Here is a 211,354-nt window from a genome sequence, read left to right on the forward strand (position 1 = left end):
ACGGCGGTCTGTACATAATCGAGTGATTGACATCATGAACAACATAAACATCGTTATTGAGCCTCTAAGAAGAGGCAATAGATTCCTAGGTACCAATTATAACCCGGAATCCCCCCCCCCCCCCCCCCCCCCCCCCCCAATTCTCTCCCTCTCCCTCCTCCTCCTCCTCCTCCTCCTCCTCCTTCCCCCTACCCCGCCCCCTCCCAGTTACGTCCCCAAAATGAATACGAAAGATTTCTAAGCAGTTGAAGCCGACCTTTGCACATCTTCACAGCGACCAGCTCCCACTTTCCGGTTCCGGCAATATCCAGCGCTTCCGCTTTCATCACCTTCCCAAAATTCCCTGCACCAAGTGTGTCCAGGAAACGGAGTCGATCTATGGGAAATTCGTCAGTGTGGGTGGGAAACTTGACGTAGTGGGACGACTGGTTGGGGAAACAATTTGAGAATAACAAACGAGCTTCGAGACAAGTTAGATTAGTGTATAACGCAGACTATATGGCAATTAAAGCTATTATATATGAAATATACATGTCAATTTGACCGGTTTGGCTTTATCGTCAGTTATAGGTGAGGTGAGGTGAAATTGGGTTTAACGTCGCGTCCAAGATTATTGCACTTATATAGCGATGTGCATGCACGTTTGTGTGTTTGTGTGGCTGCTTGTACTAGACCGGACTTGTGCCGATTTATAGTGCTAGCTCACTGAGATACCATGCCACAGTTTAACATGAATACCCCACTCAGACACAGTATACTGACTCCGAGCCGACCAGTCCTTGTTTTAGCCCCTTTATGCCGAGCGCCAAACAGGGTAACTACAAGTACCATCTTTTAACGTCTTTTGGTATGACGCGGCCGGGGATCGAACCCCGGATCTTCCGCTCTCCGGGCGGACGCTCAACCACTAGACCACGGAGGTAGTTCCAAGTACTGACTCTGGACATAACAGCGGACCACAGTGGCAATTAGGAAGTACAAGCTGTCCGGCCGCTGACGTGTCATTTCTCCTGTGAACGTCGCCAGAAACCTATGATTGTGGGTTCGAATCCCGAATCGCCCCGATCATGTTTCTGGGTTTGTCAGCACCATACCAGTGCTCGTGGGTTTCACCAAAGTGGTAAACGTCTGAGGCCTGCATCGCTTCGGGGTTTCCTCTTAGATTAAGCTGGCGCGCCGTGATATAACTGGAATACTGTCAGGACTTGCGTTAAAAACAAAAAACGTGGTTGACGTGAGCTCAACGTAGTGTACACGTGGCGCAATGGTTAATTTCATATTAGGGCACTGGGGTAACCCCATGGTTAAAGCGTTCGCCCTTAACGCCCGGGTTCGATTCCCCACAATGGGTACAATATGTGAAGCCCATTTCTGTTCGTAAATATTATCATTATTGACGCTTTAGCAGCCACGCCCCCTTAGTCTGACCGGGTAGCCTAATGGTTAAAGTGTAGGCTCGTTACACCGAAGGCCTCGGTTCGATTCTCTAATTTTCTGGTATCTTCCGACATAATACTGCCGAAATATTGCTGATACGGCTTAAAACAATACTCAGTCACTCGTATTGAGGGCACACCTACCCGGTTGTACTTTGCCAGCTCAAGACGAAATTTCAACGACTGGTCCATTTTCCGTTTGTACCATTTCTTAACGATAAAGAATTGCATATCAATATTAGAAAACATTCTGCAAAAACTTGACTGAAGTATTCGATTTTAAAAGCATCTATCTCTATAGTATTCACACGACACACACGTAAGTTGTATCGTGTTCCGAAAATTCCACCCTGCTCCAATATTTGTACGTTCACATTCTCTCTATGTTTGTATGTTCACATTATCTCAAAGAGTGTATGTTCACATTATCTAAATGTTTGAATGTACACATTATCTCAATGATTGTATGTTCACATTATCTAAATGTTTGAATGTACACATTATCTCAATGATTGTATGTTCACATTATCACAATGTTTGTAAGTACACATGATCTCCATGTTTGTATGTTCACATTATCTCAAAGATTCCATGTACAGATTGTCTCAATAATTGTACGTTCACATTATCTAAATGTTTGAATGTACAGATTGTCTCAACGATTGTATGTTCACATTATCTAAATGTTTGAATGTACACATTATCTCAATGAGTGTATGTTCACATTATCTAAATGTTTGAATGTACACATTATCTCAACGATTGTATGTTCACATTATCTCAAAGATTCTATGTACAGATTGTCTCAATGATTGTATGTTCACATTATCTAAATGTTTGAATGTACAGATTGTCTCAACGATTGTATGTTCACATTATCTAAATGTTTCAATGTACACATTATCTCAACGATTGTATGTTCACATTATCTCAAAGATTCTATGTACAGATTGTCTCAATGATTGTATGTTCACATTATCTAAATGTTTGAATGTACAGATTGTCTCAATGATTGTATGTTCACATTATCTAAATGTTTGAATGTACAGATTGTCTCAACGATTGTATGTTCACATTATCTAAATGTTTGAATGTACAGATTGTCTCAACGATTGTATGTTCACATTATCTAAATGTTTGAATGTACAGATTGTCTCAATGATTGTATGTTCACATTATCTAAATGTTTGAATGTACAGATTGTCTCAATGATTGTATGTTCACGTTATCTAAATGTTTGAATGTACACATTATCTCAACGATTGTATGTTCACATTATCTCAAAGATTCTATGTACAGATTGTCTCAATGATTGTATGTTCACATTTTCTAAATGTTTGAATGTACAGATTGTCTCAATGATTGTATGTTCACATTATCTAAATGTTTGAATGTACAGATTGTCTCAATGATTGTATGTTCACATTATCTAAATGTTTGAATGTACACATTATCTCAATGATTGTATGTTCACATTATCTAAATGTTTGAATGTACAGATTGTCTCAATGATTGTATGTTCACATTATCTAAATGTTTGAATGTACAGATTGTCTCAATGATTGTATGTTCACATTATCTAAATGTTTGAATGTACAGATTGTCTCAACGATTGTATGTTCACATTATCTAAATGTTTGAATGTACAGATTGTCTCAATGATTGTATGTTCACATTATCTAAATGTTTGAATGTACAGATTGTCTCAATGATTGTATGTTCACATTATCACAATGTTTGTATGTTCACAATATCCCAATGTTTGTAAGTACAAATTATCTCAATGTTTGTAAGTACACATTATCTCAATGTTTGTAAGTACACATTATCTCCATGTTTGTAAGTACACATTATCTCAATGTTTGTAAGTACACATTATCTCCATGTTTGTAAGTACACATTATCTCAATGTTTGTAAGTACACATTATCTCAATGTTTGTATGTTCACAATATCCCAATGTTTGTATGTTCACAATATCCCAATGTTTGTAAGTACAAATTATCTCAATGTTTGTAAGTACACATTATCTCAATGTTTGTAAGTACACAATATCTCAATGTTTATATGTTCACATTATCTCAATGTTTGTAAGTACACATTATCTCAATGTTTGTAGGTACACATTATCTCCATGTTTGTAAGTACACATTATCTCAATGTTTGTAGGTACACATTATCTCCATGTTTGTAAGTACACATTATCTAAATGTTTGAATGTACACATTATCACAATGATTGTATGTTCACATTATCACAATGTTTGTAAGTACACATGATCTCCATGTTTTTATGTTCACATTATGTCAAAGATTCTATGTACAGATTGTCTCAATGATTGTACGTTCACATTATCTAAATGTTTGAATGTACAGATTGTCTCAACGATTGTATGTTCACATTATCTAAATGTTTGAATGTACAGATTGTCTCAATGATTGTATGTTCACATTATCTAAATGTTTGAATGTACAGATTGTCTCAATGATTGTATGTTCACATTATCACAATGTTTGTATGTTCACAATATCCCAATGTTTGTAAGTACAAATTATCTCAATGTTTGTAAGTACACATTATCTCAATGTTTGTAAGTACACATTATCTCCATGTTTGTAAGTACACATTATCTCAATGTTTGTAAGTACACATTATCTCCATGTTTGTAAGTACACATTATCTCAATGTTTGTATGTTCACAATATCCCAATGTTTGTATGTTCACAATATCCCAATGTTTGTAAGTACAAATTTTCTAAATGTTTGTAAGTACACATTATCTCAATGTTTGTAAGTACACAATATCTCAATGTTTATATGTTCACATTATCTCAATGTTTGTATGTTCACATTATCTCAATGTTTGTAGGTACACATTATCTCCATGTTTGTAAGTACACATTATCTAAATGTTTGTAGGTACACATTATCTCCATGTTTGTAAGTACACATTATCTAAATGTTTGAATGTACACATTATCACAATGATTGTATGTTCACATTATCACAATGTTTGTAAGTACACATGATCTCCATGTTTTTATGTTCACATTATGTCAAAGATTCTATGTACAGATTGTCTCAATGATTGTATGTTCACATTATCTAAATGTTTGAATGTACAGATTGTCTCAATGATTGTATGTTCACATTATCACAATGTTTGTATGTTCACAATATCACAATGTTTGTAAGTACAAATTATCTCAATGATTGTATGTTCACATTATCTAAATGTTTGAATGTACAGATTGTCTCAACGATTGTATGTTCACATTATCTAAATGTTTGAATGTACAGATTGTCTCAATGATTGTATGTTCACATTATCTAAATGTTTGAATGTACACATTATCTCAACGATTGTATGTTCACATTATCTAAATGTTTGAATGTACAGATTGTCTCAATGATTGTATGTTCACATTATCTAAATGTTTGAATGTACAGATTGTCTCAACGATTGTATGTTCACATTATCTAAATGTTTGAATGTACAGATTGTCTCAATGATTGTATGTTCACATTATCTAAATGTTTGAATGTACACATTATCTCAATGATTGTATGTTCACATTATCTAAATGTTTGAATGTACAGATTGTCTCAATGATTGTATGTTCACATTATCTCAAAGATTCTATGTACAGATTGTCTCAATGATTGTATGTTCACATTATCACAATGTTTGAATGTACAGATTGTCTCAATGATTGTATGTTCACATTATCACAATGTTTGTATGTTCACAATATCCCAATGTTTGTAAGTACAAATTATCTCAATGTTTGTAAGTACACATTATCTCAATGTTTGTAAGTACACATTATCTCCATGTTTGTAAGTACACATTATCTCAATGTTTGTAGGTACACATTATCTCCATGTTTGTAAGTACACATTATCTCAATGTTTGTAAGTACACATTATCTCAATGTTTGTATGTTCACAATATCCCAATGTTTGTATGTTCACAATATCCCAATGTTTGTTAGTACAAATTATCTCAATGTTTGTAAGTACACATTATCTCAATGTTTGTAAGTACACAATATCTCAATGTTTATATGTTCACATTATCTCAATGTTTGTAAGTACACATTATCTCAATGTTTGTAAGTGCACATTATCTCAATGTTTGTATGTTCACAATATCCCAATGTTTGTATGTTCACAATATCCCAATGTTTGTAAGTACAAATTTTCTAAATGTTTGTAAGTACACATTATCTCAATGTTTGTAAGTACACAATATCTCAATGTTTATATGTTCACATTATCTCAATGTTTGTAGGTACACATTACCTCCATGTTTGTAAGTACACATTATCTCAATGTTTGTAGGTACACATTATCTCCATGTTTGTAAGTACACATTATCTCAATGTTTGTAGGTACACATTATTACCATGTTTGTAAGTACACATTATCTCAATGTTTGTAAGTACACATTATCTCAATGTTTGTAGGTACAAATTATCTCAATGTTTGTCAGTACACTATCTCAATGTTTGTAAGTACACATTATCTCCATGTTTGTAAGTACACATTATCTCAATGTTTGTAGGTACACATTATCTCCATGTTTGTAAGTACACATTATATCAATGTATGTAAGTACACATTATCTCTAAGTTTGTAAATACATATTATCTCAATGTTCTTAAGTACACATTATCTCTAAGTTTGTAAATACATATTATCTTAATGTTTGTAGGTTTCATTGGTTGAATTTCTGAGTTATTTACCCAACCCAACCATATGCCTACCAGGCGGCGTTAATACATATTTGTACAATGAATGTGATTGTCAGTTACAATCTGATTGGCTAACAAAATGTTGGAAATCTGGATATATTGTGGACTTTTCAATGCAATTATTGACCATTCTAAACTTAAAACAAAATGTCAGTCTCACAACTGTGAGTCTCCACTTCGACACAGAAAACTTAAGTATGTTTTCAAATTTACAATATGTAGGTCCCAATTCACTGACGTACCATTTTTATCCATTTCCTCCGTTTGAAGATTACCAAGACGCAGATAAAAATGAAAGCCGCCGCTCCACCTAATCCACCAATGGTCGCCATGCTTGTCCCACTATCAATGTGGGCCCCAGAATCTACGAAAATGTTTAATAAAAAATCACAAACATTTATATGCTTGTATATAAGACATAGCACAGTCGCATGAACTCTTTACTTTTGGACAAATCATTTGCCATTAGATAAACCCGAGAAAAAAACGTGGACCGTGAGTTTTGAATCCTACATTCGGATCCGTTGTCTTTCGGAGCGTCAGGTCGGTGTCTCTGGTCGGTGACTCGGTTCTCTGGCCGAGTCATGCTAAAATATTATAATACGTTAAAAGATGGTACTCTTGTTATCCTGATTGACGTTCGGGTTAAGATAAAAAAAAAGGACTAGCCAGTTCGGTAAGGGGCATCCATGTTAAACTCCGGCATGGTTCCTCATCGTGCTGGCATTACAAAACCGACAGCTATGACTAAAAATAATATAAAAAACATATTTGGACAGTTAGACCACACGCAAGCTACCTTGGGAACGTGTGTGTTCTATCCGGTTTACAAAGAGAATGTTTTTGGATGTAGTATATAGGTCCGAGTACCGTACGTAGGAACAGCCACATGACCAGATACACTTTGACCCGGAAGTCGTATTATTGCTATGCGCATCGGGATCAAAAAGAAAGCCTCACCTCTTTTGCACGTGCAGGGATGAAAACAACAACAAAAAGTTTGTACAAACTGCCAAAAAGGAAGAATGTGACCTTGAAAATATATTATTTTTCTTAAAACAAAAATGTAAAAGGCCCTTCTTGAATCTGCTGAGATCTGGAAAATTTCAGAAACGAAAACTACTTTGAGAAATCATTGTGAAAGTTCTCAGCTGTGCTCACATGAATGACAATGAATCTTTATTTTATCGAAGCCTCTTACAAAAAACATGCAAGTCCTTGACAGGAGCTGGTTTTCGTCAGGAGCGCAATTAAAGACAGTAAGAAAAAACAAAATGGGAAATATAAATCATCTTGGGCCACGAACTTGTTTAAATCTCAATCTTATCCTGGCATTTTCATGCAACTCATTGTTGTCAATAGCAGACAAAGTAAAATTGCCTTTGATGTCGCACTTGGAGCACTTCAGAAAAAGACAATTGTGTTCGTTTAGGGCCATTCCATGCGAAAATCTTTGGAGGGCTTTCACATTTTACTAAAGGGCGGTGCAATATCGGAGAAAAAGATCATATTTTAATAAGATTGGACAAAAACAACCAACGGTGGGGCAGGAAACATCTAGTATCACCACCATTTGATAGCGATTTATAAAATACAACGTCAATGAGAATATCCAGTCTCGATTATCCCTGAAACAGATTCCATTGCGGGTAGCCGGCAAAATAGCGGTGAAAAATCATATGAATGGATCACTAAAAACCAGTGATGACAGCAGGTGTTCGCGTCAGAATAGTGCAATGGACAATGGCTTTGGGAGATATTTCTTATGATTGTGAAAATGATTTAGTAGTTTTAATCTACCTGTTTCGTCTACATGCAAGTAGCTGTTGTAGTACAGACTTTGTCCTGCACAGGTGATGTGGCACTGGATGTTCTTATTGGCTTCTGGACCATTGACATATTGGAATAGGACGCTATTGTTGATGACGGCACAAAGTGGGCAGCCCAATGATTCTACAACAAACAAACACATTGGAAACAACATGCAGATCCTTTCAGTCCGACGTAGTGAGTGAGTTTGGTTTAACGCCGCTTTTAAGAGTAATCTAGTTATATCCCCTGTCAGCTTAATGTGGGAGGAAAGCCCGAAGTGATGCAGGTCTCAGACGTTTACCATTTCGGTGAAACCTATGAGCGTTGGTAGCGTGCTGACAAACCCAGAAACATGGGCGAACCGGGATTCGAACCCACAATAATACGTTTCTGGTGTGTCCAAGGGACGCAGCTCTACAATTTTGTGGCACCTTAGGCGACTAGGCCACCCGTGTATCCCAATCCGATGAAATACTGTAAGCCTTAGGTGAGACGCATTCCAGGTTTTCAAAAAAGTATTTAACACAATTAGATTCCGAGGTATTTTTTCTCTTCTTCATGTGAAAACATCTGGAAATATATCGATTTTCTTTTAATGTTTGTTTGTTTTATTGTTAACGGTACTGAAGAGAGATTTGTCCAAATCTAACAAACATTTATATTGTAACCTCCGCCTGGGTCACTTGATATTATATCACGGTGTGTCAGCTTGATGTGGGAAGAACGCGCGAGGTGATGCAGATCTCAGGTACCAGTTCGGGGATACCCACGAGTACATGTAAGGTGATGACAAACCTTGAAAAATGTTTCAGGGCGAATCTGCGATTCTAACCCACAATCGTAGGTTTCTGGCACAACTAAGGGACGCCACTCTGCACAGCGTTTGCGGCGCGTTAGGCGACTGGGCAACCCGTGCAGAACTCTAAGGAAACTTACTTTCTGATATAGGTCCATCGTTGATGTACCATGTTGTGTTGGCTTCACAGATCCGGTTGTCTGACCACTTCGCGGCACAGATAAACGTCGCCTTGCCCCCTATTTCCACATCCTGGGGCACAGGTTGAGTCACCCACATATATTTAGCTGGAATATAAAAAGAAAAATCTTTAGAACATCGATTTGTTTTTTTTACGACATATTCATAAGAGATCGATATAATTCTGACTTAAAATAGGCATTCAATGAAATAGTGTTTGCTCGCGGGGTGCAACAGCGACAGTTTGGGCAGTCAGTGAAACCTTCAATATTTAATTCACTGTCACTTTGTCTTAACTACGAATGTATCATGTTTAATCTTCTGATGATGGGTTGAACTATGATGGCACTGTACACGTATCTAATTTAATCTGATTAATAATCTGATCTTAAATTTTATATATATATATATATATATATATATATATATATATATATACAAAAATGAGGTAAATGTTCACTCGGTGTACATGTAATATATAATAAAATAATAAAGTCCACGTTAGTCCATCATCTTCTTTATATCAGTTTCATACATAGTACTTTCGCTGTCTCATGACAGCTCTTCAGTGTAACTGACATATACATATAATGACGTCATACTTATGTATATGTCAGTTACACTGAAGAGCTGTCATGAGACAGCGAAAGTACTATGTATGAAACTGATATAAAGAAGATGATGGACTAACGTGGACTTTATTATTTTATTATATATATATATATATATATATATATAAAATGAGGTGCAACAACTACATTGTGTATACGGGCTTAATCTCAAATAGATTTGAAACAAATAGTTAATGAAACAAATAGTTAATGAAACAAATAGTGAATGAAACAAATACCTAATGAAACAAATACCTAATGAAACAAATAGCCACGCTCTATCCACTAGACCACAGAGACAGTCCCAAACCCTGGGGTAAATGAGGTCGCCCGGTTACAGGTGAGCACGGTTGGACCATGAGACCTGATTACGACAATCCACAGAGACCAAATAATAATCGACTCCGCACTCATTATTCGGAAAGACTTCCGCCCTTATCCCCCCCCCCCCCCCCCCCTCCCCCCACCCCACCCTCCCCTCTCTCCCCCTACCCTTCCAAAAGTTAAATATGTATGCAATGCCGCTCAATCCTTATTATCAAATATATTTTTAAGGAGGGATACGGGCGGAAGTCTTAACCCTTATTCATAGTACCTCACCTTGAATTGTTACTTCTTTTGTGCTATTGGCTGTGTGTCCACTCGAATTGCTACAAATGCACGTGTAATTTCCTGTGTCGCTGTGATCAACTTGACCAATGACCAGTCGCCTGTGGTACATGTCCGCAGTTGTGTTCAGTTTTGACTTCGTCGCCATGGGAACACTCCATGTTATATTAGGGTACGCTTTGTCTGGCCTTGAAAAAACAGGGCATATATTCTGTAGTGATTGACCTGACGAACATATTATATGCATTATAACATTCTGTACTGATTGACCTGACGAGGAAAGTATATGTATAACATTCTGTAGTGATTGACCTGACGAGCAAAGTATATGTATAACATTATGTAGCCATTGACCGGACGAGCAAAGTATTTGTATAACATTCTGTAGTGATTGAACTGACGAGCAAAGTATTTGTATAACATTCTGTAGTGATTGAACTGACGAGCAAAGTATTTGTATAACATTCTGTAGTGATTGAACTGACGAGCAAAGTATTTGTATAACATTCTGAAGTGTTTGACCTGACAAGCAAAGTATAGGTAAAACATTCTGTACTGATTGACCTGACGAGCAAAGTATATGTATAACATTTTTGTAGTGATTGACCTGACGAGCAAAGTATATGTACAACATTCTGTAGTGATTGAACTGACGAGCAAAGTACATGTATAACATTCTGTACTGATTGACCTGACGAGCAAAGTACATGTACAACATTCTGTACTGATTGACCTGACGATTAAGTTATGTTATATTTCCAGCCTGCTGCCACATAGATAGGAGATTGCTGTATGTGACGTTAATCTCAAACCAAAGAGTACTCACGGTCCTTGACAAAGACATTCAAGGGTCAGAGGGTCTCCGTACAGGGGTTGTTTCTGATAGGTCCACAAGGCTGCCTTTAAGTCTGAAGAAGATTGTTGTTGATAGGGCCACGGGGATGTCCAAAAGTCCGGAGGAAACAGGGTTGCCCGGGGGTCTGAAAAGACATTTACAACAATCTACAAATTGGAAGCACTGAATGGGATCAGGATAAAAACGGAATAGTTCAGTGCTGAAATCCAGGTTTTGTGGCATCTATGTATTGTTGCCATTCTCATAGTATGCATCTGAGTGTTGTACTTGATATGCTTCAGAGAGTGTAGTGCTGCTAGTGCTGCTAGTGCTGAGATATCTTAGTGATGTAGTCTTTGTAATTTAGAAATTCTGGAGCTGTAAATCTTGTTATGGTGACAGTTGTAATTGTAATGGTTTATTATAGTTTCTAATGTATGGCCAAGTCCCTGTTCCGTTGAAGTAACTATACATATAGACATCATTTCCATGTTTTATTCTTAACTACATGCTTTCCCAACCCGCAGACCAAACATTTCACAAATGTGGAAGAAAATCAATTATTTTTACGAAAATACTCCTTAACTGGACATGCTGGCTGTTCTGAAAATAATGTGTTCTGGCTAGTAATCTGTTGTGCTCCCCCATTTAAAGAAATGAAATTGTACGTTTTGAAGCTCTCAATATATTTCCGTCGTCTACATGGAGACGTGGCAATCAATTCACAGTATTAAAGAAGTTGTTATCCATAAAATTGTGTCTATCTTGTCATCCGTCAAAGTCTAAATAATACCTATCAAAGAATTTAATTCTGTCTGGAATAAGAAAAGGTCAGTCCCTAGAGTAAATGAGGTCGTTCCGTTTAATGTGAACACGACATTAACAGAAGGTTAAACTACGGAAAGCCACAGGGACCAAATACAAAATAATCTAAATCTTTCCCGAAGAAGGCTGAGTTTCAATCGACTCGACACTCAAAATTAACAGTACCTCATTTTGAATTGTTATTTCCATTGTGCTATTTATTAACTGTGTGTCTTTTGGTATGACGCAGCCGGGGATCGAACCACAAACCTTCCGCTCCCAAGGCTATCTACTAGACCATAGAGACAGTCCTAAACCCAGGAATATGAAATGATCAGTCCCTGGGTTAAATGAGGTCGCCCCATTATAGATGTGAGCGGTTCGACCATGGGGCCAGATTACGACAGTCCACAGAGACCAAATAATAATCGACTCCACACTCATTATTCGGAAAGACTTCCGCCCTTATCTTATCCCCCACCCCACCCCCCATCCCACCCGCCATTCTCCCCCCCTACCCTTCCAAAAGTTAAATATGTATGCATTGCCACACAATCCTTATGATCATATATATTTTTAAGTGGGGATACGGACAGAAGTCTTAACCATGATTCATAGTACCTCACCTTGAATTGTTACTTCTGTTGTGCTATTGACTGTGTGTCCACTCGAATTGCTACAAATGCACGTGTAATTTCCTGTGTCGCTGTGATCAACTTGACCAATGACCAGTCGCCTGTGGTACATGTCCGCAGTTGTGTTCAGTTTTGACTTCGTCGCCATGGGAACACTCCATGTTATATTAGGGTACACTGTGCCTGGCCTTGAAAAAACAGGGCATTTATTCTGTGGTGATTGACCTGACGAACATATTATATGCATTATAACATTCTGTACTGATTGATCTGACGAGGAAAGTATATGTATAACATTCTGTAGTGACTGAACTGACGAGCAAAGTATATCTATTACATTCTGTAGTGATTGAACAGACGAGCAAAGTATATGTATAACATTCTGTACTGATTGACCTGACGAGCAAAGTATATGTATAACATTCTGTACTGATTGAAGTGACAAGCAAAGTATATCTATTACATTCTGTACTGATTGAACAGACGAGCAAAGTATATGTATAACATTCTGTACTGATTGAAGTAACGAGCAAAGTATATGTATAACATTCTGTAGTGATTGACCTGACGAGCAAAGTATATGTATAACATTCTGTACTGATTGACCTGACGAGCAAAGTATAAGTATAACATTCTGTAGTGATTGGCCTGACGAGCAAAGTATATCTTTAACATTCTGTAGTGATTGACCTGACGAGCAAAGTATATGTATAACATTCTGTACTGATTGAAGTGACAAGCAAAGTATATCTATTAATTCTGTACTGATTGAACAGACGAGCAAAGTATATGTATAACATTCTGTACTGATTGACCTGACGAGCAAAGTCTATGTATAACATTCTGTACTGATTGAAGTGACAAGCAAAGTATATCTATTACATTCTGTACTGATTGAACAGACGAGCAAAGTATATGTATAACATTCTGTACTGATTGAAGTAACGAGCAAAGTATATGTATAACATTCTGTAGTGATTGACCTGACGAGCAAAGTATATGTATAACATTCTGTACTGATTGACCTGACGAGCAAAGTATAAGTATAACATTCTGTAGTGATTGGCCTGACGAGCAAAGTATATCTTTAACATTCTGTAGTGATTGACCTGACGAGCAAAGTATATGTATAACATTCTGTACTGATTGAAGTGACAAGCAAAGTATATCTATTACATTCTGTACTGATTGACCTGACGAGCAAAGTATATGTATAACATTCTGTACTGATTGAAGTGAGAAGCAAAGTATACCTATTACATTCTGTACTGATTGAACAGACGAGCAAAGTATATGTATAACATTCTGTACTGATTGAACTGACAAGCAAAGTAAATCTATGACATTCTGTAGTGATTGAACTGACGAGCAAAGTATATGTATAACATTCTGTACTGATTGACCTGACGAGCAAAGTATATGTATAACATTCTGTACTGATTGAAGTGACAAGCAAAGTATATCTATTACATTCTGTACTGATTGAACAGACGAGCAAAGTATATGTATAACATTCTGTACTGATTGAAGTAACGAGCAAAGTATATGTATAACATTCTGTACTGATTGAAGTGACAGGCAAAGTATATCTATTACATTCTGTACTGATTGAACTGACAAGCAAAGTATATGTATAACATTCTGTACTGATTGAAGTGACAAGCAAAGTATATCTATTACATTCTGTAGTGATTGAACAGACGAGCAAAGTATATGTATAACATTCTGTACTGATTGACCTGACGAGCAAAGTATATGTATAACATTCTGTACTGATTGAAGTGACAAGCAAAGTATATCTATTACATTCTGTACTGATTGAACAGACGAGCAAAGTATATGTATAACATTCTGTACTGATTGAAGTAACGAGCAAAGTATATGTATAAAATTCTGTACTGATTGAAGTGACAGGCAAAGTATATCTATTACATTCTGTACTGATTGAACTGACAAGCAAAGTATATGTATAACATTCTGTACTGATTGAAGTGACGAGCAAAGTATATGTATAACATTCTGTACTGATTGACCTGACGAGCAAAGTATACGTATAACATTCTGTACTGATTGAAGTGACGAGCAAGGTATATGTATCACATTCTGTACTGATTGAAGTGACGAGCAAAGTATATGTATAACATTCTGTACTGATTGAAGTGACAAGCAAAGTATATCTATTACATTCTGTACTGATTGAACTGACAAGCAAAGTATATGTATAACATTCTGTAGTGATTGAACTGACGAGCAAAGTATATGTATAACATTCTGTACTGATTGAAGTGACAAGCAAAGTATATCTATTACATTCTGTACTGATTGACCTGACGAGCAAAGTATATGTATAACATTCTGTACTGATTGAAGTGACAAGCAAAGTATATGTATAACATTCTGTACTGATTGAAGTGACAAGTAAAGTATATGTATTACATTCTGTACTGATTGAACAGACGAGGAAAGTATATGTATAACATTCTGTACTGATTGAACTGACAAGCAAAGTAAATCTATTACATTCTGTAGTGATTGAACTGACGAGCAAAGTATGTATGACATTCTGTACTGATTGCCCTGACGAGCAAAGTATATGTATAACATTCTGTACTGATTGAAGTGACGAGCAAGGTATATGTATAACATTCTGTACTGATTGCACTGACAAGCAAAGTAAATCTATGACATTCTGTAGTGATTGAACTAACGAGCAAAGTATATGTATAACATTCTGTACTGATAGACCTGACAGGCAAAGTATATGTATAAGATTCTGTACTGATTGAAGTGACAAGCAAAGTATATCTATTACATTCTGTACTGATTGAACAGACGAGCAAAGTATATGTATAACATTCTGTACTGATTGAAGTGACAAGCAAAGTATATCTATTACATTCTGTACTGATTGAACTGACGAGCAAAGTATATGTATAACATTCTGTAGTGATTGAAGTGACGAGCAAAGTATATGTATAACATTCTGTAGTGATTGAGCTGACGAGCAAAGTATATGTATAACATTCTGTACTGATTGAACTGACAAGCAAGGTATATGTTTAACATTCTGTACTGATTGAAGTAACGAGCAAAGTATATGTATAACATTCTGTACTGATTGAACTGACAAGCAAAGTAAATCTATGACATTCTGTAGTGATTGAACCAACGAGCAAAGTATAAGTATAACATTCTGTACTGATAGACCTGACGAGCAAAGTATATGTATAACATTCTGGACTGATTGAAGTGACAAGCAAAGTATATCTATTACATTCTGTACTGATTGAACAGACGAGCAAAGTATATGTATAACATTCTGTAATGATTGACCTAACGAGCAAAGTATATGTATAACATTCTCTACTGATTGAAGTGACGAGCAAAGTATATCTATAACATTCTGTACTGATTGACCTGACGAGCAAAGTATATGTATTACATTCTGTACTGATTGAACTGACGAGCAAGGTATATGTATAACATTCTGTACTGATTGAAGTAACGAGCAAAGTATATGTATAACATTCTGTACTGATTGAACTGACAAGCAAAGTAAATCTATGACATTCTGTAGTGATTGAACTAACGAGCAAAGTATATGTATAACATTCTGTACTGATAGACCTGACGAGCAAAGTATATGTATAAGATTCTGTACTGATTGAAGTGACAAGCAAAGTATATCTATTACATTCTGTACTGATTGAACAGACGAGCAAAGTATATGTATAACATTCTGTACTGATTGAAGTGACGAGCAAAGTATATGTATAACATTCTGTACTGATTGAAGTGACAAGCAAAGTATATCTATTACATTCTGTACTGATTGACCTGACGAGCAAAGTATATGTATAACATTCTGTAGTGATTGAAGTGACGAGCAAAGTATATGTATAACATTCTGTACTGATTGAAGTAACGAGCAAAGTATATGTATAACATTCTGTACTGATTGAACTGACAAGCAAAGTAAATCTATGACATTCTGTAGTGATTGAACTAACGAGCAAAGTATATGTATAACATTCTGTACTGATTGACCTGACGAGCAAAGTATATGTATAACATTCTGTACTGATTGAAGTGACAAGCAAAGTATATGTATAACATTCTGTACTGATTGAAGTGACAAGCAAAGTATATCTATTACATTCTGTACTGATTGAAGTGACAAGCAAAGTATATGTATAACATTCTGTACTGATTGAAGTGACAAGCAAAGTATATCTATTACATTCTGTACTGATTGAACTGACGAGCAAAGTATATGTATACCATTCTGTACTGATTGAACTGACAAGCAAAGTATATCTTTAACATTCTGTACTGATTGAAGTAACGAGCAAAGTATATGTATAACATTCTGTACTGATTGAACTGACAAGGAAAGTAAATCTATGACATTCTGTAGTGATGAACTGACGAGCAAAGTATATGTATAACATTCTGTAGTGATTGAACTGACGAGCAAAGTATATGTATAACATTCTGTAGTGATTGAACTGACGAGCAAAGTATATGTATAACATTCTGTAGTGATTGAACTGAAGAGCAAGGTATATGTATAACATTCTGAAGTGTTTGAACTGAAGAGCAAAGTATATGTATAACATTCTGTAGTGTTTGAAGTAACGAGCAAAGTATATGTATAACAATTTGTACTGATTGACCTAAAGAGCAAAGTACATGTACAACATTCTGTAGTGCTTGACGTGACGATTAAGGTATGTTCTATTTCTAGCCTGCTGCCATATAGATAGGAGATTGCTGTATGTGACGTTAATATTAAACCTAACAATACTCACGGTCCTTGACAAAGACATTCAAGGGTCAGAGGGTCTCCGTACAGGGGTTGTTTCTGATAGGTCCACAAGGCTGCCTTTAAGTCTGAAGAAGATTGTTGTTGATAGGGCCACGGGGATGTCCAAAAGTCCGGAGGAAACAGGGTTGCCCGGGGGTCTGAAAAGACATTTACAACAATCTACAAATTGGATGCATTGAATGGGATCAGGATAAAAACGGAATAGTTCAGTGCTGAAATCCAGGTTTTGTGTCATGTTCGTGTTGTTACCATTCTCATAGTGTGCATTTGAGTGTTGTAATTGATATGCTTCAGACAGCGTGGTGGTGCTAATCCTGTTCTCGACATATCCTAGTGCTGTAGTCATTGTTATTTAAAAATCCTAGTGCGGTAAATCTGGTGACATTTTAGTTGTACCTGTAATGGTATAAGATGTTTTCTAATGTCTGTCTTTTCCAAGTCTCTGTTCCGTGCCACGCCCACCATAAACATAGAAATTAATTCCATGTTTTATTCTTAACTACATGCTTTCCCAACCCGCGGACCAAACATTTCACAAATGTGAAAGAAAATCAAAATTGATAACGAAAACACTCCTTAACGTGAAGAAGATTTAACGTTGAGGTTAGAGTACGGAAGTCCACAGGGACCAAATTCTAAATACTGCAAATCCTTCCCGAAAAAGGATGAGTTATAATCGACTCGCCACTCAACTTACGAAACTCAAATACAGAATAAACGTTTTCCATCCCAAATTTGACCCGTGAAGATCCGGGGTAGAATAGGTCTTCAGCAACCCATGTTTGCCCTAAAAGGCGACTATGCTTGTCGTAAGAGGCGATTAACGGCATCGGGTAGTCAGATTCGCTGATTTAGTTGATGCATGTCATCGTATCCAAATTGCGTTGATCGATGCTCATGATGCCAATCACTGGATTGTGCGGTCCAGACTCGATTAGTTACAGACCACCGTCATATAGCTGGAATATTGCAGAGTGCGGCGGAAAACAAGAACAAACAAAACAAACCTATTGATGTAGTCAGATGGTTGTAGGTTTTTGTAGATGGACGCCTCGTCGTTGTGGTGTGGTCAGGATTTGGCCATTGATCAGTCCCAGGAACCAGAGGTGATGTCTGCGGACGGGAACCAGGGCACTTTTCAGTCTCAGCAAGAAGATATCCAAGAGTTGTTTGCAAATAACCGATGTTGCAATATTGGCGAATCGACAGTGTTGTATTGCTTGTAAAAGGTGTGACCTGACCTCCAGTATACTTTGTTTCGCAAGTGTAAAAGCCAGTGTCATTGTCGTTGACATTCACTATATGGAGTTTTCCTGAAAAAACAGAAATGAAAAATATCACACTCGAAGAACCGGACACAGTTCACGTTGTGTTAATCCCCCTGATCAAGGACCTTTATGAGAGTGAGTGAGTGAGTGAGTGAGTCAAAGTGAGTGAGTGAGTCAAAGTGAGTGAGTGAGTGAGTGAGTGAGTGAGTGAGTGAGTGAGTGAGTGAGTGAGTGAGTGAGTGAGTGAGTGAATGAGTGAGTGAGTGATTGAGTGAGTGAGATCACGGCGCTTTGTTTCGGTAATATCAGTCAGTAAGTTTAAGGTGGGAAGAACGAAAAGTGACACAAGAAGGACGACCAACAAAGACTCGTAATAAAATCAAATGTTTGATTGAAACCTACGATCAGAAACCTAAGAGAGTATGCCAGTCTTAGAAAGAGAAGCAACAAATGACCTGAGGACACTGAGGACACCTGCTAGGACACTGAGATACCATGCCGCAGTTTAAAATAAATATCCCATTCAGACACAGTAAACTGACTCCGAGCCGACCAGTCCTTGTGTTAACCTCTTAACGCCGAGGGCAAGACAGGGTAACAACAAGAACCATCTTTCGACGTATTTTGGCATGATGCGGCCGTGGATCGAACCCGGACCTTCCGTACTCCGAGCGGATACTCGGTAAATAATATAAATCTGATATAATGTCCCCTCGAAAAAATATATAATTCTGTTTTTAAATATTCACACTGCTTAACTGTTGTCATTAAAGCACTGACCGCCATCATATAGAGTGCGGCGTTACACAATTAACAAACAAACAAACATTAAAGCAATGGACAAACATTTGGGACCGAGCGTTTGATATTTTGGGGGCGAGGGTGTGCGTGTGCGTGTTTGTGTGTGTGTATGTGTATGTGTATGTGTATGTGTGTGTGTATGTGTATGCGTATGCGTATGCGTATGTGTATGTGTATGTGTATGTGTATGCGTATGCGTATGCGTATGCGTATGTGTATGTGTATGCGTATGCGTATGCGTATGCGTATGTGTATGTGTATGTGTATGTGTGCGTGTGCGTGTGTGCGTGTGCGTGTGCGTGTATGTGTATGTGTATGTGTATGTGTATGTGTATGTGTTTGTGTATGTGTATGTGTATGCGTATGCGTATGCGTATGCGTATGCGTATGTGTTTGTGTATGTGTATGTGTATGTGTATGTGTTTGTGTATGTGTATGTGTATGCGTATGCGTATGCGTATGCGTATGCGTATGCGTATGCGTATGTGTATGTGTTTGTGTATGTGTATGTGTATGTGTATGTGTATGTGTTTGTGTATGTGTATGTGTATGTGTATGTGTTTGTGTATGTGTTTGTGTATGTGTATGTGTATGTGTATGTGTATGTGTTTGTGTATGTGTATGTGTATGTGTATGTGTATGTGTATGTGTATGTGTTTGTGTATGTGTATGTGTATGTGTATGTGTATGTGTATGTGTATGTGTATGTGTATGTGTTTGTGTATGTGTATGTGTATGTGTATGTGTATGTGTATGTGTATGTGTGTGTTAGGGGGTTTGGCACCAGAATGGGCTTCACACAGTGTACCCTTATGGAAATCTGGTCTTCGGTGTCTCGAGCAAATGCTGTAACCATTAGGCTACCAGGCAACCGCCTAGGCTTGACCATGTGAGTACAGCAAACTACGGTTATCACGAACTCTAATTTTAGTTCGTCATAACCGTAGTTCGTAATAAGCATATATGCAGCATATATACAACAAATGGCCGCGACTAAAGATGAGTTCGTTTTATTGATCAGTTCGTTATAAGCGTGTTCGTTATAAACGTAGTTCACTGTATTTTGCATGTTTCAGTCATGAAGGAGGAAGGGAAGTATTAGTTGCTGGCACAAACCTTTCACGTCAATGTAATGCCGCTCGTCGACAGGGACTTCTTTTGACCGGAACGTCCACGAGTAGTGGGGCATCGCCCCTTCCCTGACCGGCCAGCACTGCAGGGTCGTGTGGTGTCCAGTGCACACGTGACATCTTGCTTCCAAGGACTGGCGCCCAGGGATGCCTGATAATCATCACGCAACATTTGTTTTGTATTCTTACGCATGGCTAGGAGTGAGTGTGGTTTTACGCCGCTTTTAGCAATATTCCAGCAATATCACGGCGGGGGACACCAGAAATGGGCTTCACACAATGTACCCGGGTCTTCGGCGTGACGAGCGAACGCTTTAACTACAAGGCTATCCGACCGCCCCGCATGGCTAGGAAGTGGAAGTCAAACAGTAAGTGCGTTTGATAATATAACAATCAAGATAATTGAGGTTACCGCTTTTCTGGCAACCAGTGCTGAAATTAAAAGTTTTATAGTTATTTGATTATTGTACGTCAAATTATTGTTTTAGCGATTGAAATAACCAGACCGCGGGATGCCATAATATCGTGATCGTTAATTGGTTGATTTCATACGTACAAACTAATCAGAAATGAACCGAAAAGAATTAGGCCACGCCCATTAACGGAATACTGTTTCCAGATTTGCTGATAATAGAATGGGTGGGGCTTGTGTTGTATTATTGCACTGAATGAAGTCACAGATTTCGTATTGTTGTCGGAATGATCTTGTGTTAATGATTAGTAAGTGAATGGAGGCAGGTCTCAGGCGCTTACCACTTTGGTGAAACCCACGAGCACGGGTATGGTGCTGACAAACCTAGAAACATAATCAGGGCGAACTGGGATTCGAACCCCTAATCATAGGTTTCTGGCGTGCCCAAGGACGCAACTCTGCACAGCGAATTGCGGCTCCATAGAGGACTGGGCCACCCGTGCCCCCTTAATGATTAGATACGAAGCTTGTGAAGTTGTCATTGTTGAAGTATATATTTTTTAAGAATTTACTTCAATATGTTTTTCGACACTGCAAATGATGGCGCCCTAGATGACTGGGTCACTCGTACCGACCTACAATATAACACTGTTTCAAACAAAATGTATGAGAAAATAAGAATCGGCACGAAACAACTGGAATATGAACAATAACATTACGTTTTTGTATCAACAAACGCCGTGTGATCATCACGACTGCCTGTTCTTTCGTGCTGAACTTGACCTATATTTGAAGGTCACTGACTGAATGCGAGGGGTGGCTGAAAGGTTCTCAGTCTAACTACTGAATTGATAGGTGAGGTGAGGTGAAATTGGGTTTAACGTCGCGTCAAAGATTATTGCACTTATATAGCGACGTGCATGCACGTGTATGTGTGTGTGTGGCTGCTTGTACTAGTCCGGACTGATGCCGATTTATAGTGCTAGCTCACTGAGATACCATGCCGCAGTTTAACATGAATACCCCACTCAGACACAGTATACTGACTCCGAGCCGACCAGTCCTTGTTTTAGCCCCTTAATGCCGAGCGCCAGACAGGGTAACAACAAATACAATCTTTTAACGTCTTTTTGTATGACGCGGCCCGGGATCGAACCCTGGACCTTCCGCTCTCCGGGCGGACGCTCTACCACAAGACCACGGAGCTGAATTGATAGAGTTGATTGAGTTGATAGAGTTGGTTGCTAACTACTTTTTCAACATAATCCTCCCCGAGGCCTACGCACTTCCGCAGCCAACGATGCTTGAGTGCCCAGATCCCACTGTAAAAGGCTTCCTCCTAGTGATGTAGAAAGTCCTCCCGATCAGCTGTAGCCAGGGTTTTCAATGGAGCGCCCAGCACAAGCACAAGGCTATGGGTTCGGTTTCAACAGCATGTGTCAACACGTGATCGGCCAAGGTCTGGACGACCAAGAGTAACGACTCCCGCCAATGATCGCTACATCCGACTTCGCCACCTACGTGAAAGGACGACCACAGCTACCTCAACCGCATCCCAAATACCCGGACTCAGACCAGACAGTACGAAACCGTTTAAGAGCAGCAGGTCTTCGAGCAAGACGTCCTTTTCGACGCGTCATACTGAGTCGACAACATCGTCAATAACGACTGCATTGATGTCGTCAACAAATGAGTACGCCTTAACTGCGATGGAGAAATGTCTGGTTCAGAATCGAGGGGATGGAAGGGCACGGGTCTACAGACGTCGGGGAGAACGTTACGCCGGAAACTGCATACAGGAAGTGGACAGGTTTGGTGAGGGTAGCGTTATAATGTGGGCGGCTATCTCTCATCATGGCAGGACAAGATTGGTCCATATCCAGGACATTCTTACGGCTCAGCGAGACATCAACGAAATTCTCCTACCACACGTCCTCCCAATTGCAGCCAACGGCAACGGTGTACGCCAGCAGGACAACGCTCGACCCCATACAACACGGATCACAAGAGCCTGTCTACACAACAACGTTTATGTTCTCCCCTGGCCCCTCAGATCCAAGAATTGAACACGATAGAGCATACGTGGGTTGATTTGCGTTGCAGGCCGAGTGGGAAACCATTCCCCAGGTTTTGATTCGCATACTCCTCTCTTCCATGGGCAGGAGATGTCAGGCCGCTATCGATTCCAACGGGGGACCTACGCGTTATTGATGGCAGTTGACCTTCACCTTGGATGAGTATAGTCACCAAGTGTTCACTCCACAACATTTTGGCTCAATACCTTGTACGGTCCCTCGTATAAACGCATTTTCCTACCTCACACAAATCTGGCTTTGTGTTTCTTTTTTGAAGAGTATAACTGCACCATTCACTCACTTCGTGATACTCACAAACATGCCTGACATGGATGTTGTCACTTCTAGCTGTGCCATACTGGTTCTCAGCCACGCACTGATAAGTGCCCTCAGTCACGTTCTGGAAAACTCCCTGGCTGGACGTGGTCATGGTGAGTGTAGTTCTCCTCTGGCTCAACTTTACCCTAGAAAGCAATGTTAAGTGTAGTTCTCATCTGGCTCAAATTTACCCTAGAAAGCAATGTTAAGCGTAGTTCTCATCTGGCTCAACTTTACCCTAGAAAGCAATGTCAAGTGTAGTTCTCATCTGGCTCAACTTTACCCTAGAAAGCAATGTTAAGTGTAGTTCTCAGCTGGCTCAAATTTACCCTAGAAAGCAATGTTAAGTGTAGTTCTCATCTGGCTTAACTTTACCCTAGAAAGCAATGTTAAAAGAAGTTCTCATCTGGCTTAACTTTACCCTAGAAAGCAATGTTAAGTGTAGTTCTCATCTGGCTCAACTTTACCCTAGAAAGCAATGTTAAGTGAAGTGTTCATCTGGCTCAACTGTACCCTAGAAAGCAATGTTAAGTGTAGTTCTCATCTGGCTCAACTTTACCCTAGAAAGCAATGTTAAGTGTAGTTCTCATGTGGCTCAACTTAACCCTAGAAAGCAATGTTAAGTGTAGTTCTCATGTGGCTCAACTTTACCCTAGAAAGCAATGTTAAGTGAAGTGTTCATCTGGCTCAACTGTACCCTAGAAAGCAATGTTAAGTGTAGTTCTCATCTGGCTCAACTTTACCCTAGAAAGCAGTGTTAAGTGAAGTGTTCATCTGGCTCAACTGTACCCTAGAAAGCAATGTTAAGTGTAGTTCTCATCTGGCTCAACTTTACCCTAGAAAGCAATGTTAAGTGTAGTTCTCATCTGGCTCAACTTTACCATAGAAAGCAATGTTAAGTGTAGTTCTCATCTGGCTTAACTTTACCCTAGAAAGCAATGTTAAGTGTAGTTCTCATTTGGCTCAACTTTACCCTAGAAAGCAATGTTAAGTGTAGTTCTCATCTGGCTTAACTTTACCCTAGAAAGCAATGTTAAGTGTAGTTCTCATCTGGCTTAACTTTACCCTAGAAAGCAATGTTAAATGTAGTTCTCATCTGGCTTAACTTTACCCTAGAAAGCAATGTTAAGTGTAGTTCTCATCTGGCTTAACTTTACCCTAGAAAGCAATGTTAAGTGTAGTTCTCATCTGGCTTAACTTTACCCTAGAAAGCAATGTTAAGTGTAGTTCTCAGCTGGCTCAACTTTACCCTAGAAAGCAATGTTAAGTGTAGTTCTCAGCTGGCTCAACTTTACCCTAGAAAGCAATGTTAAGCGTAGTTCTCATCTGGCCCAACTTTACCCTAGAAAGCAATGTTAAGTGTAGTTCTCATGTGGCTCAACTTTACCCTAGAAAGCAATGTTAAGTGAAGTGTTCATCTGGCTCAATTGTACCCTAGAAAGCAATGTTAAGTGTAGTTCTCATCTGACTCAACTTTACCCTAGAAAGCAATGTTAAGTGTAGTTCTCATCTGGCTCAACTTTACCATAGAAAGCAATGTTAAGTGTAGTTCTCATCTGGCTTAACTTTACCCTAGAAAGCAATGTTAAGTGTAGTTCTCATTTGGCTCAACTTTACCCTAGAAAGCAATGTTAAGTGTAGTTCTCATCTGACTCAACTTTACCCTAGAAAGCAATGTTAAGTGTAGTTCTCATCTGGCTTAACTTTACCCTAGAAAGCAATGTTAAATGTAGTTCTCATCTGGCTTAACTTTACCCTAGAAAGCAATGTTAAGTGTAGTTCTCATCTGGCTTAACTTTACCCTAGAAAGCAATGTTAAATGTAGTTCTCATCTGGTTTAACTTTACCCTAGAAAGCAATGTTAAGTGTAGTTCTCATCTGGCTTAACTTTACCCTAGAAAGCAATGTTAAGTGTAGTTCTCATCTGGCTCAACTTTACCCTAGAAAGCAATGTTAAGTGTAGTTCTCAGCTGGCTCAACTTTACCCTAGAATGCAATGTTAAGTGTAGTTCTCATCTGGCTTAACTTTACCCTAGAAAGCAATGTTAAGCGTAGTTCTCATCTGGCCCAACTTTACCCTAGAAAGCAATGTTAAGTGTAGTTCTCATCTGCCTCAACTTTACCCTAGAAAGCAATGTTAAGTGTAGTTCTCATCTGCCTCAACTTTACCCTAGAAAGCAGTGTTAAGTGTAGTTCTCATCTTGCTCAAATTTACCCTAGAAAGCAATGTCAAGTGTAGTTCTCATCTGCCTCAACTTTACCCTAGAAAGCAATGTTAAGTGTAGTTCTCATTTGGCTTAACCTTACCCTAGAAAGCAATGAAACGTGAGTGAGTTGGGATACTTTGAACAGTATTCCAGTTATATCACTGCGTGTAAGCTTATTGTGGGAGGAAAGCCCGACGTGATGAAGGTCATAGGCAGATGCATAGGCATGCTTGAAACAAGGTCAACACAAGGTCACGTTGCAAACGTCTTTGGCCAAAGTGTGATCAGCAGGGCATGGAATCGATACCAGACGTTTGGATCATCTCCCCCGCGACATGCAGATGGTCGACAGCGTTCCCCCACTCAGCGGGAAAACATGTTTCTCCTGCTCGCAGCAAGACGTCATCAGTTCGTGACTGCCACCACAGTCAGAAATGAGTGGCATTCACGTTTCCACTCAGACAGTGCGTAATCGACGTCGTGAAGCTTGCCTCCGGTCACTGCATTCGCATCCCACTGACCCGGGATCCACGTTTGGATTGGGCTGAAGATCACGCGGGGTTGTAACGAATTTCCTACCTAACCATTAAATATTGTGAAGTAAAATGTATTAATTTATCTTATTCTGATGAATGACTTTCTATATACGATTTTATATCAAGTGTTATATTTTATTGTTTGTGTACGTGTTTTAGTATGAAGTGTATTAAACATGGGACACTATAATAAACATAACTCTCTCCGGTGGGCTACTCACGTGGGTCTTGGGTTTCCGTTCGCTTCGCAGTTGACTTGGGCACCCTCACCAGAGTAAAACACCTGCGTTGGGCCAATAGTAGGGTCGGGATTAACGAAAGATGGCGGGGCCATACCTTGGGATAGAGAAGAGAGAGGTAATGTGAGAAACCAGAATATCAGTTTCAGAAGCTCACCTTTATTAGATGTTATAGAGTGAGTGAGTGAGTTGGTTTAACTCCACTTTGATCAGCATTCCAGTAATATCACGGCGTGTCAGCTTTATGTGGATGGAATCCCCGAAGTGATGCAGAGCATTTACCACTTTGGTGAAACGGGTATGATTTTGTTGGTTGGTTGGTTTGTTGTTTAACGCCGCACTCAGCTATATTCCAGCTATATGACGGCGGTCTGTAAATAATGGAGTCTGGACCAGACAGGCCAGTGATTGATATCATGAGCATCGATCCACGCAGTTTGGATTAATGACATGCATCATTCAAATCAGCGAGCCTGACCACCCGATCCCGTTAGTCGCCTCTTACGACAAGCATAATCGCCTTTTACGGCAAGAATGGGTTGCTGAAGACCTATTCTATCCCGGATCTTCACGGGTCAGCACTAGACACTTGAGCCGAATCGGAATTCGAACACGTGGTGATAGGTTTGTGGCGTGCTCAACACAGCACGGCAAATTGCGGCGCCTGGGCCAGTCGTGCCCCCACTGCACGTGACAGGGGAGGATGTGCTTGACTAAAACCATTCTTCCCAACACTGCAATTTTTTATTGATGTTATTCGTGTTTTCATAATATCACCATGTATTTTGTATGGGCTGTATACTCAATAAAATCCGAAAACACATCATGTTTATCCCCCGAGTGATGATTTTCTTCAATGGCCTCACCATTTCAGTGCTGTTTATCTTTACTACTGATGTAAAACAATGACTGCGAAGTGTAATTCAACAGTGATTCCTGATACATATTATTAATAAAATCAACATTTTTCAAGACGAAAAAAATGGTTGTAACGGGCGAGCTAATAGATCGGGTGGCCAGGCTCGTAGACTTGGTTGATTGCGTGTCAACGTTGCTTACAATATCGATCACTGGGTTGTCTGGTCCAGACCCGATTATTAAAGCCGTCTTGAGTTTGGACTATTACTGAGTGCGGCGTTAAGCACCAAATGAACAAACAACAAACGTATAAAAAAACAAATTGTTCCAGAAAATGCTTGCAAAAATATTATGCTTCAGACTGTTGAACAAAATGAATGTCATGAACAATATATTGTTGTAAGATGTTTGAAAAATAAATAAATTTAGGCTCTTAGTTTTCTCTAAAAAATAACTCGTTTTGCTCCTGTAGTTCGGTAACCATGGTGTTTAGGGCAAACATTCACCTGTGTCATTGTCTAATAGTATTGGGGGGCACAGGTGGCCCAGTCGTCTAAGGCGCCGCGATTCGCTTTGCAGAGTTGCATCCCTTGGGCACGCCAGAAACCTATGATTGTGGGTTCGAATCCCGGTTCGCCCCGATTATGTTTCTAGGTTTGTCAGCACAATACCCGTGCTCGTGGGTTTCACCGAAGTGGTAAACGTCTGAGACCTGCATCACTTCGGGCTTTCCTCCCACATTAAGCTGACACGCCGTGATATAACTGGAATACTGTTAGAAGCGGCGTTAAACCCAACTCACTCACTCTAATAGTATTGAGGGGCGGTCGGGTAGCCCAGAGTTTAAAGCGTTCGCTCGTCACGCGGAAGACCCAGGTTCGATTCCCGACATGGGTTCTATGTGTGAAGCCAATTTCTGGTGTCCCCTGACGTGATATTGCTGGAATATTGCTAAAAGCGGCGTAAAACATACTCACTCACTCACTCCAACAGTATTGAGATTGAAACATTGATTTTGGACTCACCTTGTCCCTCACTTCGTCCGCTCGACACAGCAACGACGCACAGCAACAGCAGCGGCTGCATCGTTGTCTGCTTGGCACAAATACAACAGAGTGACAGTAACATCACAAAAACCCGGTCACTGCATCGGATTCGAGGGGATTTTTGTAAAACTGTTGGAGTGCTGCAATAGTATATCAATCCACGGAATCTATAAGCTGGCTACAATGTTCGGAATCTATAAACCGGCTTCAATGCTTGTAATCTATAAACCGGCTTCAATGCTCGGAATCTATAAACCGGCTTCAATGCTCTTGATCTATAAACCGGCTTCAATGCTCTGAATCTATAAACCGGCTTCAATGCTCTGAATCTATAAACCGGTTTCAATACTCGGAATCTATACACCAGCTTCAATACTCGGAATGTATAAACCGGGTTCCATTATCAGAACCTTTGCTCAATGCTCAGAATCTATCATTTGTTTACTTGTTTTTAACGCCGCACTCAGCAATATTCCAGCTATATGACGGCGGTCTGTAAATTATCGAGTCTGGACCAGACAATCCAGTGATTGACATCATGATCATCGATCCACGCAATTGGGATACGATGACATGCATCAACCAAGTCAGCGAGCCTGACCACCCGATCCCGTTAGTCACCTCTAACGACAAGCATAGTCGCCTTTAACGGCAAGCATGGGTTGCTGAAGACCCATTCCACCCAAGATGTTCACGGATCTCGACAGAAGGTGCAAGACTTGGCTTATTATGTGTCACCTTACCCCTTGGGCATGAGTAGTAGTAGTGGTTTATTTCAGTAAATCAGGCCACAGGCCAATTTTACAATATATATATTCAAGCATTCAAACATGTTGCACCACAAGTGCATGTAGTAAAATCAATACTAATCAGTACAAGGGTATCTGAGACCATATACTTATGGTGGTAGAATTAATAGTTTATATAATGGACAACTGCTTGCTCCTCATTTTAAGAGCAAAGAATGTAAACTTGGCAAGATTATTAATTGTAAAAGCATTACTGGTGGTAAATAAAACTTTACATTTATGCTCTGATGGAGATGTATAATAATATCTTGGCAGAAAGTTTCTTCTTAGATCGTCATAAAACGGACAAACTAAACAAACACGGTATTCTGTTTCTACATTTGGAATGATACAAAATGGACAAAGTCTTTCACATTTTTGAATACCTAACTTTCTACCCTGTGATACCATAATATCACTGCTCGACGTGCGAAACTGTGAGAGAGTAATCCTAAATGCAGCAAAATTCACAGCACTTAAATAATTTTCATATTCATTTGATAGCTTTATGTTTTATACAAATACAATGAAGATAATTTGTCAAAAGATTCAAAGAGACACTGGTTATCATGAGTTATAGCTATGGCGAAGACAAGGAGAAAGAATTCAGATAATTTACAAGCCAAATGTAGAGACTCGAACCAAGACCAGTTTGATCCGAGGTCAAACACCTTGTCCACATGACCAAAGATGCTAACCCCGTCAAAGAAGACGCCATTTGTGGGATGACTCCAGCAAGTCGACAAGACAAGGATGCCATCCACTTCCTACTACAAAGGTTACTTACCACGACTGGACTTTATCACCTCTGTTTTCTCTACACTTCTGTCGTGTACGACGGGACGACCATCACACATAGCATGCAACGAAAATGTTCACAATAAGCAATAACATTCAATCGTCATCGATGTTGGAAAGGATTAAGATGGCTCACCACGCCAGAATGGCATTTGTCATTAACGGAACCCGAGGCCAAAAAAGAAGTACCATGTTTCTGGTCCTTGGTTTTGTGCGGTTTTCCCGTTTGCATAATACACCAACACGAACGCTGGTGGAAAAAACTGCCAAGTTTTTATCGGTATTAAAATACATTTTTTCGCAGCAATACATACATGATCAGTGGATTGATGCCCAAATGGTGTTTTAATACCTGCATCAACTTCACCCCATACAACCTGCATACACACTACATACATCGTTCGTCATGTGGAATTGGTACTTTCATTTCTGGTAAAACAGGTTAAAATTACATGTCCTTGGTTAAAACTCCAGAAAATAAAAAAACCTCAAAGCGAGGGTGGAAAATGTTTGTTTGTTGTTTAACAAATCACTCAGCATTGTTCCAGCTATGTGCATCAACCAAGTCAGTGAGCCTGACCACCCGATCCCGTTAGTCGCCTCTTACGAAAAACACAGTCGCCTTTCAGCGCAAGCATGGGTTGCTGAAGACCTATTCTACCCCGGATGTTCACGGGTAGGGGGAAGGGGTGGAAAATTAAGACCAGAAACATGATAAATATTGTTGTGGCCTTTCGTTCCGAGGATCATGCCATTGTCGACTGATGTCAGCGTAGTATTGAAGAGCACCGCAAACAACATTAGTCAACGTCACGATGCTTTTCCACAGAACCCGCACACCTAAAACAACTCACGTAATCACAGGCTTAGCTATTTATTTGTCAAACAGTGCTCGTGGTGACTATCCCGGGATGACTACAGTGATCTGGTAAAACCAATCATCAACTTGGAGCTGCAAAATGTCAAACTTCCATGTGCTAGCGTGGCTATAGAATTTGACCGCCTCCGTGGTCTGGTGGATAGAGTTGCCTTCGATCCCCGGCCGCGTCATACCAAAAGACGTTAAAAGATGGCCCCTGTTGTTACCCTGTCTGGCGCTCGGCATTTAGGCGCTAAAGACAAGGACTGGTTAGCTCGGAGTTAGTATACTGTGTGTGAGTTGGGTATGCATGTTACGTTGCGGCATGGGATGGCACTGTAAAACTGACATACGTCTTGACAAATACAAGCAGCCACACAGACACAGACACAGACACAGACACACACACAGACACAGACACACACACACAGACACACACACACACAGACAAACACACACACACACACCCCCACACACACAGACACACACACACACAGAGACACACACACACAGACACACACAGACACACACACACAGACAAACACACACACACAGACAAACACACACACACAGACACACACACACACAGACACAGACACACACACACAGACACACACACCCACACACAGACAAACACACAGACAAACACACAGACACACACACACAGACAAAAACACACAGACACACACACACACACAGACAAACACACAGACAAACACACACACAGACAAACACACACACAGACACAAACACACAGACACACACAAACAGACAGAAACACACAGACACACACACAGACACACACACACAGACACACCCACACAGACACACCCACACACAGACAAACACACAGACACACACACAGAGACACACACACAGACACAAACACAGACAGACACACAGACAGAGACACACAAACACACACACAGACAGACACACACACACAGACAGATACACAGACAGACAGACACACACACAGACAGACACAGACTCACACACACAGACACACACACAGACCCGCACGCACACACACACACACACACACACACACACACACACACACACACACACACACACACACACACACACAGGGCTATTTAAGCGCAATTATCATGAAAGCAACGTCTCCCATTTCACTTTATCCAGATAAGTGTTGACCTTATCTAGAGGTGGACATTGGTTTGAACACGTGACATTTGGAACCATAGCAACAGAGAGTTTGCCAAGGTTATGACGTAGATGATGAACTTTTACAAATCTGTATCTCCAATCATCAGTGATTAAAGGGTGGCCATAGACTTAGAGGGCGTGTTTCATAGTGACAACGGTTGCCATTGTAAACAAGGAAAGACAAAACCGGAAACAAATATAAACCTTTACTTGGATGCTCCTAGTCCTTCATACATTTCCTGAAACAAATATATCCAATACAGACCATGTAAGTCTATAATATTTGGCAAGTCTAGATTACTGCAGTACCTGAAAATAAAGAAAGTCTCTTCGCTCCTTTTTATAATATTTTATAACTATAATTCAACAACTGTCTTTTTCCGTATAATATGTTAATTTCAGAGACAAGATGTGAGTACCCGGCTACCCGCTATTGTATTGTCATGATCAGAATAAGTTCAAGTAGAGCATGGCATGAAATAGACATATAATTTGCATTTGTCATGAATGACTGGTATTCGTTAAACCATAATGATTATCACACACCATTGTTGTTACAGCTGATTCCGAACCAGGAATTAATTCTCTGAAAGTGCATTTTGTGGAAATGAACATTGTAGGGAGGTCATTCTGCAAAATTACAGAGAAATTATATATCAACCATTACATGGTTCAAGCAGGAAACTATCAATCGAATCTGTTCTGATGCTTTCTCCATGACGGTGTGAGGTGAATTGGGGTTTAACGTCGCGTCAAAGAGTATTGTACGTGTGTGTGTGTGGCTGCTTGTACTAGTCCGGACTGATGCCGATTTATAGTGCTAGCTCACTGAGATACCATGCCCCAGTTTAACATGAATACCCCACTCAGACACAGTATACTGACTCCGGGCCAAACAGTCTTTGTTTTAGCCCCTTAATGCCGAGCGCCAGACAAGGTAACAACAAGTACCATCTTTTAACGTCTTTTGGTGTGACGCGGCCGGGGATCGAACCCCGGACCTTCTGCTCTCCGGGCGGACGCTCTACCACTAGACCACGGAGGCGGTCTCTCCATGACGGAATCGTAATAAATATCAATCCCATTTATAGTATGTTTTATCTTTTATCAGCGACAAAAAAGATATATAGAGAGAGATTATTGTGAATACTATTTATTTCTATATATACATAAAGTGGTGTACACTGGTGTACATATCGCATATCGAAAGTTCCGTGTCTCCCTGATGATAAGGCTGAAACATGTAGAACAATGTGTCGTGTAATTATTTTGTGAATTTCTTTATATATATTCCATTTCATTATTTACATTTCATTTCTGCAATATTTAACATTACCTCTTCGGTTCCCGACATGGGTACAATGTGAAGCCCATTTCTGGTGTCCCCGACGTGATATTGCTGGATTATTCAAAGCGGCGTAAAACCATATTCACTCACTCACTAACATCACCTCGGTAATCAACATGTTAAGTTGAGGTTCATGTTTCCATCTTGTTCCATTACAGGGTACAGCAAACAAACTGAACACAGATAAGAGATAATCACTGCATTTAATATAGGTCTTCCGATCGAGGTAATAGAAAACACGTTTGTTAAACATCGTGTTGATCAATATTCAGTTTTATCATGGCGTGTCAGCTTAATATGGACGGAAAGCTCAACGTGACGGATGTTGTTTAGCGATTTAATGAAACGTTCGATCACTGGTATAGAGCTGTCAGACAAGAAGCATAGTCGGATCCTGGTACAACTAAGGGACGCAACTCTCAACAGCTAATTCTATTGCCTTTGACGACTAAGCCCTTTCCTTCATCACAGATAAACATTGTTTTCATTCGGTTTTAATCACATTCGGTTTAATCTCATTAAAGCAATGAAATGGTTACTGGGTTTTTTTCTGTCAAACATTCCCATCTTTTTTTGTGGTATTTCATTGAAATAAATAATTCAAACGGCAATTTTACGGCCAGGCGGTCTCTGTATCAGTTTGATGTTGCGACCGCTTCACTTAACCCAATCCCTCACCCAATATGTGTGTATTGCACCATCTGTTGTTGTCTCTTGTCCAAGAATCCATGACGTGATGGCGTCACAAACTTATCATCGCCATCAGTGTTGACAGTTAAAAAAAAGTCGGATTTCGGTGTTTCCAAACAGGAAACAGGAAGAGCTTCGACAAGTCCACTCGCCTATAGTATTCACTATGTCGCTCAGTCGTTACACTGTCTACCTGTCGTTACACCGTCTAGCTGTCGTTACACCGTCTAGCTGTCGTTACACCGTCTACCTGTCGTTACACTGTCTACCTGTCGTTACACTGTCTACCTGTCGTTACACCGTCTACCTGTCGTTACACTGTCTACCTGTCGTTACACTGTCTACCTGTCGTTACACTGTCTACCTGTCGTTACACCGTCTACCTGTCGTTACAGTGTCTAGCTGTTGTTACAGTGTCTAGCTGTCGTTACAGTGTCTAGCTGTTGTTACACTGTCTAGCTGTTGTTACACTGTCTACCTGTTGTTACAGCGTCTACCTGTCGTTACAGCGTCTACCTGTTGTTACAGCGTCTACCTGTCGTTACACCGTCTTGCTGTTGTTACACTGTCTAGCTGTCGTTACACTGTCTAGCTGTTGTTACACTGTCTACCTGTTGTTACACTGTATATCTGTTGTAACACTATCTATCTGTTGTTACACCGTCTAGCTGTCGTTACAGTGTCTAGCTGTTGTTACACTGTCTACCTGTTGTTACAACGTCTAGCTGTCTTTACGCTGTCTACCTGTCGTTATACTGTCTACCTGTCGTTACACTGTCTAGCTGTTGTTACACCGTCTAGCTGTCCTTACAGTGTCTAGCTGTTGTTACACTGTCTAGCTGTCGTTACAGTGTCTAGCTGTCGTTACACCGTCTACCTGTCGTTACACTGTCTACCTGTCGTTACACTGTCTACCTGTCGTTACACTGTCTACCTGTCGTTACACTGTCTAGCTGTCGTTACAGCGTCTACCTGTCGTTACACCGTCTAGCTGTCGTTACACTGTCTACCTGTCGTTACACTGTCTAGCTGTCGTTACACTGTCTACCTGTCGTTACACTGTCTAGCTGCCGTTACAGCGTCTACCTGTCGTTACACCGTCTACCTGTCGTTACAGTGTCTGAGCTCCCCTCTGTAGAAGGCTGTCCCGGAGTTCGTCAATCAGCGGCTGAGGGTCGTAGTCCTCCCCGATACCTCCGTACCTCTCCGGCAGGTGCTCGGGGCTGATCCATTCATACAACTTCTTCAAATTGTTACCGTGGACGAAAATCTGAAGTGAAAAGAGTTATCATTGAACAAGTTATTACTCTTGACCAGATTAATATGCGAAAACAAGGACCCGATGTGCTGGCGTGGCTAAAGAATTGGACCGCCTCCGAGGTCGATCCCCGGCCGCGTCAAACCAATAGACGTTAAAAGATGGTACTTGTTGTTACCCTGCCTGGCGCTCGGCATCCAGGGGCTAAAACAAGGACTGGTCAGCTCAGGTGGTCCGGTCAGACCGCCTAAGGGGTCGGGTTCTCGGGTCCTTGTTTTCGCATATTTACCTCGTCAAGAGAAATCAATCGTTTGGTTATTCCGAAATTAACTTTAAAGTTTAAGTCTATAATCCGCTCTCATTACATTACAGTAACAGCTGAGAACCGTGAAATGTTCGTACCAGACGGCATCTTGTTTTCTAGCAGACGAGTATTCATCACGTGACGAGTCACGTGATCGCAACTCCCACACTTTAACATAGACTTACGACTGTTGTAGCTCTGATGTGATCGTAACTCCCATACTTTAACATAGACTTACGACTGTTGTAGCGCTTAGGTGATCGTAACTCCAATACGTTAACATAGACTTACGACTGTTGTAGCCCTGGAGTGATCGTAACTCCCATACTTTAACATAGACTTACGACTGTTGTAGCGCTGATGTGATCGTAACTCACATACTTTAACATAGACTTACGACTGTTGTAGAGCTCAGTTGATCGTAACTCACATACTTTAACATAGACTTACGACTGTTGTAGCGCTTCAGTCACTTTGTGGAAGGGTGTCCTGGTCATTATTTTTCCATCAAAATTGCAAAATTGCAAAATTATATATTACATCCCATGTTGCGGTAAAAAGCGACTATGCTTGTCGTAAGAGGGGACTAACGGGATCGAGTGGTCTGGCTCGCTGACTTGGCTGATGCATGTCATCGCATCCCCATTGCGTGGATCGATGCTCATGATGTCAATCACTTGCTTGTTTGGTCCAGACTCGATTGTTTACAGACCGCCGTCATATAGATGGAATATTGTTGAGTGCGGCGTTTAACAAACCAAAATCAACAACCAAATACAAACAAACAAAAGGGGGTAGCTGGGGGTGCGTACCCCGGCACTCATCTTCCCGAGGCAAGTGAGTTAACTGACTATAAAAGTGGAAACTGGACTTTTAAAGTCAGTTAACTCTCTTGCCTCGGGAAGATGCCCGGTACTTACCCTGGACGCTAACTTGTTCCTCATGAAGGGTCTTGCCAGTGCCATCACCATGCTAAAGTACCATGGCTGCCGTATAACGTGGAAACCCTTGAACCGACCCGGAAATGCTCCCTGAAAACATTAGTTTTATTCGTTGTATAAATTGTTGTAACTAAGAGGGTTAAAGATTTAATTGGTTTTACTCAGTAATATGAATTAGTTAGGTAATATTTTGCTGTTCAACAACAACAACAACAACAACAACAACAACAATATTCCTGAATGCGGCGTTCAAGAACAAACGAACAAACAAAACAAGTTCTAACAGCAGCATGTCTAATTACATGGCCTGCATTAGTGACACAGCGATCTACATCACCAGTGGACATCTTCTCGAGGCAAGAGAGTCAACTGACTATTAATAGTCCAGTTTCCACACTTCCTAAACTAGACTGTTCTTCCGGAGTTACATTTTGGCTGGATTAACGAGTCTCTGCATAGTCCAATCAAAATCGCGTAACGAACAAGACACCCGGTTCGTAAATAATATGGTCAACATGCAGATTTTGATAGACTACAGAATTTGCAAAGCATGTGTACAGGTCAACTGGGCGTCGACAGATATTTTGCAAATGTTTTCAAGGTTTTATCAAGTTGCTCGCGTGATTTTGATGCACCTCTTGGGGTAAGACCCGTTTTATTACAAAAGAGATCTTGATTAGCAATGAGATCGTCTTGACCGGGCGCCGCAATTTTTGTTTGAAGCAAATGCAGGTGATATGAGAGGTGGAATCTGATTGGTCAATAAGACGGACATGGTAGGGACATAATTCGTAATAGCCACTGGTGGCGCTACGATCGAGTCTAGAAATTCGGCAAGGTTGGAAGCTGGACTGTTATAGGGAAGATGCCAGTAATTATCACCACCACCACAACCAACAACAACAATAACAACAAACAACAACAAATAAACACAACAGCAATAATATTGCCGAATACGGCATTCAACAAACAAACAAACAATCAAGTTCTACCTGCAGCATATCCACAAGCTTCTTGATGTCCGACGCTTTCATCCGCATCGCTTGGGTGATGTGGTAATCTTCATACGTTTCCAAGACAACAAAGCCCCGGATCTGGTTCTCCTCATTCTCAACCAGGTTCTCGAGGAGGAACAAGAAGCTCGCCAACATCTCGTCAAAGGAGAGTTTGTCGTGGTCCCACGACCCAGTGTCGTAAATGATCACCACATGGCCCTGGAACGGAGGGAAGGTTCTCTGAGTGAGTGAGTGAGTGAGTATGGTTTTACGCCGCTTTTAGCAATATTCCAGCAATATCACGGCGGGGGACACCAGAAATGGGCTTCACACATTGTACCCATATCGGGAATCGAACCCGGGTCTTCGGCGTGACGAGCCAACGCTTTAACCACTAGGCTACCCGACCGCCCCGAAGGTTCTCTGAAGCGGCAGTTAGGAACAGTTCTTTACACATGATTTAATATTACTGTTCATATATTTTTTTCGCGAGTGAGAAACCTTCCCTCTATACCGAAATCTGTCATTTTAAACCTAAGACCGACTCTCCAAACTATGATTGCACGGTATGAATTGATATGTATACGGATCGTACCCTGATCGAACCATAATCGTACCCTGGCCGTACCTTGATCGTACCCTGGCCGTACCTTGATCGTACCCTGGCCGTACACTGACCGTACCCTGGCCGTACCCTGGCCGTACCTTGATCGTACCCTGGCCGTACCTTGATCGTACCCTGGCCGTACACTGACCGTACCCTGACCGTACCCTGATCGTACCCTGGCCGTACCCTGGCCGTACCTTGATCGTACCATGGCCGTACCCTGATCGTATCTTGATCGTACCCTGGCCGTACCCTGATCGTACCTTGATCGTACCCTGATCGTACCCTGGCCGTACACTGACCGTACCCTGGCCGTACCCTGATCGTACCCTGGCCGTACCCTGGCCGTACCTTGATCGTACCCTGGCCGTACCCTGGCCGTACCTTGATCGTACCATGGCCGTACCCTGATCGTATCTTGATCGTACCCTGGCCGTACCCTGATCGTACCTTGACCGTACCCTGATCGTACCCTGGCCGTACCCTGGCCGTACCTTGATCGTACCATGGCCGTACCCTGATCGTATCTTGATCGTACCCTGGCCGTACCTTGATCGTACCCTGATCGTACCCTGGCCGTACCCTGGCCGTACCTTGATCGTACCCTGATCGTACCATGGCCGTACCCTGATCGTACCCTGGCCGTAACCTGATCGTACCCTGGCCGTAACTTGATCGTACCATGGCCGTACCCTGGCCGTAACCTGACCGTACCCTGGCCGTACCCTGGCCGTATCCTGATCGTACCCTGGCCGTAACCTGATCGTACCCTGGCCGTAACCTGATCGTACCCTGGCCGTAACTTGATCGTACCCTGATCGTACCATGGCCGTATCCTGGCAGTAACCTGATCGTACCCTGGCCGTACCCTGGCCGTAACCTGATCGTACCCTGGCCGTACCCTGATCGTACCCTGGCCGTACCCTGGCCGTAACTTGATCGTACCCTGATCGTACCATGGCCGTACCCTGGCCGTAACTTGATCGTACCATGGCCGTAACCTGATCGTACCATGGCCGTAACCTGGCAGTAACCTGATCGTACCCTGGCCGTAACCTGATCGTACCCTGGCCGTAACCTGATCGTACCCTGGCCGTAACCTGATCGTACCCTGGCCGTACCCTGGCCGTAACCTGATCGTACCCTGGCCGTACCCTGATCGTACCCTGGTCGTAGCCATGCCGTACCCTGGCCGTACCTTGATCGTACCCTGGCCGTACCCTGGACGTACCTTGATCGTACCCTGGCCGTACCCTGGCCGTACCTTGCAGCAAATGTACCTCCAAATCCCAGTCTCAAAGATTATCTATAATTCTCAATAGAATCTGGGAAAGACGACTTTCTTTCTTCTCAAAATCTCCAAGGATTTGCTTGAATTTTGCAATTCAGAAAAGAACCAAGTTCAATTATGTCAAAACATTTGATCTTTCAACTTCCTACATTGCTATCCCCCATGACAAACTTGAAAATTCTTCAATCCTTGATCCATGGGAAATTTGTTACCATGTTCAGGACAATTGTCTAAAATAGAAGCAAATGTCATCTGAAGTTTACAAAGAAAACAAAATGTGAAATGTTAGACTTCCTCATTAATACCACCAGCATGTGGTGGTAACATGTAGGCAAATTGTGTTCCTCTCCTTGCTGATCGGTTTCTTAACGCATGTGAATCGGACTTTCTACTCGGATTCACAAAATCAAAACACGGGAATTTGGCCAAGAAGTTTAACTTAAGCTTCAGCTATATCAACCCGTGGAGGACATTTCCAAATTTGACGCAGTGACCAAAATGATGTCAAATGAGGACACCAGAAACGGGTTTCACACATTGTAACCATGTACCCGGACCCGGGCCTTCGGCGTGACCAGCGAACGCTTTACCCACTAGGCCACCCCACGTGGGTGAGTGAGTGAGTGCGTATGGTTTTACGCCGCTTTTAGCAATATTCCAGCAATATCACGGCGGGGGACACCAGCAATGGGCTTCACACATTGTACCCATTTCGGGAATCGAACCCGGGTTTTCGGCGTGACGAGCGAACGCTTTACCCATGAGGCCACCCCACGTAGGTGAGTGTTACCTGTTTGTCTTTGACCGGAAGCACCCCGGGGAACGATTCCTCAAGGGCGTGGCGCACCCCGTTGAAGGTCAGCTGGTCAGTGATGGACTGGTATTTCGACCTGAACTTTACATACGCTGCAGAATCAAAACATCAATATTACACACGTGAGTGAGTGAGTGAGTGAGTGAAAGGGTGGGTGGGTGAGTGAGTGAGTGGGTGAGTGAGTTTGAGTGAGTGAGTGAGTGAGTGAGTGAGTGAGTGAGTGAGTGAGTGAGTGAGTGAGTGAGTGAGTGAGTGAGTGAAAGGGTGGGTGGGTGAGTGAGTGAGTGGGTGAGTGAGTTTGAGTGAGTGAGTGAGTGAGTGAGTGAGTGAGTGAGTGAGTGAGTGAGTGAGTTTTGGATGGTGGGTAGCTCTTTGATGTTAGTGTGGCGGGGTAAGTGAGTGGGGTTTTAAGTCGGTACAGCAATACCACGACACCAGAATGGTCTTCACACATTTAACCATTATTGGGAATTGAACTCGTGCCTTCGGCAAGGCGATCGAACGCTTTAACCACAGGGCTTCAGCACTGTCCTCAGGGATCCCAGTAATTGACACACGTGCCCATTTTTCGAATGGAACTACATGTATAATTCCACTACCAATAGGCCCATCCCTAAAATGTGTTAATGACGTCATTAATCCTGCCGGAGAAAAAATAAGGTTTTTTTTTTCTTCTTTATTTATATTTTATGTCGGCAGTTACATATATACTGGAAACGAATAAATGAACAGTGAAAATTATAGGTAAATAAGCTTTACTGTCAGTACATCTGAAATTGCTTGCATCCAAATTCAACGCGTCAGAATCAAATGATGAGATGTGTTTGTGTGCATTGTGTCCAACGCGTATTTGGTAGACAAGGCTGGGAAGCCCATGGGAGCATATCATTTGACTGTGTCTAAAACTGAGTGTTAGCCTTATCCATGGCATTCGTGCGTGCACAATGATCAGTGTTCAAGTGGTCAAATGGGTTCTATATTACGCGGGCAAGGTGTGTTTGCATTAGTGTTTACAACGTTAGTGCTCCACAGAAAGCAGCGCACTTATCATCATAGTAGTTTCATATGCATGCCCCGATCTCCGTGGACTTGCTGATGACAATCATGTGATTGTGTGTAGGGGTGGTTTGTTGTTTAATGCCCCAGCAATATCCCAGCTATATGACGACGGCCTGTAAAGAATAAATTCTAGACCAGACATTCCAGTGATTGATAATTTGACCACCGAGTCTGACCATGACCTATGCCTTGCCTCTTACGACCAGCATAGGTTGCTGGGGCCCATTGCTAACCCGGAACTGGTTGGGTGGTGGATAGGGATGGGTCGAAGATAGGGGTAGGAATCGACTCTCTTCTTGTCCCTAGTTCGGGTAGATATATTGGGAGATGTTTATTTGATTGTTTGATGACGGCGGTCTGTATTTAATCGAGTCTGGACCAGACACAAAATTGGTGTGAGTGTACGTGCGTGCGCGTTTCAAGTTTTCTCGTATCGTTTTGATAGAGAAATATCGTTCAGCGCATTACGGATATATTGTAATTATCAATGACCTGATGGTAATCTACAGAGTCTACATATCAAAGGTTAACATCGATATGACTATCTATAGTAGAGGTAGAGACTATCCATAGTAGAGGTAGATGAGCTGAAATAGTGTCGCAGTACTATTCCATGGCATCCCAAAACACGTGATCACACTATCGACCATTGTTTACGTGTTCCCGGACAGATACAAATTGTGCATGATGTTTTACGACCCAGTACCCCTCATAATCATTCCATATTATTATATTTCTCTTTATATCAATCTATTACACTCAATGGGGCGGTGGGGTAGTTTGGAGTTAAAGCGTTCACTCGTCACGCCGACGACCCGGGTTCGATTCCCGACATGGGTACAATGTGTGAAGCCCGTTTCCGTTGTCCCCCGCCGTGATATTGCTGGAATATTGCTAAAAGCGGCGTAAAACCATATTCATTCACTCACTCACTATGTCACTCTGTCAAACATTGGTCTGCATGTGACTGACCCAATGCACGGATATAGATGTTAAAGTGTTTTCTTCTGTGTTGTTCGTGGATTTTACACATCGACCTTCGTCAGTCCTCCCACATCAACCTTACACGCCTCGATAAATCTTAAATAGTGTTCAACACGACCATAACCCCAAGGAACACACTCACTTAAAAATCAAGGGGACGGCGTGAATTGTTGCTCACAATATCGATCACTGGATAGGCGCGAATATTTACTGGCCGCCGTTGTATAGCTGATATATTGTTGAAACATAACAGAAACTTATAAAAATAAATAGCGTGTAGCTTTATTACCTTCCATCATGTCATACGTCTTCTTCACGTCAAACTTCTTCGTCCGGAGGAACCTCATTAAATATTTGTCCTCCTTTCCCCCAAAGTACTCCGACACAGCGTCCCCCTTCTCCGTGTCATCCTCATCCATCAGCATCTTCCTCAGTTCCAGCATCTTCTCACTCCGAACAGCATCTGTCTCATTTAGTTCCGACTCGGCCTTCTCCTTCAAGGCTTGAGACAGTTCCCCACACGGTGACAGGATCTCGCGGTAGAACTCTCGCTTCTCTTCCGAAGACTTTGTAGGCACGGAGATGTGACGCTGGAGGGCCGTCGGTGAGGGTTCATTCTCTACGGGCAGGGGTTGACCCTTCTCTATAGGATTACACTCCTCTCCATTTGGAACAGAATTGGAGGAATCTGTAGGACGAGGGTCTGTTGTTTCTGTGACGGTTGTTTCGGTAGCTGGTTGGTTGTTTGAGTCTTCTGTTTGTTGTTCATCTGGTGGAGGGTTAGAGGTTACTTCCGGTGATGGATGAGTGGTTACTTCCGGTGTGGGATTTGAGGTTACTTCCGGTGTGGGATTAGAGGTTACTTCCGGTGTGGGATTAGAGGTTACTTCCGGTTTGGGATTGGAAGTTTCCTCTGTTGGTATGGTATTGTCCTCTTGCTTTGCTGGGTTTGGAGTATCCTCTGGGACGGGAATACTGTTTTCTTTTGGGTTTGGTCCCGTAGTGTTTGTTCTGGTGTCTGGTTCACTCATTTTCATCAACGAATGGTACTCTGCCCACAAAGAGTCCCTTCACTGTTCAAAATAAAGCAATTATTTGATTATTGATGTAGTTAATTTGTGGTAATCGAATACATCATAGACATGCCTGAAAGGTAGGTGAGTGAGTGAGTGAGTGAGTGAGTGAGTGAGTGAATGAGTGAGTGAGTGAGTGAGTGAGTGAGTGAGTGAGTGAGTGAGTGAGTGAGTGAGTGAGTGAGTGAGTGAGTGAGTGAGTGAGAGAGTGAGTGAGTGAGTGAGGTCTTTGACGCGTAACACTTTAGTGAAACCCATGGGACAGGTATTGTTCTTACAAACAAAAAGCATAATAAGATCAAATATGGGGTTCCAACTCACGACGATAAAATGAATGAGCGAGTATTGTTTGTCTGTTAGTTTGTTGTTCTACGCTGCAATAAACAATATTCCAGCTATATGACGGCGGTCTGAAAATAATCGAGGCTAGACATCATGAGCATCAATCTACGCAATTGAGATGCGATGACATGCATCAACCAAGTCAGTGAGCCTGGCCATCCGATCCATTTAGTCATTTAGTGCGGCGTTAAACAACAAACAAACAAACAAATCTTACCCGGAACTTCGGTCGGATAAAAAACGCGAGGACCATTTGAAGCGTCATAAAATACCTTAAGCGGAGCAGTAAATGAACCCGTGTTCAACGTCGTGTGTGAGGGCTGAAGGGTTGATTTCCATGTCACATTGTAAAAACGCGATGTGCTGTCGAGTTGTGGGTTAAATATGAGTTCGTTGATCAGTATTCAGAGCTTATTGCTGACTTATTACAGCAAAGAATAACAAGAATTGGCTTTACTCGTTGAACTCTTTAATAGATAGGAATTTAGATTCTTTTTATAAGTTGAAAAAAAGGACAAAAGTACGCTATAACAGTCAAATGTTACGAATAAAGAATGAAAATAACACCAGAAACACCAAGTTCAACGTTGGCAATAAAGAACACCAGAGGGCGCTGCAATTTGTAACATATTCCGAGTTTAATCGGCTTTTTCCGCCGAGTATATGATAAATGTATGCTGAAGTGCTCAATGTATTACGTCACTCTGGGCGTCACGTCAAGCTTTATTTTGTTTTGACCATCCGGAGGTCACTGTTATTTTTTTCTGTAACATGTTGATAAATGGAAAAAAACAAAAAAAAAACAATAAAATTGTTATAAAAAATAATTAATTTTGAAAAGTGATATCTCAGTCAGAAACTACTGAAACTCTTAGATATGGGGCGGTTGGGTAGCCTAGTGGCCACGTCGAAGACCCGTGTTCGATTCCCCACATAGGTACAATGTGTGAAGCCCATTTCTGGTGTCCCTGGCCGTGGTATTGCTGGAATATTGCTAAAAGCGGCGTAAATCTATACTCACTCACTCTTATAAGCTATATTTTACAGGAAAAAAATGTATTTGATAAATATAGGACAGTACATTTTATTCAGACGGGTTTGAATAATCTGCAAAACAATCGCGACGTGAGGTAGGAGCGACACCTTGTGATGGCAAAGTCCTCACTGAGCCCCTTTGTGGTCTTGAATAGTGGGGAGGCAAGCTCACCCACTCCGCCACCAGGTGTCGCTAATACCTCACTAAGGGACCAATCTGAGGGCGTAAGAAACCGTTCCTCTCAGTTGGTTTTAATCAAATTTTATTTTCAATTAAAAATATCTAAAGTTATCTAAAGCGATATTATATCCAAACTATAAATTGTACCGGTGCTTTGTCATCACTAAAAAGATTTTTAGACGTGGTTTTATTTCAAAAACAAAATTGATTTATAAGTTATAAAAAAATATAATTCGCATAAAACACAACTGCTGATGGGAATCTTAGACAACTTATCTTTGAAAATAAATACATTTGCTTTCTTCAGCACAAATTTACAACATTTCAAGCACAGTAGGGTTCATGTGGTTTCAAATTAATTTTTTAACCCCAGTTTTTATTTAACCAATATATTTTTTAACAATATTCCCAGTCGCGGATTACTTTTTACAAACCGTTGCATGTATGAGTGATGGGTAATAGACCTAATTAAATTTAACATCAGTTCGTCAAATTTAAATACATACATGTAAAAATCAAACTCGGTATACTTTCTTTTGCACTTCAGTATACTTTCTAACACGCAGACAAATCTATATTTTATTTTTAAAAGACCAAATATTTATCTATCAGAATAGTGAGTGAGTGAGTATTGTTATACGCCGCTTTTAGCAATATTCCAGCAATATCACGGCGGGGGACACCAGAAATGGGCTTCACACATTGTACCCATGTCGGGAATCGAGCCCGGGTCTTCGGCGTGACGAGCGAACGCTTTAACCACTAGGCTACCCGACCGTCCCTATCAGAATAGACAGTTGTGTTATATGTTATGGATATATACGCAATCTGACCTTGCTTGTGTATGGGAAGCTACTGATGTGGTTACTACATCTCGTTACTATGACGACCAGTAGTCAGGAAGAATGAGTAGACTCCGGGTGATAAGACCTGATGTAGGCTGCCGGGAGATGTATATAGCCTCGCCGCTATCTACTATACTTCAACATTGACGTTATCGTGTTTCAGATATGCATTCAAGCAACAGCTGGTGGACATTGATCTTCCGATAACGCTGTAATGCCATTGAGATAACTTGCAGGCTGCAGAATGAATAAACAAATATACGAACGAACGAGCGAACGAGTGAGTGACTATGGTTTTACGCCGCTTTTAGCAATATTCAAGCAATATCACGGCGGGGGACACCAGAAATGGGCTTCACACATTGTACCCATGTCGGGAATCGAACCCGGGTCTTCGACGTGACAAGCGAACGCTTTAACCACTAGGCTACCCGAACGATCGAATGAATGAATAATAATTAAGAAATAAATAAATAAATAAATGAATGAATGAATGAATGCATGAATGCATGAATGCATGAATGAATGAATGAATGAATGAATGAATGAATAAATATATTTAAAAAAATGAATAAATGAATTATTCAGTGGGGCTTAGTTAATATAAGCTGCTATCTATCAGGTACAGACTAACATACAACTGAGTTAACAAAGAAATGCTACAGAGGAGAAATAATAGGATTAAATGAACGAATGAAATAAACATCGTGAAATAATCATTAAGTGCTTGCCATCTTTACTGGGTGACAAAATATCAAACACATTAAATCGAACAGACAAGAGTGGGTACGGTACTTCTTGTACAGCATGGCGACCTACCCTTGAAACGTTGTTTAGTGTGCACCTCGTGTCTTACAATGGATTTAACATATTTTCCTGAAACACGTTTTCCTTGTTTATTTCAGTGGGCGCAGCTGTATACATTATACAGCATGGGCGTAAACAAGTCGTGGTGCGAATGCGTGACGCGTACGGCGTGGATCCTCTCCATTAATCAATCACCCAAGGTTGTTTTGTGCAGTGTTGTGTTATTGCAAACCGTATGCCTCCTTGATATTGTCAACCATATTTAATCATTTACGACAATGCGTTGATATGATGTCACGTATCTGTGGACCCCTTTGCAAACAATGAAAACATTGAACAATTGGCCTGAACTAGCCAAGAAATATAATACTCAGTGTCATAGTAGATCGATGCTCATGATGTCAGTCATTGGTTTGCCTGGTCCAGACTCGAGTTCAAATTTTACATCGCGGCGGAAATATTACGGCCATAACGCAAAGATAATACTTGACTTTTCTTGTCACATGTTTTTTCTCAAAGAGTAACCTGCAAAGTTGATCTTTTCATGAGTGGCGCAAGGTTCCTGTTATTTGTTCCATTTACTATGTATTTTCTTGAATAAATTTTATCACATTTATCTGAAAACCTTAATTTCATTGAGGCAGATTGAATACATGTAGGTCTTCAGCAACCCATTCTTGCCATAAAAGGCGACTATGCTTGTCGTAAGAGGCGACTAACGGAATCGGTTTATGAATTATTTTTATAAACTTCCGGGCAAAAGACAGTGTACACATAAAATTGGCTTTGACAAAAAAAATCACAAACTTTATCAAAATAATGTCACTGGGCTAAACACAGTCTCCGAAACAAACTTACGTCCAAAAGACAACTATAATTACCATCACTTTTTTGTTTCATGTTCAGCCATCATGAAACATGAGTGGACGTGTTCTTTCTTTTCATGGCAATTTAGAGCGAACACAATATGGAGAATGTTAACCTGATTATATATTTGAAGATGTATATAGCATTGATCACTAGGTACTTAATAAGATACGAGTTCTTATAATAACAATGCGTTATAATCTATAACAGATACTTATGCACAAGCATACCTTGATGATATTTTTTCACCTTTGCTGTAGGATTTACGGTAATTCGTCAAAATGTGCTGGGGCGAACACAGGCTATTAATAATAGTATTATGTGAGGTATACAAGAGCGTGTCCTTGAATGAACAACATGGCTCTATGGCTGAACTTGTTCACGTTATGAATGAGGTAACGGTGCTTTATAATCGCAATGCTCACAGCTTAACCTCTCATTGACAGCCATTCAGCGGCCATGACAGACGCTTCACAAATCGTGTGATTGGTTCAAGGTCGTCTTAAATTGTTAACACGTAATTTCCGATCTTGAAAATGTCAAACTGACCTAGCTCTGTAAACTCTCTCCTACATATTGGTCTCTATGACATTCACCTTAGGTCTGACCGGATGTATAAACAGGCCTAAGGCACTTCTACGGAGGCCTCTTAGGGCCATATGCTTTTTAATTTTTTCTTGATATTTGCGGATGACATGTTAAAATAATACATAAGTTGAAATTCAAGACAATGATCATGAAATTTCAAGATAATAAGGTAACATTTTGTCACCGCTACCACTAGTTCATAACTTGCCCTCACCATTGTACATGTTCACTATATAAATGCATTTCAATTCCGTTCCGGCTTAAATTATTATCTTGAAATTTGAAGTAAGTATCTTGAAATGTAAAGATATTAACCTGAAATATCAAGAAAGTATCATGAAATTGCAAGATAATAAGTGGAAATTTCATGTTAATATCCTGAAATAATAAGACAAAAATATAAAAAAGTAAATGACCCTATACTATTCTCATATTTCAGAATAACGTTCAGAGTAACTTCTGAGTATGTTTTAATTCTGAGAATGTTTATCACTTCGGTCCCAGTTTCACAAAGTTATTTAGCACTATGAGTGTTGCAAGTTAATTTAACATAGACTGAAGTTGGGAGTATAATACTAAGAGCGTTACCAGGGTCCCAGGACGAAAATAGGCTAGTGTAGGTAAGAGCATTAATTAGCGGTGATGTGAGGTGAGGTGAAATGGGGTATGGCGCTGCGTTCAAGGTAACTGCACTTAAAAAACAATAGCTGTACTGTAAATGGTCTGATAGGTGAGGTGAAGTAGGGTTTAACATCGCGATTATTGAATGTATGCAACGTGTGTGTGCGCGCGCGCGTGTGTGTGAGAACTGAGCTCAGCACACACACGCACGCACGCACGCACACACACACACACACGTTGCATGCTGTAATCGTGACGTTAAACCCCATTTCACCTCACCTATTTGAACATTTACGGTACAGCAACTCCCAATCCTGTTCCACGCTAATGAAGCCAGGAAGTCAAACACGGGCGACACCAAAAGGATTGATATGAATCGCTGAGGATTACACTGGCTATATATACATGTATCGGACACCATCCCAATCAAATCGTGGAAGCAACATACTCACATATATATATATAGAACCCTTGATGCACCTCGCCCGTACTCACATACTCGAAGTCTCAGGCCCTGATCGTGTCACAACACGGAACTATCAGCTTTCAACAATACTAAGCCTATACTTTGATCGTACCACGTGACAACTCACAGTATCATTTGCTAGGCGAGCGAGATAAAAAGTATTAATATACCTGCGTCATGATCACTATATAGTGAGAAGCCTGTTTGATTGATTCCCGTTTTATGCGTATGCAGGAATGATTGACGTGATCTATCAGATGTGTTATGATTTTGCGTGAAATCTGTTTATATGCTTTCAGCCAGTGTGTTTTGTTTTTTGCGTTTGTCATGCAGACGTGTCAGTGTAGATGAAAAGTGCTATACCGCGTCATTCATTATAGGGGTGGGTGGGGTCAGAGGGATGCACGGATGAGGGTGTGGGGGCGTGGCGGGGGGACAGGGGGATTCAGTGTCACCCCCACAATATGCAGTCTCTATAGTCTTTAGGGGAGGGTCATAAAAATATTGCACATATTTGGGAAGGGTAGTGTCAAAATGAACATTTTATATTAAGATATAAAGTGTTTTGCATTTTGTGGGGTTTTTTTTTTGGGGGGGGGGTTATGAAAAAATGACCAAATGCGACAAGCATTGGGGAAGGGTAATTGTTTTCAGTACACAAGAGCGCATAAAAATAACAATAAAAGTGAACTCTTTAATTAATTTGATTATTGAATTACAGGAATGTCCTTATGGCGTTCACAAAGTCTGGGAGTAAACTATGTGTATTTGTTTAAACTATTAAGGGCTAAGACATTAAGCGAGTACAACTACCTCAGTGAGGCAGAATTAACCGTGGGAATTATGGGGTCCCCAGCAACCTCTGCTTGTCGTAAGAGGCGACTAAATGGATTGGGTAGTCAGGTTCGGTGATTTGGTTCATTATAAGTCACCATGTCCTAATTGTGTGACGATCCGGTTAGAATAGGTCTTCAGCAACCCATACTTGCCGCAAAAGGCGACCATGCTTGTCGTAAGAGGCAACTAACGGATCGGTTAGTCAGGCTCGCTGACTAGGTTGTTGCATGTCATCGTATCCCAATTGCGTAGATCGATGCTAATGATGTCAATCACTGGGTTGGCTGGTCCAAATTGGATTATTTACAGACCAACATCTGATTTTAATGAAATTGTGCCTGGTTTTTTTTTCAGTGATCCATTCATCTCATTTTCACCACTATTTTGCCTTTCACGCCCAATGGAATCTGTTTCGGTGGATAATCGAGACTGGTTATTCTCAGGCGTTGGCCGTTTATATTCATAATTTCTAGTGTCTCTCAGTCAGGAATGTGTTCTCCTGAGATCAGGTCAGTATGTTTGTGTGCAGTGACGTGCTACGAGGAAGTGAGTGAATGAATGTTATTTTACCCCGCAGTGAGCAATGCTTCAGTTGTATCATAGCGGTCTCTACATAAAACAGATGGTTGACATCATGAGCAATAATGCACGCCCACCGGATGGTCATCGCATCAGTGGGGTACGGGTGGCCCAAACGTCTGAGGGATGCAAGTCGCTGTGATGGGCCCGCATCACTTTGGCCTTTCCGTCACGTTGAAATGTAACTGACATACTTTTGAACGTTGCGCCAAATCACTCACTCACTCACTCACTCACTCACTCACGCACGCACACACACGCACACACACGCACGCACGCACGCACGCACGCACGCACGCACCCAACATCACCACTCACTCACTCAGACCGCCTCCGTGGTCTAGTGGAAGAGCGTCCGCCCGGAGAGCGGAAGGTCCGGGGTTCGATCCCCAGCCGCGTCATACCAAAAGACGTCAAAAGATGGTACTTGTTGTTACCCTGTCTGGCGCTCGGCATTAAGGGGCTAAAACAAGGACTGGTCGGCTCGAAGTCAGTATATTGTGTCTGAGTGGGGTATTCATGTTAAACCGCGGCATGGTATCTCAGTTGGCTAGCACATTAAATCGGCATCAGTCCGGACTAGTAAAAAAGCAGCCACACACACACACACGTGCATGCACGTCGCTATATAAGTGCAATATTCTTGGACGCGACGTTAAGATCAATTTCACCTCACCTCACCTCACTCACTCACTCACGTTTCATGGTGGCTAAACATAAAATAACAAAGTGCTGATGACTAATATAGTTGTCTTTTGGACCTAAGTTTGTTTCGGGGACTGTTTTTAGCCTAGAAACATTTGATAACGTTGGTGATTGTTTTTGTCAAATCCAATTTTCAAGTGTACACTGTCTTTTGCCCGGAAGTTTCTAAAAATCCATATATAAAATTACAGATAAATAAGATAAATATCTCATGTTCCAGTTATATGACGTCTGTAAATAATCGAGATTGGACCAGACAATCCAGTTATTGACATCATGTGCATCGATCCACGCTATTGGGATACGATGACATGCATCAACTAAGTCAGCGAGCCTGACCACCCGATTCCGTTAGTCGCCTCTTACGACAAGCACAGTCGCCTTTTACGGCAAGCATGGGTTCCTGAAGACCTATTCTACCCCGGATCATCACGGGGTCTAATATCTCATTGTTTTGCAGGGCCCGCGAAACGCATTGAAAGAATTTTCATTTTGGCTTCAGGATATTTTCGTAGGGCTGGACTTGCCTGAGCTTCGTGACGTTTAGAGAAGCAACCATAAAATCAGAACATGATCGCTGAAGCTAGGCTGTTGTCGTTCGTTGTCAGACTTGACTGGGCTTCTGTCTACTGATACCAGTGGTAAAGTAATAAACGCCGAGCTTGATGCGCAAAGAGTGGAACCAGTTTATTTTAACGCTTTTCAGTCTTTACCTTTCATTGGAAGAAACCTCAATGTTTCAACCAATCCATCAAATTATACTAAATACGATACCATCATTATGAGCTCAAATGTGATTGGCTGCTTTGTTTACATCAGCCAATCACCGGTAGCAACACAACGCTCACTCGTTTTTATCAAGATCAAGCAAGATGGTGCTCGGACAGGCTGTACGTTCGTTTGCGAGGAAGTTTTCCACCAGTACAGTGGCTAGAAGCCAACACTGGCAACAAGAAGGCGTTCCCGGAGCGGTAATTCATTTAAAAAACAAATCAGTAAAAAATACGGGGAAATTTCGTTCGAATAACTCTTATTTCTGTGTATTTATGTAAGCGGTGATTCTTGTCCTTGAAGGTCACGACATGTGATGATGTGCCGGCTCGGGCCATGTTCAGATCTCATATATGTCTTCTTTTTGTGTAGTTTCGTTTATGCTTACATTAATACCATTACTGGCTGTAGTGATAATCGGGTATTTTTCCAGCATTGCAGATATAATTCTGGTAAGGGCCCCTGGGCTTTTGGCCCATTGAAATTGTTCGAAATTTCCCTCTAATGGGCCCACATAAGAAAATTACAGGAATGATCTCTGACATTGAAATCCCGCGAATGATTGACTGTATCCATAGGAACGAACACGGCATTGATGAGAACACATTGATCACACCACTGTTCCTGTAATCACCATCATTTTTAGTTGCTTGCCTTACAAATACAAACATAAAAATTATTTTAAAAGTTTACGTTGTATAATGTGCCAAATTCAATACTACCACTACATCTCGCTTATTGTGACGGGGGCTAGGAGATATTTTCATTTTCCCGGTCACGAGATGTGAGAAACATGATATTTATTTTTATGTTTATTTCGACCAACCTTGTGTGGAAAAGCTGGAATAAATCCATGAAACCTGAAACTAAGCAGGTGTGGCCTTAGCACTCTGATGATTTAACTCCCATACGCAGTCCTACAAATTTACAATAGTGTTAACACTAGGATCTAGTGCTGGAGCGATTCATCGAATGATCGATTAATTGATCTATTTAGGAGCTTGAAATGTTTATCAATAGTAGTTCTTACTAATCAATTTGAAACACATATCTTCCATTACACTAAACATACTGTTTGAAATTTGTTTCTTGGATATAATTCAACATCTTTCACTTGCGAGACTCGCTAAATTTGTACCCGTAATTAATACAGGAAGTGTTGACACTGATCCACGTGAACATCTTGTGTTCTTAGCTTGTAGGTCATTAGCCAATCACTATGCAAGTTTATTATAGCTTCTGACAAGCTATTTTCTGATTGGTTGAGATAGAGTGAATCCCCGGTGTAGTGATAAACAGTCGTCTGTCAATACATAGCAGAGCGCACTTACATGTGCCATTACCAATTACAAAGGAATAATTATGAAGTCTTGAGGACCCGTGAAGATTCTGGGGTAGAAAAGGTCTTCAGCAACCCGTGCTTGCTGTAAAAGATGACCATGCTTGTCGTAAAAGGCGACTAAAGGGATCGGGTGGTCAGGCTCGCTGACTTGGTTGACGCATGTCATCGATCCCAATTGCGTGGAACGATGCTCATGATATCAATCACTGGATTGTCTGGTCCAGACTCGATTATTTACAGACCGCCGTCATATAGCTGGAATATTGCTGAGTGCGGAGTTAAACAACAAACCAACCAACCAACTTTGAAGTCTTGAAATGGAAAATGTTATATAAATCTATTCTCATGGGTAACTAATGAACAGAGGTACATTATGAAGATGTATTTTATTCAGTAGAAATTCTCTGTCATGAACTATTCGCCGATGTCAACCAGGAAATGGTTGTCATTCGTAATCAGTCCCGTTTCAAAAGACATGTTTGCTTTCCCAAGTAGCTGTTATCGATATGTGAACAATTTTAACAATTATGATGGATTGACTATCGATCTAACAGCTCTGATTATCGATATGAAATTTTAAAACGATATCCAGCACAACTGAGATCACTCTGTGCAGCAGGGGCCCTGGTCATGTATAATCCTGGTCCTGTGTAATCCTGGTCATGTGTAATCCTGGTCCTGTGTAATCCTCAAATAGCCTGGGACCCGTGAAGATCCGGGGTGGAACGGGTGTTCAGCAACCTATACTTGCCGTAAAGACTATGCTTGTCGTAAAAGGCGACTAATAGGATCAGGTGGTCAGGCTTGCTGACTTCGTTAATGCATGTCATCGTATCCCAATTGCGTGGATCGATGCTCATAACATCTATCACTGGATTGTCTGGTCAAGGCTCGATTATTTACAGACCATAGTCATGTAGCTGGAATATCGCTGAGTGCGGCTTTAAGCAACAAACAAACAAACCAAACCAAACCAAACCAAACAATCAAATAGCCTGGATAACTAAATAAATGATTCACTGTTTCAGAATTTGCCTTTTGGCATCAACAACCGCTACAAGCTGACGGCCTACTTCATCATGTTCTTCAGCAGCGGGTTTTCCGTTCCCTTCCTCCTCGTCCGGCACCAGATACTGAAGAAGTAGATGTAGTGTCCAGGCTGTATTTATAGGTGAGCAGCTCAAGACTTCAGGCAGCACATTGGTCAGGGGAAGACAGCAACTCATTGAGTTGTTGTTTAACGCCTACACAGCAGTATTCCATGTATATGACAGCGATCTGTAAAAAGTCAAGTTTGCTTGCTGTAAAAGGCGACTATGCTTGTCGTAAGAGGCAACTACTGGGATCGGGTGCTCAGGTTTGCTGACTTGGTTGATGCATGTCATCGATCCCAATTGCGTGATCACTGGATTGTCGGGTCCAGACTCGATTATTTACAGACCGCCATCATATTGCTGGAATATTGCTGAGTGTGATGATAAACAACAAACCAAAAAACCACCCAAAACCAATGTTTTCACAGAACAAATACCGTATTTTCTTGAGTATAATGCGCACTTTTTTTTGAAAATACACAGCTGTGTAGAAGGGGGTGCGCATTATACACAAATTATGAGTTTGGATGTTTTTTTCCCCCATGGAAAGACATTACCGTGAGCACGAAACACCGGAAATACCATGTCAACAAATCCATACTGAAGTACGCAAAATAATCATGTAATTACATTGTCTGGCTATTAAAAGTGTTCTTTGTATATCTGGACTTATGTTTGTAACTTATTTCATTAACTTTATTCAAAATTCCTTTTAATATTGTCTTTATTAATTTCGGCGAAATCGTGTGAAGCGATCGGAAGATCGCACAACTCACCGTTATTAACAGCAACCACGGTCAGAATACCGCTATTGACGCCTTGAAACGAACTTTAGTTGACAGAGAATGGATACAAATATCATAAATGACATACTTTGACTCGTTAAAAGTCATATTTGTTTTTGTTTGACGATTCTATGTCAACATGAAATTCTCGCGATCACGCGATCACGCGATCACGTGCGCGTGAGCCTTGACGGTGACTGGTCAGACTGGTTCCATGTAAAAAATAATACCCGGCAATAGCTATCAGCTGCTTCGCTTAGGGTTATTATTATTTTAAATATGTTTAGTAAAGGCTGCATATAATTAAGAAAATAATGGAATATATTATTCCTGATAGAAAAAATAGTTTCAGATACAATTGTTGGCGATCCTTGCATTAAAAATCCTATAAAGTTAAATCATTGGGTGTGTCTTGACCGAATCACCGGTCGATTCCAAGAAAACGTGTGTACAGCTGATTGCTGGTTCCGGCTAAGTTTACGAGAAAATACACAAGGTAATCTTAATCCCTAGATATAAAACAATGCCTAGCAGAACAATAAATACTATTTAAACGGTAAATAAACATGTCTGGTGATTTTTTATCTCAAATTTCGAATTTGTACTGACAAAGTTTCTCAGCACCCGTTCGTTTGCCGGACTTCGCTGAAAGGGTACGGTGTAAATTTTTTCTGCGCATAATATTCAAATTTCTTTTTTTCCAAAATATTGAACCAGCTAGAGGGAGGTGCGCATTATACATGGGTGCGCATTATACATGGGTGCGCACTATACTCAAGAAAATACGGTACATCTTATTACTGGGAGAAAAATGTCATCTTGACTTTATCCCAGGTTGTTGTTATAAATGTTCTGCCCAAAACACGAAAGGACATGATACCTGTTCATAAAAGTCTTTTTTTAATCTTTGTAATTTTTAAACTTATCCTCTCTCACAATATGCGTTTCTTGTTATTCCTCGATCCTGGTGTGGAAATGTCCTGGAACAAAGTTTCCAGCTTCAAAACCACAACTCGCCCCAACACATCTCATACATCACCAAGTCACCACTGTGATCATGGGTCACGCACCACTGCAATCCTGTGAGACGCGACCCCTGTGACCTGGTCACCTGACATATCCAGCAGCCTCGGGGGGCGGTCGGGTAGCCTAGTGGTTAAAGCGTTCGCTCGTCACGCCGAAGACCCGGGTTTGATTCCCGACATGGGTACAATGTGTGAAGCCCATTTCTGGTGTCCCCCGCCGTGATATTGCTGGAATATTGCTAAAAGCGGCGTATAACAATACTCACTCACTCACTATTCTGATAGATAAATATTTGGTCTTTTAAAAATAAAATATAGATTTGTCTGCGTGTTAGAAAGTATACGTAAAAGCGGCGTAAAACCATATTCACTCACTCACTCTGTTCTATCGCCTGGTGTACTGACATATACCTGATAAGAGAATACTTTTTGCTTTTGGGTTTTTTACACACTTGTGTTTACCATAACCATGAATACACGCTATGTTATTGAGTCGTCACGCCCCCTCTGCACTGACTGCAATCGCCTGTCTTCTCCACTTGACCCTCATGTTGTGGCCGTCATGGAGCATGGGTCTTCGCTCATAGGATCGCCATACTTCATCATTATCGACAAGTCGCTGTTCTTCGATTGACTGGGGTCATGTTTAGTCCTGTCGTCTAAGGCGCTGTGATTCGTTGTGCAGAGTTGCGTCCCTTTGGCACGCCAGAACCCTATGATTGTGGGTTCGAATCCCGGTTCGCCCCGATTATGTTTCTAGGTTTGTCAGCACCATACCCCTGCTCGCGGGTTTCACCGAAGTGGTAAACGTCTGAGACCTGCGTCACTTCGGGGTTTCCTTCCACATGACACACCGTGATGTAATACTGTTAAAAGCGGCGTTAAATCTAACTCACTCACGGTGTCCTGATCCTCTTCCTGCTCACCTCTGTCTTGTGCAGTGTGAGACAGGATAAGTTTAAAAATTTGTAAAATTTCAAATAAATTGTATATTTATATACTTATCCTATCTCACAATCTAAACGCCCACCCAACCATCCCCGCATCAGTTACACCAGCCTGTACGCTCTAGATTGAGAATTGGGGTGCTGGATGTGTCGGGTGATCAGATCGCAGGGGTCGTGTCGCATGGGATTGCAGTGGTGACTTGGTGATGTATGGGGTGAGTTGTGTTTTTGAATCTGGAAACTTTGTTCTGGGACGTTTTCCCACTGGGATCAAAGAATAACAAGAAATGCACAGTGTGAGATAGGATAAGTATATTATTATACAATTTATTTGAAAATTTACAAAAATTTGCACGGAGTTATTTTTGTAGGTGTGTATCGTGTAAATGTCACACTAAATAATTATTGCTATATATGTTATCACTACTCAGGAAAGTAGACAAGTATTTCCATCCCTGACATTATTTTCTGTCCCAGTGCCAAATCAATGTTTTTTTCCATGGCTGTCGTAAAAGGCGACTAATGGGATCAGGTGGTCAGGCTTGCCGACTTGGTTGATGCATGTCATCGATCCCAATTGCGTGGATCGATGCTCATGATATTAATCACTGGATTGTGTGGCCCAGATTCAATTATTTAGACCACTGTCATATGGCTGGCATTCGGAGAACAAACAAACAAACTTTCCTGGAATCTAGCAGGTCCATCGAACTTTTGTCATATTTACTCATCTTGTCTTCTGTTTCAGCTGCTGTGTGAAAGGAATAGACGATTTGGTCATGAACAACCTCACAACTCTGTCATCTGTAGGAGTTGCATCTTAGATATTATGGAATCTCACTATTTTTCTGTGGCATCGCACAAATTGCCCTCAGGACGTCAAGACCGTGGAGATTCAATTTTCTGAATTTTTGTTTTGTTTATTTCAAAACATTTACCCTTGGAAGATGTATTAAATCTTATGTAAATGGAAGTGGTGTTGTCTTTTGTGACTATGGGTCCTGTGTCTTTTTATTCTGTGGTTTATCAACATCTTGATTTAATTGTTGAATGACCTGTGTCATCTTTAAATTAGTCCATCGATAATTTCAGTGTGTTCTGGAGCGAGGAAGGTCGGTGGTTCGATCCCTGGTTGCGTCAACCCGAAAGACGTTAAGATATTGTACTGCTTATTATCCTCCTGCCTGGTTTTCTGCATTAGGAGCTAAAACAAGAACTGGTCGGCTCAGAGCCAGTGTACTATGTCTGAGAGGTGTATCCATGTTAAACTGCGTTGTGGTATCTCAGTGGGCTAGGGGGCGGTCGGGTAGCCTAGTGGTTAAAGCGTTCGCTCGTCACGCCGAAGACGTAAAACAATACTCACTCCCTCACTCCCTCAGTGGGCTAGCACTATTAAGTTTGTTTGTTGCTAAACGCAGCACTCAGCTATATGACACCGCCATAAACCTATGATTGTGGGTTCGAATCCCGGTTTGCTCCGATTATGCAGTTTGGTTTGTCAGCACCATACTCGTGATCATGTGTTTCACCAAAATGGTATTAATATACTTAATAATATTTAAATAATATTTAAAAATATTTTAACATCTGAACCCTGCACCATTTTGGGCTTTCAACAAACATTAAGCTTTGGTTGGTTGGTTGGTTTGTTGTTTAAGGCCGCACTCAGCAATATTCCAGCTATATGACGGCGGTCTGTTAATAATCGAGTCTGGACCAGACAATCCAGTGATTGATATCATGAGCATCGATCCACGCAATTGGGGTTGATGACATGCATTAACGAAGTCAGCAAGCCTGACCACCTGATCCTATTAGTCGCCTTTTACGACAAGCATAGTCACCTTTTACGGCAAGCACGGGTTGCTGAAGACCTATTCTTCCCCGGAATCTTCAGCTGACATGCCTTTATATGTGAGGAATACTGTGAAAATAGCGCTTAACCCAACTCACTCTCACTGAAGCAATATATCATACAATACAATAAATACACACGGTGCTTTACATCAGCTAGTTGTCAAAGAAATTACATCCCTTATGAGGATATAATACATTTAACTACAGGGGAGACTGCCTCCGTGGTCAAGTGGTAGAGCGCCCGCCCGGAGAGCGGAAGGTCCGGGGTTCGATCCGCGTCATACCAAAAGACGTTAAAAGATTGATCTTGTTACCCTGTCTGGCGCTCGGCATTAAGGGGCTAAAACAAGGACTGGTCGGCTCGGAGTCAGTATACTGTGTCAGTATATAGTGCTAGCACTATAAATCGGCATCAGTCCGGACTAGTACAAGCAGCCACACACACACACACACACACACACATACACGTGCATGCACGTAGCTATATAAGTGCAATAATCTTTGACGCGACGTTAAACCCCATTTCACCTCACCTCACCCACTGTTTGTCATGGCAGATAGAAGACACATCGCAGCAATGGCGTCCACTGAAAACACCATCCTGTTGATAGCTCTACTTCTGCGTGATATCCTTGTGAACGCCAACGTGCAAACTGAAATATACCACAATATTCCTATTCACGAGCTGAAGGGCGTTTGGGTTGTTAAGCAAAGGTACTTTCCCACGTACCTGTCGTGCGCAACGTTTGCGTCCGTCCACATGGGTATCAAAGGCACACTGGTTTGTGTGTAACATTCATCTTGAAGTCGGGGGCACGGGTGGCCCAGTCGTCTAAGGCGCCGCGATTCGCTGTGCAGAGTTGCGTCCCTTGGGCACGCCAGAAACCTATGATTGTGGGTTCGAATCCCGGTTCGCCCCAATTATGTTTCTAGGTTTGTCAGCACCATACCCGTGCTCGTGGGTTTCACCGAAGTGGTAAACGTCTGAGACCTGCATCACTTCGGGCTTTCCTCCCACATTAAGCTGACACGCCATGATATAACTGGAATACTGTTAAAAGCGGCGTTAAACCCAACTCACTCACTCACTCATCTTGAAGTCACGGCCTCGTAAATATCGCGCTAGACGTTTGAGAGTGTACCTTAGCATAGGCAACTAACGGTGTTAGTTATATATACTTCTTTTACAACTTTCATTGGCGATTTCCATAAAATGGGAAAATTGAGTTGGGTGGATGAAATTTGGTAAACTGATTGTTGTATTTTTTATATGGGTTAAAGTAATACCGCAATGTGTATACTGAATGAGTGAGATATTTCAGCAAAACATCAACATCAGTGCGGACAGAAATTAACAGAATCCATGGTACGAGGGGCGGGGCGTTCAATAAGTTTTGCAACTTGGGCATTTGTGTTTACACAAACAATGTCAGCTTGTGGCAGATGTGACACTAGTCATAACATCAGGCTGACACATGTCATAACAAGTTCCAGACACAACAATAAGTTACATGTGATGGCTTCATTCACCTAAGGGTGGTCACAATCATGGATTCTCTCAAACATGAACAACGCGCTGTAATAAAGTTCCAAAAAAATCCATTATCGCATGTGTAAAGTGATGGGTAAGGATGCTCCTGACTATTCCACAGTTTGCCGTTGGCCTCTACAGTTTAAAAGGGGTTAGGGAGTCCATTGACGACGACCCAGATACCACCCAACCGGAAACCATTGCTGCTATAGAAAGAAGAATTTTGTCTGACCGACGAGTGAAAGTATCTGAACTTTCTAGGGAATTCCAAATATCAGTTGGAACTGTTGTAACCATTATTCATGAGCATCTTGGTATGTCTAAGGTATCTGCAAGATGAGTACCTAGAAACCTCAGAGCTCAAGATCTCCATCTGAAAGTTGTCGAGACCTCCTTGATCTCTATACTGCTGATGAAGCCGGATTTCTTTCTCGTCTAGTGACAGGTGATGAAACATGGATCCACCACTGGGACCCAGAAACTAAATTGGAATCCATGCAATGGAAGCACCCAATTCTCCGCCTCCGAGGAAGTTTCGCACTCAACCATCGGCTGGAAAGGTAATGGCCACCCTATTTTGGGATGCAAGAGGCATATTACTGATGGATTACATGCCACCAATAACTACAATCAATTGACAGTATTATGCTAATGAAATGAAAGAATTGCGAACATCTATTGTTTAGACGTGGTATTCTACTTTTGCATGACAACGCTCCAGTTCACAAGTCGAGAATTGCACAGGCCGCCATATGTGAATGTTGATTCGAACAGTTAAATCACCCACCCTACAGCCCAGACTTATCCCCCAGTGACTATTTCCTGTTCCGGCAAATGTAATCTGCCCAACGGGGAAGACGCTTCCAGGATGACGAGGACATAAAGGCTGCCACAGAGGCGTGGTTAGAGGGCCAATCTGCGGATTTCTATAAAACTGGTATTAAAAGCCTGAAGGACAAATGGAATAAGTGTATTGAGGTGAATGGAGATTATATTGAAAAATAAAAGTGCAAAAGATATTCTCCGACTTGGTCTTATATTGAAGTTGCAAAACGTATGGAACGCCCCTCGTAATATACTCAGCAACAAAAGTTCCTGTGACACCAATATTTTAGTGTATTTTTCAAACAAGTAAAGTTTGGCTTTCAATATTGTAGTACATGTATGAAATCAAGTCACAAAAACGCAACTGCTACAGAAAAGCATGCTTCCCATGCAAAAGTTGACTTTTATGCAAGCCCCATGCATTTCACTACCCAAGAATGGATATAAAAACATGTGCGTTAACGGGATTCCATATGCATTGTTTAGCATCGTGCTGACAACAACCACTCAGAAAAACAACAAAATTACACAATTATTCAACATTACGAAATGCCATGCCTGTCCGAAAATGGGCGTTTGCTAGCCATTGGTATGCTTGAAGCAGGATCGAGTCAACGTGATGTTGCAAGACAATTTAACGTCCACAGAAACACTATTTGGTGTTTATGGCAACGTTGACAACAGACGAATGCAGTCAGAGACCATCCCCGGAGTGGCAGGCCACGCGTAACCAATAATCGACAAAACAACTTGATTCGAACAACACACCTACGAAATCGATTCCAGCTATTCCAGCCAGCAACAGTGACTGCAAGAAGCATCCCTGGCCTTCGACTTGGTACAGAGGCCGTCTTCACACTAATCCAGCCCTGTCAGATGGTCTGATGGTTGAGTAGCTGACTGGGTTCAGAGGCCGTCTTCACACAGTAATCCAGCTCTGTCAGTGATATATGGTCAGGACTGTTGACTAGCTCACTTGGTACAGATGTTGTCTTCACACAGTAATCCAGCTCTGTCAATGATATATGGTCTGATGGTTGAGTAGCTGACTGGGTTCAGAGGCGGTCTTCACACAGTAATCCAGCCCTGTCAATGATATATGGTCAGGACTGTTGACTAGCTCACTTGGTACAGATGTTGTCTTCACACAGTAATCCAGCCCTGTCAATGATATATGGTCTGATGGTTGAGTAGCTCACTTGGTACAGATGTTGTCTTCACACAGTAATCCAGCTCTGTCAATGATATATGGTCTGGTGGTTGAGTAGCTGACTTGGTTCAGATGCTGTCTTCACGCAGTAATCCAGCCCTGTCAATGATATATGGTCTGGTGGTTGTGTAGCTCACTTGGTACAGATGCTGTCTTCACACAGTAATCCAGCCCTGTCAATGATATATGGTCTGGTGGTTGAGTAGCTGACTGGGTTCAGATGTTGTCTTCACACAGTAATCCAGCCCTGTCAATGATATATGGTCTGGTGGTTGAGTAGCTCACTTGGTACAGATGTTGTCTTCACACAGTAATCCAGCCCTGTCAATGATATATGGTCTGGTGGTTGTGTAACTCACTTGGTACAGATGTTGTCTTCACACAGTAATCCAGCCCTGTCAATGATATATGGTCTGGTGGTTGTGTAACTCACTTGGTACAGATGCTGTCTTCACACAGTAGTCCAGCTCTGTCAATGATATATGGGCTGATAGTTGAGTAGCTGACTGGGTTCAGAGGCCGTCTTCACACAGTAATCCAGCTCTGTCAATGATATATGGTCTGATGGTTGAGTAGCTCACTTGGTACAGAGGCCGTCTTCACACAGTAATCCAGCCCTGTCAATGATATATGGTCTGATGGTTGAGTAGCTGACTGGGTTCAGATGCTGTCTTGGTACAGATGTTGTCTTCACACAGTAATCCAGCTCTGTCAATGATATATGGTCTGGTGGTTGAGTAGCTGACTTGGTTCAGATGCTGTCTTCACACAGTAATCCAGCCCTGTCAATGATATATGGTCTGGTGGTTGAGTAGCTCACCTGGTACAGATGTTGTCTTCACACAGTAATCCAGCTCTGTCAATGATATATGGTCTGGTGGTTGTGTAGCTCACTTGGTACAGATGCTGTCTTCACACAGTAATCCAGCCCTGTCAATGATATATGGTCTGATGGTTGTGTAGCTGACTTGGTACAGATGTTGTCTTCACACAGTAATCCAGCCCTGTCAATGATATATGGTCTGATGGTTGAGTAGCTCACTTGGTACAGAGGCGGTCTTCACACAGTAATCCAACCCTGTCAATGATATATGGCCAGGACTGTTGACTAGCTCACTTGGTACAGATGTTGTCTTCACACAGTAATCCAGCCCTGTCAATGATATATGGTCTGATGGTTGAGTAGCTCACTTGGTACAGAGGCGGTCTTCACACAGTAATCCAACCCTGTCAATGATATATGGCCAGGACTGTTGACTAGCTCACTTGGTACAGATGTTGTCTTCACACAGTAATCCAGCCCTGTCAATGATATATGGTCTGATGGTTGAGTAGCTGACTTGGTTCAGATGCTGTCTTCACACAGTAATCCAGCCCTGTCAATGATATATGGTCTGGTGGTTGTGTAGCTCACTTGGTACAGATGTTGTCTTCACATACTGATCCAGCCCTGTCAATGATATATGGTCTGGTGGTTGTGTAACTCACTTGGTACAGATGTTGTCTTCACACAGTAATCCAGCCCTGTCAATGATATATGGTCTGATGGTTGTGTAGCTCACTTGGTACAGATGCTGTCTTCACACAGTAATCCAGCCCTGTCAATGATATATGGTCTGGTGGTTGAGTAGCTCACTTGGTACAGATGCTGTCTTCACACAGTAATCCAGCCCTGTCAATGATATATGGTCTGATGGTTGTGTAGCTCACTTGGTACAGATGCTGTCTTCACACAGTAATCCAGCCCTGTCAATGATATATGGTCTGATGGTTGAGTAGCTGACTGGGTTCAGATGTTGTCTTCACACAGTAATCCAGCCCTGTCAATGATATATGGTCTGGTGGTTGAGTAGCTGACTGGGTTCAGATGTTGTCTTCACACAGTAATCCAGCCCTGTCAATGATATATGGTCTGGTGGTTGAGTAGCTCACTTGGTACAGATGTTGTCTTCACACAGTAATCCAGCCCTGTCAATGATATATGGTCTGGTGGTTGTGTAACTCACTTGGTACAGATGTTGTCTTCACACAGTAATCCAGCCCTGTCAATGATATATGGTCTGGTGGTTGAGTAGCTCACCTGGTACAGATGTTGTCTTCACACAGTAATCCAGCTCTGTCAATGATATATGGTCTGGTGGTTGTGTAGCTCACTTGGTACAGATGCTGTCTTCACACAGTAATCCAGCCCTGTCAATGATATATGGTCTGATGGTTGTGTAGCTGACTTGGTACAGATGTTGTCTTCACACAGTAATCCAGCCCTGTCAATGATATATGGTCTGATGGTTGAGTAGCTCACTTGGTACAGAGGCGGTCTTCACACAGTAATCCAACCCTGTCAATGATATATGGCCAGGACTGTTGACTAGCTCACTTGGTACAGATGTTGTCTTCACACAGTAATCCAGCCCTGTCAATGATATATGGTCTGATGGTTGAGTAGCTCACTTGGTACAGAGGCGGTCTTCACACAGTAATCCAACCCTGTCAATGATATATGGCCAGGACTGTTGACTAGCTCACTTGGTACAGATGTTGTCTTCACACAGTAATCCAGCCCTGTCAATGATATATGGTCTGATGGTTGAGTAGCTGACTTGGTTCAGATGCTGTCTTCACACAGTAATCCAGCCCTGCCAATGATATATGGTCTGGTGGTTGTGTAGCTCACTTGGTACAGATGTTGTCTTCACATACTGATCCAGCCCTGTCAATGATATATGGTCTGGTGGTTGTGTAACTCACTTGGTACAGATGTTGTCTTCACACAGTAATCCAGCCCTGTCAATGATATATGGTCTGATGGTTGTGTAGCTCACTTGGTACAGAGGCCGTCTTCACACAGTAATCCAGCTCTGTCAATGATATATGGGCTGATAGTTGAGTAGCTGACTGGGTTCAGAGGCCGTCTTCACACAGTAATCCAGCTCTGTCAATGATATATGGTCTGATGGTTGAGTAGCTCACTTGGTACAGATGTTGTCTTCACACAGTAATCCAGCTCTGTCAATGATATATGGTCTGATGGTTGAGTAGCTGACTGGGTTCAGAGGCCGTCTTCACACACTAATCCAGGCCTGTCAGTGGTAGATAGTCAGGGCTGTTGACTAGCTCACCTGGTACAGATGTTGTCTTCACACAGTAATCCAGCTCTGTCAATGATATATGGTCTGATGGTTGAGTAGCTCACTTGGTACAGATGTTGTCTTCTCACAGTAATCCAGCCCTGTCAATGATATATGGTCTGATGGTTGAGTAGCTCACTTGGTACAGATGTTGTCTTCACACAGTAATCCAGCTCTGTCAATGATATATGGTCTGGTGGTTGAGTAGCTCACTTGGTACAGATGTTGTCTTCACACACTAATCCAGCTCTGTCAATGATATATGGTCTGATGGTTGAGTAGCTCACTTGGTACAGATGTTGTCTTCACACAGTAATCCAGCCCTGTCAATGATATATGGTCTGGTGGTTGTGTAACTCACTTGGTACAGATGTTGTCTTCACACAGTAATCCAGCCCTGTCAATGATATATGGTCTGATGGTTGTGTAACTCACTTGGTACAGATGCTGTCTTCACACAGTAATCCAGCTCTGTCAATGATATATGGGCTGATAGTTGAGTAGCTGACTGGGTTCAGAGGCCGTCTTCACACAGTAATCCAGTTCTGTCAATGATATATGGTCTGATGGTTGAGTAGCTCACTTGGTACAGAGGCCGTCTTCACACAGTAATCCAGCCCTGTCAATGATATATTGTCTGATGGTTGAGTAGCTGACTGGGTTCAGATGCTGTCTTCACACAGTAATCCAGCTCTGTCAATGATATATGGTCTGGTGGTTGAGTAGCTCACTTGGTACAGATGTTGTCTTCACACAGTAATCCAGCTCTGTCAATGATATATGGTCTGATGGTTGAGTAGCTGACTGGGTTCAGAGGCCGTCTTCACACACTAATCAAGGCCTGTCATTGGTAGATGGTCAGGGCTGTTGACTAGCTCACCTGGTACAGATGTTGTCTTCACACAGTAATCCAGCTCTGTCAATGATATATGGTCTGATGGTTGAGTAGCTCACTTGGTACAGATGTTGTCTTCACACAGTAATCCAGCCCTGTCAATGATATATGGTCTGATGGTTGAGTAGCTCACTTGGTACAGATGTTGTCTTCACACAGTAATCCAGCTCTGTCAATGATATATGGTCTGGTGGTTGAGTAGCTCACTTGGTACAGATGTTGTCTTCACACACTAATCCAGCTCTGTCAATGATATATGGTCTGATGGTTGAGTAGCTCACTTGGTACAGATGTTGTCTTCACACAGTAATCCAGCTCTGTCAATGATATATGGTCTGATGGTTGAGTAGCTCACTTGGTACAGAGGCCGTCTTCACACAGTAATCCAGCTCTGTCAATGATATATGGTCTGGTGGTTGAGTAGCTCACTTGGTACAGATGTAGTCTTCACACAGTAATCCAGCTCTGTCAATGATATATGGTCTGATGGTTGAGTAGCTCACTTGGTACAGAGGCCGTCTTCACACAGTAATCCAGCTCTGTCAATGATATATGGTCTGGTGGTTGAGTAGCTCACTTGGTACAGATGTTGTCTTCACACAGTAATCCAGCCCTGTCAATGATATATGGTCTGGTGGTTGAGTAGCTGACTGGGTTCAGATGTTGTCTTCACACAGTAATCCAGCTCTGTCAATGATATATGGTCTGATGGTTGAGTAGCTGACTGGGTTCAGAGGCCGTCTTCACACAGTTATCCAGATCTGTCAATGATATATGGTTTGGTGGTTGAGTAGCTGACTGGGTTCAGAGGCCGTCTTCACACAGTTATCCAGATCTGTCAATGATATATGGTCTGGTGGTTGTGTAGCTCACTTGGTACAGATGCTGTCTACACACACAAACCGAGCTCTGTCATTTTTTGAGAGGGGAGTGCCTAGTGAGTTGTTTCCCACAGATGTAGCTGGGCAACGCAGTTAAACGCGTGTTGGGCGAAAAGGTACAGGTGATCGACATGAGGATTGTTAGAACATGCGGGAAATACCCACCTGTGCATAAAATCGACTTGTCCGACATTGCCGAGGCCGGATTCTATTCAGGGAGTCATCACGGCGTGTCAGCTTAATGTGGGAGGAAAGCCCGAAGTGGTGCAGGTCTTAGACGTTTACCACTTCGGTGAAACCCATGAGCACGGGTATGGTGCTGACAAACCTAGAAACATAATTGGGGCGAACCGGGATTCGAACCCACAATCATAGGTTTCTGGCGTGCCCAAGGGACGTAACTCTGTACAGCGGCGCCTTAGACGACTCGGCCACCTGTGTTTTCCCCTCCCCCTAACTTTATTAATTACGTTTACCACAGGTGAGTACAACATGAATTTCAAGTAGCAACCGAACATACGAACAACTCGTATCAGACTGTATGTTTCCGAAGCTTGCACCTCAGTCCTTGCTTAGCACATCGTGAACATGTACGTCGTGTGTAGGACAGCCGAGGTAAATACGCTCTGCATGGCTACAATGACTTGTTATTGTGCACACACGCTGTTCCGCTAATAAATGTGTATCCTGGATTAGACTTGTTTGTTTGTTTCTTTCTTTGTTGTTTAACGCCGCACTAAGAGTTGGGGCAAACGATCCGGTGATTGACATCATGAGCATCCATCCAAGCTCGATTGTTTAATTATTCACATTGTCAAGATCAAAGGTCGATTCACTCACTCAGCAATGTTTGCAATATATACTGAACCAAATTAAAAACTTCACAATCCTAATATTTTAACATTTTGACCAGTTATCATTGTGGGCCCTTATTGTGTATTTAAACAGTAATGACCACGTATTGTCTTCAGATAACACCCGTTTTTGTGCAGGTGAATCGATCAAAATCATGTGCACAGCACTATAGTGTCAAAAGTGGTTTTTCAAGTGCAACTGGTCACGTGGCCATAATACCGCACGTGTTTTCAGCCATACTTTTTAGCAGTCATTAACAAAAAAAGAAAAACAAAAAAAACCAAAAGTCTTTACGGCCATTTGTCATGCCACGCCTTTCAAATGTGCAACGTGAACGTGCCATCGGCATGTTGCAGACGGGAACGTCCGTAGCTGAAGTCTCAAAGACGATGGGTTGTAGTCGACGGACTGTTTATGATTTACAGACGCGTCTACAGCAAACGGGTACCACCGCTGATCGCCCTCGGCCAGGTCGACCACGTGTGACGTCACATGCATAGGATCGTCAGATTGTCTTACGTCCCCTCCGTAACCGATTTTTGACGGCTACATCAACCAGAAATGAACTGTTTAGGGGTAGACTGAATGCGCAAACTGTTCGAAACCGTCTGAGAGCTGCTCACCTTCAAGCACGACGGCCATACTGCGGGCCGATTCGGACTCAATTACACAGACGTCAACGTCAATTGTGGACACAGCGACACTTACGATGGACTCAGAGGAATTGGAATCAAATCGTTTTCAGTGATGAATCCCGATTTCATCTTCGATTTGTTGATGGTAGGGCGAGGGTGTGGAGGCGCCGTCATGTACGTTACGCCCAGTGTTTTGTACTGGAAGTTGACAGATTTCGAGGCGGAAGTCTCATGGTGTGGGGTGCTTTCCGTGGCAATGTACGTTCCAGGCTTCTTGTCATCCGTGGCAACCTCAACGCTGCTGCTTACCGCGACCAGGTACTGGCACCAGAACTTATGCCTTTTATGGCAGCACATGGACCCGGTTTGATCTTCCAACACGACAATGCCAGACCCCACACAGCAATTGTGACAAGGAATTTCCTTCAGAATGCGGGAGTCAACGTCATGGACTGGCCGTCAGGGTCTCCCGACCTCAATCCCATCGAACACGACTGGGATGCTCTTGGCACTCTCCAGAACCAACCACAGAATTTGCAAGATCTTGGCACCATTTTGCAGCAACAATGGCGTCGTCTTCCCAAGCATCATAAGGTCCATGCGGAGGCGTTGTGTGGCAGTTGTCAACGCACATGGTGGCCATACACGCTACTGAACTTGTGTGCCATCAGATTCTCGTGCTTGGGACTTATGATTTAAACTGTTGATGTTATTACCGAATACCGTAGGTGCTTGGAACAAATTATGGTTACAACCGTTAATTAAAATCCTTCTTTGGACATTAATGATTAAAAATTACCTTCTCTGATACGTTTGTCCGTTGTATATCATACATGGGATTACTTTTAAATATGTGAAGTTTTTAATTTGACTCAGTATAGTTTGCCCTACAGTGGACTGACGCAACTTTGAACAACGAATTATGTCACCTTAGACAATTTGGCCGAACGTGTCCACGGGTCAAGGAGCCCTGGTCAAGGTCATGGGAGCTTGCGACACGCACAGGGTATCTGGACGCATCCGGACTCGCTCTGATCCAGGAGACCCGTGAATATCCGGGGTAGAAGAGGTCTTCAGCAACACATTCTTGACGACTATGAGGCGACCATGCTTGTCGGAAGAGACGACTGATGGGATCGGGTGTTCAGGCTCGCTGGCTTGGTTGAAGCATGTCATCGTATCCCAATTGTTGTCAATCACTGGATTGTGTGCTCCAGATTCGATTATTAAGACCACCGCCATATAGCTGGAATAATGCTTAGTGCGTCGTTAAAGAAAAAAACAACTTTCCTGACATCCAGCTGGTCCAACGAACTATTGTCATCTCTACTCATCTTGCCTTCTGTTTCAGCTGCTGTGTGAAAGGAGTAGACGAAGTGGTCATAAACAACCTCACGACTCTGTCATCACTTGTTTTTTTCTTGTGTGGATTTTAATGAGTGTGGCAGAGGGATTTGTTTATAAATATTGCCAAGTATTGAAGTGAGTGAGTGAGTATGGTTTTACGCCGCTTTTAGCAATATTCCAGCAATATCACGGCGGGGGACACCAGAAATGGGCTTCACACATTGTACCCATGTCGGGAATCGAACCCGGGTCTTCGGCGTGACGAGCGAACGCTTTAACCACTAGGCTACCCGACCGCCTCTCAAGTATTGGGGCGAACCGGGATTCGAACCCATAATCATATGTTTCTGGCCTGCCCAAGGGACGCAACTCTGCACAGCGGATGGCGGCGCCTTAGACGACTGGGCCACCCGTGCCCCCTCAAGAATTGAAGACCCAAATATTCAACATCAGAGCCAACAGACTATCCAGCTCAATTTGGCAGGGATAATCCAAGAAATGGTTTCTAAAAAAAACCTTGTAAATGCAATTCCAATGTGGAGAATGTAATTACTGTTTCATTTGTTGGGTTAACTGGAGTAAAAGTGAGTCCCTTGAGGTCGGTTCCACGGCTCGTTGTAAAAAGTTGATAAAAGATGCAGTGAGGTTAAATGGGGTTAATGTCGCGTTAAAGATTATTATCCTAATGCATCCTCCCGAGGCAAGGGAGTTAGGAGTTAGTGGCTATGACGAGTTATGCCCCTTCTAAGTCCCTTTTGACGTCCCTATTGACCAATCAGATACAACCTCTCATATTACTTGCATTGGCTTCAATCAAAATGGCGGCGCCCAGTCAAGACGATCGGATCGATAATAAAGAACTTCATTGTAATGAAACGGGTCTTACTCCGCGAAGTTTATCGAATCAGTTCACTTCATTGATTAAAAACATGAAAAGATTTGCAAAATATCTGTCGACGCCCAGTTGGCCGGTACACAAGCTTTGTAAATCCTGTAGGCGACCAAAATCTGCACCTTGAAGTTCATGATATCTAGTTCGTTACGCGATTTTGATTTTGACTGTGCATAGACTCTTTAGTTCAGCTAAAATGTAACTCCGGAATTCCAGCCTAGTTGGGCAAGGGTAGGGTAGTAACTGGACTTTTTATAGTCAGTTAAGGCTCTTGCCTCGGGAAGATGACCTAAATGTGTGTGGCTGCTTGGACTTATCCGCACTAATGCCTGTTTTGTAGTGCTAGGACATGATATACCATGCAGCAGTTTAACATGAATACCTCACTCAGACACAGTATACTGACTCTGAGACTACCAGTCTTTGTTGTTGCTTAATGCCAGACAGGGTAACAACAAGTACCATATTTTAACATCTTTTGGTATGATACGGCCGGGGATTGAACCCCGGACCTACCGCTCTACCACCGGACCACGGAGAGAGTCTACTGACTATGAGCCGACAAGTGCTTGTTTTACCAACTTTTAATGTCTGTGCTCCTGATGTTAACCATTGGCTTGTCTGGATTATTTTACTAATTGCCAAATTTCTTGCCAGTCAACCAAAATACTACTATGACCAATTGAGCTAATAAGGATGACACAAACCAGTGAAAACCTGGTGTTCTGTTACTAATGCTTGCCTTAAAAGGCAACTATTCTTGTTCTAAGAGGCGACTAGATCGTGTGGTCAGGTTCGCTGACTTGGTTGGTGCATGTCATCGTATCTCTATTGTATAGAACGGTGGGCCTGATGTCAATCACTGGATTGTGTGGCCCTGACCGCTGTTGTATTCTGAAATTTTGCTGATTGTGGCATCAAAGAGTAAACAAACAAGAAGTTAATAAGGATAAGAAAGCAGTTAATATTCGGACAGTTTTATTTTACATGGCTATGTACATGGCAGATTGAAATAAAGAAATATCAAATGCAGTCGGATATGTACACGCTTTGTGGGAAAATTGGCATCAATGATATGAAGGTATTATTTCATACACTATTAAATATGTCAGAATGTACATACATCGTCTCTTCATCCCCTGGTCATACAGGGATGAACAATTCTACTCCGCCTCACAACTCTGTAATTGCACTAAGATACAATCTTGTGTCCTGTTTTCACAAAATACATACTTTTCAAAACAAAGACACTCACTCTCATGTATTTGTTCAGACAGCTGATCACAGTTGCACATTTCCTTGTACTCTTTCCACAAGTTATGTTTCTAAGTGATGCAACTAAAAATGTTTTGAAAAAAATATTTTTGTAATTTTTTCCCAAAGAAAACATGCATAAGCTTTTCATGTTAGTGAAATTTGATTATCTTTCAAATGATATACCACATGCATGATTTCTTTTTGGTGGTTTTTTTTCACTACATTTTGTGTGGGACAACTTTCAACTAAAGACATTTTTGATAGTTTTTCAGTATGTGTGTGGATGGAATATGTCCACATCACAGGCTAAGGATATATTCCTGTAGCTTTTGTTTGTTTGTTGTTTAACGCCGCACTAAGCCATATTCCAGCTCTATGACGGCGATCTGAAAATAATCGAGTCTGGACCAGACAATCCAGTGACTGATATCATGAGCATTGATCCATGCAATTTGGATACTATGACATGCATCAACAAAGTCAGAGAGCCTGACCACCCAATCCCGTTGGTCGCCTCTTACAACAAGCATAGTCGCCTTTTACGGCAAGCATGGGTTGCTGAGCTAGAAGCATATTCCCAAGTGCAATATACACCATGACAACAAACATTTCCCGTTATCAACACCCTATGATTACCATGACAACACTGTTTGTAGTTACCATTAACCCACAACTGTAGTATGCATATTGAACAGGCCGTCAACTATCTTGGAAGTATGTTTGTTGTTTAACGCAGCACTCAGCAATATTCCAGCCATATAACAGCGGTCTGTAAATAATCGAGTCTGGACCAGACATTCCAGTGATTGACGTCATGAGCATCGATCCATGCAATTGGCATACGATGACATGCATCAACCAAGTCGGCAAGCCTGACCACCCGATCCCGTTAGTGGCCTCTTACGACAAGCATACTATCTTTGAAGTAAAAGGATCAAGCAGGTAGCATGAGAATAATTACTAGCAAAATTACACATTAAAAAAAAGTCCTTTTTGCCAATAGTACTTCATTGAAATTGCACTTCAGTCATCTGGTCCTCTCACACAGAAACACAATTCATCCCCATCCTCAAAAATAGTCACTTTTCGATAGGAATAGGATGTCTCTCTATCAAAATATACACTTTTTGTATCATGGAGAGATAAATATATTCCTATCAAAAGTGGAGTACCGTATTCCACGTAATAAGCGCCCAGGGTGCTCTCAAAATTAGAAATAAGGGGCTCTCATAAGAATAATATTTTGGTGAAGAAAAAAGCGAGTTGAAAGATAAATTTCATGGTTTATGCTGACAACCTTAAGTGTTTATGTTGGACAGATTGATACTGTTTTTTGCAAGAATTTAATTGCCCATAATTAAGGGTGATTATAACACACAAGTGCGTATTATACGCGAATAAATAAGTCTTGTGTACATTGATCAATCGGAAGGGGTGCTAATCTGGATTGTTCACTAGCCAATATCTTTGCAAATGTCGACGTGGGCACTTATTACGTCGAAGACGGTATGTCACTCTGAACTGAAGAGCAACATGCACTAACAACAAAGATATACACTCATTAAACAAGATCATCATTATTGCAGAAGAAGTAATTGAAAATACTCCACTCGGTGTTGTTGCTGCCAAAGTCGGCCATTTTTCAAGCTGTTTTCCAGAAATGATGATGCAATTCACGCTTTAGCGGACAGACATTTAGTAGTCGAAAGAAGTTAAGGAATCCCTGATTTCTTGAAATGACTAGTTAATTTGTCGCGCCGTGATTAACTAGTCATGAAAAAATCGGGTGCTCTTTAACTTCATTTCAATAGTAAAAATAACATTAACTAGTCACATGAAATTTTTTTTTTTTTCTTTTAACTTCTTTGAACTTTCCAGCATGTTTTTCAAAATGTGGCAATTTTTGCCAGTAATTATCTGATATTGCTACCTACTGTGATGATCCTTTTAGCTCCAACAGCCCAAGGGCATGATTGAGTAAGGACAAGTACTTATTAATGGGAGTATGACAGTAAATACGTATGCTTGAAATGTAATGTGTATGTTAAAGCCAAACACCCAGATTATCTTAAGGCTTTATTGTAGATGAAACCAAATGAGTGAAGGACAACCCACAAATAGTACCAGAACTTCTTCAAGTAGTATATTTACTTCAATACACCAAGGCAAATGTGTTGGTACAAATCTGTAAACCATAATAAGAAACATATACCACTCAACATCTGAGAGGGATATAGGGCTATTTTATACTGTTACGTAACTAGGAGACAGCAACTGGTGTACTTGATTATTTGATCCCGTTAATCGCCACTCACGACAAGCAGAGTCGCTTTTTACGGTAAGCATGGGTTGCTGAAGACCTATTCTACTCCGAATCTTGAATTGTGTACTTATTTAGCAACTATTACCAAGGTCGAACATGCTCTAGTTGCATAGCAATATGGGATAACATTTGTATGACGCCAAGCAACCAATCACACACTGAACGTTCAGGTCCCCCACTCAGAATATCCCTATCAAAGATTGAGTAGTATTTATTGTGGCCTTACCGACCTGCCACAAAATGAACACTGGTTTTGGGAACAAGCTTACCTCAAACAATAAACAGATTATTCAACAGGTTAATTGTGGTCTTTTCAGAACAAGATTTTACTGTGAGACATTATTATGTTATATGGCAAACCAAGAGTAAACAATGAATAAAAATGTGATGATTTCATTTCAAACTGACATTACAGACATTTATAGGACATTTCTTCCACAAGATAGACACAAAACATATTTTGGAATGTTTGGTCTATTTACGCTAAACATTCTTAGTGCTCATGACATTATCTATATGGTTAAGATTACAATTTGTGCAAAATAATCATATAACTGTATATCAGTCTGAACCTAATAGTCTTGGTGAAATCATACTACAGTATTTGTATACTATATATGACAATGTATACATAAACTAGCGCAACACTCGGCAGTGTTTGAAATTAGAGGGTACCTTGATGTTTGCTGGGCTGGGCTGGGACGGGTAGCTCAAGTCATTCCTGATTAGGACTTGGGAACCCACATGACTACCCTACATGGACACATGCTCTAGTTTAATGACAACAATAAAACTCCATGGTTACTATACAATTCGCTAATGTTCGCATTACTTCTGACTTTTATATGTTTGAGTAAAGATAAAGCTAGTCAACTTCAGTGTATGCATAATCAGATAGTTTTATATAGGCATCGAAAGGTTTTAAGAAGGGCTCCGGTAAAACAATTCCGGAGTCTTTTGTACCCAACTCGTGAGACCTACATTGGGTAGTAAGTGTGCGGCTCGTCCCAGCCCTAGTTTTAACATTTGGGTTTTGACAAGGACCCCTATTCTTTCATGCTTTATTTTGACAAACTGAATGGATAATTGATAGTCATTTAATACACTTGTCACAAATGATGCTGGAGAGGGATTGGGAGTTGTGTTTTATTGCTTCTTTGAACATTATTTTAGATATATCATTTTGTGTTTTGAAGGGTTGGTTGGTTGGTTGGTCGCACTCAGCAATATTCCAGCTATATGGTAGCGGTCTGTAAATAATAGTATGGACCAGACAATCCAGTGATTAATAACATGAGCATCGATCCATGCAAATGGGATATGATGACATGCATCAACCAAGTCAGCAAGGCTAAACCACCTGATCCCGTTCGTCGCCTCTTACAAGCATAGTTACCTTTTACGAGAAGCATGGGTTGCTGAAGATCTATTTGAGGGGAAAAAAACACCCACAGGTAATACATGTGATTGGGAAAATCTCATGAAGGGAAACTTAGATAAGCTGCATTTATTTCCACATGCACTAAAGCACTGTAGCTCACCTGGTCATATTCATACGAGTGTGAGTAAGTTTGCATTTCAGATCATTACATGAAATATTCACCACATTGACTGAAGGAAGGCCATAAAAAGTTTTTCAATATGGCCGTCATGGCTTCCATATTTAAAATATTATTTAAACCTCTTGAATATTAAGGTGTCATCATTCTTGAGATGAAGCAAGTGCAGTTTCAGCTTCATTGGTCCATTGGTTTCTGAGCAGATGACTTACAGTGTCAGGAAATACATTTTGGGAGAATTGGGTGAATTGAAGGAGCTTGGTGAAAGCACAAAGGTTACATTAAGGTCAAAATTTAAAATATCACAAAAACAAAACAGAACATAGATGTTGAATTGCGCCACGAGCTAAATACATACCAAATTTCAAATTAAGGAGTCATCATTTGTGGGAACAAGCATGTGAAGTTTCAGCTGCACTGGTCCTGTGGTTTCTGAGGAGGTTATGTTTGCAGACACCAATCCCGGACAAGCAGGCCATGATATATACTCTCACTTGACTTTCATTCAGGTGAGCAAAATATGAGATTCTCAAAGTGGTTGTAGTGTTAGCCATTTGGTATTTGGAATCAGGAGATAGTCCCGAGTCTGTGTTGCCCTCATTCTCACAAAGTAGGTCTTAAAGCTGTGGAAACTAAAAAGCTAACTTTCCAACTACCATTTGCCAAAGATGTTATGCGTGGTCAAATCACAAAGATCAAATCTCTCCTTAAATTTAAAATATGGCAAAATATTGATAACACACTTATACATATATTCTTATACTATACTTCTGTCATATTGAAATGCCTTTAAAATTTTGAAAGATTCTTGTGTCATTTGTAGGAACATGCTTGCCAAGCTAGAATGAGTGAGTGAGTGAGTATGGTTTTACGCCGCTTTTAGCAACATTCCAGCAATATCACGGCAGGGGACACCAGAAATGGGCTTCTCACATTGTACCCATGTCGGGAATCTAACCCGGGTCTTCGGCATGACGAGCAAACGCTTTAACCACTAGGCTACCCGACCGCCCCTTGCCAAGCAGGGACTTCATTGGATCAACATTTACTGGAGAAGTTCACTTTGACTTACAATCAATGGGCCAATTTTTTGTGTGTATTTTGCATTTACATCACACTTGATATATATTTTAACTTTATTTTGGAAAACTGGAAAACAAAACAAATGAACAAAATTGTGTCTATCTTTCCACTTGTCCAGTCAGAATGCACAAAAAGATGTTATTTCCACATTTGTTTGAGGTGCCAGGGATTTATCCTGGAAGTTGGGCAATCCCCCAGTTAAACATGGACACCCTACTCAGAGTACAGTGAGTGAGTGAGTGAATATGGTTTTTCGTCGCTTTTAGCAATATTCAAGCAATATCACAGCGGGGGACACCAGAAATGGGCTTCACACATTGTACCCATGTCTGGAATCGAACCTGGGTCTTCGGCGTGACGGGCGAACGCTTAAACCACTAGGCTACCCGACCGCCCCACTCAGAGTACAGAGACTCTGAGCTAACCAGTCCTTGTTTTATTCCCCTAATGCCGAGTGTCAGCCAGGGTAAGAGCAAGGACCATCTTTTAACATCCACTGACCTTACATTCTCTCGCAGACACTTTAGCCACTAGACCTAAAAAACCTGGACAGATCCCTGACTATCTGAGAATTATCTCCTAATACTGAAATGAATCTGTTGGATAATGGTTGGAAAAAAACAAAAACAAAATTAGACTTTCATATCATTTCCATTCAGGGTCAGGGTCATGGTCATGGTTTGGGTTACCAAATAGTATTAAAAGAAGCGTAAGCAAGACTACTTTTTAAAAAGCTTTCTTTTATAATCTCTCCGTTCCACAACTCCCTTCTGACTAGATCCACTGAACAAAGCACATAGGAATCACTAAAAGAAACAGTGGTTGTCTAGGTTGGTTTGTATGATATGCATTGTTACACAAGGCTAAATGCACTGCTTCTCCGAACAATGAAGTGATTGTGTAAAACTAACAGTCCTCGGCAAATTTATTCCCTTTTCGTGAAAAGGTGTTATCAACGATTTTCCGTGAACCATTTATATAATTTTCACTGCCAATATGCCTTTTACGCCCAAACAGAATCTGTTTTGGCAGAGAACCGAGACAGGATATTCTCTTTCGTTGACATTTTATATGAAGGATGTCTGTTGGTATGGTTCGAGTTCACTGCACAACCGACATGAATCGAGTGCACCTCTTGTCATATTCTGAACCAATCGCTGAGAAGCAGTACACTGGGAACAAAACATCATAAATCAAATTGTCAAAGATACACGTTACATATGGAACAAAAGATGCGTTAATTCCATTATAATTGCAGTGTGACGTCATAGCACTATGACATCATCAATGGAATGTAGCTGCATGTTAGAAACTGTGTGTTAGAAATAAGTTCACGTTAAAGTATTTATCAATTTGTAAAGCAATAATTACACACGAACCTATCATTTTTATATTTAGATTAACGTTTGATCCATGTGATTAAAATATTTTAAAAAGTTGTATACTGTTAATTATACATTTAGGCAAAATTGTTACCTAGGGAGAGATTCAATGCAATATTTCATAAGCCTGTGGCTAAACAGAATACACACTATTTAAAACTGAAAGTTAGAGTAAATCAAACAGATTTTATAATTATGAATGCAGATCAGTGGACATCCTTGTGAGAAAACATGTTCCATGTCTCATGTTTCCATAAATCCATTGTCTACATTTCTAAATATATATGTAATTCCTAATGTCAAATATCTGCTAGCTGAGGGATTGCTAGCCAAAGTGTTTCTATTGTGAAGTTTAGTAAATGTTGATCAGATTCAGCTATATTCAAGTGTTACTGAAGTGCACAATTTAACAGATTCAACAGCGTTTACGATGTTTCTGCGAATTTCAATTTGCCATGGAGTGACAATTGAGTCCAAACAACTCTTCATGCACACGTATTAGGACATCGTCAATACGGTCTATATACAGTATATACCTCCACTGCCCATAAAATACTAACCACTGTGCAATGTCATTGTGACAAGCGTCTATTTTTCATCAGCTAAAGAGTGAGTGAGTTTGGTTTAACGCTGCCTTGAACAATATTCCAGTTGTATCACAGTGTGTCAGCTCAATGTGGGAAGAAATATGATGCAGGTTTTAGATGTTTACTACTTTGGTCGAACTCACGAGCACGGGTATGTGCTAACAAACCTAGAAACATAATCGGGGTGAACCGAGATTCGAACCCATGATCATAGATCTCTGTTGTGCCAAAAAGGGAGGCAGCTCTGAAATGCGAATTGTGGCACCTTACACGACTGTCTGTGCCCCACTCTGTGCATGAATGTGGTGTGAGTCCTACCACTGACATTAAGGCAACGTGTAGAGTGAGTGAGTAAGTTGGGTTTAACGCCGCTTTTAACAGTATTCCAGTCATATCACAGCGTGTCAGCTTAATGTGGGAGGAAAGCCCAAGTGATTCGGGTCTGAGACGTTTACCACTTCGCTGAAACCTACGAACACGCGTATGGTGCTGACAAATCTTGAAACATAATCAGGGCAAACCGGATATCGAACCCATAATCATAGGTTTCTGGCGTGCCCAAGGGACGCAACTCTGCACGGCAAATCATGGCACCTTAGACGACTGGGCCACGTGGCAATGTGGAGAGCAGACAAGGCTAAGACATATCCTGGACACCGAGAAACGTTGTCGATGCAAGCTGTGTGTATGAGTTTTACATTGTTGTTTGACTCGTTTAAAAAAACCAATGACATCACATAGTGGACATGTGTATTCACTGCAATGGAGGAACATGGTGTACACCAACCCATGAAGTACTGACGCTGGTATTAGGAATGCTTTGAACTTTAAAACCTTGCAAGTCTCATTACATCGGACACATTGCATAATTTCTCCATCAGCATCTCTCTGTCGATGATCTGACCCAAAATAGAGAAAATGGCAGCAATTTGCCAGGTAGAATGTAGCCATTGATTTTAGGGGGACATAACTCTGAATAGTTCAAGTATAAAATAAGCAGAGTTGTCTTCCATGTCTTGATTCTGAATCTCGGAAGGCCATGTGTACGTGTGTGTATCATCACAGACGTATCCCTTTCCAAAGAATTTCGGCAAGTCATGTTTTGGTATGTGGCGATATTGTTCATGGGAGTCGAAAAATGTCACATGACAGTCTGGTTCTCTCTCTCCATAGCTCTTCCCTTCACTGAAAAGTAAACACACAGGCACAAACTTCCAAGGTCATTTGGATGACATTGAAATCTGACCTCCTTTGATCCTTGTCAGTTGAAAATAGAAAAAACAAACAAAATGACCTTGACCTCAACCAATCCAGATCACCAGTTATTATTTTCCTTAAGACCTTGACCCACATCCAAGGTCAAAGTAACAAGGTTCAAACGTTTAGTGTAAATGTCATACATACATCGATTGTCTTCCTTCTGGCATACAAATTATTTTTTTCCCTTATTGTGTAAGCATCACAATCCACCATGCATATTCATCGACATTTGTTTACTTAGTCTTCCTCTAGCTTACATTTACACTCACAGGTGTATCCCAAGAAAACATCTTGTCACAACAGAATCATACAAATCCCTCGCCTCACTGTATGAAAGGCAGTTCTGAATATCACATAACTCACTTGTGATTTTCCAAGAGCTGAACATTTTGACAAAATGGGATTGACTTGCAGAACATATTCAGTCTCAGTTACACGCCGACCTCAGACGAATACAAGAAACATTCTGTAACTGGTGTGAAGTGTCAACTTAGGAATATTGAAACTTTGGAATACGGCTTCAGTCTTCACTTGGAACAGTGTGGTCGTGTTTCCAGGTATTCATCACTGACTTGTTCCGAAAGGGCAACAGTCCTTATTATAAATGTGTCTGAAACGAGAAAAATACTTTTTTTAAACAAGATTTGACAAGCTTGAGTCAACTTGTGAACGGATATAGGTTCAATTTATACAGGTTATTTACGCTTTGGTTTAATATTGTTTCCCCCATAATAAACATGTTAAATTCTTTAAAAAAATAATAAAACTTAAATTAGTGAAAGGTCACAAATGAAGTAAAAATAAATTGAAATAAAGTGAGTGAGTAAGGGAGTGGGTATGGTTTTACGCCACTTTTAGCAATATTCCAGCAATATCATGGCGGAGGACACCAGAAATGGGCTTCACACATTGTACCCATGTGGGGAATCGAGCCCAGGTCTTCAGCGTAACGATTGAACGCTTTAACCACTAGGCTACCCCACTGCCCCATTGAAAATAAGAACCAAAGCTAAATAGAAAATATAGAAATAAATCACCACATGATCCATGTTTAAGAATTAATAAATAAAAGAGAGAAAATGATTTTAAAACAAAAATTCAAGAATAGAATAAATATGGTCACTAGGCAGAGTTGCTTCTAGGCTAAAAGAGGCAGCATCAATTTGACAAGTGATTCTAAGCAGGCTAAAGCATGATGAAAGCAAAGGGATCATACTGATCATACAGTTAATGGGTGTTAAGGAACATCCAAATCCAAGTGTCTTTGTTGTGGAACGGGAACATCCAAATCCAAGTGTCTTTGTTGTGGAACGCCGCAGCAGTATTCCAGTCATATGACGGTCGGTAAATAATTGCGTCTTGACCAGACAATCCAGTGATAATTATTGTGACCAATGATCCATGTTTTCGGGTCACAGTGTCACAAGCCTGGCCACCGATCCATTTGGTCAGCTCTTACTTATGACAAGGGACCTGTGAAGATCTGGGGCAATATAGGTCTTCAGCAACCCATTCTTGCCCTGTTCATTAACAGGCTACCATGCTTGTTGTAAGAGGTGACTAACGAGATTGGATGGCCAAGCTCGCTAACTTGGTTGATGCATCATCGTGTCTAAGTTTGTAGATCGCTGCTCAGGACCTCGATCACTGGATTGTGTGGTCTGGACTTGATTGTTTACAGATTTCCGTCATACAGCTGGAATATTGCTGAGAGCGGCGTTAAGCAATGAACAAAGTTACACCAGGATCGGCTGCTTGGGAGTGATTCTGACATGGAATCAGCACGGGGCTTTTTGTTCGTTCTGGGACTTTGGGGAGTGTAGACGCCTCTATTACTCCCATCCTGTCTCACCCACTGAATACTCCTTCACTGAGGTCTCAAAATATTGGTCCAGTAATTATCATAAACAAAGAGCAGGAAAGAGTGAACACAACTACACTTGTTTTTTAAGCCATAGTCAGTAATACTACACAAGGATGTGTGTGTGTATTGGGAATTGGACTATATTTGCCTGACAGGAACTGGTCCATATTTGCCTGATAGAAACTGGACTATCAGGGTTAGAAATTGGCACTAGTCCTATAGTCCTTGCCAAACTGCCCAATGGTAAAGGTATCACAAGGACTAGTAGAAAATTGCCATTTTTAAGGGTTTTGCTATATGTTATCATTATAAGGACTAGTGGACGAAAACTGTTAGTTTCTAACGCTGACTATAAAAGCTTGACCATATATGCGTGATAGAAACTGGACCATATTTGCATGATGGAAACTGGACTATAAAAACTGGACCATATTTGCCTGATAGAAACTGGACTATAAAAACTGGACCATATTTGCCTGATAGAAACTGGACTATAAAAACTGGACCATAATTGCCTGATAGAAACTGGACCATAATTGCCTGATAGAAACTGGACCATATTTGCCTGATAGAAACTGGACCATATTTGCCTGATAGAAACTGGACCATATTTGCCTGACAGGAACTGGACTATAAAAACTGGACCATATTTCCCGAAAGAAACTGAACCATATTTGGCTGATAGGAGTGAGTGAGTGAGTGAGTGAGCGATCTGTTTTAGAGTTAGAAGGGTTGAACACAAGAGAGTGAGTGAGTGAGTATGGTTTTACGCCGCTTTTAGCAATATTCCAGCAGTATCATGGCGGGAGACACCAGAAATGGGCTTCATACATTGTACCCATGTCAGGAATAGAACCCGGGTCTTCGGCGTGACGAGCGAACGCTTTAACCACTATTTGGCAGAGACAAATCAGCCTTTGGGATTCAAGACGTTATTCTTATGTCAAAAGGTCCACTTCTTACTCAAGCTTTGCTGCCATTTACACAACAAAAGGACCACACAAGCTGCACTAGAGCTGAAACACTGAAAGCGTGCCGCCAGGTAGCTTGTGTTGTGTGGGCAGCATGTTGCCATCATCTACATTGTTCATGGAACCTTCAGAGAGCATGTAATATTCTCTGTGGTATACAAAATAACCTCAATACAAATGAATTCATTTTGAATAGTAGAACAATCTCATTAAAATCAGATCTCTTACTCTGATACGATATCTGTCTGCATAAAGGTCTGAGAACACCGCAGGGGGTCAAAGTGAACATTCTCATCAGCACAGAGGCTTCAAGATCCTCAGTGCCAGTGAGCAACACATCCAGAGTGGTTTTGTTTTGTTTGTTTGTTGTGTAACGCTGCACTCAGCAATATTCCAGCTATATTTCCTGTGGTCTGATAATGATTGAGTCTGGACCAGAAAATCCAGTGATTCATATCATGAGCATCGATCCATGCAATTGGGATACAATGACATGTATCATCCAAGTCAGTGAGCCTGACCAACCAATCACGTTCGTCACCTCTTACGACCAGCATAGTCGCCTTTTACGGCAAGCATGGGTTGCTGAAGACCTATTCTACCCCGGACCGCCATTCAGACCGGTATCTCATTTCTGTTTCTCAAAAATAAACTGGATCAGGGAGTTCTGAATGCAAAGTAATAAAGCCAACCTTTAATATTGTTCTGGATATTTTACACATCTTATCCAGGTGTCCTCATATCAGAGTAACAGATCTGATTTTAATCATAATATTATCAGTAAATTTTGACATGAAGTATTTCATTCATGAAAGCAAATCTGACATCTTTTGCATACATAAATAAAATAACAAATTCGAAAGAAATGTCTAAAAGAAAAAGATGAAAATAAATTTCCACCTGAAAAAACAACAAAAGTTAATTCTAAAAAATTGCCATTGCATTACCATGATTACATATTTTACAGTGTTCGAAAGTAAAGCGTAAAAGCCAAGGTCCTTGTGGGCCAAATATTAAAAGTTAAATATTAGGGATCCTTAGATTCAAATACTAGAGGAAAAACCCTATCTAGAACCCCTTAAATTTCAAACACTGTTTCAAACCAAGTCAACAAAGCAACTCTTTTTTAAAAATATTTAGTGCAAGTTGACATAAAAGTGAATCTCTAATCTCAAAAATATCAGAAATCATCCCTTTTCCATCATGCATGCAGTTCTCACAGTGTTAACTATCTACGACTCGGATGCTCCCCCTAATTCACCGAGATCCAGGTGTAATGTCCGAGGTTGGTAGGTAGGGTAACGTCGCTGTGATGGCTGTACAAAAACAAACATGGACTACAGACGATGCAGCTACTTCTACGACAACCTGTACTTATTCGGAAAATGGGAACAGCACAATGCAGAGGATAGGCATAAAATGGAGTTGAAAGGGCGAATTAGTGATTGATATTAATACACAGGCATTTACCAGAACAGTCATGCTTCAAGATAATAAAAAAAATATTACATAAATTTTTTTTACTATTATTAACTGTCACTATTATGTTTTTTTAGTTGGGGCTATAAGATTATTATGTTTCGAGTATTGAAGCCTATATTTTTGTCATAGGAGTGAGGGAGTCAAAATTTAACCTCACATTGGCAACATTTCAGCAATATCGTGACTTTTGTCATAAGAATCATGTGTGGGGACGTTATGCACTGGTAATGAAATTATTGTTTAAAGTGAATGGAGTGGAACCCCGCTTATCCGGACACTTGCATGAGTGACTGAGTTAATATCTCATGACGCATCGGCATTATTCAAGCCATATAGCGACCTGGACAATTGCATTGTTCAAGGAATTGTCTTGATGTTTCTATGTTTGTTTGTTGTGTAACGCCGCTCTCAGAAATATTTCAGCTATACTAATGCAGTCTGTAAATAATCAAGTCTGGACCAGACAATCCAGAGACTGACATCATGAGCATCGATCCACGCAATTGGGACACAATGACATGCATCAACCAGGACCACCCAATCCCGTTCGTCGCCTCATACTACAAGCATTATCGACTGTTACGGCAAGTATGGGTTGCTGAAGACTTATTCTACTTGAACCAACCAACCATCTTGGAACCTTTGCCTGATGGAACACACTCGTATGTAGTGTGTTATACCGCCGTCATATAGCTGGAATATTGCTGAGTGCGGCGTCAAACAACAAACAACAAACCAAAATTGGTTACCGGCATACAGGGATGAGATTTGATATTTTCCTTTTCAGTTATACGATGACATGCATCGCCTCTTAGTCGCCTTTTATAGCAAGCATGAGTTGCTGAAGACCTATTCTACCCCGGATCTTCACGGGTCTCTCCGGTAAGAAACCACAATAGTGTGCAACTGAATAGATAGTTGGTTAGTGAAAGTAACCCCTGGTTCCTGAAGATGAGCATTTATCATTGTCAAATTTTCGTTATTTATCAAAACCAGGCAGGGTTTGCTGATAAGTGGGGCTCCACTTTTAATGTGGTCAGGGCTGGATTCTGAAAGATATTGGGGGGGGGGGGGGGGGGGGAGAAGAGGGGAGCGGAGGGAAGACATATATATATATGACAAACTTATTTTTTTTGTCCAGTTATTTTTATGCTGTACATGTATGCTTATAACGAACTATGGTTATAACAAACTACAATTAGTTGCCCCTTTGAGTTCGATATAACCGTAGTTTACTGTAGCTGGAAATTTGTACATTGTGTCCATGTGGGTAATCTAACCTTTGTGTGAGAGATGAGCATTTCTTAAGCTTTTAAGTTCAGGGTCTTGTTCCCCTCAGTTATCTGTTTGTTGTGACTTATAACTGATCTTCAGACCCTAATAATTCAGAATAATTCCCGTTATTTTCTACGTCCTCTCAAGTTACTATCCATACTTGGCCCATTTTCATGTAAGTCCGAATCGATTTTGTTCCTACTTATGCATGTTTTATTTCTGCCCCCCTTCCTTCATAATGTGAGCTACTCACACATTTCAATGCCATAGTCATATGTATTTTCAAGCCAAGTGATCCTTAATTTACAGCAAGTGAAAACAATGGTTTATCGATTTTGTTTAAACCCATGAACTATCACAGCAGCACTGTAGCTCACCTGCCACTGGTTTCAAAAGTTTGGCGAGTATGGTGCAGACAGACCGAGGATCAAACCCACAGAAAAGTGGATTCCAACCCATCAGGGGAAGTGAGCTGGTTAAACGCCTCTTTGAACACTATTTAGGTATTACAGTTATATCGCGGCGTGTCAGCTTGATGTGGGAGTATTTCAGTTATATCATGGCATGGCAGCTTGATGTGGGAGTATTACAGTTATATCATGGCGTGTCAGCTTGATGTGGGAGTATTTCAGTTATATCATGGCGTGTCAGCTTGATGTGGGAGTATTTCAGTTATATCATGGCATGTCAGCTTGATGTGGGAGTATTTCAGTTATATCATGGTGTGTCAGCTTCATGTGGGAGTATTTCAGTTATATCACGGCATGTCAGCTTGATGTGGGAGTATTTCTGTTATGTCACAGTGTGTCAGCTTGATGTGGGAGTATTCCAGTTATATCAGTGTGTCAGCTTGATATAGGGGTATTTCAGTTATATCAGTGTGTCAGCTTGATGTGGGAGTATTTCAGTTATATCACTGTGTGCCAGCTTGATGTGGAAGTATTTCTGTTATGTCACAGTGTGTCAGCTTGATGTGGGAGTAATCCAGTTATATCAGTGTGTCAGCTTGATATAGGGGTATTTCAGTTATATCAGTGTGTCAGCTTGATGTGGGAGTATTTCAGTTATATCACGGTGTGTCAGCTTGATGTGGAAGTATTTCTGTTATGTCACAGTGTGTCAGCTTGATGTGGGAGTAATCCAGTTATATCAGTGTGTCAGCTTGATATATGAGTATTTCAGTTACATCAGTGTGTCAGCTTGATGTGGGAGTATTTCAGTTATATCACGGCATGTCAGCTTGATGTGGGAGTATTTCAGTTATATCATGGTGTGCCAGCTTGATGTGGGAGTATTTCTGTTATATCATGGCATGTCAGCTTGATGTGGGAGGAAAGCCTGTAGTGATGCAGGTCCTTACCTCTTTGACGAAACCAAAGGTGTTAGGTGCTGACAAACCTAGAATCATCATCAGGTCAAATCTGGGATTCAAACCCGAGATCATAAGATTCTAGTACAACTCTGCACACTGCCACCAATCAGACATAAAATAGCAGCTTACTGTAATATTTTGTGCTTTAGAAAAAACAAAAAGCACATATTAAATGGACGAATCATTTAGAGGTGAGGTGAGGTGAAATTTGGTTTAATGTCGCTTCAAAGATTATTGCACTTATATAGCGACATGCATGCATGCGTTGTGTGTGTGTGTGTGGCTGCTTGTACTAGTCCGGACTGATGCCAATTTATAGAGCTAGCTCACTGCGACACCATGCCACAGTTTAACATGAAACATTTAGAAGACAGTGACAAGGTTACCGACTAATTACTTGGGACCATGCAACTCTCCCGTGCACCAGTTAGGAATACTGCTGATGACTGGACTACCTCTAAGGTTAATGATTATGTTACTGACATGTAAGAGTACTCACTAGAGGATAGAGAGAACAGATTAGACACAGTTGCTATGGTAACAGATCTAGAGAGAAAGCGTAAAATATGATACAGCATGTTGAACGGCTGACTGAAATTTTCATTTTCTCCCCAATGATTTGCATTGGAAAGTTTTATCAAGACTTTGATGATCAAAACAGTGATTTGGGATAAAATTGTTTTTGAATGTTTTTGAATTTGAAATAACGATAAAAATTAGTAATTGACACACAGAATATAAGTATGTATACAAAAATATTTAGATGGCAGCAATAGATGATGGATAATAACATCAGTCAAGAACACTGCCATCAAGATATATTCAGGATAATTTAACTTTCAAACATTCAAACTTTCCCTGTTTAGCTTTACAAATGCCATGAAAAAAAAGATTTCAACTGACTAAGAGCAAATGAAACTTTCAGTCATTCATCAACAAGACAACAGAGTGTTCTCCCTTTACCTGATTTCACTGAAATTAGCAAAAAATACGGAGATCAATCAAAATGCAACAGAAGTAAGGATTATGTCAAGGCAGATACAAGTCAAATAAAATACATGGGGTTCTAACGTAAAGTAATCATCATAACTAGTGCCCAAAATGTTTACTAAGTCAGAGGCGTTTGATTGAAACAGTCATCCGTAAGGAATCGAATTTGGACCATCCTGGGTAGGAATAAGATCCTAGCAACCTATGCTGGTCGTAAGATGCAATTAAATTGATCATGTGGTCAAACTCGCCGACTTGATTGACTGATTGCCAGTTGATTGCATGTCATCGTATCCCAATTGTGCAGATTGCTGCTCATGATGTCAGTCAAAGTTTGTTTGTTGTTTAACGCCGGCCTGTAATTGAATCTTGACCAGACAATCCAGTGATTGACATCATGAGCATCGAGCCATGCAAATGGGATACGATGACTTGCATCAACCAAGTCAGCGAGCCTGACCACCCAATCCCGTTAGTCGCCCCTTACGACAAGCATGGTCGCCTTTTACGGCAAGCATGGGTTGCTGAAGACCTATTCCCCCTGTATCCTCACGGGCCGCTCATTATAATGATTACAGTACATCTATATATTTTCTAAAAGTAAAGACATATGAATAATGCATGAGGCTCCATTGTAACCTAAAGTTTGACTGGAAATACAAAGTCATCGGTGAAGACAAAGCAAATACATTTATAAAATTAACACAAAAAGCTGTTGCCCTGTAATTCTGATTATATGAAGCTAGTGATATAAAAAAAACCCCAAGTGATATAAGAAAAAACATGTCAACAAAATCATGCCATGAATGTATCTCTTTGTTTGGTCTGAAACACACTGATCCAATTTCGCAAAGACCAAACATGTCCTGCTTTTGGCTCTTGATGAAAGGTAAAGGTCCAAACATTCTTTATCTTTTGCCCTTCAAAAATAGGACAAGAATATTTAACCAGGGTTAGAAACTAACAGTTTTCGTCCACTAGTCCTTATGATAACATATAGCAAAACCCTTAAAAAGAGCAAATATCTACTAGTCCTTAGGAAATCTTTACTATTGGGCAGTTTGGCAAGGACTACAGGACTAGTGCCAATTTCTAACGCTGCCGCTTCTCATTTCGGACTAGTGGTTATGGACAATCATGATGGGATAATGCAAAGAGTTTGTCCAGATTGTTACCAACCAACGGATTAGTGGATGTGAATACCTGCTTAATAAAAAACCAACTGGATCTCCACAACTTTAGGAACACCATATAATCTGACATTTCTAACACGCCAGAAATGTCCTTATGGCACCTTGTCTTTTCAAAGTGAGTGAGTGAGTGAGTATGGTTTTACACCGCTTTTAGCAATATTCCAGCAATATTCCAGCAATATCACGGCGGGGGACACCGGAAATGGGCTTCACACATTGTACCCATGTCGGGAATCGAACCGGGGTCGTCGGCGTGACGAGCTAACGCTTTAACCACTAGGCTACCCGGCCGCCCCTGTCTTTTCAAAAGTTAAAGCTGTTTAGTTTAATTTCATACATGATTCAATCTCAAAACTGAAGCTCAATGAAGGAATGAAGAAACACAGGTAACCTAAGTCAACCATGAAGAATTTTTAAAAAAAGAAAAAAAACCCTAAGAATTAGTATTAATAAAATGCTAGTGCAATAAATAGATTCAAATGTGTCGTGCTCAACAAAAGAAAGCAAATAGGTTAGAGTAACAACTATTTTATTCAGTTACAAACAATGCCATGGTTCAATATGTAAACAATATATACACACACAAATGTTTGATGTTGATTAAACATGCTGTAATTGCAGTGCATGTTTATATAGATATAAGTGAGTGGAATATGTTACATGTCTTGACTCAACAGTGCCTTTATTTAATTGAGTTAAGCAGCACAGTCAAAGCCTCCTCATTAACATAAGGATCAGAGTAACAAGGCTTACAACAATGGATTTGATATATAATCAGAATAAGTTTTTCTGAAAATCTTATGATTCATTTGCATACTTTACAAGCATATTTTGCTTTTTACACATACTACTGAAAAGAAGTTTCCCAATGAAAGAATCGGGTGTTCCTTAACTTCTTTCGAGCAGTATATAACAAAGGTGACGGTTACAAAGGGTGTCAACACTTACGAAATTGTACATAATGGAGGCTAAATCTAGAAACACGTTTGGCAAAATTGGTGGAGTTTTGATAAATAACCAGGACAAATTGGCAACGTTTCACTCCATTGAAGCTTCACTAATTCCTACCCATCGGAGAAAATCAGGATCAATCATTTTGCACAGCCATTTATAAACAGCACTGATAAGTCTTGAGTCTTGGCAACAAACCCTTAAGCAAACCGTGAAAGTAAGGAATCATCATATTACATATACTACTCAAAAGAATTAAAGAACACCCGATAATTTCATATTACCATAGTTAATCTCTCATGGCATGACAAATTAACTGTAGTAATATCAAAGAATTGGGGGTTGAGTAGTACACTATTTACGGGTGAGTGAGTGGGCGAGCATGGTTAATCAGTATTTCGGTCACAGAAGTAGTTGTGCCCTCAAATTTGGGGGGGAGATGCTGAAAATGATGCAGGTTGTAGAAACATAGGTGCCAACTTTCCCAAGTTGCAATCAATATTTTGTTACGGTCTTCAGGCCAGTCTATTTTCGTATATATCTGACAGCCATGTGTTTGTAGCACATGGTGTAAGGCTACCCTCTCTTTACTGGTGTGTAAGGAAATTCAGTCCTTGTGATTTTTCTTGTAGATTTGTACAGTTGTATGAATTAAGGAAGAAAAAAATCAATTTTTTGTATTTCAGTTGCAAATGTTTGACAGTTGGCAACTATGTAGACATTTATTACTCTAAAACCCACAAGCATTGAAACAGGGCTTTCAAACCAAGGATCAGGATCAAGAACACGACCAGAATCAGGATCAGGAACACGACCAGAATCAGGATCAGGAACATGACCAGAATCAGGACCAGGAACACGACCAGAATCAGGATCAGGAACATGACCAGAATCAGGATCGGGATCAGGACCAGAACACAATCAGAATCAGGATCAGGAACATGACAAGAACCAGGATCAGGATAACAAGCAGAATCCAGGTCGGGAAGACGACCAGAATCAGGAAAGCTACCAGAATCAGGATCAGGGAAGCTACATGAATCAGGATCAGGAACACGATCAGAATCAGGATCAGGAAAGCTACCAGAATCAGGAACACGATCAGAATCAGGATCAGGAACACGATCAGAATCAGGATCAGGAACACGACCAGAATCAGGATCAGGAACACAACCAGAATCAGGATCAGGAACACGACCAGAATCAGGATCAGGAACACAACCAGAATCAGGATCAGGAACACGACCAGAATCAGGATCAGGATCAGGAACACGACCAGAATCAGGATCAGGAACACAACCAGAATCAGGATCAGGAACACGACCAGAATCAGGATCAGGAACACAACCAGAATCAGGATCAGGAAAGCTACCAGAATCAGGATCAGGAACACGATCAGAATCAGGATCAGGAACACGACCAGAATTAGGATCAGGATCAGGATCAGGAACACGACCAAAATCAGGATCAGGATCACGACCAGAACAATCAGAATCAGGATCAGGAACTCGACCAGAATCAGGATCAGGAACACGACCAGAATCAGGATCAGGAACACGACCAAAATCAGGATCAGGATCACGACCAGAACACAATCAGAATCAGGATCAGGAACTCGACCAGAATCAGGAACAGGAACACGACCAGAATCAGGATCAGGAACACAACCAGAATCAGGATCAGGAACACGACCAAAATCAGGATCAGGAACAGGACCAGAATTAGGATCAGGAACACGACCAGAATCAGGATCAGCATCACGAGCAGGATCAGGATCACGATCAGGAACACGATCACAATCAAGAACATGATCACGACCAGGAACATGATCAAAATCAGAATCAGGATCAGGAACATAATCAGGATCACATTTGCATTTCTTACCAGCCAATACTGGTAGTAAAGGGAAGTAACTTAACTTATACAACTGAATCACCAGTTGTATCTTAGTAACCAACCATAAAATATCCATGAGAAGGGTCAAGGATAGTTGTTTGACAAAGAATATTTTTTCAATAAAAAACCAGCTGCCACCCCGAAGAAAACAAATGCTCAGAGCCTTGACACACAAGGTACTGGGGACCTACTGACTTTTTCACTCTGGGCCAACCAGAACTTTGATAAACAGAATTATGTTTCATAAAAGTTAAAAATTCCTAAACCAAGATCAAGCGATCTTAAGAAAGGTTTCTCTCATACAAAATCTGTGTAATATTCAGTATGGCTGTGCAAACATGTCTGATTTTCTAGGATGATTTAAAATTGCACATAAAATGAGGTACCCATCAGCTCCATCACTCACAGATCCAGAATCACACATATATCACAGAGTTTGTCATCCCTAACAGCTAAGGCATTTAAAAAATAATTATAACTTGGTAAACGGATCTGCTGACACAATAATATTCACAAATGTGAAAAAATTGAACATTTGAGAAAGTTAATGTTTCCTTCTAAACAAACCTTGGTCAGGCCAATTATTTAAATAAGGCAAGGAAAGCACATTTTGACTTTTCATTAAAAAAACAAACCCTTTCTTTCATTACTCTTATCACATCAACCAACTATTCTTCCGAGAAATCTCCTAAAAAAACGTGTTTAATGTTTTTTATATAGTTAAAAAAACAGATGCCTACATTTAAGCTAAAACTGTCAGTATAGCAGAATGACAAGGTGCTATTATTAGTCCAAATATAGCTCAAGCTAAAAAAGCCTCGAACTTATTTACAAGCAAAATTTTCTACTTTCACGTGTTAGTGTCAAAGTCGGGTTATTTCAATAATCCTGTTTTTTACCCCATCGTCTGCTGCTTCGCTGATGTTCGCCTTATTTGGAACAACATGTCCGTATAGCTTGCTTGACCCTGGCAGTGACATCCGTCCAACTGCATTCCGTTGCCACATGGCGGCAACATTCGGCTCCGAATTAGGTCTCTTTAATTCGGTAGCTACAGCTGGCTTAAGCATTTCTTTTGTACTGACTGGTTTCCGTTTTGAAACTTTGCCTCTCCGAGAATAATTTGGCCCCTCATCGTCTAAATCTTGCAATGATGCTGCTATGGTAACCACGTCAGTGTCCGTGTCACTGGAGCTTGTCACCGTAGTTACAGAGTTTTCGGAATTAGTAAAAAGCGAGCGGTTTGACTGGCTTGTGTGTGATTTTTGTTGGTTAGATGGGCCAAGGCTACTGTTGCTTCTCTGTGAGTGTGTGTGTGAGTTTGCAAGGACTGATGAGGAATTGATGGATACCTTGGCCACCGACACCGAGCGCTGTAGAAACAAAAACAACACATGCAGCATGCAGAGGAACAAATGTACAAACAATAAGGAATTGCCGCGTTCTTCTTGGTGAATGCTAGCAGTGTTTCTGTTTCATAATCATTTGTTTCACTTTGTAACGCCACAATATTCTAAACCTTTAGTCACGACACCCTGTTGTTTTTACTGGGGCTTCATTTCATAGATTAACTTTTCAGCAGGGACTTTCTCAACAAATAACCCTCTGTTCCAGGCAAATTGTTCATAAAACACCTCTGTCCCAGGAATATTCTATAGAAAATCCCTCTGTCCCAGGAATATTCAATCGAGTTTGTTTGTTTTGTTTGTTTGTTGTTTAACGCCGCCCTCAGCAATATTCCAGCTATATAAAGGCGGTTTGTAAATAATCGAGTCTGGACCAGACAATCCAGTTATTGACATCATGAGTATTCTAGAGAGAGAGTGGTTCTGTCCAAGGGATATTTATTGAAAGTCTGTCTCAGGTTTATGGTTCTGAAAGTTTCTGAAAGGATATTTCATAGAAAGTCCCTCTGTCCCCGTGTTTGTTTGTTGTTTAACGCCGCACTCAGCAATATTCCAGCTATATGACCAGACAATCAAGTTATTGACATCATGAGCATCGATCCACACAATAAGGATATGATGACATGCATCAACCAAGACAAGCCTGACCTCCCGATCCCGTTAGTCGTCTAGGATCTCCATGGGTAGATGATCCACCATCTTCCCGAGTCAAGGGAGTTAACTGACTATAAAAGTCCAGTTTCCACCCTTGCCGAACTAGGCTGGTATTATGGAGTTTTGGCTGGACTAACGAGTCTCAGCATAGTCCAATAAAATTGCACAATGAAATCAAAATCAGGTTTGTAAACTGTCGTGCAGATTTCAGTTGATTGCAGGATTTGCAAAGCATGTGCACTGCCAACTCGTTTTCAACAGATATTTTGCAAATCTTTTCATGTTTTTAATCAAGGTGCTCACGTGATTTGATGCATTTCGCGATGTAAGACACGTTTTATCACAATATAGACCTTAATTATCGATAAGATCGTCTTGACTGGGAGCCACTGTTTTGATTGAAGCAAATGCACGTGATACTAGAGGTGGAATCTGATTGGTCGATAGGAGAGGCTTAGAAGGGACATAACTCGTAATAGTCACTGGTGGTGCTGCGATAAAGCCCAGGAATTCCAGCCTAGTTCGGTAAGGGTGGAAACTAGACTTTTAAAGTCAATTAACTCTCTTGCCTCGAGAAGATGATGATCCACTGGCCAAGATTGACAAAACACATCAATACTACCATTCCAAGAAGAACCAGACAATTACAAACTCAACATAGACAAGCACAACAAACAAGGGACGGCTAGGCTAGCAAACAAAGCAAATAATGCAAGTAAGTCCACAACAACTTTGTAACTTTTCCTTGGGTGTATTTTGGCAAAGGCTGAAGGGGATACAGAAATATAGCTTGTGTGTCTGTTAGCCCGATGACAATTTTCAGTATAGTTTAGTGATATTATATGGAAATTAATAGCTGAGCTTACAAGACAGAACAGTTTTCTTGACTTGGGCGAGTGAGTGAATATGGTTTTATGCCGCTTTTAGCAATATTCCAGCAATATCACGGCGAGGGACACCAGAAATGGGCTTCACACATTGTACCCATGTCGGGAATCCAACCCGGGTCTTCTGCGTGACGAGCGAACGCTTTAACCACTAGGCTACCCCACCTCCCCTTGGGCTTTTGAGTAGTGGCAAAAGTCACAGACCTCATCAGTGAACAACATATCTGCTAGAAATACCAGTCTGTGACTTTAGCTATTTGCTATCGAGCTATGCCAAAAGCTTTTGTTTGCTTGTTTTGATGTTTAAGACTTCAATCAGCAAAATTTTATCAATATGACGGCGGTTTGTAAATAATAGAGTCTGGACCAATCAACCCGGGAACTAACACCCCATGCATTGATTTACACAATTGGACACAATGACATGCATAAACCAACCTGACCACCTGATCCCGTAAGTTGCCTCTTACGAACAGCATGGGTTGCTGAAGACCAATTCTAACCCTGATCTTCAAAGAACATTTCCTATTTCGTAGATTTAACATCTTACAGGTTTTCAAACTCGTCTTACTAGACTTGGGTTTTGTACTAGCGGTCTGGGATTATGGTAGAGAATGATAGAGTCATGAAAATGTATACCGTATTCGACGTAATAAGTGCCCAGTTATAATAAGCGCGCACGGCGATATTTGCTAATATATTGGCTAGTGAACAAGCCGATTTAGCAACCCTTCCGTTTGATCAATGTACACAAGACTTATTTCTTCGCGTATAATACGCACTCGTGTGTTATATGCACCTTAAATTATGGGCAATAAAATTCATAATGTCATATATAAACATTTCAGGCTGTCAGCATAAACCACAAAATTTATCTTTCAACTCTGTTTTTTCACCCAAATAATATTCTAATAATAGCCTCCTATTTCTAATTTTGAGAGCGCCCTGGGCGCTTATTACGTCGAATACGGTAGCTGTCCTGCCTGGAAAGCTCAGCTCTCTCGGGTAAAGATCAAATGTAGACTCAAAAGGTTTTGACACAGTTTTGTCACTGGCAGGAGAATATGGTAATGTATTTCATGGTGAATATGGTAATATATATCATGGTCTTGTCATCCATATTGTCGCTCTCCGAAAAGGGTGAAGAAATTCCTTCATAAACATTTTTCTTTTTTCAATTCCTGACAGTCTAACCATGGAATTTACACACAAAAAGTAAAAGGAACTTGTATTAAGTTATTAAGTAAAACTATGAAACATCTGTTGCTCATGGGAGAACTTAGCTAAGAAAACATATTTGACCATGCTCTTTTATAAACCATCCCATTGAACATGCACCCTAAAACACTGATCATGCACATTTAAGTCTGTGTTCAGGGTGAGTGAGTGAGTTGAGTTTAACGCCACTTTCCGTGTTCTGGCGGTGTTCATAAAATTTGTCTGGGTGTCCAACTCCTTGTCATTATCATTTGTTTGTTGTTTAACAACTCACTCAGCAATATGCCAGCTATAGTATACACCCAGTACGTAAATAGTCGAGTCTGGACCAGACAATCCTGTGAATGACATCAAGAGCATTGATCCACACGATTGGGATACAATGGCATGCAATCAACCAAGTCACTGAGTCTGACCACTCGATTCATCTATTCACCTCTTAAGACCAAAAGATCCAGGGTAGAACAGGGATCGGGTCGTCAGGTTCGCTGACTTGGTTAAAGCATGTCATCAATCCCATTTGCGTGGATCAATGCTCGTGATATTAATCACTGTCTGCTCCAGACTCGATTATTTACAGACCGCCATCAAATAGCTGGAATATTGCTGTGTGGCGTTAAAAAACAAACAAACAAACAAACAATCTTACGAACAAACATGGGTTACTTGAGATCCTTATTCACACGAGGAATCCGCATGGGTTCATGCAAATTTATGTCTGTTCTGCGGTGTGTGTTTGTGTTTGTCTGATACACCTGTTCTTGGGTGTTTGTCTGATGCACCTGTTCTGCGGTGTGTGTTTGTGTTTGTCTGATACACCTGTTCTGAGGAGTGTGTTTGTCTGACACACCTTGTGCAAATCTATGTCTGTTCTGCGGTGTGTGTTTGTGTTTGTCTGATACACCTGTTCTGGGGTGTTTGTCTGATGCACCTGTTCTGCGGTGTGTGTGTTTGTGTTTGTCTGACACCCCTGTTCTGGGGAGTGTGTTTGTGTTTGTCTGACACACCTGTTCTGGGGGGTGTGTTTGTCTGACACCCCTGTTCTGGGGTGTTGTTTTGTGTTTGTCTGACACACCTGTTCTGGGGTGTGTGTTTGTCTGACACCCCTGTTCTGGGGAGTGTGTTTGTGTTTGTCTGACACACCTGTTCTGGGATGTGTGTTTGTGTTTGTCCGACACACCTGTTCTGAGGAGTGTGTTTGTCTGACACACCTGTTCTGAGGAGTGTGTTTGTCCGACACACCTGTTCTGGGATGTGTGTTTGTGTTTGTCTGACACACCTGTTCTGAGGAGTGTGTTTGTCCGACACACCTGTTCTGAGGAGTGTGTTTGTGTTTGTCTGACACACCTGTTCTGAGGAGTGTGTTTGTCCGACACACCTGTTCTGAGGAGTGTGTTTGTGTTTGTCTGACACACCTGTTCTGAGGAGTGTGTTTGTCTGACACACCTGTTCTGAGGAGTGTGTTTGTCCGACACACCTGTTCTGGGATGTGTGTTTGTGTTTGTCCGACACACCTGTTCTGAGGAGTGTGTTTGTCCGACACACCTTGTGCAAATTTAGGTCTGTTCTGGGGTGTGTGTTCGTGTTTGTCTGACACACCTGTTCTGGGGTGTGTGTTTGTCTGACACCTGTTCTGGGGTGTGTGTTCGTGTTTGTCCGACACACCTGTTCTGAGGAGTGTGTTTGTCTGACACACCTGTTCTGAGGAGTGTGTTTGTCCGACACACCTGTTCTGAGGAGTGTGTTTGTCTGACACCTGTTCTGGGGTGTGTGTTCGTGTTTGTCTGACACACCTGTTCTGGGGTGTGTGTTTGTCTGACACCTGTTCTGGGGTGTGTGTTCGTGTTTGTCCGACACACCTGTTCTGAGGAGTGTGTTTGTCTGACACACCTGTTCTGAGGAGTGTGTTTGTCCGACACACCTGTTCTGAGGAGTGTGTTTGTCTGACACACCTCGTGCAAATTTAGGTCTATTTTGACTACTGCTGTATGTGTTGCACATTTGAATCCACTTTAAAATGCTTTATATCTATAGGAACACCTTCACCTAACCTGAGCATAACCACCACAGTGACTATTTGTCAACACCTTACTTTTTATCTAACTTAGGATAAACACATAAACACACTGGTTCTCAAGCACTGTCTTACAAAAAACCCAAACATTTTCATTGTTAAGTGCTAGTCATGGTCAAAATTAGTACAAAAACAGTATTTAGATACATAATGGCGTTTTTCTGCTGCAGTATGACTGATAATCAAGAAAACACTCTTTTTTCAGCCTTAAGGACGATATCATAATGAGTTTCAATAAACTAAATGGAGCCTCTTAAATACCTACAGCATGCTATCAGTTAACACTAAACACACCCAATCAATGAAAGATAACATATCTTAGCAGGGAATATACTACAGGGGCTGTCTCAAAAGCATAGCTAGCTGAAAAAATTGCTCATGAATGCCAAATATTTAAATCAGTTTCATAACCGAAAATAATACTTGTTCCATTAATTAAATAATTATGTTTTCAAAGACTAAATTGACCACAAAAAAAATGTTTTAAATTCTGAAGTGGTAAAAGAGACACAAGCTTTTGAAACAGTCCCCTAAGGGTTCATAGTAAGAGAAAAGAAAATTCAAGATGGACGACTTACCACTTCCTCTTTGTCCACAGTGGTTCCTTGACCTGGCGAGGTTATCACCGGGTTTTCAAATGCACTTGAGTAAGACGCATCTGTGCTGCTGTTGGTTTTCTTAGAAGGTGATAACTGCTCTGGACTTAAGGACATAGGTGATGGACCGAAGTCTCTATCACTATTCATCACAGAATCTGAAACAATAAAAATATGAAAAAAAGGGTTCTGATACAAAACTTGTGTTTCGAATAGAGGGTATAATATCCATGAACAGGATTTAGTGTTTTTTGTAACATGAATCTTTTCTAATAAAAGGAGATGATGTTAACAGGCTTTCCGGTTGGCTTATATTTACTCAATTTCACAGCCTTTGTCAGAAACTTTAAGACTACAAGCCTGAGCTATTTTGGCATGAGTTTCAGTTGATGCTAGCCTTAGTATATGAACCAGTCGAGTATATCTTACAAGACCATAAGAGATTTTACTAGACTGGGGCTTTGGACCAGTGGACAAAGTTGCAGGCTGTCTTCAAGCAGTTGTCTTCTGAGTAATTATCTTGTTCAATAAAATAATAGAGTACTTATATTGTGAATAGGATCGCCATCTCTGTAACTCATTATCAATATTTCAGATGCATTTCATACACACAGCAAAAATACTGGAGATTTGAAGTAGAAAATTGTAGCTGAAATTTCCAAACATTACCAATTTATAGCACAAATGATGTACTGGTATTCAAATAGTTACGGGGGCACGGGTGGCCCAGTCGTCTAAGGCGCTGCGATTCACTGCGCAGGGTTGCGTCCCTTGGGCACGCCAGAAACCTATGATTGTGGGTTCGAACCCCGGTTCGCCCCGATTATGTTTCTAGGTTTGTCAGCACCATACCCGTGCTCGTGGGTTTCACCGAAGTGGTAAACGTCTGTGACCTGCATCACTTCGGGCTTTCCTCCCACATTAAGCTGACACGCCGCGATATAACTGGAATACTGTTAAAAGCGGCGTTAAACCCAACTCACTCACTCAAATAGTTACAGAAAATATAGCAATACAAACATAAATTAGGTTATAGCTAGTCTAACTTACACCAACTTTACCTTAAACATGGAAATACATACATGCTTCTATACCCTACACTGCTTGATTACAGTAAGACTATATTTCATGCACAGCAATCCATCTATCCCTCCGATGACAAACTAACATACATACATGTATTATAATGAAGCTCATCATTATCTAATAATTCTTAACTTTGTGTAAACTAACATTTAATCCCAGAAATAGAAAGTTATCTTATTCAAAAATCAGTATCTACAAAAGAAAAAACGTTAACTCCAAATGGAGCCCAGAACAATGCCCAATTCAGCTGAGCCAATCTAGACTTGCCAAATCATTCTAGACTTGAGTTGGATCAAATTTTAAATTTTTCTCTTTTGTCTGAAACCCTTAACTTTGTGCTGTCTGGTTATATAACTGTTTTGTCTTAAATTATATTTCTCACTAATGAACATAGCAAATGTCTTTGTTTCAAAACCCAGGGATTGAAATGTGTTGGTTTTCAAGTGTGACACTGAGCACCCACACAGGTGTCCCTTGGCAGGGTAGCGTGCCAACAAGGATAATGATGTGAGACATCATCAAAGTCGACAAATGTCATTTTACCAAGGCTAGATAACAAGCATATAATTTTGAAAGTTTGAACCCTTTCATTTTAATGTTTTGTTTGTTTGTTGTTTAACGCTGCAGTCAGCAATATTCCAGAGTCTGTAAATAATCGAGTCTGGACCAGACAATCCAGTGATTGACATCATGAGCATCGATCCACGCAATTGGGATACGATGACAGGCATCAACCAAGTCAGCGAGCCTGACCACCCGATCCTGTTAGTTGCCTCTTGTGAAAGCATGTGCAAAAGGAAGCATATTCATGGCCATAAATTATTTATTTATTATTTCGATACTGTTTCCCATGTGAGGAACACAGGATTATGGCAAGATTCAGACAGAAAGAAAACTTTAAGTGATATCCAAAAGAATAGTGATCTCTCATCCACACTATATGACATTATATCACTTTCGACATCATCCTGTCTATTTCTCAGAAAATAGCATGGTACGCTATATTATCGCGGTGGTTAATTCATAATAGATCGTAGTGGCGAATGCACACTTTAACCACTAGGCAACCCAACCGCCCCTTTTGCATAAGTAAACTGTCAACAGGGGATGTAGATTACGAGATTTACCAATGCCGTGATAAACTAGAGTCATACTATATCTGAAAAACAAACAACTACATTGGCTTGCCCTCAGCACTGAAAATTGTCTGGATTCCCACTTTGAATAATGTTGACGACATTTTTTAGATGATTCTTAATGATCCAAGCCACGCTTAAATTTTCCACACCTTTTTCACACAAATCAAACCTCCTTGCAAGGTAAAATAAAAATAATGCCATTGTCCATTTAGAAAGCTTAAAATGCATTATCTTTGAAACGCACACCTTGGGAAATGACCCATACTAACTTTATTCAGTTTGATATATTAAAAGATTCGATTACACACAGAGGATACTTTAATTATAGCATAAGAAACTGTTTTCAATGTACCTTTTCCAAATACTTAAAATAAACAGGAAATAATCACACAAATGTCTAGAAATTTTTAAATATCACTCAAATTCATGAGAAAAACAAGAAAGAGAGAGAGGTATGAGAACAAGATTATTGCATTCTATCTACATTTAAAGTCTACAAATAAATATGATATAAAATTAGGTGAAATAAGAGGAAAGACAAATGTGTTAGGCTGTGACTGACAAGCAACTTGATTCAATCAATCATTAATGCTTAAAATTCCCTGTTTAGGATATAATATAACATATGAGGATAGTTTTTGAAATTGGATAATATTGGTCAATATGGCTCCTGGAAATAGACTTTCATCTAGGAATGGCAGTGTCTTGTATGAACAATGATTTGGTCTTCCAAGGGAGACCATTCTAATATTATGACATGGGAGTTATCTCCCATCACATTATGACCCCCCACCTCTTGATAAATGACAATTTATTGTTTCTACATCTGCTATCATAAAACCAGACATTGAATAACTGACATATTGTGTGACTTACAATATTGAAATAGTATTTATTCATGCTCGGATAAAATAAAATGAAGGTTTAGACTTAAATTCTATTAACTTAGACCCAAGGTAGAGCATCTTTTCCCAATCCACTTTGTGTGGCAGAGTCAAGTAATGGTGTACGTTAAATGTATGTCACAAGATGCCAAGCAGTAGTTCCTAGATTACTCAAAACTCTTTGCATGGCCTTACATTTGTCCAGGATGTTTCGTTAATAATTAAATTTAGAGAAATAACACCGACGATAACAAGACCAGACGAATCAATGTTCAAAATGTTATATATTTTGTATCTGTATTTGAATTCAATTCAAATTGGTATTATTCATAATATTTAACGATATGGTTGTAACAGTAGGCCAAGCGTTTAATATTTTTTCGGATTACGGACCCGCTGACTAATTCTTGAGAAAAGGTGAAAAAATAAATCAATCTGATTTCCATTTTTTCCCCCGCCGATAGCCATGTAGTCAGTTATTTTATTATTTCTCATCACCTTTTAATAAAAAACATATGAATTACTACATAATTGATCTTTGTTGATCTCGAAGCAGAACATGAATAGCCTCCTTTGACAATTGTCCGTGTTGTAAGTAGTAGAATTTTTATTGTTACAAGGGGCTTTATCGTCACAAATGGTGGTCTTTTGAGCACAGAATAGGTTCATAAAGTATGCCAGAGGCATTCTGCATTAAAAAAAAAAATGCATCTGGCTTTTTTATATTTTTTTCCCCTCCTCCAACCCTGGACTTTGGGCTGACAAATCCGTAATCCTAAAAATAAAAAAAGCCTGGCCCTATATAAGTATTGAGAACTTTTCAAAACAATCATTCAAGTTTTTAACACCATGTGTTAATCCTTCATAACACACATGTGAAACAAATGTTTTCATTCAATGTTTCATTTTTAAACATACGGCAGTAAATATATGCACATATTAAGAACTCATACAGACAACCATCTAACTTTCTTTTCCCCTTAAAAACATGGCTTTGTCCCTCCAACCTATGTGTGAATCAAGTTGCAAGTCAAATTATGATATCAAGCAGAAATTACATGTGCAAGTGCTGCCCACATTACCCAGAACATCACTGGAACAGCTGGGACTGGAAGCTGTGAAACTGGGCGTTCCTTCAGTGTGTTCCGTGTGCGTGGGAGTCGACTCAGACAGACTCAGGGGCGGAGAACTCCGTATTGTAGTCATGTAGCGTGGTGTCACGTCGTCATGAGGATATGTTGTTGTCATCAACTCTGATCTGAAACGGACACTCAGGAATATAACATCAGTTGGTTGGTTGGTTGGTTGGTTGGTTGGTTGGTTGTTTAACGCCGCACTCAGCAATATTCCAGCTATATGACGGCGGTCTGTAAATAATCGAGTCTGGACCAGTCAATCCAGTGATTAATATCATGAGCATCGATCCACGCAATTGGGATGGATGACACGGATCAACCCAGTCAGCGAGTCTGACCACCCGATCCCGTTAGTCGCCTTTTACGACAAGCATGGGTTGCTGATGACCTATTCTACCCCGGAATCTTCACAGGTCTAACATCAGTTGGACTAGTAACTAAGTGACAATGAGAGTGAGTGTGAGTAGCATTTTATACAGCTTTTAGCAATATTTCAGCAATATCACGGCAAGTGATAAATAAATGGGCTGTGTTACACAAGACTTAAGGTGAGTGAGTGAGTGAGTGTTTTACGCTGCATTTAGCAACATTTCAGCAATAGCACAGCAGGGATTTGGATGGTTTGTTGTTTAACGCCGCACTCAGCAATATTCCAGCTATATGATGGCGGTCTGTAAATTATCAAGTCTGGACCAGACAATCCAGTGATTGACATCATAAACATCGTTCCACGCAATTGGGATCGATGAAGTGCATCAACCAAGTCAGTGAGCCTGACCACCTGATCCAGTCAGCTGATGACAATTAAACTGCCGGGTCAAAAAACGTATACACTCATGTTTGATGGTGTCTAAAACTGAAACAAACAAGAAACGGTCTGCGAGCCTGACCACCCAATCTCGTTAGTCACCTTTTACAGCAAGCATGGGTTGCTGAAGACCTATTCTAACCCAGATCTTCAAGGGTCAGATTAACAGTGTAAGTACGACAGTCCAGAAGAAAGTTCTATATATGAATGAAACATGCTGGCTTAATAACTATTTTTCTGGGCCCCTTTCCACAAAGTAATCGTAGTGCTGCGACTGTCGTAACCCCCAAAGTTAAACACTGACCTATGACAGTCGTAGCGCAACGATTGCTTCATGACATTGGGCCCTGGGTATTGGAAGTAAGAGTAAGAAAGATCAGGTCGGGTTTTATGCAGGAAAGTAATACAAGAAACAATTTTGCAGTGTGGCAGCTAAAATATTTTACTCATTACTCAACCTGATTGAATGAATGTTGTTTTACACCAAAGATAGAATTATGAAAGCTATATCCAACCAGCCTGTGTACAATCAAAGATGGGATTGGAGTGAGTGAGTGAGTGAGTATGGTTTTTAAGCCGCTTTTAGCAATATTCCAGCAATATCAATGGGCTTCACACATTGTACCCATGTCAGGAATCGAACCCGGGTCTTCGGCGTGACGAGCGAACGCTTTAACCACTAGGCTACCCGACCGCCCCAGATGGGATTGGAAAACCAGTGGTAGACAGCATGAGCATGAGCATGAATCCATGTTGTAAGGTCACTGTGACACACAGTCAACCTGGTTACAGATGGAAACCACTTGATCGTTATTGCTTAGTTGCATTAGGTACCGGGGACTGCCCTGGAATCTCTACAGGCATTCCTTGTTCAGCAAAAACCTACACTACACACAAGAGAGTTACATATCTATTCTACCCAGTTAACCCATGAAATTGAATAACAGCACAACATCAACGCAAAAACTAAGGGGTCAATTAACTTAATGTACGAACCCTTTTGAGTGTGTGAGTATGGTTTTATGCCGATTTTGCAATATTCCAGCAATATCACGGCGGTGGACACCAGAAATGGGCTTCACACTTTGTACCCATGTCGGGAATCAACTCTCTTTGGCATGACGAGCGAACGCTTTAACCACGAGGCTACCTGACCGCCCCTCTAACCCTTTTGAAGCCAACAATTATGATTTTTTTCCTAACACTTTTTTCAGGATAAACAACATGTCCAACAAACAATATCATTTTTTATTTTTAAAAAAGTGACCTATTAACTAATTTTCCAGCTTTTCTGGTCATGCTGAAACAAACATGTATTTCCTAAATACTCCCTGGCCCTAGCCAGAGTATTAAATGGATGGGACCTTAATTAACAGAAAACGAAGAAAATATAGTACAACCCTACCAGCACATCAGCATTATTAATAATATTATCATAGACAGCCCTGTTCTGTTTATTTGCAAGTAAGGATAAAACAGTACAAAGTGAGTGAGTGAGTTGGGTTTAACGCCGCTTTTAACAGTATTCCAGTTATATATCACGGCGTGTCAGCTTAATGTGGGAGAAAAGCCCGAAGTGATGCAGGTCTCAGACGTTTACCATTCGGTGAAACCCACGAGCATGGGTATGGTGCTGACAAACCTTGAAACATAATCGGGGCGAACCGGGATTTGAACCCACAATCATAGGTTTCTGGCATGCCCAAGGGACGCAACTCTGCTAAGTGAATTGCAGCGCCTTAGACACCCGTGCTCCCAAACAAGTACAAAAACTGAATTAAGGATATCCCCTGAAAAGATCCTTTTAAAGAATGGCAATGGAGTTCATGCAAGGATCATATCTATGCAAAGACAACTAAAGACTTGGCATTCATGCTGAAGGTCAACTGTTTAATTCTGTTCTTCCTATATACTGACCTGCAAAAGAAACGCATCATGCCATTTGCTTCTTAGCAAGATAGATTTTCATTTGATCAAATGGTCCATATCGACCAGTGAATGGTTTTGAGCTGACGACTTTAAAAGAAAATATATAAAAAAAAATGGAATATTTCTCAATTGATGCGATGTTTGTGGAGCACTTTGTTTCTGATCATTCACCATAGCATAATAAATTATTCCTACGACCATAATTTGTTTGTATGATTGGTAAATGTCAGTGATTTTATCCTGACAAATGGCACTGGGGACACTTGATAATTTTATCAACTTTTGATGAGACATTCTTCCAAAAATTAATAAATTATACAAAAAAAATCATTGAGATGTTATGGATAACAGTGAGTCAGTCAAATGAACTGATCTGAAATCCCGCTATACAATAGCTTGAACAATTTACATTTCCCCAATCTTTGTCTTTGTTTGTTGTTTAACGCCGCACTCAGCAATATCCCAGCTATATGACGGTGGTCTGTAAATAGTCGAGTCTGGACCAAACAATCCAGTGATTGACATCATCACCATTGATCCATGCAATGGGGATACGATGACATGCATCAACCAAGTCAGCGAGCCTGACCACCCGTTCCCGTTAGTTTCCTCCAACGACAAGTATAGTCGCCTTTTACGGCAAGCATGGGTTGCTGAAGACCTATTTTACCCTGGATCTTCATGGGTCCATTTCACCAATCATTATTCAAATTTAGCGTATATTGCACAAAACTGTGACATGTTTCTATCTGATGCGTTTGTTTTGCATGTCAGTACATCTACAAAACACAGCTGTCATGCAAGTTAACATAAGACCATACCTGTACCACGGCCTGTTGACAAACAAAACAACAACAAAATAAGTCTCTGCTTTCAATTGGCAACAATAATATCATGAGAAGTTCTGCAATCAAATCAAAGCAGAGCGAAAAGAAACAAAATCCGTCAAGGGGGCCCCCGTAATTCTTGTACAGTCAGGGTGGCCTCTCGTTTGCATGGCGTTTCTAGGGGATTAATTTAAATAACTCGGTGTTGGAATTCATTTACAGCATTTCAGACCTGTTTTTAAACATTTCATGGCCTTGTTGATTTCAAAGAGGTGCCAACTCACCATAGTGAGTGAGTGAGTGAGTACGCCCCTTTTAGCAATATTCCAGCAATATCACGACGGGGGACACCAGAAATAGGCTTTACACATTGTTCCCAATCCCATGTAGGGAATCGAACCCAGTTTTTCAGCGTGACAGCGCTTTACATGCAGATCATTGTTGTCTTGGAGAGTTTCATTGAAGGTTATTCATTATTTTCCTCTGTATTTGAACCAAGTTAGTTTTTTTTGTTTTTTTTGGGTGGGTGGGTGGGTGGGGTTGGTTTGTTGTTTAATGACGCCCTCAGCAATATTCCAGTTATTTGACAGCGGTCTGTAATGGTCGTCTGGACCAGACAATCCAGTGATTGACATCATGAACATTGATCCACGCAATTGGGACACGATGACATGCATCAACAAGGACCACCCGATCCCGATCGTCGCCTCATACTACAAGCTTTATCGACTTTTACGGCAAGCATGGGTTGCTGAAGACTTATTCTACTTGAACCAACCAGCCATCTTGGAACCTTTGCCTGATGGAACACACTCATATGTAGTGTGTTATACCACCGTCATATAGCTGGAATATTGCTGAGTGCGGCGTAAAACAAAAACAACAAACCAAAAATCGCTACCAGCATACAGGGATGAGATTTGATATTTTCCTTTTCAGTTGAAACTTATTTGCAATGGAGCGTGGTCCAAAATTAGGGGAAGCAATCAGATTTTAACAAATTTGTGGTCACTAAAATTTGCAGAAAGTCTCGGATCTGCAGAAGATTCTCATCCCTGAACATCATAGGCATACAACATAAGCAATTACAATCAATTACTGATTGACCGAGAGCCCAGATTATCGATTTGAAAATTCTGAGCAAAACCAGCACTAGTGTTAACACTGAAACAAAATGAAGCCCTTGTTTGCTTGGTATTTTAATCCAAGAACCCCTAGTATATTTTTCATCATAAGGGTCACGACAAAGACGCCCACATTTTTAATTCCAACATCAGGAGACTCACGGGAGGTAATGCACTAAATTCACATTAACTTAAAAAAATAGTAGATGTGTCTTCAATTCTGAAAATGATTTTGAAATGCCAGCTTAACAGCAAGATATCTGATACATTATTTAAGAAACTGGTTCTGCTTAAAATCGTCGTGCTGCACATGTAAACTTAAGAGCTGCTTCATCGGCACAACAGCAAGACAAGAAGCCAGCACCAGCAACCCAATATCAGCAAAGCATGCATGTGCGCCTTGTGTTTCAGTGCTTCATCAGCCAAGTGAGTGAGTGAGTGAGTGAGTGAGTGAGTGAGTGAGTTGGGTTTAACGCCGCTTTTAACAGTATTCCAGTTATATTGCGGCGTGTCAGCTTAGTGTGGGAGGAAAGCCCGAAGTGATGCAGGTCTTAGACGTTTACCACTTCGGTGAAACCCATGAGCACGGGTATGGTGCTGACAAACCTAGAAACATAATCGGGGAGAACCGGGATTCGAACCCACAATCATAGGTTTCTGGCGTGCCCAAGAGACGCAACTCTGCACAGCGAATCGCGGCGCCTTAGACGACTGGGCCACCCGGGCCACCCGTGCCCCCCATCAGCGAAGTGAGACTTGATGGATGATTCATGTCGAAAAAATGAGTTTAAGTTACATAATATTACAGTGCATATGCCAGTGGTTGTTTGAGATGGAGCTTACTTTCTAGTCCACTGACAGATTTGATTTCCTCAATAATGAATCCTTAACCTCGGTGACAAATCCTTTATCATTGTGACAAATCCTTTATGTTAGTGACAAATCCTTTTCCAAGTGAAAAATCCTTTACCATTGTGACAAATCCTTTATCTTGGTGACAAATTCTTTATCTCGGTGACAAATCATTAATCTTGGTGACAAATCCTTTATGTCAGTGACAAATGCTTTAGCAAGTGACAAATCCTTCACCATTGTGACAAATCCTTTATCTTGGTGACATATTAATCTTGGTGACAAATCCTTTATGTCAGTGACAAATGCTTTAGCAAGTGACAAATCCTTCACCATTGTGACATATCATCTATCTCGGTGACAAAATCATTTATCACAGTGACAAATCATTTATCATGATAAATGATTTGTCACTGTGATAAATGATTTATACATATATATTATCACTTATCACAGTGACAAATCATTTATCACATTACATACACATTGTGTAAAACAGTGAAAATCCTTCAGCAAGGTCATAAATCAATTTGCCAATGACAACCCATCTTCCACTGTGAGTTTGTTGTTCTTTCACCTCAGTAATGAACTATTTTCAGTGGGACCAGATTACACTGAACAACCTTGCATGAATACTGGATGCTATCTGCAGCAAGGGATTTTGAGTGAGTGAGTGAGTTCGGTTTAACGCCGCTTTTAACAGTATTCCAGTTATATCACGGCGTGTCAGCTTTATGTGGGAGGAAAGCCCGAAGTGATGCAGGTCTCAAATGTTTACCACTTCGATGAAACCCACTAGCACGGGTATGGTGCTGACAAACCCTGAAACATAATCTGGGCAAACCGGGATTCGAACCCACAATCATAGGTTTCTGGCGTGCCCAAGGGACGCAACTCTGCACAGCGAACCGCTGCGCCTTAGACAACTGGGCCACCCGTGCCCCGCAAGGGGTTTTGAGATGGTAGTTATTTGACCTTGCTTATGATTATTCATGTCATCGTGTATATCATGATATCGATAATTATTTAATATCGGTGCTGTATCGAATATCGATACGAAAACAATAATACCACAGAAACATTTGTATTAATTAAGATTAAAATAACATGGACAATGAACATGATTAAGGCAGATACTAAAATTTCCAATGAACACCCCACTTGTGATAAGCATTCACTCAATACGATAATCATAAATTAGTGAAAGCAGGGATGGAAATTAACCAAAAACGTCTACTATCTCAAATAGTGATAACATAAAGCAATACCCGGTAAAATGTTTGAAATTCTATTAGCCATTAGGGTGCTTGAAAGATTAATGAAACGGATGTGGGCTTGCGCTAATTTCCATCCCTGGAAAGTCAGCTGAAATATGTCGTGAAACTGGTATTATAAATCATAATTATCTGTGAGCAGGGCTACAGTAGTCTTAAAATAGTTCCCAAGCCACAGCTTAGCATAAGATTCTTTCCTAGGTTTGAAATATGATTCTTTGATCTGATAACCAACAGAACAAAACTAACCTTCGGCCATCCCCGCTTCCGTCATTATTGGGTGAGCGTGAGTCCAAGTATCGTGAGGTATTTGATGAGTTTTGATTGGTGACAGGTGAGAAGTGACCTTGAGGCGGCGTTGATGTGTCCGGGAGAAGGTCAGGCCGCCCACTCATGCCAGACAGAGGAGCTGGAACAGCACAGAAGGATTGAACACTGGAAGTCGTAGCCATTTTCCTTGCAAAGTATGGTTTAATCTACCCGTGTGACCGTGTGACAAGGGAGGGGGACACAGACACACACACATACCTCTATCTCCAGGGTTCGCATTTCTGTAAGCCTACACCAACCACTGGATTCATTCGCAAGGTTGTCGCAATATCAAATTACCCGCCCTTGCATTTTAGTAACATTTTAAGGACCAATCAAACGTCGAGATAAAGAAAAAGGAAATGGGTCAGGGAGGACTTGCCACCGCCAGTTTAAATGGACAAGAAGGAATCCTTTTGGGAAAAAGATTTTTTAGGCCTTTCTTTTGCGTGTCCGTCAGTTTTGTAATCGTAAACAAGAGGACTGGCTGCCATGTTGTTGGTACAACATTGAGGTTATATAGCAACTTGCATTGTCATCTGAGTGAGTGAGTGAGTGAGTATTGTTTTACGCCGCTTTTAGCAATATTCCAGCAATATCACGGTGGGGGACACCAGAAATGGGCTTCACACATTGTACCCATGTCGGGAATCGAACCCGGGTCTTCGGCGTGACGAGCGAACGCTTTAACCACTAGGCTACCCGACCGCCCCCATAGCAACTTGCATTGTCATCTGAGAGGCTGATGTGACTTCTTCATCTATCAGTACTCACCAGTTTCATCTGAGAAGCTGATGGTCCTCTGTGTTTTCTCGATCAGCTTTCTCTCATACGGGCCAGGTTCCGGTTGTTCAGGTATTGTTGTCTGCGCTCGAGCTCGACCCGCCTGACCTTTCTTCTTGGAGGGAGAATGCTTGAGAGCTGAAAATTTATAAAACTTATGTCAATCTAGTCTTGCCAAGACTCACAGTTCTACATCAACTGACCAACTGTGAGAGAAATGATTTCAAATAATCTTGCAGCATATTCGCTCTGCCCTGTTCGATCCCCAGCCAAATCAGAGCCAAAGATGATAATTGTTGTTTCCCTGCCTGGCTCTCGGCGTTAAGGGAAAAAACAAGGCATTTGTCTCGGACTCGGTACACTGTGTCTGAGCAGGGTATCCATGTTAAACTGCGGCATGGTATCTCAGCGAGCTAGCACTATAAAAACAGCATTAGTCCAGACTAGTACAAGCTGACACAATCTCATTAAAATCAGATCTTAGTTCTCGCTATCGCCCAATGGAATGACCAATCAGAAGGCAGCTTTTTCGTGCTTTACGGCACAAATTTCAAATTGGTGAATACGCTTCGAAACATATTTTGACAAATTCTCGATAACAAATTTGAAACCTGAACAAAAAACATTCTGGAATGGCTAATAGATGGTCTAGATTTATAAGGATTCAGTTGTTAAACCCGTAACTATCGTTCGGAATACCCCATGTTCAAGTTTTCGAGATTGCATGATTAGAAATCACATTCCGACTGTCACTTTCATAATCTGGTAAGAGACGCACTGATTGGTCGGATGAAAGGTCGTTCTGACGTGACCCCTAATGGGATGTCTTCAGATCTTTGTTTAGCGGTAGCGAGAACTAAGATCTGATTTTAATGAGATTGAAGCTGACACACATACACACACACACCCATATGTGCATGCACATCGCAATATGAGTGCACTAATCTTTAAGGCGATGTAAACCCTATTTAACATCAACTAGAGTATTGAACAATCAACTGAGCAAACAAGACAATTATACTTACGGGTTGGAATTTTCCGGAATACGCGATTTGCGAAAAATGACAGAAATCTGTTGGCGTAGTAGCCGGGTCGATGAACGGATATGGTGTCCTGAAACAACATAAACATGTGTAACCATCTTGACTGGCACTGTGGCATGAACATGTGTAACCATCTTGTCTGGCACTGTGGCATGAACATGTGTAACCACCTTGACTGGCACTGTGGCATGAACATGTGTAACCATCTTGTCTGGCACTGTGGCATGAACATGTGTAACCATCTTGTCTGGCACTGTGGCATGAACATGTGTAACCACCTTGACTGGCACTGTGGCATGAACATGTGTAACCATCTTGTCTGGCACTGTGGCATGAACATGTGTAACCATCTTGTCTGGCACTGTGGCATGAACATGTGTAACCATCTTGTCTGGCACTGTGGCATAAACATGCTTCTAACCATGTAACTCATAACAACTCCACTACAGCAGCGATGGGATAACATTCCACCAGGGATGCAACGTCACCTGAAACATTTACTAGCCCTTATCCCTGTGTGAGTGAGTGAGTGAGTGAGTGAGTATGGTTTTACGCCGCTTTTAGCAATATTCCAGCAATATCACGGAGGGGGACACCAGAAATGGGCTTCACACATTGTACCCATGTCCAAATCAAACCCAGGTCGTCGGCGTGACGAGTGAACACTTTAACCGCTAGGCTACCCGACCACCCCTTATCCCTGTGAAGATCTGGGCAGAGAATAGGTCTTCAGCAACCCATGCTTGACTATGCTTGGCGTAAGATGCTTGTCATCGTACCCCAATTGCAATATTCCAGCTATATGATGGCGGTCTGTTAATAATCAAATCTGGACCAGACAATCCAGTGATTGACATCATGAGCATGTTCTAAACAATTGGGATGACATGCATCAACCAAGTCAGCAAGCCTGACCACGTGATCCTGTTAGTCGCCTCTTACGACAAGCATAGTTGCCCCTGAGAGCAAGCATGGATTGCTGAAGACCTATTGTACCCCAGATCTTCACTGCTCTAGCCAACAAATGTTAAAAAGTAATCAGTGTCCTGGAGTCTTAGAAGTCTTTTGCAGTGGCGTTTCAATCGCCTCTGTTACTTACCCCATCTATGACGATTGCCTTCATGGTATGTTCAAGTTTCTTCTTTAGGCGATAAGACTGCAGAATATCGATGATACCAAGATACAACAATATTCGTTCACCCTTGGAATTTTTGGCTGGGATGCCACCAGGTCTGAAAATCAAACAGATGCAACAAAATATCAGCAGCTGTGGTGCTAAAGTTCTACTGTAGTTCTCACTACCAGTGATCAGGAGGTGAGTGAGTGAGTGAGTGAGTATGGTTTTACGCCGCTTTTAGCAATATTCCAGCAGTATCACGGCGGGGGACACCAGAAATGGGCTTCACACATTGTACCCATGATCAGCAGGTACAGAAGCCACGTTTTTACCACTTTGGTGAAACCAAAGAGCACTGGTATTGTGCTGACAAACCTAGAAACATAATCGGGATGAACAAGGATTCGAAACCCAAAAATCATAGGTTTCTGGTGAAGCCAAGGGATGCAACTCTGCACAGCGAATTGCGGCGCCTTAGACAACTGGGCCACCTGTGACCCCCAGCAAGGATAGATATTGGTACTTGTCCTATAGTCCATGCCAAACTGCCCCAAAGTAAAGGTATCATGAGGACGAGTAGAAATTTGTACATTTTTAATGGCTTTGCCATACGTTATCATTATAAGGACCATCAGACCATGTTAGCTTCTATAGCTGTTGAGTCACTTATTACAAGGGACCTATATTCTTACCCGTAATCCCCACATGTTGAATGGTATATCGAAAACACTATCCACTATGTGAGAATCTACAAAATGTGAGTGAGTTACAATTTATTTAGTTTAGGTCACATCAGCTTTACTTCAGTCATAGAGGGCTTTACGAAATGAGATGGGGATTATGTGCCTTAAAGAGTTCATTTAACAAATGTGGCCAAAAACCTACGGAACATCTTCATCTTCAAAATCATCTGTTTCTGCATTCAATCGGATTGCCTCCATTGCTGTGGAATACTGTGCAATCTTTGTCTTGAAAGACTTGCCTCGTTGCAGAGCTGGAAAAGGAAGTACGGAAATATATCCCCTGAGAAGCAATGCACAGAACATGAGTCAAAGCAGGGTAGTGAGTGAGTGAGTGAGTTGGGTTTAACGCCGTTTTTAACAGTATTCCAGTTATATCACGGCGTGTCAGCTTAATGTGGGAGGAAAGCCCGAAGTGATGCAGGTCTCAGACGTTTACCACTTCGGTGAAACCCACGAGCACGGGTATGGTGCTGACAAACCTAGAAACATAATCGGAGCGAACCGGGATTCGAACCCACAATCATAGGTTTCTGGCGTGCCCAAGGGACGCAACTCTGCACAGCGAATCGCGGCGCCTTAGACGACTGGGCCACCCGTGCCCCCCAAAGCAGGGTAGACTGCACCACCTCATCTGACTTGTCCATGGCTCATTTCGGACTAGTCACTGTTTGTAATTAAGGGAGATCCTGGGCCCCATCCACAAAGTGATCATAGCTCTACAACTATCGTAAGTCTGTGTTAAATTATGGGACTTTTGATCGTCTTAGCTACAACCATTGTGAGTATGTTAAATTATGGGATTTTTGATGGTCTTAGTGCTACAACTATCGTGAATCTATGTTAAATTATGGGAGTGTCCATCGCTTAGCGCTATGACTGTCATGAGTATGTATATTTATGGGAGTTCCGATTGTCTAAGCGATACAACTGTAGCAAGTCTATGTTAAATTATTGGAGTTGCAGTCCTCTTAGTGCTAAGACTGTGGAACAGGGATCCTGGGGTCCTTGATATTTGCTTCTATAACATCAAATCTAGGGACTCCTAAATCTTTACCTTTAAGGCAATAAGAGGGACCCCTTGACTTTCATGACTAACTTTGAACAATGCTATCCAGGAATTCATATACACCTGCCAAGAGGCTGGTATTCGGCCTCAAGTCTGCAGCAAATGTCAGTAAAAATTCCCAAATTGGAATTAAAATATTCCCAATTAATATAGCTGTATCTTAAGTGATGGTTTGGTATTTCACTGATATCAGGACAATCAAAAAGGCTTTACTGCTTCGGTTTACATTATTGAATGTAATGTTAATATACAATGTTAAAAAACCTCTGATCACGCTGATTTTAAGAAAATAGGAACTTCACAAATATCCCAATTTTGCACAAAACAACATCTCTTTCCCGTATATCCCAGATATATCCTTGATAGTGGTTTGTGTAAAATAACTAGATCTGTGGAGGAAACAACAAGGCATGTCTCGGTTTGTGACCAGTCTTGGACTGGCAGCTCTTTGCAACTGGTTCACCCTCCTGGGCAGTACAACATCAGAAAGATAAGAAATCACATTCAATTTGAAACCCAAGGGAGGTTATCCTATCAATTTTAGCACGAATAAAATCTTTACGAAATAAATTATCAATAAGTGTTTGTCATATCGACGTCAACTGTGGCAAGTGTTCACAATCGATCAATGCCATGTTTAGGTATTAATAAACATCTTCATTCATTGAGTGCATTCTCCAAAACACCAGGGCCCTCATGCACAAAGCGATCTTAGCGCTAAGATGATCGTAACTCCCATAATTTAACATAGGCTTTCGACAGTCTTAGCGCTAAGATGATCGTAACTCCTATACTTTAACATAGGCTTTCGACAGTCTTAGCGCTAAGATGATCGTAACTCCCATACTTTAACATAGGCTTACAATAGTCTTAGCGCTAAGATCGCTTTGTGCAAGAGGACCCAGGTCCAGTGTTCAGGTTAGTCATGTTACAAGAACAGGATGAAAACGTTTGGATGTTATTGATACTTGATTGTTAACATGGTCAAGGCTAAAACAAAAGAAAAGTACTGTTTCTGGTCTTTTGGTCAGGCTTAATATTATGGCACAAAGCAATTATTCTTTTTGCATGACTACAACAATCATTGTACAGGGTTCACTCAAGGAATGACATGGGCCCTATATGTGAAAATTTCACCCATACAGCACCATGTTGTATTTGAAAATGTTGGCCTTTTTTAAAAATTTAGGGGCTAAAAGCACAAGGCCCCACCCTAGAATTCTCCCTGATTGTAATACATAGGAAAACATAGTTTTCTCTAGTATTGGACTGCCCTTAGCGTGGCCATCCATAAAAGCTCAGCAGAGTCATGTCTGACTGAACTGCACTCAACAAGCACAACAGGCACAACAATTAAACTTTTGAAAATTTTGTAGAGAAAATTGAATTGATTTACTCATGAACTAAATAAAATTTAGTTGTTCAAGTGAAGCAAATGTGAAATGTTGTAGACTTGTTATTTTTAATCAAAGGTCCAAAACTGAAATTTTCTCAAATTTCTCAAATTCATTGACAACTGTATATCTGGTATATTTTCTTTAAAGTTGATTTCTTATCATAAAGGAAACTTGGGATCACTGCAAGTCAATCATTCAAATAAATCAATTTTATCAACATGCAAGGAAACAGCAAAGCCTCATTTCACAGGACAGGTACTTTCTATCAATTCACCTAACTACAAATATTATATCAGAGTGGGGTAGGTTTTCACGCTTCTGTCAATCTCATTAAAATCAGAAACGTGAAAGCCTACCTCATTCTGATATAATATTTGTAGTTAGGTGAATTGATGTCATCTCATTAAAATCAGACCCATGAAGATTCTGGGGAAGAATAGATCTTCAGCAACCCATGCTTGCCGTAAAAGGTGACTATGCTTGTCGTAAATGGCGACTAACGGGATCGGATGGTCAAGCTCGCTGACTTGGGTGATGCATGTCATCTATCCCAATTGCATGGATTGATGCTCATGATATCAATCACTGGATTGTCTGGTCCAGACTCGATTATTTACAGACCGCCGTCATATAGCTGGAATTTTGCTGAGTGCGGCGTTAAACAACAAACCAACCAACCAACCAACCATTAAAATCAGGTCTTAGTTCTAGCAGCTGCCAAATAAAGATATGAGTGAGTGAGTGAGTAGGTACGGTTTTACGCCGCTTTTAGCAATATTCCAGCAATATCACGCGGGGGACACCAGAAATGGGCTTCACACATTGTACCCATGTCGGGAATCGAACCCGGGTCTTCGGCGTGACGAGCGAACGCTTTAACCACTAGGCAACCCGACCGCCCCAATAAAGATATGAGGACATCCTATTACAGGTCATGTCAGATTTGTTTGTTTGTTTGATTTTATGCCGCACTCAGCAAAATTCCAGCTATATGATGGCGGTCTGTAAATAATCTAGTCTGGACCAGACAATCCAGTGATTGTGTCATGAGCATCGATCTACGCAACTGGGATACGATGAAATTTGTCACCTCTTATGACAAGCATGGGTTACTGAAGACCAATTCTAACCTGGATCTTTACGGGTTGACTTCTTCAAGTACAAAATATATTACCCTTATTGAGTGACTTGTCATTTTCTTTGGTAACATATCATTTGGTAAAGTGAGGTGAAATAGGGTTTAACGTCGCGTTCAAGATTATTGCACTTAAATAGTGACATACACAAGTGTGTATGTGGCTTTAAGCATCTTTTAATGTAGATGTAAGTGTTATAACATGTACCGTATTCGACACAATTAGCGCCCAGGGCGCTCTCAAAATTAGAAATAGGGGGCTCTTATTAGAACAAAATTTTGGTGAAAATGTTTGAGTTGAAAGATCGTAAATTTCGTGGTTTATGCTGACAGCCTGAAATGATACAAAAGAAAAGTCTGTGTGTATTATACACGACAGATATATATTTTCAAGAATTCAATTGCCCATAATTAAGGGTGCATATAACACACGAGTGCGTATTATACACGAATGAACAAGTTTTGTGTACATTGATCAATTGGAAGGGGTGCTAATTGGGATTGTTCACTAGCAAATATCGCTGTGGGCGCTTATTAAAGCGGGGCACTTATTACGTCTAATACAGTACTTGTATTAACTGAGCTTACTGGACCAAACAGAATTTTACTAGACTCGAGCTTTGGACTAGTGGCCACAGTCGCAGGATGAGTGTGTACTCAATTTTCATTATCAGCTCACTGGGTAGTATACAACCAACAAGATTATTTAAAAACAAAAGGTATTCAACAGGTTAATGATCAAACAAGAGCCCAGTCCAGATTAACAAGGCTCCACTGTGTTAGTAAATCCAGATTAAAAAGGCCCCAGTGTAAGCTGACTGAGAAAGGAATGGATAACATGGTTAGTAAACTAGAAAATAACAACCTAACAATGAAGGCAATAAAAAATGACACCCTGAATATTGGACCTAACACCAGATAAGTACAGGGAACATATCTGGAGCAGCGATGCAGGTGAAAACACCTGTAACTTGAATAAACGCCAAGACTATCCTGTGAGGGTTTGAACTCTCACACATAGAATTTTACCGAAGTGTTTTTCGAAAACATCGCTTCAAATGACCATGATTCAGGCGATATTGAAAAGATTGACCAATATTTAATTTTGTGAAATACCGTATTTGACATAATAATTAGAAATAGGGGGGGGGGGGGGGGGGGGGGACATGTTTATGTACGACAGATATATTTCCCCCAGAATTTAATCGCCCATAATTAAAGGTGCATATAACACACGAGTGTGCATTATACGCGAGTAAATAAGTCTTATGTACATTGATCAATCGGGAGGGGTGCTAATTGGGATTGTTCACTAGCCAATATATTAGCAAATGTCGCCGTGGGCGCTTATTACGTCGAATACGGTAATGGTTCTCACTAAAAATTATTGACCTTATTGCTTTCATTGTAATGATTGTTACATAATGAGACATTCCAATGGCACTGACTCCCTTCCAGCAGGACCTAGGATTACGTATCTTGTTTAAATCTACATTACAAAAACATGGACTCCGATCTGTCAAGAGATGTGCATCTTCTTCATCCCGGTGTGTCTTTGCAGAGCTCAAGATAAGCTTTTGGTGTAGTGGGTATTTTACCCATGCATTTTAAAATCATTAGGTATCAGTAATTCTATCTGGATATTCAAATTTCTGTTACCCACTAGTTTTTACACATGTGGGTATTTAAGTTAAATATTTAAATACACTCTTCATCTAGTCCCTGCAAACTGGTGTCGTGTGGGTTCGAGAGCTTTATAGGACTCAAAAATACCACGATACTTCCACAAGAAAGTGTGATGGCAATTGATCATGATGTAACTGTCATCGTGGAGTTTGGCACGGTTGACGGAATGCCCGTTTATAATTACAAAATACTTTGCTGATTTGCTAATCGAATACACAGGGTTACTTCACAATATTTTGATGATACGCACAAGTTTTATTTTTGTAGCGTATCTGTATTGCTCGTTGCGTATTTGATATGCTTGGATTTTATTTTACTGCGTATTTCTGCATTTCTGATGCGTATTTCACGCAGATACGCAGCTTATCTGGAGCTCTGTCTTTGTGTCACTACCTGCTTTCCTGCGCCAAATATTCAATTTCATGTCTTTCTCATCTTTGTCAAATTGTGTGCATCAGTGCATCATCATTTTTACACAGATGCCACCCCAAGCAGACCAGAGCCCACTTGCACAAAGCGATCTTAGCCCTAAGACTATCATAAGCCTATGTTAAAGTATGGGAGTTATGATCATCTTAGCGCTAAGAAAGCTTTGTGCAAGTGGGTCCAGTCCTTGATTTAATTTTTTATGCCAAGCACCAGGCAGGGTATGACAGGTACCATCTTCTAACGGTTTTGGGTATGCCTAACTAAAGCCAAAATATGTCATAGGCAGTTGTAGAAACTAATAACTATAGTCCACTAGTCCTAATTTTGATAACATATAGCAAAATCCTTAAAAATGGCAAATATCTACTAGTCTTTATTCTACAAAGTAGACACAATTTATGGATAAAAACTTCTTTAATACTGTAAAGGCGTATTAAAGAAGTTGTTTTCCATAAATTTTGTCTACTTCGTCATCCGTCAACTTCCAAGTAATGCCTATCCAATAATTCAGTCCTTATTCTACCTTAACTATTGGGCAGCTTGGTAAGGACTACAGGACTAGTGCCAATTTCTACCGCTGCTAGGGTGATGCAGTGCCAGTGAAATGTCTGCCGACAGAGATGGAATTAAATCTGTTTCCCAACCACCACAGATTAGTCCTACATTTACCACCACCACCACTAGGAGCCGTGCTGCTAGTACCGTCACTCAGGGCGCTGGGCGTGTCAGGTGGCGCCGACCCGCTCTCCCCTCGGGATGGGATTCCCTGAAACACAACATTGGAAACGGTCATTTTCATGAGTGAGTGAGTGAGTGAGTGAGTGAGTGAGTGAGTGAGTGAGTGAGTATGGTTTTACGCCGCTTTTAGCAATATTTCAGCAATATCACGGCGGGGGGCACCAGAAATGGGCTTCATACATTGTACCCATGTCGGGAGTCGAACCAGGGTCTTCGGCATGACGAGCCAACTCTTTAACCACTAGGCTACCTGACCGCCCCCGGGGGCATAATGAGGGGGAAGAAACATACAACTAAAAAAAGGTTCAGGACTGCATACAGGGGTAGCTTTAACAACAAATTTGTATGTAGCCAGCAAGGCTCGCTCCTTTTACAGGCACTTCTCCAAACTAACTGGCCTACAACTAAATAGTGGTAGCCGTGAAGTGGCTGAATCTGAGGTCACATATCCACCTGGCAGGGCTCCGAAAAACTCCTCACCTCTAAAACACTTTTTTCCTGCACTGAGATTAAATCTTGGCTTCAACTTGCCTCATTTCTTGGCGATTTACGAGCTAATACAGAAGTTGTTGTACACAACATTACAAAATGGCGGCCGGTTGTCATTCTACCAAGATGATAATTTAAGAGGTGAAATTTTGACTGGCCAGACAGGCCATCTACTTTACGTTTCAGTAAGCCCTTTGTAATTTATACTGGCCACGGGTCAGCAGTTATTAGAATATTATTTTGGTGGAAAAAAAACAAGAGTTGAAAGATAAATTTCGAGGTTTATACTGACAGCCTGAAATGTTTATATATGAGAGATACATTTTTCCAGAATTTAATTGCCCATAATTAAGGGTGCATAAAACACACGAGTGCGTATTATACGCGAGTAAATAAGTGTTGTGTACATTGATCAATCAGAAGGGGTGCTGATTGGGATTGTTCACTAGCCAATATATTAGCAAATATCGCTGTGGGCGCTTATTAGAGTGGAGCGCTTATTACGTCGAATACGGTAATCTTTCATACCATGACAGATTAACTATATCCTTGCATTTTCAAGGAAAGAACTTCCCAATTCATGTTAATATACTTATGACTACTGTTTGTTTATTGTTTAACACTGCATTTAGCAATATTCTAGCTATATGACAGTGTATCTGTAAATAATCAAGTCTATACCAGACAATCTAGTGATTGATATCATGAGCATTTAATATTTAGTTTGACATTATTGCATGTTAATACACCCCTTAAAATACCTCGAACAAAATAATGTTTTTCCCCCAATATTCCTGCCAAAGGCACTGAATTTAAAATCCTAGATGAATTCCTGCAATTTTTTTCTGGATGAAGCTAAGCCTCAATGTGTTACATGATAATCAATAAAACCTTTCGATATTTTTCATTTGTCAATATTATTACAAATACTAAAATCATCCAAATAATTTCAATAGTACAATCAATCCTTGCCAGAATGCAATTAAAAATATATGTAAGAACATTATCAAACCTTTTCTCGTAAGGACAAATCCAGATTATGCACCCCGACCAATAAACTGTAGTCCATGATCTTAAAGCTTTCAAGTACCTGGAATAAACCAAAGAAAGAAAACAAGTAAGTTTGGATAATATTCATCACTTCTTGTAGCCAGAAAAAGGACACTTCTGTACAATCCACATTCCTGTTATAGATTTGTGTGAGACAAGTGTGGAGTGAGTGAGTGAATACAAGTTGTTTACGGTCAGTACTATTCTGATATATCACCTCTGCTTGTAAATAATCAAGTGTTAGCCAATCAGCAGTTAACAGCACAAGCAAGAAACTTGTCGAGTCTGGACCAGAAAATCCAGTGATTTACATCAGGAGCAATGATCTGTTTGTTGTTTAACGCCGCACTCAGCAATATTCTCGCTATATGGCGGCGGTCTGTAAATAATCGAGTCTGGACCAGACAATCCATTGATTGACAACATGAGCATCGATCCACGCGATTGGGATCAATGAAGCAATGATCTGTGCAACTGGGACACGATGACATGCACCAGTCATGTCAGCAAGCATGACCACACGATCCCGTTAGTCGCCTCTTACGACAAGATTGGGTTGCTGAAGACCAATTCTAAACTGGACATGGCCAGATGTCATGGTATAAATCCATGTATCACTGTGCCGATTTAACATGCATGTTTAACAGCTTAGCCTTAGTTGACATTGACTGCAAGGCTGTAGTTAACTTTTTTTGACAGGGGGGGCAAATATTTGTACAAGTATCACTTGTCCCCAACTTGTATTTTCATGATTCAAATAAAACTGTTTTCTATAAAAAATCCAGGAGGGGCAACTGCATCCCCCAACCCAGGCTGGGTACGGCACTGGAATGACCAACGTCATCAGCCTTTCATTTAAGCATCCATTACCCCATAGCTTTATTTCTGTCATACACATTTGGTTCAAAGATGGAAGCGCTGTGACAAAACAGGCAATCGATACCAATTTGAAAAAATATTTAGATAAAGTTTTGTGTGCATTTGTGCACAGGTATCGACTATATTTCGTCTCAGATTAGAAGTAATATCAATTTATCAGTTAAGAACTTTATTTGATATTCTTAAAATTCACATTTTTACCTGGATTAGTAGTCAGTGGTTTTTTATTCAAACTGCGTAGGAACTACGGAAAAAGTGTAGGAATAAACAGTTCTTGGTGTGAAATCCAAGTTTAATTCGAGGGGTCAATTCCACAAAACGATCGTAGAGCTAAGGTGATCGTAACTCACATACTTTAACAAAGACTTACTACTGTTATAACTCTACGAACGCTTTGTGGAACGGGAACTTGTGGAGGTATCTTTGAATAATGTCAGCCCTCACCCTGCAGTCTCTCTGTAATGTTTTTATCAAGGCATCGTAGGTTTCTTTCTCCAGTAGAATGCCCTCGGGGTGGAGATCAATGAAATCCAGGTCCTTGTAGGTGGGGCTTTCTTTCAACCGTTCGTGTTTCGAGGCTTTCCGCTTGTATGTACTGCCCTTCAAGTCGTACTTCTCGTGGATTTTGATCGAAGATGGTAGGAGATTGTTCATGACTGTAAATCGAATGTTTTTACCTCCACACTGAAAACAACAAACAAAGAGCTAGAGAGTTGAGCAACCTCGATTGTCCTGTAGAGATGTAGCGATAAAGTTACTCCTCCCTTATTTATCAATACTCAATCTCTAAGATTTACAGTCAAGTCCCGTTAATCCGACATTGTTGGTTGCATATGATTATGTCGGATTAACGAGTATGTCAGATAAACGAAATTAGGTATTATCAATGTTCGTGATCGAAAATTGGACAACTACACGATAGATAACGATTCAAACATGTTGTAATAAAAAAAGGAAAAAGGAAATATTCATATTGTTGTGTTACATTGTTTGCGGAATATGTTTTCTAATCATGCAACCTCTAAAGTTTAACACAAAACACAAAGTTTATCTCTGCAGCCGTTTAAATAGGCAGCTACTCGCCGACTTGTCTCGCATCAAAACACGGGGCTATGTACTCGCGGGCAGATGACCATGGAGTACGCTGATCACTGTGTCGGATTAACGAGACTGATTAATGAGTGATTTCAGCAAATCGTTGCAAATTAGGTGTGTCGGAGTCGGAGTGCGAGACTGTCAGATTAACGGGTCTAAACAGCACTGATTTAATCGGTTCCCATCATTTGTGTCAGATTAACGAGTGTCGGATAAACGAGACTTGACTGTATATCGATAGCCAGCACTAGACACTTTCCATCCCTGAATCAACACCGATATCTTACACATACATACCTGGTAACAATATAAGCCATAAAACTTGGGCAATAAAGTCCTTGGGTTTTGGCTTATGTTCTGGAAAAGAAGAAAATGTGTCAAACTTAATGTCTGGATCCATAACAAAACATTGATCAAGACTGGTCGATAAAACAACGTGGCATGTAATCAGTGTCACTGGATGTCAGCAGCTCTTATTTCTCATGTCATGCACAAGACGAAAAAGTTGTTTATCTTCTGAAGAAAAAAATATTTCATGAATTTACTTAACAATTGTGCATTAACTTTGCTAAATAATGGCCAGAAGCCTATTACAGAATGACAACATATCCTCAGACATTTAGACCTAACAACCTTCAACTCATGGCACTCACTGTATCAGCTTCCAAATATGGATATCACCAAGACGGGTTTAACGGGTTTGACACCGCATTGAACAGTATTTCAGTCATATCACGACATTTCAGCCAGTGATGCCAGTCATGGAAATACACAGCTGATCTGGAGCTCTGTTGTATTCCGTTTTAAGTAATATTCCAGCCAAGGCACCAAGAACAGGTCACACACTCTTGTTGTTTGTTTGTTGTTTAACGCCGCACTCAGAAATATTCCAGCTATATGGCGGCGGTCTGTAAATAATCGTATCTGGACCAGACAATCCAATGATTGAAATCATGACCATCAATCCACGGAATTGGGACATACATCAACCAGTGAGCGAGCCTGACAGCCGATCCCGATTGTCGCCTCATACGACAAGAATAGTCGCCTTTTACGGCAAGCATGGATTGCTGAAGACCAATTCTACCCCGGATCTTCATGGGTCGTCACACACTGGACCCTGGTGTGGTACAGAACCTGGGTGTTTGACCACTGACCACACTGACCACTGGGCTACTACATCCCCTCCTTGCTCTTACCAGGAAGTAACCAGGGAGCAGTTTAGTCAAGAAGTCCGCCTCCTTGTGTTGGACTGTCTTGATGATAAACTCATCGTCCTGGGTGATGTAGAAGATACTACCGCTGGCTCCTGGGTTTGACAACTCTTGCAGCACTTCATCACATAGTGATAACTGAAACCAATTCACAGGCATAACTGACAGAGTGACGTCAAGTACCATATTCGATGTTATAAGCGCCCTGCTCTAATAAACCCCCACGGCGATATTTGCTAATACATTGGCTAGTGAACAATCCCAATTAGCACCCCGAATTGATCAATCAATGTTCACAAGACTTATTTATTCGCGTATAATACGCACTCGTGTGTCATATGCACCCTTAATTATGAGCAATTAATTTCTGGAAAATATATCTGTCGTGTATGATACGCACATACTTTTCTTTTGTATCATTTCAGGCTGTCATCATAAAGTACAATATTTAAGATCTTTCAACTCACCAAAATTATATTCTAATAAGTGCCCCCTATTTATAATTTTGAGAGCGCCCCGGGCACTTATTACGTCGAATACTTTTTATCAAATCTTCACACAATCGTCAAGTACAAAACATAGGGGATGCTTTGATACAGTTAATGTTTAAGGTTAGGTGAGGTTTAACGTCGTGTTCAAGGTTGCTGCACTTATACAGCAACATGCGTGCGTGTTTGGCTTTTTGTATTAGTGTGGACTAATGCTGATTTTATAGAGCTAGCCCAATGAGATACCATGCCCTAGTTTAACATGAATACCCTTATCAGACACAGTATACTGACTCCGCGCCGACCAATCCTTGTTTTAGCTCCTTAATGCCGAGCGTCAGGAAGGGTAACAACAAGTTCCATCTTTTAACGTCTTTTGGTATGACGTGGCCGGGGATCGAACCTCGGACCTTCCGCTCTCCGGGCATACACTCTGTCATTAGACCACGGAGGTGTTAAGTTAATGACCACGAAAGCTCATGACCCTTCTGGATAATATTGTAATAACTAGTGGATTCCGTAACGGAGAAATCATGAGAATCTGTTGATTCTATTTCCAAAAGCATCAAAGCTCATCCCCAACCCTTCCCCATCCCAACAAATCTCCACTATATAGCATATTTACCATCAGCAAATCATGAGTGAGTGAGTGAGTATGGTTTTATGCCGCTTTTAGCAATATTCCAGCAATATCACGGCGGGGGACACCAGAAATGGGCTTCACACATTGTACCCATGTCGGGAATCGAACCCGGGTCTTCGGCGTGACGAGCAAACGCTTTAACAACTAGGCTACCCGACCGCCCCCCGGAGGTGTGATGGCGTCTTTGTTTAAGGACCCTTGTCAAATAATCGTATAATTGAAGGCAACACTGCCCATTCACGTGGTGAAGATGTCCGATTCAGCAACAGCAAAGATGCTTATTGGATACATCAACATCTTGTAACAAAAACCTAGAATCTAGAATAGGCTACCTGACCGCCCCAGCAAACCATGAACCATTTTTATAGTTACAGTCCTATAATACAAATACATTCGTCACTCACCATAAAGTCATCGGGCTGAATATTAAACAGCTCTCGAAAGTATCGGAAGGCGATAGGTGCATACGTCTTGAACCTGAAGTCACTACAGTGGTGGGCTGGAGTTAAGTTGCTTCCCTCACTGAAAACACAAACACACAAATGTAGGGCACAAGGACAACTAGCTTGATTATTTCAATAAACTGTATCAGGGTGCAAGTCCACAGTCACTGTGAAATTGTTTTGAGTCTACTAGTGAGTGAGTGAGTATGGTTTTACGCCGCTTTTAGCAATATTTCAGCAATATCACGGCGGGGGACACCAGAAATGGGTTCACACATTGTACCCATGTCGGGAATCGAACCCGGGTCTTCGGCGTGACGAGCAAACGCTTTGACCACTGGGCTACCCGACCGCCCTTTGAGTCTACTAGACTGAACTCTGCTCTCATCATCATTTTGGGTTGATATATAGTGTTATAATCATGATAATATGGACTTTTATTAGCTGAGCTAAGCAGGAATGTTTTTTACTTGACTCTGACTTTAGGCTTGTGGATAAGTCACAGACACAAGTTTTGTTTGTTTGTCTGTTGTTTAACACCGCACTGAGCAATATTCCAGCTTATGATGGGTCTGTAAATAATCGAGTCTGGACCAGACAATCCAGTGATTGATATCATGAGCATCGATCCACGCAATTGGGATACGATGACATGTATCAACCAAGTCAGCGAGCCTGACCACTCGATCCCGTTAGTCGCCTGTTACGACAAGCATGGTCTCTTTGTTGGTGTCAAGATGAAGGTAACTCGGTGGAGATAACTACATCTAATGCAGCAGTGATTTTACCTGGAAATGTCTAGGGCCAGGATGACTAAAAACACATTTTGGTTGACTAGTTCATGAAAACACAGGACTAAATGTCAACTTGTCGAACCAGTGCAGGTAACTCTGTCAGATAACATAATGAACTGTCCATGCAGTACATGAGTGAGTGAGTGAGTGAGTGAGTGAGTGAGTGAGTGAGTGAGTGAGTGAGTGAGTGAGTGAGTGAGTGAGTGAGTGAGTGAGTGAGTGAGTGAGAGTGAGTTTTTATGACGCTTTTAGCAATATTCCAAAACATCACGGCAGGGGACACCAGAAATGGGCTTCACACACTGTACCCATGTCGGGAATCGACCAACAAGCGAACGCTTTAACCACTAGGCCACTCATCTGCCCAATATGAGTAATGAGATCCTGTGTACAAACCTTGGGTAAAAGACACTCTCAACAACAGCGAAATCTTGCATGAGGACATCACGTTCTGCTTTCGAACTTAATGCTCCAACACTTTGTCCAATTCCAAGTTGGATGGCTGTCATCAACTCAGATGTCGGTTTCTAGAACAAGAAATGAGATGGGAGTATGAGTCACAGTGACAACCCCCTTATTGCCACTTTTAACAGTATTTCAGATTTTATAACAGCATGTCAGCTTGACGTGGGAGGAAAACCCCAAAAGATACAGGCATTAGACAGCTTACCACTTGGTAAAACCCACAACTATAGGTGCTGACAAACAGAAACATGATCGGGGCAAATCTGAAATTGAGGGCCCAAAATCATGGTCTCTGGTACAGGGGTAGACTTAAAAACAAATTCATATGTAGCCAGCTGGTCTTGCTCCTTTCAAAAGTTACTGGTCTTTTTCCCAACTAACTGGCCCAAAACTAAATGTTGGAGGCCATGATTGAGTGGGCCCTGAAACTTTTATAACTCCTTACCTCTAAAACGTCATTTCCTTCACTCTTTCAGATTAGTGAGTGAGTTGTCTAACGCAGCTTTTAACAGTATTCCAGTTATATCACGGCGTGTCAACTTAATGTGGGAGGAAAGCCCGAAGTGATGCAGGTCTGAACGTTTACCACTTCGGTGAAACCCACGAGGATGGGTATGGTGCTGACAAACCTAGAAACATAATCCGGGCGAACCAGGATTCGAACCCACAATCATAGGTTTCTGGCGTGCCCAAGGGATGCAATTCTGTACAGGGAAAATGCGGCGCCTTAGATGACTGGGCCACCCGTTCCCCCTAATATATCATGTAAATGAAATCTTCTTTACTAGACATCTGATGCATGTTAAGCTCCAAATTCAATTTAGTGTGGTTACATCTACAGGTAAACTAGCTCTACCTCAAAAAGAAAGCATATTTATCTCTTAAACCTATCAATACAACAAACTACTCCCATAACTCGAAAATATACAACATATTTTCTGCTCTTTGTAATTGGATGAAAGTAAAAGTCCAAAACTTTGGCATATATCTTAATCTATGCATGTGATTCAGCATTCACAATGGATGCCTGCCCTCTATCCTGTGACCAGTGGTTTTCTAGGGGGCCAGTAATCTTTCGAAACCCTCTATCCCCCATGTCTACCGCAACTTTTCAAAACTTTAAAGCTTGAACAATTTGATTGGAAGAATGAGCCTAACGAATCTCGCTAAATGCTATTTTCTCTATTGGCTAGGTAAAAACAGTTTAGGCCTTGTCTAAATATGCCCTAATCAGAACAGTGTAGTAGTACATAGAAAAATAATTGGTTTTGTAGATATCCTACTGCACTAAAAACAGTATTAAGAAATTCAATTTTCAGTTTGTACTCCTGAAATGAGGACCAGTTATCTTTGCTGTGGAATAGTGTTTGTGAAAGATAACTAGCCCCTCAAGCCAGTTGTAATTTTGACAGGTGTGTTGCAGTATCTGAACACTTACCTTCTTATATGTGACGATGCCATCCTCGTCCACTCTTCTGTGTCCGATCTTCTTTTCTTTCTCACGGACAGACACGGACATCGGTGTCCGCGGACCCATCCCTGTGCCCACTGCATTTGTCTATCAACAAACCATGACATACCATCATCCAGGGTTAGAAACTAACATTGATGTTCACTTGCCTGAAAACATTACCTGCAATAGTTTGAGGTGTCATTGATTGGAAATGAAAGCATTGATATATCGACTCAAAAGTATCATGATATATGCAGAATCTCACCTAAGTGCAGAGCTCCAGATAAGCTGCGTATCTGCGTGAAATACGCATCAGAAATGCAGAAATACACAGTAAAATATAATCAAAGCCTATCAAATACGCAACGAACATTACAGATACGCTACAAAAATAAAACTTGTGCGTATCATCAAAATATTGCGAAGTAACCTGAGTATTCGATTAGCAAATCAGCAACTTATTTTGAAATAATAAACGGGCATTCCGTCAACCTTGCCAAACTCCACGATGACAGTTACATCATTATCATTTGCCATCACACTTTCTTGTGGAAGTATCGTGGTATTTTTGAGTCCTATAAAGCTCTCGAACCCACACGACACCAGTTTGCAGGGACTAGATGAATAGTGTTTCTAAATATTTAACTTAAATACCCACATGTGTAAAAACTAGTGGGTAACAGAAATTTGAATACGCAGATAGAATTACTGATACCCAATGATTTTAAAATGCATGGGTAAAATACCCACAACACCAGAAGCTTATCTGGAGCTCTGCCTAAGTGTCTTTTGATATGAAATATATCTACACGAAGCAAGCCTTGGAGTCTCAAACTTTTACGAGTGTTGATATATTTGATATCAAAAGACACAAGGGTGAGATTCTATTTATCATCCAACATCATTCTTCCAACTTTTTCCATCAGCTTCAGTGGCAGAGCCATTACTGATGTCATCTGATTGTGACGTCATGGTAACCAATGACATCACACTGGTCTGCAAAGCAGCCATATCTACAATGTAGATTTTTGATCACATGGTTACAATATGACTGAGGATCTGCAGTCAGCAGGTCAGGTTACTGTGCATGACTATAAAGTGCTATTGACCCAGGTCACCGCAAAATATAACCACTCACAGTCACCTGACTGTCGATTTCGACCTGCTTTGTAACCACGTGATCAAAATCAATTATGATGATTATCGCTAAGAAAACAGACATTTCTTGAAAAATGCAGTTAGCAATTTTTGTCATTACTGTAAGTAATATTCATTATCAGCAGAATGGCTTGTCTTCACTTAATACGTTTTAGCACACATGCAACTATGCAGCTTAGTAATCATTGCAGTATTTCGTGATTCTATTTCAAGTGGTTGGGACCAAAATACCCCCCTAGAGGCCTCGAAGTTGCGACTTCAGAGGTAGCCAAATGACTACCTTGAAAAATATCTTGTGGCGACTAAACTCCATTGTTCACATACATAGACACAAACAAATAATCTGATTGACGCCATTTTCTCAATCAGCAGTGTTTTCACGGTCGCAATTGAACGCATATACCGTTCTCATCGTCTGTTTCATTAACATTCCCATCGCTCAATGCAGCATTACGAGGGATTCAGTAACGTAAACTCTTAAAGCCTAGTGCTATGACTTGTACATATTAAAATAGTTATTTGATAAAAGATAATTTCAAATGTTTTTGGCTACCTAAAAATTTGGCTTGTCTTGTTGATTTTACCACTGGCTACCTGGACAAAAAAATACTGGCAGCCACATGGCTACTAGGTTAAAACTTAAACTTTGAGGCCTGCCCCTATCAACGATAAGGTTGTGTTGCTATACTTACATCTATTGGTGTAACTTTGGGCTTGGCGCTGTCTTTCGCTGAAACAGAAAAAGGAACACGTTGATAAGGGCTCGATTTAAGAAACTTGACTAAACTTGCACCAAACTGCACCAGACAAAACCAGGTTGCACATTTATCCCATAAATTTATCAAAGTCGAAACATAGATTTATAAACAGAGAACTTAGATAAAATCTTAGATCTCTGATGACTGTTTCAGGATTTTACAGAACAGTAAAGGGTTAGTCGGACATACATTTGTATTTGTTTACATGAACCTGATTCAGCTACAGAATCTGGCACCGATGCAAGTTGCAACTGAAAAGTGTTACCTTATATTTTTGTCTACATGCACCAAATGAACTGTTTGATGGGCATTGCTTAAAAGTTGACGGATGACAAGTCAAAGTAGACACACATTTTTAGGGGTGAAACGATACAGCAAGATCATGATACGATATGTATCACGATACAAAGGTAAAGGTAGGATATGTATCATGATACAAAGGTCACGGTACGATATGTATCACGATACAAAGGTCACGGTACGATATTATCACGATAAAAAGGTCACGGTACGATATGTATCACGATACAAAAGTCACGGTAGGATATGTATCACGATACCATATGTATCACGATACAAAGGTCATGGTATGATATGTATCATGATACAAAGGTCATGGTACGATATGTATCACGATACAAAGATCATGGTACGATATGTATCACTGTACAAAAATCACGGTATGATATGTGTCACAATACAAAGGTCACGATACAATATGTATCGCGATACAAAGTGAGTGAGTTGGGTTTAACGCCGCTTTTAACATTATTCCAGTTATATCACGGCGTGTCAGATTAATGTGGGAGGAAAGCCCCAAGTGATGCAGGTCTGAGACGTTAACTACCTCGGTGAAACCCACGAGCACGGGTATGGTGCTGACAAACCTAGAAACACAATTGGGGTGAACCGGGATTTGAACCAACCATTGGATTCTGGCGTGCCCTAGGGCGCCTTAGACGACTGGGCCACCCATGCCCCCTCACGATACAAAGATCACGGTACGATATGTATCACGATACAAAGGTCACGGTACGATATGTATCATGATGGAAAGGTCACAATACGATATGTATCACGATACAAAGATCAAGATATGATATGTATCACGATATGCATATTTATGCCAAACCGTGAGCAAGGTGAGGAAACATCATGACTAAAATATTTAAGGGCAGGTTCAAAAGGAAAAGCTGGCTGTTGGAGCATGTTTGTTGTGGCTATTTATTGGAAAGAACTTAATTACATCACATTTTGCGATATCTGAATGACAAACACGCTGGGAGGTCATTCAATGAGCAGTAGCACATTTTAGCTAGTGTTTGGTCTTGAACCAATACAGACAAAAATGTATCATGTATCATATCGGCACATGAAAACTCACGAAGCACAGATGTATCGTTGATGTCATTTAACTGTGGGTAGTGTTAAGATTATTTGCACGTTTCAACACTGATAAATTTATGCTTTTCTCTGGTGCAACTAGGTTTTCTCTGGTACAACCTGGTTTTCTCTGGGGCAACCTGGTTTTCTCTGGTGCAACTAGGTTTTAATGGCAACATGGTGCAAGACCGCCATCATATAGCTGGAAAATTGCCGAGTTTGGTGTGAAACGATAAACAAACAAACCAAATTTAAAGTAACGATCTTCATGGCATTTTGTATGACAATGAGCATGATCAGTCAGTGTCCTAGAAAAAGAACCGATCTGACATTGTGGGGGCCCCGTGGTCCTCGAGTTGAGCTCCTTTAGAATCTAAGGACATAACAAATCTTATACTCTTCACATGAAGATTCTGACAAGGACTTCCAAGGTTAATTTCAACCCATTACATTTTTCAGTAATGCGTCAAATAATTTGAACTAAAAAAAGACTGTTTGCAGTGTTACAAACACCTTGGTATTTTAATCAAAGGATCCTTCTTGTTTGGAAACATTGGCATCATTGCAAGGACTCATGGAGAGATATTTCTCAAATAATGTTTTCCTACTCTTCTACGCAGTAGTATTCATAAAATCAAGGCAATTGAGGTCACGGATATGTGTGTATAGGTATATGTGGGCAGATGTGACAAATCAATGATGTGCACTGAATGGCCTGTTAACATCTGTCACTGCAGATATGCAGCTACCAACATCACTTTAAGCATGTGAAGACAGGCAATGATGGCGATTTACCTCATTTAGACTTTATGAAGTTTGGTTGAAATAACTGCCTGCCTGCCTGCCCGTGGCTAGTAACTTTGCTGTTGGGCTGCATGGTGTTTTCCTCCACCTGCCCGACTGTCTGGCAGATAATTCTAAGACTACTTGTGTATCAATTTTAAAAATACACTTCTTCTAGATTCTCAAATGATTGTTTGCATTATTTCAACTGAATCAAGACGTGATTTATAGCTCAGTTTTTGCGATTTTTCAATATTTACAATGCCTGAATGGGGGCAGGAAACTTTGAAGAATGTCAGGCAACACTTATGGGTCACCTGTCCGACTGTCTTGTTGGGATCTAAAATTATTTCAAACACTGGTTTGGCTACATGTAACATTTCAAGTTAAAACAGGTCAGAATATAAAGAATACTATCAGGGATTTATTTATCTGGGATTCCAAAATAAGGGCCCGTGGCCAGCAAATTGGGAAAAAAGTTATTTTGATTCAAATTTGGGATGTTTTTCAAAGTTATTATTTACCCTAATTTAAAGGTATTTTCAACAGTGTATTTTAACACTGTATTCAAGGCAATAATGTGAAACTGAGCATTAAAGATTAAAGCAACTTTACAAGTCACCTCTACAAAACAACATTAGTTCTGACTATAATAGCATGAATTAGGATATTTTTAACTCATACTGAGGAACTAATACTAACATCAGCTGAATATCGGTTTCTGAGGAGGTCAAGACAAATCCCAGTCCTTGTCATCTTGTTTCTTTGTAAAAGATGTTTATATCCCAAATTCCCATATTCTATGGGCACAAATTATTTTTTATTTTTGGGATGAGAATGGTGAGTATGCAAAATATTCTTCAAAATGTAAAAATATACATGCAAAAAAAACACCTTTACAATAATAACATGCTTTGATCATGTTGATTAAATGACTGAAAATATTATTTTGAATATTTTTTTTATCATAACATATTTCTCAAACAGGTATATAAGAATCGACTTTAATGCAGCATGAGTTCACTGGGGTGAACTCTACATGTGCAAATGGACTTGCTCAAAGTGAAACTCAATTCTTATTAAAGTAATCTCAACAGATGAATATACACACAGTTTGATTTGGTACATGTGTCAGTTGACAGCCATACAACGACTAGCTCTTTGACACAAAACTTAGTTCCTCAAAACGAGCTTAACCTACTGGACCAAACAGAATTTTACTGGACTTGGGCTTCATACAAGTGGCTAAAGTTGCCGACTGGCAATTTAGTGCAACTTGGTAAACCTACTCACTCAAACCCAACAAGTCTGCAGCTCAATTTGGATGAGCAGTCCATGTAAAATAGATAGATTATAAGAGAAATCAACCAGTCCCTGAAGATTTTTACTAGTCTCTGACCAACAGACTACTGTCTGTGTCTATCCCTGACCCATGAAGATCCGGGATAGAATAGGTCTCCCATGTTTCGCATAAAAGGTGACAATGCTTGTCATAAGAGGCAACTAACGGGATCGGGTGGTCAGGCTCGCTGACTTGGTTGATGTATGTCATCGTATCCCAATTGCGTGGATCGATGCTCATGATGTCAATCCAGTGATTGACTGGTCCAGACTCGATCATTTACAGACCGCCGTCATATAGCTGGAATATTGCTGAGTGTGGCGTAAAACAACAAACCAACCAACTATCACTGGCAAGCAAGCTAATGCTTACTTCTATCTGTGTACATAAGCATGATAAGTATTGTGTTATATTTGTTTTAACAACCCGCCAAGCACTCTGATTTTGTACTTCATCTTCTTATGGTAATGTGGCAACAATTTTTTGTTGGAAATATGAATCGAGAATATGATTAATCACTTCTCTTTTAGACTGACCTTATCTATGAGAAATATGGACACACCTCTTCCTGTGCAGTTGTGTCAATACACCGCTCCAATGCTGTTTAATCAAGCCCAGCTACACAAGCAGCCCAAATGTATTAATCACAGTAGCATTCACATAGGAATTATAATCTCCAGCAGGTTGGATCTGCTCCTGCAGCTTACACTCAATAGGTGTCAAGAGTTTTAAATTAGCTCTCCTACAAATGAACTTCTGCCTGAACTCATCAATTAAAAATGTTCAGAAAGAAAGAGTTTAACTAATTTTAACCTCTATATTTCATTATTTGTGCATGGGGTTTAATGTCATGATTATGATTATTGTACTCAGAGCGATGTGCATGCACGTGTGTGTCAGCTTGCACTAGGTACTGGCAGCAGACCGGCAAACTAAGTGGAATCCATAGAAATTCTCAAAAATGATCCGTTTTCACTTGCTCATAGCTTTCTTATTTATGGATTAATAAAAATTAAAAAAATACTACAATAAAGATTGTCCTTTTTCCTTTCATGTGTTATGTGTTATTTTTACCTACCTGCACTAGTAAAGACTAATGCCTGTCTTTTAGTTCCGGTCCTTGCAGTTTAACATGGATACCCCACTTAGACAAAGTGTACTGACTGAGCCGACCAGACCTTGTTTTATCCCTTTAAAGCCGGGCCAAAGACCATCTTTAAACATCTTTTGCTGAGACGTGGACAGCGATCTAGGGTGGATTCATCATTTTTAAAAGGGAGGGATCCAATAATCCTCTCTCAGATAATTTTACTGCCTACAACAAACTACATTCAGTTTGGGGGTAAAGTTGGGTTGAACACCACTTTTAACAGTATTCCAGTTTTATCACTGTGTGTCAGCTTAATGTGGGAGGAAAGCCCGAAGTGATGCAGGTCTCAGACGTTTACCACTTCGGTGAAACCCACGAGCACGGGTATGGTGATGACAAACCTAGAAACATAATCGGGGTGAACCTGGAGGCGAATCGCGGCGCCTTAGACGACTGGACCACCCGTGCCCCCAAATTCAAATACCATGGCAGCAAATGTCTACCTGCACAAGGACAGACAGACAGGTAGAGAGAGGTGAGAGAGAGAGAAACAATACACCAAGACTCCTATACACCATGTTATATTGTCGATATATGGCCTCGATACTCGCTGACATGGTTGATGCATGTCATCGTATCCCCCCCACCCCCCAAAGCGTACATCTTTCTCATGATGACAAACACTGGATTGACTGGTCCAGACTCGATTATTTACAGATTGCCATCATATTATATCTGGAATAATGCTGAGTCAGCATTACAACAAACAAAGTTTGATACGATGTACACTATTCTTACAGATATACTTATTACTCACAGCAACACATGATCATACAAAATATGTAGTTTGTATTTACTTAAACTCGAGTTTGAAAAGCCAACCTTTGTCATGTTTGTCCTACGTGCTGGATGTTTTTTTAACAATATACAGTCTATTGCCATTTTTTCACCGAACTCGTCTAACCTTTGTGTTGTATCGGGACCAGTATATATATCAAGATATGTATCAAATCATGAGTGGTATTGTATCGTGGCCTGACGTTTCATCACACCCCTAGATAGTGTAAAAAATCATTCCATCGAGACGTCTTTTCAATAATAAGATCGATCCTCACCATGATCATGACTGATGTTCGACAGTATCTATTTTTGTCATAGAATCATATAACCATGATAATATAGTGACAAATAACGATAAACAAAGAAAATACTGATCTTCGACGGAAGTCTAAGGACCAAACATCAATCAGTGAGTGAGATGGGTTTAGCGTCGCTTTTAACAGTATTCCAGTTATATCACGGTGTGTCAGCTTAATGTGTGAGGAAAGCCCGAAGTGATGCAGGTCTCAGACGTTAACCACTTCGGTGAAACACACGAGCACAGGTATGGTGCTGACAAACCTTGAAACATAATTGGGGCGAACCGCGATTCGAACCCACAATCATAGGTTTCTTGCGTGCCCAAGGGACGCAACTCTGCACAGCAAATCACGGAAAAATTTGAAGCATCATACTGCATATTTCATGTTTACCATGTGTTCACAGTGTTTGTTTACAGTGTTTGAAATTTAGCAGAAAACATTATGGTGTTCTCCAGTCCCTACTGTATTCTACGTTCGTGGAATAGTTTGCAAAAATGTCCACTCAGTGCAGCAATGTACCAATCTTGCAGGTTATCACTTTTTGATAAACATTTTGAAAGCTACAGTAGAACATGGATGTAGGAACTACAAGGGACCAGAGAAATCAGTTCATTATATCCGTTGTTCGTTATACACGTTTTCGCTCGGAAATGTCCGCCATCTTGGATAAGACAAAACACAATACACGTAATGGCAGTGTTACACTTGAAATCTTCATGGCCCAATTTCACTGCAAGTTCGTCAGCTTGGTCTGCAGTAACGGACCCCTAAGCGGAATGTTTCCGCTTCTCACAGCTTGAAACCACTTGAAGAGGGCGTCCTCTACGTCTTGGTGATTGGCAGCTCGTAACCTCCTCCGGGCGGGGCCAAAGTCAGTCGAGTCGCAGGATTCAAGAATGGTATCTCTCTTCTTCATAATGGTACTTAATGTTGATTTTGGAATGTCAAATTCCATTGCAATGTGTTTCTTGGTTTTTAGGCCAGCATCAACAGCATTAATAATTCTCAATTTCGTGTCTAAACTGATAGCTTTCCTCCTACTATTGCCTTCCATGATAGCATATGCAATTGAACTGACACTTGGACACAATCTCGTAAAATTTATATGTTTAATGTTTGTTTTACAGACAAGATTACATGTACAGGTAAGATTAACACAATGCAAATTTGACAAGGTTGATCCATCACCGCTGATTGTATTGATTCACCGCCATTGTGTTGATTCGCCGCTGATTGCGTACAGCTAATTGTCAGTGACACTTGACACTGAGAGAGATTCCTCAGTTCGCTATACACGTCACTAATTAGTGATAGATGGGTGATCAGATATCAGTTCGCTGTATCCGTTAGTTCCTTGTAGAGAGTTCGTTATATACGTAAATTTTATGATATTATATAGGTGATAAATTGGGGATTTTTTAACAGTTCGTTGTATCCCTTTGTTCGTTATATCCGTGTTCTACTGTATTTATAAATGTGTAAATGTTGCATAGGTTTACTGAAACGAAAAGTCATTTTTTAATTGTGTATTATATCAATTAAACCATCCCAAATAAATATTTGATGTGTCTGTTATAAGGAAAAGATAAAAAATAATTTACGAATAATCTTTTAAACATCTTACCTTTTGAAATATGGTTAAATGAAATCAAAATCCTGATTTCATTTTGAAGCAAAGTTGATGTTTGTATTATTTCTTACCGAAAGTGCATATGTGTATATGATCGCCAGATTCATTTCAATAAGCTATACTAGCCATGGACAAGTTGGTTTTTTTAAAAAATGCCTGCCACAAGTTAAACATTGTTAAGGTGCAAAGTTTGGAAATTCTCGAAAACAAAGCTTAAAAGTGTTAAGAATTGTGTGCAGTGCTATGAGTATTGCTAAGAATTGGTCGCAGAAAAAAACAAACTACAGCGCAGTTTATATTTCATGATATTTTTGGGCTGCAGAATACAGTGGGGACTGTTCTCATAAGCCGTATCCTAAAAACATAAGTAGTAAGCGGGTCCCTACAGACTAAAATTAGCGGTATCATTGATTGGAAATTGTACTATTGATATATCTATGCAAAAGTGTCACAACAGATCGATATATAAATTAATCACATTAGCATGATTAGTTTAAGATTATTTTTATTCTGGATGTGTACAGATACAAATTACCTATATAGAACTATTAATTGATTTAATTCTAGTTATAAACTAGGCTGATCCAAAAAATATCTAAAATTGAATTTCTGCCTTTTTCATTGTCCATCTTAACAATGGTAATGTCAAATTATATAAATCTTTCTGTGGCAGTGTATTAATTTAGTATTGATCTAAATAAATTTGTATCGATGCACATTGACATTAAAACTTTACTAATACATGGATTTTGCAATTTCGATTACATCCCCAATATACCGCAGTAGCAACTGTGAAGATGGCAAGAATTTAGAAACCTGCTTTTTTAACCCTGGGTGTACTAAGCCACTTTGTCAGAAAATCGGATTTGATTGTACGTTATTCCAATGAAGAAGACCTGGAAGAGCCGATGAGGGGACCACAGCCATCATGATGATCCCTTCAGTTGATCTCCTAGGGCAAGGAACTAGTTTACAGAATGCATCACACAAAAACATCCAATTAGCTCAGAAGTCAACAAACATGTCTGAAATGGTGCTTGGGCCTTATCAATGATTCAAGGGTTTTCACCAGGAAATCAAATCACTGCAAAATGTACTGCTTTGTTGTCATGGCAACAAAATTCGATGAATGTGAGTCAAATGACCCACATGTAAAACCAAAACTTTGGATTTTTATGATAAATTTACGAGAATACTTCAAATTAAGTTAAGGGTCAAGTGGGCCATTATCTTGGGAAATAATTTTCAAGGTATCCAGTATAGAAATTATATAACCAGGTATCAGAAATATAGAAATGATTAGCTTGATATCAGGTATGTAGGAAATGATTGTCCAGGTGTCAGGTATGTAGAACATGATTGTCCAAGTGTCAGGTATGTAGGACATGATTGTACAGGTGTCAGGTATGTAGGACATGATTATCCAGGTGTCAGGTATGTAGGACATGATTGTCCAGGTGTCAGGTATGTTGGACATGATTGTCCAGGTGTCAGGTATGTAGGACATGATTGTCCAGGTGTCAGGTATGTAGGACATGATTGTACAGGTGTCAGGTATGTAGGACATGATTGTCCAGGTGTCAGGTATGTAGGACATGATTGTACAGGTGTCAGGTATGTAGGACATGATTGTACAGGTGTCAGGTATGTAGGACATGATTGTAAAGGTGTCAGGTATGTAGGACATGATTGTCCAGGTGTCAGGTATGTAGGAAATGATTGTACAGGTGTCAGGTATGTAGGACATGATTGTCCAGGTGTCAGGTATGTAGGACATGATTGTAAAGGTGTCAGGTATGTAGGACATGATAGTCCAGGTGTCAGGTATGTAGGACATGATTGTCCAGGTGTCATGTATGTAGGACATGATTGTCCAGGTGTCAGGTATGTAGGGCATGATTGTACAGGTGTCAGGTATGTAGGACATGATTGTATAGGTGTCAGGTATGTAGGACATGATTGTCCAGGTGTCAGGTATGTAGGACATGATTATACAGGTGTCAGATATGTAGGACATGATTGTACAGGTGTCAGGTATGTAGGACATGATTGTACAGGTGTCAGGTATGTAGGACATGATTGTCCAGGTGTCAAGTATGTAGGACATGATTGTACAGGTGTCAGGTATGTAGGACATGATTGTACAGGTGTCAAGTATGAAGGACATGATTGTACAGGTGTCAGGTATGTAGGACATGATTGTACAGGTGTCAGGTGTGTAGGACATGATTGTCCAGGTGTCAGGTATGTAGGACATGATTGGCTAGGTGTCAGGTATGTAGGACATGATTGTCCAGGTGTCAGGTATGTAGGACATGATTGTACAGGTGTCATGTATGTAGGACATGATTGTACAGGTGTCAGGTATGTAGGACATGATTGTACAGGTGTCAGGTATGTAGGACATGATTGTCCAGGTGTCAGGTATGTAGGACATGATTGTTCAGGTATCAGGTAGGTATGCATATATCATTCTGGAATTGTGACATAAGAATTCTCTGGATAATCGAGGAGTGAGTACTGTTTTATGCCGCTTTTAACAAGATTTAAGCAATATCATGACTGGGGACACCAGAAATTGGCTTCACACATTACACCCATGAGGGTGGGGAAAAGATCAATGTGCACGATAAAGTACACCGGTGCCCTTGCCATAACCTGCAACAACATGAACAAGGTGATGCTCTTTGTCAGTATTTATTATTGAAACAGATGTTTTAGTTTGTTTAGCATATTTAACAGCCTCAAAGAGAGTGTTTGAGCATGTTGAGAACATGGACAGATCAAAGTTTGTCACAATATGACACCTAGGTGAACTGTGACAGTGTAACCCATGGTAACCTAAGATGACATACATATTGCAGTGAGGTTAGCGCAGACTGCAGGTGCACTTTAAGAGCACCTGCCAGAAATCTTTGTCCGAATGCTATTTTAACATCTCTCGTCAGCAGCTTACATGTTTACACCATATATATATATATTAACATATTGTGCCCACAACGCTGTGCTACTTAAACCACTAGTCTGAAGCCCAAGTTTAGTCAAATTACTTTTGGTCAAGAGTGTCTAGTAAGGCCACATATCAATAATCAGTTTCTAAACAAATAGGGTCTTGGCATCCTGGGGTTTGGTGCTATCAGTATCAGGGATTTATCTGGGATTCCCCAAAAATGCCATTGGCATGCAATTTTTAATTTTTTGAGGATTTTGGCAAAGTTTTAACTTCAGGGGTACTCTAACATCTCAGTCTGACAGCGGTACTCGGTAGACACTAACAGTTTCAGTCCATTAGTCCTTATTTTGATAACATACAGCAAAACCCTTAAAAATGGCAAATTTCTACTAGTCCTTATGATACCTTGACTATTGGGCAGTTTGGCAAGGACTACAGGAAGAGGGCAATTTTCTAACACTGATTCATGCATGAATGCAGACACTCTGGGGATAGTGACAAAGGCTACGTTGCAACCTGAGAATAAAAAGAAAAATACTTTTGGGTCGTGGGCTCCAGATCGACCAGGAAACACAGTTATGTTGTCATGGCCTTTGAGTGAAATAATATGCCATATATTCAACGAGTAATAAACACTCGGGTTCAGACAAACAATTCAGTGATTGATATTACGAGTGATGATTGACACAGGGTTAGAAACTAACACTTTTTGTCCACTAGTCCTTATAATGATAACATATAGCAAAACCCTTAAAATGGACCAATTTCTACTAGTCCTTAGGATACCTTTACTATTGGGCAGTTTGGTAAGGACTACAGGACTAGTGCCAATTTCTAACGCTGTTGACACCACCAGGGAATGTTCACAGCGACACGCCACCAACCAAGGCTGGCCATCCAATTCATTCAGTCGCCTGTTACATCCATGATGGGTGAGGTGAGGTGAAATTGGGTTTAACGTCGCGTCCAAGATTATTGCACTTATATAGCGACGTGCATGCACGTGTATGTGTGTGTGTGCCTGCTTGTACTAGTCCGGACTGATGCCGATTTATAGTGCTAGCTCACTGAGATACCATGCCGCAGTTTAACATGAATACCCCACTCAGACACAGTATACTGACTCCGAGCCGACCAGTCCTTGTTTTAGCCCCTTAATGCCGAGCGCCAGACAGTGTAACAACAAGTACAATCTTTTAACGTCTTTTAGTATGACGCGGCCCGGGATCGAACCCTGGACCTTCCGCTCTCCGGGCGGACGCTCTACCACAAGACCACGGAGGACATCCATGATGGGTTGCCAGGGACCTATTGTAACCCAGGGCCCCTACTTTTCTGTATCACAGTGCATAATTTGCACTGCATTGATTTCTTCAGGTTTGATATGGCTGGGCCAGCAAGACAGGGTACAATTACATTCTGTTTTACCACCTGCACCAGGTGCAACCAAGTAAATTAATCAAGTTGCACCACCAAAATATTGGCTGCACCATTTTATCATCAATTGAAAGACTATTTTCAGTTATTTTGAATATTAAACAAATTCAAAAAGAAAAAAAACTTGAGCATGTTGAGGATGTGTTCCAGTTTTTGTTATTTTGGGGAAATCTGTATATCAGTATATAGCTTTTTACATTTTGATATCCAGTAAACAACCTTAAACATAAGTTTCAAAGTGTCTGTTTGTTGTGATAGTAACCGCACGAGTGACTGTTCTAGTGGTAATTGTGAAGAATTAGTTCTGCAAGTTCAATGCAGTCAGACCTCATGTGTACTTCACTATTTTCATGAAGATTTGAAGTCAGCATGGTCAGTTCTAAAAGAATTCAGTTTTCCACTTTTATGAAACATAAATGTTACCCACGCTGGGTGCAAGCTGGCCATAAAAGTGACCTGCACTGGTGCAGCTTGGATATAGGAAGAGGCAAGAGGATGTTGCTGTGAACCAGTTTGTGGTCGGTTAACGTGCACGGCTGGTTAAATTTGGCAGCGACCCAAGCATGCCAAGTACTACAGCTGATCCCTTGGTCTGATATCAATGGTATTATACAATCTTACCTGGCTTTTGTTTCAGGACAATAAGTAAGGTAACACTAGCTGAGTAGTTATCAGGCCCAGTTATTTCACAATTATGTCAACATTACTACCGTATTCGACGTAATAAGCGCCCTGCCCACGACGATATTTGCTAATATATTGGCTAGTGAACAATCTCAATTAGCACCCCTTCCGATTGATCAATGTACACAAGACTTATTTATTCATGTATAATACGCACTCGTGTGTTATATGCACCCTTAATTATGGGACATTAAATCCTGGAAAAATATATCTGTCGTATATAAACATTTCAGGCTGTCAGCATAAACCACGAAATTTACGATCTTGCAACTCTGTTTTTTTTCACCAAAATAATATTCTAATAAGAGCCCCCTATTTCTAATTTTGAGAGCGCCCTGGGCACTTATTACGTCGAATACAGTATTTGAAATGGGATACAGAATTAAAACATGAACCAACACACGAATAGGCATATCGTATTGTCAGGATTAAATCCACAATGTATTGATACAGTCAAGTCTTGTTAATCCGACATCGTTGGTTGCACATGATTGTGTTGGATTAACGAGTATGTCGGATAAACGAAATTAAGTGATTTGTGATCGAAAATCGGACGTCTTCACGAAAGATGATAACCGTGTGTACCTTGTAATAAAATCATTAAAAACGAAATATTAATATTGTTATGTTGTTTATTCATTCATTCCTTATTTTATAATTAATGACTTTGCAAAAATAATAATAATTTTCCCATTTATACATAACAATAGAGACATTACTCACTGAATTTATCACATGATCAACGACACACGTTTCCTCGTGTAAATGCAAGTGCTACTGTCTTTCTTGTTTACATACCAGTCGACCATGGTGAGTCGACTATGTTTTATATACCTGTTCGTATTTTAAACTGGCTTCATGCACATTTATCTGGCTTCAATTTGTAAACTACATTTGTATAGCTTTGTACATACAGGTTTGAATAGCTTTTCCTGTTAATTGTTAAGTTAATCTCTGCAGCCAGTGCGTGTCAAAACACGGGGTTGTGTACTCGCGGTCAGATGACCACGGAGTACGCTGATCACTGTGTCGGATTAACGAGACTGATTAATTAGTGATTTCGGCAATTCGTTGCAAATTAGGTGTGTCGGAGTCGGAGTGCGAGAATGTCGGATTAACGGGGCTAAATAGCACTGAATCAATCGGTTCCCATCATTTGTGTCGGATAAAGCCGAGTGTCGGATTAACGAGACTTGACTGTACATCAATGGCAAGTGACATTCAAGTAGGCATTAACAATAAACTTAAAGTTTCTTTGATATTATGTAAAGATTGTTAGTTGTTTAACGCCGCACTCGCCAATATTCCAGCTATATGATGACGGTCTGTAAATAAATGAGTCTGGACCACACAATACAGTGATTGACATCATGAGCATTGATCTACGCAATTGGGATACGATGACATGCATCAACAAAGTCAACGAGTCTGACCCTCTGATCCTGTTAGTCGCCCTTTACGACAAGCATAGGTTGCCGAAGACCGATTCTAACAAGGACCTTCATGGGTATATGACAGTCAGTGATTATCCAGCTTCATCACTGCGGCCTCTTAACAACCAAATTGGAGTCTGACAAACCAGTGGTTGAAGTGATGAACAGTGCTTGCATTGGGATCTATGGAAATGGGGTCCTACTGGACACAGTAGCTGCTAGCTCTGAAGATGTGAAGCGTCCTACAAGGTTTGGGGGCATACCGTCCCAAGAAGGCTCAGTTATAAACGAACAAGTCCTTTGAATTTTGCTTATGTTCTTGGAACTGTATTGAATTTTCTGTTATATTTTATGTTCTACCAGTTGGAGATATCATTATTTAGCTGTACATACATTGTATGTCATTATCATGTATACAACTGAAACAACAATTACCGTATTCGACGTAATAAGCGCCCAGGGCGCTCTCAAAATTAGAAATATAGGGCTCTTATTAGAATATTATTTTGGTGAAAAAAACAGAGTTGAAAGATAAATTTTGTGGTTCGCTGACAGCCTGAAATATTTATATGCGACAGATATATTATTCCAGAATTTAATTGCCCATAATTGAGGGTGCATATTACACACGAGTGCGTATTATACACGAATAAATAGGTCTTGTGTACATTGATCAATCGGTAGTGGTGCTAATTTGGATTGTTCACTAGCCAATATATTAGCAAATATCGCCAGGGGCGCTTATTACGTCGAATAAGGTAATTGTATTATTAAACAGTTACAGTTGGCTCCAGCGATCTACTGGTGCTTTCGTCTTTAAAACTTGTATACTTCATTCTGAAATTGCTTTATCTTTTAAATCCACCAACTTAATACGATTTCTTCCAAAATACACATGAAAACACCTTCCTGAGCATGTTAACTGGTAAATTCCTTCGAAATTACTGTAACTTCCTATATTTGGTGTTTAATCTCATTCTTCCCGTTCAAACGTTTGGCATCATGACACCATTCATGCCGGATTCAAATCATTATTAAATATATATTCCGATATTCTAGCTGCATCCACCATGTCCATATCATGAGTATGTAAGTATAAAATATTTTTAACCCCTCAAAGATTTATCTTCATCATAATACATTTCTCAATGACAGGTACATCGTCATGGTCATGAACATGATGAATATGGTTTTAAAATTAGGTATGATCATATTTCACTTCCTGAGGAAAAACCTGCCAAGTCCGTAAACAACCAATGGGATCATTTGAGAACCAAGAAGCAAGTCTTTCCTAATAATTTTAAAGTAAACAAAGTTCCTTGAAATATTCTTGTGTGTGTATTATTGTGTCATATCTAACTATGCCATGCACTCATAGATTGGTGCATCATTAGTCATACCATTCCCACTACTGATAAAACAAACATTTCTCTTCTCTGCAAAAGATGTTATTCATCTTAAACATGTCTTATAAGTACAATTCCATGAATCCAAACTGGACATTCACACAGGGATTTTAGATCCTTTTTATGTATTATGGGCCTAATCACAGAAATTCTTGACAAACACATAAAATTCTGTCACTTCTGCCCTGATATTATTGTGTATCATCTACAATTCTATTGTCCATAAAGGAATGTGGTAATTTTACAAGTAAGAGGCACGACAGACTCCTTCACTTTTATTTTAGATTGTGCAAAGTAATAAAATGTATTTATAAACACCTTTGAACATGAAATTGACATGTGGAATCTAGCATGTGAAATCGTGATTGCTGGTATGTTGTAATGTCTGCTAAACACACATTGAGACATTTCTTTTAACGCCACGAAACATTTCTGAGAATGTAGAGAATTCTTGGCATTAGCCTTCTGGCAAGATCTGAACATGCGACTATCATTCCATCATTAGATCCATGGTTCACAATCAATACGATGACATTGACAATGAATATTCTTGCGACACACCTACTAAAAACTTTGCATCCGGAGTACTTATTACTCCCGTAAAAAGATATAAACTTCAGTTGACATCATCTCCATGCATGTTAGTATCTTACCAGGCCCTGTGGTGGTTGTTTCACTCATTTCTTGTCGTTCACTACGAGCGAAATTGGTTTCAGAATGGCTAACTTCAGCAGCAGTCGCCATTTTCTTGGTCCGATCATCACAGTCAGTCCGCCCAAAATGGGCGTCACTGTTCTTAGTCTTGCATCACAGACAATTGATGAAATATTTCAGCTACGAAGACATCTACCGAGTACTTCCGATATCCCAATTAACAACAATTATGAGTAATTAGCAATCAATTCGGTGCCTTTTTTCGTGTTGTACGACAGTCTTAGCAGACACGGGGCATTGCGCATGCGTTGAAGCATATGCTATTACAAACACAACTCATTACATGTGTTGGCAACGACTCGTCTGCTAGTGGTGATTCATCCGATCATCCGACATCGAATGTAGAATGACAAATAGTTTTCAATTCATTCAACAATTAAAGTTTAACCATGATGTAATGCCAAAATATTATGTTTTATTATTCTATTCGGAATATGCAAAGCACATATGTGCGACTGATCAAAACAAACGTCTGAGAGACACAGCAATAAATATTCGGGGATCACGTGTGTGTGTGTGTGTGTGTGTGTGTGTGTGTGTGTGTGTGTGTGTGTGTGTGTGTGTGTGTGTGTGTGTGTGTTTTGTGTGTCTTGTGTGTGTGTGTCTTGTGTGTGTGTGTCTTGTGTGTGTGTGCCCGCCCCTATATAACACAGCACTCCGCCCCCATATGACACAGCAGTCTGCCCTATATACGATACAACAGTCCGCCCCTGTATGACACTACAGTCCTCCCCTGTATGACACAGCAGTCCGCCCCTAGATTACAAAGCAGTCCGCCCCTAAATAACACAGCAGTCCGCCCCTATATGACACAACAGTCCGCCCCGAAATAACACAACAGTCTGCCCTATATGACCCAGCAGTCCGCCCCTGTATGACACAACAGTCCGCCCCTATATGACACAGCCATCCGTCTCTATATGACACAGCCATCCGTCCCTATATGACACAACAGTCCGCCCCTAAATGACACAACAGTCCGCCCCTAAATGACACAACAGTCCGCCCCTATATGACACAACAGTCCGCCCCTATATGACACAACAGTCCGCCCCTATATGACCCAGCAGTCCGCCCCTGTATGACACAGTAGTCCGCCCTATATGACACAACAGTCAGCCCCTATATGACACAGCCATCCGTCTCTATATGCCACAGCCATCCGCCTCTATATGACACAGCCATCCGCCCCTATATGACACAGCCATCCGCACCTATATGACACAGCCATCCGCCCCTATATAACACAACAGTCCACCCCTATATGCCACAGCCATCCGCCCCTATATGACACTGCCATCCGCCCCTACTTGACACAGAAGTCCGCCCCAATATGACACAACAGTCCGCCCATATATAACACAGTAGTCCGCCCTATATAACACAGCCATCCGTCTCTATATGACACAACAGTCCGCCCCTGTATGTGACAACAGTCCGCCCATATATGACACAGTAGTCCGCCCCTATATGACACAACAGTCCGCCCCTATATGACACAGTAGTCCGCCCTATATGACACAACAGTCCGACCCTATATGACACAGTAGTCCGCCCTATGTGACACAACAGTCCGCCCATATATGACACAGTAGTCCACACCTATATGACACAACAGTCCGCCCCTATATGACACAGTAGTCCGCCCTATGTGACACAACAGTCCGCCCCTATATGACACAACAGTCCGCCCATATATAACACAGTAGTCCGCCCTATATAACACAGCAGTCCACACCTATATGACACAACAGTCCGCCCCTATATGACACAGGAGTCCGCCCTATGTGACACAAGAGTCCGCCCATATATGACACAGTAGTCCGCCCTATATGACACAACAGTCCGCCCCTATATGACACAACAGTCCGCCCATATATAACACAGTGGTCCGCCCTATATAACACAGCAGTCCACACCTATATGACACAACAGTCCGCCCCTATATGACACAGCCACCCGCCCCAAAAGGACACAACAGTCCGCCCCTATATGATACAACAGTCCGCCCTATATGACACAACAGTCCGCCCCTATATGACACAACAGTCCACACCTATATGACACAACAGTCCGCCCTATATAACACAGAAGTCCACACCTATATAACACAGAAGTCCACACCTATATAACACAGAAGTCCACACCTATATGACACAACAGTCCGCCCATATATGACACAGTAGTCCGCCCTATATAACACAGAAGTCCACACCTATATGACACAACAGTCCGCCCCTATATGACACAGGAGTCCGCCCTATGTGACAAAAGAGTCCGCCTATATATGACACAGTAGTCCGCCCTATATGACACAACAGTCCACACCTATATGACACAACAGCCCACACCTATATGACACAACAGTCCGCCCTATATAACACAGAAGTCCACACCTATATGACACAACAGCCCGCCCTATATGACACAACAGTCCACACCTATGTGACACAACAGTCCGCCCCAATATGACACAACAGTCCGCCCATACATAACACAGTAGTCCGCCCTATATAACACAGCCATCCGTCTCTATATGACACAACAGTCCGCCCCTGTATGTGACAACAGTCCGCCCATATATGACACAGTAGTCCACACCTATATGACACAACAGTCCGCCCATATATGACACAGTAGTCCACACCTATATGACACAACAGTCCGCCCTATATAACACAGAAGTCCACACCTATATGACACAACAGTCCGCCCATATATGACACAACAGTCCACACCTATATGACACAACAGTCCACACCTATATGACACAACAGTCCGCCCTATATAACACAGAAGTCCACACCTATATAACACAACAGTCCGCCCATATATGACACAACAGTCCACACCTATATGACACAACAGTCCACACCTATATGACACAACAGTCCGCCCTATATAACACAGAAGTCCACACCTATATAACACAGAAGTCCACACCTATATGACACAACAGTCCGCCCATATATGACACAGTAGTCCGCCCTATATAACACAGAAGTCCACACCTATATGACACAACAGTCCGCCCTATATAACACAGAAGTCCGCCCTATATAACACAGAAGTCCACACGTATATGACACAACAGTCCGCCCATATATAACACAGCAGTCCACACCTATATGACACAACAGTCCGCCCCTATATGACACAACAGTCCGCCCATATATGACACAACAGTCCGCCCATATATGACACAGTAGTCCGCCCATATATGACACAACAGTCCGCCCATATATGACACAGTAGTCCGCCCTATATAACACAGAAGTCCACACCTATATGACACAACAGTCCGCCCTATATAACACAGAAGTCCACACCTATATGACACAACAGTCCGCCCTATATGACACAACAGTCCACACCTATATGACACAACAGTCCGCCCATATATGACACAGTAGTCCGCCCTATATAACACAGAAGTCCACACCTATATGACACAACAGTCCGCCCATATATGACACAACAGTCCACACCTATATGACACAACAGTCCACACCTATATGACACAACAGTCCGCCCTATATAACACAGAAGTCCACACCTATATAACACAGAAGTCCACACCTATATGACACAACAGTCCGCCCATATATGACACAACAGTCCACACCTATATGACACAACAGTCCACACCTATATGACACAACAGTCCGCCCTATATAACACAGAAGTCCACACCTATATGACACAACAGTCCGCCCCTATATGACAGACAGTCTGAAATGTCCCTCCAGCGTACATCTTGATACACCTCAGGTCGTCTTTTGGTATGATGCGGCCAGGGTGAGTGAGTGAGTTGGGATTAACGTCGCTTTAAACAGTATTCCAGTTATATCACGGCGTGTCAGCTTAATGTGGGAGGAAAGCCCCAAGTGATGCAGGTCTTAGAAGTTTACCACTTCGGTGAAACCCACGAGCACGGGTATGGTACTGACAAATCTAGAAACATAATCGGGGCGAACCGGGATTCGAACCCATCATAGGTTTCTGGCGCTCCCAAGGGACGCAACTCTGCACAGCAAATCGCGGCGCCTCAGACGAGGAAAAAAAAAGAAAGAGAACCCTGATATCGTTTAGTAAACATAGTTCTCCCGTCTCGCAACAATGAGCTCTATAGGGAACACGTAGGTGTATATTGGACAAGTTACACACATCCACTGTCAACGGATTATTTCAACATATAAAACCTGTACGGCTAAAGCACAACTTTTCAGGTCACGTGGGAAGCCGACATGTTATTTCTGACGTGATCAATAATCGATCAATAATTCATAAAGTTGTAGGCCATGAATGGTGACAATGGCCACGAGCAGGCCGGGCCACTGTATGAAAAGGTAGAGATAGTTGTTGCGCAAATAGAACACGATCGGAATCCCGGAAGTGAGTCTCCCCACCGCTATCTAAAAATAGAATGAGTATATAAAACCTTGATTTGTTGCTGATCGATCATACCGCCGCAGAGGTCGCGGTGTAGGAACGTCAAAGCACAAGTCAGCATAGGTGTCTGAAGAAAACAAAAATCTTGTGTGTATTTTGGCTTTTAGAATGTCGAGATTTGTGTTGTGTATTTCTGGACAAATAATGTAAATATTTACTTTGGCAACTAGGCCAGGCCAGACCTCATTAACGTGGACACTGTACACGACCGGTGCGAGTGAACTTGTGTGCCCGCATTCCGATGTCCTTCTTGACATTTGGGAGAAAATACGCAAATATATAACTGACAAGAAAAAGGGACTAATGATTTGCATGCGGCTATCGATGAGGTGTACATTAACAATACAATGGCTTTGCATCTGAACGCAACGCATCTGAACGCAACTGATCACAATGAAAATTCACATCGTCCATGAATAGCACGTGGTGCACGTGCACACAGAAGCGAAAGCGTGTGCGCCTGAAGGAGAACTCACCAGCACAATTGCAACTGAGCTAAGCACACGCTTAAAGTGAGTGAGTGAGTGAGTTGGGTTTAACGCCGCTTTTAACAGTATTCCAGTTATATCGCGGCGTGTCAGCCTAATGTGGGAGGAAAGCCCGAAGTGATGCAGGTCTCAGACGTCTACCACTTCGGTGAAACCCACGAGCACGGGTATGGTGCTGACAAACCTAGACACATAATTGGGGCGAACCGGGATTCGAACCCACAATCATAGGTTTCTGGCGTGGCCAAGGGGCACACGCTTAAAGATGGCTCCGAGACATGACACATTGTGGGAAAGATATCCCAAGTTACCTGAGTGTTTGGCAATTCAAATAGTGTAATTTCTCGATTGTGCTGTCAAATGGGCAGGGTTGCAATGAGACCAGGGTGTGACAAGCCTAAAAAACACCTTGGCAAGATCGTCTCATTACATTCATTGACCCGTGAATAGAAAAGGTCTTCAGCAACCCATGCTTGCCGTAAAAGGTGACTATGCTTGTCGAAAAAGGCGATCCCAATTGCGTGGATCTATGCTCATGATATCAATCACTGGACTGTCTGGTCCAGACTCGAATATTTACAGACCGCCGTCATATAGCTGGAGTATTGCTGAGTGCGGCGTTAAACAACAAACACACAAACACTGCACTCAATTGGGATACGATGACATGCATCAACCAAGTCGGCGAGCCTGACCACCCGATTCCGTTAGTCGCGTTTTCAGGCAAGCATAGTTGCCCTTTACGGCAAGCATGGGTTGCTGAAGACCTGTTCTACCCCGGACCTCTCAGAGAGTACTCAATCCTATATTATACCTGCTAATGACCATTTGTTTGTTGCTCCGATGTATACACGTCCATTTTAGAGTCTCGTATACCATTTAATGGCCGGATGTTATATTAATTAATATTATTGCTTATTTACAAATTTAGTTTTGCAAACATTCTATTTAAACACGAAACAACGCCGAATATCAACTCACTCACTGCGCACGATGAAAATGGTAACATCCCAAGACGTAAACCGCACCATTGATCCCTTGTGCAGAATATCATCTGTGCACCAAATTAGTAATATCAAATTTTCTGTAATCATAAGATCGTGTTGCATTAATGAGTGATACAGATGTCCATGAAGCGTATTTTACGTACGCTTAGCTGAATATCTAATATTGATCGAGTGTTTGCTGAAAACTTCTCAGCCGAAGTCGCTACGAAGGATGTGTAGAACACCCAATTTGCATGTATTAAGTAAAATATATTCCCATGCTTAAAGGCTGCACTTGAGTCAAATACATAACCAGGGAGCAGATTTCTTCAAGAGTCATAGTGGCTAGGTGGTCTCTGTCCGTGAAAATGGCCACGTCGCTGTGAACGCCAATAGCCGTGCATGCGGACACGGTGTCACCTTTAGGAATGATGCCCCTTCCTTTGCTACCGCTAAGAGGTGGACATCGGAGTTCAAGACGGGAAGAGATGCCTCGATGGTGGTCCAAGATTAGGAAGACCTCCAGGTGCAACCACTTAGGAAAACGTTGATGGTATACATGATATGATTGTGGATGAATTGTTTGATAGGCATAACTTAGAAGTTGACAGATGACAAAGTAGACACAATACCGTGACCCGTAAAGATCCAGGGTAGAATAGGTCTTCAGGATCCCATGCTTGTCTCCCCTGTGAAAATCCAGGGTGGAATAGGTCTTCAGCATCCCATGCTTGTCTCCCCTGTGAAGATCTAGGGTAGAATAGGTCGTCAGGATCCCTTGCTTGTCTCCTCTGTGAAGATCCAGGGTAGAATAGGTCTTCAGGATCCCATGCTTGTCTCCCCTGTGAAGATCCAGGGTAGAATAGGTCTTCAGGATCCCATGCTTGTCTCCCCTGTGAAGATCCAGGGAAGAATAGGTCTTCAGCAACCCATGCTTGTCTCCCCTGTAAAGATGCAGGGTAGAGTAGGTCTTCAGTATCCCATGCTTGTCTCCCCTGTGAAGATCCAGGGTAGAATAGGTCTTCAGCATCCCATGCTTGTCTCCCCTGTGAAGATCCAGGGTAGAATGGGTCGTCAGGATCCCATGCTTGTCTCCCCTGTGAAGATCCAGGGTAGAGTAGGTCGTCAGGATCCCATGCTTGTCTCCCCTGTGAAGATCCAGGGTAGAATAGGTCTTTAGGATCCCATGCTTGTCTCCTCTGTGAAGATCCAGGGTAGAATAGGTCTTCAGGATCCCATGCTTGTCTCCCCTGTGAAGATCCAGGGAAGAATAGGTCTTCAGCAACCCATGCTTGTCGTAATAGGCGACTAACGGGATCGGGTGGTCAGGCTCGCTGACTTGGTTGATACATGTCATCGATCCCAATTGATCACTAGATTGTCTGGTCCAGACTCGATTATTTACAGACCGCCGTCATATAGCTGGAATATTGCTGAGAGCGGCGTTAAACAACAAACCAACCAACCAATTGCGTGGATCGATGCTCATGATATCAATCAATGGATTGTCTGGTCCAGACTCGATTATTTACAGACCGCCGTCATATAGCTGGAATATTGCTGAGAGCGGCGTTAAACAACAAACCAACCAACCAATTGCGTGGATCGATGCTCATGATATCAATCACTGGATTGTCTGGTCCAGACTCGATTATTTACAGACCGCCGTCATATAGCTAGAATATTGCTGAGTGCGGCGTTAAACAACAAACCAACCAACATTTTGCATATTCACAATCAATATACTTACACGTGTGTAAACTAACATGAGTTTAGCTGTAGACCTATTCTGGCATTGTGTATGACATATGACATGTATAATAATGTGTGTGGATACGTTAAATGATAACCAAACATTCATATCCAATGTGTGTGCAGTATAAATCACCTCAGCCAACATAACCGGTGCTAAATTGAACATGTCCAATGACGTTATTAATGTGCTTCACCAAAAATGTGCAAAGTAATAATTGAATATCCTTCACCAAATATTTCGCATTACATTGGAGCGTTGTTTTGCTGATGAGGAGAATTGGGTTTGGGGAAGAAAAGTACCACTGCCAACAATGCTTTGTGTAATCCAACACCACAGAACAGGATGATGCCACTACGTGCAAGTTTAATGTCATTAGAGTGTTACCTATTAAGAATCAAATATAAGAATGGAGCTGATGTCTTCATACCCATCGTATTTAATGTCAAAGAGCATGTTATTCCTTGCATCAATCAGACTGATCATCATCTGCATAGGATGGCATTGCACCTGGAGCTCTGGCCTGGAGTACAGTACTTCTGTACCACCTGTAGCTTTTCCCGGAACTTGACTGAAACCTGTGGCGTTATTTTTGGCCAACAGGGTTGGGCATTTCAGAAATTAATTTTATTCTTTTGTTAGCACCTTGACAATTATTAGATTTGTCCAAGGTGCGCAGAATGGATCGCTTGGTAACATTAATTTTCTTTGGCATGTATGTGGTGACACAACAGTAGACGTAGAGAATACACATTTTCAGAATGGACTTTTAAAATGTGTTTTTTTGCAGAGGTTTTTCGTGGAACTCCTTTGGGCTTGACATCACGATGGAATATTATTTGTGAAGAGAGAAAGGCTACTTGCTCTATTTCGTTCTTGGCAATGACAGCATCAACATCATCTGGGGTACTGCAGTGGTCTCCTTGGGTGGCTACACACTGCGTGGCTTCCAAACGTGGCTTCCAAATGTGGCTTCCAAACGTTTGTCTGCATTGTTCTCGATTTGTCTCAGCTTCATCCTTTCCTGAAGTCGTTGTAACCTCTGCTTATAAAGGTTCTGACGACGTTGCTGCCAGACGAGTTGAAAATCCTTCATTTGCAGGCGATCTTCAGGAGAGAGAGACTATAGCAAAGCGTATGGTTTGTTGTACACCCAAAGGATGGTGGCTTCAAGGTGGGTCCTTCTTGAGTAGGTGGTGGGGTCTTGGAGGATGTTGTTGACCAGCTCATGACCAGAAGTGGACATTGTCCATGATGACTGCCCTTGCCCATGTCAGCAGGGGCAATCTTGATGGTCTTGTTATCTCAGAGTTCTTTGATGGTGGCTTTCAGGTGGGGAGAGACCGCCTCCGTGGTCTAGTGGTAGTGCGTCCACCCGGCCGCAACATACCAAAAGATGTTAAAAGATGGTGCATGCACGTCGCTATATAAGTGCAATAAGCTTTGACGCGACGTTAAACCCCATTTCACCTCACCTCCAGGTGGGGAGTGCTGACATTTGGCTTGAAACGCCTCAAATGTTTGAGAAGAGCATATTGGCTTTCTCCAATACTGTTGGATTTTGATACAGATGATGACTGTTCGGAGTTGATGAGTATCATCTGCATGACATCCTGATGGCAATTGATTGGCAACAAGACGAGTGAAATCAATGAGAGCATATGTTAGTTGTTTAACATATGGCCGTAACTGCCAACTGATGGCAATTGATTAGCAACGACGAGTGATGAGAGCATATGTACAGATGAGTCCAAGACATTCTAAAGTGAGATCTATATAGGGATTGTTTTCGGAAGAGGGATTTGGTTTCTGAAAAGATGGCCACACGATGAAATCAGGTTGTAAGATCTGAGATAGATTTTCTGAAATTTGCTGTAAGTATTGCTGCGTTTGAGGAAAATGGGGATTGAGATTAAGGATATGATTTGCTGTGTTTTGACTTAAAATGAGATTGTAAAATGGGTTTGATATATATATTCTTGAAAAAGGTAAGAGCACGTACTTCAGTGAGGATGATGTCATAGGATAGATCTTTGACGGCTTTGATGAGGAGATTTTCATGAGTGATACTGACCAGGAACTGCGTAAGGTGATGTTCATGGTGGGTTGTTGCTGCGGCATTATGAAAAGTGATGTTGAAACGAGTAAACTGTTTAAACAGGTTGGAAGGTTGTTTGTTTTCATAAAGGAAATGAAGTCGGCAGAAAGTCCAGCAGCAGGATGAGTTTGTTGGTTAGTTTGTTGTTTTACGCAGCACCTCAGCAAGCACAGTCGCCTTTTACGTGCTTGCACGGTTGGTTTGTTGTTTTACGCCGCACTCAGCAATATTCCAGCTATATGACGGCGGTCTGTAAATAATCGAGTCTGGACCAGACAATCCAGCGATTGACATCATGAGCATCGACCCACCCAATTGGGATCGATGACATGCATCAACCAAGTCAGTGAGCCTGACCACCCGATCCCGTTAGTCGCCTTTTACGACAGCATAGTCACGTTTTACGGCAAGCAGGGGTTTGCTGAAGACCTATTCTTACCTGGACCTTCACGGGTCGTGTTGAGGGATGATACAAAACGGGTGACTTTCTCAACATGGCTATTACTGCTATCATGTATTTTGTCCAGGCTGAAAGATCTTGTCAAAGTGTTGCGATTTCCATCGTCAGTTAGATTTTTTTCATATTGTGAAATGGCAAGAGATGCTGAATCGGCCAGACCTAAAAGAACATGTAAATGTCAAAACCATTGACTGACATCGACGGTTTGGGCTTTTTTCAATATCCGTCATTACAATCCAGGTATTTTCCGATTTTGACAAGATGGTCTGTCTAATTTCTTCTTAAAACTTTGTTCAAAATATGCTGATCTGTCATGATCACTATTTGTCACTATTTTTAAATAGTTGTTGTGTTACCACATACAGTTTCAACCATACACATGGCCATGCTGGGCAGAGATGAGGTGGACACTTGATACCCGTAGAAATGACGCTGGGAATCACTCGTGCCATCAACATGCAAACAGCTGTTGGGGTGATTCAGCAATACGTCAGCAACTTGCAATTTTCCAACAAGGTTGGCTTCTTTAAGAATATTGCAAATTGTTGCATGACAAGGTAGTTTTGGGGTGTCAATATTGGCCAGGCCTCTAAGTACGGTTTTAATTGTATCAGCCATGTAGTATGAACTGACACCATTTATTTGTTATTTTGTTGTTGAATGCTGCACTCGGCAATATTCCAGCTAAATGACGTCAGTCTGTAAACAATCGAGTCTGGCCCAGACAATCAGTGATTGACATCACCACCGATCCACGCAATTGGGATACGATGACAGGCATCAACCAAGTCAGCGAGCCTGACCACCCGATCCCGTTAGTCGCCTCTTACAACAAGGAAAGTCTTGTTAGTTGCTGAAGACCTATTCTACCCCAGCTCTTCAAGGGTATTCCTGAGTGTGGCGTTTAACAACAAACCAACCAACGGGTCGCCATTTGCTCCAAGGTGCATGATAAGTTGATAACTGCTCTTAAATTATCACTATAGATGCCATCATTGATGAAGTCGAGATTGTAGGATTCCTTTCGGGCACTGCCAACTTCATTCATTAGTTGAGTAATTGTTTTATCTGTTTTTTTGTGTGTGTATGAGCTACTGCTTCATCTTGAGCGCGAAGAAGTAAGATTTTTTTCATTTTTAACTGAACAATGGTGTTGAAGTTTACTGACTTTTTTATTTAGATTGGCAATTTCCTCCACTTTTTTTTTTTAATGATATATTTTCTTCTTGATTGTCCAGAGCAGTTGTCAAATTAATTTTTCAGAAATAATCTTTCTTATTGCTAAAAGCTAAAAAGTGATTGTTGAATCCTTCCTTTTAAACAGTGCGCTGTAAGTTTTGGGGATTTAATTATATGAGTTGTTTTTCATTTGTAGAAAGCCTTGTATTTAGAGAATCAATTTGTTTTTGACAAGCGGAATATATGTTTTTAAGCTATAAAATCTTGTTTTCCAGATTGGACATGGTTCATTTTTGCTGGGGGCGGTCGGGTAGCCTAGTGGTTAAAGCGTTCGCTCGTCACGCCGAAGACCCGGGTTCGATTCCCGACATGGGTACAATGTGTGAAGCCCATTTCTGGTGTCCCCCGCCGTGATATTGCTGGAATATTGCTAAAAGCGGCGTAAAACCATACTTACTCACTCACTCACTCATTTTTGCTGGCTGTTTTCTTCAAGGATTTCTACGGCAGTTAAGGAAATAAAATCTAAGTTCCTTGTATTCTTTTTGTTAACTTTTCAGTTTCAAGGGTGAGACATTCATTTTGAATTTGAAGCTGTTGCGATGAAGAGGAGGAGGAAGAGGAGGAGGAGGAGGAAGGAAGACATTTGGAAAAAGAAAGGGCAGGCGATGATGCAAAAGGAAGATTTTTGAAGCTGTCAATGTCTGTTTTATGTTTTATAATGATTTCTTATTTTTTCAGTTCGGATTATGTGAACGGATTATGATGATATAAACAAAGCTGTGAAGACATTTAGTTTCCCTCGGATCGAAAAAGATTTACATATTGTGTTACTGTTTCATATTTGAGGGATTTGCATTGGTTAATATTGTACTTGTCGTCTTTTGTATTTTGTGCTGATGGAAAACTGCAATGCCTTTGACAGAAAAGGCATTGCCGATGATGTCAGGATCTTGAGCTTCAGTGAACCATTCAACTGCTTTGGGATGATTCTTTTTAGATTTAATCTTGCTGTTTATCTTTGTAGGGGCACGGGTGGCCCAGTCGTCTAAGGCGCCGCAATTCGCTGTGCAGAGTTGCATCCCTTGGGCACGCCAGAAACCTATGATTGTGGGTTCGAATCCCGGTTCGCCCCAATTATGTTTCTAGGTTTGTCAGCACCATACCCGTGTTCGTTGGTTTCACCGAAGTGGTTAACGTCTGAGACCTGCATCGCTTCGGGTTTTCCTCCAACATTAAGCTGACACGCCGTGATATAACTGGTATATTGTTAAAAGCAGCGTTAAACCCACTCACTCACTCACTCACTCTTTATCTTTGTCACTTGAGGTAAAACACCAGACCAATTTGGTTTCAGTGTAAGCAGCACAGATGTTAGAATGCGGGCTAACGCCTTACTTCTTTTTCAATATACCCTATAAGGTATTTTAGATGTCCATATGTTATGGGTTGCGAACAATCCCATTCACCTTAAAATCAATTCATTGCAATATGTTGTTGATCTTATTATATGTTTCTTGTAACCATTATGCTTTGTGCCAAACTTTACTTTGGCCTATTTCAATAAGTTATAACTAACTGATTCTATGTTTGCCTAATCTTGTTAAAATACCATTTCACTCTGCAATTACGTAAAGTAATACAAGTAAATTCAGTATGATATTTGATGCATATGTAGCAAATAAACAAAAAAATATTTTCTTTTTTCTTAAGGGTGACAACTGAATATATTCCTTGCATAATTAATACTACAAATATTACTTACTATGCAAATAGGGGAAATTCCTGAAAAGTTATTAATAGATACTACACGCGCGGGAGGCACTTATTATAACATGTTGAAGTTGGTAGAGAAACGGTAAAATAAGCCTGAAACCGAAGCGAAGATTGTTCCATTTAATATTCTATAACACTCAGTGTTATTTGAATCTAATGTATTTCACATGCTCACCGCAAACGCTTGGGACCCAAATGTAGTTACTGTTCTATCCCAAACAGCGTAACAGTACATGAAAGACAGATGTATTATTCATCTGAACAAGTGTTTTATGTAACTATTAAAGTATTAAGTGGTACAATTTCAACGCAATACTTACAGGGTGACCCGTGAAGATCCGGGGTAGAATAGGTCTTCAGCAACCCATGCTTGTCGTAAAAGGCGACTAACGGGATCGGGTGGTCAGGCTCGCTGACTTGGTTGATGCAGGTCATCGATCCCAATTGCTTAGATCGATGCTCATGCTATCAATCACTGGATTGTCTGGTCCAGACTCGATTATTTACAGACCGACACCATATTGCTGGAATATTGCCAATCGTATGCAGAATGTTTATTTGTCGGAATAATGTACATTTAAGAAGGATTCAAGCTTATATTTCAAGCCGTTTTGCAGTTTGTCAAGCCCGCTCATGGCGAACCGGGGAATCCCGTGACGTCATTGGGATGCATATTTACATATTTGTGTCTGAATATTAGTATATGTCATTGACGTTTCTGCATTGTACTGCAGTCAATCAAGCTGCAAGCGCAACCTCAGCATTTGTGGCAACGGCACAACGGCAAAACGGCTTGTTAGAATATGAGACTAAGAACTAGAACAAAAGTGGTGAAGGTGCAGAATGTTTTGGCGTCCCCTATCCTCGAAACCCACAAGCAGCAATAAACGGGGGGCACAGATGACCCAGTCGTTTAAGGCGCCGCGATTCACTGTGAGAGTTGCGTCGCTTTGGCACGCCAGGAACCTATGATTGTGGGTTCGAATCCCGGTTCGCCCCGATTATGTTTCTAGGTTTGTCACTTCGGGCTTCCCTCCCACATTAAGCTGACACGCCGCGATATAACTGGAATAATATCAAAAGCGGCGTTAAGTCCAACTCCATCATCATCACAGCAATAAGCGAGACAACGCAAGTTTATTGAGCATGGTCGTACACACTACCAGCACAGCAACTGAAACATTCACTGTTCCGTGAACAATATTCTTCAGAATCAGTGTCTGCTCGGCTGCTTCATTTCGCAAATGAAGCCACGTTTATAAACTGATCCTACATCCGACCCCCAAGGCCAACCAGCAAACGCGGAATTAACAGCGGGGTTTATCACTACGAGACTGTACCCAGTCAGTCTTCTGGGCGAACCAGTCTTGAAGCGGCCGTAGCTGACGTCTGTTCCATCAACCCACTTGAACTTGTTATCTGCGTCGTCGTAGGTGCTGCCAAGCCACATTCCTCGGACAGTGTCAGGTACTAAAACAACGATGAAATGTCATCAAGTTACTATCTGAACTGAGCTGAACTTTATAACACCGAGGCCACTAACAGCGGCATTAGAGGTTTTGTTTGTTTGTTTGTTTAACGCCGCACTCAACAATATTCCATCTATATGACGGCGGTCTGAACAATTATCGAGTCTGGACCAGACAATCCAGTGATTGGCATCATGAGCATCGATCCACGCAATTGGGATACGATAACATGCATCAACCAAGTCAACGAGCGTGACCACCCGGTCCCGTTAGTCGCCTCTTACGACAAGCATAGCTGCCTCTTTCGACAAGCATAGTCGGGCATTAGAGGAACAGCATTGATACATCAACATATACATCTGATTCACTATATACAAATATACAATAAATATCAACAGATATACCGAGCAGTGGCTTCAGTAAATAAAGATACGGGACAGGGTTCACTTAGACATATTGATAGGGTTAAATAGCAGCATTATAATTTTACAAAATTTCTAAGTGTTCCTAAATCTTTTGCTATTTAATAGCAAATTCATTTTGTACATGTTTGGTGAAATGTAAATATATTTTCTAACTAGCTGTTTTCTCTTATTTTGAAATAGTGGACAGATAAATACACTCTTCAAAAAAAGAAACGCACCGGTACATTTTTAGTAAATGTATTTCACCTTATAAAGTCGATATATTTAATCTAATATCATAGATACAAGTATGCTCGATAGTCAAATGTTGTCGTTGTACAGAGGCATTGCAAAATGTTCATTGTCATGTCACATAAAGCCACAAGGTTGCGCTGAACTCAGTATCTCGTGTGACCGCCCCGGGCAGCAATCACGGCTCTGCATCTCCTCGGCACTGACTGGGTAAGGGTACGAATTCTTTCCTGTGGAATTCTGCTTGTAACGCGTTGGCCAGTTGTGGGAGTGTCTGCAGCGTGTTCTGACGTTGACGTACACGTCGATCGAATTCATCCCAGAGGTGTTCGATTTGGTTGAGATCTGGAGATCTCGACAGCCAGGGCAAGTCGTTGAAGCTGGCATTATGAAGGTAGTCTACCGTGACACGAGCTATGTGCGGTGGTGCGTTGTCCTGTTGAAACAGCTGCCTCTGGCCGTCAATGATTAGAAGAAGGTGAGGTGGAAGAATTTGATTCATGTAGCGATTTGCTGTCAAATTTCCTTGAACCATAACCATGACACTACAGCCACTGAAATTGTCGAATTCACGCATACAATGTGGGGCAAAACGCTCATTTCGACAACAATAAACACATTGTCTTCCATCTCGCCGGTGAAGGAGAAATCGTGATTCCTCGCTAAACTTCACTCGTCTCCAGTTTCTTAAATTCCAAGGCTGTTAAAAGGTGTGGCACCAACGCATAAGTCCTGAAGTCTCCGTAGCTGTGGCATTGCGATGACGTAGGTGGAACAGTCAAATGTAGCGACCCTGTGCAGGGGTGGTAACTCTTGGTCGGCCGGTTCTCGGACGGTCTGCAGTGGGATTGAACTGTGTGTATCGGTCACAAAGGTGGCAAATGGTGCTGTGGTGGACGTTGAAGTGGCGTGCAACAGAAGACTGCGATTCCTCTCTTTGGATACGTCCTATGGGGTTGTTCCGATCGGCAGCGCTGAGCCTCGGCACTTTGGAACTTGAAAAATATTGACAATTGAATGACAGTTTTTTAGCTTATGCTTGCCTTTTTATGGCCACTACCACGAGCTACGAATGCCATAACTTGCACGTGCATTTTGCTTTAGCGTTTTCCTCCATGATATTTTTGAACAAGTGTGAAAACAATGCTGTTTAATACATTGCAAATCGACAGTGGATGCATTTTGAGGCACCGTTTGTCGAATATCAGGCGATCAACATTTTCCAATAACATGTATCCAATTTATATTCCGGACTTTTTTGTGAAGTCAGGTTCAATGATCTACATACTACCTGTGCGTTTCTTTTTTATAAGAATGTAGATAATGGAACTCATTACCTAAATCAAATGATTTACAAAATGGACATTTTTCTTCAGTTGAAGGTATTTTTTCCATCTTCAAGTTTCAATCGGAAGTTCGAAATTTTAAGTCTCGCCAAATACTTACTTTCATATTTAGGTAATTTTCGAAATTCAAGGAATCAATTTTTACTATTGGATACGTGGCTCGTTTGGAAGATTTATCTCGTGGGGCTTTCAAAACACATTCCACTCAAACAACACGCACGAACGCACGTTAAACAGAGATGCCACCAAGACACTCCTTCCAGCGTCGAGTACTTTAACAACGAAAAGATGCCAAGAAGGTGCAACAAGGTCAAGCCACATTACTCGTGCAGTATCCAACAAAACACGTACGCGTGCACGCACACTAAACAGTGACACTACCAAGACACTCCTTCCAGCGTCGAGTACTTTAACAACGAAAAGATGCCAAGAAGGTGCAACAAGGTCAAGCCACATTACTCGTGCAGTATCCAACAAAACACGTACGCGTGCACGCACACTAAAAAGTGACACTACCAAGACACTCGTCGTTCAGCGTCGAGTACTTTAACAACGAAAAGATGCCAAGAAGGTGCAACAAGGTCAAGCCACATTACTCGTACAGTATCCAACAAAACACGTACGCGTGCACGCACACTAAAAAGTGACACTACCAAGACACTCGTCGTTCAGCGTCGAGTACTTTAACAACGAAAAGATGCCAAGAAGGTGCAACAAGGTCAAGCCACATTACTCGTACAGTATCCAACAAAACACGTACGCCTGCACGCACACTAAACAGTGACACTACCAAGACACTCGTTCCAGCGTCGAGTACTTTAAGAACGAAAAGGTGCCAAGAGGGTGCCGTCAAGCCACATTACTCGTGCAGTATCAAACAAAGCACGTACGCCTGCACGCACACTAAACAGTGACACTACCAAGACACTCCTCGTTCAGCGTCGAGTACTTTAACAACGAAAAGGTGCCAAGAAGGTGCAACAAGGTCAAGCCACATTACTCGTGCAGTGTCAAGCAAAACACGTTCGCGTGCACGCACACTAAACAGTGACACTACCAAGACACTCGTTCAGCGCTGATTACTTTTACAACGAAAACGTGCCAAGAAGGTGCAACAAGGTCAAGCCACATTACTCGTGCAGTGTCAAACAAAACACGTACGCGTGCACGCACACTAAACAGTGACACTACCAAGACATTCCTCGAGCAGTATCGGGAACGGGAGTGCTGTCAAGCCACAATCTTGTGCAGTATCGAGTAGTAAAACAAAACACGTACGCGCGCGCACGCACATTCAATTTTGACGCTACCAAGACATTCCTCGAGCAGTATCGGGAACGGGAGTGCTGTGAAGCCACGATCTTTGTGCAGTATCGGGTGCTACAACAAAACACGTACGCGCGCACACACGCACCTATATTTTTGACGCTACCAAGACATTCCTCGAGCAGTATCGGGAACGGGAGAGCTGTCAAGCCACAACCTTTGTGCAGTATCGAGTAGTAAAACGAAACACGTACGCGCGCGCACGCACACTTAGCAGTGACGCTATCAAGACATTCCTCGAGCAGTATCGGGAACGGGAGTGCTGTCAAGCCACAATCTTTGTGCAGTATCGAGTAGTAAAACAAAACACGTACGCGCGCGCACGCACATTCAATTTTGACGCTACCAAGACATTCCTCGAGCAGTATCGGGAACGGGAGAGCTGTCAAGCCACAATCTTTGTGCAGTATCGAGTAGTAAAACAAAACACGTACGCGCGCGCACGCACACTTAGCAGTGACGCTATCAAGACATTCCTCGAGCAGTATCGGGAACGGGAGTGCTGTCAAGCCACAATCTTTGTGCAGTATCGAGTAGTAAAACAAAACACGTACGCGCGCGCACGCACATTCAATTTTGACGCTACCAAGACATTCCTCGAGCAGTATCGGGAACGGGAGTGCTGTCAAACCACAATCTTTGTGCAGTATCGAGTAGTAAAACAAAACACGTACGCGCGCGCACGCACATTCAATTTTGACGCTACCAAGACATTCCTCGAGCAGTATCGGGAACGGGAGTGCTGTCAAACAACAATCTTTGTGCAGTATCGAGTAGTAAAACAAAACACGTACGCGCGCGCACGCACATTTAATTTTGACGCTACCAAGACATTCCTCGAGCAGTATCGGGAACGGGAGTGCTGTCAAGCCACAATCTTTGTGCAGTATCGGGTGCTACAACTAAACACGTACGCGCGCACACACGCACCTTTATTTTTGACGCTACCAAGACTTATTTCTCGTGCAGTATCGGGAACTAAAACAAACACGTACGCGCGGGTGCTCACATTTAGCAGTGACGCTACAAAGAGACATTCCTCGTGCAGTATCGGGAACAAAACCGTAAAGAGCTGTCAAGCCACAATCCTTGTGCAGGATCGGTTCTAAAACAAAACGCGTACGCGGGCGCATGCACGTTTAATTTTGACGCTTACAAGGATAATTTCTCGTGCAGTATCGGCAGCTAAAACAAAACACACACACACAAGCAGATTTAACAGTGTCGCTACTAAGACAACTTCCCGGCTACACTATCGGCTACTTAAATGAAAAGCTACCAAGAAGGTTCATCAACGAAAAGCTGTCAAGCCACATTTCTCGTGCAGTTTCGGGAACTAAAACAAACACGTACGCGCGGGTGCTAACTTTAAGCAGTGCCGCTACAAAGACACATTCCTCGTGCAGTATCGGGAACAAAACCGTGAAAAGCTGTCAAGCCACAATCCTTGTGCAGGATCGGTGCTAAAACACGCACATTTAATTTTGACGTTACCAAGACTAATTTCTCGTGAAGTGTCGGGTTCAAAAACAAAACACACACGCATGGGCCGCTGAACACCTATTCTACCCCGGATCCTCACGGGTATGGTATACATGTACAGGAAAGTACGGTTATAACGAACTCAAAGGGACTACTAATTTTAGTACGTTATAACCGTAGTTCGTTATAAGCATATATACAGTATAACAACAGCAAAAAGTCGGGACCGAAAAAGTAAGTTCGATATATCCGTCAGTTCGTTATAAGCGTGTTCGTTATAACCGTAGTTTACTGAATGTAAATAATTACGAAACAATATTACCTCTAAGGTTTTCCAGCTGATTTGTTATAAAGGAATCTTCTTGCTGCGTGTTGATGGAGACCAGATCTGCACCTTTATCCTGACATAGCTTCCGCCCGTCATCCCAGATAACGTTTGTCTGGGAGAAGGCATAACAGGAGAACTTCCAGGTCATGAAACCAGAGGGACATACTGAAAGACAGATTTCATGACGACTGACTAGTGGTGACCCCGGCGCGGGCGGGTAGCCTAGTGGTTCAAGCGTTCGCTCGTCACGCCGATGACCCGGGTTCGATTCCCGACATGGATGCAATGTGTGAAGCTCATTTCTGGTGTCCCCCGCAGTGATATTGCTGGAATATTGCTTAAAGCGGCGTAAAAACCATACGAAGTATATTGTTCACCCCGGTTCACCCCGATTATGTTTCCAGGTCTGTCAGCACCATACCCGTGCTCGTGGGTTTCACCGAAGTGGTAAACGTCTGAGACCTGCATCACTTCGGGCTTTCCTCCCACATTAAGCTGACACGCCGCAATATAACTGGAATACTGTTAAAAGCGGCGACAAACCCAACTCACTCACATCCATAACCGGTGGAATACACTGAAAATACGTACCGTTGTCTTTAGTTGTTGTTTCCGTGGCAGTCAAAGTCCTTGTTGGTATGCGTGTTGGTGTTGTACTAACAACTTGCGTTAAAGGCGTGGCTCCACCACCAGTGGGGATACAAATAGCGGAGTTGCAATCATTGTCACTGCAACAATCAAAACACAGGCGTGCTTCGTCCTCGGAAAACACATCTCGGCGTCGCCCAAATATCGTTGCCGCATTTTTGTACAGGGAACAAATCTGTTGAAACATGATTTGCGAATTGCGAGTCCAATAATCATGTTACGTGTTAAATCCTTAATTGAGTTACATTAAACTACGGTTATAACGAACTCAAAGGGACCACTAATTTTTATTCGTTATAACCGTAGTTCGTTATAACCATATATATAGCAGATGGACGGGATTCATAAACAGTTCGTTACATCCGGTAGTTCGTTATAAGGGTGTTCGTTATAAATGTAGTTTATAGAACTATGGTTCACCAAGAAATCGGTGAGAGTGAATGAGAAAATATTTAAAGTCACATCGGCAGTATTTCAGCCATATCGCGACCATCAAATGTTATACATAGTATATACATTTAAACAATCAAGGCCTATCAACAAAGGGCAGTTAAGTAACTAGAATATCATAGTTTAATATTTAAAACTAACATATAACCATATAAAATATCACTATATATAGTAATACAATATAGAAACGGGCTATAGATCGTCAGCCACTGAAGGTAGATCACCATGGAGACTCACAGTACCATACTACCTGTATGGACCAGAAATCGGTACGAAGAAAACTACTGTAAAGTACGTTTATAACGAACACGCTTATAACGAACTGACGGATATACCGAACCTACTTTTTTGTCCCGACTATTTGCTGTCGTTATCCTGTATATATGCTTATAACGAACTACGGTTATAACGAACTAAAATTAGTGGTCCCTTTGAGTTCGTTATAACCGTAGTTTACTGTAGATTGTGAGATCAGCAAATAACCTCACAAGATCAATGAACAGTTAGCAAATCATATTGAAATACACAGGATAAAGTTTACAACCATATAACGCAGCAATGGGTGAAATATACTGAACCAAATTAATAACTTCACAATCCTAAAATTTTAACATTTAGACCAGTTATCATTGTGGGCCCTTGTTGTGTATTTAAACAGTAATGGCCACGTATTGTCTTCAGATAACACCCGTTTTTGTGCAGGTGAATCGATCAAAATCATATGCACAGCACTATAGTGGCAAGAGTGTTTTTTTCACGTGTAACTGGTCACGTGGCCATAATACCGCACGTGTTTTCAGCCATACTTGTTAGCAGTCATTAACAAAAAAAGAAAAACACAAGAAAACAAAAGTCTTTACGGCCATTTGTCATGCCACACCTTTCAAATGTGCAACGTGAACTTGCCATCGGCATGTTGCAGACGGGAACGTCCGTAGCTGAAGTCGCAAGGACGATGGGTTGTAGTCGACGGACTGTTTATGATTTACAGACGCGTCTACAGCGAACGGGTACCACCGCTGATCGCCAGGTCGACCACGTGTGACGTCACATGCAGAGGATCGTCAGATTGTCTTACGTCACCCCCGTAACCGATTTTTGACGGCCACATCAACCAGAAATGAACTGTTTAGGGGTAGACTGAGTGCGCAAACTGTTCGAAACCGTCTGAGAACTGCTCACCTTCAAGCACGACGGCTATACTGCGGGCCGAGTCTGACTCAATTACACAGACGCCAACGTCAATTGTGGACACAGCGACACTTACGATGGACGAGCAATTGGAATCAAGTCGTCTTCAGCGATGAATCCCGATTTAATATTCGATTTGCTGATGGTAGGGCGAGGGTGTGGAGGCGCCGTCATGAACGTTACGCCCAGTGTTGTGTACAGGAAGTTGACAGATTTCGAGGCGGAAGTGTCATGGTGTGGGGTGCTTTCTGTGGCAATGCACGTTCCAGACTTCTTGTCATCAGTGGCAACCTCAACGCTGCTGCTAAACCGCGACCAGGTACTGGCACCAGCACATGGACCCGGTTTGATCTTCCAACACGACAATGCCAGACCCCACACAGCAATTTTGACAAGGAATTTCCTTCCGAATGCGGGAGTCAACGTCATGGACTGGCCGTCAAGGTCTCCCGACCTCAATCCCATCGAACACGTCTGGGATGCTCTTGGCAGAAGTCTGCGCACTCTCCAGAACCAACCACAGAATTTGCAAGATCTTGGCACCATTTTGCAGCAACAATGGCGTCGTCTTTCCAATCATGTGTTCACAAGCATCACAAGGTCCATGCGGAGGCGTTGTGTGGCAGTTGTCGACGCACATGGTGGCCATACACGCTACTGATCTTGTGTGCCATCAGATTCTCGTGCTTGGGACTTATGATTTAAACTGTTGATGTTATTACCGAATAACAACTTATGGTTACCACCGTTAATTAAAATCCTTCTTTGGACATTAATGATTAAAAATTACCTTCTCTGATACATTTGTCCGTTGAATATCATATATGGGATAACTTTTAAAAATATGAAGTTTTTAATTTCACTCAGTATATATGATACAATGATAACAATGAGGATCCGGGGTAGAATAGGTCTTCAGCAATCCATGCTTGCCGTAAAAGGCGACTATGCTTGTCGTAAGAGGCGACTAACGGGATCGGGCGGTCAGGCTCGCTGACTTGGTTAATGCATGTCATCGATCCCAATTGCGTGGATCGATGCATATAATGTCAATCACTGGATTGTCTGGTCCATACTCGATTATTTACAGGACATGTACCCTGGCGTGTGTCATCAGCTATGATTTTGTGTAATTTTTCTTCAATCTACAATTTAAGATGCTTGTCGTAAGAGGCGACTAACGGGGTCCGGTGGTCAGGCTCGCTGACTTGGTTGATGCATATCATCGATCCCAATTGCGTGGATCGATGCTCATGTTATTAATCACTGGATTGTCTGGTCCAGACTCGATTATTTACGGGGCGGTCGGGTAGCCTAGTGGTTAAAGCGTTCGCTCGTCACGCCGAAGACCCGGGTTCGATTCCCGACATGGGCACAATGTGTGAAGCCCATTTCTGGTGTCCCCCGCCGTGATATTGCTGGAATATTGCTAAAAGCGGCGTAAAACCATACTCACTCACTCACTCGATTATTTACAGACCGCCGTCATATAGCTGTAATATTGCTGAGTGCGGCGTTTAACAACAAACCAACCAACTAACCAACAATTTGAGAGTAATCCCACTTTTTATGGGGTGGGGTGCGGTGCGGTAGGATGGGGCGGGTTGTTTTGATTCAAACGTTCACTCGTCACGCTGAAATCCCGGGGGTCCTTTTCTGGTGTCCCCCGCCGTGTTATTGCATTAATATTTCTAAAAGCGGCGTAAAATCACACTTACTGTCTTTTTATGCCAAGAAAACATCAGTCCACGTTATAAACTAAATGTGACGTCATACCATAGTATCTTGTCATTAACAGTTCTTTAAACACCTCCGCAACAAAGATTGTCAGGTCTAGACTTGAATGTTTACAAACCGCCGTCACATGGCTGGAATATTACTGAATGTGGCGTTCCACAGTAAACACAAAAAAATACAAAAGGAAAGAAACAAACAAAAGTTGGGAAACGCAAACATCGCATGACATTTCGCTGATGATTCTCGACTTGCTACCACTTTGGCAATCCCCGTTGCGGATATTTTGAAGTAAAAAATCATTATTTGCAGTAAAAATCAATTTTTAATATTTTATAAGATTGTAATCAACTGGTAATACTTCCTTGGTTTTCTAAGCTTTAGCTCGTCACGCCGAAGACCCGTGTTCGATTTCCGACACGGGTACAATGCATGAATATTGCTAAAAGCAGCGTACGCACTCACTCCTTTGTTTTCTAAACCCTAATTTTCAACAGGCTTTGGATAGTAACAGTTTCTTATATACACGTGGGCGAGAAACCAAATCCAGATAACTACAGTAAACTACGGTTATAACGAACACGCTTATAACGAACTTACGGATATAACGAACTTACTTTTTGATCCCGACTATTTGCTGTTGTTATGCTGTATATATGCTTTTAACCAACTACGGTTATAACGAACTAAAATTAGTAGTCCATTTGAGTTCGTTATAACCGTACTTTACTGTAGTATAAAACGAAACTTGTGTGAGATCGAGTTATAGGCCCATGGTTGGCTACTCCATGGTGATGACCTTAGGTCAGATTAGGACGTACTACTTTCCTGATTGTAAGTCATTGATAAGTTACTCGTGCTTCGGTCAAATTCACTTACGTCTGTGTCAAAACTTTATATGTTTTTAGTGTGTTAATAAATGTTCTTTTGTCTTCTCTAGTTAGCATTATCATCATCGCCTTGATGGCGGAATCTCTATTGTGGAGGGTTAATTTGTGTGGGTAGTACGAGGTAGGACGGGTGACGTCACAGATAACTGTTGTGTTATGTATTGAGGCGCTATTGTGACCATAAGAATAGACAAAATATGCATCGATTACATACTAATATGGTGTGACTTTACAGTGTGTAAGAAAGAGATAACGAAACTCGTGCTTTCGCTCGTTAGACACCTAGGAAACAACTCGTTAGTTAAATAGTATCTGACAGACACTCGTGTAATCTCTTTTCAGTGACGATCCAGAGAGGGTGTTTTGGTTGTGCTCCCCCTTTTCTTTCACATCTGTTGACATATTGTATGCTCACTGTCTACAATCATAACACGTTGATTTGGTTGTTAAAGGAAATAAAATAAATTAGCCATGATTTACACAAAGTGTTTGTGATTTTGGTTGTAGGCTTTTGGTGGACACCTTCCCCACCCACTTCCCTACTTAATTTACAAATGGCCCAAGTTGACCCCTCCCCCCCCCCCCCCCCCCCCCCCCCCCCCACACACACACACACAGACACACACACACAGACACAGACACACCTTCTCTTTTGAAAAAAACCCTCGACCTACCTGTCCTTGCTAGTAATCATTCAAAACTGGCTTCCACCGGAGACATCACTTGGGGGAGATTATGTATGCGTGTGTGCGAGTATGTATGTTTGTGCGCGCGAGTGTGTGTGAGTGTCTGTGTTCGCGCGCGAGTGTGTTTGTGTGCGCATGCGACAGTTTGTGCGCGATAGTGTGTAGGTGTGTGCGTGCGAGTGTGTGTGTGTGGTTGTGTGCGCGCGTGTGTGTGTGTGTGCGCGCGTGTGTGCGTGCGTGCGTGTGTGTGTGTGTGTGTGTGTGTGAATATCTTGATATATAATTTCATTTTTTCATGACCCTCCTCATATGTGTATTATTGTTTGTGGCCCTCCATTACTGGCGACCAGTTCTAACTATGAACCCGGAATGTCTGAACTTCCTTAATGTTGGTATTGTCATGAACTAATATACACTGTATGTACTACATGTTAACGTTGGCAATGCATAGAATAAGACCACATGCTTCAAGCAAGTAAAAAACAAAATGTCCATGGCGATTCCTTACTGCATATTCATGTCAGAGAAATTCATTGTTGAAATTATTTAAAACTGAAACCAAACTCGTACTGTAAGTTTATTCATCATATTTTGTTTTACGTAAGCTATAATGATTTGCAAACGAAAGACGAGCATAAACGTGCTGATTTGTATGTTAAATATCCAGATTTAAGAATAGGATATTTTGACATCAGAGCAGCTGTCGAGCCAACATATACTCTTAAAAAAAGTAGGGGATAATGGAATATAAATGTTAATACCAAGTATTAGAAGATAACTGTTGACGGCAAACATCCCACGCAAGAACGTTTATGTCTTAACACCAAAACTCATCCTATAGTTTGCACGTGCCTCACGAAGTAGGGTCACCCACGTGCTTTGATTGTCATTCCTGATTTTGAAACTTTCGAGGAAGGTGGATTAATTTCTTTGGACCATTATTTCTGTCAATCTTATTGATTCTGCTTATATTTACTTGATTTCATTAATTGTTTGTGTGTGATAATATAGGGCTGTTGGAAACTGGCAGAAGTCATAGTGCCATGGCAATACTTTCAATGTTTCACAGTCTGTGATTAGCAGATCAACAAACCCAAGATATGGACGATCGACTGATTGACAGGATTGACTGATCCGAAACCACGCTCTATGACATCGAGCTCAAAAGGCGAATCAGATTACTGCATACTTTCATCAGGCTGGTGCAAACTACGGGTCAGACGATTAGAAATCGTCTACATGGAGTTCATGTCCATGCTCGACGGCCCCTTACAAATTGTCATTGCCAGCAGAGGTCACTGGTGTACACAATGTCGAAACTTGGGTATTCGTCGCTGGTCGCGTGTTATGTTTCCAGATGAGTCCCGAGTCACTTTGCACTTCCTTAAGCTTGATGGGCGTGGTCGTGTCCTGGCCCTTTGTCCTTTGTGTTTTTACAAAAAAACATTCACAGGGCTAACTCCAATCAGAAGCAGTTTGACAACCCACATAAGCTCAAGGAAAATATTTTATCATTAAAAACAACGTAGAAACTGACATACCTGAGAACTTTGGCATCCCATCCGATAGGACTTCTTGTCATGGTGGTCTATAAACTCCCGGGTTGAGCAAATCTAAAATCAATAATTTTGCTGAAATCAAAACCTGCATGCAATCTAATCACCAGGAAGAATTGCGTTAAAAATTAATCAGCAAAAATTCAGTCATATAGCGGTGACAGCTAGGTAAGCGTTATTCATCAGACCTGTGAAATAAAATCAGTAAAAAGAACGACCGCATTTACTTTACAGTCATAAATAAAACATTGAATTACCTAGAAAAATGTTTCTTGCTATATCTTGCAAAAAGAGAACCGACCCTTCATCGCTGTTACAAGAAAGTTAAAAAACATCGTTACAACAGCCATTAAGTTGTAACCTGGCTCGGGGTAGAATATATCTCCCCCAACCAATGCTTGTCGTAAGAGGCGACTATGCTTGTTGTAAGAGGCGACTAACGGGATCGGGTGGTCAGGCTCGCTGACTTGGTTGATGCATGTCATCTTATCCATATTTCGTAGATCGATGCTTATGTTGTCGATCACTGGATTGTCTGGTCCAGATTAGATTATTTACAAACCTCCGCCATATGGCTGGAATACTGCTGAGTGAGCAAACAAGCAAAACAACCTCACGAATGACTATTCCAGTTATTCCTTTGATGAGGGCCACTAAATAATCGAATCTGGACCAGACAATCCAGTGATTGACATCACGAGCATCGATCTACGCAATTGGGTTACAATGACATGCATCAACAAAGTCAGCAAGCATGATCACCCGATCATCAGTTGCTGAAGATCTATTCTAAATCGCCAACCGGAATCACCATGGAGTTTTTGCGTGACCTGATCCTATCAAATGAACGAATTCGGATATTCGGGCTGATGTCAAATATAGTTCGGCACATCCGAAGTGGACCCAATATGAAAATACAAGCATTATATTCAAAACGACAGCTCCAGAGAATAAGTTGGAACAGATTCCATTGGTCGTAAAACGCTAAAATATTAATTTAACAACTGTGTACAAAAGTCCTTACTGTAGGGCACTGAACATCAGTGATGACACCAGGTGTTCGCGAAAAGGGTAAGCGTGTAAAAACGCATGCAATTCTTTACATTAAATAATGGAGCGTTGAAAATCAGTGATGACACTAGGTGTTCGCGAAAAGGGTAAGCGTGTAAAAACGCATGCAATTCTTTACATTAAATAATGGAGCGTTGAAAATCAGTGATGACACCAGGTGTTCGCGAAAAGGGTAAGCGTGTAAAAACGCATGCAATTCTTTACATTAAATAATGGAGCGTTGGAAATCAGTGATGACACCAGGTGTTCGCGAAAAGGGTAAGCGTGTAAAAACGCATGCAATTCTTTACATTAAATAATGGAGCGTTGAAAATCAGTGATGACACCAGGTGTTTGCGAAAAGTCGTTAAGGACATTTTCATTATGATGTTATTATCAGCTGTCATAAACAAAAAAACATACCTCGCCATGTCCACATATGCTGTAGTCGTCGCAATCAGCCGGGTCAGAAACGTGGTCACACTGAAGGCACCGGATGTCACTGCCTGTCAACGGGAATATTGATAAACAGTGTTTGTTTATTTGTTTGTTTGTTGTTAAACGCCGCATTCAGCAATATTCAAACTATATGACAGCGGTGTGTAAACAGTTTAATCTGGACCAGGCAATCCAGTGATTGACATCATGCGCATCGATCCACGCAAATGGGATACGATGACATGCATCAACCAAGTCAGCGAGCCTGACCACCCGATCCCGTTAGTCGCCTCTTACGACAAGCATAGTCGCCTTTTACGGCAAGCATGGGTTGCTGAAGACCTATCATACCCCGGATCTTCACGGGTCTGGACCTATTTTGGGTTGTTAATTCTAACCCGGATCTTCACGGGGCTCCAGCCAATCTGTGAATGAGTGGAGTTCAACACCGACTCAAACAGTCGTTTAGTTAAATCACGGCTTATATGAGCTTTGTGTAGAAGAAAAGCTCAAAAGGATGCATGCCACTTTACTGATTTAATTTGCTGAAATTCACATGTATCGTGGTTATAATATTCATGGCCAATGTTGGCATGGAATTCATTCAGCAAATCAAATTACGTCATCCGGGTGTGGCTGTTTTATCAAACAATATCGTTATCTCAGTTTGAAGATTTCTGAAAATCAAGCGATGTCATTGTGCCAAATAACTCAAAGATTGTCATACTTTTCCCACACTGATAATACTTGTCAGAAATAACCTAAGGATTACAAACACTTTATTTTCCTTTCTTTTTAATAATTCAGTATTCTACTTACTTTGTCGCCTCCTCAATGTTGATGCAGACAGCGCATGAGAGAAAATTACAGCAGCACACGCCACCTATCAAAGCATGAGTGAGTGAGTATTTCAATAATTTTTGCGGGTATGTTTGAAGTGGGAGGGAAATCCGAAGTGTTTGTTTGTTGTTTAACCAGACAATCCAGTAATTGACATCATGCGCATCGTTCCACGCAATGGGAGAAACGATGACATGCATCAACCAAGTCAGCGAGTCTGACCATCCGGTCCCGTTAGTCGCCTCTTACGACAAGCATAGTCGCCTTTTACGGCAAGCATGGGTTGCTGAAGACCTGTTCTACCACGGATCTTCACGGGTTGAAATTCGAAGTGGCGCAGATTTACCACAACGGCGAAACCATTGAGCACGGGTATGGTGCTGCCCAACAGATTACAGGAAGCAACTCTGAACAGCGAATTGCGGCGCCTGAGACGAGTGGGCGATTAATGATGCCTCTACCAAAGCATGATGAACATATGCTTGACGACTATCACCACACATGATGGATATATGCTTGACGATTATCACCACACATGATGGATATATGCTTGACGATTATCACTAAACATGATGAACATATGCTTGACGACTATCACAACACATGATGGATATATGCTTGACGATTATCACCAAACATGATGGATATATGCTTGACGATTATCACTAAACATGATGGATATATGCTTGACGAATATCACCAAACATGGTTGATATATGCTTGACAAATATCACCAAACATGATAGATATAAGCTTGACGAAGATAATCAAATATGATGGACATAAGCTTGACAAATATATACACATGCTTGACGAATACCATCAACCATGGCGGATTAAGTTTGGTGAATACTATCAAACACGATCGATTGACGCTTGCTGGATGCTATCAAACACGACGGACTGAGGTTTGATGAAACTATCAAACACGATGGATTGAGGTTTGATGGATACTATCAAACACGATGGATTGACGCTTGATGGATACTATCAAACATGATGGATTGACGCTTGATGGATACTATCAAACACGATGGATTGAGGTTTGATGGATACTATCAAACACGATCGATTGACGCTTGATGGATACTATCAAACACGATGGATTGACGCTTGATGGATACTATCAAACACGATGGATTGAGGTTTGATGGATACTATCGAACACGATGGATTGAGGTTTGATGGATACTATAAAACACGATGTATTGACCCTATTTGGATATTATCAAACACGATGGATTGACGCTTGATTGATATTATCAAACACCATGGATTGACGTTTTATGGATACTATCAAATACGATGGATTGAGGTTTAATGGATACTATGAAACACCATGGATTGACGCTTGTTGGATATGGATACTATCAAACACGGTGAATTGACGCTTGTTCGATATTATCAAACACGATTGACTGACACTTGCTGGATACTATCAAACACCATGGATTGAGGTTTGATGGATACTATCAAACACGATGGATTGACGCTTGTTGGATACTATCAAACATCATGGATTGACGCTTGTTGGATATGGATACTATCAAACACGTTGGATTGACGCTTGTTCGATATTATCAAACACGATTGATTGACGCTTGCTGGATACAATCAAACACGATGGATTGACGCTTGTTCAATATGAATACTATCAAACACGATGGATTGACGCTTGTTGGATTTGGATACTATCAAACACGTTGGATTGACGCTTGTTGGATATGGATACTATCAAACACGATGGATTGACGCTTGTTGGATATGGATACTATCAAACACGTTGGATTGACGCTTGTTGGATATGGATACTATCAAACACGTTGGATTGACGCTTGTTCGATATTATCAAACACGATTGATTGACGCTTGCTGGATACAATCAAACACGATGGATTGACGCTCGTTGGATATGGATACTATCAAACACGATGGATTGACGCTTGTTCGATATTATCAAAAACGATGGATTGACGCTTGTTGAATACAATCAAACACGATGGATTGACGCTTGTTGGATATGGATACTATCAAACACGATGGATTGACGCTTGTTGGATTTGGATACTATCAAACACGATGGATTGACGCTTGTTCGATATTATCAAACACGATGGATTGACGCTTGATGGATTCTATCAAACACGATGGATTTACGCTTGATGGATTCTATCAAACACGTTGGATTGACGCTTGATGGATTCTATCAAACACGATGGATTGAGGTTTGATGGATACTATTAAACTTAATGGATTGACGCTTGTTGAATACTATCAAACACGATGGATTGACGCTTGATGGATACCATCAAACACCATGGATTGAGCTTTGATGGATACTATCAAACTTGATGGACTGACGCTTGTTGGATATGGATACTATCAAACACGTTGGATTGACGCTTGTTCGATATTATCAAAAACCATGGATTGAGGTATGATGGATACTATCAAAAACGATTGATTGACGCTTGTTGAATACAATCAAACACGATGGATTGACGCTTGATGGATATGGATACTATCAAACACGATGGATTGACGCTTGTTCGATATTATCAAACAGGATGGATTGACGCTTGATGGATTTTATCAAACACGATGGATTGACGCTTGATGGATTCTATCAAACACGTTGGATTGACGCTTGATGGATTCTATCAAACACGATGGATTGACGCTTGTTCGATATTATCAAACACGATGGATTGACGCTTGATGGATTCTATCAAACACGATGGATTTACGCTTGATGGATTCTATCAAACACGTTGGATTGACGCTTGATGGATTCTATCAAACACGATGGATTGAGGTTTGATGGATACTATTAAACTTAATGGATTGACGCTTGTTGAATACTATCAAACACGATGGATTGACGCTTGATGGATACTATCAAACACCATGGATTGAGCTTTGATGGATACTATCAAACTTGATGGACTGACGCTTGTTGGATATGGATACTATCAAACACGTTGGATTGACGCTTGTTCGATATTATCAAAAACCATGGATTGAGGTATGATGGATACTATCAAAAACGATTGATTGACGCTTGTTGAATACAATCAAACACGATGGATTGACGCTTGATGGATATGGATACTATCAAACACGATGGATTGACGCTTGTTCGATATTATCAAACAGGATGGATTGACGCTTGATGGATTTTATCAAACACGATGGATTGACGCTTGATGGATTCTATCAAACACGTTGGATTGACGCTTGATGGATTCTATCAAACACGATGGATTGACGCTTGTTCGATATTATCAAACACGATGGATTGACGCTTGATGGATTTTATCAAACACGATGGATTGACGCTTGATGGATTCTATCAAACACGTTGGATTGACGCTTGATGGATTCTATCAAACACGTCGGATTGAGGTTTGATGAATACTATCAAACTTGATGGATTGACGCTTGTTGAATACTATCAAACACGATGGATTGACGCTTGATGGATACTATCAAACACGATGGATTGAGCTTTGATGGATACTATCAAACTTGATGGACTGACGCTTGTTGAATACTATCAAACACGTTGGATTGAGGTTTGATGAGCATGTACTCTTGAACGCTTGATAATTACTATCAATCATGATTGTATTTTCGTGACACAGTTATGCCTGTACTCGTTCTACTTCACTACAACCACACCAAGTCCCTTGGTTTACTGACAGGGGTTTGGCTGATAACGACAGTTCTGAGAAAGTATACTTTCAAATTGTTTTTCTATTTCTGACTTGTCATATCATTGTACGCTAGTCAAAGCCACAAATATGCAATATAAACAAATTGAAACCAAATTGTATCAACCTATATAAAGTCATAAATGAAATGTATGCATAACTTTAATTCAAATTATGAAAACCTAAGAAAAAAGTGACACCTCTGAGTATTCCGACTTCACTGAATCCTGACAATAAACATGTTTTCGGACTTTTATTGATGACTTTTTTATGACGAACCAAGAAAGAAATCTTCGTCATAAATACAACGTCAACGCTGCATACAAAAAGATAAAGAACCATCAGCTACACCTTGTCTATGTACAAAACCAATCAAAACCCAGAACAAATTATCGATATGAAACAGATGAAGTGAAATGGGCTTTAACATCACGTTAAAGATTGTTGTACTTATCTACTATATAGCAGCGTGTGTGTGTATGCGTGCGTGCTTGCGTGCGTGCTTGCGAACCAGCGGACCATGGACAACCAACAGGACAACACAACCAACAGGACAAGACAACCAACAGGACATCACAACCAACAGGACATCACAACCAACAGGACAACACAACCAACAGGACAAGACAACCAACAGGACATCACAACCAACAGGACAACACAATCAACAGGACAAGACAACCAACAGGACAACACAACCAACAGGACAACACAACCAACAGGACAACACAACCAACAGGACAACACAACCAATAGGACAACACAACCAACAGGACAAGACAACCAACAGGACAACACAACCAATAGGACAACACAACCAACAGGACAACACAACCAACAGGACAAGACAACCAACAGGACATCACAACCAACAGGACAACACAACCAACAGGACAACACAATCAACAGGACAACACAACCAACAGGACAACACAACCAACAGGACAACACAACCAACAGGACAACACAACCAACAGGACAACACAACCAACAGGACAACACAACCAACAGGACAACACAGCCAACAGGACAACACAACCAACAGGACAACACAACCAACAGGACAACACAACCAACAGGACAACACAACCAACAGGACAACACAACCAACAGGACAACACAACCAACAGGACATCACAATCAACAGGACAACACAACCGACAGGACAACACAACCAACAGGACAACACAACCAACAGGACAACACAACCAACAGGACAACACAACCAACAGGACAACACAACCAACAGGACAACACAACCAACAGGACATCACAACCAACAGGACAACACAACCAACAGGACAACACAATCAACAGGACAACACAACAAATAGGACAACACAACCAACAGGACAACACAACCAACAGGACAACACAACCAACAGGACAACACAACCAATAGGACAACACAACCAACAGGACAACACAACCAACAGGACAACACAACCAACAGAACAACAAAACCAACAGGACAACACAACCAACAGGACAACAAAACCAACAGGACAATACAACCAACAGGACAACACAACCAACAGGACAACACAACCAACAGGACAACACAACCAACAGGACAACACAACCAACAGGACAACAAAACCAACAGGACAACACAACCAACAGGACAACACAACCAACAGAACAACACAACCATCAGGACAAGACAAGCAACAGGACAACAAAACCAACAGGACAACACAACCAACAGGACAACACAACCAACAGGACAACACAACCAACAGGACAACACAACCAACAGGACATCACAACCAACAGGACAACACAACCAACAGGTTAAAAAACCAACAGGACAACACAACCAACAGGACAACACAACCAACAGGACAACACAACCAACAGGACATCACAACCAACAGGACAACACAACCAACAGGACAACAACACAACCAACAGGACAACACAACCAACAGGACAACACAACCAATAGGACAACACAACCAACAGGACAACACAACCAACAGGACAACACAACCAGCAGAACAACAAAACCAACAGGACAACACAACCAACAGGACAACACAACCAACAGGACAAGACAAATACAGAGTTTAGGACAGCAACATAGTCTACCCTTAAGGGAATTACAGTACACTTTTTACCTGAAGTAATATCCCCGTCCTGGTCATTGTTCTCAGCACAGCGGGGTCAGTAGATAAGATAAGGACAGCACAACGTAGGTCAGGATATCTCTGATATCGCGGTTGCTATGTCTCTACTACCACGTAATTAACAAGCAAAGATTGAACGTGTTTAGGTCGTATATTTGGTTATCACATGCATGTAACATAGCCAGAATATGTCCTTTCTGAGTGAGTGAGTGAGTGAGTGAGTGGGTGGGTGGGTGGGTGGGTGGGTGAGTGAGTGAGTGAGTGGGTGGGTGGGTGGATGGGTGAGTGAGTGAGTGAGTGAGTGAGTGAGTGAGTGAGTGGGTGTATGGGTGTGTGGGTGGGTGGGTGGGTGAGTGAGTGAGTGAGTGAGTGAGTGAGTGAGGTTTTACGCCGTTTTAGCAATATTCCAGCAATATCATGGCGGGGACACCAGAAATGGGCTTCACACATTGTACCCATGTGGGGAATCGAACACGGGTCTTCGGCGTGATGAGCGAACGCTTGAACCACTAGGCTACCCCACCACCAACCTTTTTTTCGGAGGTACACGGGGGAACAAGGGGAAACCAAAGGGAACTTCCGGAATGAAGGTTAATTCAGAGGAAAACGTAAACGTTTGACGTCCATTATTCAAAAGGTGAAGAAGGTGAATCATGACAACTACCTTGCCACAAAACGTCAAGTGAAATGGGCTTTAACTTCGCGTTCTAGGTTACTGCAATTATGAAGTTATTAGCATTCACTTGTGTGTTTTCTGTATTCCAAAAACGATGATAATCGGCCTCTTCCGGATGTAAACGATATAGTCCACGCCAGTATAGTGCGATGTGGAGAATAGATAAATTGTCAGTTGCAACTGCGAAACCAGATATTTATTGAATTAAATTTATGAGCCGAAAAATTTGTTTACAAAACCCATCTTGCAGCAAAATATTTTGTCAGACAATGTTGTTTTTTCAACAGTTTGCAACATAATTTTGTTTTTTAAATTTTGATAATATCGAAGCCCGGTGTTTCACAGTTGTTAGGAGACAGTCTCCGTGGTCTAGTGGTAGAGCCTCCACTCGGAGAGCGGAAGCTCCGGTGTTCGATCCTCGGCCGCGTCATGCCAAAAGACGATAAAAGATGGTACTTGTTGTTACCCAGTCTGGCGTTCGGCATTAAAAGGCTGTAACCAGGATAGGTCGACTCGGAGTCAGTAAACAGTGTCTGAGTGGGGTTTTCATGCCGAACTGGTATCTTAGTGTGCTAGCACTATAAAACCGGTATAAGTACGGACTAGTACAAGCAGCCACACACACACGCACACGCACGCACGCACGCACGCACGCACGCACGCACGCACGCACGCACGCACACGTGTATGCACGTCGCTCTAGAAGTGCAATAAACTTGGACGCGCACCTCACCTCACAGCGGTTGTAATACACTTGCCATACCCCTCATGTTAGGAAAGCTCAAAATATTAACGCCATTTTATGTGCCATGTGTCACAACAGAATTGAGTACTCCGATACCAGTCTTCACTGATTCAAGAGGACACACCATAGAAACGGCGCCGGGTAAACTTTCTAATCTGACAGTAGTCCAGGTAAAAAAGGTTTCACTTGGAACAAATTGCAACAGAATATATGTCACCACAATGCATTTCCACAAAGTCCCGAAAACAACCTACTAAAAGTCCCAAGCAGTCTTCGTTTGGGGAATATGTCTAATTTGCATAATCCAAAATGGCCACCAATTATCAATACATCTTCCATATTTCAAATGAGGTTTAATGTTTTGATGAAAAAAGCATGTGTTTTAATTCAGTATAGCCATATTATGTTTCTAAAAAGATATTCACAACTACTGAACGTTTTCGACTATTGACAAATCTGCAAAAATTCAAGATGGCGGCCAATTCCAAGATGGCCGACACGTTTCCTGAATGTGTGTTTGCAGTGTTGAATATTTTAACTCTAAAACAGTGTGCTAGGACTTAATGCATATAACTTGGCACACTAACCCACTAAAGTACAGTTAACACATTTAGATAGAACTCCGTCACCAGAGCCCCCTGGTGGCCCAAAATACCAAGATGGCCGCCAAGAGTTTTATGTCTAGACGTAGAATATAGTAGTTAAGATATCAATGTTGATTGTAATTGTCTGAATCTACTTATCAATATGACAATACACGCTATAACATTTCGTTTTCATTCATGTAAATACTTGTTAGAAACAAGTATAACATATATGAGGTCCTCTCAGAATGAATCCAAACCAGTTGTTTTACAAGAGGTCGATAAGTTATCTCCCATTTGCGGAAATTCAATATAACCACCAAGTACCAATGTTTGGATATAGATCTGAAACCTTTTATCCACTGCTCATTCCGTTACATGATTGTGTGATGTTATCCTCTTGGGCCAGCTAGAAAAGCCAAGGAGCCATCCATCTAAACATCAGCAGTCCAACCCACCGACAATCAGTAAACCCGTCCATCTTGAAGACTCAAGGGGGGCGGTAGGGTAGCCTAGTGGTTACAGCGTTCTCTCGTCACGCCGAAGACCCGGGTTCGATTCCCGACATTGGTACAATGTGTGAAGCCCATTTCTGATGTTCCCCGCCGTGATATTGCTGGAATATTGCTAAAAACGGCGTAAAACCTCAATCACTTACTTACTTGAAGACTCAAGCAAACTAAATCTTCAGTTTTTCAAATGCTGGACTATTTGAAGACTAAATATCTGCACGCAAACATTGACAAGTGATGTTTGTTACCAAACAGAAGACAACATACATGACGACGGAATGTCAAGCCATGAAACCGAGTTACCGGCACATAATAGATCTAATTACGTTTGTAATAGAACATGACTAGAACGGAAAGTTTCCAAATGATTTTATTGATATTTCGAGAAGTAAACAAAGGCTGAAATTGATACAGTTATTACATTCGTTGATTGGTAGATGTGTCTAAGTCAGTCAGTACGCTGTAATACATATTTGAAGGGACTGATATTCCAAAATAGGTGCAATTTACAATCAATAAAAACACTTGAGTCGCCCGTACACTCAGTGACATCCGGGGTAGAATAGGTCTGCAGCAACCCATGCTTGCCGCAAAAGGCGACTATGCTTGTAAGAGGCGACTAAGGGGATCGGGTGGTCAGGCTCGCTTACTTGGTTGATGCATGTCATCGTATCCCAATTATCCCAACTGCATGGGACCCGTGAAGAGCCGGGGTAGAATAGGTCTTCAGCAACCCATGCTTGTCGTAAGAGGCGACTAACCGGATCGGGTGGTCAGGCTCTCTGACTTGGTTGATGCATGTCAACGATCCCAATTGCGTGGATCGATGCTCATGATATCAATCACTTGATTGTCTGGTCCAGACTCGATTATTTACAGACCACCGTCATGATCGTATAGCTGGAATATTGATGAGTGCGGCGTTAAACAACAAACCACCCGACCAACCCAATTGCATGGATCGATGCTCACGATGTCAATCACTGGATTGTCTGGTCCAGACTCGATTATGGACAGACTGTCGTCATAAAGCTGGAATATTGCGGAGTGCGGCGTTAAACAAACAATAAACAATGTGGGTCAAATGCAGTCAGAATGGAACACAGAGGTAAAACAAGAAACACAAAACTTAGGAAGACTGAGCAATCGTAAAAGAACTTTTGGAATACAGGTATTGAATTAAATCATTTTGCATTCGAAATCTATTCAGCAATCCAAGTGGTTGCAACAGTTCAAACAAATGGCGATAAATGACAGACATCTTGTGCAAGAAGCATGAGTAAATATTCCATCACAGTTAGTCATCGTTTTTAACTATATATGGAAAATTGTATTGGTATTGGGGAAGTAAACAAACGCTTATACTGTCACAGTGATTACTCAACAAATCTGTGACACCACTTCTTATCCCATGCACTGATTATAAACCCTTGGTTAGATATTACATCCGTGATTTAGCGCAAAATAACTGGGACGCCCATGCTTGCCTTAAAAGGCGACTCACGGGATCGGGTGTTCAAACTCGCTGACTTGGTTGATGCAATTGCGTGGATCGATGTTCATGATATAAATCACTGGATTGTCTGGTCCAGACTCGATTATTTACAGACCGCCGTCATATAGCTTGAGTATTGCTGAGTGCGGCGTTAAACAACCAACCAACATGCTCCACGATAAGATATTAAAATACAGTAAAGTACGGTTATAAAGTTACGGGCACATGATATATCCAGTTGTGTTTGTAATAGACGATGACTCGAACGTTAAGCATCAGCAGACTTATATTGTTATTGGAGAAGTGAAGACATGATTAAATTGACACAGTGATTACATTCATTGATTGGTAGACGTGTCAGTCAGTGCGCAGTCATACATATTTTAATGAACAGATATTTGAAAGTAGGTGCGGTTGTACAATCAATAAGTAAACTTGAGCTTAATCAACGTCATCCACGTCAACGACGTTGCCTATAAATATGCTGCATCTTCAACGAATTCTACCAAAAGGATTTTTTTTCACAAACTCTCACAAAAAGACTCGATAAAGATGTGTTATAATCAATAAGATGCTATCAGTAACAGGCATTTCATTAACACGAAGCTTTTTAAGATTTGTGACCCGTGAAGATCCGGGGTAGAATAGATCTTCAGCAACCCCTGCTTGCCGTAAAAGGCGACTTTGCTTGTCGTAGAGGCGACTATCGGGATCGGGTGGTCAGGCGCGGTGCGGCGTTAAACAACAAACAAACAAACAATCAAAGGAGGATATGTTCATGAAGTTCTATCCGTTCGTGGTGATTCTGATGCTGGTTTGCCCCTTGTCAAGAGTGGTGCCTTCCCTGGGGAGCCTTGCGTCACATTCTTTTATGCAGTAAGTGAGTGAGTGAGTTGGGTTTAACGCCGCTTTTAACAATATTCCAGTTATATCACGGCGTGTCAGCTTAATGCGGGAAAAAGGCCCGATGTGTTGCAGGTCTCAGACGTTTACCACTTCGGTGAAACCCATGAGCACGGGTATGGTGCTGACAAACCTGGAATCATAGGTTTCTGACGTACCAAAGGGACGCAACTCTGCATCGCGATTCGCAGCGCCTTCTTTTATGCAATTAGTGTGAATGGCGCGTGCTACCGGTAGGGTAGAACATGCTTACCATTTTCGCGAATACCCAGTGTCATCACTGATGTTCAGTGGTCCATTCATGAAAGGTTCACAGCTATTTTCCCCTTCACGCCAATTGGAATCTGTTTCCGTGGATAATCTAGACTGGTTATTCTCTTTCATTCACAATTTATGTTTCAAGGTGAGAAAAAGATGCCCATGCGCTCCTGTTGCTGTAACTCATGGCCAGACCCTCTATATACATCTTCCCGAGGCAAGCTTAAAGGGCAAGTTCACACGGAAATGAACCTATTTTTCTTGTACTTTTTCCACGTTAAAAGTGTTAACATAGAAGTGTCATAGACAAAAATATAAAAAATATCACAATTAATTAACATATTTTTCGCATTGAAACGATTTATATTTTTCACATTTACCAAGTGTTCTATTTCCACAACAAAAACACCATGGCTTATGCCCCTTGCAATTTGACGTCATTGGTGCCAATTGATAAACATTATGACGTCATCATGCTTTGTTAGAGCCGCTTCACGTGGTGTAGGTCCAGGTGTGTGATTCTAGCGTCTCAGATGCCAGCCAGCATAGTGTTATGCTGAGTCACCACTGCGACGGAGTGTGTCGTAGGCCATGTTGTTTTACCGCAAACTGGTACTTGATATCTTTTGCGTTGAGGATAGACAGGGACCCAGTTGAATTGGCACCAATTACGTCATAATCTAAGGGGGATAACTCAGGCCTGTTTAGCTCGAAAAACGAAGGCCTCATAACGGCATATCATTTTCACACTATTGTGAGCTTCCTACGTTCACTGTGAAAAAAATGAGTGTATATTTTCAAACACAGATACTAATTAATTCTAAAATTGCGTTTTGTTTAGAAAAAGAAAGAAAGTGATTTTTGCGTGTACACTTCCCCTTTAAGAGTGTTAATTGAATTATGGAGTTACATTTTGGCTGGACTAACGAGTCTATGCATAGTCCAATCAAATTACGCACCGAAATCGAAATCCGGTTCGTAAACTGTCATGCAGATTTCGATCGATTGCAGGATTTGCAAAGCATGTGCACCGCCAACTCGTTGTCAGCAGATATTTTCCAAATCATTTCATGTTATTAATCAAGGTGCTCACTTGATTTGATGCATTTCGCGATGTAAGACCCGTTTTATAACAATATAGATCTTGATTATCGATCAGATCGTCTTGACTGGGCGCCGCCATTTTGTTTGAAACAAATGCAAGTGATGGAATCGGATTGGTCCATAGGAGAGGCTCAGAAGGGACATAACTCATAATAACCACTGGTAGCGCTACGATCGAGCCCAGGAATTCCAGCCTAGTTCGGCAAGGGTGGAAACTGGACTTTTGAATTCAGTTAACTCTCTTGCCTGGGGAAGATGTCGGTATATTGGTCTAAGGCTTATTGTCAAGAGGGTTCGGATAGAGGAGCATGTCACCTTTAGGGCTACAACCCCCACACCACCCTCCACACACAATGTCGATCATGGCGCCATTCTCTTCACGTGCAATGCTCTCCACACGGGGATTGAAGCTGTCTACTTGAACTGTCCACGTTTGCTGGAAAAATCACACCATTGAATTAAATGAGTGAGTGAGTGAGTGAGTATAGTTTTACGCCGCTTTTAGCAATATTCCAGCAATATCACGGCGGGGAACATCAGAAATGGGCTTCATACATTGTACCCATGTCGGGAATCGAACCCGGGTCTTTGGCGTGACGAGCGAACGCTTTAACCACTAGGCTACCCGACCGCCCCTATTGAATTAAGGCTTTGAAGTCGTGTACTTGAACTGTCCATGTTAGCTGGAAAAATCACACCATTGAATTAAGACTACAATCAAATGCAACTATGTACATGAACCTTTCAGATGTACGATAACAGTGCAGGGAGGCAGTTGCTCCTGGCAACAAAGCACTATCTCTCATTCTATATACTTTCAGGACCCGTGAAGATCCGGCGTGGAATAGGTCTTCAACAATCCATGCTTGCCGTAAAAGGCGACTATGCTTGTCGTAAGAGGCGAATAACTTGATCGGGTGGTCAGGCTCGCTGACTTGACTGATGCATGTCATCGTATCGCAATTGCGTGGAGACCCGTGAAGATCCGGGGTAGAATAGGTCTTCAGAAACCCATGCATGCCGTAAAAGGCGACTATGCTTGTCGTAAGAGGCGACTAACGGGATCGGGTGGTCAGGCTCGCTGACTTGATTGATGCATGTCATCGTATCCAAATTGCGTGGATCGATGATCATGATGTCAATCGCTGTCTGGTCAAGACTCAATTATTTACAGACCTCCGTCATATAGCTGGAATATTGCTCCGGTGCGGCGTTAAACAACAAACAAACAAACAAGCAAAGAAATCAAAGCGGTAATAAAAACAAAGACACAATCTAAACATAACACAAGGATATTTATCTCGTATTAATTAAACTTAACAAACTGGTATCTAAATATTGACAGTTCCCGAATGGTTTGAGGAGACTCTTGGACGGAACAAGTCCCAGCAATAGGTCCCTGGTCGTATGAGGCGACAAACTTGATTGGGTAATCGGGTTAGGTACTTGATTGCATGTCATCGTACCCTGGGTTTTGCATGTCTGCTCCACATTCGATATTTACAAGCCAATGTCGTGTCGATAATACCCATAGGGTAGTGACAACAATTATCTAAAACTCTGTGGTTACACAACAAGTCACTAATGTACCCATTTCTTTCTGACAATACACCAATTCCTTCTGACTTTTATATACTCAACAACAAAAGTTCCTGTGACAGTAATATTTTAGTGTATTTTTCAAACAAGGAGAGTTTGGTTTTCAATATTGTAATACATGTATGGAATCAAGTCACAAAAACGCAACTGCTACAGAAAAGCATGCTTTCCATGCAAAAGTTGACTTTTATGCAAGCCCCATGTATTTCACTACCCAAGAATGGGTATAAAAACATGTGCGTTAACGGGATTCCATATGCATTGTTTAGTATAGTGCTGGCAACAACCACTCAGAAAAACAACAAAATTACACAATTATTCAACAATACGAAATGCCACGCCTATCCGAAAATGAGCGTCTGTGAGCCATTGGTATGCTTGAAGCAGGATCGAGTCAACGTGATGTTGCAAGACAATTTAACGTCCACAGAAACACCATTTGGTGTTTATGGCAACGTTGGCAACAGACGAATGCAGTCAGAGACCATCCTCGGGGTGGCAGGCCACGCGTAACCAATAATCGACAAGACAACTGGATTCGAACAACACACCTATGAAATCGATTCCAAGCCAGCAACAGTGACTGCAAGAAGCATCCCTGGCCTTCGACAGATATCTTCACAAACCGTACGTCGTCGCCTCAGATGTGCAGGGATTGTCGCCAGAAGACCCGCCAGACGTCCCATTTTGACAGGAAACCCCCGTCAAGCACGCCTACACTGGTGCAGACAGCGTCTACGCTGGACGGCCATGCAGGGGGGACAAGTTCTATTCACCGACGAGTCTCGTTTTCACCTCAGCCACAGCGATGGACGGCGCTACCGCGACGAGATCGAGATCATCGGCCCTGTTCTTCTACCGTTTTTGCGTCGTCATGGCCAAAGTATTGCCTTTCAACATGACAAAGCCTGTTCTCATATTGCTCGACTTGTTCAGGATTCTCTTCAACAAAACAACGTGAATGTCATCCCCTGGCCGGATCGCTACCCTGATCGCTCACCAATCGAGCACATGTGGGATGAGATGGATCGGCGCCTTCGACGTCAACCACGTGTTCCACAGACACTCCAGGAACTTCGAAACATGCTCCAGCAGATATGGACAGATATCCCACAGGACTTTGTGATACGCCTGGTCCATTCCTTGAGACGAAGATGTGTTGCTTGCATCGCAACCAGAGGTGAACACACACGCTATTGATTTGTAAATTGACATTTTGGCATGTTCTTGTTTTTTTTATTAAATCACGCATTTTCTGAAGTCAGTATGGTAAATTAAACCATTTGAACACTTACAGGAGTCTTTTATCTGTCGCAAACCGAAGTTGTTTCAGATTTGGTAAAAAACATAACTTTGCATTAAATCTTATTCAATGTCACAGGAACTTTTGTTGATCAGTATATGTTTAAAGCAGTAAACTTCAGTGTATGCATGACCAGATCGTTTCACACGTGTATCTAAATACATTTTACCAGGGCTACGGTCAAACGTTTCCAAATCGGACAGTTTGTACCTATCTCTAAATATCTACAACGGGTACCCGGGTGGGGTCGGGTAATAGGGTGGTGGGTACCCGGGTTGTAAATTTGGACTCGTCCCAGCCCTAGACTCCTACTCCCTAGTGGTGATTCTCCGTTAGAATGAGACGACCAACTTGATTGGGTGATCACTCGTCTTCTGCTCCAGTTTCGATATTTACAGGCCGTCGCTATATAGTTGGAATATTGCTGAACACGGCGTTTAAAAAATACTAAAAACGTCAATGTGGCTTTGCAAATGGGTGTATCCCCAACGCCTGTTCTGATACAAAACAAACACTTACATCGGTATTGACTTTCATCTTTGTTCCCAGTGTGTTGATGTGAAATGTTCCTATTTTCTTACAGAAAACTACATGCGAGTAGCAATCTTCTGCCTGACCATAGTCTAGGGGGGTTGTCTTGCTCCCGCTTACGAACGTGGCGTCATTTCTTACAACTGCCATGGTCTAAAAGAACAAAAATATGAAATATGGTATTATCCCTCAGACTTACACGAAACATGGTGGTATTATGCTGGTTAATGATACAACGGTGTACAACTGGAAAATATAACTCGACGCCATTTCGCCGATCATGCCAAATCAAGCTCATTACAGCGTAACGGCGTCGGTAATGTATATACACTTAAAAGGTACACCTGAATCTCTTTGTCGAATGATACTGCTAACGTTATGTGTGTTCGGCCTGTGACCTTTCATACAATAAACATTTAATTTGTATTTGAATGTCTCCTTGTGTACCAGGGTCGAAGAGATGCATAGCAATCTCTGGCTTATCCTAAAAGGCGACTAAATGGATGTGTGGTCAGGCTCGGTGTTTCTGTTGATTGCATGCCATCGCATTCCGACGGTGTGGGACGTTGCTCTAGATCGGTTATAGGTAAGCAACCGTCATATAGTTGGGGTATTGGTGAGTGTTCAGTAAAACAACCAACCAACGAACAGACAAACACTTCATCAGAATCACTCTTTACCAGACCCGTGAAGATCCGGGGTAGAATAGGTCTTCAGCAACCCATTCTTGGGCGACTATGCTTGTCGTAAGAGGCGACTAACCGGATCGGGTGGTCAAGCTCTCTGACTTGGTTAAAAAAACAAGATGCAGGTCATCGTATCCTAATTGCGTTAATCGATGCTTTTGCTGTCAATCACTGGATTGTCTGGTTCACACTCGATTATTTACAGACCGCCGTCATATAGCTGTAATACTGCTAAGTGCGGCGTTAAACAAACAAACAAACAAAGAAACACTCTTTACCAAACATGTCCCTCGATGGCATTACTCCTCAATAATATAAAATGATATTATAATTACATAACCTTTGGGCCATTTAACAACTTACTGATGGCTGTACTCTGATCTTTTGGTACTCTGTAACGCCACCCATGCCAACACCAGCCCCCGATAGATATGACTCTTCGACTTCACCACAATTAGCGTTGGACCTTTGCGGGTAGTGTCCGAAGTTCCTGTTGGGCAGTGTCACGTACTCCATCTGGTGTGTGTCATTCATCAGGCAGTAGACCTTCACTGACACACCCTTGAACTGTGGAGCTGTGGGGTGGTTGAGTACTCCCCGCTCTTGGCTGTGGGGTTGTTTCTTTTGATCTCAAAGCATGTCTCAGGATCTGCAATGTTGGAAATATTTATCAAGTAAATGCCTATTTCTACATATATCCATCCAACCATCTATCCATCCATCATCTAGCTATCCATCCATCCATCCATCATCTAGCTATCCATCATCATCTAGCTATCCATCCATCATCTAGCTATCCATCCATCCATCCATCATCTAGCCATCCATCCATCATCTAGCTATCCATCCATCCATCCATCCATCATCTAGCCATCCATCCATGCATAATCTAGCCATCCATCCATGCATCTAGCCATCCATCCATCATCTAGCTATCCATCCATCATCTAGCCATCCATCCATCCATCATCTAGCCATCCATCCATCATCTATCTATCCATCCATCAGCTAGCAATCTATCCATCCATCATCCGTCCATCCATCATCTAGCTATCCATCCATCATATATCATCCATCCATCATCTAGCTATCCATCCATCCATCATTTAGCCACCCATCCATCCATGATCTAGCCATCCATCCATGATCTAGCTATCATCCATCCATCATCTATCCATCCATCCATCTATCATCTAGCCATCCATCCATCATCTAGCTATCCATCACTCATGTAGCTATCCATCCATCTATCATCTAGCTATCCATCCATCCATGATCTATCTTTCCATCCATTCATCATCTAGCTATCCATCCATTCATCATCTAGCTATCTATCCATCCCTCCATCATTTATCTATCCATCCATCCATCATCTAGCTATCCATCCATCCATTATCGAGCTATCCATCCATCATCTATCCATCCATCCATCCATCATCTAGCTATCCATCCATTCATCATCTATCCATCATCCATCCATCATCTAGCTAGCCACCCATCCATCATCTAGCTATCCATCCATCCCTCCATAATCTAGCTATCCATCAATCATCTACCTATCAATCATCTAGCCATCCATCCATCATCTAGATACCCATGCATCCATCATCTAGCTATCCATCCATCTAGCCATCCATCCATCATCTAGCTATCCATCCATCCATCATCTATCTCAATCCATCCATCATCTATCCATCCATCCATCATCTAGCTTTCCATCATCCACCCATCCATCATCTAGCTATCCATCATCCATCATCTAGCTAGCCATCAATCCATCATCTAGCTAGCCATCTTTCCATCATCTAGCTTTCCATCCATCATGCATCATCTAGCTAGCCATCCATCCATCCATCCATCATCTAGCTATCCATCATCTAACCATCCGTCCATCATCTAGCTATCATCCATCTATCCATCATTCATCATCTAGCTATCCATCGATCCATCATCTAGCTATCCAACCATCCCTCCATAACCTAGCTATCCATCAATCATTTAGCTATCCATCATCTAGCCATCCATCCATCATCTAGATATCATCCATCTATCCATCCATCATCTAGCTATCTATCCATCCATCCATCTAGCCATCCATTCATCATCTAGCTATCCATCCATCCATCATCTATCTCAATCCATCCATCAACTATCCATCCATCCATCCATCATCTAGCTATCCATCAATCCATCATCTTTCTCAATCCATCCATCATCTATCCATCCATCCATCCATCATGTAGCCATCCATCCATCCATCCATCATCTAGCTATCCATCCCTACATCATCTAGCTATCCATCCCTCCATCATCTATCTATCCATCCAACATCTAGCTGTCATCCATCCATCATCTATCCACCCATCCATCTATCATCTAGCTATCTATCCGTCCATAAGCTATCTATCCATCCATACATCATCTAGCTATCTATGCACCCATCCATCATCTAGCTATTTATCCATCCAGCATCTATCCATCCATCCATCCATCATCTACCTATCCACCCATCATCTATCTATCATCCATTCATCATCTAGCTATCTCTCTATCCATCCATCATCTAGATATCAATCATCCATCATCTAGCTATCTATCCATCATCTAGCTATCCATCCATCATCTATCCATCCATCATCAAGCTATCCATCCATCATCTATCTATTCATCCATCCATCATCTAGGTATCTATCCATCCATCCATCATCTAACTATCCACCCATCCATCAACTATCATCCATCCATCCATCATCTAGGTATCTATCAATGCATAAGCTATCTATCCATCCATCCATCATCTATCTATAATCCATCCATGATCTATCTATGCATCCATCATCATCTAGCTATCCATCCATCGATCATCTAGCTATGCATCCATCCATCATCTAGCTATCCAACCATCCATCCCACATCTAGCTATCCATCCATCCATATCTAGTTCTCAATACCTTCTGCAATTATTGAATGTGTTCATCTAATGTTTTCATAAGTATGAATTTATCCACCAGAATTGGAAACAGGTTGTCCGTCGAAATTAGCCGTCTGCGGGTGACAGTTCAACTACGATGCTGGATGGATGTTTGTTGTTTTACGCCACACTCACAATATTCCAGCTATAAGATGGCGGTCTGTAAATAATCGAGTCTGGACCAGACAATCCAGAGATTGACATCACCAGCATCGATGCACGCAATTTGGGATACGATGACATGCACCAACCAAGTCAGCAAGCCTGACCACTCGATCCCGTTAGTCGCCTCTTACGACAAGCGTAGTCGCCTTTTACGGCAAGCATGGGTTGCTGAAGACCTATTCTAACCCGGATCTTCAAGGGTCGAATATTGCTGAAGAAAGCATAAAACCGTAATCATTCACTTTGAAAATTTTGAAAAGTAATTCATATTTAAATTAAAGATGGTTCAGAGTCCATTTCAAGAAATCACTGAACAGGTCAGTTTAACTACGGACTAGCCAAGATCCATAAAGGTAAATAAATAGTGCCATGGCAGAACAGAATTCGGAGTGCTCTCCTGACTTGACATTCAGGCCGATTATCGGAGGACCGAACAGCCCGACGCAGCGCCTTTGTAATCTCGTCGATATGATCTTAAAACCACTAACAAAGCATGTACCGAGTTTACTAAGAGATGGACTTTCTTAACGACCTTCCCGATGCCGTACCTAAAGATGCGACTCTAGTCACATTGAAGAGTTTATATACCAACATATTCCATGACTTGGGATTGGAAGCAGTTCAATTTGGGCTGAGAAAACGTCCTGAGGCTATTAACACTGAATTTAACGGAAAATTCTATCATCAAAGAAAGGAAACGGCCATGGGAACGAAAGTCGCTCCAACATACGCTACACTTGTGATGGTTTATTTAGGGGATATTAATTACAGGAAGGTACAAGATTCCATGTGAGAATCCATCGCCAAGCATGTGCGCGAAACTTGGAAGCGAGTCTAAGACGATTGTTTTTTAGTTTGGCTCTCAACTCGTGAAGATTTAGACACCTTTCTGGATATTATTAATACGCTCCATCCTTCCATCAGTTTTACTATGGAGTTTAGCGAGAGCGAGGGTCTGGACGTCCTCTTAGTTAAGGGAGATACTAAACTGAAAACCTATATCAGCTACAAACCAACATACACCCATCTATACTTACAATTCGGTTCACGTCACCCCAGGCATACAAGAACTAACATTCCTTATTCACTTGCGCGGAGAGTATGCACCATCGTGTCGGAAACGGATAAAAGAGACTTAAGATTGAAATAATTGATAAGGTATCTAAAGAAACTAGGATATCCGCTTATATCATTATATAATAAATGACGCTATAGAAAAGTCGATAAAACTTCTAAGACATACTCTCTTGAAACCTAATGAAAAATCTGTGGGCGATCAAATTATTCCATTTGTATCCACCTTCAATCCTGATAACTGTATTATCATGCCAGTCATAAGGGACAACCTCCCAATTCTACAGCAAAGTGAGAAAGTGAAACAAGGACTGAATAAATTTAAAATTGTAAAAAGTACCAGATAGCCAAAAAATCTCAAGCAAAATATTTGTCCATCCAAATATTCTTGTACAGAGAGTGTATCGTGTGTAAGTAGACGTAACACACCAAGATGCGACACGTGTAACATCATCATCAAGTGAAGCTACTACTTTCCTTTTTTGCAAATGATTCGATTTTTTATAGAAAACAGTTTTATTTGAATCAAGTTGGGGACAAATGATACAAATGTACAAATATCTGCCACCCCCCCACCCCACCCCCTTCTGTCCAAAAAAGTTAACTACAATGTGACAATTGGTATTGGGAGAATAGGTCTATAAGGTCTATAAGGACACGCGACGTGAAAATTGTGAGAATATCGGCCTACTAACAAACTTAGCGAGTCTGGACCGGACAATCCAGTGATTGACATCATGAGCATCGATCCACGCAATTGGGATATACAGTATGAGCAGAAATTATTGAGAATTTAAAGATTGTATTTTTATTTTTTTTCACTCATTACTCACATATTAAATGTGAATATTAGTACAACATAACTCCAGGACAGGTGAACACTTAGTTCACGCAATTGGGATACGATGACTCCCGAGCCTTACCACCCGATCCCGTTAGTCGCCTCTCACGACAAGCATAGTGGCCTTTTACGGCAAGCATGGGTACATGTATTCATATAAACCTCTACCTTTAAAATACCAATTGTACAAGTCAAACAGTCCACTCTGGGACATTACGCCATCAGATACGTCTTCTGTGTGTCCAGTAATGCAAGCTCGTCTTGTGCTGGAGTACTGCAAGTCAATGCACGATGAACTTCGTGAGCACAGTCGACCACATTCTGTTAACGCCGAAACCGTATGCAGTTGAAGACGTTGTGGGTTTTCCAAACGGGATCGAACATCACCTGCTGTCTTCTTGAAAGTATGTTCTCTCAAACACAGTGTTGTGGAGCTCAAAACTAAAATAATCCACATTTGCATCATGATTTTGTCAAAGACAATAAAAGTGCATATGGCCATGCTGGGAACTGTCGGTGACAGTAGTACTTGATCAGTCTGTCGTCTCAGCGCATGTGAAATGCTTGGAACAAACCAATAGCTTTAGAACCGCAGAACATTGATTTAGAAGTCGATTAGATCGATCTTGCAACATCCAATTACAGTAGCTCCAAATAAAGTGATAAATTTTAGATATGGTTTGTGGTGAGGTGAAATGGGGTTTAACGTCGCGTCCAAGATTATTGCACTTATATAGCGATGTGCATGTGCGTGTGTTTGTTTGTGTGGCTGCTTGTACTAGTCCGGACTGATGCCGATTTAAAGTGCTAGCTCACCGAGATATCATGCCGCAGTTTAACATGAATATCCCACCCAGACACAGTATACTGACTCCGAGCAGACCAGTCCTTGTTTTAGCCCCTTAATGCCGAGCGCCAGACAGGGTAACAACAAGTACGACCTTTTAACGTCTTTTGGTATGATGCGGCCGGGTTTCGAACCCCGGACATTTCGGGCGGACGATTTACCACTAGACCACGGAGGCGGTCTGTTTAAACATGGCGTTAGAGCAACCCTAATTATAACTAGGGCAGAGATAATGCTTTGATCTACTTCAGACTGTCAACCTGTATATTGAGGCCAACTAGCCTTCTCTTAAACATCGCCGCATTAAACTATCTTTACAGTATATCACAAAGTTATATGCTAATGAGTCCAACCCTGCATACAACTGCGTGTTTTATCCCCTTTATGAGGATCTGAACGATAAGAACTCATCTCTTATTCACCCTGTAAGAATCAAGTCCTTCCTTAATGGTGCTGATATTGAACTTACATCTCCTTTCCGTCTGATGTCTTCTCCTCCTTGGCAATTTGTAAAGCCACAAGTAGACCTGTCACTGTTCAAACTAAAGAAAGCAGAAAAAGTTAATTACAGTACTAACAAGAATATAATCAATTATGAAGTACATACAATACTTACAAATCAATATTTGCAGAAGGAGTTAAGGATGCTGAGGCTGTTGCCAGCGCCACCATCGTTGGATCCAGAACTGTGCATACTGGATGACCACGAAACTCTTCAATACTTACAGCCGAATCAAAGGCCATTTTAACAGCTCTTAAATTTAGCAAACAGTCTAAACATCAACAATCCACTATATTTTCAAACTCTCTTCCCTGTCTCCAAGCTGTTAAACAATTCGTTCGGGTCAGGATGCAGTTTTACTGTTTGACAGGGCGCGGGGGGGGGGGGGGGGGGGTACACAGAGACCAGGAACGTTCTCCTTGGACTCGGGAATGTCTGCAAGATCTCCGACATGGAGGGGAGTGACGAATACGAAGTGTCGTCAATGGAAGGCACTTATAAATTTGGATATACAATACATGCTGCGGGGGACACGGGGGGCCCAGTCGTCTAAGGCGCCGCGATTCGCTGTGCAGAGTTGCGTCCCTTGGGCAAGCCAGAAACCTATGATTGTGGGTTCGAATCCCGGTTCGCCCCAATTATGTTTCTAGGTTTGTCATCACCATACCCGTGCTCATGGGTTTCACCGAAGTGGTAAACGTCTGAGACCTGCATCACTTGGGGCTTTCCTCCCACATTAAGCTGACACGCCGTGATATAACTGGAATACTGTTAAAAGCGGCGTTAACCCCAACTCACTCACTCACTTTACTTGACATAATTGAACTACATAATGATCTTGCTACTGGTCAATACGACATCGTCTTCTGTTGGTTGTCCACCCTTGCTGGAATCGTTGGCAACTCAGTGGCTGTTGCTGCTGCAAAAGAAGCACTCAACAAATCTGTGACACCACTTCTAATCCCATGCACTAAATCCTTGGTTAGATATTACATCCGTGATTTAGCGCAAAATAACTGGGACGCCCATGCTTGCCTTAAAAGGCGACTATGCTTGTCGTAAAAGGCGACTATGCTTGTCGTAAAAGGCGACTCACGGGATCGGGTGTTCAAACTCGCTGACTTGGTTGATGCATGTCATCGATCCCATATTGCGAAGATCGATGCTGGTGATATCAATCACTGGATTGTCTGGCCCAGACTCGATTATTTACAGACCGCCATCATAGAGCTGGAATTTTGCTGGGTGCGGCGTTAAACAACCGTGGTATGTTTGTAACCACACCCAAGGTTACATGCATCAAGATAACATGTGATGCCACGATACCGAGTTACGGGCACACGATATATCCAGTTGAGTTTGTAATAGACGATGACTCAAACGGTAAGCTTCAGCAGACTTATATTGATATTGGAGAAGTGAAGACATGATTAAATTGTCACAGTGATTACATTCATTGATTGGTAGAAGTGTCAGACAGTGCGCAGTCATACATATTTAAATGAACAGATATTTGAAAGAAGGTGCGGTTGTACAATCAATAAGTAAACTTGAGCTTAAATGTATGAGGCGTCGCCCGTTTACGTTCGTGTCATCCACGTCAACGTCTTTGCCTAGTATGAGCCGTCGTCCGCACAGTTGTGTCACCCACGTCATCGCCTCTTTTTATAAACATTTTTGCATCTTCAGCCACTTTGTATCTAATGAATGATGCTGAATACGGTTAAACGCCGCTTTTTGAAAATTCTGGACCCGTGAAGATCCGGGGTACAATAAGTCTTCGGCAACCCATGCTTGTAGTAAAAGGCAACTATGCTTGTCGTAAAACGCGACTAACGGGATCGGGTGGTCAGGCTCGCTGACTTGGTTGATGCATGTCATCGATCCCAATTGCGAGGATGAATGCTCATGATGTCAATCACTGGATTGTCTGGTCGAGACTCGATTATTTACAGACCGCCGTCATATAGCTGGAATATTGCTGAGTGCGGCGTTAAACAACAAACAAACAAACAAACTTTCACAAATGTACAGACACGTAGTTGTTTCTCATATTAATTTATTCAAACGGATCCAACTTAGGGAGCAACGCTTGACGTCCACTTTAATTGAACGAACGTTCACAAATGAGCCATCTGTTGCTAGCATACTCGACGTTAGTAGACCACTGCCAGTTGTTATACAGCAGAGAGACACGTTGGTTGATGAGGTTCACGTGGTAGTTGACGAAGGACACTGGTTGGTAAGGACCCCATCTGACGTACGTCATATGTGTACCATCCTGCCACTCCCACTGTGACGTGCTCTTGTCGAAGAAACCGCCCACCCAGTACCCATCTGGCTGTGAAGAACCTGTTGACATCACATGTGTATTCAGTGGCAAATGTATCAGAGGTTTATTGCGAATTTGCATAACGGACGAACCATTCAGTATTCGGGGTTGGACTGGTGTGAAATTCATATAGTTGTTGGTTGTTGGTTGGTTGTTTTACGCCGCACTCTGTGCTACGGTGGTCTGTATATAATCGAGTCTTGACCAGACAATCCAGTGATTGACATCATGAGCATCGATCTACGCAATTGGGATTGATGACATGCATCAACCAAGTCAGCGAGCCTGACCACCCGATCCCGTTGGTCGCCTTTTACGACAAGCGTCGTCGCCTTTTACGGCATGCATGGGTTGCTGAAGACCTATTCTACCCCGGATCATCTGGGTGAGATGAAAATTGCGCCACGCCCAGTAAGAAAACAGGAACTTTGTCAACACAACCAATAAGTAAAACGTCAATCCCGTGGTTGATAGTGTGAGCAACGATCATAGCATTGTGACAACCGGATCCTGATGTGGTTTTTCTCTTACGACATGCTACTGGGGTGCCTAATTTTTAACAATTTGATGGTGATGACCTGCGAGATTGCTGAGGTAGTTGGAGATGAAGTCGTCCTCTGTTTTGTCGTTGATGGACATGAGTTGGTCCCCCATCTGTTTACACAGCACATCCCCCTCATGCCACGTATGCGAGGAGTTCACGAGCAGGTAGCAGGATCCGGGGCCGGTCAGATAGGTGTTGGGACACTCTGAAATATATGTTGAAGTGTATACAAAGTATACAAATCTGTGATGTTTGTTTGTTGTTTAGCGCCGCACTCAGCAATATTCCAGCTATATGATGGTGGTCTGTATACAATCGAGTCTGGACCAGACAATCCAGTGATTGACATCATGAGCATCGATCTACGCAATTGGGATACGACGACATGCATCAACTAAGTCAGCGAGCCTGACCACCCAACCCGTTAGTCACCTCTTACGACAAGCGTAGTCGCCTTTTGCGGCAATGATGGGTTGCTGAAGACTCTATTCTACCCCGGATCTTCACGGGTCACAAATCAATGATGACACCGGGTATTCGCGAAAAGGGTAAACAAGTCCTATTCAATCAGTACCACCAGCCAATCAAACAGTTTTTATAAAAAAACAATTAAGCCTGACACCTCGCCAAATAATAAACCCGACATTTTGACACTCGAGTCTTGACCAGAAACAAAGACGTACTGGGTGGTGGTGGTGTGGTCGTTTCAGCAGTCGTGGATGCTGGAGTTGTCTCGGTCAAAGTCACAGTTATATTCGGGGGAGTTGTCTGCTGTTGTGTTGCGTTACCACCACACATGTTGACGTTACAACTGTCAGCGTCACAACAGTCGAAGCAGTTGTCTTGACTGTCATCCTCGATGGAACGTTTACCCACAATAGTGAGTGCGCTCTTGTAGAGATTACAAAGCTGGAAATAAAATAAAACATTAATAAGGTTCAATGTCACAAGAAAAGAAACAATAACAATAAAGAAATTATTTTGTTTAACGCCGCATTGTCATCTGTGATAAGACTTGATGTATCACAGCTACATGCAAAGGGACATTTGATATTTATCTTCCCTCTATATGACGGCAGTTTGAAAATTATCGAGTGGGGACCGTACAATCATGATCATTGATGTACGCATTTGGGAAACAGTTTAACGCCGCACTCAGCAATATTACAGATATATGACAGCGGTCTGTAAATAATCGAATCTGGACCAGACAATCCAGTGATTGACATCATGAGCATCGATCCACGCAATTGGGATACGATGACATGCATCAACCAAGTCAGCGAGCCTGATCACCCGATCCCGTTAGTCGCCTTTTACGACAAGCATGTCGGGTTACTGAAGAATAATTCTAACCGGGATCTTCCAGAGTAGTTTAAACATGGAAAGGGAAGTAACTTTGGTTTGTCTTGCTAACCAAAGACCCTGCTTTTCTTGTATTATTCATTTTGCTTCAACCATAAGTTTTAAAGAGAACTTAAAATAGTATAGATTTTACACTAACACCAACACTAACCCTTTGCGAAAAAGGTTTCGCTGGCTGAGCAAGTCGATGAAACTCTCACATTTGGCAACTAACACATGTTACTAGTGCTAGTGATCCGTGAAGATTCCGGGGTAGAATAGGTCTTTAGCAACCCATGCTTGCCGTAAAAAGCGACTATACTTGTCGTGAGAGGCGACTAACGGGTTCGGGTGGTCAGGCTCGCTGACTTGGTTGATGCATGTCATTGTATCCCAATTGCGTGGATCGATGCTCATGATGTCAATCGCTGGATTGTCTGGTCAAGACTCGATTATTTACAGACCGCTGTCATATATCTGTAATATTGCTGAGTGCGGCGTTAAACAACAAACAAACAAACAAACAAACAAACGAACAAACAAACCAGTGCTAGTAATAAAACCATGTCGAACGAATCCATCAAGAACTTTTCTTACCATTTTGGACTCACAGCCAAGTCGGAATGCAGCCCTCCCAAGGTGATCTGTGAATTTTCGAGTGAAGCATTCCTGCAAGAATGTGTTTTTAATCATTTCAGTGACAAAAATCCCCCAATTTCAGTACCTCCGTTATATGAATTCCCCTCCACTTTTAACTGAATTTAAAACATTCTAGACGATAGCCTTATTTTATGCTTAAGGTCAACAAGAGGCTAATGCTGTTTTTGCTATAATTCTTAAAGTCGTAATGTTTAAACAAATTTAGAAACCTCCTGTGACGTCATCCATTATCAGTTCGCTGTCTCTCACTTTGATGCGACGTATATCACTTCAAATGACCAGTCAGAACTGATTATATCTGTAATGCACAAAATCCCATACAGGACAGTTATGCAGTTATTTGTCGATTACGCCCGATTATTGGTGATAGTCATGAATTTCCGGGCATGACATTATTGTTGTTGTTGTTGTTGTTGACATTCCTACAAATCACCATAATAGTTCATTTTTGTGTATCAAGAAGTATGAAGTGCGAAATTCTGTGAAGATTTTATGTACGCATTAACAATTGCCTCTTTAAATCAGTCCAAGAGGCAAACTGCACAGACTAGACAGTGAGTGAGTGAGTTGGGTTTAACGTCGTTTTTAACAGTATTCCAACTATATCGCGGCGTGTCAGCTTAATGTAGGAAGAAAGCCCGAAGTGATGCAGGTCACAGACGTTTACCACTTCGGTGAAACCTACGAGCACGGGTATGGTGCTGACAAACCTAGAAACATTCTCTGGGCGAACCGGGATTCGAACCCACAATCATAGGTTTCTGGCGTGTCCAAGGGACGCAACTCTGCACAGGAATCGCGGCGCCTCAGACGACTGGGCGACCCATGCATCCCACAGACTAGACAGGTTTCATCATCGTCACTCCACTGATCTCGCAAGCAGCCATCGGTAACTGTACTCCGCATGCCGTAATAAACAGCAACACCAATGTTCCCCGGACGGTCGTCGTGTTGTAGGAATACACCTGTGGTGTCAGTAGGAGTAGTAGTCGTAGTAGTGGTAGCAGTAGACGTAATAGTTGTAGTAATTGTAGTCGTAGTAGTAGGAGAAATAGCAGGGAATAGCAGCAGCAGCAGCAGCAGCAGTAGTAGTAGCAGCAGCAGCAGCAGCAGCAGCAGTAGTAGTAGTAGTAGCAGCAGCAGCAGCAGTAGTAGTAGAAGTAGCAGCAGCAGTAGTGGTAGCAGCAGTAATAGTAGTAGTAGAGGCAACGGTAGCAGCAGCAGCAGCAGCGGTAGTGGTAGCAGTAGAAGTAGTAGTAGCAGCAGTAACAGTAGTAGTAGTAACAACTACCGCAGTAGTAGTAGTAGTATTAGCAGTAGTAACAGCAGTAGTAGCAGTACAAGCAACAGTAGCAGCAGCAGTAGTAGTAGCAGTAGCAGCAGCAGTAGTAGTACTAGTAGTAGAAGCAATGGTAGTAATAGTTAAAGCAGTAGTAGTAGAAGTAGAAGTAGTAGAAGTAGTAGTAGTAGTAGTAGAAGTAGCAGTATCAGTAGTAGCAGTAGCAGCAGAAGTTGTAGCAGCAGCAGCCCTAGTAGTAACACTAGTGATAGTAGTAAGAATACTAATGGTAGCAATAGTAGTAATAGTTAAAGCAGTACTAGTTATAGTAGTAGTAGTAGCAGTAGCAGCAGCAGCAGCAGAAGTAGTAGTAGTAACACTAGTGATAGTAGTAAGAATACTAATGGTAGCAATAGTAGTAATAGTTAAAGCAGTACTAGTTATAGTAGTAGTAGTAGCAGTAGCAGCAGCAGCAGCAGAAGTAGTAGTAGTAACACTAGTGATAGTAGTAAGAATACTAATGGTAGCAATAGTAGTAATAGTTAAAGCAGTACTAGTTATAGTAGTAGTAGTAGCAGTAGCAGCAGCAGCAGCAGAAGTAGTAGTAGTAACACTAGTGATAGTAGTAAGAATACTAATGGTAGCAATAGTAGTAATAGTTAAAGCAGTACTAGTTATAGTAGTAGTAGTAGCAGTAGCAGCAGCAGCAGCAGAAGTAGTAGTAGTAACACTAGTGATAGTAGTAAGAATACTAATGGTAGCAATAGTAGTAATAGTTAAAGCAGTACTAGTTATAGTAGTAGTAGTAGCAGTAGCAGCAGCAGCAGCAGAAGTAGTAGTAGTAACACTAGTGATAGTAGTAAGAATACTAATGGTAGCAATAGTAGTAATAGTTAAAGCAGTACTAGTTATAGTAGTAGTAGTAGCAGTAGCAGCAGCAGCAGCAGAAGTAGTAGTAGTAACACTAGTGATAGTAGTAAGAATACTAATGGTAGCAATAGTAGTAATAGTTAAAGCAGTACTAGTTATAGTAGTAGTAGTAGCAGTAGCAGCAGCAGCAGCAGAAGTAGTAGTAGTAATACTAGTGATAGTAGTAAGAATACTAATGGTAGCAATAGTAGTAATAGTTAAAGCAGTACTAGTTATAGTAGTAGTAGTAGCAGTAGCAGCAGCAGCAGCAGAAGTAGTAGTAGTAACACTAGTGATAGTAGTAAGAATACTAATGGTAGCAATAGTAGTAATAGTTAAAGCAGTACTAGTTATAGTAGTAGTAGTAGCAGTAGCAGCAGCAGCAGCAGAAGTAGTAGTAGTAACACTAGTGATAGTAGTAAGAATACTAATGGTAGCAATAGTAGTAATAGTTAAAGCAGTACTAGTTATAGTAGTAGTAGTAGCAGTAGCAGCAGCAGCAGCAGAAGTAGTAGTAGTAACACTAGTGATAGTAGTAAGAATACTAATGGTAGCAATAGTAGTAATAGTTAAAGCAGTAGTAGTAATAATAGTAGGAGGAGCATTTGTATGCAATCAAGTTGATCTTGGGTTGCTTACAGGCCTACTGTGGCCAATTGATCAGCGTCCCGTATCGCTGCCTGAAGAAGATAATATTGGTCAGTACTTTATGTTGAGGATAAACCACGTGCGGGGATTGTAAATATCATAACATCCCGAGGGGAAGTGTTTTGTGTAACCTTTGAACCCACAAAAATTATGAAACAACATTTATCAACAAGTTTATGTTTCAAACATACTTTCAGTGAACTTAGAGTAACGGGCGTAAAATATCTCTTCATGGCGTACATCAGACATGGAGGTTGTGGGTGCGATCAAATTGAACTCTACAGAAAACCTTTGGCATTTGATGTTACTTAATTTCTTTGTCCACGTTGTATACAGGGGAGGGTCAGTCACATGTTACAATATCACGTTGTAATCATAGAAAATCCCCGGGATATATAAAAGTTTATGAGATATAACCAGACTGGATAACAATAGGATGACGTCACTGGAGGTTTATAAAACTAAACGTTACCGTTTTCAAGGATCTCTTTACGTAATGCAAGGTTTTTAGGTGGTTTTGACGCTCTTGAAATATCATTTGTGAAGCATCTTTTTTAATTAAAGTGTAATGCGTCTTTTGTGGGACTTCGTCAACTGTGTTACGTATTTTTAAACAGAGGATGAGCGGTTACCTCCCCTGCACCACATATTTCATAGGCATTGCAAGACATCGGATCTTGGGCATCCAGACAGGAGTAGCATCGCAGATTCGATCTGTTATTCTCCTCTGAAACTAGCAACACATTGAACATAATTATAACATCAGTAAGGAGATAAACATCCTGTGTTTTCAATGAAGAGCTAGGTTACCTGTAGATTTAAACGCGCTTTACTGAATTTGTAGCTTCTACACCTTACGTCACCATTACGTCACCATTACGTCACCATTACGTCACCATTATGACATCATATCGCTCATTGTGACGCAAAAGATGTGATTCTTTCATGAACTTCGACAATGCTTGCTGTAAAAGGCGACTATGCTTGTCGTAAAAGCCGATTAACGGGATCGGGTGGTCAGACTCGCTGACTTGGTTGATGCATGTCATCGATCTCAATTGCGTGGATCGATGCATATGATGTCCATCACTGGATTGTCTGGTCCAGACTCGATTATTTACAGACCGCCGTCATATAGCTGGAATATTGCTGAGTGCGGCGTAAAACAACAAACAAACAAACAAATCATACACACATATAATTCATGTACAATCAATCACTTTTAATTATCTTAATTATTTCTTAATTACATATACCTATAACCGGGAGAGCAACTCCTGGTTCCAATCCACCCCGTCTTAGGGTAAGAAAACGTATTACATTTACGTTCCAGGCTCGATTATTTACAGACCGCCGTAATATAGCTGGAATATTGCTAAGTGCGGCGTTAAACAACAAACCAACCAAACAAATCAGGAACTTCGAAATGGGCTGAGTCGAATTCGAGGGTATTTAGGAACCCTGCTAAATGTTTGCCTTGTTTCATTTGAACTTATAGGTAAAAGACAATTTTTTAGATATACTCTGACGAATGTTTCGTAAGTGGCACGCACAAAGACATCGTGATAGAGAAAAACATCTGATATTAATGTCATTAACCTGCTTATCAACATTCATCCTCGTTATGTCAGGAACATTTCCGCGTTTTGGTTTCAGCAAATCCTGAAACCTTAACGACCTACGTCTGTCTTGGTTTTCCTCCAACGGCCTGGAGTACAAAACAATCTTAGCGCTAAGACTGTCGTAAGTCTATGTTAAATTATGGAAGTTACGATCACTTTAGCGCTACGACTGTCGTAAGCCTATATAATGGTAAGGGAGTAACGATCCCCTTAGGGAAAAGATTGCTTTGTACAAGGCACCCTGACGTATACTCTGAATTTAACTTGAAGGGCATCCAAATACACAGTGGTTTAAGTATATTTAGGGCTTCAATGATAGGCAATAAACGTCGACAGTCGACGTTAGTATAAACAAGACTGGGAAATGAATTTGTTTAGCTGGCGTGATTCGGCACCTGTCTACAACCAGCGGATAACATATGGTCCAGATAAAAACGAAAAATCTTCAGACACCAGTGATCACGAGGAGAACGTGAAAATGGAAGACGAAACTCTTTCTATTATCATACAAATTATATGCTAAAAGCAGAGTCCATTGTAGGATTCTTACTATATCGTAAGTATATGTTTATAGGTCACTATCGAACAGTGATGATACAAGGTGTCCGCGAAAAGAGCGTATCTTGCTCCACCGGGCACCCATCACAAACACATGCAAAGGAAAGTCAAGTTCACCTTTATAAACACGTCGACATTTGGTACTTTTCAAAACAGGGAATCAGATATTACCTTGGATATTGATGCGTCCATTATGTAAATGCCCTACATGTGTCTGCCATGAACGTTTAAAAGCTTTGGTAAGGCCTTGGTTGATGTAACCATGATCAAACAGGGTCGTATGACGCTCTGTGAATTCTTCGTAGAAAGAGCATGCTACATTGGTCAACAATCCTCGACAAATTGACTGTGGGGAGTAGAGGTCATCCCTACGTTAGTCACCTCTTACGACAAGCATAGTCGCCTTTTACGGCATACATGGGTTGCAGAAGACCTATTCAAACCCAAAGTGAGTGAGTAGGTATGGTTTTACGCCGCTTTTAGCAATATTCCGGCAATATCACGGCGGGGGACACCAGAAATGGGCTTCACACACTGTACCCATGTCGGGAATCAAACCCGGGTCTTCGGCGTGACGAGCGAACGCTTTAACCATAAGGATTCAAACCCAAGTACTGTATGGGTTAAATGTAGACTACATTAAATATTCCTCCTCTGAATCAGATTCATATAACAGGAAAAGTATGTTGGTTACTTAATTGGTCATAACACCCATCTCCCCATTAGTGCCCCTGTTACCTCTTTATCTACATCAGCAGCATTATGGCAGATAACAAGAACATTGAAAGCTTTTTTCTCTGCATGGGATATAATCACGATACACACTAATGCCGTTCGATATTTCTTTGAACTGATCTTTTCATGTCAACCTTCGTTTTCTATTTTGCCTTGTACCTTGTACCCGCGTTTTTTTCAGGTGAACAGTTGACCTGCCTTTGCATGTGTTTGTGACGGGTGCTACCGGTGGGGCAGGATACGCTCACCTTTTAGCGAACACCTGGTATCATTACTATTTGATAGTGATTCATTAATACATGCTCATGATATAGTCGGAATCGCACAATCGACTCTGCGTTATGCAGAGATTTCTTTTGGATATGGAATGGGCAGCTTTAATTTCACTTTGACGTGAGAAAATAGTCCTCTCATTTTTGTAAATGTATGAAATATCACAATATTCAAAAGCTAAGCATCATGTTGGTTTGTTTAATCACACTGGTCACAGATTGGGAGGTACAAAACCTAGGGAGTCGGACAACTTGGTCCGCATATTTGCCACGTATTAAGGGCAGAAAATTCAATGATATAAATGATTTCATTGGATTTATCAAAAAGGACAAGATCAGGTTTGTTGGCCTTGATACGTATGAGGCTGTAAATGGGTCTATTCCAAAGAATTTTGTATTGATCATTTTCGATGACGCCCTCTACATATTCCATGGGTGGACCGCGTGTCAAAACCACAAGTATGGCGAAGACGGTAATAAAATGATCGAGCTACACCATCATGTCGCTTAAGATGTGTGTTTGTGTCAATGCTGGGCATCCACTGACAATGTGTTGGACAGTCTCATTAAATTCATTACGTAATCTACATTTCATATTTACATTTTGATGCAAAATCACGCATTGAGGGTTTCGAGTGGGAAGTGACTGTTCCTGAGCAGCAAACAGAAAGCCTTCTGTTTCACTTTTCAGGCCAGACGACTTCATCCAAGCGAAGGACTCTGCAGGGTTGCTGATCTTCTCAACACGCTGCACAT

The 211,354-nt window shown here is 41.3% G+C and overlaps 7 protein-coding genes across 19 annotated transcripts in view; all 7 read right to left on the bottom strand.

Moving 5' to 3' along the window:
* The window catches only part of LOC124115441 (fibroblast growth factor receptor homolog 1-like), a 40,953-nt gene extending 11,074 nt beyond the window's left edge, over positions 1-29,879 (bottom strand). Inside the window, exons 1-15 of the mRNA XM_046476446.2 lie at positions 29,768-29,879; positions 28,172-28,238; positions 26,271-26,385; positions 23,304-23,452; positions 20,488-20,652; positions 18,310-18,615; positions 17,286-17,439; positions 12,466-12,662; positions 11,027-11,180; positions 10,192-10,388; positions 8,941-9,087; positions 7,993-8,145; positions 6,435-6,556; positions 1,581-1,646; positions 257-425 (exon numbers count right to left, since the gene is read on the bottom strand). Of these exons, the coding sequence (XP_046332402.2) occupies positions 257-425; positions 1,581-1,646; positions 6,435-6,556; positions 7,993-8,145; positions 8,941-9,087; positions 10,192-10,388; positions 11,027-11,180; positions 12,466-12,662; positions 17,286-17,439; positions 18,310-18,615; positions 20,488-20,652; positions 23,304-23,452; positions 26,271-26,385; positions 28,172-28,232 (2,155 nt within the window). The 5' untranslated portion in view covers positions 28,233-28,238; positions 29,768-29,879. The remainder of the gene's footprint in view (positions 1-256; positions 426-1,580; positions 1,647-6,434; positions 6,557-7,992; positions 8,146-8,940; positions 9,088-10,191; positions 10,389-11,026; positions 11,181-12,465; positions 12,663-17,285; positions 17,440-18,309; positions 18,616-20,487; positions 20,653-23,303; positions 23,453-26,270; positions 26,386-28,171; positions 28,239-29,767) is intronic.
* Positions 29,880-32,947: 3,068 nt separating this feature from the next.
* Positions 32,948-49,038, bottom strand: LOC124115431 (retinaldehyde-binding protein 1-like). 3 transcript variants are annotated; one of them, XM_046476427.2, is made up of 6 exons: positions 48,910-49,038; positions 42,388-43,171; positions 40,032-40,147; positions 37,341-37,562; positions 36,328-36,438; positions 32,948-35,115 (listed from the first exon to the last, which is right to left on the bottom strand). In XM_046476427.2, the coding sequence occupies exons 2-6, from the start codon at positions 43,133-43,135 to the stop codon at positions 34,957-34,959; spliced, it is 1,356 nt and encodes a 451-aa protein (XP_046332383.2). In that variant the 5' UTR covers positions 43,136-43,171; positions 48,910-49,038; the 3' UTR covers positions 32,948-34,956. The 3 variants fall into 3 exon arrangements, with proteins under 3 accessions (XP_046332383.2, XP_046332384.2, XP_046332382.2); XM_046476428.2 differs by having other exon boundaries at positions 48,953-49,010; XM_046476426.2 differs by lacking the exon at positions 48,910-49,038 and adding an exon at positions 46,394-46,530.
* A 30,955-nt stretch (positions 49,039-79,993) lies between these two features.
* Positions 79,994-148,027, bottom strand: LOC124115432 (phosphatidylinositol 4-phosphate 5-kinase type-1 alpha-like). 11 transcript variants are annotated; one of them, XM_046476437.2, is made up of 21 exons: positions 147,715-148,027; positions 131,713-131,750; positions 129,848-129,967; positions 128,341-128,471; positions 127,112-127,229; positions 125,562-125,714; positions 124,660-124,719; positions 123,712-123,951; positions 122,351-122,428; positions 120,775-120,877; positions 114,541-114,649; positions 113,638-113,770; positions 112,521-112,608; positions 111,487-111,633; positions 110,653-110,812; positions 107,148-107,159; positions 103,512-103,711; positions 99,327-99,502; positions 93,862-93,882; positions 88,443-88,451; positions 79,994-81,125 (listed from the first exon to the last, which is right to left on the bottom strand). In XM_046476437.2, exons 1-20 carry the CDS (start codon positions 147,803-147,805, stop codon positions 88,449-88,451), a joined length of 2,181 nt encoding a protein of 726 aa, XP_046332393.1. In that variant the 5' UTR covers positions 147,806-148,027; the 3' UTR covers positions 79,994-81,125; positions 88,443-88,448. The 11 variants fall into 11 exon arrangements, with proteins under 11 accessions (XP_046332393.1, XP_046332389.1, XP_046332391.1 ...); XM_046476433.2 differs by having other exon boundaries at positions 93,409-93,882; XM_046476435.2 differs by lacking the exons at positions 88,443-88,451; positions 93,862-93,882 and adding an exon at positions 84,571-84,666.
* LOC124115434 lies at positions 97,243-99,318 on the bottom strand. The gene is made up of 3 exons (XM_048393897.1): positions 98,340-99,318; positions 97,886-98,219; positions 97,243-97,524 (listed from the first exon to the last, which is right to left on the bottom strand). Exons 1-3 carry the CDS (start codon positions 98,673-98,675, stop codon positions 97,337-97,339), a joined length of 858 nt encoding a protein of 285 aa, XP_048249854.1. The 5' UTR covers positions 98,676-99,318; the 3' UTR covers positions 97,243-97,336.
* A 13,963-nt stretch (positions 148,028-161,990) lies between the features above and the next one.
* LOC124115447 lies at positions 161,991-182,938 on the bottom strand. Its single transcript, XM_046476453.2, has 7 exons — positions 182,891-182,938; positions 177,037-177,100; positions 176,203-176,285; positions 174,715-174,786; positions 168,166-168,397; positions 167,569-167,739; positions 161,991-162,437 (listed from the first exon to the last, which is right to left on the bottom strand). The coding sequence occupies exons 1-7, from the start codon at positions 182,915-182,917 to the stop codon at positions 162,181-162,183; spliced, it is 906 nt and encodes a 301-aa protein (XP_046332409.1). The 5' UTR covers positions 182,918-182,938; the 3' UTR covers positions 161,991-162,180.
* A 6,386-nt stretch (positions 182,939-189,324) lies between these two features.
* LOC125378507 (A disintegrin and metalloproteinase with thrombospondin motifs 9-like) lies at positions 189,325-198,883 on the bottom strand. Its single transcript, XM_048393899.1, has 4 exons — positions 198,515-198,883; positions 193,659-193,944; positions 192,598-192,762; positions 189,325-189,612 (listed from the first exon to the last, which is right to left on the bottom strand). Exons 2-4 carry the CDS (start codon positions 193,827-193,829, stop codon positions 189,448-189,450), a joined length of 501 nt encoding a protein of 166 aa, XP_048249856.1. The 5' UTR covers positions 193,830-193,944; positions 198,515-198,883; the 3' UTR covers positions 189,325-189,447.
* Positions 198,884-201,737: 2,854 nt separating this feature from the next.
* On the bottom strand, positions 201,738-208,178 carry LOC125378508 (C-type lectin domain family 4 member D-like). The gene is made up of 5 exons (XM_048393900.1): positions 208,044-208,178; positions 204,513-204,584; positions 203,255-203,480; positions 202,606-202,776; positions 201,738-202,047 (listed from the first exon to the last, which is right to left on the bottom strand). The coding sequence occupies exons 1-5, from the start codon at positions 208,161-208,163 to the stop codon at positions 201,800-201,802; spliced, it is 837 nt and encodes a 278-aa protein (XP_048249857.1). The 5' UTR covers positions 208,164-208,178; the 3' UTR covers positions 201,738-201,799.
* Positions 208,179-211,354: the final 3,176 nt, after the last annotated feature.

This window comes from Haliotis rufescens, unplaced genomic scaffold, assembly GCF_023055435.1.
Source record: "Haliotis rufescens isolate VD_foot unplaced genomic scaffold, xgHalRufe1.0.p SCAF_120, whole genome shotgun sequence".
Taxonomy (NCBI): domain Eukaryota; kingdom Metazoa; phylum Mollusca; class Gastropoda; order Lepetellida; family Haliotidae; genus Haliotis; species Haliotis rufescens.

Excerpts from the sequence above, each read along its gene's own strand:
- LOC124115447 (XM_046476453.2), bottom strand. The coding sequence starts at position 182,917 with ATGACCAGGACGGGGATATTACTTCAG. Across the intron at positions 177,101-182,890 it reads GGACGGGGATATTACTTCAG|GTGGCGTGTGCTGCTGTAAT; the intron begins GTAAAAAGTGTA and ends ATGCTTTGATAG. Across the intron at positions 174,787-176,202 it reads GCATATGTGGACATGGCGAG|ATTTGCTCAACCCGGGAGTT; the intron begins GTATGTTTTTTT and ends TATTGATTTTAG.
- LOC125378508 (XM_048393900.1), bottom strand. The coding sequence starts at position 208,163 with ATGTTCAATGTGTTGCTAGTTTCAGAGGAGAATAACAGATCGAATCTG. Across the intron at positions 204,585-208,043 it reads AAATATGTGGTGCAGGGGAG|GAATGCTTCACTCGAAAATT; the intron begins GTAACCGCTCAT and ends ACATTCTTGCAG. Across the intron at positions 203,481-204,512 it reads TTGGCTGTGAGTCCAAAATG|CTTTGTAATCTCTACAAGAG; the intron begins GTAAGAAAAGTT and ends TTTTATTTCCAG.
- LOC124115431 (XM_046476427.2), bottom strand. The coding sequence starts at position 43,135 with ATGAAAATGAGTGAACCAGACACCAGAACAAACACTACGGGACCAAAC. Across the intron at positions 36,439-37,340 it reads AGCTTGTGGATATGCTGCAG|GGAGCATTTCCGGGTCGGTT; the intron begins GTAGAACTTGAT and ends TAATGTTTTCAG. Across the intron at positions 35,116-36,327 it reads GGAACAAGTTAGCGTCCAGG|ATTTTCGTCCACGGTAACAA; the intron begins GTAAGTACCGGG and ends TTTTCACTTCAG.
- LOC124115434 (XM_048393897.1), bottom strand. The coding sequence starts at position 98,675 with ATGTGCAACACATACAGCAGTAGTCAAAATAGACCTAAATTTGCACGA. Across the intron at positions 98,220-98,339 it reads AAACACACTCCTCAGAACAG|GTGTGTCGGACAAACACACT; the intron begins GTGTGTCGGACA and ends AATTTGCACAAG. Across the intron at positions 97,525-97,885 it reads AAACACACTCCTCAGAACAG|GTGTGTCAGACAAACACACT; the intron begins GTGTGTCAGACA and ends GATTTGCACAAG.
- LOC125378507 (XM_048393899.1), bottom strand. The coding sequence starts at position 193,829 with ATGAATGACACACACCAGATGGAGTACGTGACACTGCCCAACAGGAAC. Across the intron at positions 192,763-193,658 it reads AGATCAGAGTACAGCCATCA|ACCATGGCAGTTGTAAGAAA; the intron begins GTAAGTTGTTAA and ends TTGTTCTTTTAG. Across the intron at positions 189,613-192,597 it reads AGATGAAAGTCAATACCGAT|CAAACGTGGACAGTTCAAGT; the intron begins GTAAGTGTTTGT and ends TGATTTTTCCAG.
- LOC124115432 (XM_046476429.2), bottom strand. The coding sequence starts at position 147,805 with ATGGCGACTGCTGCTGAAGTTAGCCATTCTGAAACCAATTTCGCTCGT. Across the intron at positions 129,968-131,712 it reads CCAAAGTTACACCAATAGAT|ACAAATGCAGTGGGCACAGG; the intron begins GTAAGTATAGCA and ends GTTTGTTGATAG. Across the intron at positions 124,720-125,561 it reads TGCTCCCTGGTTACTTCCTG|AACATAAGCCAAAACCCAAG; the intron begins GTAAGAGCAAGG and ends CTTCTTTTCCAG.